This window comes from Felis catus, chromosome B2 (genome assembly GCF_018350175.1).
Source record: "Felis catus isolate Fca126 chromosome B2, F.catus_Fca126_mat1.0, whole genome shotgun sequence".
NCBI lineage: Eukaryota > Metazoa > Chordata > Mammalia > Carnivora > Felidae > Felis > Felis catus.
The window spans coordinates 104,635,464-104,885,084 of NC_058372.1; the positions used below are offsets into that span (position 1 = coordinate 104,635,464).

General features: G+C 38.7%; 6 protein-coding genes and 3 long non-coding RNA genes across 19 annotated transcripts; 8 read left to right on the forward strand and 1 right to left on the reverse strand.

Moving 5' to 3' along the window:
* Positions 1–8,626: 8,626 nt before the first annotated feature.
* Positions 8,627–49,009, reverse strand: TRAPPC3L (trafficking protein particle complex subunit 3L). The gene is made up of 5 exons (XM_045057932.1): positions 48,517–49,009; positions 45,361–45,458; positions 42,348–42,447; positions 14,121–14,306; positions 8,627–9,639 (listed from the first exon to the last, which is right to left on the reverse strand). Exons 1-5 carry the CDS (start codon positions 48,556–48,558, stop codon positions 9,520–9,522), a joined length of 546 nt encoding a protein of 181 aa, XP_044913867.1. The 5' UTR covers positions 48,559–49,009; the 3' UTR covers positions 8,627–9,519.
* Positions 16,545–25,090, forward strand: CALHM5 (calcium homeostasis modulator family member 5). The gene is made up of 2 exons (XM_003986482.6): positions 16,545–17,197; positions 20,638–25,090. Exons 1-2 carry the CDS (start codon positions 16,658–16,660, stop codon positions 21,025–21,027), a joined length of 930 nt encoding a protein of 309 aa, XP_003986531.1. The 5' UTR covers positions 16,545–16,657; the 3' UTR covers positions 21,028–25,090.
* Positions 49,010–54,488: 5,479 nt separating the features above from the next.
* CALHM4 (calcium homeostasis modulator family member 4) lies at positions 54,489–59,519 on the forward strand. The gene is made up of 2 exons (XM_045057931.1): positions 54,489–55,298; positions 58,704–59,519. The coding sequence occupies exons 1-2, from the start codon at positions 54,741–54,743 to the stop codon at positions 59,088–59,090; spliced, it is 945 nt and encodes a 314-aa protein (XP_044913866.1). The 5' UTR covers positions 54,489–54,740; the 3' UTR covers positions 59,091–59,519.
* An 11,716-nt stretch (positions 59,520–71,235) lies between these two features.
* On the forward strand, positions 71,236–99,052 carry RWDD1 (RWD domain containing 1). Of its 6 annotated transcripts, XM_019831111.3 has the most exons (9): positions 72,567–72,714; positions 73,906–74,033; positions 75,089–75,202; positions 80,925–80,990; positions 84,042–84,172; positions 89,665–89,808; positions 90,168–90,300; positions 90,835–90,897; positions 98,760–99,052. In XM_019831111.3, the coding sequence occupies exons 6-9, from the start codon at positions 89,683–89,685 to the stop codon at positions 98,879–98,881; spliced, it is 444 nt and encodes a 147-aa protein (XP_019686670.1). In that variant the 5' UTR covers positions 72,567–72,714; positions 73,906–74,033; positions 75,089–75,202; positions 80,925–80,990; positions 84,042–84,172; positions 89,665–89,682; the 3' UTR covers positions 98,882–99,052. The 6 variants fall into 6 exon arrangements, with proteins under 6 accessions (XP_011280946.1, XP_019686667.1, XP_019686669.1 ...); XM_019831108.3 differs by lacking the exon at positions 84,042–84,172 and having other exon boundaries at positions 72,563–72,714; XM_019831112.3 differs by lacking the exon at positions 75,089–75,202.
* A 1,552-nt stretch (positions 99,053–100,604) lies between these two features.
* LOC101090867 (amine sulfotransferase-like) lies at positions 100,605–148,465 on the forward strand. Of its 4 annotated transcripts, XM_019831114.2 has the most exons (10): positions 100,605–100,865; positions 101,625–101,649; positions 102,753–102,890; positions 111,798–111,978; positions 115,807–115,959; positions 136,870–137,078; positions 141,985–142,108; positions 143,096–143,190; positions 145,630–145,813; positions 147,590–148,465. In XM_019831114.2, the coding sequence occupies exons 5-10, from the start codon at positions 115,818–115,820 to the stop codon at positions 147,709–147,711; spliced, it is 876 nt and encodes a 291-aa protein (XP_019686673.1). In that variant the 5' UTR covers positions 100,605–100,865; positions 101,625–101,649; positions 102,753–102,890; positions 111,798–111,978; positions 115,807–115,817; the 3' UTR covers positions 147,712–148,465. The 4 variants fall into 4 exon arrangements, with proteins under 4 accessions (XP_019686673.1, XP_003986536.1, XP_019686674.1 ...); XM_003986487.4 differs by having other exon boundaries at positions 100,605–101,649; XM_019831115.2 differs by lacking the exon at positions 101,625–101,649.
* An 11,843-nt stretch (positions 148,466–160,308) lies between these two features.
* Positions 160,309–182,313, forward strand: LOC101091113 (amine sulfotransferase-like). Its single transcript, XM_045057934.1, has 7 exons — positions 160,309–160,466; positions 166,174–166,326; positions 170,658–170,866; positions 175,289–175,412; positions 176,388–176,482; positions 179,421–179,604; positions 181,446–182,313. The coding sequence occupies exons 1-7, from the start codon at positions 160,427–160,429 to the stop codon at positions 181,565–181,567; spliced, it is 927 nt and encodes a 308-aa protein (XP_044913869.1). The 5' UTR covers positions 160,309–160,426; the 3' UTR covers positions 181,568–182,313.
* A 1,560-nt stretch (positions 182,314–183,873) lies between these two features.
* Positions 183,874–187,881, forward strand: LOC123385522. The gene is made up of 2 exons (XR_006598203.1): positions 183,874–185,032; positions 186,940–187,881. It is a non-coding gene; the product is annotated as an uncharacterized LOC123385522 (long non-coding RNA).
* Positions 187,882–212,466: 24,585 nt separating this feature from the next.
* LOC123385523 lies at positions 212,467–216,991 on the forward strand. 2 transcript variants are annotated; one of them, XR_006598205.1, is made up of 3 exons: positions 212,467–212,983; positions 213,681–213,766; positions 216,371–216,991. It is a non-coding gene; the product is annotated as an uncharacterized LOC123385523 (long non-coding RNA). The 2 variants fall into 2 exon arrangements; XR_006598204.1 differs by lacking the exon at positions 216,371–216,991 and adding an exon at positions 215,222–215,814.
* A 4,198-nt stretch (positions 216,992–221,189) lies between these two features.
* LOC109499860 lies at positions 221,190–237,296 on the forward strand. 2 transcript variants are annotated; one of them, XR_002742422.2, is made up of 3 exons: positions 221,190–221,432; positions 224,949–225,101; positions 237,035–237,296. It is a non-coding gene; the product is annotated as an uncharacterized LOC109499860 (long non-coding RNA). The 2 variants fall into 2 exon arrangements; XR_002157406.3 differs by lacking the exon at positions 237,035–237,296 and adding an exon at positions 230,397–230,543.
* The last annotated feature ends 12,325 nt before the right edge of the window (positions 237,297–249,621 follow it).

Consider the following 249,621-nt stretch of genomic DNA (forward strand, 5'->3'; position numbering starts at 1 on the left):
GAGTTTAGGATGTAGGATTATAAGAATTTGGCGACAGATTCAATGTGAGAAGTAAAAGGGAGGGAGGAGTCAGAAATTAACAGGAGGCTTTTAGTTTTAACAATGGGACCATTAACTAGGATTTAGGAATGTTGGAGGAAAAAGAGGTTTTACAGGGAGTGAGGGGAAATAATGAGCTGGCTTTTTGAACACACCAAATATATGCTTCTGGGAAATATAAGTAGAGTAGGGAATAGGAGCAGATTGGTGAAAGGGTAGAGAGGTGACATTTTCTGTGTCAGATTGTTCTACACAGGGGAAACATCGGCCTCAAGAGAGGTGCAAACCACAGAGCCTGCATATATCAGAATTTGGGGAAGGAAGAGGAGCTGGAGAGGAATGAAAGAGACTTATGATCAATAGTCAGCTGAAACACAATAGAAGAGTCAGAATCGAGAGATTTAAGGTAAGCACTGGCAAGCATTTCAACATAGAATTATACGCTTTCAAAACTGGCTCTCTTTCTTAGACAATTAGGGCTGCTGGAACAAAATTCCACAGACTTGGTGGCTTAAATAACAACAAACATTTATTTCTCACAGTTCTGGAGGCTGGGATATTCAAGATCAAGATGCCAGCAAATCCCGCGTCTGGCGAGGACCCTCTCTTTGGTTTGTTGATGGCCGCCTTGTTATATCCTCACATGGAAGGGGAGGAAAGAGATCTTGGGTCTCTTTCTCTTTTTCTAAGAGCACTAACCCCATCACGAGGGCCCTACTCTCAAGACCTAATCTAACCCCAGTCACATCCCAAAGGTTCCCCCTCCAAATACCATCACACTGGGGATTAGGTCTTTAACACATGAAATTTAGAGGGAGGCAAACATTCAGGCCATAGTACATTTTCCCGCTACATCATGCTTTCTCAAAGTTTGCCAGTAGAAGAAGGGAAGCAGTGTTCAGAGAATGTTTTTCCTAGGATGGGAGAGTCTTGAATATATTTTTAGGGTTATGAGGAGGAGCCAAGTGGAGGGTGAAGGTGGATAAGTGATAAGAATAAGGCCCCTGATGAGGTAGTGGGAACTAGAACATGCCTGTGTCTGTATCAGAATAAGCAATTCCATATGCTAGTATTTATGTATTCAATTTGCTCTTCCTTGGGGTCTTTTTCATGACATTATCAACCTTTCAGGTCTCAGTAAACTTATGAATGTAAAAAGTAGGATACTTTAGATATCTCCAAGACCATGTTTGGTCCTAAACTTTTGTCTTTATAGCTTTTTCTATAAAGTCCACTATCCCAAAACTGAAAAGAACTTTCTGAGTTGTTGCATGGATTTCTCCCTGCTTCCAAGCCAAGTCTACTGCAAATACTTCTTTCTCTAGAAGGAGCCACCAGACATATTATTGTAGTTCAACTATGTTCAACTATATTTAACTTTAGATTAGAGTACAAATCCTTGCCAAGAGACAGCTGGCCCAATCCATGCACAGAAACACCATCTTAATCAACTACTGGGCCTAGAGTGGTTGAATTTTTGGCAAAGAATTGCCTCTTGATCTGTCTAAACTCAAGTAACTAGTTTTGCAGTTCTTTCCCCCCCCCCCCCCCACATTCATTCATTTAGATTTGACATCCTCATGAGGGACTCAACCCAGCAGGTGTTCAGAAAGCTTAAAAGAAAGGGGGTTGAAAAGTGTATTGTTTAGACCTGGAGGTTTTCCTGACCATCTGAAATGCCTTAGGCAGCCACAGAATAGTCACAGGTTACAGTTTTCAGGAACTGCTGACGGTGGGGGAGGGCATTTTCTTCTTCCTGTCGGTTTTAAGTGTCTCTGCAGCAATAAAAATTATGTCAGTGGACACTTTTACTTATTAGGTTCAGTTTTTGTGCTTCTTTCCCTGGGGTGTTTTTCCTCCCAACAGTGGCATTTATGTTAGCTTTTCACAAGATTCTCTACGAACCCTTGGAAAATCTTTTCCAAAGGGAAACAATGTCATTTCTTTTACATCTTTGGGAAAATCACCTTACAAGTCTTGGTAGTCTGGTTTTGAGGCTTTCTGTGGCTTTCCTAAAGGGTCATTTCTGTGTTGCCAAATGCTGGAGTAGCTGAGGCAACTTTGTGGACACACATCTATTGGCTGCATGATAGAGCTCTCTAAAAGGCCTGGAACCAAATGTCTCTCTTTCCTCCCGAGACATAGGAAATCCTGTTTGTGATCCAGGTGGAGTCTCAGGTAGGTGCCTCCACTCAGGATGTTATCCCCCTTGTGTTGGTGGGAGGGTAGAGAATTGTTCACTGGAGCACAGAGGTCAAGGTGATCTGTATTTTCTCCCCTGGCATGTGTATGATCGTTCAACCCGAAGGCTGGGCTATTTTCTATTTCTGGGTGTGAATGGGAGAGGATGGGCCATGGCTTAGAGCAGAAGGTACTCTCATCTGGCTTCCCTCCACCTCCACCTCCACCTCCACCAACACTCTGAATCTTGCTTCACAGGGAAGATTGAGGCCACAGTTCATGAGCTCTGTCAAGGTCTTCCCCTAACGTGTCCAATCCCATCCCCAACCTTGAGCCCTCTCGCTTTCATTACTCTCTTCTCAGGGGATTAGGGTAGTTTTTGTGCAGTTCAGAGTCGGACTGTTTTGATCTGGATCCCAACCCCTTCTACCTCCTCAGAGCCTTGCTTCCTCGGTCATTTCCTGTCTCCTATAGCTTCAAATGCCTGCATTCTTAAAAAAAAAGAAAAATAAAAGAGCAACAGCCACCCAGTATCTTTACACCAAGTATCTTTTGTTTCTTTCCATTCACAGTCAAATTCCAAGAACCATCTTGGAATAATCACATGGTGACTCACCTCCTGCTGACTCCTCAATCCACTACAACAAATCTGCTGCCTCCGTCTTGCCCTGAAATTGCTCTGAGGCAGAGACATTCTCCTAATCAAACCCAATGTCCCTTTTCTGGCCTTTCTTGGCTTTTCTGTGGCATCTAATGTCTCTGCCCACTCTGCTCTCCTTGAGACTCTTAGCTTTCATGTAACCAGTTTCTTCCATCTCTGTCTGTGAATGAAAAGTTCGGTCTCACCTGTGCTCTTCGTTCCCTGGGGCCTCTTGAATGGTGGTATTTCTACAGATTCTTTGTTCCTTATATTTCCTGAGGTCCATGCTCTCCCCAGATGTTGCCATCCACATCCACTGCTTCTACTATTATCCGTGTACTGATGACTCCACAGCCTGTCTTCAGTTCAGGCCTCTCTTCTGAACATCTGATGTTGTTTGGATGCTTCAAAGGCACCTCAAACTCAAAATATTCAAAGCTTATTAGCTTCTTTTCTAAGCTGCCTCCTTGTGGTCCCTCAGCCTCCCAAGAGAGACAGGAGACACTCCAGAGCCATTGCCACTCCTACTACTCTCTAGCCTCTTTGATGCACTGAAAGCGCCAGCAAATTGAACTCCTTTGTAGTTTCCTGTCCAACTTTGTCTTTGTTATCAACCTAATGACTCGCAGATTGTTATGAAAATTAAGTGACACAGCATATAATTAATGTGCATAGCACCTGATAAAAATCTTAATTGAATCCCAAACCAAGAAAGTAGCATTTCCAGGTGCCTCTGTTGTTTGATATATACAGGCCACAAGGAATTAGCGTTTCCTCTTTTAAGCCATTAAACTCTATGTGATTCATGCACTGCACAGAAACAGCAAAGTCACTAAGTAGTCTGCTGGCTTGAAAGATAGAGGCCACTGAAAGTCTCCGGAAATCGGGATTGTTCTGAGTTTGCAATCCCCAGGTGACTCCTGAAGTGATTTAAGTTTCCAGGAAAAATAGTTGACGTACCAGAAATGTATGAGTTTTGTTTGTTTTTAAAGAGCTACCACTGATTTAAAAGGTCTTCTCCCTGTGGGATCTCCCCTTTCTGGGACTTGTGTGCTGGTAGACGCACACTATCATGCTAGTCTCTCTCTATTCTCTGTCTCCCACAGCCCTTTCCTTTCTGTGAGGAGGAGAGCTGTTGTAAATCCAACTTCATTTCGTTGAGCATTCAACCATGTGAAAAATGTAATAATAAAGTTTATTCTCTTTGCTATTCTCCAATATGATGCAAATTATCTGACCTTTCACATACTAATTATGCAGTGAAACATAACACTACTCGCTTCAAGAATACAGTAAATTTATTAGCTCATGTAACAGGCAGACTTTTCTTCTTTCCATCCATTCATCCTGGACCTCTGCCCTATGTCAGCAGCAATGGTTGTGGGCTAGGGAATGCCATGTCCTGACTGGCTTCGATCCGACTGGCAAGGCAGTGATTTTAAACTGGGAAAGAGCCACTGTGCGCGGGCGATAGCAGTGGAGCAGGGGATAGAGATGACTTTTCCTGAAGGATGGGTGGCCTAATAAAATGGTGGACACCTCAACAGGAAAGTGTCATTCTATTAGTGGAGATATATGCAGCTAACAAATACCCACTACATGAAGCATAATGAATGTAAAGGAAATGGAAGGGGAACAAAGGATTAAGTAAAGGAGTTGCTGGAAGATTCTTTAGGAAAAAGAAAGAAGCATATGTCGTGGCAACAGAGCTTCTAGAAGAAAAAAAACGGAAGACAAAAGAAACTGAAGGAAAAAAAGCAAAGAAAGATTTAATTGGGAAAGAGTTTCAGTTTGAGGGGGAACAAGGAATTATCCTAGGACATTTATTTCTTACCTGTTTTTAGTGAAGGATTTCCAACTTGTGATGTGTTTTGTTTACCTCCTCCTCTCTTAATGAAGCACTTAAAAAATAAAGTTTTGCTAGTGATTGCTATGGCCAGGCCTTATTCTCAATTTTAGGGTGACTATAGCTGATAGAATCAGTACTGGGTGTCGCCTCAATTATAGACTGGCACATTATACTGCTGCAACCCCTTTCCTTCTGTCTGTTGACTGTTTTGCCATAGCCACTGTTGATTAACCACTGGTCATGTCCAGCTAAAGTTCTGGAAGGTTTACCAGAATGAAGAAATATAGCAACTGGACAGATTTTTTTTTTTTAATATGCAACCAAGCAGAATAAACAAAGTTTGCCTCTCTTTTTAAAGAAGGAAATGTTTGTCATACCAGGTTTCTAGGGCTGGGAGGCTACTGCCTTCATCATGGACTTCAGGGTTACTGAGGAGAAATTAATTAGCCTCCTTAGCTGGTGGATGAGACAGTGGAATATGGTCACCACTCAGTCTACAGTCCCAACTGACAGACCCTTAACAATGAATAATACGATCTCTTCCAGCATTTACTTGTTACTTAACATTTAGCAGATCTTGATTAAAGTGGCCTCTTTGGTTACGAAAGTTTTAATGACATTCTCTCACTTCATGCATCTGTTTTCCCATATTTCTACTTTGATCCTTCATAAATGAAGAAGAGGGAACTTTCCGCTTACTCATAATAGTCCATTCCAACTGCTGAAGAGATCCAGGCTTCTAATAACTAACGGATGAACCTAAGAGATTTGAGAAAACAATAAACAACTGTGCAGGCTGCTGAAGGAAGTATTTCTGATTCTTGGCAACTTTAAATAAGTGAATAGGCAACCACAGCAGGTCTCCCCAGTAAACAGCTCAGGCAGCAATCTGGTGATGTCATTTGAATAGCAATAAACTATCTTTCTGCCCCCAACCTTTCTTCCTTTTTGGCTTCCCTCTGCACTGATCAGGGTCTGGGGTACAGAGTGAAGGCCTTTATGAAATAAAAATATTCTATACCTCTTTAGTCACACCGTGCAACTTCCACAAGGCCTTTATTAGAAAGACTCAATTTCAGGGGCACCTGGGTGGCTCAGGTGTTAAGCATCCGACTTTGGCTCAGGTCACGATTTCATGGTTTGTGAGTTTGGGTCCCACATCAGGTGAGCTCGTGCCCCACTTTGGGTGAGCCCTGCTTTTCTGTCTCTCTCCCTCTCTCTTTCTGTCTCTCTCTGTCTCTTCCCCTCCTCGGCTTCTCTCTCTGATGCTCTCTCACTTGCGCTCTCTCTCTTTCGGAAGAAAGAAAGACAGAAAAAGAAAGAAAGACTCAACTTCACACAAGGGGTGAAAATACACTTGGAACTCAGAGGATGGTGTGCACCTTTTCCTTAGTATGAAATCTTTACCTAGAAGTCTCTCTGTTTTTATGGATCACCACTAAGCATTTCATTGATCTCTGATGGTCTCTGAGAAAGACCTTTTTCTTTCTGTCTCCTTTCTCCCTCTCTACGAACTTGGATCCTCCCCATTAATACTTTGCGTCGAAGGTCAAGGAGACCCTACAGGTCTGTGACTGGGAATTATAGACTTGTGCTGTATATTAGAGTAGCCACTAGCCACATATGGCTACTGAACACTTAAAATGTGACTAGTGTGACTGAGGAAATGAATTTTTAAATTTAATTTAATTTTAGTTCATTTAAATTAAAAAAAATTGAAGCTATTAAACACAATTTTACTGTTTTGGTAGGACTACATTTCACTGTAAGCTTTGAAAATTTACCATTGAATTAAGATGTGCTAAAAATGTAAAATATAGAGTTCAAAGACACTTTTTAAAAGGATGTAAGTGGTCTCAATAATTTTTTTTTAATTTTTTTAACATTTTATTTATTTTTGAGACAGAGAGAGACAGAGCATGAATGGGGGAGGGTCAGAGAGAGAGGGAGACACAGAATCTGAAACAGGCTCCAGGCTCTGAGCTGTCAGCACAGAACCTGATGTGGGGCTCGAACCCACAGACCGCGAGATCATGACCTGAGCCGAAGTCGGACGCTTAACCGACTGGGCCACCCAGGCGCCCCATCAATACTTTTTATATTGACTGTTGAAATAATATTTTGGATAATTAGTCTAAAAAAAGTATATTATTAAAATTAGTGTTCCCTGCTCCTTTTCACTTTTTGAATGTGGCTACTCAAAAATGTATATATGTGGCTCTAATTCTCATGAACAGCATTTTTTAGATTCTCCCATTCTTCAGGATGGAGTTCTTACTGAATACAGTGGTCTCTCCCCACCTATGGTTTTGCTTTCATCAGTCAACCTCAGTCCGGAAGCAGATGATACTTCTTTTGAGTTCTGGTCAGAGACCCATAGTAGCCTAACACCAGGTCACAATGCCTGCATCTCATCACATAGGCATTTTATCATATCACGGCATCACAGGAGGAAGGGTGAGTACAGCACACTAAGATATTTTGAGAAAGAGAAAGCCCACATTTACACAACTTTTATTATAGTACATTGCTATCATTGTTTTATCATTATTGTTATAAACATCTTACTGTGCCTAATTTATATATTAAACTTTATCACAGATATGTATATGTATAGGGCTCAGTACTATTAGTGACTTCAGGCATCCATTTGGGGTCTTGGAACATATCCCCTGGGGATAAGGTGGAGGGGACTACTGAACAGTCTTTTCTCTTGGTGATATAGGTCACTGTTTATACCATAAATTCAATCCAAAAGGCTGGTCTCCCTCTCTAAGGTAAGGGAAAACAAAGAATGGAGAACAAAACTCATCCTGAAACCATCACCCGTTCTAACACTCAGCATCGGAGTATCAGAATCAGCTGTCTTCAGGTGGGTGGGTAATGAAGACAGCGGCCCCAGGGAGTTTGGATGGCTGGGTTGGGAGAGAAAGGAGAGGAAAGTGTAGACAAGAGAATACTGCAGAGCATGGAAGTGTACTTGAGTGCTGATTGAAGAGAGAGGCCCTTAGACATGGGTACTTTGGGTTCCTGGAGAGGTGAGTGTACTATAAAGGAGAAAGAGGAAACTGAACAGAAGATGGAAACATCCCCAAAAGAAGTTTTGGGATGGATTGCAAACATTCTTCTGGAGGCATCAGTTTAAAATACGTGGCACTGTGATATCCCTTCTGACGTCAGGTAATATTCTTCCAGATTCTATTCCTGGTCGTCCGTGGAACTGGTTTGAAGTTCCTTCCATGGTTGCTACAGCTGCCCCAGGGACTCTATTTGATCCTAATACCCACTTCAATGTCCTTTTGAAGAGACAGCTGGGTAGGCAGGGAACAAAGAAATTCCTCATCGTCTTCTAAAGTCCAAAAACGTGGAATTTCAGTGGTTCTTTTAAAAATGTTTCTTTCTTTAAGCTTATTGTTATTTTTTTAATTTATTTTGAGACAGAGATAGAGAGCGAGGGGGACAGTGGCAGAGAAAGAGGGAGACAGAATCCCAAGCAGGCCCCATGCTGTCAGCTCAAATTCACACACCGTGAGACCTGAGCCGAAATCTAGAGTCAGATGCTTAACCGACTGAGCCACTCAGGGGCCCTACAGTGGTTCTTGATGCCATTCAAACTCATTTATATAATTTAAGATATTTATCATGTCCAACTGTGCCATTTTATAGATGAGAGAGAGTGTGCCTGAGAGACTATGTGCCTTTCCCAAGATCAGCCACTAATTAGGATCACCTGAGTCCACTAGAAAGCGACTAGTGTCTTCAGGCTGGAGGGATAGTGTCTTCAGGCTCCCGAGTCCAACTGAAGTCTACCACTCTCATATCACTTACACCAGTTTTAACTGATGGGCCCATACTAATTATAGCTTACTTGTAATTTCAGTTCTCTGAAGATCCCACTGGATCCCGGACCGCCATATAGGCTACCTGTATGTTGATGGTCTGGTAACGATTATTGTGTATTTAATCCAGTACATTTTGAATTTTGAATATGTTCTGGGCACAAAGTATGCTTCGTAAGGTGTTTAGGGGATAAAAATGACAGCAAAATTTCTAACTTAATAAGCTTTGGAGTAAGAAAGTACTTTCCAAAAAACATTATTGACCTCTCATTTTAGAGATTTTCTGGCTTGACCATCGGCAATATTTCATGAGAAAAGGAAGAAATGTGGTTAATACTATCTAAAAATTAAGTTAATTAAAATTAAATGCTAGTTAAAAATATTTTAAAATTAACGTCCAAATAAACAGCTTGCCTTGGTATTTATAAATCAAGAGAGAGCAACTTTGGGAGGCTAAAGTGATTAACCAAGCCAATATACGAGAGAAATTGTATCCATAGTTTCTCAAAAAGATGGAAAGGTATTATAAACGGCACTGTATCTATACAGTATCTAGAAATTATCTCTATATAGTGAACTCTACTGTATCATTTCATCTATTTTTCCAATGAGAATGGGTAGATATACTAACTGAGTAGCTGGTTGTGATTTTTTTTCATTGCCATAAGTAAATGAAATCAATAGACTCTGTTAGGACGAACTATATGATATGTGAAATTCATGTATCCCATCTTATGAAGAGTTATTTGTAGATGTAATCTTATGGACATAGGATTAAAAATGTGTGATTTATAAACAAAGAAAGAAAACAGCTTTAACTCCTAGTGCCCTGCACTTCAAATTTCTGGTGGATATAGAAGCCTTTTAAATCCCATGCTATTATTAAACAATTCAAAATTTCTATGGCTATATATGTTTAGATAATATTAACTCCTCAAATGGCCACCCTGTGGCGTTTTGCATGCGATTCTTCATTTTTTCCGTCTGTATTTTTTCTCATCTAGCTTTTTCAGAAATGTTATTCCTATTTCTGTCACACGGTCGCCTTTCAGTGTGTCTTGCAAGAATGTAACATCAGCAGCCAAATGAACCTAGGAAAGAGAAAAAAACAAAACAAAACAGGCACGCATCATTTAGGTTTAAAAAATTTAAAAAAAACTCTATTTTTTTTCAGCTTTATATAACCAATAAGGGGCTCACTTTCCTTATGGAATGATAAAAAAAAGAGTTTGCTCCATGGATGAAGGGCCCTTTACTGTGTGTCCTCCAGAGATGATCTGGCTGTGGGTCAGCTCTGCGGTGTGAGCCTGCAGAGAGAAGGGTGGTCCAGGCCACGCCCAACCTGGGGGCTTCCGGGGCAAGTCAAGGGACATGGGCCCACTTTTGCTCACAGTGCAGAGCTCATCTATAGCCTTGACCCAATGTGCCTTGTCAAGCAGAAATTCCAAGGATAAATGGATTCTTAAATGATTTCTTTGCAACAAACTTGCTATCAATCATTCTGTCATCAGCCAAATAGCATCACTTGTGCTAACAACATGTAGCAATCACGACTTTGAGAGCTTTGAAAAAGTATCAACTAAATAAATTATAAATATAAAATTAAAGATTGAAATTACAGACATGAATATTTGATATCCAGCCCTTCTTTTCTACCATAAAGAATTTCCCACTTTCCATACATTGAAGTGATCCCACAGGGCTTACTTGTCTATTCATTAAAATGTATTCACATAAGAGCATCATATTGCTGACCGACTACCCTTGACAGAGTATCTGTTCAGCTATTTTAAGTCCTTGTGATAAATAAGATAAAAGCAAAAGTACTTGGTAAAACAAATAATAAGTGAAAAAGCCTGGGTCTAGTAGGCAATTGAAATATAGAAGCTATGTTCACCCTCATTTTCCCCCAATAAGATCTTTTTTGTCTTTGTCAAAATTTGTCAGAAGGTCAATTAAAATGAGCAAGGAGGCTACGTTGAAGCTATTTGGATACCTGAGGCCACATGAGGCCTGATAGCTATTTGCCAAATAGCATATAGAATCAAATGTCCATGAAAACTGGAGAATTATTTATCTTATTTTTGCCTTTGTTTTATGGTTCCTCCCTTTGTTTGTAAGCTCCCAGAACATCTCCCTTCCTCTTTCTTGATTTCTTGATTATAGGGCAAGCCTAAAAAATTGGTAGGACAGAGCATGGAAGGTCTGTGTGAATAATATATTATGGCTATTGTTTTACTCTTTTGGATTACCTGTTATTATATCCTTCCTCTAATTATCACAGATAATTGAAAATTATATGTATGCCTCATTATCATGTCTAATCTTTGGCTACTCTCTGGTCCCACCACTTTTAAAAGCTCAGCTTCTGGAAAAACTAGACTTTGTGGACTGTTACCTCTTTCTAAGTTGCCCTTGATCAAGAGTTTTTGACAGATTGTCTTCTTCCTTCAGGTTCTCATCCCACTAAGGTCCTTCCTGACCTTTTCCTTCCTACATGTTGTGAATATTTTTCAGGTCTTGTTTTACTTAGCATCTCTGCTGTCCTTGATCTTGAGAATCACTCCCTCTTCTTCTTCTTTTTTTAAATTTATATCCACGTTAGTTAACATACAGTGTAGTCTTGGCTTCAGGAATAGAACCCAGTGATTCATCTCTTACACATGACACCCAGTGCTCATCCTGAAAAGTGCCCTCATTAATGCCTGTCACCATTTAACCCCTCACACCCCCCAGCAAACCTCAGTTTGTTCTCTGTATTGCTCTCTCTGTTTTTATCTTATTTTTCCTTCCCTTCCCCTATGTTAACCGTTGAGTTTCTCAAATTCCACATACAAGTGAAATCATATGATATTTCTCTTTCTCTGACTGACTTATCCACTTAGCATAATACATTCTAGTTCCATCCACATTGTTGCAAATGGCAAGATTTCATGCTTTCTCATCACTGAGTAGTATTCCATTATATATATATATATATACCACATCTTCTTTATCCATTCATCAGTTGATGGACATTTGGGCTCTTTCCATACTTTGGCTATTGTTGATTGTTCTGCTATAAACATTGGGGTGTGCATGCCCTTCAAATCAGCATTTTTGTATCCTTTGGATAAATTCCTAGTAGTGCAATTTTTTGGGTTGTAGTGTAGTTCTATTTTTAATTTTTCGAGGAACCTCTTGAAATACTCTCTTCCTTTGTTTCTGACTCCATTCTTTCCCTGTATTTTCCCACTTCTGTTTATTCCTTCTTGGTATCCTTCGCAGTCTTTGTATTCTCTCTTCAACTTACTCATTATGTTTTATTGCTTCCTACGGTTCCACCTGTGACTTCTTTTCCTTCTTACTCTACACACTTCCTAGGCATCCTTTGACAGTTCCAACGACTCTCCAGCCCACATCTGTGGCTTCCAGACATGTAAAACAACGGCTTATTGAATATCATCACTTGTTTGTATGTTAGACACCTCAATTCTAGAATCTTCCAAGCTGAACTCCTCACTTTATCTTTCCCAACCCCCAGTGTACCCCTCCTTGTTTTGCTCTCTTGGTTAGCAGTACAACCATCTTACAGGTTACTCAGAACCTTAAATAATTCCTGAATCTTTTCTCCAATCTTATCTCTTTAAGTCCACTAATAGCCTAGTTTTAAGTTTAATTAGTTAGTAATCTGCCTTATTAATGTTCACATCGATCTCCTCTCCGCTCCTATTGTCAGGGCTGTATTCTGGTTTTTCTTGAGGTTACCATCATCAGCTTCCTAACTGCCCTCTTCTTCCCTCCAGCATTGTTCCCTCCAGCATTGTACCCTCCTCCTGTATACTTTCACTTTGTTGACAAAGAGATAAAATTCCTAAAACACAAATTTCAAAATACCATTCCCTTCTTTATAAACCTATAATGGGTCTCTGCTGCTTTCAATATAACAATCTTTAGGTTGTTCCCAAGGTTGTCATATGAATGTGCCCCACCACTTTTTAAAAATCAGGCCTCTATTGAGGAGGGCACCTGTTGGGATGAGCACTGGGTGTTGTATGGAAACCAATTTGACAATAAATTATATTTAATATAAATATAAAATAAAATAAAATAAAACAAAAAATAAAAATCAAGCCTCTGTAAAGAATTGAAACCTTACTCGAGACAATATCTCAATCTACATGTCACCTCTATGGAATTAATTCAATTTTCTCATTCCTTGAATGAAACATTCTTTTTGTGTCTTTGGACATGCTATTCCTTTTACCTGGAACATTATTTTCCCCTGCTTCCCTTACCCCATGGCCTTCACCTTCTATTTATCCTAGTTTCTCTAGGAAGTTATCTCTGCCCTACCAACCACCCCAACCCAGGTCCTCCCCTAGCCATTTATCCACACTTTTTTACACATCTATCTGACTTCTCTACTGGACAGAAACTCTTTTATTATTATTATTATTATTATTATTATTATTATTATTTAATGTTCATTTATTCTTGAGAGAGAGAGAGAGACACAGCATGAGCAGGGGAAGGGCAGAGTGAGAGAGGGAGACACAGAATCTGAAGTAGGCTCCAGGCTCTGAGCTGTCAGCACAGAACCCAACGTGGGACTGGAACTCACGAACCGCAAGATCATGACCTGAGCCGAAGTCAGACACTGAACCAACTGAGCCACCCAGGTGCCCCTGTACTAGACAGAAACTCTTGAAGGGCAGCAACTATGTCGTATTCACCTTGTACGCTCAATGCATTTTTTTTTGAATAATTATCTGGACTTAGATTTGTTTGGAAGCACAATTATTTACTTACTTTTCCACACAAATTAAATTCACTAGAAAATTGCTGTCAGTGCTACTTTTTTTTTTTGATAATGTAATTCCTACATTTCAAACTATTTTTCAGGCCTTTTTAAATCTCTTATTTCTTTTCTCTCTTCATTAATTTTTATTTTTAAAATATCTTTTTTTTTTTATAATTTGTTGTCAAACTGGCTAACATACAGTGTGCTCTTGGTTTTTGTATGTAAGCAATGAATCACGGGAATCTACTCCCCAAACCAAGAGCTCAGTGCCTTTTCACAGATGCGAATCACCTCACCGTCTTTGTTCAGTCAATGAATAATTCAGGTGTGGAAGCCAGCCTCCAAAATCGACTGCAGTAATCTTTGCCTCCTGTTATTCACACACCCTCAGGTAGGGCCCTCCCACACAGTACCAGGGCCAGCAGCACCTGTTGTGACTGTATCTACCAGGGAGCCTATGTGGCAAGGACTTTCATGAAGCCTCTAGCCAGCTGCCAGCCAGCCAGTGAGGCCACGTGAGTGAGCATGGAGGTGGATCGTCTAGCCTCAGTCAAGTGTTCAGGGACTGCAGCCCTGAAGGGACCAACAGCCGGATCGTGTGTGTATTATGCTCTGAAAGGCTGTTTGTTAGCCACAACCACCTAGCAAAACTCTTCCAGGATTTCTGATTCTTAGAAACTGTGTGAGATAATAAATATTAGTTGTTTTAAACGGTTGTCTGTGGGGGTAATCTGTTACACAGCACGAGATAAGGAATATACCCAACACAATGAAATAGTTATGCTTTACCATTTCCAGGGCACCTCTGATAATCCCACAGAGTAAATTGCAGTAGCACAGAGACGATCGCCCGGCAGGGAGCTCTTCCACAAACTCCACCAGAGGATTCTTGTCTAAGATCAGGGAAAATTCAGTTCTGCTTGGATTGTTACAGGTCACACTTGGTGTAATTCCCAGGTACATCTTAAAGGCAACCTAATAAAAAGGGGGGGAAAATCTGCTAAAAAAAACTTGGTCTGGAACAAGTATCTATTATTAGCAAAGCACCCAGATATTCTGTTCCAGGCAGTACAGCCCAATGGTTAAGCATGTGGAGTTTGTAGTCAGCCAGTGTGGGTTCACACTCAGCTTTGGCATGTACCCACCCTATGACCTGTACAAGTCTTAAAGAGTTTTATTTTTATGGGATATCCTAAGGGACTAGTTTTCTGTGGAAGCAATATGCTTTATGAAACAGAGTTAAGCATTATTTCTCAAAAAATCTTTTTCAAAAATAAATATCCTTCAGGAGGGTAAGAAATTACAATATCACTCATCAACATCCCAGCATGATAGGTGTCATGTGAGCCTAGTAAAGGGTAAGATCCTGAATGAGAAGGGACACAAGACATATCCACCACAATGGGAAGGTGATAGAGTAGAGGGTGCTGTTGGACAATCAGACTCAAGGGTGTGCTTTGGAAAGTGGAGGAAGTCATATCACAAAGGATGACTAGTCTCTGAGAAGGAGCAAGGGATAGTGGTGGTATGATTTACATAAATGAGTCATAAAGTAACTTCTGAAAAAAGTCTGCTGTATTGAAGTGCTTACAGATTTTTACCATGTTGAGATGGAGAAAATCTTGGAGACTATTTCTTTTATGCCTCTAGTTTCATAAGTGAGCAGGTTGGGATTCAGAGAAGTCGAATGACATGGCCAAGCCCATGCTATTGCTCAGTCCCTTGACTTCTGGGCCAAGGAACTTTCTTTTCACCAAATGCACTGGAATTTGAAGTTTATTATTGGAAACTCGTGAACTTGTCTTTCAAGTGTCTTAATTATTTAATTTTTTAAAAAGGTTTATTTATATATTTTGAGACAGAGAGCATTAGCAGGAGAGGGGTAGAGAGAGAGGGAGAGAAAGAATACCAAGCAGGCTCTGTACTGTTATCATACAGCCCCACCATGGGGCTCGATCCCACGAACGGTGAGCTCATGACCCGAGCTGAGGTCAAGAGTCAGACGCTTAACCAATTGAGCCACCCAGGTGCCCCAGTTAATTTAATTTTTAAAATTAAGAGCAGTATAGGACAGAAATGGAAACAATTTTCTTAAATTATTTATAGTTAGAAGTCCTGAAAGGTTCATCATTCATTCAATAGGTACTCACTGAAGACTGCATTTCTAGCACACAATGCGAGTTCAATAATTATTTGAAAAACAAATTATTAAATGAGCATCCATTCGGTGTTTGAGACCATGTTTAGGCCCAGAATACAAAGGTTCATAAATATAGTTCCTGTTTTATAAGAGCTCATAGTAAAAAGGTATTAAAAAAACTGCAATGGTGTAAGTCCTGCAAGTACAGTGTTCTATATTAGGAAGCAATCCTGCAAATACTCACAGAGAAGGAAACTGCTATTCTGTTCATGAATATTGAGTGAGAATTTGCCAGGTGGACAGGGTGGGAGTGGGAAGTGTTCCAGGTGGAGGAAACATGTCATGGGCAGGAAATACCATGATCAAGTTCAGGGCAGACTGGTATTTATCAGTTGTGGGTAGCATAAAGCCCCGAAGGTGTGAGTAGGTTAGGACAGAATTGAATTTCCATTTGAAGGATCTCCTTTGTGTGAGCTTGGAGGATGGATTTGGGTTGAGGGTAGGGTTGGGCAGGAGGTCAAAGGCAGAGATAGTAATCAAGAGGTTACTAGGAAAGAAATGATGAGGACCTTCTCATTTTGTCTTTCACTGAAAACTCAAATGCTCCCTAAACTTTTCCATAGAAATTTTAAAATTTGGCTCAAATCTCTGACACTAGTCAGTTTAAGAGGACACAAAAAAATGAATCTTTCAGATCTTCAGGCAAAGTAGCAAAAGTAGCAGTCTTAAGTAACAAGGGAAAAATCATCATGAGACTCCTGGCCTGGAGACTAGATTTGGCTCTCAGTGAATTGGCTGAGACCCATTTCTGCTAATGTTGATTCCTCCGGCTGGAAAATTCCTAGACTATTATTTATAGGATTGAGAATCCGAAAAAAATTCTGATTCTCAATCCAAGCCATATGAAAATAACATAAAATGGAAGCTGTGCACTCTGAATGTACTCAGATTCTCAGTGTTTGGGCCCCGGTTCCGTGGCACAAAATTCACCAGTAGGAGGCGTTATCTGAGCGTGGTTGGGAAATACTCATTCCTAGGCAATGACATTGTTTCCTTATCTGGCTGAATTCAGTCTGAGAAGGAGGACTGTTGTTTCTAATGAAGAAGGAGCTCCACCCTCGGCCACTGCCGCAGCTGCTCTGCCAATAAATAAGGGCAAAGCATTTTCCCTTTGTGTATCTTCAACATGGATGCTTTTCAGGGGATTTTAAAATTCTTCCTCAACCAGAAAACTGTTATTGGCTACAGCTTCATGGCTCTGCTGACCGTGGGGAGCGAGCGTCTCTTTTCACTGGTGGCTTTTAAGTGTCCCTGCAGCACTGAGAATGTGGTCTATGGGCTGGTTTTCCTGTTTGCTCCTGCTTGGGTGTTACTGATCCTGGGATTCTTTCTGAACAGCAAGGCGATGAGGCTCTTCACCGGCTGCTGTGTGAATCCCAGGAAAATCTTCCCCAAAGGTCACAGCTGCCACTTTTTCTATGTCCTCGGCCAGATCACTCTGAGTTCATTGGTGGCTCCGATGATGTGGCTTTCTGTGGCCCTGCTCAATGGGACTTTTTATGAATGTGCCATGAGCGGGACCAAAAGTTCAAGACTCCTGGGACTGATTTGCAAGGGCAAGCCCCAGGAATGCTGGGATGAACTTTACAAAGTGTCTTGTGGCAAAACCAGCATGGCCCCCACGGACAACGAAGAACTGAAACTGTCCCTGCAAGCCCAGTCTCAGGTAAGAAAGGACAAACTTGCCTTTTTCTCCCCGCGCAAAGTATTCTGTCTGTACTCACTTCCGGCAGAGCTGAGTCTGAATCTTGTTAGGACATTTTGAAACCAAATGGAAATTGGAACATCATGCAGCATTAAGACAATCTCAGGGAAAGCTTTTTAGAGGTTGGTGGCTCCCTAAAATTGCTGATTGCATTGTCTTTTCCACTTCCAAAAAGAAAATATCCTCTGGGTTATGCGTATGTAAATACTTAAGTGCTTTAAAACAATCTCTCCGGGTTGACTTTGTAAATAATGCATGACGCTAACTCATAATTGAGCGTTAATGACAGAGCTGTAATTAGAAATTACTGCCTTTCATCAATTATTTTCAAACTGGTTTCTCAGAAAAACACACATAGCATTCATCTATTAAAATATAGCTGAACCAAATGAACTCTTATTTTTCAAAGCTGCACGTAATATAATTAGTGTAGAGATTCCCTCAAGTGATTTCTGGCAACTGTTATCTCTGCGTATAAATATTGTCAAGATTGAGAAAGATTTCCTGTCCAAAATGGGAGGTGGCAGTCTTTAAATAGCCTTCAGTGAAAAGTGACGGTATTCTCTAGGGAGGTTAGGTCCTCCGCTCTTTGCGCTCTACAGGTTTTATTTAATAGAAGGAAATTGTAGCTTTACCTAATTGACACAGGGAAGTAGCTTGTCATCCGTCCAGGTACGTGAGCACAAATCCAGATGTGGAGCCTTGCCCTGGCCTCAGGAAAAGACTGAATTCCTACTTGGGAGTAGTAGGATTATGTTCCCCAAACCAAAACAACCAATAAGAGTACATAAACAGATCCACAATTTCTCAGGAATGCTATTTGTTTCAGAATAAAGGCGCTCAAAATGGTATATTTTTACTTTTTCAACAAGGACGTGCCTTTTCAACAACACATCAAGGCAGTCTGGTTTCACAATCATACTTTCCAAAGCTGGTTGGCTGTATAGTCACACGGTACTTTTTTCATAAGCTGATAAGCTTCAAAAATGCCCCACAACAAAATCTTTTGTTTAATGCATAAAGCTCATCTTAGATAAAAACATTCCAGGATCCCAAATGTCTTCCTTCTTTTGTTGAAGGAAGGTACTAATTACAAATGTTATGATACAATGAGCAATTTATGATTTATGTCCTCAGGCAACAGGCTCTATTCAGTTCATGCCAGATCCAAACACTTATCACTGTGTGAGCTTTTCTTCTCTAAACACAGGCATAAGGAATTATGAATATCCTGTCATAGCTTATCCTGGGCACACTACATGTTTACTTTTCAGCAGAATGAGAAAGACCCGGGGCTGATTTCTAGGGGAGGATGCACACGGGATGTAGACAAGGGGAGCTATATCAATGACAGCTGCTGACCACAGTGGTTCAGCCAGGCAGGAGCAACAGAGAATCCAGACCAATAGTTGGATATGTGGGTGGGGGTGGAAAAAGTTCCCTATCCATGGGCGGGGGGGGGGGGCGCAAAGAAAGAAGAGATCCAGCTGGATTTCTAACTTCTATTCTTAAGGCAGTTAGAGTGGACAAGTGGCAAGAGCTTGGTCTTAGAGTTGGCTAGCCTTGGGTTTGAATCCTGACTCCACCACTTACCAGCTCTGTGACCCAGAACTAATGGTTTCACCCCTCTGAGCCCCAGTTTGCTCATAGTTGGGAGTAATAACACCTACATTGGAGGGCTGCTGAAAGGGGTAGAGATGAAGGACACAAATGGGCATAAAGCTGGTGACTCACAGTAAGTGTTCTAAATTAGAGAAAACTGCCAGGGTTTGAGAGAGGAGACTCATGAAGAATGGAACATATTGAGGGCTGGTGTGAGAGCATCCACCATGTCTATTTAGATTCTGGATACTATGAATTGGGGAAGAACAAGAGGGCTCAGTGCTCAGTACTCGGAGCAAGGTAACACCAAAATGATGCAATGTGGAAGGAGGAGTCTGTAGTTAATTGAATAGTATAGCTCAGGCAGAGCTGGCTCAGATGCTGAGGTGAGACGGTCTGCTGGCCTGCAGGATGTCCGGGTGCGTGGAAAGAGGAAGGTAGAAGAGGAAGAGAAGAGGTAGCCAACCACAAGTGATTCAAGGTAAATATGAAGACTTTCACGTGGTGGAAGCTGTGTCTCATTCATAAATCACGAAAGAAAGATACCACGAGTTCAGTAATGCTTTTACGTGAATACATAACATCCGAAAAATTGCAGCATGTGATAATAGCTAACACATACTGAATGCGTATATATGTCTACACTGTCTCATTTCAATTCCCCAAATTCCCCTCTGAGGTGGGTAACCCCCATTTTACAACTGAGGAAATGAGGCACCCATAGGAAATGAGAACACCTGTAGGAAAGGGAAGGTTGAGATTTAAATCCAGTTAGTTCCACTCCAGAGTTGGCATTCACGTGGAGTCTGAGACCCTCACAATGCCTCCACAGTCTGAGCCAGAGTGTGGGAACCACTGGTTTAAAGCATTGCAACTTATTTGTAGTTCTGTTACGGTCTGAATGGGTTCATTTGCAGATTATTGCTTCTATTTTCAAACAGGCCCATTTGCTGAGAAATACTAAGGGTCATTGAAAACGTCAAGAGAAACTGTGAAAGGGCTCTGTTAGTTGTCCAAATATGAGATTAATTCCAATTGTGACCAATGCAATTAGAGCAACAAAAAAGTTTAGAAGGTACGTCGAGCTATTTAGAGTTCTGCTTTTAAAATTCAGGAAAAAAATGCCACCTGAACCAGTTTTTACGTAGGAATTTTTTTTTTTCTAATTACTAAAATTCTGAACCAGTAATCCTGAAGGTTTAGAATGACGCTGAGGTTCTTTTTCTTTTCTTTTTTTTTTTTTTTAATGCAGCTTTTCAATTCTTCTGGCTTCAGTTTCCGTATTGTATTATGCCTGTCTCACTTGATCATGGGTAATGAGTAATGCTACTTCTCTCAGAGAGGGTCCGTTGTTCTCTGCAAACAACGTAACATGGAAAAATCAGTCACTAGCCATGAATGTGTATTTATCAATGCCTGAAAACTCCTGGCTGAGGAATTGTTCATTTGTGCAAATGACCACACTTCCACATGCACAGAATTCTTTCCTTTAATAGCTATTTGAGGGGTTGGTTTAACTGATTCTTGGATAATTTACATTTTTTGCAATTTTCCATTTGCTTGTCTTCTGGCTATTTCTTTGTATACCGGCAACGTTGGGTAGGATGGATGATAGAGATTAGGTAAACTCGAACTTTATTTTGACTGTTACAAAATTAACATGAAGTATTTCAACTGAGGTATAGCGATGCCTGTGGTGTTAACTCAGCAAACACTTACCAGTAACACCATCCCGGCTCCCTGGGAAGTGGCTTTGCTTCTACATGTCCTCACTGTTTCTTTCTTTCTTTCTTTCTAAGATTCTAGGATGGTGCCTGATTTGTTCAGCGTCTTTCTTCTCTCTGCTCACCACTTGCTATTCTCGCTGCCGATCTAAAGTCAGCCACCTGCAGCTGAGTTTTTGGAAGACGTATGCACAAAAGGAGAAGGAGCAGTTGGAGAATACATTCCTGGAGTATGCCAACAAGCTGAGTGAGCGAAACCTGAAGTGCTTTTTTGAAAACAAGAGGCCAGATGCCTTCCCCATGCCCACCTTTGCAGCCTGGGAGGCTGCCTCAGAGCTGCATTCTTTCCACCAAAGTCGGCAACACTACAGCACTCTGCATAAGGTGGTGGAGGATGGTCTGGAACATAGCCCTGAGGACGATGAGACCACACTGGTACTTGTGGGTACTGCGCACAGCGTGTAGTTCACCTACCACACGGACTCATGGTGTTCAGGGCTCATTCTGACATCTTCGGCTGCATCGACAGCAACCTGTGTATCTCTGTGTTTTCTCGCCGTTAGTGTTTCCTTGAAGACATCAACCCAAAGAGAAGCAGTGTTGCAGCTCCTGAGGGAAGGCTGTGTCGGGATGTGTCAGGGCTGTGTCAGGATGTGCTCAAACTGATGCCGAGTGACGGTCAAGGATGGTGAGAAAGGTGCTCTTCCATTGGTTGGGGGTTGGGGCTCAGTGGCTTCAAGTTCTATGATTTTATGGCTTGATGAGACTCATGCAAGAAGGTCTGCTGCTCTATATAAATATTGGTCATGGCATCTGGGAGCAGAAGTGGTGACTTGTGAGTAACCAAGATCCTCTTAATTGACTGCTATAGACAGTGGGGTCAGTGGTGCAGTCAGCGGAAATCCTCGTCCTGCAAATCTATTCTACTGCCTTTCAAGGACGTATGAAAATCTACCATTTGGAATTCATTTCCTTGGAATCTGAAGACAGCAGTTTTCAAGAATAACACATTGAAAGGATATGGTGCTTAAAATTTAGAGCTTTTCACATGTTTCCACTGTGCTCTGAAAGCATGTCCCTATAGGCAGGGCTGTATTATGACTTTTGGGGGCCCTAGGCACTCTGCCTCCGTAGACCCCTTTTTACTTTAAACGCGTGCGCGCACACACACACACACACATATGCATGCACATACACATTTATGACTGTATTAATATAAATACAAATAAATTAATATTTTATACTAAAATACTTTTTCAACCCCAAAGTTCATTTACTTCTAATTTTAAAAGAAATTAAAAACACTTTTGGAACCCCTACAAGTATGGTGGTTTCTGGGCATAGTGCCTACTGTGCTGAATGGGTAAGTCGGCCCTGACTGGAGGTCTGGGGAAACTGTCAAAGCAGTGCTGGTGTAAAACTGTTTTGTAGTTTTATGTTTATTAGAAATAATGCAAATTTTGCATTCTACTATGTTATATACCCACATTAGTTTAAATATATACACACACATTATGTGTGTATATAATATATATAACACACACATATATACATGCATATATATATATATATTTTTTTTTTTTTAAAGTTTCCCTAAATCTCTGAGTGGAATTGATGTGTAAAGAGGCACTACATTTTACACTGTGGCTCTCACTCTGTATCACTAAAACTCCTGGCTCCCTAGCTGGACAATCCTGGGAATGAACCCTTTATTACCATGGAACATTACCCCAAATTGAAGACAGGACCCTATAAGTGTTAAGACCTGGAACATATCCTTGGGAAGTTAGAGGAGCAGGGTCAGGCGTGTGTGTGTTTAGGTGGGAGAGGGGAAGGTGGAGGATGTAACGTCGCAATATATTTGTAATATATTTGATATATTACTTGGATTTTAAACATGGTATGTGATTAGTATTTAACAAATGGCTCCTAAAAAACACCCTGATGTGAAATGTTTGCCAATTTCTATGACACAGATTCAAGTTTCCAAGGTGAGGTCGCTGAAGGTGGAGTGGGGAAGAGATGCTAACTGCAGGCTCTCCTGAGCCCGTGACCTTTCAAAGAAGGTCTTAAAGCTAGCTTTTTTTTTTTTTTTTTCATTTACGTTGATTCTAACCAAACCAACTTCACTGCATCTTTGGTCCTTCTGGGTTTCACTCTAATAAAAACTAACCATGGTAAACGAAATGTGGCTCAATGGCTCTAATTGGGAGGTGGAATCTTATCCTTCTCCCCTTGAATCTGGCCTTAGTGAACCAATAGACTATAGAAGTGAAGCCAGATTGTGGAAATGTTGCATCTTATGCCTTGTCTCTGGTAATGCTGAGCTTGGCCAAGCCAGCCAAGTGGAGAGGGAGAAGCCATTACAGCCATTCAGACTTTGAGCCACCACTTCTGAGGCTGCAGACATTGTAGGGCACTCTCTAAATCTCTGACCCAGAAAATCATGAGCTTAAATAAATGTTTGTTGTTTTCAGCCACCAAATTTTGGGGCACTATGAAGCAATACGAGGGCCTACACCAAACCGAATACATGAAAATAAGAATTTATTAAGGGAGAGAAAGTAGAGGCAAACTGGATTTATACAAACTGGATTATACATAGGTTTATACAAAGATTCTCTTTATACATTGGCTTTTCCTTAGTAGTTTTCTCCTCTAGATTCCATTTAGCAGTATGTCCTCTATGGCACACTTTGATAGATGCTGAATACATTTCTCCCCAAAATTGCTTCACTAAAGCCTGAGATTAATTTGTAATTATTTCTGGTTAAATGTGTTTTGAGAGGAACATACTTCTGTGGGTTAAATTCTGTTTAAAACAAACATGTTACTGAGAGGAGTAACATATGATTTGTCATTAATACCTAGAACAAAATGGGAGCAGAGGGCACAGGGTAGGTTGGCCTTGAGTAAACTAGAAACAGATTGTTTTTCTAGTCTTGCTCCTCAAACCTTTGTCTTCAGACCGTCAGCATCAGCATCGCTAGGGAGTCTGTTAGCAATGCAGAATCAGACCCCATCCCAGACCTGCTGAATCCAGTCTTCCTTTTAACAGAATCTTAGGTGATTCCTTTGCAACTTAGATTTTAGAAGCACTAGAGATAGTGGTCCTCAAACTTTCAGCTCACGCAAAAATCATCCAGAGGGCTTGTTCACACAGAGACTGCTGAGACCAGAGTGTCTGATTTGGTAGGTCTGGAGCGAGGCAAGAGAATTTGCATTTGTAACCAAGTTTATATTGTTGGTCCAGGGATCATTTCTTGAGAACTGCTTTAAAGCACAAAGCAGGCCATGTTGGGGAAGGCAGGCTAAAAGAGAATCTTGGGCTTCACCCCAACGCTAGTGAATTAGACACCTTTGTTGTGTTGTTATCAACCTGTCTGGGAACATGGGGTGCCTTTCCATTTATTTTTCCATTTATTAAAGGCTACCTTTTGTCCTTTAGAAATATTTTAAAGATTTCCTCACACATTTTGTAAGTTTCCCATATTTGTAGGCTATAGTTAATGGCTTCTTTTTCCCATGATGTCTTCTCAGTCATTGTTATTCCAGTACAGGAAAAAATTATTTCTTTATGCACATCAATTTTGTATCATTCTACTTTTCTTTTATTATTTTATTCTTCGTAGAGCTTTTCAGAATTAGAAAATAACCATTTTGCAACCCCTAGTGATGTAATGGATCTACACAATAAATAATGAATTCTAAAGTACTAGGTGAAAGCATAGTGGGATGGGGACTGTGTCACATGAGGCCACTTATCTCCCTTAGCGTCCCTAAAAATGGGATAGCCCAATATTCTGTGCCCCCTTATGCCATGCAGTGCAAGAGTAAGTACACAGCGTCACCTGTCAAGTATCGTTTCCTAGGAAATTAAGCCTGAATCTAATCAGGTATTAGACCAAATTGTCACTTTATAGGGAATACAGGCAAAAAATCTGCAGGTTAATTAGCACCATGAAGAAGCGACCAAGTAAATCTATGACATAGGACATTCTATTTGACACATGACCCAGTTTTTCACAAACCAATGGCATGAAAAAAGGAGAAAAAATGAGACACGAGAGACATAACAACCAGAAGCAACACGTGGGCCTTGTGTATAACCTGCTTCATACAGCCGACTATAACAGGGTATCTGTGTGCTATTTAGGGAAATATGAATGGTATTAAGTGGCTATTATATGATTTCAGGGAATTATTTATAATAATATTATAAATCAAAGACCTGTATATAAAATATATACCTTGTTATGTATAATTATAGCATGGTACTTTATATTTTTTTTAAAAAAGTCCTTACCAGTTAGAGACTCATATTGAAATGTTTCTGCATGAATTAGCATAATGTTTAGAATTTTCTTTAAAATATTTTGTCACAAAAAGGGGAGGTAGCTGAAGGATGAATCAAGATTGGCAAAATATTGATACTTAGTGAAGCTGGACAGCAGGTACATTCTCTTTACCTTTGTGTATGCTTGAAAATTTCCGTAATAGTTATGCAATGAAATGAATTATATGCTCACCTCAGTTCTGCTGAAGTGTTGTCAATCAACTCCTGCTTGCCGGAATTTTACCCTCTGGTATCATTCTCAGAAAAGGTTCTTGGGAATACTATTCCCTGAATTCTTAGATATTCAAATGTCGGCCTGCTCTTTACTTGAAGAGCAGCTTAGCTGGTTCACACTTTCTCTACTTGGGTAAATTTTAAATGTTAGTCCATTTTCTTTTGTCACTGAATGTTGCTGAGGAGAAACCCAATGCCATCCCGATTTATCTCTAACACGATACTTTGGCTTATATTTTCACATCTTTAAAGTCTATAAAGATACTAAATCTGCTTTCAGATGGGTCTTTTGGATCAGTTTTCCCTGCTCCAAGGTATACTCTTCATTATGAAGAAACATTTTCTTTGGTTTCAAAAAATGGAGTTTGTGAATTTCCCTTCATTCTCCTTATTGCACTATATGATTTTCAAGAAACCTCGTGGTTTTGAATTCAGAACGAAGCCACTGCTATGCTCCTATTGGATTTTCATTTATTTAATAATTTTAAAAACCTAAGTTAATCTTGTGGTTTTGATTCTTGTTTCATCTATTTCTACCTTCTCTTTTCCCTCAGTCTGCCCATGCAACTAGAATAGAGCCTATACTTGACATTTTGACCTTCGTAGCCTGTGACCTATGAGGTGAAGAGAGAGGAGCGGTGGATCTGTATACGCACCTCTTATGTGGCGGCTGTAAGGATGACTTCTCTGTGTGGTTGCTGTCTCGATGGGTATCATATATTCAACCCAATCCCATCATTTCCCAAAGTTCCCAAGGGAGCCTACACTGCTTCGAGGCGCTGACATTAGGAAGGATCGGCCTCCAGTTCTCATCGTTTATAGCACCAGCTTCACGGTGTGTCCCAGGACATAGTGAGACTTTAAGAGAGACAAAAGGGTAAGCTGAGCTACTGAGGCTGGAGCCCGAGCATGGAGGGAAGCCCTAGAAAGAAGTCTTCATTAGTTGCAGGCAAGGCAAGTGTACTTATGCCCATTTGAATAGGGTTTTGATCAAGAGCATTGAGTTAGTTAAATCCCTTTTGGGGTTGCAAAATACTTATTGCAAATACACAATGTCATATTTGAGTTTGGAAGGAAATCTGCTTTTAGGCAGCTTCACAAAATATTTTCAGTGTTCAGTTGGTTAAAACTGAATTATGCAGAAAGAACATTTGTGCACCTGGAAGAGAGATCATATTCTAAAGTTTGCACTTCCGCTAAGGAGGAAAGGCAGAATTAATGTTTATTGACAACCTATTATGTGCTGGATACTTTACATATGACTAAATTGAAAACTTCCCAACCATACTGGGGAGGAGGTATTATTGTTTCTATTTTTATGAATAACACTAAAGTTCAAAAAGGTCAAGGTTAAGCCACGGGTAAGAGAATAGAGCCTAAATTTGGACCTGGATTTGTCTGAGCTCTTAACTTTTACCACATAAGTGTTGTCTCACGTTGGTGTAATATCAAGTTTTTATTTAATCTTTAAAAGCATGTTTCTTCATGGTAATTACAGTGTTGAATTAGTACATCTCTGAGTTTCTTCCAGTTCTTCTGTCCTAAATCTTATAGCCAGTAGCACATGACTTCCATCAATGGACTTCTTGCTGTACTCCTGGCAATTGATGTCCAACTCCAAGGTTCCCAGCCTCTCTCCCACTCTTTTCTACTCTGAGTTCCCAGATCATTTGGGATAGCTGTGCTCAAACTATGCTTCTGGTTCACTATATCAATAAGGTCACCTTCCTAATATTTCCTTAGATAAAAATGATAATTGGGGCACCTGGGTGGCCCAGTCGGTTAAGCATTCGGCCTCGGCTCAGGTAGTGATCTCACAGTTCATGAGTTTGAGCCTCGTGTTGGGCTCTGTGCTGACAGCTCAGAGCCTGGAGCCTGCTTCAGATTCTGTGTCTCCCTTTCTGTCTGCCCCTCCCCCACTCGTTCTCTCAAAAATAAACATTAAAAAATTTTTTAAAAGATAATTGATAAAGAAGGAATCTTTAGCAATATAAAGTTCATACAAGATTTAGAATAGTCTATAAGCTCCAATTTTTATATCTTTAGAGCCGTCTTTCTGTCTGTCCGTATGAACTAGCCATATTTTTACAGATTTCCTGATCATATAGCTGCACTAATGCTAGAGAAAAATCTTTAAAAGTTTTAAATTATAATGAAAACTGAAATGAAAATGGGGAAAATGAATTAGTTATTTCATCTAATCCCATTCTTCAAATCATTTCCAAGAATAGGATAAGGTAAGATACGTATGAATTCAGATGATATGAGTAATTCCACTTAAGAATAATACCTCAAAATATATACATCTTTGGGCAGAGTACATAACCCATAAAACGGTTTCTAGTTGCATTGTAACAACATTTTGTTCCTAGATTTTAACATGAACAGATGTGCGTCTGTATTAATAATGATTGCTGATGTTATCAACAGAACAAGTTTATTTCTCCCTGGGTTTTTTTTGGTATTTGCATCATGGGAGGAAACATGAAGGGTGGAAATTGGCATTTTTAAAAATCTCGCTTCATTAAACACCTGGCTAACTATGAGTGAGTCTCACTGACACTGTATAGGAAATAAATAGTTAAAAAATATATAGAGTCACAAACCAGTGTTTGATAAATTTCCATCTTCTTTGGAGTGAATGTCCTAGAAGATGCAGCTTCCCTACCTACCTCCTTCCCAAGAGATAAGTTAGTCATCCCAGCCCCTGGTTGGGTGGGCTTTGTTTCAATCAAGACTACCTACTTTTGTTCCAATGACATTTTCTTTTATTTGAAATATGTAAAAGAGATAAAATGAGAAGCAACTCTGAAAGAATTTGGACTGAGGGTCTGGAGGAATAGCAGGCCTCACATGCCTCCCTGCCATTATAGCAATCACCCTGGAGCACCAACCAAGGAACACAGTTTGCAAACTCTTGCTTTAAATCAGTGGATGCACATGAAGATCACTTGGGGAACATTTTCAAAGTTTTGATGCCTGGGTCTTATTTCCAGAGACCCCACTCAATAGGTCAAAAGTGGGGCCTGGGCATCTGTTTTGTTTTGTTTTGTTTTGTTGTTGTTTTGTTTTGTTTTGGAAAAGCTGTAGGCGATTCTGTAGGGCAATAAGGATTGAGAGTCATTACCCTGGAGCATCACTGAGAGGTCCGGGCAAGTTTGGACAAAATCTTTCTTCTGACAAGAATGCACTAAGCAGGGAGGCCCCAGAGTGTGAATGTCTTCCCTAGTGTCTCTGAATTCTTAGGCTCAGATGGACCTTGCTTTAGCCTTTGAGGTTTGGGGTCCCAGAGTATTTCCTCAGCAGTTTTCATCTCCTGGTAAGAAATTTCATTGTCGATAGTTACAGTAACGAAATGCTCCCGACACTAATGCTATTTTCAGTGCACACGCTTTGGTTTGTTTCATAAGTGAGGCTCTCATGAATCTTATCCAAATGAGTTAAGAAAAAGAAAACAAAGACTCTCCAATGGAAAGTTAAGACAGCCTAGATTTTCATGTGCTGAGATATCTGGAACATTGATAACTTTCCCCTGGAGCATCTTTGGTAATAGTGCCAAGGAGGTAAGACGCCTAGAGACAGCCAGATTTCCTATAAGACCTGATCATAAACAGAACTGGGCGATGGACATTCACAGGTAAGGGGGGATAACTTGCAGAATTTACTGACAATTGAGCCTTCAGAGACACTTCCCTGTGACTAAAGGAAAAAGAATACAACACAAATGTAGTCATAATAAAAACTTATGGGTAATTTCCCTGCAGGTGCCCTGTTTTCGTATTGGAATGCTGCTGCGAGTTATGTGGTCTGCTGGGTTAGGCCTGATCAGTCTGCAGAATCCACAGACCTTGTGGTTATGCACACATGCTTTTCCACAAAAGAAAACTTCCTACACTTTTCTTCTTTCACCCCTCCCAGGGGTACAAAGGGGAATAGATCGAGTGTGTGGGTGTTTATGTAAGGCAGTTCTTGCCTACTCAGAGAAGAGAATTAAGCCTAAATGGTTATATTTCTTTAAGCAAGTTTATTAGTTTTAATAATCCATCTGCTAGATTTCTGGCCCAAATGGGAAGATTTCTCAAAATACTTGATGAGTTCCTTTTGCTGTTAATATTAACTGCTTTTTAAATACGGAGAATTTTATGACTATAAAGAGTTTTTCTTTCCATTTAATTTTTTTCTACTCCTTTTCTGCTCACAAATGTTACTCAGTAGGAAAACGGCCTGACATTCAGCTAGCTGTGAGGCCAGCCTTCTCTGGAATGTTGTGTGGTGTTGTGCTGTGACTTCCATGGAATTCAATCCCTGTTTATCAAGGGCTCCCACTTATTTTCATATCATATGTTGGAAAAAGTGGAAAAAGTAAAGCAATTCCATAGGCCCCTAACACTAACTTGTGAGTTAGCCTTTGAAAAATAGTAATTAATAGCAAAGATTAACAGATTCTATATCTAGAATGCGATGGAATGGGAGAAGATATTTGCAAATGAAATATCAGATAAAGGGCTAGTATCCAAAATCTATAAAGAACTGATCAAAGTCAACACCCAAAAAACAAATAATCCAGTGAAGAAATGGGCAGAAAACATGAATAGACACTTTTCCAAAGAAGACATCCAGATGGCCAACAGACACATGAAAAGATGCTCAACGTCACTCCTCATCAGGGAAATACAAATCAAAACCACAATGAGAAACCACCTCACACCTCTCAGCATGGCTAAAATTAACAACTCAGGCAATGACTGATGTTGGCAAAGATGCAGAGAAAGAGGAACACTTTTGCACTGCTGGTGGGAATGCAGACTGGTGCAGCCACTTTGGAAAACAGTATGGAAGTTCCTCAAAAAATTAAAAATAAATATACTATGACCCAGCAATTGTACTACGAGGCATTTGTTCAAAGGATAAAGGAGTGCTGATTGGAAGGGGCACATGCACCCCAATGTTTATAGCAGCGCTATCAACAATAGCCAAAGTATGGAAAGAGCCCAAATGTCCATCAACTGATGAATGGATAAAGAAGATGTAGTATATATATACAATGGAATATTACTGAGTGATGAAAAAGAATGAAATCTTGCAACAACATGGATGGAACTAGGGTGTATTATGCTAAGTGAAATAAGTCAGAGAAAGATAAATATCATATGATTTCACTCATATGTGGAATTTAAGAAACAAAAGAGATGAAAATGAGGGAAGGGAAGGAAAAATTAGATAAAAACAGAGAGGGAGATAAACCATAAGAGACTCTTAAATACAGAGAACAAACTGAGGGTTGCTGGTGGGGTGTTGGGTGGGGGGCTGGGCTAAATGGTGGGGTGTTGGGTGGGGGGCTGGGCTAAATGGGTGAGGGTCATTAAGGAGGGCACTTGTGATGATCACTGGGTGTTATAAGTACGTGATGAAGCACTAAATTCTATTCCTGAAATTATTATTACATTATATGTTCACTAACTTGAATTTAAATAAAAAAACAAAAGCAAAGAAAGATGTTCTATTTAGGCTTAGTCTGATTAGCTTCCATTGTTCACTTGAAGGATGAAAAGGAACAGGAATCCTGGGAAGGTGTTGAGGGCGAAGGCACCTACAGTGCTTTACCCTTAGGATCCAGCCCCCCCGGAACCGCACTGGGAAGCGCGCTTACTGACCTGGTCTCCAGTTGCGTCCTGTCGCCTGTGAACACTCACTCTCCAGTTCCGTCCAGACCCTTTGGATTAATTACTGAGCTCTTCACCCATTTTCTCCTCACCCCATCAGCTCCCCACACAGGTCACATGGTGAAGAATGCCTGGGTCCCAAATCCAACCTAGACTGTGAGGACTCTGCCATTCCAGTACCTCAGTTTCCCACTTCAATTTTCTGGTGGAGGTGGGATGCACATACAATCATGGCCACCTTCTCAAACATGTATTTACAGATTATTCTAGTATAAAACAGTGGCAAGACACCTCAATACTTTAGGATGGTGGGGGCATATCTTTGAACTGACAGTCACAACTATAGGGTGTCTGAGGTAGGTGAAACCAGTGGTAGCCTCCCTCCACCCTCTCCTCTCTTCTCGCCCCAGATTATCCAGGTTGTCTGGAGATTATCTTGCCCACAGCGTTGAGTTGCCTGAGGTGGAGCAGATCTGAGCTGAAGGGAAGTTCCCCTCCATGAGCATCTGTGTGGGGAGCACAAAGCTTCCATTCCGTGTCCTGGAAGGCAGAAGGCTGAGCCAGGGCATATCACGGAGTGATGCTGACAGCGAGACAGGGGCTGTGAAGTGCTCCCAGCCTTGATGAGATGAGTCACCTTTGAGAGGATCGTGAGCAAAAACCTGACCTCCACATCAATGAGAGATTTTAACAAAGGGCAGGGGTTGCCTAATAATAAAAAGGTTCCAGGTTTCCCCTCCATTCTATGCCATCCAGGCTGCATTTTTTAGTCTATCCCTTCAAGTAAATTGTGTGTAAGAAGGAGGAGAGTGTGTCGGGGGTGTGGGGGGTTGGCGGGTGGGGGAGGGGGAAAGGGGGGGTGGGAATGGAGGCAACTTTAAAACTGAGATCTAAATTTTCATCCTGGTTAAAAAAAACCAAAACATTCAAAGGACTGAGAAAAGTCTCCTGATTTTGTGCATAGAATCAGGATGTTGACACAATTCAAGTGTTGTGCATTGTACTGGGTGCATTACACTTAGGCTTACACCCAGAACTGTGAAATAGGCCTTTTAGGGAAAGTATTCCTTTTAAACGTGTACATTGTTTAGAAAATGGAGGGAGCCAAATACAATCTGGAAAAAGAATGGAGGGAAAGTAAAATACAGAAGCATAAGGAATAAAACCTGTTTTGTTTTGTTTTTAAGAGAAAGAAAAAACCTAAGATATGCTGATGTCTCTGTCTTGCATGGCCTGGTTCAAGTTAATTTCACCTGGGCAGTTTTCCTATTCACATAAAAAATCAGGTCATCTCTGGTAACATTTTCTGAAAAGACAGAGAATGCCAAGAGAAGGAACTGAAAAAGATTTAGAAAAAGAAACAAAAGCAAAAGCCCCATGGGATTAGAGGACCAGAACAAACTTTTATGATTGGTTCCTTTAGAATAAATTCAAAAGGAAACCTAATACTGTCTGTTGTAGCACAACATCATTTTGCTTAGGAGAATCTGGCTGGCTCCCATCCACTGAAGCTTCCCTCTGAATTTACTGTTCTGAGAAATGTACCTCCCCCCCCCCCGCCCCATTCTTGCTAATGGTCTAAAATATTTACTTTCAACAAATAATGTGTTTTGGCTCAGATTGCTTCCCAGAGGATGCATTTTTTTTTTTAAGTTTGCTTACTTATTATCTGCAAAATACATAACAAAGACAATTCTATTTCAATACCTCATAGTTAGCATGCTAAATGGAGCCTGCTATACTCTTCTATACAGGAATTCTAGCCTCTGGAATAAAGGAAAACAAACACCAGCATCAGTAAGACAAATAACACAAGCACAGGGTTCATAGGTAAAGTAAGACTCATAAATAAATGTTGCTAATTTCCTAGACAGGAAGAATATGGTCTTTGCCAATTGCTTTGCCCCATATGGGGAAATCTCAGAACGTTTTTCGTACCCCAACCCCCTTCTTGGAGGGCTCTTTAGGATGGCCAGACTCTGTGTCTCATTACACTGCCATTCAGATCACAGATAATGGCCTAGAATGGGCATCTGAGAGCCTGGGCACTCAATCCACAGCTTGGCCACAGAAGACGCGTGCCATGAAGTCTGTACTCACAGAAGACAAGTTAGAGGCTCTTTTTGGGACTTTGAATATGAGACACAGAGACTCAGAAGACACACCCAGAAGGGAAAGACTAAAAGAGGGTAAGGAGAAGTCCTGAGGCAACAGAGTCACTCAGGTGGAGAGAAGATAAAGAATAGAGAGATGTTAGCAGGTAGCTGAAGAGCAAAATCAGCAGAGAATAGTTGAGTCACCAAAATGACGAGGACCGGAGGAGGGAACCACAGATACCTGCTATTGACATGACAGGGTAGACTGAGGGATTTCCCGATTTCTGCTTTTCCATGGGGCCTAGCTGGTGTGTCCCAGAATATCATACAATCAACCACTATGACCTGACATAACCCAAACATTCAACACAATTTTTGGCTTTATGATGAGTTTTAGGATACATTTCAAATACTTTCTATAATAAGTGGAAATGATTTACTTAAATGCTCAATTTTATCTTTAACTTCTCTTAATGAAATCTTATAAATGGGTTTAGAAAATATATTTTTTGTGTGTGCAACTAAGGAGACTTTTTTAGATTTTATACTAGAGAAAGGTATAACTGTACTTTTTATTTGCCCTCATAATAAACTGGAAGTGATAGATGCCTGTTGAGTAAATTATGTAAAATGTAATCTCTAATGATTTGATTATCTATTTAGTGCTTGCATTTTGCAATCACAATTGACCTCAAAGGGGCAAGACTGAATCTCTCCCTTCTCCTGAAACTTTCTACAGTCATATAAGTAAGCAGGGTGGGGGGAGGGGATGAAACTTTCAATAAAATTATCAAATTGAGTTCACTGTCTATTATTTAATGAGAATATTTTCCTGTCCAGGATCCCTTGGCACTTCTAATCTTTTTATTGTAAATTGGTTATGGTGAGCCACAGGCACTTTTGGAGCACTGGATTTTCTCTTTCTTTCTTTCTTTCTTTCTTTCTTCTTTCTTTCTTTCAAGTTTGTGGCTTAATGTGCCATTTTCTTCTTTCTTTCTTTCTTTCTTTCTTTCTTTCTTCTTTCTTTCTTTTTTTCTTTCAATAATTTATTGTTAAGTTAGCTAACATACAGTGTAGTCTTGGCTTCAGGAGCAGATTCCCGTGATCCATCAGTCACATATGACACCCAGTACAGCACTGGATTTTGTATGTGGTAAATATTGCTTGAAGAGAGCTTCTGCAGGTGGTAGAAACCAGGGCAGGATGGAAGGCAGGCTTTAATTTGGAGATGAATGTGGACCACTGCCCTCTCCTGGACAGAATAGGAGAAGCAGCAGTGTGCACATGAGGGAAAAGATCTAAAATATTTTCCAAATTCATTTAGACAATTCTTAATGAATGTCTACAATGTACCGGTTTGCCATGGCACCGTGGGCCAAACCCCAAGAATGTTTGAAATTATCCCATCTTTGAAAAGCTTACAGACAGGATGGGGAAATAAAAATTTCCAGAGATGAAAGATAACTTCACTCAAGTGTCAAATCAAAGTAACCCAAGAAAACTCTACATTATTTCCATTCTTTGTAAAATACTTTGGCTCCGGTTAGATGGAGAATAGAAATATATACCCCCCCCCCCAAAAAAAAAAAGCTGGTCAAGAGCAAATTCTTGGAAGATCAGCAGGCACAAAACACAATAAAATTGTGTTTCACAGACTAAAACATTAAGCTAAAATTCAGACTTATGTGGCTCTTTTTTTCACAATAAAAATGTTCTAGGTAAGGATACTCCTGGATTCCCTTACCTTTCCAAAGTTGTTCTGTCATGTTTGTTTACTCATTGTGATTGCAACTCCTGCCTCCTACAAAGAAAACTAAGTTTCACCTTTGGCACATTTCAGAAAATGGACCTAGTCCATTTGAAGCTTATGAAGCCCTAACACAGCGGGTAAGTCTAAACCCCGTTACACCTTTCACTGGGTGGCAGCTGAAGTGCCAATCCACCATTGTGCCTTGCATCTCACTTCTTTGGACTTCTAGAGAAGAGAGCACAAGTTATTAGGCAGTCGTGTTCTGGGTCCTTGGCCCACAATGTCATTTAATGGCACTTTTAGCACTAATAAATGGAGAGAGTAGATTTCACAGTTATGGGAGGGAGAACAGATCTGGCTAGAGAGAAATTCGTAACGAACCAGTGGCTGTATTTAATAACTTTCAGTGTTTTAATGGAAAGTCTTTATTTCAGATGTTTGCGTATTGAAAATGATGTTCTTCAGTCTGTCTTGCATCCCCATTTGCAAAAAGTTGACAGCATCCTGTTGGGAGAAGGATGCAGCTTCCTTCTCATCACATCTCCCTTCCACTGGCCAGCTTCTTACCCTTAGAGGTAAGAAGAGTTCCTGGGTGGGCAAGCCTTTTGGATGGGTCAAACATGAGGCCACCAAAGTAAATAACAGCCATGGAAATGTATGTAACAATCCTACTGACTCATGCTTTCTGTGCTGGTTGTCAGATTATTGCTTCTCAGCTCCAAACCGACTCATCATCGCCCTGCTTGTGAAGCTGGAGATAGATCTCACAAACATTTCTCCTTTGCCAGTAGAAGGGTCTCTAGGGACGCAGCGGGAAGACAGACTTCTCTTCCTGGCTCTGGGGCACCTTTTCTTGGTTTCCTCCTACAGGAAACGGTGACTGGCAGTGCTTCGTACACCCAGTGGCACTCGCTTCTCAGTTCTGGCCATGATTTCAAGGTTTCCTCACTGCCAGCCTCAGTCCACCTTCACCCCAGTGGGGGATTTCTGCTCACTGGTTTTGATCCATAATTCCCTACCCACCCATCTCAGCCTGACAACGCAGAGACCTTTTTCAGCATCCACGGGCTGCAATCACATGTCGCCAAAGATGTTTGAACCTCAGCCTTGGGAAGAGAGACCCTCTTCAAAGTGTGTTTTTTCTTTGGGTATTCTCTCTCAGCACCAGGATAGTCTTTAGCATTTTCTCCTTTCTTAGTAGCTAGTACCCTATAAATAGTTAATAATGTTTCATGTTAAACCTTCCTTATTGAAACGATTGTGTGGTTTCTGTCTCCTGATGGGGCCTTCACTGATCCACCTTCCCAGCCATGGCACACCCCTCTGGAAGTGTCTAATGAAATCATTTTTATGTCCCCGTAGAAGCAAAACATCCGTGCTTCTGAGTACAAATCTGTATTGGAGATTGCCGTGGAGCCGCCACCATTCTGAACTGACTCGGGAGCTTTATGCTTCAAAATATTTGAATTACTTGCATAGATGCAGACTTGGTGGTTTTGTGCATTCAGATCAGAAGCAAGATAAAAGAAAGAAGGCCAGTACGATTTACCAAAACCTTTCTGTATAGCCTCAACTCTAATCTTAAATGAACCAATTTCTTTAAATAAAATGATTGTCCAGTTAAAAAAAATCCTTCTGCCATTCAAGTTCCTCTGGATTATATTCCTAAGCCTTTTGCCTTAGAGTTTGTGCTTACAACATTCACCATTTAGATTTCCCTCCCTGCTTTAGTCATTCTTACTTCTATTGCCTCCTATGAATGCTTCCTTTCAATTATTTCATTGATTTTCTATCACTCACCAAAAAAAAAATCATTGCACACATTATTTAATTAAGGTAAATTTCAATTTATAGTATTAAAAGGAAAAGATCTCATTTTCACTTTTCAGAATTTCCAAGGACAATATATCAGGGTTCAATTTTTGACCGAAGGATCGGAATTTCAAGTTTTACAAGTCTTTTTGTATTTTTTACATATTATATATTTTTCTCTAAAAATTTCATCCTACTGTGACAACACCCCTGATGTGATGTTTATCCTGAAAAATTATCAATTCCTTCTACCCTTTAGAATGACATCATGATGACACTGACCTAACAGTAAAATGCTTTCCCAGCTTTGATGGGCAGAGTTGGTGCCAAGCCAAGCAGTTGTAAACACCATCAATAACTAGACGGTATGGATGTTCTGAGGGAGGCTTTGGAAGCTACACCCAGCACACTCAGCTATTTATGATTATAGTTCCACATCCAGATTTTGGTGAGGGAAAGCAAAGCCTGAAAATCTGAAAAACTGCAGCTGTAAGAGGTCCCACCTGATAAATATGGAAGCTGAGGTTCAGACTGGCAACATGACTTGCTAAGGGTCACACACTGGGAATGTGGCTGAGTAGGATGTGGATCCTTATCTTTCAATCTCGACTGCACTGGGTATGGTTAGACTATCGCTCTACATCTGATGATGGATTAGAGCTTCTTGTGTTTAAGTGACTTTTCAAAGGGAACATTATAATATCTCTTGTCAAGTGTAAACTTTATGATCATCTTGACTTTAAAGGATTAAGTTTTGGGGCATCCAGGTGGCTCAGTCGGTTAAGCGTCTGAGTTTGGCTCAGGTCATGGTCTAAGGGTTTGTGGCTTCTAGCCCTGTGTTGGGCTCTGTGCTGACAGCTCAGAGCCTGGAGCCTGGAGCCTGCTTCAGATTCTGTGTTTCTCTCTCTCTCTCTTTCTGTCAAAAGTAAATAAATAAACATTAAAAAAGTAAAGGATTAATCTCTAATTCACTTCTCTTAATAATAAAACATTTGTCATGAATGTATTTAGAAACCATGAAATATATTTTTGCATAACTAAGGAAATGTGTTTTAGACCTTAGACCAGAGTAAGGTACCACTGTATTTTTGCCTTGCTTTCATAATAAACTGAGAGATTTATGCCTGTTAGATTACACTTAAACGCTCCAACGTTTCATCACTACAACTAAAATTGGCCATGTTAACTCTACTGCAAATTCCACATTTTCAGTTTTCTCAGAACAGCCGTCATAACAGGAGAAAATCTTCAAAAGTACATTTTAAAGAAACAATTTTTGGGAAAAGCACTAGAATAAGATCAGAAAAATTCTTTGTTTCTTTTCAAATTTTTGTTTAAATTCTAGTTAGTTAACATACAGTGCAGCATAGGTTTCAGGAGTAGAATTCAGTGACTCATCACTTACATACAACACCCAGTGCTCATCACAAGCGCTTTCCTTAATCTTCTTAATCTTCACTCATCTGGCCCAGCCTCCAACCCACCTCCCCTCCAGCTATCCTCAGTTTGTTCTCTATCTTTAAGAGTCTCTTATGGTTTGCTTCCCTCTCTCTCTCTGTCTCTCTCTCTCCCTCTTTTTCAGAAAAATTAAATTGTAAGCTGGCTTTTATGACTATGTAACTGACGACGACATCATCCTAAATCTGAATTACATCATCAGTCAAATGTGGCTAATGATAGATACCGTTTTTACTTCACAGGACTCTTGTAAGGGGAAGAAATAATAAGTGGCAACTACTTTGAGCTTTTCTAAAGAAAGACACTGTATCATTAAAGTTTTGCAATATCATGTTGCAACGCTGCTGGCAATTTTTATAAATTATATGTCTTAATTGAAGTGTGAAGTACTGAGGCAATCACCACAAAAGTAACTTGTATATGATAAAATCATATTTTAAAAATGGATGCATTTTGATGTTGCAGGAATGTGAGTTTAGAATTAGCCTGGCATCTCTCTTTTATGTAAAATGTAAGGCCTGATTACAGACCTTTTCGAGCAATGATTTGGCCTGCCATGGGATTTCTTTTCAGACCACTAGATGGCGCACTTTGGGGCCTAAAGCTAATTGTTCAGACGCTGTGTCCGCGCGAGGATGAGGATGGTGTTCTGTATAAAGGCATGGTCTGTCTGAGCTTGCAGCCAAACAAAAAATCACAGGGTTTAGGTTCTAATCCTGACCCTGCAATGCTCCCTGGCCATAAGACTGTGGTAAATTTCTTCTGACCTTGCTCCAGTCCTCTCTAAAACTACTCTGTAACATTTGACACCTGCCTCCCCTCGGGAGAGTTTACAAGGATTAATGAGATAATGCTGCTGAAGGCCAGACCTTTTAATGAAAGCTGCTAATTATAAGCAAAGCATCAGTGGGCAAGCATGTAACTAAGTTCTGCCCCTTCCTCTGTGTTAAAAAGCTTCTGAATTGGGTGACATCATTCCCACATGTAAGAGAACATTTTGCTGTAGAAGTGAAAATGATTAAGAGAGAGAAAATTGGGCCCTCGAAGGAAACTGTAAAGGCCAGGAGACAACCCCTCTGCACCAGAGAAGGGTAAGGGTGATGAAATATTGTCTTCATTGAAAAGAAGGAATCTTGCATAGGAGTGGAGTGGATTTTTTCCCAGTTTGTTGAGGATGGAGAGCAGATAAGAATTTACAGGACATCAGAAACATACAAAAAGTTTAGAGGAAACATATTTGGAAAGTGGATGTTGTATATGTTCTTAGTTTTATATCAAACAGATCTCTTCTAAGCTTTTTAAAAATTGAAATCAGAACACTTAACATGAGATCTACCCTCTTAATACATTTATAAGTGTACAATATATTATTGTTGACTATGGGTAAAATGTACCACAGATCTCTAGAGCTCATTCATCTTGCTTGACTGACACTTTGTGCCCATTAGTTAGTAACTCCGCATTTCCTCCCCCTCCAGCCCCTGGCAACCATCATTCCCCTCTTTGATTCTACGAATTTGAATATTTTAGATACGTCACCTAAGTGGAATCAGGCAGTGCTTGTCTTTCTGTGTCTGGCTTCGACCATGTTGTTTCACTTGCAGAATCTCTCTCTCTTTTTTTGTTTTAAAGATTGGGTAGTATGCCATTGTATGTATATACCACATTTTTTTAAATCTAGTCATCTGTTAATTGCCTTTTAGGTTTTTTTCCACATCTTGGCTATTGTGAATACCGATGCAATGAATATAAGGGTGCTAAAATCTCTTCAAGATCCTGGTTTCAATTTTGGGGGGAACAAGTACCCAGAAGTGGGACTGGCAGGCCTTACGGCAATTCTATTTTTAATTTTTGAGGAACTTTCAAACTGTTTTCCACAGTGGCTACACCATTTTGAATTCCCACTAATGGTGTGGAGGGTTCCAATATCTTCACATCTTCCCCCAAACTTGTTGCATATAAATATAAATATAAATAAATATAAATATAAATATAAATATAAATATAAATATAAATATAAATATAAATATAAATATAAATGCAAATATATACCTGAGGTGAGGTGAGGTGAGGTGATAGTGTGGTTTTGATTTGCATTTCCCTGATGGTAAGTGACTTTGAGCATTTTTATGTATACCTGCTGGCCATTTGAATGTCTTTTTTTTTGGAGAAATATCTAGTCAAGTTCCTCGCTTATTTCTTAACTCAGTTACTAGTTTTTTAAACTAGAGTTACAGGAGTTCCTTACATATTTTGGGCATTAACCCCTTATTAGATATTTGGTTTGCAAATATTTTCTTTTATTCCATGGTTGCCTTTTCACTGTTGATCATTTACTGTGCAGAAGCTTTTCAGTTTGATGTAGTCTCACTTCCTTGTTTTGTTTTTGTTGCCTGTGCTTTTTGATGTCATATCCATAAAATCATGCCAAGACTAATGTCATGAAACTTTCCCCCTATTTTGTTCCAGGAGTTTTACAGTTTTGGGTTTTATGTTTACATTTTAATCCATTTCAGTTCATTTTTATGTATGGTGTAAGGGTCTAATTCCATTCTTTTGCATGTGGATAGCCAGTTTTCCCAGCACCATTTATTGAAGACAATTTTTCCCCATTGCCATACTCAATGGTAGAAAATGGGAAGCTTTTCCTCTAAGATCAGGAACAAGATAAGGATGCCTCCTCTCACCATTTCTACTCAACTTAGTGCTGGAAGTCCTAGCCAGAGTAGTTAGGCTAGAAAAAGAAATGGAAGGCATACAAATTGGAAAGAAAAAAGTAAAATTATCTCTTTTCACAGATGATACAATCTTAAATGCAAGAAACCCCTAAATATTCCACCAAAAAAGCTGTTAGAATTAAGAAATGATTTCAGCAAAGTTGCAGGATACAAAACCAACATAAAGTTAGTTTCTGTATACTGACAATGAACTACCCAGAAAAGAAATTAAGAAAACAATCCCATTTACAATTGCAGCAAAAAAGGATAAAATACCCAGGAATGAACTGAAGGAGGTGAAAGACTTGCATTGATGAAAGAAATCAAACAAAACACAAACAAATGGAATGACAGCCCATGTTCATAGATTGGAAGATTTAATATTGTTAAAATGTCCATACTATCCAAAGTGATCTGTTCTTGCAATGCAATCCTCATCAAAATTCCAATGGCATTCTTACAGAAATAGAACACAGCCATCTACATTTATATAGTGCAAATATTTTCCATTAAAACATCTAGTATTTTTGTAGTATTGCCCATACATTTGCCCTAGTGAAAAGTTATTTTATTTTTCTAACTACTGCTTTATCACTTTAGTTATATTCTGCAAACATGGAAAGGGAATTTTTTAAACTGTTTAGTTGTGTGATAAACTCACCACACTGAGACTGGAAGACCTGGGTTTCAGTTTCAACCACATGATCACTAGCCATGAAATAATGAGAGTAATTATAACAAGAAGTGGGAAAAATCTTTTATTTGGATTGTGTTTTTTGAATGCCTACATTTTTAAAATATATACTAATCTTCAATTTTTGTCATATTCTTTCTGGAACTCCGTTTTCTTATCTGGAAAATGGGAATAACTCCCACTCTGCTTACTTCATAGGGATAACGTAAGTGTGAAAGACAAAAAAAATACGTAAAACTGCATTTAGAATTACAAAGCACTATGTAAAACTATTATTGCCACTCACATGAAGAGTCAGTATGACAATGTACAATAATATTAAGGATTGGGAGAGAAAAGAACGAGGCTGAATTCACAGGTCTGTTGTGAGAATCCAGAGGTGAACCTTACAAATATCTGATACCCATGTATTCTTTCCATGTATCCCACAAATGAACAACCCTAGGTTAATAGCCATAGGCTTCCAGATTAAAGGGATTCTGGCTAAGGATGCATTTCCCATATCGTCTTATATCTAAGAGATTTGAGCTAGTCTTGGGTGATTCCAAGTTGTCTCTCATGTATCAGGTCTGCAAAGGTTCTTAGAAATTTTATTTTTCTCTTGGGAAAACATTCTTTGGAAATAAAATGGCTGCAACAATATTCTATAAGACAGCCAAAGACCACTTCCTCCATGCACTAAAATGATTATACAAAGGAATTGATTTGGGGCATGCATATTATGAGGTTGCCTTATTACATTCCCTTTCTGTTTACCTCTCAAAACATTTTTCCCAGTGTGGGACATACACTCCACACACACCACGTGTTCAGAAAAATCTATAGATGCTTAAATGCCTAAAAGGATTTATCTCTGTTCACAATAGCTTTATCCCTGTGCCAAAATAAAATTCTTTTCGATCAGAATCTCTTAGCACCTAGTGATGAATACAGATAGAACCTATCTAATCAGGGAAGAAAACCACAGAACTGAGGACAAATCAAAGCTTCTCAAAACATATTGAAAGGGCAAAAAATGCATTTACCTGGGCAATTATGTCTGTAATTTCTGAGTAACTGTGGCATCTTCTTACACAAGATCGAGCCAAAAAATCTTCCACCAGCCGTGTTCCAATGCCATATCCCCTGTGGGCAAGGAAAGAGTGTGGTCTGAAAATAATATTTAAGTAGTGAATTCTATCAATGTTTGAGAATGGAGTCATCGGTTTAGCACTTGCATAAATGGATAACAAAGTAAAGCAAACTTGACAAGTCTAATGGTTATTTCACAGTAGGCTCTTTATTTGCCTTACAGACCACAGAAACACAAAGCACTTATCTGGGAAATATTAACTAGTTTCCTATAAACAGAGAAGACTGAAGAGGTATGTCTGGCCCAAATTTGACAGTGTAGATTAAAGTTAAGGGAAGTTGGTGTTTGTAGCCTAGTGTTTCTTACTGGCAACTTTCTCATCACTAGCTGGTGATGGAACCAACGAGGATCTAGCTAACTTGTTGTCTGCTACAGGTATGGTACTTAGATGTTCATTCTTCTCCTAGCATAGTTATCATGGCAAGGGAACAGGCATATCCAGGATGGGCTCTGGAAGGAGAGGAAGAAGGGAAAAGTAAAATCAATTTTTGTTGCCAGCATAGGTTTCTGCAGTTAGAACTCTGAAGTTTGGCAAAAAGAAAATAAAGTGATGTTCAGAAAATTCATTTTTCATTCTAGGGAAACTGAACCTATGGGACTTGGGAGAAAGTATTTATATTATCTGTTAGCTCTACCCTACCATGAATAGATTGGGTAGTATCTCAAGTACAGTTTTGAAAGCATCTTATTGAGATGTCATACTATAGCTGAGTATGTGGCTGAGCAGACACCTTCAACAAGATAGACCTGAAAACTTTCTATCTAGCTGAGGAAATATGACCTTACTGGTGGAAATAAGAAGGAATAGGCTGCTTTTGCTAACCAATAGGCACAAAATTGGTCTTTTAATTTCACAACCACATGTACGTAGACAAGTGAAATGATATGAACACAACAATAGAAGGCCCACCAAGATAAAGACAGCATGGTGTGTAAAAGGAATGTCTGTTCCATAGGGCCTAAAAGTTGGGGAGGGATAATTGGTAACTGGGTGGTTGGGGGAGACAGATTTAATGTCAGAGTGCTTACTAATTCACTAAGTCTATGAGACACTCTATATTTCTCAGTAGATAGAAATATTCAATTTGGCTTACTTGCCTTCTGAGAAAACTGTTTTGTGATTCTAGCTAGAAAGTTTGCACTAAAAAAAACTTTTGAAGAACAGAATATATACTTTACAGAAATGGTTGTACTGCATTTAAAAAAATGTTTCTGGCGTTTTCTAATCTCTATGTATATCCACAGCCTTGGACAGTGAGGGGTGATAGAAGGCCAAAATGTTACAGTCAGCACAGTAAGTGTATACACACACACACACACACACACACACACACATATGTATATATATATTAAACACATATATACACACTATACATATGCACATATATACATACCACACACATAGATACAAACTACACACATACACATATAACACACACAAATACATACACGCTACGCACACACACACATCTTGCTCTGATCAAAGTGTATGTTTCTGTAGATAGTTTATATATTGAGTTAAAAATGTCAGATGTTTTCAGCAGAAGCTATTAAGGAAATCCAAATGTGAATTATTGCTTTACTTAAGGCAATGCCTTTCCACAGACTCTCAGAGTTTATTCTTCAATATTTCATTCATATTTCATATTTGTTAAACTGTGCACCCAAGTGCTAATCAAGGTATGTTTTTTTTTAGTCAGCCAAATGAGTTTCTCCATTTTCTATATCTGTTTCACAAAACAATGTAAATTTAACATAAGCAACATAAAATGATGTGTACTCCAGAAATACCGTATCACGTGTTGAAGTATGACTCAAATGTAAATAGGTTAAGCAACTCCCACTATTACAGACACTATCTTGGGAAGTACTCCTGACTAATTAAAAAGAAATGAAAAATAAGTTATGTGAACCAAAATAAACACAAAACAATTAAAAAGAGCTTTCCAATAGAAAAAGAATAAGCATAGAAAGGAGGGAAACCATGGTTCCAAAAAAAAAAAGCCTTTCAAGTTTTCCTTTATGTTGTCTTTTTTGTTTTCCACCTCAAAACACAACGGGCCCTTTTTAGAAGCCCTAAAATGCTCAACTAGGCTGGATTTCCCCTTCAACCTTTCTAACTAAATCTTCTATTTAGGACAGGTTTTCCAGTCACCGCCCAGTTAGAGTCCTTTTCAGGATCCATAATTAAGAGGTTCCAAAAATGTTGAAAGAGAGATATTTTATTATTGAACAATAATCTGATGGTCATATAATTATTCTGAGAAAATTAAAGGCTGAATTTGTACAGAAGGAATCTCCATTAATGAAGACAAGGAGAATGGACTTTATTTTAGAAGGAAGAAGTGGGTTTCTCCCTTTAATATATTTTTAAGTAAAGCATAACAATGGTATAAGCATTCACTACATAGGAAAAAAGTAAACCTCTCTTCTACCCATAATCCCTGTCTCCAAGTTCTCTCAGGCAATCGCCATTATTAATTTTTTGCATATCCTTCCATACACGGTCTATATTTATATAAGCATATATTTATATGTTAGAAGGAGTTTTATTAGAACAAAAGACTTCTGGGAAGAATCAAACTTGATGACCCATCACATTGTTGAAAGAACAATCTTAGTTTTACCATACCCTTGCTTATACGTGACTAGCAAAGAAATGATTTCTAATTAAAAAGAAAATGTTCCATGCTTGACTTTCATAGAAAAAAGTTTCCTTCCTGTGACATTATGCTTTATGACAACCCAAATGGCAGTTGTCAGAAATTATGTTCAGCTTTAAAATGTGATTTGTTGAAATATTAGAGCTGGGAAACGGAGCAAGCAAAGTCTTTACAGGTGGACAAAAGGCAGAGGATGTTAAGAAAAAAGTGCGCGTTCTATGAGAATACAAGACTCCTACTTACATTTTATCTAAATATTTATTCACATCTTCATCTTTTTCATAATCTTTACACAGTTGGGCAACCAGAGCTCCATAGGTGAGGACAAAGAGATCTTTGTTCTAGAGAAAAAAGAACTAGTTTTACTTTATAGGCAAAGCTAAGGACGACATGCTACTCTATTTTTTTAAAAAAATTTTCCAATGGAAGCAGTCTTTGAGATCATCTGTTCATTTTTTTCTACCCTCCTACTAATTATTGCAACCATTTTGACTTTTGAGAATGAGTTGTATCTATATCTGGATACACTGATGATGAGAAAAAGAGCTATAAAATAAAATAAATTTCTGAACAGGAAAAATCTATGCATCTATTGCTTACATTCTATAACTTGCAATGTATTTTCATGGAGGAAGTTTTTAAAAAAAATACTTGCTAGTATAAATTTCTGTTGTTCTAGAATGGGCTTTGGTATTGGCCGACCATGTTTCAGTTGGAAGGAATAATTAATTGGGTGAGTCTTCTCATGAATCTGCACAATCCCTAATGGGTTCCAGATCTGCCAAGGAGACCATCAGCAGGAACCCAACTAGAGCAGCAAATTTGTGAGATGTTATTTTCTTTACACAGTGAAAAAAGGAGAATTTGTACTTTCCTAATAGAACTCCAAAATATGTCCTATTTTCAGAGTGAAGTAAATATGAGAATGACAACTAAGAATAATTTAGGTTTGGTTTAGTAGGCAGGTAGAAAATAGGGGAAACAGAGCACACAAATCTCAGTCAATCCATTTAAAGAAGTCTCTCGGTTTTGCTTCTGCTCTTGAATACTATCTAAGTAAGGGATGGAGGTATTAGAGATAATCAATTCCAAAGGTCTCAGTCCTACAGAGGAGGGAATGACTTGCCCAACCAGCCATCAACTGGGAGCCAGGGAGGAGCCCGAGACTACAGGCTCCACTTGGACATAGTGATGATTTCTCAGGTGCACAAGAGACCTATTTGAAGTAGAAGTGGGTGAGAGAGAGAGGTAGGGAGGAGAACCACTGTTGGAAATAATCTTATTTTGTGCATAATCTGGTATTATCACGGAAAGCTAAATGTGAATTCCAGGTTAGAAGAGGCGTCTTTACCTCTAGACCTAGGTATCTTGGGTAGCCTAACCTGGAGGGTAAGATAAGATCTGATAAGATACATTCATTTTTTTTTTTTTAAGGCACAGGCAGAAATGGCTCAACAAATCAATAAAATTGTTTATTCAACAAAGTAGCTTCTGTAAAACATGATATAATTTTGCTCCAAATACTTACAATATTTGCCTAATACCACCAGAATCTCCTTCCTTATATGTGGGTTTATATCACAAGAAATGTTTCTTTAATCAGAATGAATATTTGTTGTAACTAAATAAGTTGTAAATGGATAGAATCTAAATAGTTGTAGCGAGAAATTGTGTCCATATTGAAAACATAAGTTAAAATGTCCTAAGTGTCTGTAGAATATATGTTAGATATATTAATCAACATTACATCAAGGACTAATACATATATGAGTCAGGTATAATAAAATAATAAGTACATTAATATTTCCAGTAGAAAACAAGAAATGTAAAGCAAGTGATTTTAACAAAAATATTGTTAAACAAAATCACCGAAGGGCACAATATATTCAATTTTTGTTCTTTTCTTATTTAATTTTAAAAACCTAATCATCCACTATAAGAAATGTCTGTAAATTATACATGAAATATCTTCCTAATGTAAGGAGCCACCACAGAAGATCAATTACTGCTATGTGGTAATACCACAGCATAAAAATGGGCACCAGTAAAGGAAAGAGAGACAGAAAGACTGATAATGTATTTGTTGCCGCCAGCAATAAAACAGAAGAATTTGAAAAAGAGATAAAAGGAAATAAAATTATACCCTATTCACATGCCAGAGCCGTAGCATTGTGCTCATTTATAATTATGGCCAACCTGAAATCATGGCATTTTCTTCTTTCTCTTTCTCTCTTACTCTGATGGGTGAGTACTAACTACACTGTACTTGCAGCTGGGTTTCAAGTTCAATACCCATGAGGGCCAGTTTTCTCCATCCCGCTTCCTAGTAAGAGACTGAACCTTGAACTACATGTCCGGGAAGGTCTTAAATCCATACTACTGATCACAGAAAAGGTCAACATAAAATTTGTCTTCACAGTTTATAAAACAATAAAGACAGTCATTTTCACATACGAAAAATAGAACACCATTAGTTATTTGAGGCTTTGGAGATGTCAGGATAAAAGTATGTTTTAGCTGATATATAAATGAAGGGATTTAGGTGCAGTGTGAAATCTGCAATATCTTTTCGTATTTCAGAGCCCCACATAAAAATCAGCCAGGATCCCAGAATGCCAAAGGGGGCACCTGCAGGCATTCCCAACTGGGGTGTGCCAGTTAATCATACAACTCCAAGTACCCATAACTGAGATTCCTCAATTTTATCCAATGCTCATCAGTCTCCTGAAATAATTAAAAGAGCTTTAAGTGTAATGATAAATTTTCACTTCTGTAACTTCTAAATGCCTAATAGAGGATTAAAGAGGAATATTTTTCCAAATATAATCTGTAAATAAGTTTTAAAAATAACTCTGAGCTTGGAATATATAGAAAGAACAGTTAGCACATACAAAATTATAATGATAGATACTTACATTTAAAACAAGGAAATATATTTCCAAAAGCAATAATCTTTTAATACTGAGTTTCTTGCTGATCTATTCCTGTTAATTTAACACGTAATCAACTATTTTATATACATTTCACTTGCCAGTTCATGAAGTATGAAATACAAAGAATTCTAAGTATGAAATACAAAGAATTGCTTAATCTTTTCATATTTTCTGTCAGAGACAGAAGATACATTTGGCACTTTATAGATCTAATTAGTCAGAAAGGAAAACCCTAAAATATGCATAAAGAATCGATTCTGTTATAAAGTGTTAGAGATCACTGATCACTGTACTATTCCCAGAGGTATCATTTATGATCCAACCCACTAAACACTCCCTTGCTCCCACTGAAAAAAGTCTGTTTATAGTGTCACTTTTTAAAATAAATCAGAAATCACTGAAGAAAATATTTTCTTCGAAGTAGAAGAAAAGCCTCTTTGAGAATATGTTTATAAAAAGATCTTACTATTTTATGGTATTCTGGTCTTCTGTGTGCAGGGCGAGACATTGTGCTTGAGAGATGAAGGATGTGATCTTCGATTTCTTTTCTTTGGCTTTTATCTTACAGGTGTATCAATCTCCGTCCTTTTGTTTCCGCAAGTTCCTTTTTGCTTTGAGACAAGAGTGCTACTTCTGCACTCCCCTGCTGTTGCTCTTTGCTGAGCTGAAGAGGAAAACAATCACAAGCAGAACTGTCTTGTAGGCACGTCCCTTGCCACCGATCAAATACTGCTTCACTTGTGAGGACAAATTGTAATCTAGAGACATAAAAGCTGATAGTGGGAAGTCAGATCAGAAACACCAGCTACTGAAAATTCTTTAGCCCAAGGGAATATAAGAGTGGTGTTTTGCTCTCATGCCAACACATTGTTCTAAAATCACAAACAGAAACCTTCCCAATCCAAGATAAATCTAAATGTTAGCATTATTCAGTCTTTGTATTGATTGTTGTGTGAATTTGAGACAGGATCAGCAATCTGTACCTACTATGTCTTGGGTTCAAATGTAATAATCAATGACTCTAATGAGTATCACAGACCCCATCTTGTGTGATTCAAAATTCAAATGTATCTGGTATTTTTGTTTTCATAAGCAGCAGTTTTAAAGAATGATAGATTTGGGGTATTGGTATTTTTTCATAAAACTGTTGCTCATAATGAGTGTTCTACAGTTTAATAATGTATAATATTTCTGACAGAGAAAGCAAGCCCTTAGCTTTCTTTTGATAGTTCCTGAGATGTTAGCTATTGAAGGCTCTCTTTATTTATGCAGGAGTATAGACCTTTAAAGTTAAAACAAGAAACTCCCTCATCTTGACAACTGCAGGGTGTGGAGGATCAGAACTGTTCCAGAAATAGAAGCATAAAACTCAGTTTAAGAAAGTAGTTTCCTACTTCTCCCATCTTTACCATCTGAGTTAATTGGCCCTATGTGTTCTAGAAAATTCTTGCTATGCCGTGACAGACTACTCAATACTTTGAAAGAGTGTGGTGTAGTTGAAAGAGCTAGGAGACTTTGGAAGGCTCAGACTAAGCTGCGGTTTTACCATTTACTGGCTGTGCGACCTTGGACAAGCCATTTTATTGCTCTGTGGCTCAGTTTCCACATTTGCAAAATGGCAATAATAATGTCCACCTTACAGAACAATCGGAGAATCAAAGAGATAATGTGTGCTATAAAACACATTATAATGCACCATATAAACACTAATTACTATAGATTTTTCTTGTAGGTGAGCGTTTTGAATGGAATTCTCCAATATTTAAGGTATTTCCATTACTGCCTATGTTTCATGACTCCATTCTCAGGAAAAGTCAGTTTTGCTGGGTGGTGGTGTGTGTGTGGGAGGGCGCTTTTCAGTGGCAGATTCATGACACCTTATATTTATATAAAGTTTACGATTTATAACATGGTTTTCATTTTATCTCATTTTGATTCAATTACCATCTGTGAAGTAGTCAGTACTGTAATCATTACCATTTTATAGGATAAGAATCTAAAAGTCATGTTGAGAAATTTGTTCAAAGTTGGCTGGGTGGTAGGCAACAAAGAGGGATTTGGGCTAAATTTGCTGACTCCAAATCAAAAATTTTTTCTATTGCACACACTCCCATTATGTTAGAGCAAAGGTTTTAGAGGCAGACTCACAAAAGCTACTAAGGTGTGATGAGAGAATGTTGCTGAGCCTACTGTGGGGGTAGTTCTGGGTTCCGAGAAAAACCGAGAAAAGCCCTGTGTATTTGGTAGGTGGGGAGTAGTGGTCCTGGAATCAATTTCACTAAACTCTAATGGCTGTGGTATGGTGACATCAGGGCCACCATGATAATTCAGGACATGATGGGTGCATTAGGAAAAGCCAGCTCTTCCTCCAGACTGATTGACCTTCCCCTCCCTCCTGCGTCTTAGGTCAGGACCATAGGGCTTAAGGAAGCAGTCCCTGCCTGGGGTTCCCGTATGAGAGCACAATCTGCACAAATACAGCTGCAGCCTGTGGTGCTGGGACACCAGTTTGCTGGTTTTCAGACTGTGAAACCCACTAGCCTTCAGCGGCTCTTATGATCCAAGGAAGCTTGATGTGCCACAGGCTCCTTCTTTCTGTCAGTCTTCACTTAAATAGAAGAAAGTGTAGAGGTTATATTTCTTTTTTTAAAAAAATTTTATGCTTTAATTTGTTTTTGAAAGAGAGAGAGGGAGAGAGTGGGGGAGAGGGAGACACAGAATCCGAAGCAGGCTCCAGGCTCTGAGCTGTCAGCACAGAGCCCGATGTGGGCAGAGCCAAAGTTGGACATTTAACTGACTGAGCCACCCAGGTGCCCCAACGAGTAGACATTTTATATGTTGGATAGACAGGTGACGGCAAGCTATCTTAAAAAGAAAAAAAAAAAAAAAAGACCATTTGGTTAGAAAGCCCAGAAGAAAAATGATTACTCACGGATGTAATCATTCACAATCATTGACAAGTTACACACAGATACTGTTGATGAAGTCATTAGTTCTTTCAACTGTAAACAATAAGGCTTAAGAGTTTGTCATCAACAAACTCCTTTACAGCAAGACTTTGATACCTCGATAGTGACTTCTTATCAATCCATGCTTCATTCATCCTTTCTTACAATGTTGCCTGAAAGAGTGGTCTACAATTTCCTTTTCTACTTCCTCACTTCCCACATGCTCTATTAAATGGACTTTTAAAATATGAAATTATAAACATAAGGAAGACGCGGTTCGTACTACCGAGCTCTACCGAACAAGTTGCTATTTATACTTTAGGCTTTATTTTCAGCAATAAAGCAATACTGATACAGTTGAAATATCCAGTACCCTCCTTAATTCTGTTCTGTCCTTCTCAGTTCTGCTATGAAGAACTTGATATTTGTCATTCCTATACATGTTTTTAAATTCTACATATGTTAGTAACCACAAAGACTACGTGGAATCATTTTGTTTTAAAACTTTACAAAATGTCTTATACTGCACATACTCTATAGCTTGCATTTTCCCTTCCAGTTACTCCTTAGGATTTATCCAGGTCCATAGCTGCCACTCTAGTGAATTTATTTTCCCAGCTTCTTATAGCTGAGGTCAGCAAACTTCTTCTGTAAAGGGCCAGGGAGAGGATATTTTAAGTTTTACAGACATATGGACTCTGTCACAACCACTCAACTCTGCCATTGTGGTGAGAAAGCAGCCACAGACAATTCAGGAATAGGTGTGCCCTTTTGCGAATAAAACTTTATTTTTTAAATACAGAGATTTGAATTTCTTGAATTTCACGGGTCACAAAATACTAAACTTTTTTTTTCCCAACCAAGTTAAAGATGTGGAAACCATTCTTAGCTCACAAACCATAGAAAACAGGCAGTGGGCCACTTTAGTCTCTGAGCCATACCTGATCAACCCCTAGTCTAGAGCATTCTATTTCTGTGGCTTATTAATCTGTTTCTTTGTTATTAGACATTAATAATGAAATAGAATGAAAATACTGTAGTGGAATACTACATATATCTTAGATAAAGCTGGCTTGTTCTTCACATCTTTTATATCCTAATGTTTAATCATTTCTTTTTTTTTTTTTAATTTTTTTTTCAACGTTTATTTATTTTTGGGACAGAGAGAGACAGAGCATGAACGGGGGAGGGGCAGAGAGAGAGGGAGACACAGAATCGGAAACAGGCTCCAGGCTCGGAGCCATCAGCCCAGAGCCCGACGCGGGGCTCAAAGTCACGGACCGCGAGATCGTGACCTGGCTGAAGTCGGACGCTTAACCGACTGCGCCACCCAGGCGCCCCAATCATTTCTTATAAAACTATGTTTAAAATGTCAAAAAGAATTCTCCTTATAACTCGATCAGTTTTTGCTTTATGTATTTCAAAGTTATGCAGTCACAGACCTACAAATTGGCAATTGTTATATCTTCATAATGGATTGTTCCTTTTATTATGATGGGGTGTTCAAAATGAGCTCTTCTGACACTTTTGACTTTGGTTCAGTTTTGCCTTATATTATGATTCCCAGTTATATATATTTCAATACCTCTAGTTTTCAAGCTTTGTGTGCAGTCAAGTTTTAGGTGTCACTTGCAAGCAGTGTGACTCTATTTTTTAATCAGTCTGGAGGTGAGTTTGCTCCAGCTTCGGTGTGGTTGTTAGGAGCATGCCAGACCACCGGGGACCTACTCCTGGTTCTTCTGTCATCTCTGTGTGACCCTGCGCAATTTCCTTAATCTCATAACACCTCAGTTATCTCATCTGTAAACAAGTTGAGGCTAATATTAGCACCTCATCATAGTTCTTAAAACAGTGACTGATGGGGCGCCTGGGTGGCGCAGTCGGTTAAGCGTCCGACTTCAGCCAGGTCATGATCTCGCGGTCTGTGAGTTCGAGCCCCTCGTCAGGCTCTGGGCTGATGGCTCGGAGCCTGGAGCCTGTTTCCGATTCTGTGCCTCCCTCTCTCTCTGCCCCTCCCCCGTTCATGCTCTGTCTCTCTCTGTCCCCAAAAATAAATAAACGTTAAAAAAAATTAAAAAAACAAAACAGTGACTGGCATGTAGCAAGCACACAGTAATTGTTAGCTCTTTAAAATTTTTTTTTTGTGTGAGGGGCGCCTGGGTGGCTCAGTCGGTAAAGCATCCAACTACTGGATTTCAGCTCAGGTCATGATCTCACAGTTGGTGGGATCAAGCTCCGTGTAGGGCTCTGTGCTAACAGTGCAGAGCCTGCTTGGGATCCTCTCTTTCTCCTTCTCTCTCTGCCCCTCCCCCACTCGTTTTTTTTTTTTCCTCTCTCTCTCTCTCAAAAGAAATAAAATGAAAATTAAAAAAAAACACACACAAAAACAAAACCATACAGCCTGAGGATAACTGCCTTCTGCTCTCTACTCTTGTCAGTGGGAAATCTATTGTCCGTCTACTGTCATTCTTTTGTGGCTTACATACCTCTTCTTTCTGGTAGCTTTTAATAATATCTCTTCATTTTTCACAGTCTGAAGTTTTACTATGATGTATTTATATGTGGATTTGTCTTTATTTACACTGCTCAGAACATCTAACACTCTTCTGATGTGGGAACTTTCTTTGATTTTACAAAATTCTCAGTCACTTCTCTTCAAATAGTATTTCTCTGCCTATCCCCTCATTTTTCCCTGCTGGAACTCCTGTTATGGAGTTGCTTAATCTGTCCTCTGTTTCCTTTTCCTTGAATTGGATTTTAAAATATATTATTTTATTTCTTTATCTTTTAATACTGTACTTTGGATGAATTCCTCAGCATTATGTTCCAATTCACTAATTATGTAATTAACCATATCCAGTTGAGAGTTTGAAAAAAGAAATTTATTTCTTACTCATTTTTTATTAGCCCAACCAAGCCTAGTCCAATGCCTTTTACATAGAAGTTATACAATAAATATTTGCTGATGAAATAAATATAGAAAACACCTTACATATTTGATCATTTAATTTCTTTTTATAGGTATATAATTTTATTAATACCTATCACATTTTCATGTAACAAAAAGATACCTTATAAACAAATTTGCAACTTAGCTTATAAAGCAACACATTATTATATTAGATTCTGTGCATACAAACACATTTTTTATGCAAAGTTAGAAAGTTAGTTTTGTTGCAATTTGACTTTAGGGGTACCCAAGACTCGTTCTTCTTTTGGGAAAAGCTTTTGGGATGTTCTGGAAGAACTCATAGGTTATGGATGTTCCAGACAGCCCTAAATTTTGGGTGTCTCTATTATTTGGTAAGTTCTGTTACGCCTTTTGTCATAATTTTATGGTAACTAACTCCTGGTCTAGTACAGGGTAAGAATGTTCTCCGTTTTGCTGCCAATGCCCTATTTGCCGGTGCTGATCAAGGCAGCACATGGAAAGATGGCAGCAGTTGCTGTGCAAGCAGGCCATTCTCTTTTTAGTGGGAAGATACACTGAAGTAGTTTTCCCTGTCACTCGTACCAGATGAATCTCTCTAGTTTCTTCCGGCTGTAATCTGAAGTACATTTATTAGCTCGGGATTCACAAAGTACATAAGGAAAGATGCCTGAATCCTTTAAACCTGTTTGAGGATATTGGGTTGCTTGATACAGCCAGTTAAACCAGTAAGGTCCCATAAAATGGTTATAGCTGGTGGAGTCTAACGATCAGAAAGGGCCGGAAGCTGATTCGTGTAAGAGCTTCCCGACGATGAGCCCGACTCTCAACAATATTGCGTCTTCCCTGCAGAGAAGTGGAACATTTATCAATGCTTTAATTGCTGCTTCGACTATTGGTGGGCAACAGCTGTTCTCTTCTTTCACATTCAAATGTCCTTGCCAGGTTGGGAAAAATTTCTACTATGGTTCTGCTTTTCTACTCATTCCAGCCTTGCTCCTTCTGGTTGCTGGCTATGCCCTGAGAAGCCAGATGTGGACAATGAGCCGTGAATACTGCTGCAGCTGTGCTCCTCCACGCCGGAGAATCAGCCTCTTGGAGCGCAAGCTGGCTTGCCTTAGGTTCTTCAGCATCACTGGGAGGGCACTTGTTGCTCCGTTAACATGGCTGGCGGCAACCCTGCTGACAGGCACCTACTATGAATGTGCGGCAAGTGAATTCGCATCTGTGGACCATTACGCAGTATTTGACAATGTCAGTGCCAGCAGACGGGAACAGATCCTAGCTGGGTTTCCATGTTGCAAATCAACTCCATCTGACATGATCCAAGTGAGAGATGAAGTAGCTCTTCTGCACAGATACCAGTCACAAGTAAGTTCCTGATGCTATGCTATCCCATCTTAACTAGTCACTGGACACACTTCACATTCCTACCGCTTCTGATATTGTCTGAATATAAAATGCAAACTAGATGCTATTCATCAAAGTGATTTCTACTGAGTGGCTATTTGATATAGTTAGGATGTTGGGCTTTGGAGTCAGCAGATCTGTTTTTGAGTCTTGCTTTGCCATTTATCAACCTGCAGAACCTTAAGCAAGTTATCTAACTTACCCATGCCTCACTTTTCTCAGCTGTAAAACGGGGATACTGGTAGGATCTACCACATAAAGTTGGATTGAGTAATAAATGAGTGAATACATGTAAAGCGCTCAGTATGGTGTCCAGAATCGATATTAAATATAATAAATTTTAGACATTGTTATTAAAATTATTATTACTATATAGTATATTATTTAATTCTTTCTGCATATACACGTTCTTAAATATTCATTCTACATATTAACAGTTTGCCTAAAACTATAGGAAGCTTAATTATGACGAAAATAAGTTCCAGTGATAGTTCTAAATGTAATGTCCTTAGACAAATTTATGCGAGGGGGTGGAGTGAGGTAGGGAAAAGGCCTAAATCGACGGCACTTACAGCTTAAATTTAAGAAGTGTAAGAGTGCATTCTGTCCGTACAGAAAGAGTAATTGGCATACATTACTTTCTGCAAGGGGTTTGGGGGGAAAAACACATTTTCAAACCACTGAAATAAAATTGAAATAAATTATTTTTAAACTACTTATTGCAAAGGCATACACATTTTTTGACCCATCACTTTTTAGTTATTGAAATTTAGGAAGTGATAACGCTATTTTGTTGAAAAAAATTACTATTGATACACAGAATACTCAAGTGTTGCCTATGTCCTGATTTAAGCAAAGTTAGATATCCCATTAAGGTATCTCTGTCTCAACCTTTTATGCTAGCCCTAAAGGTCAGCCAGAGGAACTGTGTGAAGGCAGGTGAGAGGTCAAATAATCAGTGGGGGAATTCTAACTTTAAAAAATGTTCTCGCTCAAGAAAAACTAAGATGTAATATACACTGGTAAGATCTTCTTAAAGTGACAATATCTTATTTAATGCATGCAAGGACTTCTGTGATAAGACACAGTTGTATAGTTCTGAGTGCCATCGGCCAGTGGATTTCTTGGACCAGCAGCAACAAAACTAATATTTACTGAGGCGCTTCTCATATACTGTATAAATATTCCCTATTTAATTATAACCCTCATAATCTTAAGAGAAAGGTTTAATTAACTCCATTTTACAGACGAGGAAACCAACGCTCAAAGAGTTCATGTAACTTTTGTAAGTTCACAGAGCTAATAAATGACTGATAGAGATATTCAAAGGTCATACCGTTTCCATTTCACCAGGTTGCCTTTCACAACTACCTTGAACTTCAGTCTCATTTGAGGAATATACACTATAAGTTTCATTATTCTGAGATGACTGACAAGATCATATTAACTTCAAACCCCTTCTCTGCCCATACTTTATTCTAGAATAGCTTCCTGACAGTTTTTACCGAATTTCAGTTGATCTTCTACAACCATGTCAAAATTATCTTTCTAAATGCAGACTGAATGATGAGCCCCACCCCATCTGCCATACAAAATTCTTCAATGATTTTCTACAAGCCCCATCACAAATCCAAATTCTTGTCATGAGTACAAGGTCCTTCAATGTCTGGCTCCTGACCACTTTTCCACATGACTCCTATGACCCCGTGAGGACAAACTTCCTGAGGTTCTCCCAACTCTTCATGCTCTTACTTTTCTTCCTCTCTTCTTAGAGCTCTCCTCAACTTCTTGCATCTGGTAAACTCCTCTTTAATGTTTAAGTCTGAGCATCATCTCCTCTGGGAAGTATTCCCTGGTACTCCTCTTCCTTAAGTGAATTCACTTCTGTCCCATCATGCTTACTGATATCAAAAATGATCACATTTTACCATATTTCTTGGCTTGCTATTTTGCCTCCCTCTTTCGACTTAAGGATGAACGTAACTTAAATTATTCACATCTGAGTCCCTATAACCAAGCACCATGTATAGAGAACATGGTGTGAGGTCAACCTGGGACTCAATAAATGATAGCTAATGAATTAATGGGCATCTCAGATGCCCCTTCCTCCACCATGCTGGCCTCTATTAAATTAAATTGCCCTAAGTGTCACTTTGTAGGTTTTAGCCTCCACTGAGCACAGCTATCCCGCTGTGCTCACACTGGTAATTCCAGGACTACCGGTGAATCACAAGCTGTGGGAGAGAACTTCACCTCCGAGACTGTGGCTGGGAAGCTGCCTACTGCTGGCTTCCCTACACGTATGGAACTTGCCTCTGTCACTTTATATAATAATCACTAACTATTGAAAAAAGAATACTTAAAAAAAAAGGGTTCTAAGACTAGAAAACAGGGGCGCCTGGGTGGCTCAGTCGGTTGAGCGTCCGACTTCGGCTCAGGTCATGATCTCGCAGTCTGAGTTCGAGCCCCACATCAGGCTCTGTGCTGACAGCTCAGAGCCTGGAGCCTGGTTCGAGTTCTGTGTCTCCCTCTCTCTCTCTCTGTCCCTCCCCCACTCATGCTCTGTCTCTCTGTCTCAGAAATAAACATTAAAAAAAAAAAAAGAAAATTAAAAAAAAATAAGACTAGAAAACAGCCATTTATGTCAGTCATTAAAAGAGGAAACTAATTAATTGCAGATGAAATATAGTTAATTTTCCTTTCAAAGTATATTTCAAAAATGAATCATAAAACTGGTCAGCAAATAACTATTTAAAGGAGGAGGGAAATGAAAAGGAAAATAATAAGATGCTTTACATTTAGGGACATGAGTCTTCTTTGGTCACAAAAAATAAAGGAAAAGAGCAACTCAGGAAGAAATGTCAATGAATACATGTTAGCACGTTATTATGAAGGCACGTAGGAAGCTACTGTTATTATCTATCATATCATCATTTTCATCACCATCATTATCAAATAGTCATTAAGCACCCAAAGATGTTGAGCCTGTTCCTAATGGTTGGGGGGGGGTGGTGGGGAAGTTCAGCTAAAGCCAAAAGATGTAGTTTAGGTACCTTCCACAAGAGTAATTGGTGGGTTATAGCAGATGTCACTTTAAGAACAGTAGTTATAATCCATTCCAAGCTAACTGGTCAATATCCTGTGTGATCCAAAAACCAAGTTGAAATGGGTGGGCTTATTCTCTCCATCGCACCTGTATCCATACCAAGTGATCAGCACCTTGTTCATATTTCAAAGACTAGGAAAACAAGCTTCTTACCCACAGTTTACTTCTTACCCCCAGTTTTGTAGAAATCCCCATTGCTATGATTGTCCCTCGAATATTCCCAAATTGATGCTGTTTTTCTTTTAAACGATTATGTGAAGATGCTGGGCTGGATTTTGATCACCTTGGCAACCGTCGCTATCCTAGTGTCCCGCTGCTTGGCGACGTGCTGCTCCCCCCTCCCCTCTCGGCAGCACTGGTACTGGACCAACCACCTCCACAACGAGAGGGAGCTCTTTGAACAAGCTGCAGAACAGCATTCGCGGCTCCTCATCACGAAGCGCATACAGAAACTCTTTGGCTTCATTCCTGGAAAGGAGGACGTCAAACGCATCCGCATTCCTTCGTGTCAGGACTGGAAAGAGATTTCAGCACCCAGTCTTCTCTGCATGGGGGACGATTTGCAAGGTCACTACAGCTTCCTTAGAGACAAGCTGGATGAGGAGAGTGAGGAAAGCAAATCTGAAGGCATCGAATTACAACCTTGATTATAGCACCTCTCACAGGTCAGGTTGATACTTTGATGGAGTTTCAGTGTCATCTCTTTAACTTTTTCTGTGTCTTTTGGTATTTGTTTAAATAAGCCCATTCAAGATGCTAGTTCCAAAGTCACTTTATCTGATCGTTGTGCCAATCTTTCTTTTTGGGATTTCCTTGGTGGAAGTGGTAATAGTATAATATAGGTCTGGTGATGCCTCTATTGGTGTAAGCAAAACAATATGGAATTTGAAGTCATATCAAAATTAGAATGTTGATTCTATGACTCAGTATCTCTGTAGAAACTAATATTTCTGAGCCCCATCTTGTTACCTGCACATAGTGGCTACTTCGCAGAGCCGTGGTGAGGATTAAATGTGTTAACATAAGCACAGTGCCTTTCCTAAAATAAGTGCCAATAAATGTTCCTTTCCCCCTTTCTCCTTGCATCCCATGTCTTTTATCACTATTTCCCTGACTCTAATTTCTCGTTTTATTTCTACCCCTATGTAATATCTAGGAACTTTTCACTTGCTTCTACCCCTTCCTTTGATCTTAAATATCTGATCTTTGGGAGCCAGGACAAAATGTCCTTTCTAAACTGGTAACATGTAAGAGAGCAGCTCAGGCAGAAAGGTCTTGAGTCATTCTGCCATAACCAGGGGAAGATGATGCATTATTCTATCATCATTAGTATCATATGTTCTTTTGTAGCATACAAATGTTCTTTTGTAGCACCTCCATACTAGGAGCATTTTTATAGTCACAACATATAAAGTTTATTCCAGAAAGTTTCCCTTCTGTGCTCCACTGCAGAGACACCATCTGCGACTTTTCCTTATCACTTTGTGCCCTTGTTCAAAATCCATTTGGGGAAGTATGACTGCTATACGTATTTATGTATCCACTATCTACAACTCCAAAAGCGGAGACCTGCCTGACTCTTCTCTGTGACTTTACACCTCTAAAATTTGACAGTTTTGTAATTGATCCTGGTTATTTCTGATATATATAGAAGCATATATATATATATATACATATATATGTATATATAGAGAATATATATATAGAATATATATATATATAATATATATAATATATATAATATATATAATATATATATTCTATATATTATATATATAGAATATATATATATTCTCTCTCTATATATAGAATATATATATATATTCTATATATAGAGAGAGAATATATATATATATAGAGAGAATATATATATATAGAGAGAATATATATAGAGAATATATATATATCTATATATATATCTATATCTATATATCTATATATATCTATATATATATCTATATATATATATCTATATATATCTATATATATATCTATATATATCTATATCTATATATCTATATCTATATATATATATCTATATATATATCTATATATATATATCTATATATATATATCTATATATATATCTATATATATATTCTCTATATATATAGAGAGAATATATATATATATTCTATATATATATATATTCTCTATATATAGAGAATATATATATATTATATATATCTATATATATTATATATATATCTATATAGATATATATATTATATATATCTATATATCTATATATATAGATATATATATTATATATATCTATATAGATATATATATTATATTATATATATATTATATTATATTTATATTATATATATATAGATATGTATATATATATTATCTATATCTATATCTATATCTATATCTATATCTATATCTATATTATATATATATATCTATATATATATATCTATATATATATAGATATATATATATATCTATATATACATATATTATATATATCTATATATATATCTATATATATATTCTCTATATATATAGAGAGAGAATATATATATATTCTATATATATATTCTCTCTCTATATATATAGAGAGAATATATATATTCTCTCTATATATATAGAATATATATATATAGAAGCATATATATATATATATATATATATATATATATATATATATGCTTCATGTTTGTCACATTCACCTAAGCAACTGGTTCGTTAGCCAAAATAAGCAAAATGAAGGCGTTTGTGTATTTTTTAAGCCGAAACAATGGCTGCTTACTGGGTAATAATGGACCAACTCCCAATAGTCAAGCTAACTTTCAAGATTCACTTTCAAGGAAACCAGTTACTTGAGTACCTAAAATGCAATCAAATACTTACTATTCTGTTACACAATCATGGAAGAAAGAGTCTATTCTGTAAGCAATTATGGGTTCCACACAACGAAAAGAAATAGAAAAAGAATTTTAAGGAGACCATTACATTTTTTTTTAACATTTATTCATTTTTGAGAGACAGAGTATGAGTGGGGGAGAGGAAGAGAGGAGGACGCAGAATCTGAAGCAGGCTCCAGACTCTGAGCTGTCAGCACAGAGCCCAGCACAGAGCCCGACACAGGGCTCGAACTCATGAACTGCAAGATCATACCTGAGCTGAAGTCGGACACTTAACCAACTGAGCCACCCAAGCACCCCGAAGACCATTTTTTAAAAAATCTAGAAGTGATGCACTTTGCTAAGACAGGAGACCTGTCCCTCCCTCATCATTACTTACTGGGCAAGTCAGGTAGTGTCTTTGGGACTCAACTGTTTTCATCTATGAAACATAGATGATACCTTACCTGTTGTAGGGCAAAGGAACTGAAGGAAATGTATTCTTGAGATTCTGTTTAAATCTGATAAGATTTTTGTGTTTGTGCTCATACGTATACAGGTCCAGATGTATACAATCTTCTAGAATAGTAGTAGGCCCAGGTTGTCTCCATTACAAGGAAAGTATTACTGAGTTCAATTCTTCCTATAAAGACATTTGCTGGCATTCCACTTTCAAAAGAGTGTTAATGTACTGATATTTTTCAAATGGCCAAGGGAAGCCATTCCACTTTGTCACCTAAATCCATATACAAAACTGACATGAAATCACGAGAGGGATCATTAACAAAAAAGAAGTTGTGGAAGGTAACTAGAGTCCTCCTTTGGCTCTGATATAAATGAGCTGTGTAAATATGGAAGATCATGTCCACTTTGTCTCCTCCAGCACTAAAATTCTATCCCTCTATCTGGGAATTTTTGAAATTCCTCCATTTGGAACATAATAGTTAAATCAACACTTTACACCATGCTCAGAATTGTTTTACTAGTGTTTGGGGGAATATTCCACAGTAAATACTCTTTAATAAGTTTTGAGTTAACAGAAAAATCAAAGAGTATATAAAGTTAAAGTATTACATCATCAGAAAGAAGATAATAGGAGCACCTGGGTGGCTCAGTTGGTTAAGCATCCGACTCCGGCTCAGGTCATGATCTCACAGTTTGTGGTTCGAGCCCCGCGTCGGGCTCTGTGCTGACAGCTCAGAGTTTGGAGCCTGCTTCGGATTCGGTGTTTCCCTCTCTCTCAACGCCTCCCCCATTCATGCTCTCTCTGTCCCTCAAGAATGAATAAATGTTAAAAAGAATTTTAAAAAAGAAAAGAAAGAAGATAATAGTTGTTTATACACATTAAACACCAGGAAACTTTCACTAGACCCTGGAAGCGCTTTCTACATCAAACTTCTGTATGACATGCACAGTTAATATTCTAAATCATGTAATTATGATCTTCCACCATAGCTTTCTAGCAAAGGATTTTAAATATTCTTTGGCTCCTGCACATGGCTTCAAAGGGCTTTATGACATCTGTGAACATTTGAAGGGTAGTACACATCTGTGGCATTTCATTGTATACTATCCATTTCCAATTAAATAAATCAAATTCCCATTTCTCAGTGTGTGTGCGTGCACGTGCGTATGTTTGTCTGGAATATTCTTTTGTTCCACAGCAAGTGAGACAAGACTTTTCCGTCAGGAACATTGTACTTCCTCTTTATGCCTAATGGATTTATGTATTTTAAGACATATAATTAAAGTTAATTATGTGCTAATACTACCTTATATTTTGTTACCAAATGCTTTTGGCTACTACATCAAATGCTGTGGCATATATACAGACTTGCTCATTTCTTAACTTCAACTCTGCCATCTCTCCCATTCCCCCACCACAATCTAAGCTGCCTCCTTTCTAGGAGACAAGCTTAGATGTGTTTTACTCAACTTTATGTTTTCCAAAGCCGAATTGTGGAATCATACTTCTATTCATCTTCTTTGTCTCCCTTCTCTGTTTTCAATCTTCAACTTTAACAGTCAAATGCAGGGGCACCTGGGTGGCTCAGTCAGTTAAGCATCTGACTTCGGCTCAAGTCATGATCTCGTGGTCTGTGAGTTCGAGCCCCACGTTGGGCTCAGAGCCTGGAGCCTGTTTCAGATTCTGTGTCTGTTTCTCTGACCCTCCCCCATTCATGCTCTGTCTCTCTCTGTCTCAAAAATAAATAAACATTTAAGAAAAAAAAAAGTCAAATGCAGGGGCACCTGGGTGCCTCAGTCAGTTGAGTGTCCAGCTCTTGGTTTTGGCCCAGATCATGATCCCAGGGTCATGGGATTGAGCTCTGCATCAGGCTCCATGCTGACTGACCGTGGAGCCTACTTAAGATTCTCTCTCTCCTTCTGTCCCCCTCACATGCTCTCTCCCTTAAAAAAAAAATTCAAATGCAAGACTGTAATAAGAAGCAACAATGTGAATTTCCAAACTACTTTTCTGCATTTTGCTTAGCACCAAGGAAAATCACATTAACCTTAAAACTTTGAAAGATCACAGCCAACCAAAGGCCTTCCAAATGCAAGACTAAGTAGTTATTTGCTACCTCAAAATATATGGTGTGGAGACACAATGTTGGCTTCTACATAAATCTATCCAAATTTAGCCCCAGTCACTAAAGAATAGATATTGGCAGGCTACACGGCTATACAACTAGCTCTTTGGGTTGGGGGCACACATCTCTAAATGTGACCTGTTGACCAAAGAGCAATGAATGGTGTTTCCGGAGAGGTAAATTACATCATTCCTGAAATGGAATTATTTTTTCTGTGCTAACCACTAAGTATGATTAAACTTCTCAAATCTCAGTACATCAGAACCTTACAAATGGATTTCTATTGTTTACTCTGCTGCCCCCCAGCGGCCAGACAAGTATCTGCACCCATCTGTAGTGGTGATAGTAGTCGTAACAACAAAATGTAGTGCTTCGTGTATGCCAGCTACTTCAAACGAATTATCCCAAGTCCTCCTTGCAACAAACTGGGAAACAGAATCACATATTCTGATAGGACTTGCTGACATGGAGTTAAGCAACCCAGAGAATGTGAAGAAACTTTGTGTAAAGTTCTACACAGATGAAATGCTTTCTCACTGATATTTTATGAGATAACTGGGGAACCATGGGTCGTAATGGGAACCCAAGCCTATATTAGTCCCATGAAATAAGTTCCCCCATTTTACTGGTGAGGTAACTGAGATAAAGAGAAGTCAAGCAACTTGCCAAAGGACCCATACTTACAGTGATAGAGCCAGAATCCAGCCCTGGTGGTTTCACTTCTGATACTACCCTTCATAGCACTGTGCTGGAATACAGCAATGGGAGGCAGCTCACCAACCTGCCAAGGCCTTGTAGGTGTCAGGAGGATTCTCCTCCTACATCTGACGATGAATAATGAAAACACCCTGAGCTCCAAAAGTAGGGTGCTGTATCACATCTGAGTCCCTCTCTTTCCACTTCCACTCTCCCGGCATGTTTAAGGGCTCATGGCTTAGCCCCATGATTCAAGGCATCATGCTTTCTTTTCTTTTTTTTTTTTTTTTTTTAGTTTATTTTTACTATTTTGAGGGAGAGAAAGAGAGAGAGCGAGCATGGGAGGGGCAGAGAGAGGGAGAGAGAGAAAGAATCCTGAGCAGATTCTGCACTGCCAGCGCAGAGCCCGACCTGGGGCCTGAACTCATGAACAGTGAGATCATGACCTGAGTAGAAACAGTCAGATGCTCAGCTGAGCCCAGGTGCCCCAAGGCACTGTGCTTCTTAACAAACTGATTTGTGCCCTCTTGCTGGGGCATAACTTTGGATCTGAGGTACTCAACAGCCAGTGGCACAGAATCTGTAGCCACAGACTACCTGCCAGTTTACCCCAGAGGTTCAGGTATTCAATGTATGCAAAGAATGGGCAGGAAGCCACTATAATTTGCTAATTTGTTTTCAGCAGCCCATAGTTATAAAAAAGTCGGTCAAAATCAGGGGTCAGGGAAACATCGCTCATCATCATAGGGTTTTTGTATAAGTCAATCTCTCTGGAACTTTAATGTTCCCTTACATGAGATAGGGGAGGGTGATAAAATTATGGGAGTGATTAAAGTATTTTAAGTCACAGAGCTCTTTGAAGTGCCATTTTTGGGGAAAGGAAAGCCGTTTTGAAGAAATAGCCAGGAAAACTGTGCGTACTCACATTCCTCAGAGTTTACATACTGTGGCAGACTAAATAATGGCCTCCCCAAAGATGTTCACGTTATAATCCCTGGAATTTGTGAATGTTCCTTTATACTTTATATGACAAGAGAGACAGTGCAGGTGTGATCAAGGTAAAGATTTTGAAACGGGGATATTAACCAGGATTATCCGGGTGGGCCCCATGCAATCACAAGGTTCCTTGCAAGAGGGGCACAGGAGGAATCAGAGTCAGAAAGAAGGCAAAGTGGCAACCCCAAAGGAGTGTCAAGGAGTCTCAGAGTGACGCCTGAGAAATCAGTCATTGCTGGCTTTGAAGATGGAAGGGATCATGAGCCAAGGAATGCAGACAGCCTCTAGAAGCTGCAAAAGGCAAGTAAATGGATTTTCCCCCTAGAGCCTCCAGAAGGAAAAGAGCCCTGATAACACCTTGACGTTAACCCACTGAGACCTGTGTCTAACGTGTGTCAGAACAGAGTTATATACAGTTTTTATAGTTAACAGAACTATAATAAATATGCACTGAGTAAAGTCCCAAAGTTGGTGGTAATTTGTTTCAGGGGCAGACACATCTCAGGATTTATGAGCCCACACGGCTGGTCATGAGTGACAGGTCCTGGATCAGGGCCTCTTCAAGGTAATTGCTAGCACAAGCACCCTGTGATCCTACATGCACTGAAGCTCTGCCCTAGCAAGCCAAAACTTGCTCCTGGAGAATAAATATATCTATAATGTGATATTTTATAAATATGTGTAATACAATGTGTTCTTATACTTGAAACTGCTCTAACGTGCAGAAAGAACAGCTGAATACACCTTTTAAATGTATTGATAGACGTTTTAGCCTACAAATAAAAAACATTTAAATCTATTTTTCTTCTCTAGTTGCCCGTTAGTGACATCAACAGAACTATATACTGTAAACTCTTTCATAACATGGACATATTCCAGCATCTGAAATATGAGGGAAAAAATGCCAAAGGAAAGAAAAACTAATCTGGATCTATGTGGTGTTTTTCGATTATATACATTTTACAAATCAAGTATTCTCTAGTTTATGCTTGCCATTCTTTCACTTTGAAATAGCTTGAATTTGAGACAGCTACCTAATATAAATCTTTACCCCAATAATGATTTTATAGATCCTATGAGGTCCTATCAGACCAGAGAAAGGTCTGTAACTTGGGGGGAAGAGAAAGCCAAAGCAAAACCATCCAAGTGGCAGAGCTAGAATATACTAAAATTCAGTATGCAATTCAGTACTACTTGCCATCAGGGCATCAGGGGCTTTGAGCTCCTTCTCGGAAATTTTCTGGGACCTACTCGCGTGGGGTGCACAGACACGAACCTTATCACGTGGACCCCCGTCTTGCCTTCCCCGAGCGTGGTGAGCCCGGGGTATTTCCACGCACGTCTAGGGCGCCCAAAGGGTGGGGCGGTGGCGGGTCCTTTGCTCAGTGTGCCACATCGCCAGCACCTAGCGTGGGCACCCACGCTGCGTGTCTCGGATCAGGCAGTCCACTGGAGTGGCGCGTCAAGTCCTCCGAGGCTTATGACCGTCCCCTCACACCGCTTTCCTTCCTGGCCCCTGATCACGTGGCGACTTTGGGCTCTCCCACCCTAGTGGAGCGCATCCTCAACGCAGGAATGCGACCACTGGACTGGATCTGCCCGTCTGGAAGGTAGGGTGCAGCTGACACTGACAGAGATCGCATTCTAGGAATGCAGTGATGAGGACCTAAAGAAATCAGGAAAAGACATAGTTGGAAGTTGTGTAGTGAGTGTAGCGTGACTGGAAAGCAAACAATCATTCATTTTCCTGCATACTCTGGGTAAGACTTGCACTTGCCGACATCATGAAGAGAGTACATTCTTTGAGAAAATCACTGAAAGCCAGCATTGAGAAGCAGCAGATGGGTGATGGAACTTAATGAGCAATTAAGGATTGTATTAGGATACTGTAGAGGCAAGGAGAACTATATTGTTCCGGTAGAAGTTACAAAGAGTCATGGCATTGTGAGTAGTAACAGCACTGCCACTTTGTTTTTCATGGTGGGAAACAGGAAGTTAGGAATAATACATTTGATGATAAAGAACACGAAGAGAGAAGAGACCGTGCATGGACACTGCAGAGAATCTTCATGCTCACTGATTAAACAATAAACAAATGCATGAAGTGCCTCTATTAATCTTTATCAGTAATCCACCGTATCTTACTTGGGCCCCTGAAGTTCTAAAATGCATCTTTTAATAAAATTGCTTTTATAGATAGGCACCCCACAAAACATGTTTGCCCGGGAATCTACATACCCTTAGGGGTATATCTGACTCAACCCTTCACTGTACTGTCTCTCATGAAGCCAAAAAAATAATTTGACTTCAATGTTAATTTTTTGTTTTAACTCACAAGTTCCTTTTCCTTCTACATTTTAAGTAATTTACATTGTATTTCACGAATCCTATCTTCTTCCATACTTTTTTGCTCCTTCATTTTCTCTCCTCCTTCTCCACCCAGTCCCTTTCAAATCCAAAGCAAAGGTGTGTTGTGTGTGTGTGTGTGAGAAAGCGGGGGGGGGGGGGGGGGGAGAGGAGGGAGGAGGAAGAAGAGAAGCAAAAGTCAAAGAGAAGATTGAAATGACCAAAACGGTATTGCTGGGTGGGAGAAAAGGAACATGTACAAATGCTATTTCTTGTTTGCCCATCTCATACTTCATCCTTACATGTAAGGTAATGTTGAAAGCATAGCCCACTTAAAAGTAGTGTTGTCCCTGCTTTGCTGTTGCCCAGAACGAAGGCCCCCATCTGTTATGTGGTTCAATAACATTAGCCTCTAAGCTGTTAGGAGAGTAAACAACTCCACCAACAGACACGACTCTTTTGGCCATGACACCTTGGGTCAGAGATGTTAACTGCTAACTTTGAAGTCTGGCTCCATGTAAGCACCTCTAATATATGCACGATCTTGAGGAGACTCTTATACCTGGAAGGTATGATGGAGATAATTTTCCTCAACTCCTTAATTGTACAGATGGGAAGCTGAGACCAAGAGAGGATGTGGCTTGTCCAAACACATATGGTAAATCAATTGTAAAGAAGGGTTATAAACTAGCCTTATAATCCCTTGGTCCAGCGCTTTTAGAACCGAACCATGTTACCATTCCATTGAATACATATTCATTCATTCATTCATTCATTCATTCATTCATTCATTCATGGAATATATATTTTCTGAGCATCTATTCAGTATCAGGCACTGACCTATGTGCTAGAATAAAATACAGATACCTGTCCTTATAGAACTCATGTGCACGTGTGTGTGTATGCGTGTGTGTGTGTGAGAGAGGAGAGGATAATATTAATAAGTAATTGTAGTGCAATCTTAACGTGCCATGAGGAAAATAAAATTAGGTAAAGAGGATAGGGCGTACTGAGAAGAGTACTAATAATTTTAAGCAGAGTACTCAGGGTAACCTGAGAAAGCTACATTTGAGGAAAGACTCGATGGGAGGTGAGGGAATGAGCCTCATAAGTATGGGAGGAAAAGCATGCCAGGCAGAGGGAAAGCATGTGCAAAGACTTTAGGAAGAGAACCTGTACTACACGTTTGAGGAATGGTAAGGAGGCTAGTGTGGCTGGAACAGAGAGTAGATGTCAGAGCAGTAGGAGATAGGGTCAGAAAAGGAACAAGATGTGCAGCTAAGGGTTGGGGAGCCAGATGGGACTTTAATTTGAGGAGGGTATTGTCAGTTATGAGTGACATGACCTGATTTATAGTGTAACAGGCTCACTCTCACTGCCGTGTGGAGTCAGAGTAGATTGTAGGAAATGAGGGTGGGAGCAGGGAGGCCAGTTAGGCAAGCTGTGATGCTGAGAGGCACCACCCTTCAGGGGAACTCTTGAGAGTATACAAAATTAGAATTTCATATGGCTATTTGTATTTGTGACTTATGATGAGTTTTGAGACACCTGGCTAAATGAAACAGTAGCCACATGAACTAAGAATTCTCAATTCTGTGTATCTGAATTATCAATTCTGTGAGATTGCCTAGGGAAATCATAGGCACAGCTAAGTTAAAAATAAACTCCCAAACAATTTTGAAAGACTGGTAATATTAGGAAATAGCAAGTAGGAGTTTGCATTACTTGCAAAGAAACTTAGATGAATACAAATGAGTAAGACAAGTATCTTAGGGACATTTTTCTTTAGCAATGAAGATGAACAGAGAATGGCAACAGAGAACAGAAGTGTTTCAGAAGACATCATATACACTTAAAATTATAAACAACACTAATATCCTATTTTTGGATTTGCAATGTGTTTTATATCATTATTTCATATTCTCTGAATCATCTCATAAGCTTATAAATAGCTAAAGCTGGGCTTCTCACCTCTGACTCCAAATCCCATAATGTTCTCACTATACCATTTTCCTAACTGCCCTGTCCTTTAACATCTTTATAAAGTAAAAACAAAACACTAAAAGAAAGCCAATTTGCCTCATAACAGTTCTCCCCTCTCAGGGAGTTAACGGCCTTCCCGTGTCTGTGAAGGGTCTGTGTCATTGTCAAAATGAAATTAGAGAGCAACCCAAAAATTCTTAATGATGTCCATGTAGGCGTGACAAAGATTTAGGGATGTTTGTTCTCTTGATTATATTAGCACTGGACCTCTCTTAGGGAGTTATCTCCAGAAACAAAACCAAATCACTATATGAGCATTTGGAAATATAAAGGCTTTATAGTGAAGACGTAACAGGTTTGAAAAGGGTATTTTACCAAAAATTCTGTTAATAAAATAGTGAAGTAAATATAAAGGAGCACTTCATTTATTAAAACTTGCAACCGACATTAATCTTTTTCTAATATAAACCTTAAGTTGGTTGTTTTGCTGTATCTTATCTATCTTGATAGGTTGTTTTTACTATCAGTTAGGAAAAGTTTTAAAGTTTTACTTGACTTTTTTTGCTTTGATCCATTATTTAAAGGTGTTACCAACTTCTGTGCCAAACTCATTCTGCCTTCACTATCTGTCATTTTGGTTAGTAGAACTTCATCTTTCCTATTGTTCTGGCCAAAAACCATTTTTTACTTCTCTTTCTTACAATGCACATCAAATCTTGATCTTACATGATCTGCAAATTCCTTCTCATCCTCCCAGTTTGCTGGGCATCAGCCACATTGGCTTCCAAAATACCAAGTGGGCTCTTACCTTAGAACCTTTGCACTGATTGTTGTTTCTGTCCAGCTCTTCCCCCGACAACAATTCATTGCTTTCTGTGAACTCAGGATATCCAGAAAAATAAGCACTTTATATTTGCAAATTACATCATGTATTTTATTTGATTCTCACCATCGTCAGTAGAGTTTCCAATTTTATCCTTAAAGTTTAAAACACTGCTCCAAATGAACCTTTTAAAAAAAATGTTTATTTATTTTGAGAGTGTGCACTCGTGGGGGCAGGGGGGGGGCTGGGAGAGAGAGAGAGAGAGGGAAAGAGAGAGGGAGAATGAGAGGGAAGAGAGAATCCCAAGCAGGGTCTGTGCTGTCAGACCATGACCTCATGAACCATGAGACCATGACCTGGGCCGAAATCAAGAGTCAGATAGATGCTTAACTCACTGAGCCACCCAGGCGCCCCAACTCCAAACTAACCCTTAAGAGGCAGAATCAGTACTAGAGTGTACCTGATTATGCTTGTTTTAAGCATTCCTCTGCTCTAAGTAATACTTCCCAATAGAAGATCAAGATGCTTTCTGGTCCATAGTACATCATCATTTTAACAAGAGAAAACCTTCAACGGGTGCCTGGGTGGCTCAGATGGTTAAACAAGAGATAAACTTCAGAGGCTTTATCATTGGGGAACTTATTTAAAAACTGTTTCCCCCACTACACAGGTGAAATCAGCTTTAATGAAAATGGAGGAAAATACAAGAGTATGAAAAATCTTTTTACCATGTTGGAGTATTATCTTACATCCCCCCGTTCCTTTTTGATTTAACATATTCGTGTTCCTTTATTACAAACAGAAATATAAAGAGTTCATTAATATTCTTCTCCAAAAAGTACCATGTTTATTTAGCCATTTGCTTAGCTTCTACTATTATGGCACTCTGAAATTTTTCTTTAACTACTGTGATTAAACTTGAAGATGGCAGATGCATATGTTTCAACTATGACTTCCTCAGTTTTATTCCCCTAAATCAAAGGTTCTGCACATTTTCCGGAGTATTGATACTTATTTTTACATTGCTTATCAAAACTGTTATATAATCTACACTCCCTTCATCAATTGGCAGAAATAAATCACAGACATTTCAAAACTATGTTATGTCCAGCCGCGTTCATTTTACAAATTCAAAAGTGAAGCCCAGAGATTTGAATCTAGAACCCAGCTCTCTGGACTTCCAGTCAATTTCTCCCCCTGGATTCACTGCAACTGGCCATTCAGCAGCGAGGCCGACCCCTCCGGACTCTCTGCCCACTGCAGTCTACCCTCGTCTCGGGCTGTCGCCCAACTCCCGTGGGATGCAAAGGAACTGGGAGGTTGGAAGATGGCACAAATCACCAGGACCTCCCTATTAGCTAACATAGGGAGTACACCTGTTTGCCCCTCCGCGGCCACAGGGTCGCAAACCGGAAACCGGAAATGGCGAGGTTCGTGGACGCGCCCAGCCGGCGGCCACCTCCTCCCGCTTGCAGCGACTTCGTCCCGCTTCGACACGCGTGGCCAGCTTTCAGTCTAGACTCATCGAGCGAGGATGTCGCGCTGAGTGGCTTCTCAGGCTCAGGCCCTGAAAAGCCCAGGAACGGGCCCCTACGTGTCCGTGGCGAATGCCAGGGCGGGTGCCTTCACCATCCCAGCAAATCCCAAGCGGCCGTGGGACGGGCGGCTACTCATCGCTCCGCTGGCCAGGCCTAACGAGTCGAACGCGGAACTAGCGAGCAGGCGGAAGCCTCGTTCGGGGCTGTTGCTCAGCAGGCCGGGCCTGGCTTTGGGCCTCGGGCCTCCCAGCCTGGGACTCTGCGCCTGCGCCCCTGCGGCCGCGGCCTGCTCTGCCGGCGCGGCCGCGGTCCCTGCTGCAGCGCGCCGCCTGGGTGGCTGGGCGGTCCATGGGCAGCAGCGAGGGCCACGATGACAGATTACGGCGAGGAGCAGCGCAACGAGCTGGAGGCTCTGGAGTCCATCTACCCCGACTCCTTTACAGGTGACTTCCGCGGCTGCGGGCCGGCAGCGGCCCGGGGGTGGAGGGGGATGGGCCGGAGCCCTCGGCCTCCCGGGCCGGGGATGGAGAAGGAGACAGCGAGGCCGCGTGGCCACTTCGCCCGCTACTCTTCATCTTCTTCTCCCGACGTGTTCAGGCACTTAGGGGTAACTGCACAGCTTTTCCCTTTCTCCGCTTACTCCCTGAAATCTGAAAGTCCAGAAGAGGCTGGCGAGGTCCCTGGAGAGTGTCAGGCCTGGAATTGAGTCGAGTGCACTTTGGTTTCTGTGTAACTTAAGCAACCCGAGATTTAGTGAGTGAGAAACACGAAAATAGATACTCCCAAGTGGGCGTAGTTTTTCCAGAGCCGCATTGGTGTCAGTTTTCACATTTTCACCTTTACTCGGGTAGAAGCTGTTTTTCATACGATGGTGTTTGAAAGTTTATGGGATTCAGAGTGCTGTTCTCAAAGTTACCCAGAATCAGTTCTGAGAGTAGTATTGTCCCTGGAGTTTCTCGTTTTCTTTATATTCTGGTATTCTGCAAATGCCCAGTGAATGATGTGGCACAAATTTTAGCTCCACTGCAGATTCACAGGTTTTTAGGAAGGAATATTAGACATCTAGCCTAGATGTCTCTTGCTACAAGCAAGGCATCTAGGAGGCGCAGGAAAAGTGGCTTGCTTTGCGTCTGGCTGGCAAGTTAGCGGCAGAGCTGGTACTAAGAGGTCTGAACCCCCTTTTCTGTTCCTTCACGTTGCAGACATGTGGAACTTGGGATCTAGCTCCAGCTGAGATGAGGGGGAGCAGAAGATTACTTGATAGGTTGGGCTAATGTGAAATACTGAGAGGCTCATTAGGTGCATTTTACAGGGAGAGAATTTTTCTGCATTAAGCCTTGCTTCAGATGATTTTGAAAGTGCAGCAAGACGACCATATCAATACGGCTTTCTCCCTTTACACTTAGTGTTTGAGAAGTGATCAAGTAAAATTAATATGTGTGACCTAGGTTTGTGGGATTTACATTCCCCGTCCCTTCCTTTGACTGTTGTCCATCACTGATGGTCAGAATTCAGAATGTAAGGGATGTTTAACTCCAATCCCTCTCCCTTTCTTGTTTAGCTTAGTTTTTTTTTTTTTTTAGCTCCACCTACTGCTTGCAACGGTAGCAAATTTTGTTCTGCTTTGCCAACAGGCAGATGTCTCTCAACTACCCCTGTATAGCTCCAGTCCTGTTCATGTTCTCTCTCTCCAGCAGTACAGCTGTGCTGTGAGGATGTTAAGGGGATGAGTGAAGAGGGGTTTGAGAGTGTCATTAACTGGGTGAGTGTGTATGGAGTCTGGCTCCCTTCTCTATCCTTGCTTATATGTCAATGTCTAAATAAAATAGAATGTAGGGTCAGTTGTCAGATATATTCTTAATTGTGACATTTGGTCATTTCTAGTACATTTGGAAATGTGATAGGCACTGTGTAGGCAGAGTTAAGAAAGCATAAAGATGTGCTATTCTTCTATGGACATAAGGTATCCCTTATTAAATACTGTGCATAGAAGCATTTTAAAAAGTGATCCGTTTTTAATCCTAAACCAATCTTACAGTTCTTTCAAATTGTACTAAGCTCTGATGTAGTTCAGTGTGTGACATTCTTGTCAGATGCAAAAGCGTTTGAGGAATCTGAGCCAGGGTAATGAAAGACAGTTTACGAATCTTTGATGCCTTTAAGTATTCTGCAGCATCAGCTGAGCCCATCTGTCTCAAATTCCTACCAGCATTCCTATAAACTTTGCAATAAGTAAATTAAAATAAGATGTTTTGATTTGTAGTTCGTCAGAAACTTTCCCTTATTTATGATTGTGTTGTTTATGAAACCTCTCGGGGAAAAGGCAGAGGAATTTGGAATACAATGCTTTCATGTTTGATCTTTTGAAATCATGAGGATTTGCAAGGTTCACTGTTTTATAACCTTCTTTTGTGTTGATGTTTTCATATTTTCCTACCAGGTTTAAGAAAGAGCTGGCTTGTGTCAGTTTGCCAAGGAACACTAATTGGCAGCTTTCTAATTTCATTTTGAATCACATTTAATACTAGATTTGGTAAATGCTCAATGCTGTTGATTAAGGAGGTAGATATGCTTTTTTTCCCCCCCACTAGATAGCTTAGTGCTTGACAGAGAAGCCCTTGTTAAGCATGTCATGACCCCCTTGTGGATGCTTAAGAGGCACAATCTCAGCCAGCCCACAATCCTAGCCACATAGACCTAGCCTGGCCCCAGAATTTATTTGCTTGAATATTTGCAAAGAACTTTTGGTCCAGTGTTGCATTTGTTGTGAATTATAACAAATCGTAATACAGTTTCTTCTTTTTGCCTGTTCTGTAGCTTGATTGCACATTGATCCAATCCTCCTAACAACTAGTCTTCCAAAATATAAATGGACTCTTCTGATACCACATTCTCCTTCAGTAGTGCTTCACTTGACAAGGCCCTGCTAAGGTAGTAGAATTTGGTTATTTCCATTTCTATATCAAAATCTGACTATGGGGAATTTTGTTGAAACACATTGGTTGGCTTCAGGCTAACCAAAAGTCAAGTTCCCTTGAATCTGTTTGGTCTTCAAAAAGGGGTACATAATTCTGTATTTGCTTGTGTCAGTACCTCTAAGTAGTATCCATGAGCACATAACAGTTATAATTGCATCTTAGAGATGGGGCAGTCATCTCTAAAAGTCATCTTTTAAGAGTAGTTTTTCTAAGACAGATGCTCCCTAAGTACCAAAGGGACTTATTTTAATATGGGCTGTCTGGTTCTTTGTGAAAACCTTGATGTCATTTGTGTATCCCTTTAGTGTACCTTTCAGCTACCATCTCCATTATTTCTGTTCTTAATTCTTTCCAGTTTACCATCATCTGCCCCACTGTCACTTAACATTTGTACTGCTCCTCCACTGGTTCCTTCTACTATGTGCAACAATCTTACTCTTTTTCTCAAAAATATTTTGATCCACTTACAGTAGTGGAAGTTGGTATTCTAGTGAAGGCTAATTTATATCCCAACTTACAGGAATGCACTGAAGTGGAATTATTCCTTCATGAGATCCTAGGTGCTGATGAATCATTCATCTTTGCAATCCAATTAAGTAACTTTCCCATCCCTTCATTAGTCTCCAGACTTGGGAATATCCTTCCTTCCTTCCTTCCTTCCTTCCTTCCTTCCTTCCTTCCTTCCTTCCTCCCTTCCTTCCTCCCTTTCTCCCTCCTTCCTTCCTTCCTTCCTTCTTTCTATCCTTTGGATTAGGTTCAGCTGTGACAGAAAACCTCAAATAACTGGTGTTTTTTTTTTTTAATTTTTTTTTCAACGTTTATTTATTTTTGGGACAGAGAGAGACAGAGCATGAACTGGGGAGGGGCAGAGAGAGAGGGAGACACAGAATCGGAAACAGGCTCCAGGCTCTGAGCCATCAGCCCAGAGCCTGACGCGGGGCTCGAACTCACGGACCGAGAGATCGTGACCTGGCTGAAGTCGGATGCTTAACCGACTGCGCCACCCAGGCACCCCAAATAACAGTGGTTTTAAAAAGGTGAAAGTTTTATTGCTCTTGCACATAAAAGATAGTTGTATAGCTCTAGTCCAGGAATTCCTCCGGTACCCAGGCTGCTTCTTAGTTCCCTGTAATTTCTAAGATGTAGTCTCTGCCTCATGGTGAAGATGCTCACATTCCTTTCCAGGCAGTAGGATAGATAAAGGAATGAAGGGGGGAAAAAAAAGACAGCAGTTTCTTAAAGAAATTTCTTGGAAGCTGTCAAAGAACTTATTTGCTTCCATCTCATTAGCCGGAACTTTAGTCAGATAGTCACTTGGTGAGACCTAACTGGAAGGGAGGCTGGGAAATGTAGTCTTTATTCTGGGTGGTTAATATGCTCAGTTAAAAATGGTATAACTAGAAGATGAGGTGAGTAGATATTGGGAGATATTAGTAGCGTTCTCCAATATGTTTTGTTGTTCCTGGATCACATTTTTTTTTTTTTTTTTTCTGTAATGGCAGCTTCGTGTAGTGGATATTATTAGCTCTGTGTCTTTGGACAAATCATATAACCTCTCCAAGCTTTGGTTTCTTATGTGTTTAATGGGGAGTAATGTATGTGCAAATATTCTATAACTGTTACAACAAATATAAGATGCTTTTTACTAGAAATTTACCATCTTAGTTGCTGATTTTTTTAATGACGTGGCTTCATAATTCCTTGTCTTTTTTTTTTAATGTTTATTTATTTTTGAGAGAGAGAGAGCGAGCGAGCATGAGTTGGGGGAGGAGTAGAGTGAGAGGGAGAAAGAATCAGAAGCAGGCTCCAGGCTCTGAGCTGTCAGCACAGAGCCCGACGCAGGGCTCGAACTCACAAACCATGAGATCACGACCGCAGCCGAAGCCAGACACTCAACCGACTGAGCCACCCAGGCGCCTGAACAGTTTTGATTTCCATTTCCTTCAACTGCAGGGGAGCATGTAAATACCATCTTTAGACTGGCCTCAGAAATTCCTCTTTCTGTCCATAAACTTTGTACCCCTGCAGTTCTTCATTCCAGCTCTTTTACTGAACATGCCTCTATGATATCTCATGGATTAAGAATTTTTCAGCTTCTTATCTGTCTTGCTACCTTATTCTATATTTTTCCCAAGGTCAGGCAGTTCAGTGATGTTCTTGCTAGCATCCCCAAGTCCTCATTTACCAAATATTTATTGTATACATTGTTAGAATCTCAGTCTAATGGGAAAAGACATCAGATAAGTAATTTACAACATAGTGTGATGATTCTTTCCTGGAGGAATATATGGCATGCAGCCAGAGCATTAAGAAAAGCGGAGATTCTTGATTGTTTTGGAGAACTGATGGGTGATGAGGAGCTAACAAGTGAATGGAACTGGGGGATGGGGCACAGCATGTGCAGAAGCAGGACTCTGTGAAAGCAAATGCATTCAAAGCAAGAGTGGCTTTGTATTACTAGAACATAAATAAGAAGTGAGAGTCATGGAAAGTGAGAGCTGTCGGGGAAGCAGAGGCCAGATTACAGAGGGCCTTGTTAGGGATTTAGATCTGATCTTGTAGGGCCAGTGGGGTCCATCACCCCTTTCCTCCTGACAGAGCTACACAGACACATAGGGTACACTTTGTAGACACTGCCATGCTAGACCTGGATCTCAGTAGTTGGAGTGGCTTCACAAAATAGACTTACCTTGAGTTTGTCTTGACCTCTCATGGTTGCTGCTTTGCTTTTTCTCTCTAGCACTTATTCCTCTTGTGTTTCTCAAATTTAGCATTCCTTACAAAGCTGGTGTTGGCCCTGTTTCTCTATTTTCTCTCTGGTGATCTCATTTAGTCTAATGGCTTTAGCTATCACCTCTGTGTGTATGACCCCAAATTAAATTCAAACTCAACTGTCTAGCTCCATTTGCCCGTTTCTGATTGCATATTGCATACTCACTGTCTCCAGTTGAAAGTTCCCTGTGTCATTTAAATATATCACCTCTGATTTTTCTTTTGTATTTTTTTGTTTTTATTAGTGGCACTACCATCCTCTGACTGCAAATTCGGAATGTCATTTATCACCATCTTAGAGTCCTCCCTGTTTCCTGCTATTCCCATGGCTGCTGACCTAGTTCTGAACCTCATTAACCTTGCTGGCATGATTTTAATAGCTCTCTACTTTCATCCTGCCTCTAGTCTTGTTTCTGTCCTTCCAATTTATGCTCTGTTGCTAGACTTATCTTCCTACATTTAGAAGTACAATTCTGACCATACTGCTGCTGCAAAAAAAAATTGTTATTGTCCACAATGAAACTTTCATCTGTATTTTTTTAGTATATGTGCTGCCGAAGCGAGCACATCAACTGTATTTTTAACTAGTTTTCACCACGTATACGTTCACCAAATGGAATAATTTCTTGTTCCATATGTATTCTTTAAGCTTTCCCTCATTATGCCCTTGCTGCTGTGTTACTGTTGCCTACATTTTTCGACATCTTTACTTACCAGTATGCCTTAATTCACAGCCTAGCTCAAATGACTTCTTTGGAATTTGTCAGCTGAAAAAAATATTTTCTTTTTACATGACACTCACTATTGTCTATTCAGTTCTTCCAGTTGCTAGCTGAATAACCTTGGGCAGATTATTTAAAGGCTCTTTTATCTCAGTTTCCACATCTATAAAATTGGGATGATGCTATATTTAATTGGCTGTAAGACATTTTTATGTTTTAACATCTCTGAAATATGAATTTTGTCTTATAATCAATTACATATTGTAGTTTAATTGGCCAATCTTTCTTTCTTAGTACATAAAGTAGGGTGCATCTCATACTTGGTGGCATCTTAAATTTGGTGAAATACGGTAACATTATAGAATCATGGTCTTGGTGTAAGAATTAAAGGATCTTTATGTAAATGCGTAGTATAACAGGCACAAAGTAATGCTTAATAAATGTTAGCTGTTGTTACTAGGAAACCCTTAAATTATAGCCTAATAGAGTCCTAAAAATGGTAATAAGTTGGGATATCATTGGGTTGAACCCTTATTTCTATAGTTGTTATGTTTACATTTTATGACATGTAAATGCTAAAGTTGGTCATGGAAAGAAATAGGAATGAAATATATCTAATATGTTTTGCACACATTTGTCAAAAAAAAAGTAGAGTCAATCCTATTATTAAAGCTTTATTATAATTAACTTTCAGGGACTTTTTAGCATGGGCTGGACTATCTGAGGCCTATTAAAATAAATTTGAGTCCAGAGGGGCGCCTGGGTGGCTCAGTTGGTTGAGTGTCCGACTTCGGCTCTGGTCACCATCTCACAGATTGCGAGTTTGAGCCCCGCGTCGGACTCTGTGCTGACAGCCCAGAGCCTGGAGCCTGCTTCGGATTCTGTGTCTCCCTTGCTCTCTGCCCCTAACACACTCACATTCTGTCTGTGTCTGTCTCAAAAATAAGTAAACATTAAAAAAAAATTTGAGTCCAGAGAGGCTTATCTTCTTGACAAATGCTTTTATAGTAATCTTAGGTGTTCATCAGTGCTTCAAGTACAGTACTTTTAAACTTCAATTAAAATGAAGGCATATGTCTTGAAAACTTTATTGATCATGAATAACTAGCAAGGCTTCAGAAGTTCTTGAGTAGGAAAAGCTGAGTAGTTTCCTTGGTGACTTCTTCAGAGATCTCCTTGGCCTTTCACTTCAGAAAGAGTTTGTTGAGCTGCTACCAGCCTTGACAGGGGCCAGTGCTTCTCAGGGCTGGAGTGAGGCACAGGCTTTTCTCAGGGGCTCAGCAGCAATCACAGGTGGCCTGGATTTTTCTTGTTTACTCTTCTAATGTTTCTGAATATAAATTTAATTTGATTTTGCTTTCCAACTTTCATTCCATTGTTTTAGTGCTGTTGTTTAGCCGGAATTTATTGAATTTCTGGATCTGCCAGGCACTGATCTAGGAGCTCTCATAGTATAGTATTCTAGTGGGGGAAGAGATGTAAACAGATACTGTAGTATCAAGTAGGCATCAGGCTATAAAATGGTATATAACACTTCCTTATTTATATAAATGTTGATTTGCATGTCTTGACTTGCTTAACAAATTGTAAACAATTTGATGTTGGATTCATGGCTCATTTTGTAATTCGGTGAAAGATGGTAGAGACTCAATAATTGGTGAATGAATAAAGTTTGGTTCTAGGGATGATGGGGAAGAAAGAGGTAGAAAACATAAACTTTAACAAATTAATATTTACTGTTTGTCATGGAGATTCTGAATTATATCTTAGAGTCTATAAGTTTAAAAATTAGTGATAATACTGAATATCAGTGGGTAGTTTCTGATGAAAACATCAAACTTTTTTTGTCATTCTATTTTGGAAGTTTTTAGGATACAATTTTCTATGTATAGATGGAAATTTTGAAATAAAAGGTAAATTACTTTAATTGGTTTGATAAAACTCCAAGAGTGTATCTACTATAGGTATTTTTTTTTTTCCAAATTAAAGGTAACCCTAGATTTAAATAGAAAATTTATGAGTGTTTTATCATTTGAATGTTCTGTTTAGTCTGTATTTGTGAAAGTGGAATTACAGACTGGGATGTTTCCAGAACCTGGTAGTGATATTTTGCTAATAAATAAAAACATTTGCCTTAGGAAGCATCTTAATAACTTAATCTCTGTGTATATTTTCTTACAGTATTATCAGAAAATCCACCCAGTTTCACCATTACTGTGACATCTGAGGCTGGAGAAAATGATGAAAGTAAGTCCAACCAAAAATACTTATGGTTTTCCTAACTCACTCTCAGGAATGTAGTCCTGGATTGTATGTAGTCAGGATTATAGCCCTAAACAAGACTTCGAATGCACACATATTTCAGTGATTATGTGGTATTCCATTGAGCGACTTATTTTTCCATGATTGTTTTTCCTCTCTGGGCATTTAGATTGCTTATTGGACTTTTGCTGTTATAAAATAGACTGAATAAATATCTCTCTTCATGTTTTTCTCTCTCTTTTTAGGATGGGTGTTGTACTGATGTTTAAATGCGTATATACATAAAGCCAGATAAAAGCCAACTGTAGAACTAAGACAAAGCAGCTATAAAACCAATAAATTAAAATTAAATTGATTTAAACGTGGCAGATGTTGGGGGAGCATCTGAAGTTCATTTACACTTTTGGTGCAGTTCAGTTAATATTGGAATTTGGTAAAAACTTCATGTAAGTTGGTGTTAACCCCAAGGATTTTTTTTTTTTTAACATTAAGTTAGTCAATTAAAATTCTACCACTTCCATGAACAGTCAGTAATTTTAGTGGTATCATTTGATACAACTACAATGATACCACTCAAATAGTGGTATCATTTGATAACTCTAAATCTGTCTTGTACAATTGAAAATGAGATTAGCACCGAGATATTACTAAAGTCTGAATTAAAAGGATGTTGGATACAGTCATTTACTTATATATGTATTTATATATATGGGTTTTATGTATAGAATCTCAAAAACATGAGTATCCTTTTATATTTTGTTTGAAATGTAAATAAATACATAGAAGATACTTTATCTTTTTAAAAATGCTTCTAAGGTGGGGTGCGTGGGTGGCTGTCAGTTGGGTCTCCGACTCTTGATTTCGGCTCAGGTCATGATTTCGCGGACGTGAGATCAAGCCCCATGTCGGACTCTGCTCTGGGCGTGGAGCCTGCTTGAGATTCTCTGTCTCTCTCTCTGCCTCTCCCCCACCTCCAAATAAATAAACATTAAAAAATACTTCTATGATACTTTAAATATCCCCAAAAGGAAACAGTGATCTCTTTCTGATGGTGGGATTATTATTGATTTTATTTTTCCCTTAATGTATTTCTAAATTTTCTATAATGAATATCTATTACATCATATAGTAAAATCAATACATGTTTTAAAAAGTTCTTATTCTAACAATAAAATTAGAAATATGTTAATTAAAAAAAGAGAAAATGCCAAAAGACACTGTATCCTTACTGACCTGATAACGGTGTTTCTTATATCCGTTGACTCATAAAATTCCTTTTTGACATCATACACAAAAATTAAAAGAAAATCTCAAACTTGCATATTTCAAGGTTTTTCTTTTTCCCTTTCATGGAGAGGAATCTGGATTTGAGTTAAAATTATCAAAATTAGGTTTTAATAATCAAAATGTGAGTTATGGCGTATCTCAGATGGCTCAGATGGTTGGGTGTCCGACTTCAGCTCCGGTCATGATCTCACGGTTCATGAGTTTGAGCCCCACGTTGGGCTGTGTGCTGACAGCTCAGAGCCTGGAGCCTGCTTCAGATTCTGTGTCTCCCTCTGTCTCTGCCCCTCCGCCACTTGTGCTCTGCCTCTCTCTCTCTCAAAAATAAATAAACTTAAAAAAAAATTAAAATGTAAGTTATAAGAAAGCCAAAGTATAGACAAAGGATCATTGTGATTAATAAGTTTTAATACAGAATGTTAAGTTGCTGCTTAGTTGCAAATTGCCTGGTGGAATTGAGAATTCACCAGACTGGGCTGTAGAGAGATACGTTGCACTGATGTGCCTGTGAGAATCTCACTCCGATACAAGTGTCAGATGTATGCATGAGACAGGTGAAAAGAAGTGACAATGTATAGATGAGTCAGGTTGAAAGTGTCTCAGACAACCTCTCAAACCATCCAGTTCAAAACCTTGTCATCTAGCAGCAACCCCTTAACAATGCCCTGCTAGCATTGTGCAGATAGAAATAAAGACTCCAGGGCTAACACCAGATCTTCTGCCCTGGGAACTGGCTCTGGTAGGGCCTGACAATGAGCCCAAGTTAGTACTTCTTCTTTTTTTCTGTTTGTTTTTGTTTTGTTTTAGATTCAAGTTAGTTAACATACAGTGTATGTTGGTTTCAGGAGTAGAATTTAGTGATTCGTCACTTATATATAACACCCAGTGCTCATCCCAACAGGTGCCCTCCTTAATGCCTATCACCCATTTAGCCCATCCCCCCCCACCTCCTCTCTATCAACCCCCAGTTTGTTATCTATATTTAAGAGTCTCTGATGGTTTGTCTCCCTCTCTGTTTTTATCTTATTTTTCCTTCCCTTCCACTATGTTCATCTATTTTTCTTAAATTCTACATATGAGTGAAATCATATGAGATTTGTCTTTCTCTGACTTATTTTGCTTAGCATAATATACTCTCGTTCCATCCACGTTGTTAGGTAGTACTTTTTCTGTGTGTTATATTCTGTGCCTTTTGTTTGTCTTAAGGAGGATTTATTTATTTAATATTTATTTTTGAGAGGGAGAGAGAGACAGAGTGTGAGTTGGAGTTGGGTGCAGAGAGAAAGGGAAACAGAGAATCCAAAGCAGGCTTCAGGCTCTGAGCTGTCAGCACAAAGCCCAACACGGGGCTTGAACTCACAAACCACAAGATCGTGATCTGAGCCGAAGTTAGATGCTCAACCGACTGAGCCACCCAGGAGCCCCAAGGAGGGTTTCAAAAAGAGAGGCTTTTATTCATTCTCTTTCTTAGACATGCAATATGGTAAAATACTCGTAAGTAATAAATGTATTTCATGTGTTAGAGGTGATTTTTTTTATTCCCATGATTTATTTTCACTTACCTTTGTGGTATATGTTACTTATCCTAGATTATCTGTCTGATTTCATAGTAGCCTTGTTTTTCTTTGCAGGAAAATCTGTTGTGCTACTTTTCATTGACACATTGTAAATTAATGATTGATTCAACAAAGATGGTGACCTCTCTGCACTTTACATTGTAAGAGATTCATTTTCAAACTCTTATGTCTTTAGCTGTCCAGACTACCCTCAAGTTTACATACAGTGAAAAATACCCAGATGAAGCCCCTCTTTATGAAATATTCTCCCAGGAAAATCTAGAAGATAATGATGTCTCAGACATTTTAAAACTATTAGCATTACAGGTAAGGAAATAAGTTTTGTAATAGCATTTTTTTTTTAACTGGCATTAAAGAATATACATTAATTTTAAGAGTTAGAAAATGCTATTAAATATGTATAACCAGTACACTGAACAGGGAGAATTTGTGATGTATCTGTTTATATATATATATACACACACACACACACACACATTTTTAGTTTTTGTGTCTCATTATACATTTAAAATTTGAGTAAGAAAAGTTGTGGCTATATCCTGGTTTGAAACCCAGTCAGCCTCATGACTTATAAAGTATATTTTTAAATGTTTCTTTATTTTTGAGGCAGAGAGCAAGTGAATGCATGTGGGGGGAAGGGGCAGAGAGAGAGGGGGACAGAGGATCTGAAAACTGGCTCTGCACTGACAGCAGTGAGCCTGATGTGGGCTCGAACCCACGAACCAAGAAACCATGACCTGAGCTGAAGTGGGACGTTTAACTGACTGAGCCACCCAGGTGTCCCCTCATGACTTTTAGTTAATAAAGTATCTAATAGGTACTTTAAGTTTAAATGCAGTTTTGATGTGGTTCCCAGAATTTCCAGTCCCATGTATGGTTAAAAATTCTGACTTTAAAAAAAACTAAAATTCCCAACCCCTCTGACCTGTTGCAGGCTAGTTGCTTGTAATCTGGGATGAGGACTGGTGATTGTTTTGTTTTGTTTTCTTCTTATCTTTCCTTCTCCCCAAGCTTATAAGCAGCAACAAGGGTTTATGATCCCTCTGAGGTGGGGGTGGGGGGCGTGGGTGTATGGAAGAAAAAATGGGTACTGGAAAGTTCTTGGTTAGTTCTATGGTGGGATAGGCTACCTGCAGTCTGGTTTTAACCAGTATTTAAAGCTCTCTCTTGCTTGGGTAAAGAGTTTTCACGGGTTCTTCAAAGTAGGAAGTAGGGAGGACAAATAAAATCTTAACTCCACCATGTTATAAACAGAAGTCCTAGTACTGTTTGTTTCTTCTAACAAGAGTTGACAGAAGCCCTGTCTATACCTTAAATGTGACTGGTATATTTCAAGGACTGTTTGTCCTCTAAATGCTGATATTTGAAAAATATCTGGAGCTATTAGAGAATGAAAAGTAAAAGAAGATATATTAAACATGAATTTATGCTTATCCTGGGCTGTGTTCACTCTGCCACTCAGTATGAAATTATACTAATTCTAATATTTGGCTTAAAATGCTTCATTTTAAGACATTGCAGAGAACCTGGGATACATGCTTGCTTGTATTCAGTCATATACTAATGTAAGTTATTTGATCTGAGTGATTGCTTTCTGTGTGTTTTATATTTTTATACTCCAGCTCCTTCCTTTCAGAAAAGTTTTGATCTCTTTCTCCTACTTAGCTGAGATCAGATGTACTGAGGGAATATTTGTACTTTTTCTCTCAAAATAGTATTGATTTTTAGTTATCAAAATAATAAATTCATATTATTAAAGCTCCAGAAAATACAGAAACTCATGAAGAAGAAAATTAAAAATACTCTTCATCTTACCAGTGAGGTATAACTACCTATTAACATTTTGGTGTGATCGGGGCGCCTGGGTGGCGCAGTCGGTTAAGCGTCCCACTTCAGCCAGGTCACGATCTCGCGGTCGGTGAGTTCGAGCCCCGCGTCAGGCTCTGGGCTGATGGCTCAGAGCCTGGAGCCTGTTTCCGATTCTGTGTCTCCCTCTCTCTCTGCCCCTGCCCCGTTCATGCTCTGTCTCTCTCTGTCCCAAAAATAAATAAACGCTGAAAAAAAAAATTTTTTTTTAAAAAAATAATAAAAAAAAACATTTTGGTGTGATATAGTTCCAGACTTTTTTCTTATGCTTATATTCATAATACCTCTCTTCTACCCCAGTTTAAATCATTCTATACATAATGTATCATAATATCCTTTTTTTCACATAACAATATATGTGGGTATCTTTCCATTTAAGTAAACATGTATATGAATCATTTTTGATAACCGCATAGAATTTCACTATATGTGTAATTATACACATCTTTTTTGAAACAACTTAATTACTTCTCATTTTTGCCTGATTTAATATTTAAGTCTTTGAACATTCTTTTTAAAAAATTTTTTGTTGTTAATTTTTTTTTAATGTTTACCTTTGAGAGAGAGAGAGGAGAGCACGAGTGAGGGAGGGGAAGATAGAAAGGGAAACATAGAATTCGAAGCAGGCTCCAGGCTCCGAGCTGTTAGTACAGTGCCTGACGTGGGGCTTGAACCCACGAGCTGTGAGATCATGACCTGAGCTTAAGTCGGATGCTTAACTGACTGAGCCACCCAGGCACCCCTTAAATTTTTTTTTTAACGTTTATTCATCTTTTGAGAGACAGAGACAGAGCGTGAGTGGGGGAGGGACAGAGAGAGAGGGAGCCACAGAATCCAAAGTAGGCTCTAGGCTCTGAGCTGTCAGCACAGAGCCCGACATGGGGCTTAAACTCACAAACCGTGAGATCATGACCTGAGCCGAAGTCGGACGCTTAACTGACTGAGCCACCCAGGTGCTTAAATCCTTAGAGCAGAGTCTCCATTGAATCCTTAGTGCCTGGCACATAGTAGACACTTAGCTATTTTTTGAATAGATGAAAAGAGTATATTATTGATGAGTATACTAGCTCAGTGTTTTCTATAAGTAAGATTACTGGATTAAAGGTTATGCCTACTTAATTTTATACACACTGCCAAATTGACCTTCAGAATGATTGTGCCATGTTATGATCTCATTGTAGCCCTTGAGGTGTCTGCCTCCATCTGCTAACATTAGATTTTTTCATTTGGAAAGAAAAAATGATGACAAGATGGAAGATAGTTTAGAATCATAATTTGAAATTCTTTAGTTAGTAGTGATAGGGAAATCTGTTGTGTGACTTCTAGTTTTCTAGTTCCATGAATGATTCTTTTTTTGCTTTTCTTTTCTTTTTTTAATGTTTATTTTTGAGAGGGAGAGCATGAATGAGAGAGGGACGGCGGTGGGGGGGGGGAACAGAGGGTCCGAAGTAGGCTCTGTGCTGACAGCCGTGAACCCCATGCAAGACTTGAACTCACGAACTGTGACATCATGACCTGAGCTAAAGTCGGACGCTCAACCAACTGAGCCACCCACATGTCCCCTTTTTTTGCTTTTCTATTGGAATACTTAGGTTGTTAAAAAAGAGATCCTACTGGGATTTGTTTTTGAAATGTATTAAGCATTAGATTAAGCGACTTAAGGCAGACACAGTCCTCCCTATAATAGATTTTATGTTCTGGTGAGGAATGTGGACTAGCACATTGGAAATTATTATTCTGTGTGAAAAGTGCTGTGATGGGTGAAGTACAAGATTATAAGAGTGGACATAGGCTTGAGGCACTGGAGAAGCTTTCAAGAGGAAGAGTTTGCCAGGCAATAAAGAGTAGAGTTTTAAGGTAGAGGAGCAAGCTTGTTAAGTGTCATGTAAGTGAGAGAGAAGAGCTCATTATTTCCTTCCAGAACTTCAGTCATACTAAATTTCTTGAGCTTAGAAATTTGCGGTTATTGATACTATATGATGGAACTAAAGCGATTCATTCCCTAAGGGTCTTTTGAACTATTTTAAAACTATGGTCTTGCTCCCGGTGCGTTTGGGAAACTATTGAGGGTTTTTGTTTTTTTTTTAATTTTTTTTTTTCAACGTTTATTTATTTTTGGGACAGAGAGAGACAGAGCATGAACGGGGCAGGGGCAGAGAGAGAGGGAGACACAGAATCGGAAACAGGCTCCAGGCTCCGAGCCATCAGCCCAGAGCCCGACGCGGGGCTCGAACTCCCGGACCGCGAGATCGTGACCTGGCTGAAGTCGGACGCTTAACCGACTGCGCCACCCAGGCGCCCCTATTGAGGGGTTTTAACGAAGAGACTGACAAGATCAGTTTTGGGTGTGTACTGAGTGGCCAGAGAAGTTGATGTCAGGGGTGACAAGACCACAGGTTTTAAGAAAACCTGTTAGGATTTTCTTGTAATATTCCAAGTTGAAGTTGATGGTGTCCTGGGTTAGGGTAATAACCGTGCTGATAGAGGACAGTAGGCAGACTTAAATGATATTTAAGAATAGATTAGAGGTGGTGATAGAATTTATGATGTGATGTGAGTGTTCATGCCGGGTGGATGGTTGGTTCTCTGAGTTAGAGAACCCAAATAGGTTTTTTGGAGAAGATGATGGTTTCAGTGTTGACATGCCTTTGGGACATCATATTGCTGTCCACTGGGTAGTTTTAATATGGATTTGGTCTTTGGGAGAGAGGTTTGTTTAGTGTCAGATTTAGAATAGTTAGCATGGACAGACACACCATAAGAAAAGCTCCAGGGAAGAGAAGCTGGCTTGAAGCCTTGTATTCACAGAGGGCCCAGGAGATGAAATACCTACTCAGATGCTGCTGAGTCCAGCCTGCCAAAGGAATGTTTGGAAATCTCTTCTGCTTCTAGGATTAAGGTTCTGGCTTGTATATTTTGGATTTTTTTTTTTTTTTTTTTTTTTTTTTTTTTTTTTTTTTTTGCATGTGTGTCTTGTTTCTGTGGATAAGCAAGGTATCTTGTTTTATTTTATTCTGCTTTGAAATGACCACCTTCCGGATAGTTTTGAATTGCAGTTGACCCTTGAACAACACAGAGGGTTAGGGTCACTGACCTTCCACACAGTCGAAAATCTGCGTGTAACTTAGGACTCCCCCCAAACTATTAACAGACAGGAAGCTTTAACTATAACATAAATAGTCAATTAATGCATATTTTGTATGACATATGTACTACATGCATACTGTATTCTTACAATAAGCTATAGAAAATTTTATTAAGAAAGTTATAAGGAAGAAAAAATACATTTACAGTACTATACTGTATTTATTGAAAACAAAAATTGCATGTAAGTGGGCCCATGCGATTCAAACCTGTATTGTTTAAGGGCAACTGTAGACCCCTTTCATGAGTTGGAGAGCTTTTATATTTGATTTTAAGCCATGTCAAACTGAAGAAAAAAAAGGTAGGTAAAGATAAATCACAAAAGTACCTACATTCTTTATTATTGTATATTAGAAAATCACTTTGGCCTCAAAGTTCAGTTTATTCCCATAGCTCTTAAAGTACCTCAAAAGATCTAAAATCATGAAAATATGCTAGAAAACTCATATTACTAGCTGCTGTAGGAAAATGTTTTCTGAATTCTACTTACATTTGTGATTATTTAACAGAATTTAGTAAAATGTCTGTTTTAGGTTAGTTGTAGCAAATTACGTATCTTTTAAAATTTAATATATAATTATTCATCTACATGTATATCTGTGCTCACTTCTTAAATGATCATTTATCCAAGTGTCCGAACTTATGGTGCAACTGAATTAGTAATCATATTATAAATGTATGGGATTTAGTGATAACAATGAAATATTTTTCATTGTTTAATTTTTTAAATTTTTCTGAAAAGCATGTTTCTCACTACAACCTTTGTTTTGTTTCTTTTGGTTACATAGGCAGAAGAAAATCTTGGTATGGTGATGATCTTTACTTTAGTGACAGCTGTGCAAGAAAAATTAAATGAAATAGTAGATCAAATAAAAACTAGAAGAGAAGAAGAAAAGAAACAAAAAGAAAAAGAAGCGGAGGAAGCTGAAAAGGTATATTATAAAGCTGGGTTTTCTTTCATTATTCTTTTAATCTGTTTTTTTTGTTTTGTTTTGTTTTGTTTTGGTTAGTTGGTGGGCTTGGTTTTGTTTTTGTTTTTGGAAATTTCAGTACATGTTTTGGCAATCACAAAATAAAAGTAAATTTTATTTAGGCTTTACTAAGTAAAATGTTAGAAGTCCCTCACTGCATTGGTTACATAGCATGAGTAATTAATTAATAATCAGTTATTAAAGGTTAGTAGAGCTCATGCAGGTAAAATTGAGAACTATACATTATTTTTTTATAAGTTACAATTCTGTTATGAATTATAAATGTCTCATCTGGCCACATGTCTTTTTTATTTTCTAAGCAATTATTTCATGGCACTCCTGTTACAATTGAGAATTTCTTAAGTTGGAAGGCCAAGTTTGATGCAGAACTCTTGGAAATTAAAAAGAAACGAATGAAAGAAGAAGAGCAAGCAGGAAAAAATAAATTAAGTGGTATGAGACTCCCTCCCCCAGACTTTCCCTCCAGTTATCTAATTCTTACACAGCAAGATGATCACATAGACAAATATCTTTAAGAAAAGAATGTACTTAGGGATCTAGGACAAAAAGAAAGCATTCTGTGTACATGATGATATTTCTTTGTTTATAATTATAATTAATTTTTATGGCTTATCTTTGATCTAAATATTACAGTGGATAGATCATGAGATACAGCTGCTATATGACCTTCAGAATCTGACAGGCATTAAGAGTGGTAGAGTCCAATGCATTTGTTTTTCTAGGACTCTAAAGCAGACTGGGTTTTCACTTCTTCCATTTTAATGCAAATACATATCACATGCTTCTTAGCTACTTACTGAGTTGATACATTTCTTAGAAGTTACAAAAATAAGTTTTCAGACTTGTTTTCTTGGATTAGTATACTTTTTAAAGGGTTTGGGAAGATGGAGGAAAATTTGGAAACATGGGAAACTATGGAACATAGAGGAAAGGTATGTTCAAATTAAACATACTTATTTCTTTTAGGGAAACAGCTGTTTGAAACAGACCATAATCTTGACACATCTGATATCCAGTTTTTGGAGGATGGTAAGATAATGCTAAAATTCCATGTGTGTGTAATCCACTATTTTTAATATTAAACCATGAAAATCAAAGTTCTAACTTAGTGTAAAATTTTTCTCCAAAGACTATAGTCAAATACATTTTGAAGAATAAATTGTAATGTTTTATCAATTTATACACTAACCTATAGCAATGTATTTTTTAAAGTTTTCTGGTAAGTTAAACAGCATCAAAGATAGCCATAAATAGCTATGGTTACATTCACCTCTAATAACTAGTAAACCAGGCCTCTGTAACACCCGATTTACTCAAATTTCTAGTATCAGAAATCTGTGGAAACTGTATTTCATGGCCATGGGACTTTATAAAAACCTCAAATCTGAAACTCCTCATGCCTTCTAACCAAAAATCTTAAATTTCATACAATTCTTACTATCTGGAACATTTAGTTCCTTGTGCTTTCCTTCTTCTTTTTATCTTAGACTTTACTCCTTTTCATTTTTCTGTCCATCCATTATTCATCCATACACAGATATTTATTGCACCCCTAGTATAAGCTAAGCATTGTCCTGGCTGCTGAGGATATAGCAATATCGACAAATTTCCCTGCCCTCCTAGAGCTTATGGCCTTTGTGTGTTTCTTAAACTGGGCTCAATACACAGTCACACTTCTGATAGCATCCTAGAGTTCTTCACTTCATTAGCCTTCTTCATGCCTGTCTTGCCAGTTGGGTACTACAGCTTCTGGTCTTTCAACCTTGTTCCTGGACTAGCTCCTGGAAAAGGTTAAGAAGCAATGTTGAGGTACCCCTGGGGTGGCTCAGTCAGGTAAGCATCTGACTTCGGGTCAGATCATGATCTCAGGTCATGATCTCATGGTTTGTGAGTTCGAGCCCCACAGTGGACTCCATGCTGACAGTCTGGAGCCTGCTTGGGATTCTATCTCTGTCCCTCCCCTATTTGTACTTTCTCTCTCTCTCTCAAAAAATAAACAAACTTCTAAAAAAATTAAAAAAAAATTTTGTTGTGGCCTCCCTGCTAAATCATGTTTCTTTTTATTTTATTTATCTTTAATTTAAATCCAAGTTCGTTAACATACAGTATCATAATAATTTCAGGAGTAGAATTTAGTGATTCATCACTTGCATATAACACCCAGTGCTCATCCCAACAAGTGTCCTCCTTATTGTCCCTCACCCCTTTAGCCCTTCCCCCCACTCAACGCCCCTTCAGAAATCCTCAGTTCTCTGTATTTAAGAGTCTCTTATGGTTTGTCTCACTCTCTGTTTTTATATTATTTTTGCTTCCCTATGTTCATCTGTTTTGTATCTTAAATTCTACATATGAGTGAAATCATACAATATTTGTCTTTCTCTGACTGACTTATTTTGCTTAGCATAATACAGTCTAGTTCCATCTACATTGTTGCAAATGGCAAGATTTCATTCTTTTTGATCACCATATAATATTCCAGTGTGTGTGTGTGTGTATGTGCGCGCGCGCACACATGTGTACACCACATCTTTATCCATTCATCAGTTGATGGACAGTTGGGTTCTTTCCATATTTGGGCTGTTGTTGATTGTACTGCTGTAAACATGTGCCTTTTCGAAACACCACTCCTGTATCCTTTGGATAAATACCTAGTACAGTTGCTGGGTCGTAGGGTAATTCTATTTTTAATTTTTTGAGGAACCTCCATACTGTTTTTCAGAGTGGCTGCACCAGTTTGCATTCCCACCAGCAGTGCAAAAGAGTTCCTCTTCCTCCGCATCCTTGTCAAGATCTGTTGCCTGAGTTGTTAATTTTAGCCATTCTGACAGCCGTGAGGTGATATCTTGTTGTGGTTTTGATTTGTATTTTCCTGGTGATGAGTGATGTTGAGCATCTTTTCATGTGTCTGTTAGCCATATGGATGTCTTCTTTGGAAAAAGTGTCTGTTCATGTCTTTTGCCTGTTTCTTCACTGGATTATTTGTTTTTTGGGTGTTGAGTTTGATCAGTTCTTTATAGATTTTGGATACTAACCCTTTACCTGCTTTGTCATTTGCAAATATCTTCTCCCATTCCGTCAATTGCCTTTTAGTTTTGCTGATGGTTTCCTTTACCGTGCAGAAGCTTTTTATCTTGATGAGGTCCCAATAGTTCATTTTTGCTTTTGTTTCCCTTCCCTCGGGAGACGTGTAAGTTGCTGTGGCCAAGGTCAAAGAGGTTGTTGCCTGCTTTCTTCTTTAGATTTTGATGGCTTCCTGTCTTACGTTTAGATCTTTCGTCCATCTTGAGTTTATTTTTGTGTATAGTGTAAGAAAGTGGTCCTGGTTCATTCTTCTGCATGTCGCTGTCCAGTTTTCCCAACACCATTTGCTGAAGAGACTGTTTTTTTTTTCCATTGGGTATTCTTTCCTGCTTTGTCAAAGATTAGTTGGCCATATGTTTGTGGGTCCATTACTGGGTTCTCTATTCTGTTCCATTGATCCATGTGTCTATTTTTGTGTTAGTACCATACTGTCTTGGTGATTACAGTTTTGTAATACATCTTGAAGTCTGGAATTGTGATGCTTCCAACTTTGATTTTCTTTTTCAGCATTACTTTGGGGTCTTTTTCTGGTTCCATACAAATTTAAGGATTGTTTGTTCTAGCTCTGTGAAGAATGCTGGTGTTATTTTGATAGGATTATATTGAATATGTAGATTATTTTGGGTAGTATCGACATTTTAACAATATTCTTCCAATCCATGAGCATGGAATGTTTTTTCCATCTCTTTGTGTCTTCAGTTTCTTTCATAAGCTCTCTATAGTTTTCTAATGTATAGATTTTTCATCTCTTTGGTTAGGTTTATTCCTAGGTATTTGATGTTTTTTGGTGCAATTGTAAATGAGATTGATTCCTTGATTTCTCTTTCTGCTGCTTCATTATTGGTGTATAGAAATGCAACCAATTTCTGTACATTGACTTTATATCCTGTGACTTGGCTGAATTCATGTGTCAGTTCTAGCTTTTTTTTTTTTTTTTTTTTTTTGTGGAGTCTTGGGTTTTCCACATAGAGTATCATGTTGTCTATAAAGAGTGAAATTTTGACTTCCTCCTTGCCAATCTGGATGCCTTTTATTTCTTTGTGTTGATCGATTGCTGAGGCTAGGACTTCCAACACTATGTTGAATAACAGTGGTGAGAGTGGATATCCTTGTTGTGTTCCTGACCTTAGTGTGAAAGCTCATGGTTTTTCCCTGTTGAGGATGATATTAGCAGTGGGTCTTTTCTATATGGCTTTTGTGATCTTGAGGTATGATCCTTCTATCCCTATTTTATTGAGGGTTTTTATCAAGAAAGGATGCTGTATTTTGTTGAATGCTTTTTCAGCATCTCTTGAGAGGATCATGTGGTTTTTATACTTTCTTTTATTAATGTGATGTATCATGTTGATTGATTTCTAGATATTGATATGTCTGCATCCCAGGAATAAATCTCACGTGATTATGGTGAATAATTCTTTTAATGTATTATTGGGTCCAGTTGGCTAGTATATTGTTGAGAATTTTTGCATCCATGTTCATCAGGGAAATTGGTCTGTGGTTCTCCTTTGTAGTGGGGTCTTTGGTTTTGGAATCAAGGTAATGGTGGACTTGTGGAGTGAGTTTGGAAGTTTTCCTTCCATTTCTATGTTCTGGGACAGCTTCAAAAGAATAGGTATTAACTCTTCTTTAAATGTTTGGTAAAATTCCCTAGAAAGCCATCTGGCCCTGGACTCTTGTTTGTTGGGATATTTTTGATTACTAATTCTGTTTCATTACTGGTTATGGGTCTGTCAAATTTTCTATTCCCGTTTCAGTTTTGGTAGTTTATATGTTTCTAGGAAATTGTCCATTTCTTCCAGATTGCCCAATTTGTTGGCATATAAACTGCTCATGATAGTCTCTTGTCTATATTTATGCAGTGTTGGTTGTAATCGCTTCTCTTTTATTCTTCATTTTATTTATTTGGGTCCTTTCCTTTTGCTTTTGATCACTCTGGCTACGGGCATATTAATTTTGTTAATTCTTTCAAAGAACCAGCTCCAGGTTTCATTGATCCGTTATACTGTTTTTTTGATTTCGATATCATTGATTTCTGCTCTAACATATATGTGTTAAGTCCCTGGCTGCTATTTCTTCCTGTTCTTTCTTTTGGGGTGAATTCCTTTGTTTTGTCATTTTGGAGGAAGAAGAAAAATTAATGAAATAAAATTAAAACAAGAAAAAACAAAGGAAGTTAGATCCTAGGTGTGTTTTGGTCTGCTTGTTGAAAGAGGCTTGATAGAATAGGGACAAAAGGGAAAGAAAAAAAAAGTAAGAAATTTAAAAATGAAAAACAATTTGTGTAATAAAATAAATAAAATAAGAGAAAATGAAACATAATAAAAAATTTAAAAAAATAAAAAAATAAATTTTTCTCTTTCTGCATCTAAGAGAGAGAAAGAAAAGTAAGAAAAAAGAGAACTATTTAAGTAAAAACAGAAACAAAGAAAACGAACAAATAAATTATAACCATCCAACAATGAAACACTAATGAAACTCTAACCAGCCAACAATGAAGCTTGTGCTATTCTAGGGGATGTGCTTGGAGGGCATTTGGTGGGGCTTGGTGTAATGGCTCCGTTCTCCGCTAGGTGGTGCTGCTTAGGTTACTGGGGTGGATCTGTGTGGGTGCTCCTGGGAAGTGGAATTGGCTTCAGCCAGCTCACCAGTCTCTGGCGCGGGAACTTTGCATTGTCACCAACCTGCCATCAAAAACTCCTCCTGTATCTCAGGCCTCCGTCCACTTCCTGCCTCTACCCTGGCTGTTTGCCTGCCAGGTGGCAGGCACTTCCCTCCAGAGTTTTATCTCAGATTAGACTGTGTTTCAAAGCCGCATGTGGCTTGGACCTGCACTAACTCTGGAGGAGGGTCTCACTGAGCAATGGCCGGGTGCCTGCTTACCCCAGAAGATGTTCGTGCGATTGCATGGCTGCAGAGGTTCAGAGATTAAGGCAAATGCAACACGCAGCTAGGGCCAGTTTTCACTGCAGTCTGGTGTCTTTGTCCCAGTATCAGTGACTGTGACTGCTCTCCAGGGTCTGCTGGGATCTTTTGCTTATGGGGAGGCGGTATGGCTGCTACCAAATGCTCTCCAAGCAGGAGAAACACTTATCCCTGTGTGGGACACAGGCCCCTCAGACTGCACTGCCTGCTCCTGGGGATTCGCCCTGCTTCCTCACCAGAACAATGCCAGGCACCGAGCTCTGGAACTTGAGATTCTGCGCTGCACTGTTAACAGAATCCTGGTTAAACACCCTCTCCTTTCTCCCCATGAAGGGTTTAGGTGAACAGATTTCTTATTCAGTCCCCTGTGAATATTTTCACTCTTTCTTTTTCTCTCTAGCTACTTTCAGGGGAGTGCTTTTCTTGCACAATCCTGATGTGCTGCACTCACCCCCTTTCTTTTTCTCTTCCCTCTCTGCGAAAATAGCTCCCTACCTTCCGTGGCTTTTCTCTCCCCCAGTTCACCTCTCCTGTACCACATACCTGCCAATTTCTGTGGGTTACTTTCTGCAGATTGCTGCATTAATCCTCAGATAAATTTCCTAGGTGTTCAAAATGATTTGGTGCTGATCTAGCTGTGTTTCAAGGACTGAGACAAGCTCAGGGTCTTCATGTGCTCTGCTGTCTTAACCCTTCCCCCCTAAATCATAGTTTTTAACCTGAGCTGGACCCTTAGGGACACTCAGCATTTTGTTTTGTGTATTTTATTGCATTCTGGTTCCAGGATATTTGTTAGTCTCAAACAAACAACTCCCCTCCACCCCCCAAACAAACAAACAGACCCAGCAAGGATATCCTCATCTATCCCCCTCGCATGTTACTAGCTTGTTTTCCTCCTCTGTTATTGAGAAATTCTGGAGCCAAAAAGCTGTGTGTGTGTCTCAGTCTCTCTTACACTTAGAAGTTTTACTGTCTTCACTCATTCTTGACTCCTTCCTGTGTCTAACAGATCAAGTATCTCTTCATATCCAATCACTCACCAAAAGCTGTTTCCTCCTGATATGGAGGTTTTATCATTTTTTACCTGGGTGTGTGTTGTGGTTTCTTACATTGTCTCCCTGCTTCAGTGTCTTTCTCTTTTACTGCCTTTAGTCACCGCCCCTGAGCTGACGTTCCTAAAACTCATGTGTAATCATGACACTTCTCTCCTTAAAATCCTTTGAGGATTCTCTGTTGCTTAGAGGAAAAGGTTGGCCTATACAGTCCTTCTGTTTGGCCTTCATTTATGATATCTCTAGATATTTTTCCTCAAGAATCTTTTGTTCCGGTTAGAAGTATTCAAAGTCTTATTTTTCTTTCTGCCTTTGCATATACTTCTACCTATAGTTGCTTTATCTGACCCCTTTTCTTCTTAGTGAGTTCAAATTTATTGTAAAGATATTTCAGATGTCATCTGTTCTGGGAAGCCTTCCCTGCCTCTCCCCGAGAGAGTGAGTTATTCTTTGGCCTGTACTTAACAAAAGTATATTTTCTTAAAAAAAATTGTTTTTAACATCTATTCATTTTTGAGAGACAGAGAGCATGAGTGGGGGAAGGGCAGAGAGAGAGAGAGAGAGAGAGAGGGAGGGAGGGAGGGAGACACAGAATCCGAAGCAGGCTCCAGGCTCTGAGCTGTCAGCACAGAGCCCAGCATGGGGCTGAAACCTGTGGACCGTGAGGTCATGACCTGAGCTGAAGTTGGACGCTTAACCGAATGAGCCACCCAGGCACCCCTACAAAAGTGTATTTTATTACTAAGTTGCTCATAGGCATGAAGCAAGACTCAATGTCAGTGGACTAGAGTCTCATAGGAAAGGAAGATGAAGAATTTTTGGTGATTTAAGTACTGTAATATCTGACCTTTATGTACTTCAAACTGAAAAGTAAAGATGATTAATGCAAGGCCTATGTATTGCTTCCTGTAGGACTCAGACATTTGGAATTTGAGAAAGGCATGCTATTAGTTATAATGGGAACTGAGTGAGAATGAAGATCAAGTTATACCTATCAATTAAATAGCAAGTAGAGTTGAGTTTGGTGATGTATGTATCTGCCACTGTTGGAAGAGATAAACTGGTATAGGCACCATTGTCAGTAATTATCAACTTTGTAAATCCAGGACATATCATCATCTCCAACTTATAAAATGCCACATCATAAATAACTCATTCTAGGAAGGCTTTTTTTATAATGGGGTTTTTTAGAATTTGAACTGGAAACAGGAAGTTGTTTTTAAAATGTGTCTCTTCTGAGGCGCCTGAGTAGCTCAGTCAGTTATGTCCACCTCTTGATTTTGGCTCAGGTCATGATCTCATGGATTGTGAGATTGAGCCCCGCATCAGGCTCTGTGCTGACCATGCGGAGCCAGCTTAGGGTTCTTTCTCTCCCTCTCTCTCTGCCCCTCCTCCGCTCATGCGCATGCTTTTGCTGTCTCTCTGTCTAAATAAATAAACATTTAAAAAAAGGGGGTGCCTGAGTGGCTCAGTCTATTAAGCGTTCGGCTTCGGCTCAGGTCATGATCTCGTTCGTGGTCCATGAGTTAGGTCCCCGCGTCAGGCTCTGTGTTGACAGCTCAGAGGCTGGAGCCTGCTTCGGATTCTGTGTTTTGCTCTCTCTCTGCCCCTCCCCCGCTCGCACTCTGTTTCTCTCGAAAATAAATAAACATTAAAAAAAAATTAAAAATGTGTCTCTGCTGCTTAGATCATTGTAACTATGATTTGCAATAGTAGTTTCAGATTTCATCATTGGCATCTCGCTGGCACATTTAGAAGTTTGTTTGCTATCGCCAGTGCGTTACATCTTTTACTCCTGAGCATAAGACTGAAGGTGAAATGTTTTGTCTTTTACAGCTGGAAACAATGTGGAGGTAGATGAATCTCTGTTCCAGGAAATGGATGACTTGGAGCTAGAGGATGATGAGGATGATCCGGACTACAATCCTGCTGACCCAGAGAGTGATTTGACTGACTAATGGACTATCCGCATCCGCAGAGAGGTGTGACTGCCACAGCATCTGTGGCTGTGCTGAGGTGTTGATTTTTCTTTCTTTTTTTCTAAGAAAAAATAATTCTCAGGAGAATATTCTTCTGATAGCTTTCATCATTGAACTTAATAAACTGACCTTAAAATTTCAAATATAAAATGTTGAGTCCCTCTTATTGTTAGGAGTAAGGTCATACATATAAAATCATGTAGCGTTAGAGATCCAGCCTATACCACTAAGACTAGAAGACAGTCTGCTACTGTGTACAGGTGTGGGCTCATATACAAGGAGTTGTAATAACTTGGAATTTTTATGGGGGAGACAGTGATGGCTTTTGGATTCTAAGTGTTGTCATTAATATAAAATGTCAGAGAACAGAGGTGAAGAGAACATTAAGCCTTCTGAATTCTAGCCTTTGGGCATGACATATTTAAGTCTTTGCAAAACCAGAAACCTGAATATAGTCAGAATTACAAAGGCCTTTAGTCTTATGGTAGTGTTTGAATCAGAATCCTTTGTGGTTATTCCAAGGTGTGCACTTGTAGGCCCTCCACAGTTGAGGTTATTAAACACTGACCTTAATCTGAATTTTAAAACAGTGAAATCTCATGCCGGTGACACAGGTGATACTGTTGCATACTCCTTATTCAGAACCATAGTCCTGTAGTTGTGAAATAGATACATTGTGATGTTCCTCCACTCTTCGAATTTAGCCAGTCTGGAAAGGTCTGGATTTTGGGGGTTGTACAGTGTCTGCAAGAGAACACACATCCACATTCATGTACTTGTGAGACCTTCTTCATCATAGCTTGGAATGATTGATTTGGGGACCCCAGGTAGGAGAGCCAGGCTTCATGCAGGTTATCTAGGCGCTGCAACTTTGGAAAATTGAATCTTAATCCTAATAGGGAATTACTTGTGCTATTACAAATAGCTGCCTCCTTTCAAAAATACACGTATTACGCATCCACAGATAAGCAGTATCAATCCCATGTTTATTTTTGGATTTGGGTTTATGGTTAAAATCAAATTATTTAAGACAAAATTGAGGAATATAATACTATCATTGAGGAATATAATACTTTTTCACCAGCTTTGGTTCTGACCAATAGAAGGGAATACCAGTAGTGTTTGTCATTTCTCTACAGAGAGAAGTCCAAAAATTTGTGTTGTGTGAGAATTTACTTTTTCTAAGAAGAGATCCTTTCTGAAGCTGATCAGTAGATGCATTAAGAACTTGAGAGCCGTTGGGGCGCCTGAGTGGCTCAGTCGGTTGAGTGTTTGACTTCGGCTCGGGTCATGATCTCACGGTTTGTGGGTTTGAGCCCTGTGTCGGGCTCTGTGCTGACTGCTCAGAGCCTGGAGCCTCCTTCAGACTCTGTGTCTCCCTCTCTCTCTCTCTGCCCATCCACTGCTCACACTCTGTCTCTTTTTGTCTTTCAAAAATGAATAAATGTTTAAAAAAAAAAAAGAACTTGAGAGTAGTTTAATTAAGGGTAAGAAAAGCAATGATGAACAATATAGTGCTGAGGTCAGTGAGGACTTGACCTTAAAGTGTCAAGAATGATTCTACCTCCCTCTCACACAAGACTTTTTTAAAGTATATGGTTGATTTTGGTTTTTTTTTAAGTTTATTTATTTATTTTGAGAAGGGGTGGGGAGGGGCAGGGAGAAAGGGAGAAAGGGAGAGAGGGAGAGAGAATCCCAAGCAGGCTCTGCACTGTCTAGTATAGAGCTTGACGTGGGGTTCAAACTCAGGAACCATGAGATCATGACCTGAGCCAAAATCAAGAGTTGGATGCTTAACCGACTGAGTCACCCAGGTGCCCCTGAAGTGTAAGTTTTATATGTTTTCTCTAAGTATTGAAGTGGATTCCATCTTTGTCATTTCAGAATGTAGGTAGAACCTGATGATATGGAAATGAAGACTCAGAGCTTGTTGTAATGATACACCCAAGTATATTCATCCAAAGTAAATATTAACTTTAATATTGCTTTTATTTTATGGGAATTAACCAAAGACTCTACTTCTCAAACTGGAGCACACATAATCCCAGGATGCGCAAAAGCATGACTGGTGGTATTTGAAGCAGTAATTGGCCATCTTGGATTCTCAGTTTTGCTCTTGGATTTGGGAAAATTTTTGCTTTTGTTTTTCTACTTATGCTAAGTTGTATGAAGTATTATAAGATTAAAAACGAATACTACTATGTGTATTCATTGCTGTATGCCTGTGACAATGTCTGGCACCAAATAGGCATCTATTATTTGTTGAATTGAGTGAATTATGCAAAGTTCTCCTGCATTTTAAAGGTAAACTATGGCAGTTCAAGGAAGTGTTTTATTTGCCATATGCAGCTTTGAGTAATGCCTCCAGATTCTGCATTACTTCATATTCTTCTGCCAGGAGAGGTGCCTTAGGAAAAAAGTGCACTGATCTAAGGCAAACACCTCTAAAAGGTTACACGAACATTTCCTATTTGAGGTAAAACCAGAAAGAGTGATTGGTAACATTTCTTATGGATGAAAGGATGAGTTCATTGATTGTACTGTCACAAACTCCAAAGGTATATGTGTCAAGCGTCAAAGAGATACATTCTTGGATTCTAGGAGAAAGGAGAGTGTGAGTTTTCAATATGTATGTGCTAGCCCGTTGTTTGTGTTATGGAGGTGCAAACAGAAAGCAGGTAAACTATCTCAAGTAGCTCATAGTGTTTTGTTTGTCTTTCAGAGAACATAAATGTCCAGCAACAAAGGTAAACATCATATGATTGTATATAAAAATGAGTCACACACTTCCAGAACTGTAGGGAGTAATTTTAGAGAGTCCATTGAGTTCTAAAGTGATAGGGAATGTTTTTTCACCAATGCACATGGAGTAGGAGTCCATATAAAGACGTAAATGGGAATGACATTAGCTTGTTTGCTGCTTTAGGACCTATGTCAGAATAACAGAGATGCAGAATACTGCCATAAGGTTTATCATGAAGTTATAGCTTTCAGTTTAATTTCCCCTTTGTTGGGCAAAGGACTTGGAAAGAAAAGGGGTGAGGTGGGGTGGTAATGCACGACTTAGTGCACCTTCCGTTAATAGAAAAATGGGAATAGTTGGAAAACGTTTATGACTATTGTAAAGGAATGCCAAATCAAAATTTTAATTAACAGTGCTGTGTAGAGCCATTTTGGCACCTGAAGTAAAAGGAAAAATCAGTAATTACTTAAAATTTGGATATTTTATTTATCATGGATTTTACGTTAAATCTTTATTTTTTAAAATATTGCATTAAAATGTTGATCTTAATAACTGAGTTTTTGGTGCTTTTTAAAATTTTGCACCCAAGATCAGTGCCTCACTCACATTATCGTAGTCCTTGGTAGGTCGAAAAGGCTTTCAGGGTTTCCTGGCCTCCATCCTAAGAATATTAGGGAGAAAGGCCTGGAGTTGGAACCTGGTGAAGATTTAGGTAAAGGGTGCTTCTTTGTGTAAATGAAGATGCTCGGAAGACAAGCAGAATGAGCCATACTGTTACCAACTTCAAGCAGATAGTTAAACTGAAGTAATTAAGGGCCTGGAAATTATTAGATTATGGGCTACTGCACATGCTTGAGATACCAACTGGTAGGTTATGGCTTTGACCATAAGAGTCCAAGCCTATGTAGATGTGATATAATCATTAAAGAAAAATGAACTACACCCAGATTTGTTGGTCTCTTGAACAAATTGATTCTTGTAGAACTCAGACTGTCTAGAAAGTATGGATCTACAAAATTTTCCACCTATACTTTTGGGATAATGTTTTAAAAGAACTTTGATATTAATTTGGATGTATCTTTTGACATTTAAATTTTGTTTTTAAAGGTCAGACTGTTTCTATTATTTGGAAAGGCCCTTAACACTTGAGGATCTGTTACTAAGGATGTTTTCTAAAAAGATAAATATTGATGCTATGGCCCTTGAAAATGACATTAAAGGAGAGTGTTAGGCACATTCTCAAAGGTATGCATTTAGTGTCTTTTTTTTTTTTTGCAATCATCAACTAATTTTTGAAAAATGTTTATTTATTTTGAGTGCAAGCAGGGGAGGGGTAGAGAGAGAGAATCCCAGCAGGCTTTGTGCCTAGAGCACTGAGAGTGCAGACAGCACACAACCAGATGAGGGGCTCAAATTCAAAAACTGTGAGATCATGACTGAGCTGAATTCAAGAGTTGCATGCTTCACTGATTGAGCCACCCAGGTGCCCCTATTAGCAACTAATTTTAGTGGATTCTGTCTGAGATAGGAAGTTCTCTGTGTCCGTGTATTTTATGGAAGGAGGTTGTGTTTCTCTCTCTTAGATGCACAATTGAAGATGTGCCAGCACACATTGAGCCAGCCCCAGAGAGTTTGAACACAAGGGGAAAATGTGAATATTTAATATTTAATACTTCATATTTTAGTTCACCACTGAAGGTTAATGCCTTGTGTAGTTTGAAAATCTAAGAGATGGTTCTGGCAGAGGGGTGAGAACTGGAATAGGCCCTCCTACTAACTGGGAGCTTCCGATCATTCATTTAATCTCTGATCCTCAACTTCCTCACCTGTAAGGTGGGGATCACAATACTTCTAGAACACGACAATTTTATTCAAAAAGGACAGTTAATAAACATGGTCAAAACTTGGTGAATTTTTCATGGGACTTTGTCTACAAATCTTCTCATGTTTCCCACACCACCTTTTCCCCCTGCCTCACACAATGAAATTATAGGGAATAAGTGTACTGCCTTGGACTGAATGTTTGTGTCCCCCCAGAAATTCATATGATGAAATCCTAACTCCCAAGGTGATAATGCTAGGAGGTGAGTTTTGGGGAGGTGATGATTGGGATTAGGGCTCTTATAAAAATGAAAACAGACTTGAGCTCCCTTACTGCTTCTGCCATGTGAGGTCACAGAAGACTACGAAGGAAGGGGATTCTCTCTAGGTATGAATCTGCTGGTGATATGATCTAGGACTTCCCAGCCTCAGAACTGTGAGAAATAAGTGTCTTCATCAGCCACCCAGTGTATGCTGTCTTGTGATAGCAGCCTGATTGGACTAAGACAAATATTGCTCCACTTCCTTTTGCCAATATTTCATTAACATATTGAATCCGGGAGAAAACCAAACATTTAGTAGTGCAGATGGCACCTCCTTCAGCTGCAGTTACACAAATGTTACCTGCCTTCACATCTGTAGCAGCCAAACTGCCTCAGGTTAAAACAATTTGAAGGGCAGCCCAACTCTTTAGCTCCTTGTGTGATCACTTGTGGGTTTTGTTGCTAGTGCATTGCAGTCCAACTTCTCCCTCTGCCCAGAGCACCTGCCTTCACTCCCTCACAGGTGTTGTTCTTGAGGGCAGTTCTCAGTCCTCATGCAAATCTCAGTGTGTGTCCTGGGAGAACGCAAACTAAAACATCTTACGATTTCAATTACAGCATTGTGGTGACCTACGGCACAACAGCACTAGAGCAGAACTGGCTGAGGGCAGAGTTTGGTGGGATGGCTGTTGACTAGGGCCCCTGGCTACCCACACACCCCAAGTGGTGCTAGGGAAGTGGTTCTGGGTGGGGTTTGGAAATGTATGGGAGCATTTTTCTTTGTCATATCAGGCTGGGAAGAAGCCAGGGATCCTAACAGTTTCTGCTGTGAGGACAATCCCACAAGAGGAAAAACTATTGCAGAAACAAAAGGCTCAAAAGTTAAAAAAAGAAACCTTATTCCCTATACTGTCCACTTGTTCATGTTATGTCTCCCATGCATTCCTTGTTACTTTTACCTCGTTGTGGGGTGTTTTGTAGATAGTGAAAGATGGGCTGAAGGGGATTTAGGCCACCATACCAGACCTGGAGTGATCATTTTGATTCTAGGATATTAAATGGAGTTTGGACAACTATGATGTGTTTTAAGCACATTTAGAATGGACTGATTTCAAAATAAAGTCAGAACCTTCCCAGTAGCGTTCTCCCTGTTCCAGGAGGAATAATATTTTCATAGAGATAAAACAAGCACCTATCATTGTTCCTTGGACCCTTGGTCTTTCTTAGGTTCTTTGCCTAATCTTTCTTATATGGCTCTTCTTCCACGTAACAATTGTACTGCATTAAAACCCCATCTCAGTCTGCATTTAGATAAAATTCCAGACAGGAGATTCTTCATTCAGCCTTACTAAAAGGAGTAATAGGTGACATCAGCATCCTGGCAGTGTAAGTTGTTCATTTTTCTCTCCCCTCAATTTGCGTGTAATTGGACATCCATGACTGAAAAAAAAGTGCCTCTACAGAGCATATGGGGACATTAGAGATCATCCATGTGCATCCAAAGTGGGTGGATTGAGAACCAGAGAGGCTATGGGGCCAAAGGGCCAAGGGAGGTGCAGCAGCCAGAGCGGCAGTGCTGGAACCAGCAGAGGAGGCAGAGGAGGTGGAAAGCACAGGTGGTAGGTGAAGTCCTCCCGACTGCTCAGGTGCAGCTGGAGGGGCCTGTTGCTCTTCAGCAGCACCTGGGTTTCCCGGAAGAGAACTCTGCGACTGGGACAAAGGACGGAAATGGAAGAAGGCAGAGAAAGAGAATTGAAGGAAGAAGTGTTCTGCTGTCTGCCTTGGTATTTCAGGAAGAGGTCTGGGACTTCTGAGACTCCTCCCACCCACCCTAGAGTCCTTGGGCACACCCAAAGACCCAAGGGCTAAGCCCACAACTCTCCTGCCACTTTTTAAAAAATGCCAGATCCACGGGGCACCTGGGTGGCACAGTCGGTTAAGCGTCCGACTTCAGCCAGGTCACGATCTCGCGGTCGGTGAGTTCGAGCCCCGCGTCAGGCTCTGGGCTGATGGCTCAGAGCCTGGAGCCTGTTGCCGATTCTGTGTCTTCCTCTCTCTCTGCCCCTCCCCTGTTCATGCTCTGTCTCTCTCTGTCTCAAAAATAAATAAAACGTTGAAAAAAAAAATAAAAAAAAAATGCCAGATCCTTTAGGTATGCTCCTAATTTAATGGTGAGTCAGATTCAGTAAGAGAAAATAAAATAATTGTGCTATATCATGAACTGAGAAACAAAGGTAAGTTTCTGATTGCCAATCTGTTTAACTGTTAGAGTCAAAGCCTTTTCTACACAAGAAAGGTATTCAGGCCTTCAAGTGAGATGACAAAGGCACATTTCATCCACTATGAAGAATCATAGTAATACAGTATCACACAGGATAAAGGGCAATCCTTCAGAGCGAAATTCGAAGACAAAATATTGTGATCTGATGTATAATTCAAGACAGCTTTTATGAAGAAATTCAATAAGCTACAAGAAAATTTAGAAGGCAGTTCCATGAACTGAAGCATAAAACTAATGAACAGAAGGAGTACTTTACCAAAGAGATTGGAATTATAAAAAAAAGACTCAAGCAAATTCTGGAGCTGAGAGACTCAAATGAGATGAAAAAATGCAGTAAGAAGCATTAGAAATACAGCAGGTCACATGGAAGAGAGATTAAGTTACCTGGAGGATAGGAATTTAGAAATGATTCAAGTAGAAAAGGAGAGAGCTAGGATTTCAAACAAGTGACAAAACCCTATGTGAGTTATCAGACTATTAGAAAAGCCAATATAAGATTAAGGAGTGTATCAGGAGAACAGAGGAAGGGGTCAGAGAAACCTGGGAAAGGAATTTAACATACAAGTCAACAGAGCTCATAGAACATTTTATTATCTCAATGGGAAAACAATGAGACATTATGATGAGTGTCCAAACTCAATGATAGAATTCTTAAGGCAAGGGAAAGAAGAGTTAGCCCACAAAGAACCCCCTACCCTTTACCCCCTATGCCTTAGGCTATTAGCAGATTTCTCAGCAGGAACTCGAGGGAGTTTACCACTAGACCTGCCTTGCAAGAAATGCAGAAAGAACTCTTCCAGCTGAAATGAAAGACACTAATAAATGAAATCACATAAAACTCTGATAAAGGTGATACAGTCAAAATTAGGACATTAACTCTGTTTAAGAATAGTTTGTCAAACAATTACAGAATAGGGTAAAGGAAGAGAGCATTAAAAATGATAGTCACTATAATTGGTTAACATTCATAGCATAAGAGGTAATTTGTGACATCAAAAACAAAAGAGGGTAACATAGACAAGTTAATTTGAGCTGCTAGTGGCAGAAAAAGGGCTAGCATTTTTTATTTAAGCCTCAAGGTAACTGTAAAGCAAAAATGTAGAGCAGATACAAATGAATTTGAGTTGCTAGAAAAAGAAAAAGACCCACATGTTTTATGTAAGCTTCAAGGAAACACTGAAGCAAAAATCTAGAGCAGACACAAAACATGGAAAAAAAGAAAAAAGGCCACATATCACGACAAAACCCACCAATTAACAAGGGAGGCAGAAACAGAATGAAAAAGAAACAATATAGATGGGATATAGCAAATGAACACTAATAAGTTCTACATATTAATAATCCCCCTAAAAATAAATGGATAAATTTACCAATCATGAAGCACACAGTGGTTGTATGGTTAAAGAAACAAGACCCAACTATATGTCACCTACAGGAGACATTTCAGCTCTAAAGACATACATAGGCTCAAAGTGAAGTGATGGCAGATGATTTTCCAAGCAAGTGAAAACCAAAAGACAATAGCTGCAGCCTACTATACATCAAACAAACTGAATTTCAAGTCAAAATCAGAAGTGGTAACAAAAGACAGGAAGGTCATTACGTAATGATAAAAGGGTCAATACAGCAAGTAGATGTAAAAACCACAAGTATTTGTACTCTAACATTCAAGCACTGAAGTCTATTAAGCAAATACCAACAGATCTTAAGGGAGAAACATATAGCAATCCATTAATAGTAGGGGACTTCATTACCTGACTGTCAGCAGTAGATACGTTATCCAGACAGAAAATCAACAAGGAAACATTGCAATGGAACAGTACCTTAGAAGAAATGGGCTTTAGAGACTTCTTTAAAAAATTTTTTTTCTTAACTTTAATTTTATCTTATTTTTTGAGAGAGAGAAAGAGAGCAAGTTGGGGAGGGGCAGAGAGAGAGAGAGTGAGGGAGACACAGAATCCGAAGCAGGCTCCAGGCTCTGAGCTAAGCACAGAGCCCGATGCAGGGCTCAAACTCATGAACTGTGAGATCATGACCTGAGTCGAAGTCAGATGCTTAACCAACTGAGTCACCCAGGTACCCCTAAGAGACATCTATAGGACATTCCCTCCAATATTTGCCAAGTGCACACTCATCTCTTTATTCTGCAGGATAGATTATATGATGGGACACAAAACAAATCTCAGATTTCCCTATCTTTCCTATTTATGGAACTGACAATAAGAAAGTGAGAAGATTCACAAATATGTGGAAACTGAACAAAATACTTCTGAATAACCAAAAAGTCAAAAGTAAATCAAAAGGAAAATAAAACATTATCTCAAAACAAATGAAATGGAAAGACAACATATCAAATCTTATGGGATAGAGAGAAAAACTGTTCTGGATAGAAATTTAATAATAATCAAAAAATCAAAGAATTAGGAAGACATCAAATAAACTACCTAATTTCACAGCATAAGGAACTGGAGAAGGACAAGTTAAGTCCAAACTTATTAGAAGGAAGGAAATAATAGAGATGAAAGATCAGAGCAGAAATGAAATGAAGACCCAAACAACAACAAAACAACAAAAAGGAACAACAAAACTAAAATCTGGTTCTTTGAAAAGATCAACCAAGTTGAAAAAATTTTAGCTAGACTATCCAAGAACAAAAGAGAGATAACTCAAATAAAATTAGAAACAGAAGAGGAGACATTGCAAGTGATACTACAGCAATACATAGGAGCATAAGACGCTACTATGGACAATTGTATGCCAGCAAATTACATAACCTAGAAGATAGGATGCATTTCTAGAAACACGGCTTTAGCAAGACTGAATCCAGAAGAAAGAGAAAAATAGACAAATGAGTAAATTGAGAGATTTATGAGTAATCAGCCCAACACAACCCCCCAGGAACTGATGGCTTTACAGGTGAATTCTACCAAACATTTAAAGAAACATCATTCCTCCACAAACTCTTCCATAATACCAAAGTGAAGGGCATGCTTCTAAACTTGTTCTGTGGGGCCAATGTTACCCTCATACCCAAACCAGATAAGAATACCACAAGAAGAGAAAACTATAGGCCTATATCCCTGATGCAAAAATTCTCAACAAAATAGCAAATTAAATTCAAGAACACCTGGACCAAATTAGATTTCTCTCTAGGATGCAAGTTTCCTTTAACACACACACTTCAATAAATGTAATATGTCAATAAAATAAAAGATAATACCATAATTATGTCACTAGACACAGAAAAACGCAACTCATACAGCATCCTTCATGTTATAAAGCCTTAATAGATTGAGTATAGAAGGAATACACCTCAACATAGTACGGACTATATATGACAAGCCACAGCTAATATTATATTCAATAGTGAAAAGTTGAAAGCTTTTTCTCTAAGATCAGGATCAAGACATGAATGCCCACTCTCACCATTATTATGGTACTAGAAGTCCTGGCTAGAACCATTAGGCAAGACAAAGAAAGAAAAGGCATCCAAATCAGAAAGGCAAAAGTAAAATGGTCACTATGTGCAACTGATATGATTTTATATATAGAAAATCCTGAAGAGTCAATCATAAAACTGTTCAAATTAATCAAAGTTTCAGGATACAAAATCTATATACAGAAATCAGTTTCATTATTTTACAGTAATAATGAAACATCTGAAAAAAATAAAAATATCTTGTTCAGAGTAGCATCAAAAATAAAAACAAAAAATCTAGATAATTTAGCCAGGGAAGTGAAAGACCTATATGATGAAAAGTACAAGACTTTGCTTAAAGAAATCAAAGAAGGCACAAACAAATGGAAGTCACCTCATGATTGTGGATTGGAAAAATTAATATCATAAAATGCTCATACCACCCAAAGCAATCAAGAGATTGAACTCAATACTCATTAAAATACCAAAATCATTCACAAAAACAAAAGCAACAATCCTAAAATGTATGTTTTAGTAGTTTAACTGTGATATGTGTAGCTTTTGTCCTATTCACGTTTATCCTACTTGTTCGTCAAGCTTTATGGATGTGTAAACTAATATTTTTCCTCAAATATGGGAAATTCTTGACCATACTTTCTTCAAAGATTTTTTTCTGTCCTTTCCTTCTGTATATGTTCCTCTGTTTGATATGTTCTACAGGTCCCTGAGGTTATGTTCAGTTTTCTTCATTCTTTGTGTTTCTGTTCTTTTTATTCTTTGTAATTCTCTTCACTACTGATCTGTCTTCATGTTCCATGATTCTTTCTTCTGTCGGATCAAACTTGTTGAGATCTAAGGACTGAATAAATGAACATTGTTTTATAGCTGTTATTTTATTTTTTTGCTAAGTCCAGCATCTGGGTCCATTCAGAGATAGTTTTTACTAATTGCCCTTTATTCCCCTGAATATGTGTTACACTTTCTTGTTTTTTGACATATGGTACTTTTGTCAGAAAATGGATATTTTAGGTAATATACATTCTCTAGATTCCAATCTTGTCCTAGAAGTGGTTGTTCTGCCTTTTTTTTTTCACTTCCTTTTTAGTGATTTACTAGAACTAATTATGGATTCTATCCCCAACAGCATACACACTTTCAAATCACTACTCAAATTTTTAAAATTTTTGTGTTATAGTTAAGACAAGGCCAATAGAGCTTAGTAGTCAGGCAATATTAGGTCAGAGGTTGTGCTTAAACTCAAAACTGGATAATTTTCCCACTTTTCAGCCTTACAAGTTTTGCAAATAACTAAAATTTTCGAGAATCATAAGAATCAGGGGCCCCTGGGTGGCTGAGTTGCCTAAGTGTCCGACTTCGGCTCAGGTCATGATCTCACAGTCCGTGAGTTCGAGCCCACATTGGGCTCTGTGCTGACAGCTCAGAGCCTGGAGCCTGCTTCAGATTCTGTGTCTGCCTCTCTCTCTGCCCCTCCTGTGCTCGCACTCTGTCTCTCTCTCAAAAGTAAAATAAAAACATAAAAAAATTAAAAAAAAGAATCGTAAGGATCAGTTTGCTTTTCTCAAGTTTTTTATTTTAGTGAATCACAATTATTCCTTTCTAGCAATTAACAACTTTGGCTTCAGGAATGTGTTATGTTTTAAGTTAGGAAATACTGTGAGAAAAAGTTTGTCTTCATAATTACAGGGTCCAATTTCTGTCACATTAAAGACTTCTTTGTTTTTAATTTAAATTTTAGCTAGTTAACATAAAGTGCAATATTGGTTTCAGGAGTAGAATTCAGCAATTCGTCCCCTTACATACAACACCCAGTGCTCATCATAACAAGTGCCCTCCTTAATGCCCATCATTCATGTATCCCATCTCCCACCCTTCTCCCTCCATCCATCTCAGTTTCTTCTCTATTGTTGAATCTCTGTGGTTTAAACATTTTCTTAACAGTGATGATTACTCCAATAAAAGGGATTAAATCGTTTCTTTGGATCAAATTTTTATTTAATGAAAGGTGACAATAGGACAGATGAAACCATGAATTCCAAAGTTACTGAGAGTAGTTCTAAATAAGAAACACAATCTACTTTTCCCAAATAAGGGTGAGAGGATATGTATTAGGAAGGACTTGAGTCCAGTTCCAAATCAGATAGTGTGCATGCAGTAACATCAACAGATGCCAAAGTTTGGTGATTTATCTTAGTATAAATGAAGAAATGTTTGTTATTCAGGAAGCACTAACAACAGAAGAGAAGCAGCATCTAAGGTCAATAACCCAAGTACATATAGAGGGAGTTTGAATAAACCTTAGGTGTTTATCCAGAGGCAATTTGAATAAACCTTAGATGTTTATCATTTAGGACCATTCTGTTCAGAAGACAAACTGGATAGAGTGTGGAACCCCTGAAAAAGAGGACACAAAACGGTACCTGAACAGCCAACCCCAGGACCTGTGATTCCCTCTGTGATATCACATCCCTATGTGGTATGAAGACCTCACCACTCACTCAACAGTGACAAAACTGAAGGGAATAATGGCAGGTAAACGGTGATTGGTAGTTACATGAGTATTACATTTGTGTCAAGCAAATTGTAGAATTATGGAAAGTCCCTAATCCTTCAAAATAAATGTATTTACTTCTTGCATATGTAGATTTCTTGTCTTAACTTCTCAATTGTTCACACTACTCATATTCTCAATTTTGTTTCATAAGAAACAACACAAAGACTTAAAGACACCAATAGTAGTGCTATTGAAGTAGAGGCAACTCAATCCATTGTACTCCGGACTATGGCCATTAGAGTATCATGAGTGGGACAGCAAGCAAATACATCTTTATTTTCTGGTATCACTCGAAAGCAGAGATTTTGAACCATGCCCAGCAGCTCTGAGTAGCACTGACCTGCTTGAACCATTTACTGTCCATTATTTGTAGTAAATGCATCAGGGCTTCCCCCCAGTCATTTGGATGATCTGCTGGTTAGCATCAGCCTAATCCTTCCTCCTTAATGGGTTATTGATTCTGGGAGTTCTGCTAATGGGTGAATCCTTAAATCTCTTTGTGGAAATTTTAGTCTTTGTGTCTTTATCAGCAGCAACACAATTATTCTTCTCACTGGCATTTATATTAGAATTTAACACTTAATTTGAATGAACAAACTATTGGTGAGTAGTTTCATTCTTGATGGGGGTGAAAATCTTTTCACTTTTCCTTTCTAGGTTCTTTGACTGTTATGATAATTAAATTGATATAAGACAGATTAATAGGAGAAAAATGTAATGATATATGTATGGGAGACCCACAAGGAATGAAGAGTCAAAGACAGTATCACAAGTGAGGTTTATTTGCCATGCTGAGCTAAGGAGAAGCAGGTGAAAGGGTTGAGAAAGGGAATTCACAGGAAATGCGAAGAACACATGTTGGATAAACAGAAGTGTGTCCTGCCATGCGGTTGGGTTCTTTCAGAAATAAAAAGTTATATGTGGTAGTAACTCTCTTTGTGGTACAGGCCGGCATCTAAATTCTTTTAGGCAGTTAAGGAAAATGTAAAAAGCTTTTGTGAGTCTGGGGGGCCTTAATTGCTTTCAGCAAAATAAAAAATTCCACCTGCCAAATTGGTGTTTTTAGGGGTGACTTCCTCTGCCCCCCCTCACTTCTCTGAACTGTACTAGTTATGCTGTTTTAGGTGTTTGGTGATTATATCAAACAGTAGGCCAAGTTATCAGCTCTTATATATGGAACAAAAATATACTATAACTCTTTGCTCTGATTTTCAATAAATTGAGCCAATACATGTTTCCAAGTACTTATTTAGATATTTAAGCACATATATGAAAGAAAGGTACAATTCACCATGATAGTAGTAAAAATATACTAGGATCTAATATGAGTAGAGTATGATGGTAGAATTATGTTTACTTCATGAGAAGATCAAGATGTTACAAGCTCATTGTTATTGTTTTGATCCCAAGACGTGGAATTGACTACTCTTAGGGAGCCACTGCTTCTTTATAATGGAAGTTAACATTAGAGCCCAATGGGTATGGATGTGTAAATTAGGTTGTTTCTTTGAACACAGGATGGCAAAGAAGAGACACCTTAAATAACTCTAGTGGCAGAATAACTTACCTCCTCTCTCTTCCTCCACCCTTCCCTCTCTGGTCCCCCACTTCCTTCCCTGGATGTGAATTCTTATTGATGCTTACAACTAATTTGCAGCTTTCATGAATCTCCTTTGTAGAATTCCCCTGGAAAGCCATCTGGCCCTGGACTCTTGTGTTTTGTGGAGTTTTGATTACTAATTCTATTTCTTTACTGGTTATGGGTCTTTTCAAATTTTCTATGTCTTCCTGTTTCAGTTTTGGTAGTTAATATGTTTTTAGTAATTTGTCCATTTCTTCCAGATTGCCAATTGTATTGGCGTATAATTGCTCATAATATTCTCTTATTTGTATTTTTGCTGTGTTGATTGTGATCCCTCCTCTTTCATTCTTGATTTTATTTATTTGGGTCCTTTTCTTTTTCTTTTTGATCAAACTGGCTAGGGGATTTATCAATTTTGTTAATTCTTTCAAAGAACCAGCTTCGGGTTTCATTGATCTGTTCTCATGTTTTTGTTTTTTGTTTGTTTTTGTTTTTTGTTTGTTTTGTTGTTTTTGTTTTTGTTTTGGTTTTGGTTTCAATAGCATTGATTTCTGCTCTGATCTTTATTATTTCCTGTCTTCTGCTGGTTTGGGGTTTTATTTGCTGTTCTCTTTCTAGTTCTTTAAGGTGTAATGTTAGATTTTGTATCTGAGACCTTTCTTCCTTTTTAGGAAGGCTGGAATGCTACATACTTCCCTGTTAACACTGCCTTTGCCGCATCCCAGAGGTTTTGGGTTGTGGTGTTATCATTTACGTTGGTTTCCATATACTTTTTAATTTCCTCTTTAATTTCTTGGTTAACCCATTCATTCTTTAGTAGGATGTCCTTTAGTCTCCAAGTATTTGTTATCTTTCCTTGTTTTTTCTTGTGGTTGATTTCAAGTTTCATAGCATTGTGGTCTGAAAATATGCATGTAGTATCTCAATCTTTTTGTACTTGTTGAAGGTGATGAATCTCCTTTGTAAAGAGAGGCTGTCATTCCTAGTTTTTCTAGTAATAGTGTAACTGCAAAAATATTTTTTTAAGTTACTTACTTCCCTGTTTCTTAAAATGAGCCTTGGCCCAGGCTTCCTGGAATTGCTTTGAAAATTGTGTGATTCTGAAGGTCTTATTTTTTCAGCTCTTCCTATGACTATTTTGTGGAAATGGAAATAAAGGACAGTTCAGAGTCATGTAGAAGAACCCCCAAGTCAAATAAAACCTCAGAGTTCATAGTATCAAAATAGATTTTTTCATAAGGCTACCTACAGATAATAATGAAAGGCAAAGTATACCCATCAATGATGACTCACAAAGTTTGGTTTGCACTTTCGGCATATGACCCATAATTTGAATGTTTTCTTCCATACTTACTTTGTGCCATTGTCCATTGGTCATTATGGACAATTTAATTGCTCACATGCAATTTCTCAGGCATTCTGGAATATATTCATGTCTATTAGTTCATGCCTGTTCCACCCCAATTACCCTAAGCAAGTAGCAAGTTAGGAAATAAAGCAAAGTTCAAATTAAAAGTTACCGAAAACCTTATGAATACATAACTCCCACCCAGAAAGTATATAAATAAAACTTGTACAAGCCTGCTAGAAGCTAAAATATTGTACTACAGTTCCAGGGGGATAAAAACTCAGCTGCTGAAGGAGTAGTGGGAAACAAATGTTTCTGAAGCCCATTCAAGTCCACTTCGTATATTCAATCTCTCTCTCTCTTCTGATATCTTTCTGTGATTCTATCTATCTATCTATCTATCTATCTATCTATCTATCTATCTATCTAATGTATATATGATTTCTGCTTTAGAGATATCTATATATATGTGATTCTATCTATCTATCATCTATCTATCTATCTATCTATCTATCTATCTATCTAATCTATCATCTATTATCTATCTATGATTTCTGATTAAGAGCATTTTTTTTGCAATTACATAATTATTTTTTCACTATTTCCCCTGTACCTACATAAATGGAGCACACACACATAAAACTAAGACCTAGCCCATAAACACTTGGCTCCTGGGCATCAGACCAAACTCTACAGGTCTGGAATCTAGGATAGTAGCTTCCAGAGCCAGTCAGGTGTCAGTGTTTGTGAAGAAAACAAGAGATAAGCTTCTTCTCTCAGCATATATATATATAGCCACCAACTGAAAATATGGAAGGGAAGACTGCATAAAATTTTACTGCATTTCTTCCAAATAATTTTGTCTGTTTTTTGTAGGTAACTGAAATATGGAAGATGCAGACTCATTTTTATTCAAATTTAAAGGATATCATTTTGGTCGTGAAGAACTTGATATTGGATTTATAGAAAATTTAGATGATTTTGTAATCAGAGAAAGTGATGTCTTCATTATTACATACCCCAAATCTGGTGAGTTCTGTATTCTAATAGCTAATCAAATAAATGAAATGATACTTTTATAATATTGGAATTCTGTCTTTTTACTAGTAGTATATACAGAGATAAACACTTGATGCATTAGATATTATAGTGTGAGCTGAATTGAATATTCTATGAATTAAGATCTTTTACAACATAGCTGTAAGTTATTTTTTGTTTGTACAAGAAAATGGAGAAAATATTGAAGTAGATAGATTGAAGACACCCTATCAAACACTAAATTGCTGAAGTGGCTGGGAAAGGACTCAGGAATATGTACCATTTAGGCAGCTACTTCAGACATATAGTTGAGCTGCATTTAATAGCCAAGTGCATGAGAAGGAAAATTAACTTATACTAATTACCATAGTGTGTAATAATCCCAAAGTATATGGGTCTTATTTTGTTATAGCACTCATATCAGGCTAATATATATATGTGTGTGTATATATGCATATATACCTATTTATGTGTGTATATACTTTCACAGCTATTCAAATTCTTTGCCAATGTTTTAAATGGATTTTTGTTATTTTTGCTATTTTCTTGTATGAGTTCTTGATATATTTTGGATATTGACCCTTTATTTGATAAATGATTTACAAATATTTCCCCTTTTAATAGGTTGCCTTTCCATTTTGTTGATAGTTTGCTGTACAGAAGCTTGTTAGTTTGATATTCTCCCACTTGCCTACTTTTGTTTTTGTTGCATTTGTTTTTGGTGTCATATCCCCACTCCCATAACAAAACCATTGCTAAGACCAATGTCTTATCCTCTGCTTTCTTCTAAGAGTTTTATGCTTCCAGGTCTTACATTCATATCTTTAAACTGTTCTGAGTTAACTTTTGTGTATGGTGTAAGAGAGTGGTCCAGTTTCATTCTTTTGCATGTGGCTCTCCAGTTTTCCCAACACCATTTATTGAAGAGTCTATCCTATCCCCATAATATATTCTCATCTCCTTTGCCATAAATTAATTGACCATACAGATGTTGGTTAACATCTGTAATCTCTATTTTGTTCCATTGGTTAACCTGTCTTTTTTTCCTTTAATACCAGTATCATAGTGTTTTGGTTAGTATAACTTGGTAATATTATTTGAAACCAAGAAGTCTGATGCCTCAGGCTTTGTTCTATTTTCTCAAAATTGCTTTAGCTATTTGGGGTCTTGTATGCTTACAAACAAATTTTAGGACTGTTTGTTCTATTTCTGTGACAAATGACATTGTAACATTGATAGGGATTGCACTGAATCTGTAGATTGCTTTGTGTAGTATGGACAATTTAACAATGTTGTTTCTTCTTATCCATGAGCATGGAATATTTTTTCATTTATTTGTGATATCTAACATTTCTTCTAGTAGTGTCTTCTAGTTTTCAATGTACAAGTCTTTTACCTCCTTGGATAAATTTATTCCTACATATTTTTTCTTTTTGATGCTATCATAAATGAGATGTTTCTTAATTTCTCTGATAGTTTGTTGTTAGTATATAGAAAGGCAACTTATGGGGCTCCTGGGCAGCTCAGTCGGTTAAGCATCCAACTCTTGATTTTGGCCTAGGTCATTATCTCACGGTTTGTGGGTTCCAGCCCTGCATTGGGCTGTGTGCTGAAAGTGCAGAGCCTGCTTGGGATTCTCTCTCCCTCTCTCTCTGCCCCTCCCCCACTCACACATGTGCATGCGCTCTCTCTCTGTAAAAAAATGGAAATAAACTTAACAAATTTAAAGGAAAAGAAATGCAACTTATATTTGCATTCTTATTTCATATTCTGCAATTTAACAACTTAATTGAATTTTTATTAGTTCTAACAGTGTTTTTGGTAGACTCTTTAGGTATTCCTGTATATAATATCATGATCATCTGCAAATAGAGAGTTTTATTCTTCCTTTCTATCTTGGATCCCTTTTATTTCTTTTCCTAGCCTAATTGCTGTTGCTACGATTTCCAATAAAATGAGAGAGAATGGGCATCCTAATCCTGGTTGTGATCTTAGATGAAGAGCTTTCAGTTGTTTATCATTGGGTATGATCCTGTGAACTTGTCATAATGTCATTTTGTAAGCTGAGGTATGTTTCTTCCATACCCGTTTTGTTGAGACTTTATATCATGAATGGATGTTCACTTTTGTTAAATGCTTTTTTTGCATTTATTGCAATGACAATAAGGTTTTGATGCTTCATTTTGTTAATGTGGCACATCACACCGATTTGTGGATGTTGAACCACCCTTATATCCCTGGAATAAATAGTACTTGATAATTTTGTATTTTAGTGTATTTTTTTAGCTTCAATTTTTTTTTAAACTAATTTTATTTAAATTCTAGTTGGTTAACATATAGTATCATATTAGTTTCAGGATTTAGTGATTCATCACTTAGACATAACAACTAGTGCTCATCACAACAAGTGCCCTCCCTAGTAATATCACCCATTGAACCCATCCCCTACCCACCTCCCTCCATCAATCCTGTTTGTTCTCTGTAGTTAAGAGTCTCTTATTATTTGATTCATTTTTTTCCCTTCTCATATGTTCATCTGTTTTGCTTCCTATATTCCACATATGAGTGAAATCATATGGTATTTGTGTTTCTTTCTCTCACTGACTTATTTTGCTTAGCATAATGCACTCTAGCTCCATTCACATCATTGAAAATGGCAAGATTTCCTTTTTTTTGATGGCTGAGTAATGATCCATTGTGTGTGTGGGGAGAGGGTATATATACACACACATATATATGTATATATATATGTATGTATGTGTGTGTGTATATATACATATATATATATATACACACACACACACACACACACACATTCATACACCACATCTTCTTTATTTATTCAGAGGTTAATGGATACTTGAACTCTTTATGTAATTTTGCTATTGTTTATAATGCTGCTATAAACATTGGGATGTGTGTACACCTTCGATTCTGTATTTTTGTATGCTAGTAGTACAATTGCTGGAACTTAGAGTAGTGCTATTTTTAACTTTCTGAGGAGCCTTCATACTGTTTTCCAGAGTGGCTTCCCCAGTTTGTATTCCCACCAAGGATATAAGAGAGTTCTCCTTTTTCTGTATTCTCACCAACATCTGTGTTTCCTGTGTTGTGCATTTTAGCCATTCTGACAGGTATGATGTGATATTTCATTGTGGTTTTGATTTTTATTATCCTGATGGTGAGTGACGTTGAGCATCTTTTCATGTGTTTGTTAGCCATCTGGATGTCTTCTTTGGGAAAATGTCTATTCATGTCTTCTGCCTATTTCTTAACTGGATTATTTGTTTTTTGGGTGTTGAGTTTGGAAAATTCTTTATAAACTCTGGATACTAACCCTTTATCCTATGTCATTTACACATATCTTCTCCTATTCCAAAGGTTGCCTTTTACTTTTGTTGATTGTTTCCTCCACTGTGCAGAAATTTTATCTTGATGAAGTCCCAATAGTTGAATTTTGATTTTGTTTCCCTTGACTCTTAGAGACATATCTAGTAAATAGTTGCTGCAGCTGTGTCAAAGATATTGCTGATTGTGTTCTTCTCTAGGATTTTTACTTTTTTTTTTTTTTTTTTTTGTTCTCAGATTTAGGTCTTTTGTCCATTTCAAGCTTATTTTTGTGTATGGTGTATGAAAGAGGTCCAATTTCATTCTTCTGTTTGTTGATTTCCAGTTTTCTGAATACCAATTGTTGAACAGACTGTCTTTTTTTCCCCAGTGGGTATTCTTTCCTGCTTTGTTGAAGATTAGTTGACAATAAAGTTGTGAGTCCATTTCTGGGTTTTCTATTCCATTCCATTGATATGTGTATCTGTTTTTGTGCCAATATGATACTTCTGTGCTCACTACAGCTTTGTAATACCACTTGAAGACTGGAATCATGATGCCTCCAACTCTGTTTTCTTTTTCATTACTGCTTCAGCTATTCAGAGACTTTTGTCATTCCATTCGAATTTTTGGTTCATTTGTTGGACCTCTGTGGAAATTGCTCATGGTATTTTGATAAGGATTGCATTTATGTATAGATTGCTTTGGGTAGTATAGACATTTCATCAATTTTTGTTCTTCGAGTCCATGAGCATAGAATGCTTATATATTTCTTCCTATCATCTTCAATTTCTTTCATAAGTGTTCTATATTTTTAGATCCTTTACCTCTTTGATTAGGTTTATTTCTTGGTATCTTATAGGTCTTGGTGCCATTGTAAAGGGATAAATCCTTGGTTTCTCTTTCTGCTGCTTCATTATTGGGATATAGAGATGCAATCGATTTCTGTACATAGATTTTATATCCTGTGACTTTGCAGAATTCATGTATCAGCTCTAGCAGTTGTTTGGTGGAGTCTTTTGAGTTTTCCTTATAGAGAATCATGTCATGTGCAAATAATAAAAGTTTGACTTCTTCCTTGCCAATTAAGATGTATTTTATTTCTTTCTGTTGTCATTGCTGAGGCTAGGACTTCTAGTATTATGTTAGAAAACAATGGTGAGTGTGGATCTCTTTCTTGTTCCTGACCTTACAGGAAAAACTCTCAGTTTTTCACCATTGAGGATTATATTAGCTTTGGGTCTTTCATATATGCCTTTATAATGTTGAGCTATGTTCCCTCTATCTCTACTTTGTTGAGGGGTTTTATCATGAAGGATGTTGTACTTGATCAGATGCTTTTTTCTGGATCTATTGTGGGGATCATATGATTCTTGTCTTTCTTTTAGTAATGTAATATATCACATTGATTGATTTGCAAATATTGAACCACGTTTGCAGCCCTGTTAAATCCCACTTGATCGTGGTGAGTGGTTCTTCTAATGTACTGTTGGCTTCAATTTGCTAGTATCTTGTAGAGAATTTTTGCAACCATGATCATTAGGGATATTGGCCTGTAATTCTCTTTTTTAGTGGGGTCTTTATCTGGTTTTGTACATGTGCTGCTGAAGTGAGCACTGTCTGGTTTTGGAATCAAGGTAAATCTGGCATCATAGAATGAGTTTGGAAGTTTTCCATCCATTTTTATTTTGGGGGACAGTTTAATAAGAACAAGTATTGACTGGTTGGAGAGGCTTCTGGGAAGATGGCGGCATAGGAGGACGCTGGGCTCACTGCGTCCTGCGGATCACTTATATTCCACCCACACTTGCCTAAATAACCCAGAAAATTGCCAGAAGACTAGCAGAATGGATTCTCCAGAGCCAAGCGTAGACAAGAGGCCTATGGAAGAGGGTAGGAAGAGTGGAGAGGCGGTGCATGCTACACGGACTGGCAGGAGGGAGCCAGGGCGGAGGGGCAGCCCGCCAGCAAAGCAGAGCCCCCGAGTCCGGCTTGCAAAAGTGGAGGGGCCAGACGGAGTGTGTTCGGACAGCAAGCAGGACTTAACATCTGGAAGGTTATAAGTTAACAGATCTGCTCGGAGAACGGGAGGGCTGGAAGACAACAGGAGGGAGAGTTGTTGAGCCCCAGACGACAGAGCGCAGCTTGGTGGGGAGCAAAGGCGCTCACTAGCACCATCTCCCTTGCCCACCCCCCAGCCAAAATCCCAAAGGGAACCAGTTCCCCTCATGGAACTTGCTTGCACCACGCAAACACCCAACGCTGTGCTTCTGCGGATCCATCCCTCCAACGGGTCTGACTCAGTCCCAGTGCTGCAGGGCCTCTCCCAAAGTGGATCTCCAAAGGATAAGCTAGCTGAGCCTGCCCCTCCCACCCCTGTGCACCTTGCCAATCTACCCCAGCTAATACGCCAGATCCCCAGCACCACAAGCCTGGCAGTGTGCAAGTAGCCCAGACGAGCCATGCCACCCCACAGTGAATCCCACCCCTAGGAGAGGGGAAGAGAAGGTGCACACCAGTCTGACTGTAGACCCAGCAGTTGGCTGGGGGCAGACATCAGGTCTGACTGCAGCCCCACTCACCAACGCAAGTTATTCAAGACAGCACAGGGGAAGTGCCCTGCAGTTCTGACCACTCCAAGGACTATCCAAAATGACGAAACGGAAGAATTTCCCTCAAAAGAATCTCCAGGAAATAACGACAGCTAACAAACTGATCAAAAACGATTTAAACAATATAACAGAAAGTGTATTTAGAATAATAGTCATAAAATTAATCGCTGGGCTTGAAAACAGTATAGAGGACAGCAGAGAATCTATTGCTACAGAGATCAAGGGACTAAGGAACAGCCAGGAGGAGCTAAAAAATGCTATGAATGAGCTGCAAAATAAAATGGAGATGACCACAGCTCAGATTGAAGAGGCAGAGGAGAGAATAGGTGAACTAGAAGATAAAATTATGGAAAAAGAAGAAGCTGAGAAACAGAGAGATAAAAAAATCCAGGAGCATGAGGGGAAAATTAGAGAACTAACTGATGCACTAAAGAGAAATAATATACGCATAATTGGTATTCCAGAGGAGGAAGAGAGAGGGAAATGTGCTGAAGGTACACTTGAAGAAATAATAGCTGAGAACTTCCCTGATCTGGGGAAGGAAAAAGGCATTGAAATCCAAGAGGCACAGAGAACTCCCTTCAGACATAACTTGAATCGATCTGCATGACATATCATAGTGAAACGGGCAAAATACAAGGAGAAAGAGAAAATTTGGAAAGCAGCTAGGGATAAACGTGCTCTATATATAAGGGGAGACCTAAAAGACTCGTGACAGATCTCTCTACTGAAACTTGGCAGGCCGGAAAGGAATGGCAGGAAATCTTCAATGTGATGAACAGAAAAAAATATGCAGCCGAGAATCCTCTATCCAGCAAATCTGTCATTTAGAATAGAAGGAGAGATAAAGGTCTTCCCAAACAAACAAAAACTGAAGGAATTCGTCACCACTAAACCAGCCCTATAAGAGATCCTAAGGGGGATACTGTGAGACAAAGTACCAGAGACATTGCTACAAGCATGAAACCTACAGATATCACAATGACTCTAAACCCATATTTCTCTATAATAACACTGAATGTAAATGGACTAAATGCACCAACCAAAAGACATAGGGTATCAGAATGGATAAAAAAAACAAGACCCATCTATTTGCTGTCTACAAGAGACTCATATTAGACCTGAGGACACTTTCAGATTGAAAGTGAGGGGATGGAGAACTATTTATCATGCTACTGGAAGTCAAAAGAGAGCTGGAGTAGCCATACTTATATTAGACAAACTAGACTTTAAATTAAAGGCTGTAACAAGAGATGAAGAAGGGCATTATATAATCATTACAGGGTCTATCCATCAAGAAGAACTAACAATTATAAATGTTTATGTGCCGAATACAGGAGCACCCAAATATATAAAACAATTACAAACGTAAGCAACCTTACTGACAAGAATGTGGTAATTGCAGGGGACTTTAATATCCCACTTACAACAATGGATAGATCATCTAGACACATGGTCAATAAAGAAACAAGGGCCCTGAATGGTACATTGGATCAGATGGACTTGACAGATATATTTAAAACTCTGCATCCCAAAGCAACAGAATATACTTTCTTCTCGAGTGCACATGGAACATTCTCCAAGATAGATCACATAGTGGGTCACAAAACAGCCCTTCATAAGTATACAAGAATTGAGATCATACCATGCATACTTTCAGACCACAATGCTATGAAGCTTGAAATCAACCACAGAAAAAAGTCTGGAAAACCTCCGAAAGCATGGAGGTTAAAGAACACCCTTAAAGAATGAATGGGTCAACCAGGCAATTAGAGAAGAAATTAAAAAAATACATGGAAACAAACGAAAATGAAAATACAACAATCCAAATGCTTTGGGATGCAGCAAAGGCAGTCCTGAGAGGAAAATACATTGCAATCCAGGCCTATCTCCAGAAACAAGAAAGACCCCCAAAACAAAATCTAACAGCACACCTAAAGGAAATAGAAGCAGAGCAGCAAAGACAGCCTAAACCCAGCAGAAGAAGAGAAATAATAAAGATCAGAGCAGAAATAAACAATATAGAATCTAAAAAACTGTAGAGCAGATCAACGAAACCAAGAGTTGGTTCTTTGAAAAAATAAACAAAATTGACAAACCTCTAGCCAGGCTTCTCAAAAAGAAAAGGGAGATGACCCAAATAGATAAAATCATGAATGAAAATGGAATTATTACAACCAATCCCTCAGAAATACAAGCAATTATCAGAGAATACCATGAAAAATTATATGCCAACAAACTGGACAACCTGGAAGAAATGGACAAATTTCTGAACACCCACACACTTCCAAAACTCAAACAGGAGGAAATAGAAAGCTTGAACAGACCCATAACCAACGAAGTAATTGAATCAGTTGTCAAAAATCTCCCAACAAATAAGAGTCCAGGACCAGATGGCTTCCCTGGGGAGTTCTACCAGACATTTAAAGCAGAGATAATACCTTTTCTTCTCAAGCTATTCCAAAAATAGAAAGGGAAGGAAAACTTCCAGACTCATTCTATGAAGCCAGTATTACTTTGATTCCTAAACCAGAGACCCAGTAAAAAAAGAGAACTACAGGCCAATATCCCTGGTGAATATGGATGCAAAAATTCTCAATAAGATACTAGCAAATCGAATTCAACAGCGTATAAAAAGAATTATTCACCATGATCAAGTGGGATTCATTCCTGGGATGCAGAGCTGGTTCAACATTCGCAAATCAATCAACGTGATACATCACATTAATAAAAGAAAAGATAAGAACCATATGATCCTGTCAATCGATGCAGAAAAGGCCTTTGACAAAATCCAGCATCCTTTCTTAATAAAAACCCTTGAGAAATTCGGGATAGAAGTAACATACTTAAAGATCATAAAAGCCATTTATGAAAAGCCCACAGCTAATATCATCCTCAATGGGGAAAAACTGAGAGCTTTTTCCCTGAGATCAGGAACACGACAGGGATGCCCACTCTCACGGCTGTTGTTTAACATAGTGCTGGAAGTTCTAGCATCAGCAATCAGACAACAAAAGGAAATCAAAGGCATCAAAATTGGCAAAGATGAAGTCAAGCTTTCACTTTTTGCAGATGACATGATAATATACACGGAGAACCAGATAGACTCCACCAAAAGTCTGCTAGAACTGATACATGAATTCAGCAAAGTCGCAGGATACAAAATCAATGTACAGAAATCAGTTGCATTCTTATACAGTACTAATGAAGCAACAGAAAGACAAAGAAACTGATCCCATTCACAATTGCACCAAGAAGCATAAAATACCTAGGAATAACTCTAACCAAAGATGTACAAAATCTGTATGCTGAAAACTATAGAAAGCTTATGAAGGAAATTGAAGAAGATATAAAGAAATTGAAAAACATTCCCTGCTCATGGGTTGGAAGAATAAATATTGTTAAAATGTCAATACTACCCAAAGCTATGTACACATTCAATGCAATCCCAATCAAAATTGCACCAGCATTCTTCTCGAAGCTAGAACAAGCAATCCTAAAATTCATATGGAATCACAAAAGGCCCCGAATAGCCAAAGTAATTTTGAAGAAGACCAAAGCAGGAGGCATCACAATCCCAGACTTTAGCCTCTACTACAAAGCTGTAATCATTAAGACAGCATGGTATAGGCACAAAAACAGACACATAGACCAATGGAACAGAATAGAAACCCCAGAACTAGACCCACAAACGTATGGCCAACTCATCTTTGACAAAGCAGGAAAGAACATCCAATGGAAAAAAGACAGCCTCTTTAACAAATGGTGCTGGGAGAACTGGACAGCAACATGCATAAGAATGAAACTAGACCACTTTCTCACACCATTCACAAAAATAAACTCAAAATGGATAAAGTACCTAAATGTGAGACAGGAAACCATCAAAACCTTAGAGGAGAAAGCAGGAAAAGACCTCTCTGACCTCAGCCACAGCAATTTCTTACTTGACACATCCCCAAAGGCAAGGGAATGAAAAGCAAAAATGAACTATTGGCACCTCATGAAGATAAAAAGCTTCTGCACTGCAAAGGAAACCACCAACAAAACTAAAAGGCAACCAATGGAATGGGAAAAGATATTTGCAAATGACATAGTGGACAAAGGGCTAGTATCCGAAATCTATAAAGAGCTCACCAAGCTCCACACCCAAAAAACAAATAATCCAGTGAAGAAATGGGCAGAAAACATGAATAGACACTTCTGTAAAGAAGACATCCGGATGGCCAACAGGCACATGAAAAGATGCTCAACATCACTCCTCATCAGGGAAATACAAATCCAAACCACACTCAGATATCACCTCAAGCCAGTCAGAGTGGCCAAAATGAACAAATCAGGAGACTATAGATGCTGGCAAGGATGTGGAGAAACGGGAACCCTCTTGCACCTTTGGTGGGAATGCAAACTGGTGCAGCCCCTCTGGAAAACAGTGTGGAGATTCCTCAGAAAATTAAAAATAGACCTACCCTATGACCCAGCATAGCACTGCTAGGAATTTATCCAAGGGATACAGGAGTACTGATGCAAAGGGGCACTTGTACCCCAATGTTTATAGCAGCATTCTCAACAATAGCCAAATTGTGGAAAAAGCCTAAATGTCCATCAACTGATGAATGGATAAAGAAATTGTGGTTCATATACACAATGGAGTACTACGTGGCCATGAGAAAGAATGAAATATGGCCCTTTGTAGCAACGTGGATGGAACTGGAGAGTGTGAAATAAGCCATACAGAGAAAGACAGATATCATATGTTTTCACTCTTATGTGGATCCTGAGGAAATTAACAGAAACCCATGGGGGAGGGGAAGGAAAAAAAAAAGGTTAGAGTGGGAGAGAGCCAAAGCATAAGAGACTCTTAAAAACTGAGAACAAACTGAGGGTCGATGGTGGGGTGGGAGGGAGGGAAGGGTAGGTGATGGGCATTGAAGAGGGTATCTTTTGGGATGAGCACTGGGTGTTGTATGGAAACCAATTTGACAATAAATTTCATATATTGAAAAAAAGAAAGAAAGAAGAACAAGTATTAACTCTTCTATAAATGTTTGGTAGAAATCCCCCTGTGAACCCATCTGACCCTGGACTTTTGTTTGTTGGGAGATTTTTGGTTACTGTTTCAATTTCATTGCTGGTAATGAGTATGTTCAAGTTTCCTATTTCTTTCTGATTCAGTTTTGGTAGTTTGTGAGTTTCTAGGAACTTATCCATTTCTTCCAGATTGCCCAATTTGTTGGCATATGATTTTTCATAATATTCTCTTATAATTGTTTTTATTTCTGAGGTGTTGGTTGTGATCTTTATCATTCCTGGTTTTATTTATTTGATTCCTTTGTCTTTTCTTTCTGATAAGTCTGGCTGGGCTTATCTGGGTTTATCAATTTTATTAACTTTCAAAGAATCAGGTGTTATTATCAGTTCTACTGTTTTTTATTGTTTGTTTGTTTCTATATAATTTATTTCTGCTCTAATCTTTATTATTTATTTTCTTCTGCTTGCTTTAGGCTTTATTTGTTGTTCTTTTTCTAGATTCTTTAGGCATAAACTTAGGCTGCATATGTGAGATTTTTCTTGCTTCTTGAAGTAGACCTGTGCATATACTTACATCATATGTCTGCTTGTGCTGCATCCCAAAGTTTTGGGGCCATAATGCTTTCAGTTTCATTTGTTTCTATGTATTTGTAGAATTCCTTTTTTGCGGTGTCTTTGTGGCTCAGTCAGTTAATCGTCCAACTCTTGATTTTAGCTTAAGTCATTTTCTCATGGTTTCTGAGATCGAGCCCTGCATTAGGCTGTGTGCTGACAGTGCAGAGCCTGCTTGGGATTTTCTCTTTCCCTCTCTCTCTGCTCTTCCTCCACTTGGTCACACAATACACATGCATGAGCCCTCTGTCTCTCAAAATAAATGAATAACCTTACTCAAATTTTTGTCCTTAATTTCCTGGTTGACCCATTGATTCTTTCGTAAGATGTTCTTTGACCTCCATGTATTTGTGGTCTTTCAAAATTTTTTCTTATGGTTGACTTCAAGTTTCATAGCATTGTGGTCTGAAAATATGAACGGTATGATCTCAATCCTTTTGTACTTGTTGAGGTCTGATTTGTGACCTAGTATGTCATCTATATTGGAGAATGTCCAATATGTGCTCAAAAAGAATGTGAATTCTGCTGCTTTTTGATAAAATGTTCTGAATGCATCTGTTTAAGTCCATCTGTTCCAGTGTGTCACTGAAAGTTATTGTTTCCTTGTTGATTTTCTGCTTGGATGATCTGTCCATTGATCTAAGTGGGGTATTAAAGTCCTCTAGTATTATTGTATTATAATCAATGTGTTATTTATGTCTGTTATTAATTGTTTTATATATTTTGGAGTTTCCAACTTGGGGGCATAAATATTTATGATTGTTAGATCTTTTGTTGGATAGACCCTTTTGTTATGGTATAGAGCCCTTCTTCATCTCTTCTTACAGTCTTTGTTTTTCTGATATAAGTATTGCTACTCTGGCTTTCTTGTAACTTCTGTTTGCATAATGGATGGTTTTCAATCTGCAGGTTTCTTTAGGTCTAAAATGAGTCTATTATAGGCAGCATAAAGATGGGTTTGTTTTTGCTGTTGTTTTTAATTCAGTGTGACACCCTATTTCTTTTTACTGGAGCATTTAGTCAATTTACATTCAGAGTGATTATTGATAGATATAAATTTAGTGCCATTTTACTACATGCTACACTGTTGTATCTGAAAATTTTCTCTGGTCCTTACTAGTATTTGTTGCCTTTGTCTTTCTTTCCCACTCAAAGAATCCCCCATTAATATATCTTGCAGCTCTGGTTTAGTGGTCAGAAACTCGTTTACTTTCTGTTTGGGAAATTCTTTATCTCTCCTTTTGTTCTGAATACTGGATTGAGTATTCATGGATGCATATTTTTTCCATTCAACACATTGAATATATCATGCCATTCCCTTCTGGGGTGCCAAGTTTTTATGGAGAGCTGTGCTACTAATTTTCTTTGTCTTCTCTTGTAAGATAAGGAATTCTTTTGTCTTGCTGCTTTTAGGATTTTTTCTTTATCTTTATATTTTCCAAGTTTGACTATGATATGTGTTTTTAATTTTTTTTAATATTTATTTCCTTTGAGAGAGAAAGATAGAGATAGAGAGAGAGAGCGAGCACAAGCTCTGGGGAGGGGCAGAGAGAGAGAGGGAGAGAGAAACCCAAGCAGGCTCTGGGCTGTCAGTGCAGAGTCCCATGCGGGTTTGATCTCACAAACTGTGAGGTCATCACTTGAACTGAAATAAAGAGTTGGATGCTTAACCAACTGAGCCACCCAGGCACCCCAACTATGATATGTCTTGGTGTTGGCGTGCTTTTGCTGATTTTTAAGGAAGTTCTCTGTGCTTCCTAGATTTGGATATCTCTTTCCTTCCCCAGGTTAAGGAAGTTTTCAGCTATAATTTCCTCAAATAAACCTTTTGTTCCCCTTTCCTTCTCTTCTTCCTCTGAGGCTGCTATGATATGAATATTATTATAATTTATAGAGTTACTGAATTCCCTAAGTCTACATTCATGATCTAATATTTTTCTTTCCCTCTTCTTTTCAGCTTCAGTATTTTCCATAATTTTATGTTCTCTATCACTTATTCATTCCTCTGCTTCTTCCATGCTTATAGTCATTACAATCAGTTCGTTTCAAATCTTGGTTATGCATTTTTCATTTTTGCTTGACAAGTTTTTAGGTCTTTAATCTCTGTGGTAAGGAATTCCCTGCTGTCTTCTATGTTTTTCTCATGCCCAGCTGGTATCATTGTAATTATTGCTTTAAATTCTGGAACATGAATATTATATCTGTCTCAATGAGATCAGTGGCCATTAACTTTTCTTGTTCTATCTTTTAGGATGAATTCTCCTGTCTTGGCATTTTTAAATTTATTTTATTAACGTTGATTTATTTTTTTGGGGGGGTGGGGAGAGAGAGAATGAGAGAGAGAGAGAGAGAGAGAGAGAGAGAGAGAGAGAGAGAGAGAGAGAGAAAGAAAGAAAGAAAGAAAGAGAAAGAAGGAAAGAAAGAGGGAGTGGATAAAGAGAAGCTGAACATAGGTATTTGAACTTTTGAATCTCTGCAGAGATTTTTGCATCATACTGTTGAATCTCTGCAGAAATATGGCATTATTGGTACCTGTCCCAAAGCCGTGATACCACCTGAAGACACAGTGTCTGTCAACTGGGAAAGGTGGAAGTATGTAAGCAACCTTTTTAGAGCTTCCTAACAGTGTATTTTCATTGAGTTTGAGCTCCAGCTGTGGTAATACGTAGGCACATGTGGTCGTGGTCCTCCCTGGGCAACACTGGAGGACTACAACCACCAATATGAAGGTAGTGGGAAGACCAGATGAGGTGCATACCACCTGCCCCTGCCAAAGCATGTGTGCCAAAAAGTGATCTTGCTCACTATGTGCTGCTGATTAGCATGGATTATTATTTTTTTTAAATATAATTTATTGTCAAATTGGCTTCCATACAACACCCAGTGTTGTTGGCTCATCCCAGCAAGTGCCCTCCTAAATGCCTATCACCCACTTTCCCCTATCCCCCATCCCCCATCAACCCTCATTTTTTTCTCTGTATTTAAGAGTCTCTTATGGCTTGCTTCTCTCCCTCTCTGTTTGTAACTTTTTTTCCCCATTCCCCTTTCTCATTGTCTTCTGTTAAGTTTCTCAAGATCGACATATGAATGAAAACATATGATATCTGTCTTTCTCTGACTGACTTATTTCGCTTAGCCTAGTACCCTCTAGTTCCATCCACGTTGCTGCAAATGGCCAGATTTCATTCTTTCTCATTGCCAAGTAGTATCATGTTGTATATACATAAACCACATCTTCATTATCCATTCATCAGTTGATGGGCATTTAGGCTCTTTCCATAATTTGGCTATTGGTGAAAGTGCTTCTATAAACATTGGGGTACATGTGCCCCTATGCATCAGCACTCCTGTATCCCTTCGGTACATTCCTAGTAGTGCTATTTCTGGGTCATACGGTAGTTGATTTTTACTTTTTTGAGGAACCTCCACACTGTTTTCCAGAGTGGCTGCACCAGTTTGCATTCCTATCAGCAGTACAAGAAGTTTCCCATTTCTCCACATCCTCGCCAGCATCTATAGTCCTCAATTTGATCATTTTAGCCGGTGTGAGGTGATATCTCAGTGTGGCTTTGATTTGTATTTCCCTATGATGAGTGATGTTGAGCTTTGTTTCATGTGTCTGTTGGCCACTTCTTTGGAAAATTGTCTATTCATGTTTTCTGCCCATTTCTTCACTGGAGTATTTGTTTTTTTGAATGATGATTTTGTTAAATTCTTTATAGATTTTGGATACTAACACTTTATCCTATATGTCATTTCCAAATATCTTTTCCCATTTTGTCAGTTGCCTTTTAGTTTTGTTGATTGTTTCCTTTGTAGTGCAGAAGACTTTTATCTTGATGAGGTCCCAATAGTTCATTTTTGCTTTTAACTCCCTTGCCTTTGGAGATGTGTCAAGTAAGAAATTGCTGTGGCTGAGGTCAAGGAGGTTGTTGCCTGCTTTCTCCTCTAGGGTTTTGATGGTTTCCTATATCACATTTAGGTCTTTCATCCATTCTGAGTTTATTTTTGTGTATGGTGTAAGAAAGTGGTCTAGTTTCATTTTTCTGCATGTTGCTGTCCAGTTCTCCCAGCACCATTTGTTAAAGAGTCTTTTTTCCATTGGATGCTGTTTCCTGCTTTGTCAAAGATGAGTTGTCCATACATTTGTGGGTTCAATTCTGGAGTCTCTATTCTACTCCATTGGTCTATGTGTCTGTTTTTGTGCCTATACCATACTGTCTTGATGATTGCAGCTTAGTAGTAGAGGTTAAGTCTAGAATTGTGATGCCTCCCACTTTGATTTTCTTCTCCAATATTACTTTGGTTATTCGGGTTCTTTTGTGGTTCTATACAAATTTTAGGATTGTTTGTTCTAGCTTTGAGAAGAATGCTGGTACAATTTTTATTGGGATTGCATTGAATGTGAAGATTGTTTTGGGTCATAGTGACATTTTAACAATATTTATTCTTTCAATCCATGAACACAGAATGTTTTTCCATTTCTTTGTGTCTTCTTCAACTTCCTTCATAAGCTTTCTGTAGTTTTTAGCATATAAATTTTTTCATCTTTGGTTAGATTTATTCCTAGGTATTTTATGGCTTGTGGTGCAATGTAAATGAGATAAGTTTCTGTATTTTTCTTTCTGCTGCTTCATTATTGGTGTATAAAAATGCAACTGATTTCTGTACAATGATTTTATACCCTCCGACTTTGCTGAATTCATGTATCAGTTCTACCAGATGGAGAACTTGTGGAGTCTGTCAGGTTTTCCATATACAGTATCATGTTGTCTGCAAAAAGTGAATGTTTGACTTCTTCTTTGCCAATTTTGATGCCTTTTATTTCTCTTTGTTGTCTGATTGCTGATGCTAGTGGTGAGAATGGACATGCCTGTCATGTTTCTGATCTCAGGCGGAAAGCTCTCAGTTTTTCCCCATTGAGGATGATATTAGCTGTGGGCTTTTTATAAACGGCTTTTATGATGTTTAAGTATGTTTCTTTTATCCTGAATTTCTTGAGGTTTTTATTAAGAAAGGATGCTATATTTTGTCAAATGCTTTTTCTGCATCGATTGAGAGGATCATATGGTTCTTATCTTTTATTAATGTGATGTATCACATTGATTTGTGACTACTGAACCAGCCCTGCAGCCCAGGAATGAATCCCACTCAATCACAGTGAATAATTCTTTTAATATGCTGTTGAATTCAATTTGCTAGTATCTTGTTGAGAATTTTTGCATCCATTTTGATGAGGGATATTGGTCTGTGATCCTCCTTTTTTGTTGGGTCTCTGGTTTGGGAATCAAAGTAATGCTGGCTTCATAGCATGAATCTAGAAGTTTTCCTTTCATTTATATTTTTTGAAACAGCTTGAAAAGGATAGGTATTAACTCTGATTTAAATGTCTGGTAGAATTCTCCAGGGAAGCCACCTGGTCCAGGACTTTTATTTTTTGGGAGATTTTTGATAACTGATTCAATTTCTTCACTAATTATGGTTCTGTTTAAATTTTCTATTTCTTCCCGTTTGAGTTTTGGAAGTGTGTGGGTGTTAGGAATTTGTCCATTTCTTTCAGGTTGTCCAGTTTGTTGGCATATAATTTTTCATAGTATTCTCTGATAATTGCTTTTATTCCTGAGGGATTGGTTATAATAAATCCATTTTCATTCATGGTTTTACCTATTTGGGTCCTCTCTCTTTTCTTTTTGAGAACCCTGGCTAGAGATTTATCAATTTTGTTTATGTTTTCAAATAACCAACTCTTAGTTTCATTGATCTGTTCTACTTTTTTTCTGAATTCTATATTGTTTATTTCTGCTTTGATCTTTATTATTTGACCTCGTATGCTGGGTTTGGGATGTCTTTGTTCTTCTGCTTCTAGTTCCTTTAGGTGTGCTGTTAGATTTTGTATTTGGGGTCTTTCTTGTTTCTTGAGATAGGCCTGGGCTGCAATGTATTTTCCTCTTAGGACTGCCTTTGCTGCATCCCAAAGCGTTTCGATTGTTGTGTTTTCATTTTCATTTGTTCCATATATTTTTAAATTTCTTCTCTAATTACCTGGTTGACCCATTCGTTCTTTAGTAAGATGTTCTTTAACCTCCATGCTTGTGGAGGTGTTCCAGACTTTTTCCTGTCGTTGATTTCAAATTTCATAGCACTGTAATCTGAAAGTGTGCATGGTATGATCTCAATTCTTTTATATTTATTGAGGGCTGTTTTGTGACCCAGTATGTGATGTATCTTGGATGTTCTATGTGCACTCAAGAAGAATGTGTATTTTGATGCTTTGGGCTGAAAAGCTCTGTATATATCTGTCAAGTCCATCTGGCTCAGTGTATCATTCAGGGCCATTGCTTCTTTACTGATTTCCTGCCTAGATGATCTGTCTATTCATGTAAGTGGAGTATTAAAGTCCCCTGCAATTACCACATTCTTACCAATAAGATTGAGTATGCTTCTGAGTAATTGGTTTATATATTTGGGTGTTTTTGAATTTGGTGCATAGACAGTTATGATTATTAGCTCTTCCTCATGGATAGGCCTTGTAGTTATTATATAATGCCCTTCTTCATCTCTTGGTACAGACTTTAATTTAAAGTCTAGTTTGTCTGATATAAGTATGGTTATTCCAGCTTTCTTTTGACTTCCAATAGCATTATAGATGGTTCTCCATTCCCTCACTTTCAATCTGGTGTCCTCAGGTCTAAAATGGGTCTCTTGTGGACAGCAAATAGATGGGTCTTGTTTTTTTTTTTAATCCATTCTGATACCCTATGTCTTTTGATTGGAGCATTTATTCCATTTACATTCAGTGTTATTATTGAAAAATACGGATTTAAAGTCATTGTGTTATCTGTAGGTTTCATGCTTGTAGTGATATCTCTGGTCCTTTGTGGTCTTTGCAACATTTCACTCACAGAGGACCCATAGGGTCTCTTGTAGGGTTGGTTTAGTGGTGATGAATTCCTTCAGTTTTTGTTTGTTTGGGAAAACCTTTTTCTCTCCTTCTACTCTGAATGATAGGCTTGGTGGATAAAGGATTCTTGGCTGCATATTTTTCCTGTTTATCACATTGAAGATTTCCTGCCATTCCTTTCTGGCCTGCCAAGTTTCAGTAGATAGGTCTGCTACTACCCTTATGTGTCTATCTTTGTATGTTAAAGCCCCGTTCATCCCTTGTTGCTTTCAGAATTCTCTTTTTATCCTTGTATTTTGCCAGTTTCACTATATGTCATGCAGAAGGTCAACCCAAGCTACGTCTAAAGGGAGTTCTCTGTGCCTCTTGATTTCAATGTCTGTTTCCTTCCCCAGATTGGGAAAGTTCTCAGCTATGATTTGTTCAAATACACCTTCAGCCCCTTTCTCTGTCTCTTTTTCTTCTGGAATTCCAATGATACAGGTATTGTTACGTTTGACTGAATCACTTACTTCTGTAATTCTCCTCTTGTGATCCTGGATTTTTTAAATCTCTCTTCTCAGCTACCTCTTTTTCCATAATTTTGTCTTCTAATTCACCAATTCCCCCCTTTGCCTCTTCAACCCGTGCTGTGGCCACCTCTGTTTTATTTTGTACCTCATTTATAGCATTTTTAAAAATTTATCATGACTATTTTTTATTCTTGGTCTGCAGCAATATATTCTCTGCTGTCTTCTGTGCTTTTTTCACGCCCAGTGATGAATCTTATGACTATTATTCTAAATTCTTGTTCAGTTATATTGTTTATATCTGTTTTGGTCAATTTTTTAGCTGTCACTTTTCCCTGGAAATTCTTTTGAGGAGAGTTCTTCCGTTTCATCATTTTGGCTAATTATCTGTCCCTTATGAGTTTGAAAATCTTGTTATGTGCTCAGCACCTGTGAGCACTGCTATATTAAAGGGGGGTCATACACTGTCTAGGACTTGGCCCTTCAGGAGGTGTTTTTGGAGAGTGTTACTTGCACTCTGTTATTGTGACTTTGGTTATTTCATTTCCCTCCTCACAGTGATGTTTTGACCCTCCACCAGATGTGCTTTGATTTTTTCCTTGAAGTAGCCCTGGAAAGGAAAGGAAACAAACAAACAGAAAACAAAAACGCACAAAGACACAAACACATCAAACAAACAAACAAATAAACAAAAACAATCCAAAAGCAAGAAAACAGAAACACCAACTACAAGTAAAGATCAGGGTATGGGTGGTGCTGATGGAAGAGCACATACAAGGAGAAAAATGACTGGGATGGGGAAAAAGAAAAAAATAAACATTGACCAGGAAGAGAAACTAAAGGGCTTAATCCAGAGAGAGAGAGAGAAAGGAAAATATAGAAGCAGTGAGGAAAAAGAAATGAAGATAAAGTTACCCAGACAGAAATTATGCAGGTGATTATTCCAGAGAAAGGGAAAGAAAAGTAAGAAGGAGGTGTAGAACAAGTATCAAGAGAATGGATTAAATGTCTGCTTGAACAAACCAACAACCAGAGTAACCAGCCTAGCGGAGGGAAGAGATAAGAAGGAGAAAAGGAAGGAAGAATATATCTATATAACAAGAATTGCCCTAGAATTAATCCAGGCAATGAGCAACACTGGTCTGGAGGAGGGGGCCATCGGGTTCCTCAGTGTCTATCCCCGCTCCAGTAGAATGCAGTGACCTATTGTGGAAGGCTGTGGTTTGGTATAGGCAGGTCCTGCCTCTACTGTGGTTCCAGAAGAGCTATCCCAGAGGCCCCACCTTGGGATGACACCCACTTATTCTGTGACAAACGTCCACTCTAATAGGAATTAAGAGAAACAATCATCATAAGAATTTTTTACATCCCACTTACAGTGAAAGGTCCAAATCTAGGCATCATCTTTTCCTTTCTGTCTCCATGTGGGTCACAAGGCCTCCTTTAGGGATTTATAATGAACACTATTTACTTAAGTGGACATCATGGACACAGTAGGACACGTGGTGATGGCGAAAAACATGGGAGGTGACTCCTTCAGTAAAATTCCTATTTCTTTGCTTCTATTACCTGATGTCCTAGGAGTGGGGTTGTGGAAGGAAATCTAGAGGCAGGCATAGAAGATAGTTTAAAAGTCCCATACATGAAGCAGTAGAAAGCACAGAAGAGTCAAAAAATAAATTTCTGGGACAAATGCCCACAGAGTTTCAAATGGAGCATCTTCTTTAAAGGAAAAATAAAAGCAATATTTGTTTTCTTTCATCTATTCTGCATTTTTTATATGAAAATTCTGTTCAGATGAAATTATCAGTATACTTATTATAATACCAAGCTCTGATAAAAACCTGATGGCACATCTATGCATTTTAGAGAAATTTGTGCATCATTGAAAATGAAACTATTTCTTTTACAGGAACCAGCTGGTTTCAGCAGTTATTAAGCTTGATTTATTTTGAAGAACATCGCAAAGGCATTGGGAATCTGGAAACAGTTGATCGAGTCCCCTTCTTCGAGTACAACTTTCGAAAAATGGATTTTGTTGAAAGACCATCTCCTCGTCTCTTTGCTACCCACCTCCCATACTACTTGGTTCCAAGGGGGCTGAAGAACAAAAAAGCAAAGGTAGGAAATAGACCATGGCTGCTGAAAAATAACTGCTCTTTTTTTATTGTTTCATTTCATTTCATTACATTGATACTACACTCATCTAGCTGTTAGCAAATGTGGCATTTCACATACTTAAAGTTTCAATAGCCATTTGTGTTCTTATCTTACAGTATGAGATTTTTATCTTGCACCCTTTGTTTTCTGATTATATAAATAATACATCCATTAAAAGATAAAAGAGTATATTTGTGTGTATTTAATGTAATGTACAGAATGTATTATAATATCATGTACATTATATATTATATATCCTTTAATTTTTTAATTAGCTGTATTACCAAGTATATATAAACTGCTAACAATTCCTTTTTCTTTTCTCTGTGTGCCCTCCTTGCTTCCTTTAGACACTTCCAAACTATTTTGCCCACTTTCTCTTCAAATGTACCTAGTTCATTGGAAGTCGCAGGAAAGTTCAGAGCAAATCATTTGTCTCTACTGAGTGATCAGTCACCTCCATCTATTGATAATTTCAGCTCTTGGCTCATTTTCTTCCTTTCTACCTCTTCTCCTGTCACTCATGGGATTATTTCAAAGTTGATGTGCATTGTCTCTGGCTGGCCAGACAGGAGTGAAGCCAAATTGCACCCAAAGAGTCAACATGAAGGAGGCACTCCTTGTCAGGGACACACAAGTGCAGGATTTCCTCCTTCAGGTTGACCCATCAGGCTCTGCACTGGCCTCCCATACCCCTAGCCCTGCCAGGTCTCTCAGGGTTGACTTCAACTCCAGCTACCTTTTCTTCCACCAACTTCAGTAATCCTCTAAGACAACATATGTGTTATAAACTGCCTTTTTTAAATGACACTATTTGCTGTCTGATGGAATACATACTTACCTGTGTATTTATTATCTGTGTTTCTGGCCAAAATGGAAATTCTTGAGAGAGATGGAGTTCACAATGCATATGTACATTGAATAAATTATAAAAACGATCATCAGTAATTGCCCTAACATGAATCTTGACTTTAAGCACCTTGTTATCTGAGTGCTGTCTCCTTTTCCTCCTACTCTCTTCAGGTGTCCCTTGCAGGGGTGTGTCGGCACTTTCAGGTCTCCAGTTCCCCTCTCCCTCCACTTCTTCCCTCTCACTCAACATTTGTCCATACAAGATATGTCCATACATATCTTTAATTTCTCCTAACCCACCAATGACTCTATATTTCACATTCAAATCCCATTTGTCAAAATCTCTTCCTCCATTCAACTCTGTTATGATCAGCTGCCAACACCTAACTCTGATGAAACAAAGTTGTTGTATATTAGGACCTATGTTCATGAAACTCCTAGTGTGATATGAAAAAACCAAAACACTTAAAAAGTGTGTCTTGTCTTTACATTTGAGGTCACAATTCTCACATTTTACTTTTTAAAAACTATTTTGCTTCCACCCTTCCCAAAATGACTCTTTGATGCTTTTTTCTGTTCTCAAAGCTCGACAGCATTCTGCTCACCTATCCCGTAAAAGGCTATCCAATAAACCATTCCCAGTAGATGTCCTCCATATCCAAAGCCTCCGCTCACTGCCTTCCCTCCTTAAGAAGAAAAGGTGGGGTGTGTAGACATTTTCTATTCTTATTACATATCTGCCTCTCCACTCATGGTTTGAATCCCTTTTTGGATCAGCTTTCTCTATCCCACTGTTTCACAAATGGGAGACATTTTTGTTGCCAGAATATTGGCAATATTTGTAGGCATTTGTGGTTAGAGTGGTGATGGTGTTATTGTTAGTGGTTGAGGCCCAGGATGCTGATGTATGCCTTATGATGCTCAAGGTAGCCCCAACAACAAAGAGTTTTCTGAGAGTAATGTCCATGGTGCCACTGTTGAGAGACTTGCTCTATTCTCAAAGATTTTGCTTGAACAATGTAACATTCATTTTTTCATTCATCACTGATTTCCTTGTGTTTAACTGGATCATTCTGTTTGACCCCAAATCAAGTTTTCATGTAGCACATTTTAACAATAAAACAAAACTTGTCTTTCTCCATTTCACTTTCAGCTACTTTCCTTCATTTACTGTTTGAGGTCAACTTAAAAGTATTTAGCCTCACTCTCCACTCTTTCATTGAATCCTGAATGTCAATGTCACTTTTTTTTAATGTTTATTTTTGAGAGACAAAGAGACAGAGCACAAGCAGGGAGAGACAGAGAGAGGGAGACACAAAATTCAAAACAGGCTCCAGGCTCTGAGCTATCAACACAGTTCCCAATGTGGGGCTCCAACTCATGAACCGTGAGATCACGACTGGATGCTTAACTGACTGAGCCACCCAGGCACCCCTCAATGTCACTTATTTTTTATAATTTTCAAAAAGCAGGGATTATTTCTTGATCATTTTACTTGGCCTATTACTGACATCTGACATAATTGATCACTTTCTACTTCTTTAAACATTTTCTTTTCCTGCTGTTCCAGATAGGACATTCCTGGTATCAGCCTGTCTCAGTAGACACTTAGAGCATACTCTATCCAGCAACCAATTCCTCTCCTCATATTTCATGTCAGCGGAACTCTCATTTTGTTTGGGTTTGTATCCTCTGTGTGCTTTTGGCCTGATAGTTTAATCCCCAGCTGGGGAGAGGGTACAATTTAGTTGGTCCAAAGCCTGGTTTTGGTACCAGGAATCTTGCAGTGATTTATTCAGATACAGGTAAGTGACAAGCTTATGAGCAATGACACAGGTAAAGAAGTTTCTTCTTCTTTCAGAAGTTTCATGTCTTCTCGGAGAAAGTTTCTTCACTCTTTAAAGAGACCATGGGGATGAAAAGTAGTAGCCATCTGGGACATGGAGGAGATTCAACAAGTCAGAGTAGAAAAGTGGGAGACTCTAAGTCCATGATAGCATCAAGATGATGAGTTAACCCAACCTGCTGTACTCACATCTTGGCCTTGGTGTTCTGTGAGAAAAGTTGATCACTTTACTATTTAGGAAATGTTATTTGAGTTTTTTTTAAACATATACAATAACGTTCTGAGATACTGTTCCTTCCTTCTTCCTTTCTTCCTCTAACCTTTGAGAAGTGAGGATTCCCGTGTATTCTCCCTCTGTAATTAATACCCCAGTTATAGTATCTAATCACATAACTTTAAATACAACGTATGTACAGTTGATTTCTCCCTTTAATTCTAGACTAATGTAAACTATTTACTATTTCCTATATTATATCCATAGAGATTTCAAATATCTCTATGGACTTTATTATCCAAATATGGAACTCAAATATCCAAATGGAATTTTGATTTTATCTTCAAAACACTCCTCTATTAATAACTTGTATCATTATCTACTTAACAGGGGTATGATCAAGATACGTGGCATAAGTTACTCAGCTATCCCATTGTGTAGATGTCACTTTTACATAAGTATATGGATTAATGAGAAGAAGCCATTCCCCAATCCAAAGCCAGAGACATGAAGAATCATAGCAAGGGAGTGAAAAGAACTTCTTCCTTCACATTTAGGAGGATTTCTTATTTCTTTATGGAAATATCAACTGCTGTTGATATTTATTGGATGTTATCCACCACTTTGTTAACATCAAGTAAATCCCCTGAGTGAAAGACTCTATTTCCAGTGCAGTGGGATCACTCAGGGATGACATCTATTAGCTCATCTCCTAGCTTAAGCAGGCAATGTGCAGGGAGGTGGAAAATAAATAAAACCTTTCCTATAATGAACCTGGAAGCTTCCTCTATTAGGAACTAACAAACTATACACATGCCATTTCACAATGAAGATACAAGCCTTAGGTTTTATACAGAGCCCCTGAACATCCTGTACACATGCTGAATAAGCCATTTAATTGTGGGTTGGACAGATATTGATTATATTCTCTATTCTAACATCATTGGGTTGCTTATTGTTTTATGAAATTATATCTTCTGATTGGTTATAGTAAACAATTTTAAAAATGAATCCCATATTCTTTTGATGCAGAAAATACTGAACTGGTGACTTCTATCTTCCCAGTATTTGTGCTTAACACTGTGAAGGTATATAAATAAGAACCATGTAAACCATACACTGGGGCATCAGAAAAAACACACTCTAGGTGCACCAGGGTGGTTCAGTCAGCTGAGCATCTGACTCTTGATTTTGGCTCAGATCATGATCCCAGGGTCCTGGCATAGAGCCTCACCTTGGACTCTGCACTGAGTGTGGAGGCTTCTTAAGATTCTCTCTCTCTTGGGGTTCCTGGGTGGTTCTGTTGGCTATGTGTCTGACTTTGGCTCAGGTCATGATCTTGTGGTTTGTGGGTTGGGACCCTGAGTCGGGCTCTGTGTTGACAGCTCAGAGTCTGGAGCCTGTTTTGGATTCTGTGTCTCCCTCTCTCTCTCTGCCTCCCCCCTGCTCATGCTCTGTCTCTCTCAAAAATAAATAAACATTAAAAAATTAAAAATAACAATTCTCTCTATTTTCCCCTCTCTCCTGCTTGTTGTCTCTCTCTCTCTCCCAAAACCAAATTAAAAACAAGAAAAACACACTAAATTTTCTAAGATGATTGAAAACATTTTAGCAAGTTTTTCCTATTGCCATGATTTATAGCTAAGAGGCATTTTCACATATATTTATTGATGTAGGAACAAGAGAATATTGTCGCTCTCTGGGGGAGTTAAGAAGAGGTACCATGTGAGGTGTGTCTTGAGGAGTAATTGATAGTCACTAGGCCAATTGTGAAGAGAGAGGCATTGCAGGGAATGAGTAAGGCAAAATACAAGAGAGAGCTGAATATATGCATGATATGATACGGTTAGGAGACTGAAGTTCAACTAACAGGCTTCATCCAATTGTAAGGTATTAGGGTAAAAATATAACAGAATGAAAGCTTCAGAAATATTGAATGCTTCCTTTCTTTGCAGATTATTTACATATACAGAAACCCTAAGGATGTTATGTGCTCATATTTCCACTTTTCAAAGAATGTGACATTACAAGTTACAAGTTCCTTTGAGGAATTTATGGAACAATTTCTAGAAGGAAAAGGTAACTAAAGTTTTATAAACTAAGTAATAAGTTTGGTGTCTTGTGTTTTTAGACTTAGTGAATGGCAGAGGGAAAGAGGATGCTGAAAAAGAGTTGCATGGGTCAGTAATCAACATATGAAGCTAGTTGGTAGGGTCACTTGGGTAACCAAGTTCAGCCACTGTTGCAAACACTGATCATTCTCTCTCCCTCTCAGGAGAGTGTCAAGATTTCAGTCATACCACCAGAAAATATGTGCATCTAATATGAAAAGAATATTTCACTAGCACACAGATTTCTGTTCTAGCTAAGGGAGAAGCATCTCAGTTTAGATACCGGTTGGGAACTTTGCACTGCGTATCGCAGGGGGCACCTCCCAGGAGCTTCTATTTGACAAAGTTCCGTTCTACATTCTTTTCTTTAAAAAGTACTTTAAAAAATATTTTTATTTGTTTTTTAATGAATCTCTACACCCAACTTTGGGATCGAACTAACCACCCCGAGATCAAGCGTTGTATGCTCTATTCACTGGGCCAGCCAGGCAACCTCACATCGTTAGGACTGATTCTGAGGATGATGATCTGGAACAGCAGAGTTAACAGATTCGCCTGTAATGCACTGTGCCCAGCTGCAGTGACTCATCAGCAAGTTCTCATGTTCCACGCAGCAGGGAAATAGCTCCATGCGCCTTTGGAATCAGCGAGAGGAAGGAGAAGCAGAGGATTCCTCCTTCTGTTCCCTTTTGGTTTTTCTTACCCCATGTTAAGGTGATTTCCTGTCTATATGAAATGCGCTTTTAAGAGACCAATTTCTCCTTGAGTCATGTAATTGTTTCGTGGTGGAAGCTGGATGGTTTTTCCACAACCAGGCGCGAGTGGAAATCTGAAATCTAGCAGCACATTTCCTTTTCCTTCTTTGTTACTGAGGCATCCTGCATCTTCTAATACTGTGTCTTATTTTCAACGGGTTCAGCATATTTACCTAATTATGTATCTGTTCTCCCCACAGTGTTGGGAAGCCTTTGGTTTGACCACATCAAAGGTTGGTATGAGCACAAAAGCCTCTTCAACATTCAGTTCTTGATGTATGAGGAGATGAAGAAGGTGAGAAACGTGACATTAGTGACTTCTCTGAAGCTGTAAGTCATCCTGGCCGAATGAATATCAAGGTTCATGCTCAACATCCAAAGGACGATATCAAATTTGAGATCCCAGATACAGTGTACCAGGAGACGTTCTTCCAGTATCACTTCTAAGCTTTCTTTACCAGGTGTTCATTTCCAAAGCATACTGGAGCTTTCTTTTCAAAGATTGTCTCTGTGTGAGGAATTGTCTGTTGATGTATGTGGGCATGCATATCTTTGATTATTTTGAGCCAGGTTATTGTTCTCTCTTTCATGGATTTTTAAGTCTGTTTTCTGCACTGTGTAATCTAGTAACATTCTACATGTTATGTTGCACCTCTTGGGAAATTTTAATCTTGTCTGCATTGTATATGGTTAAGCATTGCAAGAAAAATTAAATGAAAATGTCTGTGTATGATTAGAAAGAATTCAGTTCCTGGACAGTCAAGTCCAAATGGCTTAAAACAGAAGAAGTTCTACTGCTTATTGACTGAATTCCAGAGGTAGGACATCCTGATGCTGGGTGTGGCAGCTCAGACATGTCGAGAATGTCCCTGCATTTTCTGTCTTTCCTTCATATCATATTTGGTGTGGCTATGATGTCTCCCCTCGTAGTAGAAGAATGGTTGTTGTAGTTCCAAAGTCATGTCCTTAGATGATAGCATGCATGGGAGAAAGAAAGGGAAATGGGAGAAAAAGGGCTTTCTTGCCTTGCACTGTTTGTACCTTTTCTCCATGAGGAAAATCCCTCTCAGAAGTTTCTGTTTCATTTCCTCTTTCGGTTTCAATGCCAAAATGGTGTCATGTGACCACCCCAGACTAATATCTTGTAGAGGACAATTGGATTGCCATGAGGGTCTTAGATCGATCAGGATCATTACTAGAATGGGCCTGGGCATTGCTGCCAGAAACCCCCCCCCCAGGGATCTCTTAGCGAGAAAGAAGACAAAGAGTTCAAGGCAGGCAAGATGAAGGGCTGATGAATAGTTTTCACTAGTTTGGGTTCCAGCTGCCCCAATATCATGACAGCAAGACTAGACTGTCTTGTTGAGACCATATCTCCTACCAAATAAGAGATTCAAGTATCTGGCCAGCCTTGCAACCTTCCTCACAATATGGGCCATCCATTGCCTCCAACCTCGTCTCCCATCTTTCTCACCCAAAGCCTGTCAGACAGATATAGCTCCAGGGAAACTCAACTTCTAATACCCTATGACCTGATATTTCATACCTTCCATGCAACCACAGTGTTGCAGATATTCTTTCTTTTGTCTAGATTCCATACCTTTAGTTTGTCTACCTAGAAAACTCCTGTTTTTGCTTTAATCCCCAGAACAAATTTCTCATCTTTGTTGAAACTTTCTCTGAAATCTGTTACACAATTACTCTCAGCCCATAGGTCCTACTACTGAATTCCCAGCACTGATCCCCTGTTGTGGCTCTGATCACCGGCACCATCATGCAGGGCAGTGTTTGACACAATAGCTACTCCCCAGATACTTGCCAAGTTACCACAGATAAAATGAAATATGAGCGTTCCTAAAATTAACCCAAATGTGTTCTAAAACGGTGGACAAGTCAAGTTTAATTTACCAAGAAAGATAAGCAAGTCACTGCTTATGGTCAGCTCTAGTTCTTTTTTTTTCTTTTCTTCTAAAATTGTTTTATTTTTTCATTCAACATTATGTATGTGACCTAGTTTTGTATTGGCTTTTTCTTTTCTTTTCTTTTTAAATTTCCATCCTAGTTAGTTAGCATATTGTGCAATAATGATTTCAGGAGTAGATTCCAGTGATTCATCCCCTATGTATAACACCCAGTGCTCATCTCAACTAGTACTTTCCTTAATGACCTTTTACCATTTAGTCCATCCTCCACCAACACCCCTTACAGCAACCCTCTATTTACTCTCTATATTTAAGAGTCTCTTATGTTTTGTCACTTTCCTTGTTTTTATACTATCGTTGCTTCCCTTCCCTTGTGTTCGTCTGTTTTGTACCTTAAATTCCACATATGACTGAAGTCATATATTTGTCTTTCTCTGACTAATTTTGCTTAGCATAATACCCTCTAGTCCGATCCACGTTGTTGCAAATGGCCAGATTTCATTCTTCTTGATTGCTGAGTAATGGTCTACTGTATATATATACCACAGCTTCTTTATCCATTCATCTGCCAGTGGACATTTTGGCTCTTTCCATACTTTGGCTATTGTCAATAGCGCTGCTATAAACATTGGGGTACATGTGCCGCTTTGAAACAGCACACCTGTATCCCTTGGATAAATACCTAGTCAACTCCATTTATCAAACCAGCCTTAGTACCTATGATTTACACTCCCATAATGATATTTAGTTGTGACTCATGTGTAAGTCTTTCTTATAATGTGAATAATTTATCATACTGTGATTTATTATAGGATCTCAAAGGTTCTCTGTCAAAAGTCTGCAAGTTTTTGGGGAAAGAGCTGAGTGAGGAGGAAATGGATTCCATTGTGAGACAGGCCACATTTCAGAACATGAAATATGACCCACGGGCAAATTACAAGAATATAATAAAGACCCGATATGGGTTAGAAGCTAAAGGTCATTTCCTTCGCAAAGGTGAGGTTGAACAGTGAATGGCTGTCCTACACGATGGTATGAGTGGATTAAAATGTAGCTTCTCAGCTTCTTGGGTTACTTTTATAACATGGAGCTCTCATGGCCCAGTGCCCTTCTGTAGACAGATGATTTTCCATGATTTCCTCTTGGTGCTCTTCAAGAGACTATATATCATATGGTCCCTGAATGTATCTGATTAATAATCTAAAATCATAAAGCCTTCTCCATGGCCCCTAGAATTCCACCAAAGACTAGTACAATGTCTGCCACAAAAGGGATGTTCATTTACTGTTAGATTCTTTCCCCCCATTAACATGGGATGAGCACATGTGATGATGAGTTTAATGGTGGGTCTGTTGGCCGTCACTGGCTGCTCTTCCATCTCTGTTTTTTCCCCAACCTCCGCCAGGATTGATTTAACAACACACTTTTGCTGTTCTCTTGCTATTGTGCATGACTGTCATGTGTCCTCTACTACCAGAAACTTACGTCATAAAAATGTATGGAAATATCTCCATTAGGTCAATATCTCTTACGTCATCCTGAGTGAGTTTTTAAATGAATTGACTTTCATAAACTGATAAATTTGAACATGTTAGAATATTTTTATTATTTTATACAATCATTCTACTTCATACTTTGTGATATTCTAACAGTACATGGGACATCTATAATACAGAATTTTAGACATAAATTTTCTACTTAATCACAGGGTTCTATGCTTGCATGTATAGTAACAGTAAATATTTGGTTTGATTTCTCTACATGAGTATTTCCTTCACTAAATCTATAGATCTTTATCCATTCAGCTCAACAATGTGAATCACTGGTAACTCGAAGCCAAACTGAATCCCCTTCCTGTTACTCTTGGCATACCCTGTCATGTTGTAGATGTTATGACCCCTCTCAGCTGCCATTATCATTGTACTTGCAATTTTTTTCTTTGAAAAAAGAAAATTTTCTGTTTATACATCTTTATCCCACCTGCAAATGAGAGACTGAAATGGCCAACAAGACAAATAGCAGGAGCCAAATTTCCTTGTGGAAGCGAGGAACATTTTCTTATGTTTCTTCTGCCCAGACACGTACTTTTCTTTTACATCTTATGTAATGGAATGTCATTTGCCCTAGCTTTACCATTCCTGCACTATTTGTGTTTTCAGTTTCATTCGTATTTCGGTCTGTTTCAGTTATTGGTTTACATTTCCATGTGCTTTTACAATCAGTGTTTCTTTTCTTGCTTCTTCTATCAGCCTCTTTTGTCATCACAACTCTGTGTCTATAAGTTTAAGTAAGACTTTTGTAAACCTACAGTGAGTACAGATGGAATAATTATACGTGAGCCATTCCAAACGGTATGAGCTTGGCTATATTTTAAAAATGTCTCTGAGCATCCATATCCTCATCAGTAAATATTTGTCCAAGGAAATCTGATTTTGGGAATTTTTAAAGGACCGCTGTAAACTAACACTAGCCCATGCTAACCTGGAACAAAATAGTAAACAAGCTGCAGGAGTTTTCTCCTTTTCCCTGTGGCTGACAGCTGAGGAGTTGGGCTAATTACTTAAATTATAACCTAATTGCCGTGATGAGTTTGTGTCCCCATCGCTGGCCATAAGGTGGGAGAGGCAGGGCATGGTCATATGCAGGAGCAACTGGGGCCTCAGTGGGGAGGAAAATAAAAAACCAAAAACTGATGTTCCTCCCAACTCTAGGGCATCATGTTCCCTCATTCCAGAATCTTCACTGAGGCAATTTCTTTGCTTTTCTTCCCAGGTACCATTGGAGACTGGAAAAATCACATGACTGTTGAGCAGAATGAAAGGTTTGACAAGATTTTCCAAAGGAAAATGAAAGATTTTCCCTTGAAGTTCATCTGGGATATGAATGAAGAATAGAATTTTAAGCAATGCAAACTATTTTAAGAAAGCACTTTCAGAAATAAATATATTGAAGTGTATAATTTCATCTTTGACTATCATTGGCTCATTATTGACAAACCTCAGTGATTAATAAATATATATATGTGCCTTTATATCATTTTCCATCTGTGCCCTGTTTTCCATTTGCTGGAATTCCTCAGTTACTGATCAGGAGAGTATTTCTTTCTTTGATTTGGCATATGATTATGAAATGGTTTTTGTTTTATATTCAGAAATTCCAAAGCTCTTGAGCAAAAAGCGGGTCATAACAGGTGGTTGATTTGACATCTTAAAATAGATGATTCCTAATGTATGAAAAACTACTTACGGGCTTTCTTGATATTTAAGATTTTAATTTTTAGGTAATCAAATAAGTCAACCTTTAATTTTATGGTTTCTAGGTTTTGTGTCTAACTTAGAATATTGCTACGACAAGTATTTTCATGTATTCATAAAGCTTATCCTTATTTAATCTGAATACTTAATATATGCTGTAAGACCAGTATCCTGTACTTTTCTAACAGATAGCCAATTGGCCCAAGGTCATCTATTTAATAGCCACCATTTTCCTAGTGATTGAAAGAGACATAATCTTGTTTTATACAAGTGTATGTACATGAGTTGACTTATGCAAAATGACATATTTTCTGATGATATATTTTTCTTTTTCATTACCATGTCATAATTCCTAACATAAGTTAATAAACTGTCATGAAGAGTTGTGTTGGAATTTTGCTAAGTATTACCCTACTCTTTTTGTTTTTAATATAATTTATTGTCAAATTGGCTAACATACAGTGTGTACCGTGTGCTTTTGGTTTTCGGAGTAGAATCCTGTGGTTCATTGCTTACATACAACACCCAGTGCTCATCCCAACAAGTGCCCTCCTCAATGCCCATCACCCATTTTCCCCTCTTTCCCACCCCCCCACCCATCAACCCTCAGTTTGTTCTCTGTATTTAAGAGTCTCTGATGGTTTGCCTCTCTCCCTCTCTGTTTGTAACTATTTTTCCCCTTCCCTTCCCCCACAGTCTTCTGTTACATTTCTCATGTTCCACATATGAGTGAAAACATATGATATCTGTCTTTCTTGACTGACTTATTTCACTTAGTATAATACTTTCCAGTTCCATACACATTGTTGCAAATGGCATGATTTCATTCTTTCTCATTGGCAAGTAGTATCCCATTGTATACATAAACCACATCTTCTTTATCCATTCATCAGTTGATGGACATTTAGGCTCTTTCCACAATTTGGCTATTATTGAAAGCACTGCTATAAACAGTGGGGTGCATATGTCCCTATGCATCAGCACTCCTGTATCTTTTGGATAAATTCCTAGTAGTGCTATTGCTGGGTCGTAGGGTAGCTCTATTTTTAATTTTTTGAGGAATCTCCACACTGTTTTCCAAACTGGCTGCACCAGTTTGCATTCCCACCAACAGTGCAAGAGGGTTTCCGTTTCTTCTCATCCTCACCCGCATCTGTTGTTTCCTGAGTATTTTTAAATTTTCATTTATTTTTGAGACAGTGCGAGAGACAGAGTGCAAGCAGCGGAGGGGAGGGAGACACAGAATCTGAAACGGGCTCCAGGCTCTGAGCTGTCAGCCCAGAGCTGGACGTGGGCTCGAACTCACAAACCGTGAGATCATGACCTGAGCCGAAGTCAGATGCTTAACTGACTGAGCTGCTCAGGTGCCCTCCTGAGTTGTTAATTTTAGCCACTCTGTCCAGTGTGAGGTGATATCTCAGTGTGGCTTTTATTTGTATTTCCCTGATAAGTGATGTTGAACATCTTTTCATGTGGCCATTGGGCATCTGGATGTCTTCTTTGGAAAAATGTCTATTCATGTCTTCTGCCCATTTCTTCACTGGAGTATTTGTTTCTCAGGTGTTGACTTTGCTAAATTCTTTATAGATTTTGGATACTAACACTTTGTCCTATATGTCATTTGCGAATATCTTCTCCCATTCTGTCGGTTGCCTTTTAGTTTTGTTGATTGTTTCCTTTGCAGTGCAGAAGACTTTTATCTTGATGAGGTCCCAATAGTTCATTTTTGCTTTTAACTCCCTTGCCTTTGGAGATGTGTCAAGTAAGAAATTTCTGTGGCTGAGGTCAAGGAGGTTGTTGCCTGCTTTCTCCTCTAGGGTTTTGATGGTTTCCTGTCTCACATTCAGGTCTTTCGTCCATTTTGAGTTTATTTTTGTGAATGGTGTAAGAAAGTGGTCTAGTTTCATTCTTCTGCATGTTGCTGTCCAGTTCTCCCAGCACCATTTGTTAAAGAGACTGTCTTTTTTCTATTGGATGCTCTTTCCTGCTTTGTCAAAATGAGTTGTCCATACATTTGTGGGTTCAATTCTGGAGTCTCTATTCTATTCCATTGGTCTATGTGTCTGTTTTTGTGCCAATACCACACTGTGTTGATGATTACAGCTTTGTAGTAGAGGCTAACGTCTGGGATTGTGATGCTTCCCTCTTTAATTTTCTTTTTCAATATTGCTTTGTCTATTTGGGGGTTTTTTGTGATTCCATACACAAGCATGGAATGTTTTAACATTTCTTTGTGTCTTCTTCAATTTTCTTCATAAGTTTTCTATAGTTTTAAGCATACAGATCTTTTACATCTTTGGTTCGGTTTATTCTTAGCTATTTTATGGCTCTTGGTGCAATTGTAAATGGGATTAATTTCTTGATTTCTCTTTCTGTTGCTTCATTATTGGTGTATAGAAATGCTACCGATTTCTGTACATTGATTTTGTACCCTGCGACTTTGCCGAATTCATGTATTAGTTCTCGCACCTTTGGTGGAGTCTTTTGGGTTTTCTATGTAGAGGATCATGTCATCTGTGAAACTTGAAAGTTTGAATTCTTCTTTGCCAATTTTGATGCCTTTTATTTTGTTTTGTTGTCTTATTGCTGAGGCTAGGATTTCCAACACTATGTTAAACAATAGTGGTGAGAGTGGACATCCCTGCTGTGTTCCTGATCTCAGGAGGAAAGCTCTCAGTTTTTCCCCATTGCAGATGATATTAGCTGTGGGCTTTTCATATGGGGGTTTTATGATGTTAAAGTATGTTGTTTGTATCCCGACTTTCTTGAGAGTTTTTATTAAGACAGGACGCTGTATTTTGTCAAATGCTTTTTCTGCGTCTGTTGGCAGGATCATATGATTCTTATCCTTTCTTCTATTAATGTGATGTATCACATGGTTTGATTTGCAACTATTGAACCAGACCTGCTGCCCAGGAGTGAATCCCACTTGGTCATGGTGAATAATTCTTTTGACATGCTGTTGAATTAAATTTGCTAGAATCTTTTTGAGAATTTTTGCATACATGTTCATCAGGGATATTGGTCTGCAATTCTCATTTGTTGTGGGGTCTCCATCTGTTTTGGGAATCAAGGTAATGCTGGCCTCATAGAATGAGTCTGGAAGCTCTCTTTCTATTTGTATTTTTTGGGAACATCTTGAGAAGGATAGGTATTAACTCTGCTTTAAATGTCTTAGAATTTCCTTGGGAAGCCATCTGGCCCAGGACTCCTATTTGTTGGGAGATTTTTAATAACTAATTCAATTTCTTCACTAGTTATGGGTCTGTTCAAATTTTCTATTTCTTCCTGTTTGAGTTTTGGTAGTGTGTGGGTGTCTATGAATTTTTCCATTTCTTCCAGGTGGTCAAGTTGTTGGCATATAAGTTTTCATGACATTCCCTGATAATTGTTTGTATTTCTGGGGGATTGGATGTGATAAGCCCATTTTCATTCATGATTTTATATATTTGGGTCGTCTCTCTTTTCTTTTTGAGAAGTCTGGTTAGGGGTTTATGAATTTTGCTTATTTTCTCAAAAAAAAAACCATGCAGCTCTTAGTTTCATTGGTCTCATGCTTTTTAAATTTTTTTTTAAAATAAAATTTTTTTTTTGCATTCTATATTGTTTATTTCTGCTCTGGTCTTTATTATTTCTCTTCTTCTGTTGGCCTCTGGATTTCTTTTCTGTTCTGTTTCTAGTTCCTTTAGGTGTGCTGTTAGATTTTGTATTTGGAATTTTTCTTGTTTCTTGAGATAGGTCTGGACTGCAATGTATTTTCCTTTTAGGACTGCCTTTGCTGCATCCCAAAGGGTTTGGATTGTTGTATTTTCATTTTCATTTGTTCCCATATATTTTTAAATTTCTTCTCTAATTGCCTGGTTGACCCATTCATGTTCTTTAGGATGTTCTTTAACCTCCATGCTTTTGGAGGTGTTCCAGACTTTTTTCCTGTGGTTGACTTCAAGTTTCATAGTATTGTGATCTGAAAGTGTGCATGGTATAATCTCAATTCTTTTGTATTTATTGAGGGATGTTTTGTGACCCAGTATGTGATCTATCTTGGAGAATGTTCCCTGTGCACTTGTGAAGAATGTGTATTCTGCTGCTTTAAGCTGAAAAGCTCTGTATATATCTGTCAAGTCCATCTGGCCCAGTGTATCATTCAGGGCTATTGCTTCTTTATTTTCTGCCCATATGATCTGTCCATTGGTGTAAGTGGAGTATTAAACTCCCCTGCAATTACCACATTCCTACCAATAAGATTAAGTATGTTTGTGATTGTTTTATACATTTGGTGCTCCCAATTTGGGTGAATAAATGTTTATAATTGATAGCTCTTCTTGATGGATAGACCTCATAATTATGATATAATGCCCTTCTTCATCTGTTGTTACAGCTTTTAATTTAAAATCTATTTTGCCTGTAATAAGTATGGACACTCCAGCTTTCTTTTGACTTCCAGTAGCATGATAGATGGTTCTCCATCCCTTCACTTTAAATCTAAAGATGTCCTCAGGTCTAAAATGGGTCTTTCATACACAGCAAATAGATGAGTCTTGTTTTTTTTTTTTTAATCCTTTCTGATACACTATGTCTTTTGATTTGAGCCTTTAGTCCATTTACATTCAGTGTTAGTATTGAAAGATATGGATTTAAAGTCATTGTGTTATCTGTACGTTTCATGCTTGTAGTGATATCTCTGGTCCTTTGTGGTCTTTGCAACATTTCACTCAGAGTCTCCCTTAGGATCTCTTGTTCTTAGTGATGATGAACTCCTTCAGTTTTTGTTTGTCTGGGAGAACCTTTATCTCTCCTATTCTGAACGACAGGTTTGCTGGATACAGGATTCTTTGTTGCATATTTTTACTCTTTAGCACATTGAATATTTCTTGCAATTCTTTTCTGGCATGCCAAGTTTCAGTAGCTAGGTTTGCTACTATCCTCATGTGTCTACCCTTGTAGGTTAAGCCTGTTTATCCCTAGCTGCTCTCAGAATTCTCTCTTAATCTTTGTATATTGCCAGTTCCACTATGATATGTCATGCAGAAGATCAATTCCTGTTAAGTCTGAAGGGAGTTCTCTGTGCCTCCTGGATATCAATGTCCATTTCCTTCCCCAGATTGGGGAAGTTCTCAGCTATTATTTGTTCAAGTACACCTTTTGCCCCTTTCTCTCTCTCTTCTTCTGGAACTCTTATGATACGGATAATATTATGTTTCTTTGAATCACTTTGAACCTTAATTCTCTAATTCTCCCTTCATGGTCGAGAATTTTTTATCTCTTTTTCTCAGCTCTATCTTTTTCCATAATTTTATCTTCTATTTAACTTATTCTACCCTCTGCCTCTTCAATCCTCATTGTCACTGCCTCTAGTTTATTTTTCACCTCATTTACAGCATTTTGTAATTCATCATGACTATTTTTTAGTTCCTTGGTCTCTGTAGCAGTAGATTCTCTGCTCTCTTCTATGTGTTTTCAAGCCCAGTGATTAATCTTATGACTATTATCCTAAATTCTTGTTCAGTTATATTGTTTATATATGTTTTGAGGAATTCTTTAGCTGTAATTTCTTCCTGAAATTTTTTTTGAGGAGAATTCTTCTGTTTCATCATTTTGGCTGGTTTTCTGTCTGTTATGTGTTTCAAAACTTGTTATGGGTCTTGCATCTGTGAGCACTACTATCTTAAAGAGGGCTCATACACTTTCCAGAGCCTTGCCCTTCAGGAGATCTTTATTGGAGCATGTTTCCTGCTCTCTGTTGTTGTGACTTTGTTTGCTTTATCTCCCTACTTGTAGTGATGTTTTGGACCCTCCACCAGGTGTGCTTTGATTTGCTTGTTGAAGTAGCACTGGGAAAGCAAGCAAACAAGCAAAATGCAAAAAAAACAAAAACATACAAACAAAAACAAAAAACCAAAGACACAAATAAAAAAAAAAACCCAGAACACCAGCTACAACAAAACAATGGGGTGGAGTGGAGTTAGTGTTGATGGAAGAGGCTTCATCCCATAGAAAGAGATAAATGACAGGATTGGGGAAAATAAAATAAAATAAAATTGACCAGGCAGAGAAACTGTACAGCTTAATCCAGAAAGAGAGAGGAAAATAAAGAAGGAGTTATAGAACAGGCGTAAAGGGGATAGATTAAATATGTCTGCTTAACAAGCCAACAACCAGAATAACTAGACTGGAGGAGGGAAGAAATAAGAAGGAGAAAAGGAAGAAAAAAAATATATATAATAAAAATTGTCCAAGAATTAAATCAGGAAATGCAAAACCACTGGGTGCCTTGGAACTGATGGCAGCACTCATTTGGCGGAGGGGCTGTCCGGTCGCTGTCAATCCCACTTTAGAAGATATGCAGTTACCAGGCGTGGAGAGGCGTTGTTTGCTGTAGGCTGGTCCTGCCTCCTTTGTGGGCTCACTATCCATTCCCTGAAGCCCCACCTTGTTGGTGATGGGGAGAGAAATGGTGACACCCTAGTCTCTCCTCTATGGACTGGGTGTCCCAAACCACTCTGTTCAGGCCATCCTCACAGTGCTGCAGGCACTCATGAGGTGGTGTGTTCCATTCTGCCAACTCCCGTGCCTCCCTGGTGCTCGACTGGGATCTAAACCCCAATGTCTTAAAGGGTCCTGCTCTGTGCGCCAACCCCCCCCCCCCCCCCCGGGGGGAAGTGCCGCTCTGCGCCTCTCATATCTGGTCTCTGACTGGCAGGTGCAGGCAGTCTTTTTCCTGTCAATGGTTATATACCTTCTTCCCACAGCACTCCAGGGAGGGGATTGCTTTCTCCCACTGTGGACTGTGCCTCTGAACTAGTTACTGAGCCCGGGGCTGGCTCCCCTCCTCCTCACGTGCATGAAGAGAGCAGCTGACCCCAGTCCAGAGAAAGCCCTGCAGTTAGAGATCGGATCTTTCTCCATCCTGGTCTGTGGTTTTTCTCTTGTCCAGATACAGTCCTACACTTCCCCAGCCTCTCTTTCTCTTCCCTTTGTCTCTCTGCAGAAGGGGATTCCTCCCATCCATGCCTTGCGACCTGTTTTATCTCTCCCAGTTTGCAATCATGCACCTATGGCCCACCAGGTTGTCCCCTTGGTCCCTGGAGATATCTCTGTCACTCTGCAGCCCGGACTCTTGGAATTAAAAGTCCTTTGGTCTCAACACTGCTGTGTCTGAGGGACAGGGGAACTTTGGGTCCCCCTACTTCTCCGCCATTTCCCAAATAGGTTCAGTACTGCTTTACTCCTAAAATGTCATTTAAAAATGACATCAGCACTCAGGGAGTCTACCCATTCAGAAATAATGTACACTCACCATTTATTTGTGTTTTCTTTTGGATCGTTTGGTTAAGATACATGGTCCTCCCCTGATAAGGAGTGCTATAGCGCTGCTATAAACATTGGGGTGCATGTGCCCCTTTGACACAGCACACCTGTATCGTTTGGATAGATACCTAGTAGTGCAATTGCTGGGTCATAGGGTAGTTCTAAGAGATTCTACCGACAAGAAGACACATGGGGTGACAATATGGAGGCTCCTGGGTAACAGGAATCTGAGACCTTGGGTAGAGGAAGATCTGTGGTCACCAGCATGAGTGGCTGATGTCATATGACAGACACCTGTGCTGGACACCATGACGGAATGATAGAAGTGTTAGTGGAGGCCTGCAATGTGCAAGAAGGCAGAATATGGGCCAGATGAGGAGAGCCTCCCTCCACCAACATGTGGACACCTAGCTTCTTCTGTGTCACATGCCCTTTTGGGAAGGAGGAATAAAAGGGAAGATCTATTGGGAGGGAAGAAACAGTCCTAACAGGGAGTTTAGACTTACCTCAAGTTAATGTTTTCACGCTGGAGAAGATATGTGATCTTTAATCTATATGCTTATTTATTTAGGTATTTTGATAGTGAGAAGGAGGATTGGAGGATAAAAAGAAGAGATTGGTTTTCAAAAACAGAAGATAATCTTTTTTTTTTTTTTTGGCACATACTGCAGGGTCATGGAGTATAACTCATTTATATGAGAATTAAATGAAATGAGGTAATTAAAGGCTTATTCTGCAGTTATACTTTAAGAATATTCAGTGTTAGCGATATCCAAAGAACACAGTGCATGTGATGGAGTGAGATCGATGCAGGCAGGGTCAGAGAGCCCAGGAGAGGATTCTGCAGGACCAGTCAAGAAGGTCCTTGGCTTCACGTAGGACTGAATTTCAATATGAGCTGGAGAATGTAGAAACAGAGCTTACCAAATAGTGTGAGTTACAGATAAAGAATAGTGGATGGAGCACCTGGGCCACTGGGAAGGGGGTTTGGAGTTTATATTGGAAAGGGGTGTAGGGTCCGTGTTCCTTCAGGAATCCAGTGTAGGGTCCGATCAAAAGCGAATGTCAGGTGAACCGTAGGTATTGTTCCATGAGGTACCAAAGGCAGGGGGTGTTGATGCCAGCGTCAGCTGAAGTTTGTTTGAAGTTGAAGTACTGGAACGTGTTCAGGATCTGGCTGTTCTCGGAGGTTACTAGGTGTTAGGGGCCTAGGACAAAACTCAGAGAATGATAAACTTTGTTTCCCCTTGGAAGTGGGAACATAGTTTGTCTGGCTTATCCAGAGGAAAAATACAGAACATGAGTAAATGAGACCTAACAGAAAAACAGCAGAGATGGAGTCTTTCTAGAATGAAGTGTCTTCAGTTTCCCTACCTCATCTCCCTGCTATGGGATTTTTATCCTCCTCATTCTTATAGGGGGTGTTGGAGGGTGAAGGCCTCATCTTCTGTAACTTCTTCAAGCTGAAAGGGGTTGTAGACTCTGTCTATTGGGAGGCATAAAAATCCTGACCCATCTGATTAAATGAAGGGCTCCCCATTATAAGTTGTCTGGCTTGGAAGAATATATGAGGCCTCCTCACATGAATTAGGATATTTAGATTTGGAAGCTACGCAGCAACAATTGCATCCACAGAAAAGGAAGATTCCTGTTGTAATTATTATTATTTGTAAAAAATACCAATGTGAAGTGGGAACAGAACAAAGGGAACAATATTTACAGAAGGCTGTAAGGGCATGGAGTTTTAAGAAACCATATTTAAAACATTTTTTTAATGTTTATTTATTTTTGACAGAGAGAGAGAGAGAGAGAGAGAGAGAGAGAGAGAGAGAGAGAGACAGAGCATGAGCAGGGGAGGGACAGAGAGAGAGGGAGACACAGAATACAAAGCAGGCTCCAAGCTCTAAGCTGTCAGCACAGAGCCCATGCGGGGCTCGAACCCACAAACTGCGAGATTGTGATCTGAACCAAACTCAGAGGCTCAACAGACTGAGCCACCCAGGCACCCCCAAGAAACCATATTTAGAATCAGTACATATATTGAATGTTAACTGCCTAATTGTAGTGCTTAAATTAAAGCAGTTAGTTTAGCCTCTTGTCCTAAAATATGAGGAGGTGGTTTGCCCTTGATTACATCCTGCACAATGATAAATTTTATATCAAGCTTTCCTTATTCCTGTATGCAGACAACTGCTTCTATCTATAAACCAGTCAGCGTCTGGATTAGACAGAGATTTATTCTTTAAGACAGGCCTACTTGACTATACTTGTATACTGTTCTTACAAGAGTGGATTAGAAGTTCTTTATTGTCTTTGCCAGGCAATAGAGTATCTGGGTTGAAGTCTTGACACACCTTGAGGGTTATATCAGGGGTGCCAAGAAGAAGGGCTTGTTATTTTATTAATCTCCTTCCACTTAGCCACTGATGTCCTTAGGCCTCTAAAACTCCTTGAACTTGATGTGGGGTTATAACATCCAGATGCTGTCCCAGAGTAAGTTTATTAGCTTCTTCAACTAGCAAGGCAGTTGCAACTATTACTCGAAAACATCCTGGCCACCCTCTGCTACTGGGTCTATCTGTTTGGAGAGGGAGATTGCCTGTGTGAGAACAAGCCACAGTTTTTGGGTTAGGACACCCAAAGTGATTCCTCTTCTTTCCCCTACGTATAGGATAAAAGGCTCTTGTAAATGACATTGACTGTAGCAACTTCTTATGAGATATGTTGTCTGAGGCAAGGGAAAGAAAAGCAAAAATAAACTATTGGGACTTCATCAAGATAAAACTTCTGAACATCCAAGGAAACAATCAACAGAATTTAAAGGTAACCTTTAGAATGGGAGAAGATATTTGGAAATGACATATGGGGTAAAGGGTTATATCCAAAATAAGTAAAGAATTTATGAAGCAAAACATCCCAAAACGAAATAATCTGTTAAAAAATGGGCAGAAAGCATGAGTAGACTTTCTTTCTGATCCTACAAATGACTATAGGACACATGAAAAGATGTTCAGCATCACTCATCATCGGGGACTACAAATCAAAACTACGATGAGATATCACCTCACACCCTTTAGAATGGCTAAAATTCGGAAAGAACATGAGGAGAAGGTGGAGAAAGGGGAAAGGGAATTTCTAGGGCAGGGGGATTACTTAATTTTTCTTTTAGTTCTTTAACATCCTGGTGGTAACAGTTACCTCATTCCAATCCACCCAAATTGTTCCTCTGAATGGCTCCAGAAAGAGGTCTAGATGTGAGGCTATACCCAGGGATCCAGATGCAGTGATAGCCTACCATGCCCCAAATGGGGATGGTTCTTTGCTCATGATGGAGTCTTTCTAAACGAGTCCCTTCAGCTTCCTCACCACTTCAAGAGGAATTTCTTTTTTAAAAAATTGTTCCATATTTTTTATGATGACAAATAGGGGAAAAGAAGCACATGCTGAGGCTTATCTGAAAGGGTTGTGAAAAGGAGGAGTGAGATTGATGTGAATTTCATTCTGAATTACCATATGATGCAAATATATTATTACCATTTCATGCGAATTTTTTGTTTATAATGGAGTCCCCTCTGCTAAGCACATGGTATATTCCTCAGACTGCCTGTTCTGGTGAATATGTAAATTTTGTTAAATTTAAATACGTCTTTTGATCATGAAAGGACACCATGGCCATCTTCCAGCCAAATGGAGTAAATTATGCTGAAAATGCTGTGTTTACCAGTACCATCTGGAGATGAAAGAATCCACTTCATTTTGAGCCACCTGTACTGTTCTGCAATTGTGGCCATTTCCAGGGACAAAGGGGGCAAAAACAACAAACAAAACCCAGAAAAATTTATCCCCACTCTGCCTGGTCACTTCTTCAAATTTTGTCTCTCCTCCACAAAATGCTTGCCTTTGCTTACTCTCTAGTATCCTCAGCTAGTTTTGAGGTTTTTCTTTTTTTTCATCCAGTGTTGTTTATAGATGCTTCAAAGATGGCGAAAGGTGGTTAATACCACCATACTGAAACTGGAAGTCTAATGACAGTTGATTTTTTTAATTTTTTCAATGTTTAGTTATGTTTACATTTTTAAGTTTTTATTGTATTTCAAGTTTCCAGTTTACAATTCAGTGATTCAACACTTCCATACATGTCCTGGTGCTGAATGACAGTGTAGACTCTATGGTTTTGTGGAACTTGGAACAACCATGTCTGTTATTGAGGAAGCATTATCAGTAGAGAGTAACAGCATTTAAGGTCCATAACCCAAGTACGTATAGAGGGATTTTGAATAGGCCTTAGAATCCTTTATGGCCATTCTATTTGGACCACAAACCGATTGAATAGAGTGTGAAAAAGAAGACATAAAACATTACCCAAAGAGCCAATCCCATAACTTATCTCTCCTTCTGTGGTATCACTAGCATGGAAAAGTTTGCAAATGGTGGCCCTTTGAAGGGAATAATGACAGGAGATGTTGATTGGTAGTTGGATGTGTATTAGATTTGTGTCAAGCATATGATAGTCGGATTTGGGAAGGCACGTTATCCTTCAAAGTATTTGCTACTTACAGATGTGGATTTCTTCCCTCCACTTCTTAATTGTTGACACTACACCTATTCTCAATACCATTTCATAAGAGACAACACAAAGATTTAAAGACACTAAGAGTAGTACTAGGGAAATAGAAGCAACTGAAACCATGGTATTAGTAACCTACAGCCTTAAGAGTATCGTGGAGTGGGACAACAAACAAATCCATCCTTGTTTTTTAATGTTACTCCAAAGCATACTTTGAACCCTGCCCAGGAGCACTGAGTGCCAGTGAGCTAGCTGAAATATTTGGCATTCACTTTTTTGTGTGGTAAAGTTATCAAGGCTGTTCACCAGTCTGTTAAATGATTTACCATCACTATCAGCCTAATCCCACCTCATGATTAAGCTGTTGATTCTGGGAGATCTGCTAATTGGTGAATCATTAAATCTCCTCATAGATAACATAGTCTTGAGCTAAGTCTTTTTCAACCAGTGGCAGCACGATTATTCTTCCCATTGGCATTGATGTCAGAAGTTCAGTCTTCATTTCAACAAGCTCTTATTGGTGAGTAGTTGCATTTTTGATCGAGGGTGAAAACCTTTCCCATTTTCTTTCTATGTTCTTTGGCTGATATAGTAATTAAGTTGAAATAAGACAGATTAACAGGAGAAAAAAACAAATGTAATTACCTACATATGGCAGCCCCATATAACAGGAAGAGTCAAATACAGTCCCACAACAGAGGTTTATATATTATCCTGAGCTAAAGAGAAGGGGCTGAAAGCATTGGGAATTCAAAGAAGACAAAGACGATTGACAGGAACATGTGAAGAGCACATATTCTTTGTGTTTAATTAACCTCAACCATGTGATTGAGTCTTTATGATGTACAAAGTTATCTCTGGTATAAGTTTCCTTCCTGGTACAGGCCACCTGTGGAAATTCTTTTAGGCAGTTAAGGAAAAGTAAAAAGCTATTTGGGTCTGCTGGATCTGTATTGCTTCTGTCGCAAAAAAATCCACCTGCTAATGCAGTATATTTCTGGACACAAACTCTGCTCCCCTTAACTTGTCTGAACTGTACTAATTACACAGTCTCAGGTGAGACTTTTTTCCTTCTTTTTAAAAAAAATTTTTTAAGTTTATTTATTTTGAGAGACGGAGAGAGCAGAAGAGGGGCAGAGAAAGAGGGAAAGAGGGAAAGAGAGAATCCCAGGCAGGGGCTGGGCTGTCAGTGCAGAGCCCTGGGGGGGGGGGCTTGAAACCACGAACCATGAGATCATGACCTGACCCGAAACCAAGACTGAACCACCCAGAAGCCCCTCAGGTGATCTTTCTAAACACTGGGCTAGATAAATATAAGATATCAGCTCATATATTTGAAGCAAAAATATTATGTAATTGTTTTGCATTGATTTTCAATCAACTTAGCTGTTTTGGTTCCAAAATATTTATATAGAGATTCAAGAACATTTTACACTAAAACAAAGATATAATGGACCATAACAGTAGTGTTTTATACTAGATTCTAATACACGGAGAATATAAGAGGGTAGATGTATAGTATGTATGATAGCAGAATACCAGATTCATTCTAGTTCATCTTCTTTTTTACCCCCTTTTGGGATCACACTAAGTTTTTTCATATGTTTTCAAATAGTTTACTTCCCTAGAAAAGGAGTCCATCGATGATATGTCCCCTTTTGTCTACTTATCTTGTTACTTTATTTCCTGTTAACACAGCCAATTCGAGGAAAAGGCATGTGTCCTATGTGTCCTATGGCCTTTTCCTTGAGCTCCCTCAGAAGCAAGCAATATCTTTTGGCCACAAAAGATATTTTTAGTCTGTTTTCCCCAGTTTTAAAGGTATATTCACATCCTCCCTGCCACTTCCCAAGGATTTTAATTGCTACACCACTTCCTTTAGGTATGAACGTTTCTTGCTGTTTGGCCACCAGTGCTAAAGGCAAATCCCTTACTTTACTTTCAGTGCATTGCCTGGTGCTCCTGAACATCAAAAATTAGATATTGACAGGTGTTCCAACTAACCTCAACTGACTGTGAATCACCTTCATTCTAATTATAATTCCAAATCTATTGTACAAGAGCTTCAACTTTCTACCCTGGGTAATATTACATATGTCACATGCCAGGTTTTCTTCCCATCCAATTTGCAATCACGTTGGGCTCAGATGGGGGCATATGCCTTCCCCTAAAGCCTACTCTACACATTTGGACCCTGAGGAACATATAAGCCCTTTGATATAGGGGACCCATTGGATAGCCAGACCATGATCAATCTCTGACACAGATGCATTGTTTACAATGTCCCTGCCTAGGCTCCAGTGTTATAAGATACCATTATTCTACTTTTGTGAAAAGATAAAAGGGACCAATTTTCACTCCCCAACATTCCTGTATCTTTTACATAAGTTTTTCTAACTTTTTATCTCACTGTTAGAAGTCACTCTGTATTTTCCATATTCTTGTTAGTAATTCCCATTATTCCTCCATGTTAATTTACAAACCAGGCATATTTTTTTTTAAGTACATCAGCTGATACTTTATTTATTTTTTTTTTTTGTTTTTGGTTTTGGTTTTTTTTTATATATGAAATTTATTGACAAATTGGTTTCCATACAACACCCAGTGCTCATCCCAGAAGGTGCCCTCCTCAATACCCATCACCCACCCTCTCCTCCCTCCCACCCCCCATCAACCCTCAGTTTGTTCTCAGTGTTTAACAGTCTCTTATGCTTTGGCTCTCTCCCACTCTAACCTCTTTTTTTTTTTTCCTTCCCCTCCCCCATGGGTTCCTATTAAGTTTCTCAGGATCCACATAAGAGTGAAACCATATGGTATCTGTCTTTCTCTGTATGGCTTATTTCACTTAGCATCACACTCTCCAGTTCCATCCACGTTGCTACAAAAGGCCATATTTCATTTTTTCTCATGGCCACGTAGAATTCCATTGTGTATATAAACCACAATTTCTTTATCCATTCATCAGTTGATGGACATTTAGGCTCTTTCCATAATTTGGCTATTGTTGAGAGTGCTGCTAGGAACATTGGGGTACAAGTGGCCCTATGCATCAGTACTCCTGTATCCCTTGGATAAATTCCTAGCAATGCTATTGCTGGGTCATAGGGTAGGTCTATTTTTAATTTTCTGAGGAACCTCCACACTGCTTTCCAGAGCGGCTACACCAATTTGCATTCCCACCAACAGTGCAAGAGGGTTCCCGTTTCTCCACATCCTCTCCAGCATCTATAGTCTCCTGATTTGTTCATTTTGGCCACTCTGACTGGCGTGAGGTGATACCTGAGTGTGGTTTTGATTTGTATTTCCCTGATAAGGAGTGACGCTGAACATCTTTTCATGTGCCTGTTGGCCATCCGGATGTCTTCTTTAGAGAAGTGTCTATTCATGTTTTCTGCCCATTTCTTCACTGGGTTATTTGTTTTTCGGGTGTGGAGTTTGGGGAGCTCTTTATAGATTTTGGATACTAGCCCTTTGTCCGATATGTCATTTGCGAATATCTTTTCCCATTCCGTTGGTTGCCTTTTAGTTTTGTTGGTTGTTTCCTTTGCTGTGCAGAAGCTTTTTATCTTCATAAGGTCCCAGTAATTCACTTTTGCTTTTAATTCCCTTGCCTTTGGGGATGTGTCGAGTAAGAGATTGCTACGGCTGAGGTCAGAGAGGTCTTTTCCTGCTTTCTCCTCTAAGGTTTTGATGGTTTCCTGTCTCACATTTAGGTCCTTTATCCATTTTGAGTTTATTTTTGTGAATGGTGTGAGAAAGTGGTCTAGTTTCAACCTTCTGCATGTTGCTGTCCAGTTCTCCCAGCACCATTTGTTAAAGAGGCTGTCTTTTTTCCATTGGATGTTCTTTCCTGCTTTGTCAAAGATGAGTTGGCCATACATTTGTGGGTCTAGTTCTGGGGTTTCTATTCTATTCCATTGGTCTATGTGTCTGTTTTTGTGCCAATACCATGCTGTCTTGATGATGACAGCTTTGTAGTAGAGGCTAAAGTCTGGGATTGTGATGCCTCCTGCTTTGGTCTTCTTCTTCTTCAAAATTCCTTTGGCTATTCGGGGCCTTTTGTGGTTCCATATGAATTTTAGGATTGCTTGTTCTAGTTTCGAGAAGAATGCTGGTGCAATTTTGATTGGGATTGCATTGAATGTGTAGATAGCTTTGGGTAGTATTGACATTTTGACAATATTTATTTTTCCAATCCATGAGCAGGGAATGTCTTTCCATTTCTTTAAATCTTCTTCAATTTCCTTCATAAGCTTTCTATAGTTTTCAGCATACAGATCCTTTACATCTTTGGTTAGATTTATTCCTAGGTATTTTATGCTTCTTGGTGCAATTGTGAATGGGATCAGTTTCTTTATTTGTCTTTCTGTTGCTTCATTGTTAGTGTATAAGAATGCAACTGATTTCTGTACATTGATTTTGTATCCTGCAACTTTGCTGAATTCCTGTATCAGTTCTAGTAGACTTTTGGTGGAGTCTATCGGATTTTCCATGTATAATATCATGTCATCTGCAAAAAGCAAAAGCTTGACTTCATCTTTGCCAATTTTGATGCCTTGATTTCCTTTTGTTGTCTGATTGCTGATGCTAGAACTTCCAACACTATGTTAAACAGCAGCGGTGAGAGTGGGCAACCTTGTCGTGTTCCTGATCTCAGGGAAAAAGCTCTCAGTTTTTCCCCGTTGAGGATGATGTTAGCTGTGGGCTTTTCATAAATGGCTTTTATGATCTTTAAGTATGTTCCTTCTATCCCGACTTTCTCAAAGGTTTTTATTAAGAAAGGGTGCTGGATTTTGTCAAAGGCCTTTTCTGCATCGATTGACAGGATCATATGGTTCTTCTCTTTTTTTTTGTTAATGTGATGTATCACGTTGATTGATTTGCGAATGTTGAACCAGCCCTGCATCCAAGGAGTGAATCCCACTTGATCATGGTGAATAATTCTTTTTATATGCCGTTGAATTCGATTTGCTAGTATCTTATTGAGAATTTTTGCATCCATATTCATCAGGGATATTGGCCTACAAACCAGGCATATTTAAAAAAAAATTTTTTTTTACGTGTATTTATTTTTGAGACAGAGAGAGACAGAGCATGAATGGGGGAGGGTCAGAGAGAGAGGGAGACACAGAATCTGAAACAGGCTCCAGGCTCTGAGCTGTCAGCACAGAGCCCGATGCGGGGCTCAAACTTACGGACTGTGAGATCACGACCTGAGCTGAAGTCGGACGCCCAACCGACTGAGCCACCCAGGCGCCCCTGTATTTTTTTTTTCATCATTGTGATTCTATGCTGGTTTAATGTTTTTTAAAACATAATTTATTGTCAAATTGGCTTCCATACAACACCCAGTGCTCATCCCAACAAGTGCCTTCCTCAATGTCCATCACCCAGTTTCCCCTCTCCCTCACCCCCACCAACCCTCAGTTTGTTCTCTGTATTTAAGAGTCTCTTGAGGCGCCTGGGTGGCTCAGTCGGTTAAGCAGCCGACTTTGGCTCGGGTCATGATTTCACGGTCCGTGAGTTTGAGCCCTGCGTCGGGCTCTGGGCTGATGGCTCAGAGCCTGGAGCCTGTTTCCGATTCTGTGTCTCCCTCTCTCTCTGCCCCTCCCCCGTTCATGCTCTGTCTCTGTCCCAAAAACAAATAAATGTTGAAAAAAAATTAAAAAAAAAAAAGATGTCACAAGTTAAAAAAAAGAAAAAAAAGAAAGTTAAATTCAAAGGTACCAAGATTACTATAAACAGATAATGCCTACCGAGAAATTATATAAAAGAAATCTTTTATGAACCTACTAAGACCTAAGCAAGTGAATGTAGTTCATTTACAGGGGGGGGAAAAAGGCCAGCTCATAAAGGACTATGTGGTTGGTCTGATAGACAAGTGTTTTTGAAGCCCACTTAAATCCTATTTGTATATACATTTTCTGTTCAAATATACATAAAATTTGTGATTAAGAGCATCAGTTTTTGGAAATGTTACAATAATTACTCTTAAGCTACTTTCCCATACCTACATGAATGGAGCACGCACAAATAAAACCAAGAGCTAGCCCATAAATAGAAGTCTCTTGGGCATTCCCCAAATTCCACACATCCAGAATCCAGGCGAATAGCTTTCAGAGCCAACAGGTTTTCAGTGTTTGTGTTTGTTAAAAAGGAAAGATACAGAAGGGAAGACTATAACATTCTACTAAATTTCTCTCAAATAATTTATCTGTATTTTGCAGGCAACAGAAATATGGAAGATACAAACAAATTTTTAACCAAATTTAAAGGATGTTATTTTGCAAATATTCAACTTAATCTTGAAATGTTAGAAAATTTAGATGATTTTGAAATCAGAGATGATGATGTCTTCATAATCACATACCCCAAATCTGGTGAGTCCTGTATTCCAACAGCTAATATAATTAATAAAATGATATTTCTGTAATATGGGAGCACTGTTTTTTTAGGAGCATATTCTATTTGCATATATAGTCAATCTACTGGATATAAGTAATTTCTCATGTGGGCAAGGGAAATGGGCATAATGAAGAAGGAGAGAGATTGACGAAACCCTATCAAACACTGAGTTGCTGAAGTGGGCTGGGAAAGGACACAGGAATATGTGCCATTTAGGCAGCTTCTTGAGACATACTTGAAGTTGTATTTAATGACCAAGTACCTGAGAAAGAGGAAATTGAACTTATACTAATTATGATCATTCCCCAAATACTTTGGGTCTTATTTTTGATACCACTCATATATATGTGTAGAATATATACATACATTTTGTGTGTGTGGGCCTACACATACATCTATTTACATTCTCTACCTGTGTTTTATTTTTTTATTTTTATTTTTTGAAAAATAAGGATGTTTATTAAGGACATTTCTAGCCCACAGCTAGGGCTCATACTCAGCTCTATGAGCCACTGTCCGGCCTCATCCCCATTCAGTGTGAATGACATTAGGGAGGCCGAGCCACAGGTATATCCCATTGATCCCACAGTAGGGGGGTCCCTTCCATAGCCAGGTATGGATAGAAGATATACTGCTGAGAATGAAGAGGGAAATCACTGGATTAATAAGTTTCTCTACACCGATGGAAAACTGAAATTCTTACTATTGAGAAAGATGTTAGTTATGATCTTGTCATAAATGGCATTTAATATATTGAGTTATGTTCCTTCTACATTTTGTTGAGAATTTTTATGATGAACAATATTCAATTCTGTTGAATTTTTTCTGTATTTATGGAGATGATAATATGGTTTTTATGCTTCATTTTTTAATGCATTATCAAACTATTCTATTTGTGGATGTTGAACCATCCTTGCATCCCTGGAATGAATTGTATTTGATCATGGTGTATGATCCTTTTAATGTGTTGTTGAATTCAGTTTGCTAATATTTTATTGGGGATTTTTTGCATCTATATTCATCAAGACTGATGGCCTGTGACATTCTTCTCTTCTAGTGTCTTTTCTGGTACTTATCTGGGTAATGTTAGCCTTGTAAAATGAATTGGGAAGTGTCCCCACTTTTTTTATTTTTGGAAGAGTCTGTGAAGGATTGTTACTAATTATTAAAATATTTGTTAGAAAAAAATGTTTTTAATATTTTTTTCCCCCAGAAAACACTGATTCTCTTGCTCTACCTCAATTTAACAGACATGTTCCTATCTCTGGCTCTTTGCACTCACAGAATCTTTTTCCCTTGATGCTCTTCTACCTGATATGTGCATGGTTTACTCCCTTCCTTTGGGTCCTTATTTTAAACTTATCATTAAGGCATTCTGGATGGTCATATTTAAAAATGCAGCCTCACTCAAAATTCTCACACTCTTCTTTGCTGCTTTATTTTCCCTCCATAATATAACACATATCACCTTATACTATACCATATATCTACATACTTAATTTGTTCATTCTTTATAAAGCCATCTTTAGGAAGCACATCATAGCATTTAGACAAGAACAAATAACCCAGAAGAACAGGAAAGACCTAAAAAAACAATTCCATGTGTATAACAGAACTCAATATAAATTTAAGTAAGGTGCATTTATTAATGGGGAAAAGATAGTATATTTGGTCCCAGGAAATCTGTGTCACTATATGCAGGAAGTTCACCTGGAGTCGAACAGCACATAAAAGAGTAAACTCTAAGTATATTCAAGACACTAATATTAAAGGTAAAATTATACAACTATTTCTATTAAAAATATTGTAGAAAAATCATTGTAACTAAGGAGTGGTCAAGAGCTTCTACACGAACGTCCAAAGAAAAATATACAGGTAAAAGTTTGATAAATTCAGTTACATCAAAATTAAGATTTTTGGGCTTTGCTTAACAGTGAGTTCCCTAGGCAAAGTTAATAGGGTCTGAAAGAGAGGAACTACTGGCAATGACTATAATTAAAAATAATTAATACCTAGAATATATTAGGTATATATACAGATAAACTGGAAGAGAACAGTGATCTACTTATAAAAAGAGCCAAAGAGATAAGCTGAAAATTTACTGAAGGAAACCACTCTCCACCAATACCAACAAAAAAACACAAAGCTGGTACACAATAGTCACTTGCTTTATATCTAGTACACTGACAGCAATTAGAAAGATCAGAAACCCTGAATGCTGACAAGGAGTACACACACATCTGCATGCTTTAGTGTGATACTGCTGGGAGAGTAGACTGAAGCAGCCATTCTCTGGGGAGCAGTCTGGCACTATCTGATCAACTGAAATACAGACATACCAGGCAATTTTGCTCCTGAGTATATGTCTCCAAGAATATCTCATATGGGTTCATAGGCAACATGAGTGAGGGTGTATGTGGCAGTGTTGTTTGGGGTGTGCTGTCCATTGGGGGAAATTAGACAGGTCAGTGCATGAATGCACACCCTGAAACACAGACAGCATCTGTTAGGTGCAATGGATCAGCAGTAGCATGTAAAGGAATGTTAAACCACAGCTCACAGTGACAAACAGTAAGAAATGACGTGCATGGATTAAAAATCAAGCACATACAACAATACATATTTCAAAAGAACATCTTCCAAGAAAGAATATACTTTAAACCCTAAAGTCTTCTTGTCTGTGGTGGAAGTAGGGGTAGGAATGGAAGCAGGAAATGTGAATATAAGGAATTAATAGATCTTGGAGTGCCTGCAGTGAATCAGTGATGTTAGTATAGCATGACTGCAGAAAATGATAAATATCAACTTACATTAACCTCTGACATCCAAAAAGGCAAGAAGGAGAAAGAAAGAAAGAAAGAAAGAAAGAAAGAAAGAAAGAAAGAAGATGAAAGAATGGAAGAAAGAAAGAAAGAAAGGAGGGAAGGAAGGAGGGAAGGAAGGAGGGAGGGAAGGAAGGAAGGAAGGAAGGAAGGAAGGAAGGAAGAAAGAAAGAAGAGAAAACGAGAAAGATAGGTTGTGATACAGGAGTGGATATGGAAGCAGAAGCAGGAGAGAGGACAAAGACAGGAAAAATACAGCCTGTTTTGCCTGGGGAACACGTTCTTCCAGTCCTCATAGTCTTAAATTTCTGCAGACTTGTGACCCATTAAGGTCATGTTTGGTAATTCCTCGGCACCCCTGAAGCTGTGATACCTGATGCAGAAGCAGTACTTCTTATCTGGGAAAGGTTGGAGAATGTAAGAAACCCTTTTAGAGCTTCATAACAATGAATTTTCATTGTGTTTGAACATCAGCTGTGGTAACATGTAAGCACGCATGATCTTGGTCTTCCCTGGGCAACACTGGAGGATTTATACCCATCATGCTCCAGAAAAGGTGCATACCACCTGACAGCAAGGCATGTATTCTTAACAATGATCTTGCTTACCAGGTGCTGCTGCTTCACAGGCAGGGTGATAGGGTGGTCTCAGGAAGGAATTATAGGATGGGAATTGATGAGGGGCCAATGTACTTTCTCATTTAAGATGTTGATTTGAACCTTTCTGGCACATGTGACTTCTTGTTGGGGTAGGTTTTTGAAGCATTGCCTGTATATATGAGAAGCATGACCTTACAGAAGGTGTGTTTTAACTCTTAATATTCCCATATATGAAGCATGCAAAATGAAGTGGAAGGAATCTAGAGTAGGCAGTACACCCGTGTATCCTGTGACATATGTCCACTCTAATTGGAATTGGGAGAAATAGTCATCCTTAGAATTTGTCACATCCCACTTACAGCAAAAGGTCTAATCTTTTCCTTCCTGTATCCATGTGGATCACAGGGCCTCCTTTAGGGATTTATAATGAACACTATTTCCCGAAGTGACATCATGGGCACAGTAAGAAACATAGGGAATGGGGGAAAGATGGAAAGTGACTCTATCAGTAAAATGCCAATTTTTTTTCTCGATATTAGCTAACGTCCTAGGAGTGGGGTTGGGGAAAGAAATCTTGAGGCAAGCATAGAAGATAATTTAAAATTCCCATATATGAAGCAGAAGAAAGTACAGAAGGCTCAAGAAAAATTCGTGGGACAAATGCCCATGGAGTTTCACATGTCGAATCTCCTTATAAGGAAAAGCAAAGGCAATGTATGTTTGTCTTTACCCACACTGCACCCTTTATATATTAAAAATTCCATTGAGACAAAATTACCTTTGTACGTATTATAATAACAACCTCTGATTAAAAAACTGATGACACATCTATATACTTCTTGGATAAATTTTCGCATCATTAAAACAAAATTATTTCTTTTACAGGTACTATCTGGTTTCAGCAGATACTATGCTTGATTTATTTTGAAGAACATCGCAAAGGCATTGGGAATCTGGAAACAGTTGAACGCATCCCGTTTATTGAGTACAACCCTCAAAAAGTGGATTTTGCTGAAAGACCATCTCCTCGTCTCTTCGTTACCCACATCCCATGCTACTTGGTTCCCAGGGGGCTAAAGAACAAAAAAGCCAAAGTAGGAAAATAGACTATGGCTGCTGAAAGACAACTGCTTTTTCATTATTTCATTTCTATTCATTACATTGATGCTGCACTCGTCCAGGTGTTAGCAAATGTGGTATTTGTCATGCGTTAATTTTCAACAGACTTTTGTGTTCTTATCTTCCAGTATCTGATTTTATCTTTCACCCTTTGTTTTCTGATCACATATGGAACACAACCATTGGAAAATGAGACTATATAGGAGTGTACTTAATTTACTTCATAGAGTATATTATAATATCATATACATTATATATTATATACCCTCTCATTTGTTAGCTATATTACCATGTGTATATAAACTGCCAACAATTCCTTTTTCTTTTTTCTGTATGCTCTCCTCGCTTCCTTCTGACGCTTCCAACCTGTTTTGCCCGCTTTCTCTGTAAATGTACCGAGTTCATTGGAAATCTGAGGGAAGCTCAGAGAGAATCATTTGTATCTACTGAGTGATTTTTCTGTCTCTCCCAGTATCAGTCACCTCCACCCACTGATAATTTCAACTCTTACTCATTTTCTCCCTCTCTACCTCCACTCCTCTGACTCGGGATTATTTCAAAGTTGATGTACATTGTCTCTGGCTGGCCAGATAGGAGTGAGGCCAACTGCACTCAAAGGATCAACATGAAGGAGGCACTTCCTGTCAGGGCCACACAAGTGTGGGATTGCCTCCTTCAGGTTGACCCGTCAGGCTCTGCACTGGCCTCCCAGACCCTAGCCCTGCCAGGCCTCTCCGGTTGATTTAAACTCCAGCCACTCTTCCTCCACCAACCTCAGTAACCCTCTTCTGCAACCCACGTGTTATGCACCTGCCTCTGTCTATGACTGTTTTTGCTTTCTGATGTAATACATACTTACCTGTTTATTTATTGTCTATGTTTCTGGCCACAGTGTAAAACCCTTGAGACAGATGGAGTTTGTAGTGCATAGAACGCTGTCCAGAAGGCATTAGAGTTGAATGAATGACAAAAGGGATCACCAGTAATTGCCCTAATGCGGATCTTTGCCTCTAGCACCTTATTATCTGAGTGCTGTCTCCTTTTCCTCCTGCTCTTTTCAGGTGTTCCGTGCAGTGATGTGTCAGCACATTCATTTCTCCAGCCCCCTCCCCACTCCTATTCCCCACACTCACTCTCATATATATGCGTGTCCTCAATTGCTCCTTGCCCACCAGTGACTCTACAGTTTAAATTCAAATCCTTTTTGTCTAAATTCTTTTGCTAATTCAACTGTTATGATTTGTTGCCAACCCTTAATTCTGCTGAAACACAATTGTTTTATATTAGTACCTATATTCATGAATCTGGTAGTGTGGTCAGAAAAAATCAAAACAGTTAAAAATTGTGTCTTTCTTTACATTTATGGCCACAATTCTCACACTTTACTTTTTTTTTTTTAAATTTTTTTTTTCAACGTTTATTTATTTTTGGGACAGAGAGAGACAGAGCATGAACGGGGGAGGGGCAGAGAGAGAGGGAGACACAGAATCGGAAACAGGCTCCAGGCTCTGAGCCATCAGCCCAGAGCCCGACGCGGGGCTCGAACTCACCGACCGCGAGATCGTGACCTGGCTGAAGTTGGACGCTTAACCGACTGCACCACCCAGGCGCCCCACACTTTACTTTTTAAAAATGTTTTGCTTTCCCCCCCTTTCCATACTGACTTTTCACACTTTCTTTATCTTCTCAAACCTCAGCAGCATTCTGCTCCACCTATCCCAGTAAAAGACTCCAAGTAAACCATTAACAGTAGATGCCCTCCACATGCAAAACCTCCCCTCACTGCTGTCCCTCCTTAAGAGGAAAAGGTGGGATGTGTACACAGTTTTGTTCTTATTATATATCTGCCCCTCCATTCATGGTCTGGATCCCTTTTTGGATCCCTTTTGTCTGTTCCACTGTTTCGCAAATGGGAGTCGGGCCAGGCCAACATCTGGGAATCATCAGCTCTCAGCTCTGCGTATTCCCCACAGGATATTTAGCATATTTGAGGCATTTTTGGTTATGGTGGTGGTGCTGCTAGTTATAGTGGGTTGAGGCCTGGGATGCTGTTAAATGTCCCATGATGCTTACAGTAGTCCCAACCACAGACCGTTATCTGGGGGAAATGTCCATGGTGCCACTGTTGAGAAACTTGTTCTACTCTCAAAGACTTTCCTTAAACAATATAATTTCCTTTTTTTTTCATTCATTACCAATTTCCTTATGCTGATTGGATCATTCTGTTTGGCCCATAATGAAGTTTTCATGTGGCATTTTTTAACAGTAAAATAAAACTTGTCTTGCTCCATTTCAATTTTCATTTTCTGCCTTTCATTTTCTGTTTGAGATAAACTTCTTAAAAGCGTTTAGCCTCCTTCTCCGCTCTTTCACTGAATCCTGAATGCCAACGTCCCTTATTATTATAGTTTTGAAAAGGGGGGATCATTTCTTGATCACTTTACTTGGCCTATCACTGGCATCTGACATAGTTGATCGCTTTCTACGTCTTTAAACATTTTCTTTTCCCGCTGTTCCAGACACCACATTCGTGGTATCATATTATCTCAGTGGACACTTAGAGGAGATTCTACCCCAAAACCTTTCCCTCTCTTCATATTTCATTTCAGCAGAGCTCTCATTTTGTTTGGACTTGTATCCTGTATATGCTTCTGGTCTGATGGTTAGAGTGGTAAAATTTGGTTGGTGCAAAAGCAGGGCTTGGTACCAGGCATCTTGCCATTAATTTTTAAGGCACAGGTAAGTGACAAGCTTATGAACAACAACACAAGCAAAGAAGAAGTTTCTTTCGTGTCCTCTGAAAGAAGGTTTCTTCATTATTTTAACTGACCATGGGGATGAAAAGTGGCAGCTGTGTGGGACATAAAGAAGGGTTAGCATGTCATAGTGGAAAAGTAGGAGACTCAGTCCATGACTACATCGAGATGATGAGTTAACCTAACCTGTTGCACTCTCGTCTTGGGCTTTGGCTTTTTGTGAGAAAAGTTGATGCTTTTACTATTTAGGAAATGTTATGCGAGATCTTTTCTAACTTATACAATTACATTTTGAGACGCTGCTCCTTCCTCTTTACTGGCTTCTCCTTCTCTGTCCAACCTCTGAGAGCTGATGATTCCCAGATTTTCGGCCTGGCCTTCTCCTATTCTCCCTCTATAGTTAATCCCTCAGTTAGATTATCTAATCATGTAAGTTAAATACAATGTATGTGTAGTTGATTTCTCCCTTTAATTCTAGATTGATGTAAAGTATTTAATAACTCTATATCTATAGAGATGTCAAATATATTTCTATATAGGTATTATCCAAATATGGGCTCCAATACCAAAAGGAGTTTTGATTTTATCTTCAAACCACTCCTTTTCCCAGTTTCCTTATATATTTTGTTCTATTTATTATGTATAGAGAGAGCATGGTCAGGGGAGGGGCAGAGAGAGAGGGAGTCACAGAATCTAAAGCAGACTCCAGGCTTTAAGCTGTCAGCACAGAGCCTGATGCAGGGCTCAAACCCCTGGACCATGAGATCATACCTAAGCTGAAGTTGGACGCTTAACCCACTGAGCCACCCAGGCACCCCAATACTTTGTATTTTTAATGTCTTTGGGGGGCGCCTGGGGGGCGCAGTCGGTTGGGCGCCGACTTCAGCCAGGTCACGATCTTGCGGTCCGTGAGTTCGAGCCCCGCGTCAGGCTGTGGGCCGATGGCTCAGAGCCTGGAGCCTGTTTCCGATTCTGTGTGTCTCCCTCTCTCTCTGCCCCTCCCCCGTTCATGCTCCGTCTCTCTCTGTCCCAAAAATAAATAAAAAACGTTGAAAAAAAAATTTAATGTCATTGGGTTGCTTCACTGCTTTATGAAATTATGGCTTCTGATTGGTTACAATATACATTTTTAAAGTTAAATCTCATAGTCCTTCAATGCAAAAAATATTGAAGAAGTAACTACTACGGGTCAAGTACTTGTGCTTTATACTGTGAAGATATATAAGAATTATGTGAACCATGCACTGAAGGATGAGAGAAATACAATCTAAACTTTCACAGATGATTTGAAAATATCTTAGTAAGTTTTTCCTATTGCCATAATTGTATAGCTATGAGATATTTTCACATATGTTAGCTTGTTGAGGTAGGGACAGGAGAATATTGTTGGTTTCTGTCTAGGGGAGTAAGAAGAGGTACCATGTGAGGTAATTGATAGTCACCAATAATTAAGTCTCCCAATCATTAAGGGAGAGCCATTGCAGAGGAGAAATGCAAAATACAAAGAGGGCTGAATATATACAAGACATGATTAGAAACTGTAAAGTTAAGCTAACAGGCTTCATTCAGTTGGAGGGCATTAGGGTACAAATATGACATTATGAAAGCATCAGATATAATGAATACTTCCTTTCTTTCCAGGTTATTTACATATACAGAAACCCTAAGGATGTTATGTGCTCATTTTTTCACTTTTCAAAGGAACTGACACCATCCTCTACAGATAACTTTGTGGAATTCATGAAACTATTTCTAGAAGGAGAAGGTAACTAAAATTTCATAAAATACTAAGTTTGGTGTCCTGTGGTGAGTTTTTAAGCTCTAGCAGAGAGAAAGAGTTTGCTTAAATAGAGTAGAATGGGGATCAGTAATCAACGTATCAAGCCAGTTGGTAGTGTTGTCTTAGGTGACCATGTCCAGCCATTGTACAAATATTGCTAACTCTCTCTCCTTCTCAACAGAATGTCAAGATTACAGTCATACCAACAGAGAATAATTACATCTAACCATGGAGAGATTATTTCACTAGCACACAGATTTCTGTCCTAGCTTAGTGAGAAGTAGCTCAGTGAGAGCGTACGTTTGGAGCTTTGCGCTTCATATTTCAAGGGGCTCCTCCCAAGAGTCCTTTAAAAAATATTTTAGTAAATTTTTATTCATTGTTTAAGTAATTTCTACACCCAGAATGGGGCTCACAACTCTGAGGTCAAGAGTTGCATGTTCTATCCATTGAGCAAAACAGGTGCTCACCACATTCTTATCTGAGGAGCCAGTGCAGCTATTTGACCAGGAACAAAGCTTGCAGAAGTAAACGTGATGATCTGGAACAGACTTACGATTGTCTCCAATGCATTGTGGCAGAGCTGAAGTGACTCTTCAGAGACCTCTCGTGCTCCTTGCAGAGTGGAAATACCTCCATGTGCCTTTGGGGATAGTGGGAGAAGTAAGGAGAGGATTCATTCCTCCTTTCCCTTTTCAGTTTTTCTAACCCCATGGCAAGATTATGTTCTATTTATATGAAATGCATTTTTAAGAGACTAATTTCTCCTTGACTGTATGTTTGTTTCCTGGTGGAAGTTGGATGGTTCTCCCACAACCAGATGCTAGGGGAAATCTGGAATCTAGCAGCACACTTCCTTTTCCTCCTTTGTTACTAAAGGTTCCTGCATCTCCTAGGACTGTAGATTCTTCTCAATGTGTTCAACATATTTACTTAATGATGTATCTGTTCTTCCCACAGTGGTAGGAAGTCTTTGGTTTGACCACATCAAAGGTTGGTATGAGCACAAAAGCCTGTTCAACATTCAGTTCTTGATGTATGAGGAGATGAAGAAGGTGAGAAATGTGACATTACTGACTTCACTGATGCTGTAAGCCAGCCTGGCTGAATGAATTGATTGTTTATGCCCAGAACACCCAAAGGATGATATCAAATTTGAGAACCCAGATTGTGTACCAGGAGACATTTTTCCTGTATCACTTCTATGCTTTCTTTACCAGGTTGCCATTTAGAACTACCACTGGAGGTTTCTTTTCAAAATTTATCTGTGTGTCAATAGATGTCTGTTTATGTATGTTGGTGTGAATGATTTGATTATTTTGAGTCAGATTATTGGTTTCTCTTTTGTGAATTGTTATGTCTATTTCCTTCCATTTTTAATTATACTAATGTTGTAGATGTGTGTTCCTCACTTGCAGGTACATTTCTTGGGAACTTTAATCTTGTCTGTATTGTGTATGATTAAACCATGCAGGGAAAATTAAATGAAAATACCTGTGTATGATTGGAAAGAATTCAGCTCCCAGTACAGTCAACTATATGTGCCTGAAAAGAAAACTTCTATTGCTTACTGACTAAAACCCAGAGCCAGGCTACCCTGATGCTGGGTGTTTGGCTCACGCATGTCAAGAATATCCCAGGGTTTTCTGTGTTTCTTTTGTACCATATTTGGTGTGATGACGATGTTTCCCTCATGGTAGCAGGACAGTTGTAGCTCCAAAGTCATGTCCTCACATGATAGCTTACATGGCAGACAGAGTGTTAACGGGGAGAAGAGTGGCATTCTTGCCTTGCTTTGTTCCCACCTTTGCTCCATGAGGAAACTCACTCTCAGAAACTTCTGTTTGACTTCCTCTTTCAGACCCAATACCCAAATTGGGCCATGTGACCACCCTAAACTAATCTCTTGTAGCAGACAGTGGGATTGCCACGAGGAATTTGGATTAATAATGATCATTATGGAATGTGGCTGGGCACTGCTGCCAGGACACCACCAGGATCTCTTAGCAGGAAAGAAGAGAAAGAGCTGAAAGGCCGGCGACCCTAAAGGCTGCCACCTGCTGAGTGTCACTAGCTTCTGTTACCCCTGCCATAGGGCATATACCAAATCTAGACTCTCTGGCTGAGTGCATATCACCTACGAAATAGAGATTCAAGTGTCTGGCTGGCCTTGTAATCTTCTTCACAATATGGCCCTTCTTTTTTTCTTTTTATATGAAATTTATGGGCAAATTGGTTTCCATACAACACCCAGTGCTCATCCCAACAGGTGCCCTCTTCAATGCCCATCACCCACTTTCCCCTCCCTCCCACCCCCCATCAACCCTCAGTTTATTCTCAGTTTTTTAGAGTCTCTTATGGTTTGCCTCCTTCCCTCTCTGTAATTTTTCCCCCCTCCCCTCCCCCATGGTCTTCTGTTAAGTTTCTCAGGATCCACATAAGAGTGAAAACTTATGGTATCTGGCTTTCTCTGTATGACTTATTTCACTTAGCGTAACACTCGCCAGTTCCATCCACGTCACTACAAAAGGCCAGATTTCATTCTTTCTCATTGCCAAGTAGTATTCCATTGTATATATAAACCACATCTTCTTTATCCATTAGTCAGTTGATGGACATTTAGGCTCTTTCCATAATTTGGCTATTGTTGAAACTGCTGCTATAAACATTGGGGTACATGTGCCCCTATGTATCAGCACTCCTGTATCCCTTGGGTAAATTCCTAGCAGTGCTATTGTTGGGTCATAGGGTAGATCTATTTCGGCTGCACCAGTTTTCATTCCCACCAACAGTGCAAGAGGGTTTCTGTTTCTCCACATCCTCTCTAGCATCTATAGTCTCCTGATTTGTTCATTTTAGCCAGTCTGACTGGCATGAGGTGATATCTGAGTGTGGTTTTGATTTGTATTTCCCTGATGAGGAGTGGTATTGAGCATCTTTTCATGTGCCTGTTGGCCATCTGGATGTCTTTTTTTTTAATTTTTTTTTCAACGTTTATTTATTTTTGGGACAGAGAGAGACAGAGCATGAACGGGGGAGGGGCAGAGAGAGAGGGAGACACAGAATCGGCAACAGGCTCCAGGCTCTGAGCCATCAGCCCAGAGCCTGACGCGGGGCTCGAACTCACGGACCGCGAGATGGTGACCTGGCTGAAGTCGGACGCTTAACCGACTGCGCCACCCAGGCGCCCCATGGATGTCTTTAGAGAAGTGTCTATTCATGTCTTCTGCCCATTTCTTCACTGGATTGTTTTTCGAGTGTGGAGTTTGGTGAATTCTTTATAGATTTTGGGTAGTAGCCCTTTGTCTGATATGTCATTTGCAAATATCTTTTCCCATTCTGTCGGTTGCCTTTTAGTTTTGTTGATTGTCCTTCTATTGCTTACAGGCCCATCTCCCATCTTTCTCATCCCAGACCTGTTCCCATATAGCCCCAGAGAAACTCAAATTCTCATACTCTTGTGACCTGAGATCCCACACCTCCCATGCAACCACAATTTTGCAGATATTCTTTTTTTGATTTAAACACTGTATCTTCAGTTTGTCTATCAAAAAAGTCCTGGTTTTGGTTTAATTCCCAGAACAAATTTCTCATCTTTGAGGAACTTTCTCTGAATTCTGTTACATAATTACTCTTTGCCAGTAAGTACTTGTACTGAATTCCCAGAACTGATTCCCTGTTGTGCCTCTGTTCACTTGCACCATCATTTAGGGCAGTATCTGACATATAGTAGCTATTCACCAAATACTTGCCCACTCAACACAAATAAAATGAAATATGAGTGTTCCTAATATGCACTCTAAAACAGTCGACAAGGGAGGAATTAATTTATCAAGAAGGAATAAGCAAGAACCTTCTCATGGTCCTGCTCCACTTTTCTAAGTATCCTAAGCACCTACATTTTTCACTCCCATAATGATATTTAGCTGTGACTTTTGTGTGTGTCTTCTTTCTTATAATGTGCATCATTTATCATATTATGATTTATTTCAGGACCTCAGAGGCTCTGTGTTAAAAGTATGCAAATTTTTGGGGAAAGAATTGAGTGAAGAGGACCTGGATGCTGTTGTGAGACAGGCCACATTTGAAAACATGAAGAATGACCCACGAGCCAATTATGACGATAAACTCAAGACCTGTTTTGGGATACAAAAAAAAGGTCATTTCTTTCGCAAAGGTGATGTTGAACAATAAATGCTTGGCTATCTTGCACTGTGATACAAACGTACCGAAGTGTAGCTTCTAAGCTTTCCTGATGTGGAGCTGCTATGGCCCTGTTTCCTTCCCTACACAGTTGATTTTCCATGATTTCTTCTTGGTGCTCCTCAAGAGACTATATTATTTGGTCCCAGAATGTGTCTGGATGAATAGCCTAAAGTTGCAAGGCCTTCTCCTTGGCCCCTGGAAATCTACCAATGCCTATCACCATGTCTATCACAAAAGGGATGTTCATTTAGTGTTAGACTATTTTCCCCCAGTACAATGGGCTAGGCACATGATGATGAATTAATGGTGGCACAGTTGGCCATCACTGGCTGTTCTTCCATCTCTGTGATTTAGTCTGAACCTCGTCCAGGACTGAATTAACAACACATATTCACTGTTCTTTTGTTACTGGGGAGGACTATTATGTATACATATAATAGTATATATATACACACACATACACACACACACACACATATAATAGTATAGTATACATAATAGTCCTCCCCAGTAACAAAAGAATCTTCCATCATAAAAATGTATAGGAATATCTCCTTTATCTCAATATGATACCTCTGGTGAGTGCGTTTTTAAATGAATGATTCCTTCATATAAATGATAAATGTGAACATGTTAGAATAGTTTTATTATTTTATAAATTATTCTAAGTTAAAATGTATGATCTTCTTAGTACCTGGAAAATCGATAATACAGAATTATTGACATAAATTTTACACATAATCAGAATGTTTTATGCCTCTACACCAATCGCAATAAATAGTGGCTTAAATACATTAATATTTCCTTCACTTAACTACTTTGTACATCTTCACCCATTCAACTAAAAAATATGAAACACTGGTAACTTGGAGCCAACCTGAAGTGGGGACATGCCCTTCCCTTTACCCTCAGCGCATCCTGTCATGTTGTAGATGCTACAATCCTTCTCCAATGCCATCATCATGGCACTTGCATTTTTTTCTTTGAAAAAAGAAAATTTTCTGTGGTTACACATCTTTAACACACCTGAAAAACGAGAGACTTAAATGGCCAAGAAAACAAATAGGAGAAGCCAAATTTCCTTACGGAAATGATGCACATTCCCTTGTTTCTTCTGCACATACTTTTCTCTTAGATGTTATGGAGTGTAATGTCATTTGTACTGGCTTTACCACTCCTGCACAAATTGTGTTTGTGTTTTCAGTTTCATTAGCATTGAAGCTGGTTTATTTATTTGTTTACACTTTAGCGTGATTTTACATTCAGTGTTTCTTGCCTTTCCTTCTATCAACCTCTACTTGCCATCCCAACTCTGTGTCTGTAAGTTTAAAGTAAGATTGTTGTAAACCTACACTGGGTACAAATGGAATAATTACAGGTGGGCCATTCCAAACTGTATGAGCTTGGGCTATATTTTAAAAATCTCTCTGAGCATCCATGTCCTCATCAGTAAATATTTGTCTAATGATATCTGATTTTTGGAATTTTTAAGGACTTCTGTAAACTACAATAGCCCATGTTAGCCTGAAACAAAATAGTCAACAAGTTGCAAGAGTTTCCTCGTTTGTCAGGTAGCTGACAGCTCAGGGCTTGAGCTAATTACCTTAAATTACCTAATGGTGATGATGAGTTCTCTTTTCCCCTTCCCATAAAGTGGGAGAGAAAAGGGCCATTGCCATGTGCAGGAGAAACAAGGGCCTTACTAGGGAGGAAAATGAATGTCCAAAAAATGGTGTTTCTCCCAGCACTAAGGCATCATGCCTCCTCCTCCCAGAATCTGCCTTGAAGCAATTTCTTTGCTGTTCCTCCCAGGTACGATTGGAGACTGGAAAAATCACATGACTGCTGAGCAGAATGAAAAGTTTGACAAGATTTTCCAAACGGAGATGAAAGATATTCCCTTGAAGTTCATCTGGGATATGAATGAAGAATAGATTTCTTAACAATGCACAAATATTTTTACGAAACTTCTTTCAAAAGGAAATATATCGAATTGTACCCTTTCATCTTTGATTGTCATTGGCTTATTGAAAAAGCTCACTGATGAATAAATATTCATATGCCCACACTACATCGTTTGCCATCCGTGGCCTGTTTCAATTTGCTAGGATTCCTCACTTTCTGATCAGAAGAGGTTTCCTCTCTTTGTGTCGCAGTGTAATTATGGAATAGTTTTTACCTTAAGTTCAGAAATTCCAAAGCCTTGAACCACAAGGGAGACCGTAACATGTGATTGATTTGACATCTTAAAATAGAAGCCGTGTCATTTATAAAAAACTACTTATGGTCTTTTTTCATATTTAAGATTTTAATTCTTAGGTAATCAAATGAGTCAGCCTTTCATTTTATGGCTTCTAGGATTTGTGTCCGACTAGGAGTGTTGCTGTCACAAGTATTTCCATGTATTCATAAATCATTTCTTTATTTAATCTTAATATCTATCTTTTGTTGTTAGATACCTGTCAATTTTTTTTTTCCTAACAGAGGGCCAAATGGTCCCAAATCATTTAATGAATTCACATCATTTTCCTACTGATTAAAACAGACATTATCTTGTTCTACAATGTTGTACGTACAGACATTTTCTTATGTAAAATGACCTATTTTCTGTCGATATAATTTTCTTTTTTGTGACTATGCCCTAATTTCTAACATAGATTAATAAACCAATAAATCATGATGCATTGTGTTGGAATCCTGCTAAGTGTTGCTTTACTCCTAAAATGTCACATAAAAATTGACATCACCACTAGTTGAGTGTTCCCATTCAGAGGTATTTTTTTTTTTATATATGAAATTTATTGACAAATTGGCTTCCATACAACACCCAGTGCTCATCCCAAAAGGTGCCCTCCTCAATACCCATCACCCACCCTCTCCTCCCTCCCACCCCCCATCAACCCTCAGTTTGTTCTCAGTGTTTAACAGTCTCTTATGCTTTGGCTCTCTCCCACTCTAACCTCTCTTTTTTTTTTTTCCTTCCCCTCCCCCATGGGTTCCTGTTAAGTTTCTCAGGATCCACATAAGAGTGAAACCATATGGTATCTGTCTTTCTCTGTATGGCTTATTTCACTTAGCATCACACTCTCCAGTTCCATCCACGTTGCTACAAAAGGCCAGATTTCATTTTTTCTCATGGGCACGTAGTATTCCATTGTGTATATAAACCACAATTTCTTTATCCATTCATCAGTTGATGGACATTTAGGCTCTTTCCATAATTTGGCTATTGTTGAGAGTGCTGCTAGGAACATTGGGGTACAAGTGGCCCTATGCATCAGTACTCCTGTATCCCTTGGATAAATTCCTAGCAGTGCTATTGCTGGGTCATAGGGTAGGTCTAGTTTTAATTTTCTGAGGAACCTCCACACTGCTTTCCAGAGTGGCTGCACCAATTTGCATTCCCACCAACAGTGCAAGAGGGTTCCCGTTTCTCCACATCCTCTCCAGCATCTATAGTCTCCTGATTTGTTCATTTTGGCCACTCTGACTGGCGTGAGGTGATGCCTGAGTGTGGTTTTGATTTGTATTTCCCTGATAAGGAGCGACGCTGAACATCTTTTCATGTGCCTGTTGGCCATCCGGATGTCTTCTTTAGAGAAGTGTCTGTTCATGTTTTCTGCCCATTTCTTCACTGGGTTATTTGTTTTTCGGGTGTGGAGTTTGGGGAGCTCTTTATAGATTTTGGATACTAGCCCTTTGTCTGTTCATCTTTCTTAAGTAACATACATAATTTCTTTCCTAGGCTGCACTTTTAAGAAAAGTTATAAAGGTCCCTGATCCTTCTATTAGGAAAGGATTTCCCATCCCCAGGAGCCCACTACTGCTGCTACATTGTCTCCTGCTTTTCTGAACTCCTTTCTTCCAAGAGTTCGTAAATTCCACAGCTGGGGCTTCGGTGATGCACGCCTTGAGAGAAACGTATCTTTTCTGCTCCCTTCTTTTATCTTCTCAAAGAAGGTTTATGTGTGGTAGCAGAAAGGAAATATTGTTTAAAAAAATATGTTTGTATATAGGCACTTTCTGTGACCAAGATACCAACTTCAGAATTACATATGCATTATTTCCTTTATTGAAAAAAATGCTTATGAGGTAGGTGGTGTTTCATAACAGAAAACAAGAGGCGAAGAGAGGAACTGAAATTTACCTTGAGAAAATATATCGTGTTAGTACTCTCATTCAAACTTGCTCTGTCTTACTCTAGAAATAAAAAAAAAAAACAACCCTTAATATTCTTCTTTTAGCATTCAGTGTCCAATTATGGATTGAGTTGGGTGAAATGAGTCTTCAATGTAACAAGATTCAAATCTGTCTGATTCATGCCCATTCCACTGAGAGACCCGGGGGTGTGTTTCTCCTTAGCCCTTAGAAATGAGAGTATTTACCTCTTCTCTTTAGCTCTTGTCTTCAGTGGTGTGGAGTTTGGTTCTTTATTCTCCTGTTCTAGTTTCCAAATGTGACCTGAGCCCATACTTGGCAAATGCTCTGAGGAAAGGACACGAGGATACCTAAAAAAGGCTCTTCCCACTCTGGAATTTTAGTTGAGCTAGTTCTTTCTGCTTCCAGAGACCTATGGTCTCTAACAATAAAACTTAGGTATTTTAGTTGTGTTTTTTAACTAATTTTAGCCATTGTGCATTGGCCTCTCCTAACCTACTCCCCTCTGCCTACTCAGGAGAATTCTTAGGAGAAGAATTCGCAATGACTTGACCAGTTTTGCTGACCTCCTGACAATTATGATGAGTTCAGGTTTTCTAGTCTTTCTGTGTTAGCAGAAAAGTCAGGTGACCCTTAGTGGTAGGAATTTCACTGTTTGTACTCTACCCTCAAATGCATCTAAGAGGACAAGGGTGTGAAGTAAATTGAGTTCTCCTACTATAAGTCCTCATTCATGGCACAGGTTTTATACCCGTGATTCCTGATGCCGGGATGTACCACGGCTTATAAACCGCTCCTCTGAACCAGTTCTCCTGAGTACGTTCAATTCTCTTATTAACGTAAAACCTCTTTACACATTTTGTTATTGAACTATCACGTACTAGGGAGAGGAGGAACGTACCAACCTCAGTTCATCAGTGGGAAAACTTAGATTTCTGATAGGTAATCTGCACACAATGATCATTAATAGGGTTAATAATTTCACAATATACGTACGTGCTTCTGCCTACACGAGTAACACATTTATACTGCTTTTTACATAGACCCATCTCATTTTACCTTTCCCAAGTGAGGTAAGGCAAAGGATTTACTTGAAAAAGAACACACACTCCCTGTGACAGTGGTTTCCGACCATCAGTAGATAGACATATTCTGGTTTGTGTGTGAAAGTAAAAATTTCAAGTCCTCACTCCATTGAAATTCAGATTTTGCGGATTTTCGGGAAGGTCCAGGAGTCTGAGGTCTGTAGGTGGTCTGCAACCAAACTTTAAGTGATGTGCAACGATGGCTTCCATGTATCGATCCTGGTACTACTGTGGTGTGCGTTTGTGTGTACGTGTGTCTGTGTGTGTCGCTGGTCTCTCTCTTTCTATTAAATCGTTATTACAGTTAACTTTTAAACACTTTACCAATGATCTGTCAACAGCTTTTCAAATTGACTTCACTAGAATTTTCTGATCTTTTTATCTTGGATAATCTGAAATCATTTTTGATAGCTCCAATAATGGAAGACTGTTGCTAGCTTTAATTTAACAGTGGGTTGTTTCTATGGCCTATGTGTTCTGTATATTTATACTGATTTCCAGAATCTGATTCGATTTCTGGCCATAAAAAATTTGTGTTTAAATATAATGTGCATCTTAGTATCTGAACAGTAGCTAAAGATATACAGTTTTAAAAGAAACCAGTGGGATTGTCTAGGTGAAATAAATCAACATTGAAAATCCAGAATGCCGAAAATTATTGTTGTTAAATATTAATGGTTGCAAGGGCAACTGCCTCATAGATTAATTGTGATGCACATATATTGTTCATGAACGTGGATAATTTATTTCACTTGAAAATAATCAAATTGATTGTAAAGACAAGAGAGAACATGTAGAGCGACAAAGGTGGATTTTTCTCATATACTGGAGGTTCAGCAGTAAAATCCTGAAACTCTCTGTCCATCTCCGCTGCCAGGGTCTGTGGCATTTCTGCACCAGGGTTTTCTGCCTGCCTTTCAGGGAACGGAGCAAGTCCATTCTCCACTGTTCGCTTTCATGAGTTCCTGAGTGAGACAAGCTGTACTTGGATTCGAGACATTCTGGTGGGGAACTAAACATCGCATTGGGTTAACTAGGATCCAGAGAATGCCCCGGTGCCCAGGTTGTTCTTACACACTGGGAAAAAAGAAATGAACAGAAGATTCAATTCTTACCTACTGACAAGGTCAGATCTGAGGATATTGCAGTAACCGGCCAATGAGTCGCTATTGCCATCCTTGTGTTCTGCCCAGTTTTTCCTCATTTATTGAGAGTGGTTTTTCTTTGGACAAAGGAAATTTTATGTGTTGATGCATTTTTTCACACAGCTGAAAATGAGGGGTGAAATGGCTAAGGAGACACAGAGGAGTAGTCAAATTTCCTTGTGAAAGTGAAGCACGTTCCCATATGTTTCTTCTGCACATAAACACACTTTTTTCTTAGAGATGTTATGAAGTGGAAAATAATTTACACTGGCTTTACCATTCCTGCAGTTTGTGTTTGCGTTTTCAGTTGCATCAGTATTTCAGTTTGGTTTAGTTATTTTTTGATACTTCAGAGTGATTGTACCATCAGGGTTCTTTGCTTTTCCTTCCACCAATATCTGTTTGTCCTCCCAACTCTGCATCTATAATTTTAAAATAAGACTTGTAAACCTAAAGAGGCTAAAGGTTGAGGAACTACAGGTATGCCATTCCAAACTGTAGGAAAACATGCTATACTTAAAAAAATCTCTCTGAGCAGCCACGTCCTCATCAGTAAATATTTGCCCGACGATATCTGACTCGGGGAATTTTTAAAGGACTTCTGTGAACTACCATGGCCCATGCTAGCCTACAACAGGACAGTACACACGTTGCCAGAGTTTTCTTCTTTTCCAGGTGGCTGACAGCTGAGTTGTAGGGCTAATTACTTAAATTACATCATAATTGCTACGAGAAGCTTGTTTTTCCCCCTTGCCATAAAGTGGGAGAGTTAAGGGTCATGGTCATGTGCAGGAGCAACCAGGTCTTCGAGAGGAGGAACATAAAAGTCCCAAAACTGGTGCTTCTCCCAACACGAGAGCTTTACGCCCCCCCTTTCTTGAATATCCAGTGAAACAATTTCTCTGCTGTTCCTCCCAGGTACCACTGGAGACTGGAAAGAAATCAGATGACTGCTGAACAGAATGAAAGCTTTGACAAGATTTTCCAAAAGGCAGATGAAAGATTTTCCCTTGAAGTTCATCTGGGATATGAATGAAGAATAGATTTCTTAACAATGCACAAATATTTTTACGAAACTTCTTTCAGAAGGAAATATATTGAATTGTACCCTTTCATCTTTGATTGTCATTGGCTTATTATTGAAAAAGCTCACTGATGAATAAATATTCATATGCCCACACTACATCGTTTGCCATCCGTGGCCTGTTTCAATTTGCTAGGATTCCTCACTTTCTGATCAGAAGAGGTTTCCTCTCTTTGTGTCGCAGTGTAATTATGGAATAGTTTTTACCTTAAGTTCAGAAATTCCAAAGCCTTGAACCACAAAGGAGACCGTAACATGTGATTGATTTGACATCTTAAAATGGAAGCCGTGTCATTTATAAAAAACTACTTATGGTCTTTTTTCATATTTAAGATTTTAATTCTTAGGTAATCAAATGAGTCAGCCTTTCATTTTATGGCTTCTAGGATTTGTGTCCGACTAGGAGTGTTGCTGTCACAAGTATTTCCATGTATTCATAAATCATTTCTTTATTTAATCTTAATATCTATCTTTTGTTGTTAGATACCTGTCAATTTTTTTTCCTAACAGAGAGCCAAATGGCCCCAAATCATTTATTGAATTCCCATCATTTTCCTACTGATTAAAACAGACATTATCTTGTTCTACAATGTTGTACGTACAGACATTTTCTTATGTAAAATGACCTATTTTCTGTCGATATAATTTTCTTTTTTGTGACTATGCCCTAATTTCTAACATAGATTAAGAAACCAATAAATCGTGATGCATTGTGTTGGAATCCTGCTAAGTGTTGCTTTACTCCTAAAATGTCACATAAAAATTGAGATCACCACCAGTTGAGTGTTCCCATTCAGACGTATTTATACTCACACTTATTTGTGTTTTCTTTCCAGTCGTTTTGTAAGGACACCTGGTGTTTACGTTAACCTTGCTCATTTCCTGTGAAGATTGTCCTATGCCAGCATAGAAGGTATCTGTAGATTTTGGGGAGGAGAATATTTTTGAGTCAAGTGTTCTAACTGCTCTCCTTTTCTCATGGACTTTTGCCTGCTCGGGCATACACTGGGTTTCTTGGGGTCAGGCTGGCTCTTTGCAAATAGTACGGTCAGTCTAGGCCTGTAGGGGTGTGGATGCTGCCGTCCATCAGATTCTGTAGACCCGCTTGTATCTTTGTGTGTCTGTGCCCAACTCGGGGCTGCTGGCTGCATCAGTGCCTTTATTTCCATTTGCTCATTGCTCTGTTCATCTTTCTTAAGTAACATACATAATTTCTTTCCTAGGCTGCACTTTTAAGAAAAGTTATAAAGGTCCCTGATCCTTCTATTAGGAAAGGATTTCCCATCCCCAGGAGCCCACTACTGCTGCTACATTGTCTCCTGCTTTTCTGAACTCCTTTCTTCCAAGAGTTCGTAAATTCCACAGCTGGGGCTTCGGTGATGCACGCCTTGAGAGAAACGTATCTTTTCTGCTCCCTTCTTTTATCTTCTCAAAGAAGGTTTATGTGTGGTAGCAGAAAGGAAATATTGTTTAAAAAAATATGTTTGTATATAGGCACCTTCTGTGAACAAGATACCAACTTCAGAATTACATATGCATTATTTCCTTTATTGCAAAAAATGCTTATGAGGTAGGTGGTGTTTCATAACAGAAAACAAGAGGCGAAGAGAGGAACTGAAATTTACCTTGAGAAAATATATCGTGTTAGTACTCTCATTCAAACTTGCTCTGTCTTACTCTAGAAATAAAAAAAAAACAACCCTTAATATTCTTCTTTTAGCATTCAGTGTCCAATTATGGATTGAGTTGGGTGAAATGAGTCTTCAATGTAACAAGATTCAAATCTGTCTGATTCATGCCCATTCCACTGAGAGACCCGGGGGTGTGTTTCTCCTTAGCCCTTAGAAATGAGAGTATTTACCTCTTCTCTTTAGCTCTTGTCTTCAGTGGTGTGGAGTTTGGTTCTTTATTCTCCTGTTCTAGTTTCCAAATGTGACCTGAGCCCATACTTGGCAAATGCTCTGAGGAAAGGACACGAGGATACCTAAAAAAGGCTCTTCCCACTCTGGAATTTTAGTTGAGCTAGTTCTTTCTGCTTCCAGAGACCTATGGTCTCTAACAATAAAACTTAGGTATTTTAGTTGTGTTTTTTAACTAATTTTAGCCATTGTGCATTGGCCTCTCCTAACCTACTCCCCTCTGCCTACTCAGGAGAATTCTTAGGAGAAGAATTCGCAATGACTTGACCAGTTTTGCTGACCTCCTGACAATTATGATGAGTTCAGGTTTTCTAGTCTTTCTGTGTTAGCAGAAAAGTCAGGTGACCCTTAGTGGTAGGAATTTCACTGTTTGTACTCTACCCTCAAATGCATCTAAGAGGACAAGGGTGTGAAGTAAATTGAGTTCTCCTACTATAAGTCCTCATTCATGGCACAGGTTTTATACCCGTGATTCCTGATGCCGGGATGTACCACGGCTTATAAACCGCTCCTCTGAACCAGTTCTCCTGAGTACGTTCAATTCTCTTATTAACGTAAAACCTCTTTACACATTTTGTTATTGAACTATCACGTACTAGGGAGAGGAGGAACGTACCAACCTCAGTTCATCAGTGGGAAAACTTAGATTTCTGATAGGTAATCTGCACACAATGATCATTAATAGGGTTAATAATTTCACAATATACGTACGTGCTTCTGCCTACACGAATAACACATTTATACTGCTTTTTACATAGACCCATCTCATTTTACCTTTCCCAAGTGAGGTAAGGCAAAGGATTTACTTGAAAAAGAACACACACTCCCTGTGACAGTGGTTTCCGACCATCAGTAGATAGACATATTCTGGTTTGTGTGTGAAAGTAAAAATTTCAAGTCCTCACTCCATTGAAATTCAGATTTTGCGGATTTTTGGGAAGGTCCAGGAGTCTGAGGTCTGTAGGTGGTCTGCAACCAAACTTTAAGTGATGTGCAACGATGGCTTCCATGTATCGATCCTGGTACTACTGTGGTGTGCGTTTGTGTGTACGTGTGTCTGTGTGTGTCGCTGGTCTCTCTCTTTCTATTAAATCGTTATTACAGTTAACTTTTAAACACTTTACCAATGATCTGTCAACAGCTTTTCAAATTGACTTCACTAGAATTTTCTGATCTTTTTATCTTGGATAATCTGAAATCATTTTTGATAGCTCCAATAATGGAAGACTGTTGCTAGCTTTAATTTAACAGTGGGTTGTTTCTATGGCCTATGTGTTCTGTATATTTATACTGATTTCCAGAATCTGATTCGATTTCTGGCCATAAAAAATTTGTGTTTAAATATGATGTGCATCTTAGTATCTGAACAGTAGCTAAAGATATACAGTTTTAAAAGAAACCAGTGGGATTGTCTAGGTGAAATAAATCAACATTGAAAATCCAGAATGCCGAAAATTATTGTTGTTAAATATTAATGGTTGCAAGGGCAACTGCCTCATAGATTAATTGTGATGCACATATATTGTTCATGAACGTGGATAATTTATTTCACTTGAAAATAATCAAATTGATTGTAAAGACAAGAGAGAACATGTAGAGCGACAAAGGTGGATTTTTCTCATATACTGGAGGTTCAGCAGTAAAATCCTGAAACTCTCTGTCCATCTCCGCTGCCAGGGTCTGTGGCATTTCTGCACCAGGGTTTTCTGCCTGCCTTTCAGGGAACGGAGCAAGTCCATTCTCCACTGTTCGCTTTCATGAGTTCCTGAGTGAGACAAGCTGTACTTGGATTCGAGACATTCTGGTGGGGAACTAAACATCGCATTGGGTTAACTAGGATCCAGAGAATGCCCCGGTGCCCAGGTTGTTCTTACACACTGGGAAAAAAGAAATGAACAGAAGATTCAATTCTTACCTACTGACAAGGTCAGATCTGAGGATATTGCAGTAACCGGCCAATGAGTCGCTATTGCCATCCTTGTGTTCTGCCCAGTTTTTCCTCATTTATTGAGAGTGGTTTTTCTTTGGACAAAGGAAATTTTATGTGTTGATGCATTTTTTCACACAGCTGAAAATGAGGGGTGAAATGGCTAAGGAGACACAGAGGAGTAGTCAAATTTCCTTGTGAAAGTGAAGCACGTTCCCATATGTTTCTTCTGCACATAAACACACTTTTTTCTTAGAGATGTTATGAAGTGGAAAATAATTTACACTGGCTTTACCATTCCTGCAGTTTGTGTTTGCGTTTTCAGTTGCATCAGTATTTCAGTTTGGTTTAGTTATTTTTTGATACTTCAGAGTGATTGTACCATCAGGGTTCTTTGCTTTTCCTTCCACCAATATCTGTTTGTCCTCCCAACTCTGCATCTATAATTTTAAAATAAGACTTGTAAACCTAAAGAGGCTAAAGGTTGAGGAACTACAGGTATGCCATTCCAAACTGTAGGAAAACATGCTATACTTAAAAAAATCTCTCTGAGCAGCCACGTCCTCATCAGTAAATATTTGCCCGACGATATCTGACTCGGGGAATTTTTAAAGGACTTCTGTGAACTACCATGGCCCATGCTAGCCTACAACAGGACAGTACACACGTTGCCAGAGTTTTCTTCTTTTCCAGGTGGCTGACAGCTGAGTTGTAGGGCTAATTACTTAAATTACATCATAATTGCTACGAGAAGCTTGTTTTTCCCCCTTGCCATAAAGTGGGAGAGTTAAGGGTCATGGTCATGTGCAGGAGCAACCAGGTCTTCGAGAGGAGGAACATAAAAGTCCCAAAACTGGTGCTTCTCCCAACACGAGAGCTTTACGCCCCCCCTTTCTTGAATATCCAGTGAAGCAATTTCTCTACTGTTCCTCCCAGGTACCACTGGAGACTGGAAAGAAATCAGATGACTGCTGAACAGAATGAAAGCTTTGACAAGATTTTCCAAAAGGCAGATGAAAGATTTTCCCTTGAAGTTCATCTGGGATATGAATGAAGAATAGATTTCTTAACAATGCACAAATATTTTTACGAAACTTCTTTCAGAAGGAAATATATTGAATTGTACCCTTTCATCTTTGATTGTCATTGGCTTATTATTGAAAAAGCTCACTGATGAATAAATATTCATATGCCCACACTACCTCGTTTGCCATCCGTGGCCTGTTTCAATTTGCTAGGATTCCTCACTTTCTGATCAGAAGAGGTTTCCTCTCTTTGTGTCGCAGTGTAATTATGTAATTATGGAATAGTTTTTACCTTAAGTTCAGAAATTCCAAAGCCTTGAACCACAAAGGAGACCGTAACATGTGATTGATTTGACATCTTAAAATGGAAGCCTTGTCATTTATAAAAAACTACTTATGGTCTTTTTTCATATTTAAGATTTTAATTCTTAGGTAATCAAATGAGTCAGCCTTTCATTTTATGGCTTCTAGGATTTGTGTCCGACTAGGAGTGTTGCTGTCACAAGTATTTCCATGTATTCATAAAACATTTCTTTATTTAATCTTATTATCTATCTTTTGTTGTTAGATACCTGTCAATTTTTTTTTCCTAACAGAGAGCCAAATGGCCCCAAATCATTTATTGAATTCCCATCATTTTCCTACTGATTAAAACAGACATTATCTTGTTCTACAATGTTGTATGTACAGACATTTTCTTATGTAAAATGACCTATTTTCTGTCGATACAATTTTCTTTTTTGTGACTATGCCCTAATTTCTAACATAGATTAAGAAACCAATAAATCGTGATGCATTGTGTTGGAATCCTGCTAAGTGTTGCTTTACTCCTAAAATGTCACGTAAAAATTGACATCACCACTAGTTGAGTGTTCCCATTCAGAGGTATTTTTTTTTTATATATGAAATTTATTGACAAATTGGCTTCCATACAACACCCAGTGCTCATCCCAAAAGGTGCCCTCCTCAATACCCATCACCCACCCTCTCCTCCCTCCCACCCCCCATCAACCCTCAGTTTGTTCTCAGTGTTTAACAGTCTCTTATGCTTTGGCTCTCTCCCACTCTAACCTCTCTTTTTTTTTTTTCTTCCCCTCCCCCATGGGTTCCTGTTAAGTTTCTCAGGATCCACATAAGAGTGAAACCATATGGTATCTGTCTTTCTCTGTATGGCTTATTTCACTTAGCATCACACTCTCCAGTTCCATCCACGTTGCTACAAAAGGCCAGATTTCATTTTTTCTCATGGGCACGTAGTATTCCATTGTGTATATAAACCACAATTTCTTTATCCATTCATCAGTTGATGGACATTTAGGCTCTTTCCATAATTTGGCTATTGTTGAGAGTGCTGCTATGAACATTGGGGTACAAGTGGCCCTATGCATCAGTACTCCTGTATCCCTTGGATAAATTCCTAGCAGTGCTATTGCTGGGTCATAGGGTAGGTCTAGTTTTAATTTTCTGAGGAACCTCCACACTGCTTTCCAGAGTGGCTGCACCAATTTGCATTCCCACCAACAGTGCAAGAGGGTTCCCGTTTCTCCACATCCTCTCCAGCATCTATAGTCTCCTGATTTGTTCATTTTGGCCACTCTGACTGGCGTGAGGTGATGCCTGAGTGTGGTTTTGATTTGTATCTCCCTGATAAGGAGCGACGCTGAACATCTTCTCATGTGCCTGTTGGCCATCCGGATGTCTTCTTTAGAGAAGTGTCTGTTCATGTTTTCTGCCCATTTCTTCACTGGGTTATTTGTTTTTCGGGTGTGGAGTTTGGGGAGCTCTTTATAGATTTTGGATACTAGCCCTTTGTCTGTTCATCTTTCTTAAGTAACATACATAATTTCTTTCCTAGGCTGCACTTTTAAGAAAAGTTATAAAGGTCCCTGATCCTTCTATTAGGAAAGGATTTCCCATCCCCAGGAGCCCACTACTGCTGCTACATTGTCTCCTGCTTTTCTGAACTCCTTTCTTCCAAGAGTTCGTAAATTCCACAGCTGGGGCTTCGGTGATGCACGCCTTGAGAGAAACGTATCTTTTCTGCTCCCTTCTTTTATCTTCTCAAAGAAGGTTTATGTGTGGTAGCAGAAAGGAAATATTGTTTAAAAAATATGTTTGTATATAGGCACCTTCTGTGAACAAGACACCAACTTCAGAATTACATATGCATTATTTCCTTTATTGCAAAAAATGCTTATGAGGTAGGTGGTGTTTCATAACAGAAAACAAGAGGCGAAGAGAGGAACTGAAATTTACCTTGAGAAAATATATCGTGTTAGTACTCTCATTCAAACTTGCTCTGTCTTACTCTAGAAATAAAAAAAAAAACAACCCTTAATATTCTTCTTTTAGCATTCAGTGTCCAATTATGGATTGAGTTGGGTGAAATGAGTCTTCAATGTAACAAGATTCAAATCTGTCTGATTCATGCCCATTCCACTGAGAGACCCGGGGGTGTGTTTCTCCTTAGCCCTTAGAAATGAGAGTATTTACCTCTTCTCTTTAGCTCTTCTCTTCAGTGGTGTGGAGTTTGGTTCTTTATTCTCCTGTTCTAGTTTCCAAATGTGACCTGAGCCCATACTTGGCAAATGCTCTGAGGAAAGGACACGAGGATACCTAAAAAAGGCTCTTCCCACTCTGGAATTTTAGTTGAGCTAGTTCTTTCTGCTTCCAGAGACCTATGGTCTCTAACAATAAAACTTAGGTATTTTAGTTGTGTTTTTTAACTAATTTTAGCCATTGTGCATTGGCCTCTCCTAACCTACTCCCCTCTGCCTACTCAGGAGAATTCTGAGGAGAAGAATTCGCAATGACTTGACCAGTTTTGCTGACCTCCTGACAATTATGATGAGTTCAGGTTTTCTAGTCTTTCTGTGTTAGCAGAAAAGTCAGGTGACCCTTAGTGGTAGGAATTTCACTGTTTGTACTCTACCCTCAAATGCATCTAAGAGGACAAGGGTGTGAAGTAAATTGAGTTCTCCTACTATAAGTCCTCATTCATGGCACAGGTTTTATACCCGTGATTCCTGATGCCGGGATGTACCACGGCTTATAAACCGCTCCTCTGAACCAGTTCTCCTGAGTACGTTCAATTCTCTTATTAACGTAAAACCTCTTTACACATTTTGTTATTGAACTATCACGTACTAGGGAGAGGAGGAATGTACCAACCTCAGTTCATCAGTGGGAAAACTTAGATTTCTGATAGGTAATCTGCACACAATGATCATTAATAGGGTTAATAATTTCACAATATACGTACGTGCTTCTGCCTACACGAATAACACATTTATACTGCTTTTTACATAGACCCATCTCATTTTACCTTTCCCAAGTGAGGTAAGTCAAAGGATTTACTTGAAAAAGAACACACACTCCCTGTGACAGTGGTTTCCGACCATCAGTAGATAGACATATTCTGGTTTGTGTGTGAAAGTAAAAATTTCAAGTCCTCACTCCATTGAAATTCAGATTTTGCGGATTTTCGGGAAGGTCCAGGAGTCTGAGGTCTGTAGGTGGTCTGCAACCGAACTTTAAGTGATGTCCAATGATGGCTTCCATGTATTGATCCCAGAGGAGGAAGAGAGAGAATTAGGGGTAGAAGGGTTATGTGAGCAAATCGTTGCAGAAAACTTTCCTATCCTGGGGAAAGACACAGACATCAGCAACGCAAGCTATCTTATGAAAGCACTTTCAGAAGAAAATATGCTGAATTGTACACTTTCATCTTTCATTGTCAGTAGCTCATTATTGAAAAACCTCAGTGATTAATAAATATTAATATGCCTCCTTTACATCATTTGCCATGTCGCCTGTTTTCCATTTGCTGGAATTCCTCAGTTTCTTGGCAAAAGAGGATTCCTTTTTTGTTTTGCAATATAATTAGGGAATAGTTTTTATTTTACCTTCAGAAATTCGAAAGTCTTGACAAACAAGGAGGTCTTAAGATGTGATTGATTTTGTATCTTAAAATAGAAACTTGTGGCTCAGTTGGTGAAGTGTCCGACTTTGGTTCAGGTCATGATAGTGTGTTTGAACCCTGCGTGAGGCTGCTGCTGTCAGCACAGAGCCTGCTTTGGAATGTCTGTCCCTTCTCTAGAGGGACAGACATCTCTCTCTCAAATATAAATGAACATTGAAAAAATTAGAAGCCCGGTAATTATAAAAAACTACATGAATTTTTTTCTTCACATTTAAGATTTTAATTTTTAGGTAATCAAATGAGTCAAACTTTCATTTTTTAAAATACACATGTAATTATTTATGTTTTAGTTTACATCCAAGTTAGTTAGCATATAGCGCAACAATGATTTCAGGAGTAAATTCCCTCATGCCCCTTACCCGTTTAGCCCATCCCCCACTCCCACAACCCCTCCAGCCACCCTCTGCTTGTTTTCTATATTTAAGAGTCTCTTATGTCTTGTCCCCCTCCCTGTTTTTAATATTATTTTTGCTTCCCTTCCCTTAAGTTCATCTCTTTTGTATCTTAAATTCCTCATACGAGTGAAGTCATATGATATTTGTCTTTCTCTAACTTCACCTAACGTAATAACCTCTAGTTCCATCCACATAGTTGCAAATGGCCAGATTTCATTCTTTTTGATTACCGAGGAATACTCTATTGTATGTATATATATATATACCACATCTTCTTTATCCATTCATCTGTCGGTGGACATTTGGGTTCTCTCCACACTTTGGCTATTGCTAATAGCGCTGCTATAAACATTGGGGTGCGTGTGCCCCTTCGAAACAGCACACCTGTATCGTTTGGATAGATACCTAGTAGTGCAATTGCTGGGTCATAGGGTAGTTCTATTTTTGGTTTTTTGGGGAACCTCCATACTCCTTTCCAGTGTGGCTGCACCAGTTTGCATTCCCACCAGCAGTGCCAAAGAGATCCTCTTTCTCCACATCCTCACCAACATCTGTTGTTGCTTGAGTTGTTAATGTTAGCCATTCTGACTGGTGTGAGGTGGTATCTCATTGTGGTTTTGATCTGTATTTCCCTAATGATGAGTGAAGTTGAGCATTTTTTCATGTGTCGGTTGGCCATCTGGATGTCTTCTTTGGAGAAGTGTCTATTCATGTCTTTTTCCCATCTCTTCACTGGATTATTTATTTTTTGGGTGCTGAGTTTGGTAAGTTCTTTATAGATCTTGGATACTAACCCTTTATCTGATATGTCGTTTGCAAAGATCTTCTCCCATTCTGTCGGTTGCCTTTTAGTTTTGCTGATTGTTTCCTTTGCTGTGCAGAAGCGTTTTATTTTGATGAGGTCCCAGCAGTTCATTTTGCTTTTGTTTCCCTTGCCTCCAGAGACATGTTAAGTAAGAAGTTGCTGTGGGCAAGATCAAAGAGGTTTTTGCCTGCTTTCTCCTCGAGGATTTGGATGGCTTCTTGTCTTACATTGAGGTCTTTCATCCATTTGAGTTTATTTTTGTGTCTGGTGCAAGAAAGTGGTCCAGGTTCATTCTTCTGCATGTCGCTGTCCAGTTTTCCCAGCACCACTTGCTGGAGAGACTGTTTTTATTCCATTGGATATTCTTTCCTGCGTTGTCAAAGATTAGTTGGCCATACGTCTGTGGGTCCATTTCTGGGTTCTCTATTCTGTTCCATTGATCTAAGTGTCTGTTTTTGTGCCAGCACCATACTGCCTTGATAACTACAGCTTTGTAATACAACTTGAAGTCTGGGATTGTGATGCCTCCAGCTTTGGTTTTGTTTTTCAAGATTGCTTTGGCTTTTCGGGGTCTTTTCTGGTTCCATAGAAATTTTAGGATTGCTTGTTCTAGCTCTGTGAAGAATGCTGGTGTTATTTTGATAGGGGTTGCATTGAATATGTAGATTGCTTGGGGTAATTGACATTTTAACAATGTTTGTTCTTCTTATCCAGGAGCGTGGAATCTTTTCCATTTTTTTTTTTTTTGGTGTCTTCTTCAATTTCTTTCATAAGATTTCAATAGTTTTCAGTGTACAGATTTTTCACCTCTTTGGTTAGATTTATTCCTAAGTGTTTTATGGTTTTTGGTGCAATTGTAAACGGGATCGATTCCTTGATTTCTCTTTGTGTTGCTTCATTATTGGTATAAAGGAATGCAACCAATTTCTGTGCATTGATTTTATATCCTGCGACTTTGCTGAATTCATGGGTCAGTTCTAGCAGTTACTTCTGAAGGACTGTGGCTTTGACCCATTTCTCCCCTCTGTGGGAGGGTCTCACTGAGCAATGGCCAAATGTTGGCTGCACCCAGGAACACTTGCTGGACCCTGCTGCTGCGGGTGCCCTTAGACTGCAGCCAGGTGCCAGCTCACCCCAGAAAAAGTTCACGAGATAGTGTAGCAGCAGCGTTTCAGGGATTACAGAAAATCACAACACACATCTGGCACCGGGCTTCACCCTTAACGACCTTGTTCCAGCACCAGTGAATGTAGGCATTCTCTGGGGTCTGCTGGGACCAGGGGGCCTCAATAGTCTCTACCAAATGTCCTCCCAGCAGTGGAACCGCTTTTTCCCTGTGTGGCCCAAGAACCTCCTGGACCCCACTCTGCTCCTGGGAATCGCCCTTCCCACCAGAGCACTGCCAGGTATTGAACTGCAGAGTTGCAGTCTCTGCACTCCCCTTGTTTACAGTCTTAATGGAATTTAAACCCTCTTTCTCCTTTCTCCTTTCTCCCTTTCTCCACCCGCAAAAGCAGCTCCCTGCCCGCCACAGCTTCTTGCTCCTCAAGTCCACCTCTCCGTGCCACGTACCTGCTGAATTCTGTGGTTGAGGTTGTGCAGGTTGTTATGTTAATCCTCAAAGCAGTTTTCTAGGTGTGCAGGATGGTTTAGTGTTGGTCTGGCTGTATTTCATGGACACGAGACACACAAAAAACTCCCATGCTGTTCCGCCATCCTGGCTACCTCCTCCCATTTTTTATTAGTGGAGGGTGCACTAAATCATACGGAATGCACCCATCTCATTTGCTTTTTTTTTTTCTTAATTGCTTTGCCCAGAAAGTTGACATGAAATAAAAGCTTATAAACTTCACATATACCTTTTTGGCAGCTTTCTGTATCTTGTTACGCTGAAATAGGTCCTAAAGCAGCACCAAGCTAATGTTATTCCCATTTACATATTTATATAGACTGTTACGTCATGTGTCATTAGTGAAAAACTTTCCTTACCACATTAGAACTCAGTTGTCTCTCTAAAACTACCCCCTATAGTCCTGGAAGTGTGTGATTGATTCATTTTCATATATAATCATACAATGTTTACCTTTGCCTGATATTATGTTTCTGAAGGACAAATACTGTGAACTACCTGAGGTAGTATACTCACTATCTGTTGTAACATAAATAATGGGCCAACACATGAATATTGAAACCCATGTTCTCTATTCTCCTGGAATCTAAGAATGCATCTCTTTGCTTCTTGACACATAGATCTTTGGAGTTTGTGACAGTACAATCAATGAACTTATTCTTGCATCTGTAATGATATTTTTGATCACTTTTCCTGGTTATACCTCAACTAGGAAATGTTCATGTAATGCTTTAATTGAGTTTGCCTTATATTGTGTTGATCCATGTGTTTTCTAAAGCATCCTTATGGAACAAAAATATGAAGTAATGCAAAATCCAGAGATATGGGTAAAAGATGCAGGTAACAAAAATATAATTTAATTATTATAGCAGCCAAAGAACCTAAAAAGAGAATAGAAAAAACTTTCACCCCCAATCAAGATTGAAACTACTCATCAGTAAGAGTTCATTAAAATGAAGAGTTAACTTCTGGTATCAATGTCAGTGGGAAGAATAATTGTGTTGTTGCTCACGGAGAAAGCACAGTTCAAGACTAAGTTTTCCATGAAGAGATTTAATGATTCACCAATTAACAGAGTTGCCAGAATCCATAACTCATTAAGAGGGAGGGATTAGGCTGATGCTGACCAGTATATCATCTAACAGACTGGTGAAAAGCCTTGATGATTTTACCACACAAAAAAATGGATGCTAAGTGCTTCAACCAGATCAGTGTTACTCAATGTTGTTGAGTATGGTTTAAAGTCTCTTTTTCTGAATAACTTCAGAGAACAAAGATGGTTTTGCTTGCTGTCCACTCATGATACTCTTAAGGCTGTAAATCGCTAATACAAAGGCCAGAGTTGCTTCTACTTCACTGGCACTAGTTTTGGAGTCTTTGAGGTATTTGTGTTGTTTCTTATGAAATGGACTTATAATAGTTGTGGTGTGAACAATGATAAGGGGAGGGAAGACATCCATATCTGTAAGTAGTGAATAGATTTACATTGAAGGATTAGACACTTTCCCAAATTCAATTATCATATGCTTGAAACAAATATAATACACATTCAACTACCAACCAATGTATCTTGTCATTATTCCCCTCATATGGGCCACTACTTGCAAGTTTTTCATACCACTATATCACAGAGAGATAGGTCGTGGGGTTGGCTCTTCAGATACTATTTGGTGTCCTCTCTTTCAGGGATCCGCATTCTATCCAGTCAGTTTGTCATCTAAATAGAATGACCATAAAGGATAAATATTCTATGGTCTGTTTAAATTCCCTCTATATACACTCATGTTATTGATCTTAAAAGCTGCTACCCTTCTATTAATGCTTACACAAGAACAGACATGTTTTTTTCAGTTTCATACCATCCTAGAGTCTAAACTCATTCAGCCCTGGGTGATACGCAGAAATGTTGAATGACTATGTTGTATGCCTGAAATTAATTAACATTATGCTCTCGAGCTCCATTTACATCCTTGCAAATGGAAAGATTCCATTCTTTTTTATAGCTGCATAATATTCCATTTTATGTATATACCACATATTCTTTACCCATCATCAGTCAATGGACATTTGGGATCTTTCCATAGACTGGCTATTGTTGGTAATGTTGCTATAAAGAGGGGGATGCATGTATCCTTCAAATAAATATTTTTGTTTCCTTTGAGTAAATACCTAGTATTGCAATAGCTGGATCATATGGTAGTTCTATTTTTAACTTTCTCATGAACCCCCATACTGTTGTCCACAGTGGCTATACCACTTTTTATTCCAACCAACAGTGCAAGAGTGCTCTCCTTTCTCCACATCCTTGCCAATATGTGTTGCTTCCTGTGATGCTAATTTTAGTCATTCTGACTGGTGTAGTTTTGATTTCTATTTCCATGATAATGAGTGATGTTGAGCATCTTATCATGTGTCCCTTAGTCATCTGTAGAGTTTAGAAAAAAAATCTATTCATGTCTATTGCCCATTTTTTAACTGGATTATTTTTTGGGGGGGTGTTTTGTTTTATAAATTCTTTACATAGTTTGGACACTAACCCTTAACAGACATGTCATTTTCAAATATCTTCTCCCATTTCAAAGGTCTGGGACAGCATCTGGATGTTATGACTCCACATTGATGTGGTTCAAATGGGGTTCAAGGAGTTTTAGAAGCTAAAGGACATCAATGGCTAACAGATGGGAGATTATTAAAGTAACAGACCCTCAGTGTGCCTGGGTAGTTCAGTTGGTTGAGCATCCAACTCTTGATCTTGGCTCAGGTCACAATCTCATGGTTTGTGAGTTTGAGCCCCTCATAGGGCACTTACAGCATGTAGACTGCCTGGAATTCTCTCTCCCTCTCTCTGGCCTTCCTCCACTCACACTCTCACTCTCTCTTTCAAAAAAAAAATCGAAAGTTAACAAGCCCTCCTCCTTGACACCCCTAATGTAACCCTCAGGGTGTGTTGAGGCTTAAACCCAGTTACTCTACTGCGTGATAAAGACAATAAAGCTCTTCCAATTCACTCTTGTAAAGACACTATAAAACAAGTATATTCAAGGAGGCCTGATTTAAAGATGAACATCTGCCTAATCCAGAGGCTGAATGGTTTACAGATAGAAGTAGTTGTATGCATGAAAGAATAAGAAAGGCTTGATATGCTGTTGTCAGTCTGCAGGATGTGCTCCAGGTAAAAGTGCCTCCCCATATTTTGGCACAAGTAGCTGAACTAACTGCTTTAACTTAAGCACTACTATTAGGTAAAGAGTTAACATTCAACATATATACTGACTTTAAATATTGTTTCTTAACCCATGACCATTAGCCTTCTGGAAATATTGTTTCTTTGGTTCTGCTCCTACTCCACACTGTTATTTTTTACAAGTAATAATCATTACAATAGGAATATTTTTTTTTCTGTGGTTGCAGATTTGCTGCATGGCTTCCAAATTTAAATATCCTATCCATTTAATGAGGCTCCATCTGCTCTTGACAATGTACATTTAGGAGACTTTCATTTCATCAGATAAGTTGGGATTTTTATGCCTCCTAATAAACAGGGTCCTCAATCATTTTCAGCTTATAGAAGTTACAAAAGATGAGGCCTTCACTCTCCGACACCCCCTATAAGAATGAGGAGGATAAAAATCCCATAGCAGGGAGGTGTAGTAGGGAAAGAAGCGACTTCATTCTAGAAAGGCTCCATCTTGTGCTGTTTTTCTCTAAAGCAACATTTACTCATCTTCTGTATTTTGCCTCTGAATAAGTCAAACAAGCTATGTTCCCACTTCCAGGGGAAAGCAAAAACAAAAAACAAACAAACAAACAAAAAACATCATTCTCTGAGTCTTTTCCTAACCTCTGTTCTGCATGGAAAATGTTTGTATGACTTGTCATGAATTTCTGCCCAGAGCCACACATATATGGAGGGCTTAGTTGGCTTGAACTTCATGTCTTGCCTCAAGATCATAAACGTCCCTTCTGTTCCTGACACCAAGAGGGATTAACTTGCCTCATCTCCTTGACCCAGACCAGGCTGGCTCCCTGGAATGGATCAGGAGGGGAAGAGAAATATGCACATGCCCAGGCACCCTGTTGTAGGATGCCATAAAGAGAGAGAGAAAAACATCTTGCTTGGGACTCCACTTAAGCAAACTTAATGACCCACCATAAATCACACACGGTTAGTATATATATTTCCCTGTTGGAAATAGGTAGTTGGAAGCCTCACCTAAGGAAAGGATGCTTGGCTCAGGGCCCTCAAAGGGTCTCCAACCTGGCTGTTCACTATGGGGCTTCCCATAGTGAAGGTTGGAAGTTGTGACTACCCAATTTGATGTATTAAGCCTTCCCTGTTCTTCTCCATACTCTCTCCTTCTTTATGTTGATTATAATTGTTTAATCCCTTATATTCCCTTTCTCTGATAATTAATAAAGTTTTCCTCCATGAAATAGTGCAGCTATTGTGAATTTCTATTATTCAGAACAACCCCTAACACTTAAGAACATGAAAGAGCCAGATCCTGAACATGTCCCAGCACATGGACTTCAAACAAAACTCAGTGGATGCTGGCATTAACACTCAGAAAATTATAGTGTAGTCAATTGAGACACTGTTGGCAGATAATTGGTTAAATTTTTAAAAATTAATTGTGAGAGTGATTTCATAGAAAAGTAGAGACATAGTGACACACACACACACACACACACACACACACACACACCAAATTACTACACCATACATGGAAGTCATTGATGAGCATCACCTAAAGTGTGACTATAGATTACCCAGAAATCACACAATTCTGGGCCTTCCTAAAAGCCTGCAAAATCAGAGTTTCTAGGGAGTGGGGCCATAAAACCTATATTTCACAAACAAACCAGGAAATTTCTATATACTGAAGGTACAAAAACCACTGCACAGGTAATGCATATCTTGTTTGAAATACATCCTTTGCCTCATCTCAGGGATGATCACTTGGGAAAGTTAAATGGGATGGATCTACGTGAAAGGCAGTAGAAAGATGTTACTCATGTAAACAGAAACATCTAAGTATATTGTGAAATAATTAAAGTAATTCACTGAGGTCTAATGAATTGTTTGCAGATTACCTACCGAAAATCTCAGTTTTCCCACTGATGAATTGGGGTTGGAATGTTCGTCTTTCTTCTTAGAACATATGATGGTTCAATCATAATGTGCAAAAGAGCTTTTATGTTAATAAGAGAAATGGATCACTCCAGGAGAAAGTGGTTCAGAGGATTGGTTTATAAGCCATAGAATGTCCCAGCATCAGGAATCACTGGTACAACACCTGTGCTATGAACAAGGTCTTGCACAAGGACAACTTAATTCACTTCAGACTGTTGCCCCACAGTTGTATTTGAGAGTAGCTGCAGCTTAGGAAAGAAATTACGTGTGTTTCTTGGAAAAGACGAACACAGCAATGAGAAAATTGAAATTGAATAAAGGCATTGACACTAGGCATGTGCTCCGAGCTGGGCACAAACATACAGAGATACACAAGTGGGTCTACAGAATTATGGATGGTGCATCTACACCCTATGGGCCCAGACTAACTGCACTGCTTTCACTCAGCCAGCTTTACTACAAGAACCCAGATGATGCATGAGCAGGCAAAAATCCGTAAGCAAAGGAGAGCAGTTAGAAAATGTAACTCAAAAATATCCTCCTCCCAATAGTGACAGACACCATCTATGCCTGCTGAAAATAATCTTCACAGGCAATGAACGAGGCTAATATAAGCACCTTGTATTTGTACCAAATAACTGGTTAGAAAACACAAATACAAGGTGAGTATACAATATCTCTAAGTGGGAACTCTCAGTGGTGATGTCAGTTTTTATGTGACATTTCAAGGTAAAGCAATAATTAGCAGAGTTCCAACACAACTCATCATGACAGTTTATTAATTTATTTTAAAAATTAAGGCATGGTTATAAAAAAGAACAATATACCAACAGAAAAGATGTCATTTTACATAAGACAATTGATGTACATACAATTGTTTAGAAGACTATAGTGTCTATTTTAACCAGTAGGAAAATGATGGGAATTCTGTAAACAATCTTGGGCCAATTTGTTTTCTCCTAGAAAAGAAATAGACAGGTGTCTTACAACATCAGATAAATATTCAGATTCAATATAGATCAGACTTATGAATACATGAAAACATTTGTGACAGCAACATTCTAACTTAGATACAAACCTTATGAGCCATAAAATGAAAGGTGGAGGAGAGGGGCCAAGATGACAGAACAGCATGGAAGTTTTTTTTTTTGCATCTCTTGTCCCTGAAATGCAGCCAGATCAACAATGAACCATCTTGCACACCTAGACAACTGATTTGAGGATTAACACACAAATCTGCGCAACTTGAACGACAAAACTTGGCAGGTACCTGGTGCATACAGGTGAACTGGGCGAGAAAGAAGCCATGGGGGGCAGGGAGCTATTTTTGCCTTTGGAGAGAGGACAGAGACAGGGGGAGAGTACTGGAAAGCACCCCACCTAAAGCAACTAGAGAGAAAAGGAAGAGTACACAAGGGACTGAACAAAACAAGGGAGAAAGGAGAAAGGAGAGGGTTGAAATTCACTTAGGACTCTATAAACAGGGGGAGCACAGAGTCTAAAGCTCCACAGTTTGATACCTGGCAGTGCTCTGGTGGGAAGCACGAATCCCCAGGAGCAGAGAGTGAGGTCCAAGGGGTCCTCGGGTGACATGGGGAGAGGTGGTACCCTTGCTGGGAGGACCTTTGGTAGAGGCTATTCAGCCTCTCCACAGGCAAAGGTCCCAGTGGACCCTGGAGAACAACCACATTTGCTGGTACTGAACAAGGATGTTAAGGGGGAAGCCTGGTGCCAGATATGTGTTGTGATTTTCCATAATCCCTGAAACGCTGCTGCCACACAATCCCGTGAACTTTTTCTGGGGTGGGCTGGCACCCAGCGGCAGTCTCTGGGGATCAGCAGCAGCACAGTCTTGTGAATGTTCCTGGGCGTGGGCGGGGACCTGGCCATTGCTTGGTGAGACCCTCCTGCAGAGGGGCAAATGGGTCAAAGCTGCAGCCCCTCAGGTTGGGAAACACAGCTGCATCTGATATAAAACTCAGAAGGGAGGTGCTGCCTGGCAGCCTGATGGCTTGGTCACGGACAGTGTGAAAGCAGGGAGTGGATGGAAGCCAGAGACAAAGGAGGGTTGCTGGTTGCTGGTGAGGGAGAGCACAGAGTTCTGATACTAGAGACTGGGTAGCTGGTGATGCCATTTTCACCCCTCCTGCGCATGCACATACACGCCTACATGCACCACAAAAATACACCCCAGTAAGCTAAGCTTCACCATCTAGTGGAGAACAGAGCCGTTACACTAAGCCCTGCCCAACTGGGTCAACCTCGCTTTTCAATAATACACGTCTCACCACCTGCTTAGTTCATGGACTATAAAGTGTTTCATAGTCTGACTTCTAGGGGAAAATGAAGTAATTTCAGTCATATTTCAATCTGTTAGCAGGTCCATCTATTCAATTTGCTTTTTTTTCTTTTTTTCACTTCTTTTCTTTTTCTTGAATACAAAAAGAGAAAATTCAGTTTTATATTCAATTTTAATTAAAAACATTTTTCTTTAATTTTTCACTATATTTTTTACTTTTGTGTAAAGGTTTTCAAATTCTATTTTACTTCCATCATTTTATTTTAGTCTACTACAGTGTATTTGCTTTTTCCAATTTTCAAATGATTCCTTTTTGTTTCTTTTTTTCTCTTTTTCATTTCTTTTCTTTTTCTTGAATACAGAGAGAGAAAAATTCATCTTTATTTTTAATTTTTATTAAAAATATTTTTCTTTAATTATTTTTCTATTATTCTTTACTTTTGTGTAAAGTTTTTCATATGCTATTTTACTTCCATCATTTCATTTTAGTCTACTTCAATGTATTAATTTTTTTCAAATTCTCAAATGATTTCCTTTTTTCTTTCCCCTGCTTTTTTCTCTAATCTATCAAACCATTTTCAACACTCAGACCAAAACACACCTAGGATCTAGCATCATTTATCCAATTTTTTAAATTGTTTTTTTTTAATGTTTATTTATTTTTGACAGAGAGACAGAGCATGAGCAGGGTAGGGGCAGAGAGAGAAGGAGACACAGAATCTGAAGCAGGATCCAGCCTCTGAGCTGTCAGCACCGAGCCTGACGCAGGGCTTGAACTCATAGACCGTGAAATCATGATGCTCATGATTCAGATGCTCAACAGACTGAGCCAAAGCCAGACGCTCAACCAACTGAACCACCCAGGTGCCCCATTTATTCGATTTTTTGTGTGGGTGTGTTCTTATTTTTTTCATTTTAATATTTTTTAATTTTAGTATTTTTTAATTTTAATTTTTCTACTTCATTAATTACTTTTATCCCTTCAAAATGATGAAATGAAGGAATTCACCCCAAATGAAAGAGCACATAGAAACAACAGCCAGGGATTTAACCAACACAGATACAAGCAAGATGTCTGAACCAGAATTTAGAATCATGATAATAAGAATACTAGCTGGAGTCGAAAATAGACTAGAATCCCTTTCTGTGGAATTAAAAGAAGTAAAAACTAGTCAGGATGAAATAAAAAATTCTATAACTGAGCTGAAATCACGGATGGATGCCACAGTGGCAAGGATGCAGGAGGCAGAACAGTGGTATAGAGGACAAACTTATAGAGAATAATGAAGCAGAAAAAAGGGGAGATTAAGGCAAAAGAGCACGATTTAAGAATTAAAGAAATAAGTGACTCATTAAAAAGGAGCAATATCAGAATCCTAGGGGTCCCAGAAGAGGAAGAGAGAGAAATAGGGGTAGAAGGGTTATGTGAGCAAATCGTAGCAGAAAACTTTCCTATCCTGGGGAAAGACACAGACATCAAAATCCAGGAAGCACAGACGGCCCCCATTAGATTCAACAAAAACTGACCATCAACAAGGCATATCATAGTCAAATTCACCAAGTACTCAGGCAAGGAGAGAATCATGAAAGCAGCAAGGGAAAAAAAGTCCCTAACCTACAACAGAAGACAGATCAGGTTTGCAGCACACCTATCCACAGAAACTTGGCAGGCCAGAAAGGAGTGGCAGGATATATTCAGTGTGCTGAATCTGAAAAATATGCAGCCAAGAATTCTTTATCCAGCAAAGCTGTCATTCAAAATAGATGAAGAGATAAAAAGTTTCCCAGACAAACAAAAATTAAAGGAGTTTGTGACCACTAAACCAGCCCTGCAAGAAATTTTAAGGGGAAATCTCTGAAGGGAGAAAAGATGAAAATATAAATAAATACATACATACATACATACATACATACCAAAAGCAACAAAGATTAGAAAGGACCAGAAACACCACCAGAAACTCCAACTCTACAAGAAACATAATGACAATAAATTCATATCTTTCAGTACTCACTTTAAACGTCAATGGACTCAATGTTCCAATCAAAAGACACAGGGTAACAGAATGGATGAGAAAACAAGATCCATCTATATGCGGTTTACAAGAGACCCATTTTAGACCTAAAGACACCTTCAGATTGAAAATAAGGGGATGGAGAACGATCTATAATGCTAATGGTCGCCAAAAGAAAGCTGGAGTAGACATAATTTTCAGTCTAGACTTTAAAAAACAGACTGTAACAAGAGTCCAAGAAGGTCATTATATCATAATTAAGGGATCTATTGACCAGGAGGATCTAACAATTGTAAACATTTATGCTACAAAAGTGAGAGCACCCAAATATATAAATCAATTAATCACAAACATAAAGAAACTCATTGATATAATATCATATTAGTAGGGGACTTCAATACCACACTCACAGCAATGGATAGATCACCTAAACAGAAAATCAACAAGAAAACAATGGATTTGAATGACACAGTGGACCGGATAAACTTAACAGGTACATTTAGAGCATTTCATCCTAAAGCAGTGGAATACACATTCTTCCCCAGTGCACATGGAAAATTCTCCAGAATACATCACATACTGGGACACAAATTAACCCTCAAAAAGTACAAAAAGATAGAGATCATACTGTGCATATTTTCAGACCACAATGCTATGAAACTCGAAATCAACCACAAGAAAAATTGTGGAAAAGTAACAAATACTTGGAGACTAAAGAGCATCCAACTGAAGAATGACTGGAATAACCAAAAGCTAAAGAGGAAATAAGAAGGTACAAGGAATCCAATGAAAATTATAGCACCACAGCCCAAACCTCTGGGATGCAGCAAAGATGGTCGTAAGAGGGAAGTATATAGCAATCCAGAACTTCCTAAAGAAGGAAGTAAGTTCTCAGATACACAATCTAACCTTATACCTTAAAGAGCTAGAAAAAGAACTGCAAATAAAACCCAAAACCAGCAGAAGACAGGAAATAATAAAGATTAAAGCAGAAATCAATGCTATCTAAACCAAAAAACAGTAGACTGGATCAATGAAACCAGAAACTGTTTCCTTGAAGAATTAAAATAATTGGGGTGCCTGGGTGGCGCAGTCGGTTAAGCGTCCGACTTCAGCCAGGTCACGATTTCGCGGTCCGTGAGTTTGAGCCCCACGTCAGGCTCTGGGCTGATGGCTCAGAGCCTGGAGCCTGTTTCCGATTCTGTGTCTCCCTCTCTCTCTGCCCCTCCCCCATTCATGCTGTGTTTCTCTCTGTCTCAAAAATAAATAAACGTTAAAAAAAATTTTTTAAATAATTGATAAACCTCTAGCCAGTTTGATCAAAAAGAAAAAGGAAAAGACCCAAATAAATAAAATCAAGAAGGAAAGAGGAGAGATCACAACCAACGCAATAGAAATACAAACAATAATAAGAGAATATTATGAGCAATTATATGTTAATAAAATGCGCAATCTGTAACAAATGTACAAATTCCTAGAAACATATATGCTACCAAAACTGAAACAGGAAGAAATAGAAAATTTAAACAGACCCATATCCAGTAAAGAAATTGAATTAGTAATCAAAACTCTCCCAGAAAACAAGAGTCCAGGGCCAGATGGCTTTCCAGGGGAATTCTACCAAACATTTCAAGAAGAGTTAACACCTATTCTCTTGAAGCTGTTCCAAAAAATAGAAATGGAAAGAAAAATTCCAAACTCTATGAAGCTAGCATTACCTTGGTTCCAAAACCAAAGACCCACCTAAAAAGGACAACTACAGACCAATTTCCCTAATGAAAAAGGATGCAAAAACCTTCAACAAGATATTAGCCAACTGGATCCAACAATACATTAAAAGAATTAGTCACCATGACCAAGTGTGATTTATACCTGACATTCAAGGCTGGTTCAATATCCACAAAACAATCAATGTGATACATCACGTCAATAAAAGAAAGGACAAGAATCACATGATCCTCTCAATAGATGCAGAGAAAACTTTTGACAAAATACAGCATCCTTTCTTGATAAAAACCCTTAAGAAAGTAGGGATAGAAGGATCATACCTCAAGATCATAAAAGCCATATATGAAGGACCCACCACTAATATCATCTTCAATGGGAAAAAACAGAGCTTTCCCCCTAAAGTCAGGAACACGACAGTGATGTCAACTCTCGCTACTGTTACTCAACATACTATTGGAAGTCTTAACTTCAGCAATCAGACAACACAAAGAAATAAAAGGCATCCAAATTGTCCAGGAGGAAGTTAAACTTTCACTCCTCACAGATGACATGATACTCTATATGGAAAACCCAAAAGATTCCACCAAAAACTGCTAGAACTGACCCATGAATTCAGCAAAGTCGCAGGATATAAAATCAATGCACAGAAATTGGTTGCATTACTTTATACCAATAATGAAGCAACACAAAGAGAAATCAAGGAATCGATCCCGTTTACAATTGCACCAAAAACCATAAAACACTTAGGAATAAATCTAACCAAAGAGGTGAAAAATCTGTACACTGAAAACTATTGAAATCTTATGAAAGAAATTGAAGAAGACACCAAAAAAAAAAAAAAATGGAAAAGATTCCACGCTCCTGGATAAGAAGAACAAACATTGTTAAATGTCAATACTACCCCAAGCAATCTACATATTCAATGCAACCCTTATCAAAATAACACCAGCATTCTTCACAGAGCTAGAACAAGCAATCCTAAAATTTCTATGGAACCAGAAAAGACCCCGAAAAGCCAAAGCAATCTTGAAAAACAAAACCAAAGCTGGAGGCATCACAATCCCAGACTTCAAGTTGTATTACAAAGCTGTAGTCATCAAGGCAGTATGGTGCTGGCACAAAAACAGACACTTAGATCAATGGAACAGAATAGAGAACCCAGAAATGGACCCACAGACGTATGGCCAACTAATCTTTGACAACGCAGGAAAGAATATCCAATGGAATAAAAACAGTCTCTCCAGCAAGTGGTGCTGGGAAAACTGGACAGCGACATGCAGAAGAATGAACCTGGACCACTTTCTTGCACCAGACACAAAAATAAACTCAAATGGATGAAAGACCTCAATGTAAGACAAGAAGCCATCCAAATCCTCGAGGAGAAAGCAGGCAAAAACCTCTTTGATCTTGCCCGCAGCAACTTCTTACTTAACACGTCTCTGGAGGCAAGGGAAACAAAAGCAAAATGAACTGCTGGGACCTCATCAAAATAAAAAGCTTCTGCACAGCGAAGGAAACAATCAGCAAAACTAAAAGGCAACCAACAGAATGGGAGACGATCTTTGCAAACGACATATCAGATAAAGGGTTAGTATCCAAGATCTATAAAGAACTTACCAAACTCAGCACCCAAAAAATAAATAATCCAGTGAAGAGATGGGAAAAAGACATGAATAGACACTTCTCCAAAGAAGACATCCAGATGGCCAACCGACACATGAAAAAATGCTCAACTTCACTCATCATTAGGGAAATACAGATCAAAACCACAATGGGATACCACCTCATACCAGTCAGAATGGCTAACATTAACAACTCAAGCAACAACAGATGTTGGTGAGGATGTGGAGAAAGAGGATCTCTTTGGCACTGCTGGTGGGAATGCAAACTGGTTCAGCCACACTGGAAAGGAGTATGGAGGTTCCCCAAAAAAACCAAAAATAGAACTACCCTATGACCCAGCAATTGCACTACTAGGTATCTATCCAAACGACACAGGTGTGCTGTTTCAAAGGAGCACACGCACCCCAATGTTTATAGCAGCGCTATTAGCAATAGCCAAAGTGTGGAAAGAGCCCAAATGTCCACCGACAGATGAATGGATAAAGAAGATGTGGTATATATATATATATACATATATATATATACACACACACACACATATATATATATATATATATATATACACACACACACACACACACAATGGAGTATTCCTCGGCAATCAAAAAGAATGAAATCTGGCCATTTGCAACTATGTGGATGGAACTAGAGGGTATTCAGGGTAGTCAGAGAAGTATTGTGTATTCAGGGTAGAGGGTAGTCAGAGAAAGACAAATATCATATGACTTCACTCATATGAGGAATTTAAGATACAAAAGAGATGAACTTAAGGGAAGGGAAGGAAAAATAATACAAAAACAGGGAGGGGGACAAAACATAAGAGACTCTTAAATAAGAAAACAAGCAGAGGGTGGCTGGAGGGGTTGTGGGAGTGTGGGATGGGCTAAATGGGTAAGGGGCATGAGGGAATTTACTCCTGAAATCATTGTTGCACTATATGCTAAATAGCTTGGATGTAAATTATAAAAAAATTAAAATTAAAAAAATTTATGTGATGGAGAATGTATCATTGAAGAGCAAACATTTTTGAGATTTTTTTGGATCTGTTTTAAAACTGCAGTTTGGCAGATTCATATGTTTACACCGTGCTGTGTCCCACCCAACTTGTAAATATTTGATAAATGTTACCTTTTAAATCCTGATAACATTATGAAATTGTTAGGAAATGTTGTGGCCGATAACCTCTTCCCGAGCCTAAGATTCACATTTACCATGTAGTTATTGATTGACTAGAACAAAATGATTTTGTTTTCAGGGAAACATAGTCTCTCAGAGCCACATCCAAACTTTCCCTTCATTTAGTTGTATGTTTTCCAAGGACAGAGATAAGATTTTTCCCCGTTCTTGTTCTCAAGCAGGTCAACCTGGATCTAGTAAGACCAAATATTTATGGACATATGTGAGTATGCAATTCCCTAATGAAAAATGTGTGATAATATGTCAGAATGAAAGATTTTTGAGACAGTAATGCTGACTGTATGAGTTGGGTATTTACTTAAGCTGCATTGCTGGGAAGCAGATACCTGGCCCTCCATCAAATAAAGCTTTCTCTAATAAAAAAAATAATGGGAAAATGCTTTCCCATTATAATGGGAAAATAAAAAAATAATGGGAAAAGTTTCAAGAAGATTGTAGAGGGATTTAAAATCGAATTTTAAATAACATTACTGTGGGGGCACCTGGGTGGCTCAGTCGGGTAAGCATCCGACTTTGGCTCAGGTCATGATCTCACAGTCCGTGAGTTCGAGCCCCGCGTCGGGCTCTGTGCTGACAGCTCAGAGCCTGGAGCCTGTTTCAGATTCTGTGTCTCCCTCTCTCTGACCCTCCCCCATTCACGCTCTGTCTCTGTCTCAAAAATAAACATTTTAAAAAATAAAAAAAATAACATTACTGTGCAGAGACATCTTGACACGTGAGGTCAAAGAAAATTTGGTAATATTTTAAAATTTGGACACTTCATTATCAGAGATTGTATCTCATTTGATTTTTTTTCACTACTGCATTAAAATATTATTTACCCTAGTAACTGAATTGTGTGCCTCCTTAACTTTTGCACCCAAGATCAGTGCTCACTCATCTTGCTTTTTCCTTGTTAGGTCCCAAAGGCTTTCAGGGTTCTCTGGCCTCCATTCTAAAACTATTAAGAAGAAAGAGTTGGAGGTGGAACCATGTGGAATTTTAGGTAAGGGGGGGCTTCTTGGTGTAAATGAAGGTGCTCAGGGAAAAAAGAGAATGAAGCCATATTATTTCCCCAAGAAGATAATTAAGCTTAAAGGAATTAAAGGCCTAGAAATTACTAGTTTGTGGTTAGTGCCACATGCATAAAACGTTAAAATTTGGTTTACTTGTGGAACCATAGCTGTTCAAATATATCTACGTATGATATAATCATTAAAATAAAATAATTTATACTCCAGATTTGGTGATATCTTTAATAGATTGATTCTTGTGGAACTCAGTCTATTCAGAAAGTATGGATCCAGGATATTTTCAACCCTTACATTTGGTGGATAAAGCTTTTAAAATAACTTCTTGAAATGAATTTGGAAGTGTATTCTGACATTTAATTTACTTTTCAAAGGTCAGGCAGATACATCTCTATTTATCTAAAGGCCCTGAAAACAGGATCTGTTACTACAGGTGTTTGTTTTAAAAAGTAAATATTGAAGCTCTGCCCTTGAAAATGACATTAAAGGAGAGCGTTAGGCACATCCTCAAAGATATGCATTAGTGTCTATCTGTTTCCTTGCTATTATCAACTAATCTTACAGAACTCTTTTGAGATCGAAAGTATCCCTATGCTATGGTGGTTTATGAAAGGAGCTTGGGATTTCTCTCTGACATTGCTGCTCTTTTGGTAATGAAACAGCACATGTTGAGTCAGCACCTGAGAGCACGAACACAAGGTGAGAAAGTGAAGATTTAATATTTAGTACTTACTGTTTTAGTTCAGCAATGAACTTGGATGTTTTGGGTAGTTGAAAACACATGAGAAGGTTCTGGTGGAAACATGAGAACTGGAACAACAGAATCTCCTACTAACTGGGAGCTTCCACTCAACCTCTGATCCTCAACCTCCTCACCTGTAAATGGGGGATCACAATACTTCCTGAATACAAAAGTTTTTATTAAAAAGTGTAACTAATAAACACGCTGAAATTGGTGCATTACCACTGAAGTTATCCTTGGGGCTTTGTCTACAAATCTCCCCATGTTTCCCACTCCACCTTTTCCCCCTGTCTCACACAATGAAATTATAGGGAAGAAGTGTACTGCCTTGCTTGGACTGAATGTTTGTGTCCCCCAGAAATTCATATTGTGAAATTGTAGGGGATGATACTAGGAGGTGGGATTTGGGGAGGTGATGATTGGGATTAGCGCCCTTATAAAAGAGGTCTTGAGCTCCATTGCTGCTTCTGCCATGTGAGGTCACAGGGAAGAGGCCACGAAGAAAGGGGATTCTCTCTAGACACGAATCTGCTGGTGTCATCATCTGGCCTTCCCAGCCTCAGATCTGTGAGGAACAAGTGTCTGTCCTCACAAGCCATCCAGTGTATACTGTACTGTGATAACAGCCTGACTGGACTAAGACAAATACTCCCCCATGTTTTTTTTTTTTTTTTTTGACATTATTCAGCAGAAAATCGAATCCATGAGAAAACCAGCCATTTAGCAGTGCATGCGGCACTTCTGTCAGCAGCAGTTACACAAATGGTACCTGCATTGACATCTGTAGCAGCCAAACTGCCTCAAGTTAAAACAATTTGAAGAACAGCTCCCTGTGATCACGCGTGGGTTTTGTTGCTGGTGCATCGCAGTCGAACTTCTCCCTCTGCCCAGAGCACCTGCCTTCACTCCCTCACAGGTGTTGCTCCTCAGGGCACTTCCCAGTCCTCATGCAAATCTCAGTGTGTGTCCTGGGAGGACCCAAAGTAAAACACCTTATGAAATGATTTCAATGAAAGCAGCCTGGTGTCCAGTGGCAGAACAGCACTAGACCAGAACCGGCTGAGGGCAGAGTTTCGTGGGATGGGTGTTGACTAGGGCCCTTGGTGGCCCACACACCCCAAGGAGTGTGAGGGAATTGGGTCCGAGCGGGCGCTGGAAATATGTGGGAGTATTTTCCCTTGTCACAATATGTCAGATGGGAAGAACCAGTTTTTTTCTCACAAGAAAAAAAAAACTGTTGCAGAAACAAAAGGTGTAAAAAGAAATAAACTGTAAACCTTATTTCCTGTACTAGCCTCTTGTTCAGGTTTCGTCTCCCATGCACTCTTTGGTATCTTCAGCTACTCGTGGGTTCTTTTTGTATTTGTCTCAAATTTATAGATGTGTGAAAGATGGGCTGAAGGGGGTTTATGCCATCATCCTGGAACAAGAACTAGAGTGATAGAGTTTTGATCTCTGGTTATTAACCGGGGTTTGGGCAAACTATGATGTGTATTAAGCTCCTCTGGAAACAATGGATCTCAGATGAAGTCACGACTTCCCTGGTAGGGTTCTCACTGTTCCAGTATTTGTAATACAGTTGTAGAGAAAAACAACCACCTGTTCCTTGGAACCTGGCCAATCTTAGGTTCATTGCTTACCATTTCCTTTATGCCTGCTCTTTCCAGATAACAATTGTACTGCATTTAAACCTCATCTCAGTCCCCATTTAGGTAAAATTCCAGATAGAAAAGAGTCCTCATTTAACATCTGTCATTCAACTCTATGGAAATGAGAGTAACAGGGGTAAAATCAGCATCCTGGCAGTGTAAGCTGTTCATTTTTGTCTCCCCTTCAGTTTGCGTTTAACTGGACATCCATGACTGAATAAAAGTGCCTCTACAGAGCATATGGGGACATTAGAGATCATCCATGTGCATCCAAAGTGGGTGGATTGAGAACCAGAGAGGCTATGGGGCCAAAGGGCCAAGGGAGGTGCAGCAGCCAGAGCGGCAGTGCTGGAACCAGCAGAGGAGGCAGAGGAGGTGGAAAGCACAGGTGGTAGGTGAAGTCCTCCCGACTGCTCAGGTGCAGCTGGAGGGGCCTGTTGCTCTTCAGCAGCACCTGGGTTTCCCGGAAGAGAACTCTGCGACTGGGACAAAGGACGGAAAGGGAAGAAGGCAGAGAAAGAGAATTGAAGGAAGAAGTGTTCTGCTGTCTGCCTTGGTATTTCAGGAAGAGGTCTGGGACTTCTGAGACTCCTCCCACCCACCCTAGAGTCCTTGGGCACACCCAAAGACCCAAGGGCTAAGCCCACAATTCCCTTGCCGCTGTGCTACCAGATATTTTTGTTTTTGTTTTTAATGTCAGCTCTATTTGGTGTGCTCCTAAATTTCGTGGAGAATCAGCTCCTTTAGGAGAAAGAAAATATTGTGCTATGTCATGAGATCTTCTGTGAAACAAAAATAAAGTTTCTGATTGCCAATCTGTTTAACTGTTACAGTCAATGTAAACAAAGCCTTTTCTACATAAGAAAGGTATTCAAGCCTTCAAGTGAGATGAGAAAGGCACATTTCATCCACTGTGAAAAATCATAGTTATATGGTATCACACAGAAAAATGACAATTCTCCAGCATCCAAATTCAAAGACAAAGAATATTGTAATCTTACTGATATACATAGCAAAACAGCTTTTATGAATTAATTCAATAAGCACAAGAAAATTTAGAAGGCAGTTTTGTCAACTCAGGCATAAAAAAAATGAACAGAAGGAGTACTTTACTAAAGGGAATGAACGTATAAAAAAGAACCAAAAAATTTATGGAGCTTACGTACTCAGTGAATGAGATGAAAAAAATTCATTAAGAAGCATTGGAAATATAGCAGGTCAGATGGAAGCAGGAATAAGCTATCTTGTGGACTGGAATTTAGAAATGATTCAAGTGATAGGAGGGGAACTAAGATTTCAAACAAGTGAAGAAACACTGTGTAAGTAATCAGCTATTAGAAAAGGCAATATAAGAATAATGATTATACCAGAAGGAGAAGAAAGAATGGGAGCAGACTCTATGTAAAGAAATAATTGCTGAGATCTTCCCAAATGGGGAAGGAACTTAACATACAAGTCCACAGAGCTAATAGAACGCTTTATTATGTCAGTGCAAAAAGACTTGCTCAGTGGCAAATTGTAATGAGTGTCAATGAGTATCAATCAATGCTAAAGAATTCTTAAGGTAGCGGAAAAAAAGAATTAGCCCACAAAGGACCTTCCCCCAACTTAAGATATCAGCAGATTTCTCAGCCGGAACTCTACAGGCCAGTAGACAATAGAGTGACATACTCAAAGTATTGAAAGACAGAAATGTCAGACATGAATACTGTATCCGCCAAAGGTGTTCATTTGAACACCTGAAGGAAAATAAGGACTTCCCCAAACACACAGAAGATGAGGGAGCTTATTACTCCTACACTTGCCTTGAAAGAAATACAGAAAGAGCTTATCAAGATGAAATGAAAAGACACTAGTGACATACAAAAAATAAAATCACACAAAACATGATAAAGGTGATATAAAGAGTCAAAATTAGAAAATTAACTCTGTCTAAGAATAGTCTGTTAATTAATTATAGAATAAATATTAAAGGAATAGAGCATTAAAAATAACAATAGGGGTGCTGGGGTGACTCAGTCAGTTAAGTGTCCAACTGCGGCTCAGGTCATCATCCATGGTTCTTGAGTTCCAACCTCATATTGGGCTCCATGCTGACAGCTCAGACTGAACCTGGATTCTGTCTCTCTCTCTCAGATTCTGTCTGTCTCTCTCTCTCTCTCTCTCTCTCTCTCTCTCTCTCTGCCCTCCCAGCCCCACTCACACTGTCTCTCTCTCTCAAAATAAATAAACATTAAAAAAAAATAACGATAGGTGCTACAATTGGGTAACAAATTCATGGCATAATAAAAGGCAATTTGTTAAATCAAAAACATAAAAGGGGAGAAGTAAAAGTGTGGAACCATTGTAGGTAAATGGATATGATTTGGTAGCAGCAGAAAAAGACTAGCATTTTTATGCTAGCCTCAAAATAATCATAAAGCAAAAATCTAGATCTGACACAAATGAATATGAGCTGCTAGCAACAGAAAAAGGCCTAGCATGTTTTAGTAAGTCTCAAGGTAACCATTATAAAAGATCTAGAGCAGACACAAAACATTAAAAAAAGGAAGATTGAGCAAATCATGGTAAAAACCACCAGTTTAGAAAGGTATACAGTATGAAAAATAAACAATATAGATAGTAAATAACCAGAAAGTGAAAGATAAAGAGCACTACTAATCCTTACTTATTAATAATCACCCTAATTATAAATGGATAAACTTACCAATCATAAGGCACACAGTGCCTGGATGGATCAAAAAACAAGACCATCTCCTACAGGAGACTTATATCAGCTCTAAAGACACACATAAGCTCAAAGTGAAGGGATAGGAAGATGACTTTCTAAGCAACTGAAAACCAAAAAAGGGTAGACACAGCCTGACATTTTATAGCAAATGAAATAGATTTGAAGCAAAAAATGGTAACAAAAGATAAGAAGGTCATTATATAATGATAAAAGGGTCAGTACAATGAGAATATATAAAAACCCAAAGTATTTTACTCCCAACATTCAAGTGCTGAAATCTAATAAGCAAATACTAAGAGATCTTGAGGGAGAAATGTATAGCAATCCAGTAACAGTAAAGAATTTACCCCACCATCAGCAATAGATACATTACCCAGACAAAAATCAACAAGGAAACATTGCAATGGAAAATACCTTAGGAGAAATGGATCTAAGATTCCATCTGATATCTGTGAGGTGCACATTCATCTCATTATTCTGCATGGTAGATTATATAATGTGACACAAAACAAATCTTAGCAAATTTCAGATTATCTTCTCTATGTACGAAACTGATAATAGAAAGTGACAAGACCCACAAATATGTGCAAACTGAATAATGCATCTCTGAATAACCAATAGGTCAGAAATAAATCAAAAGGAAAATAAAATATTATCTCAAAATAAGTGCAATGAAAATGCAACGTATCAATTTTTTTTAAAAAAACAACATATCAAATCTTGTGGGGTGCAGGAAAAAACATTCTGAATGGAAATTTAATAACAATAATCACATATCAAAGGTTAGAAAGGCATCAAATAAACTACTGAATTTTACAGCTTGAGGAACTAGAGAAGAACAAGTTAAGAGCAAAGTTAGCAGAAGGAAGGAAATAATAGAAATCAAAGATCAGAACAGAAATAAATGAAATGGAGTTCAGGAAAACAATAAAAAGAAATAACAAAACTAAGATCTGGTTCCTTGAAAAGATCAACCAAATCGACAAAACTTGACTAGCTAAGACAAAAGAGAGATGACTCAAATAAAATTAGAAATAAAAGAGGAGGCATTACAGTTTACACTACATCAATATATAGGAGCATAAGAGACTACTGTGAGCAACTGCATGCCAACAAGTAGTTATTTATAGTATCTTGAGGAACCTCCATACTGTTTTCCAGAGTGCATGCACAAGTAAGCATTTCCATCAACAGTATAAGACGGTTCCCTCTATCTGCATCCTTGCCAACATCTGTTGTTTCCTGTGGTGTTACTTTTAGTTATTATGACAGGTGTGAGGTGATATCTCATTGTAGTTATGATTTGTATTTCCCTGATTATGTGTGATGTTGAGCATCTTTTTATGTGTCTGTTACCCATCTGGATGTCTTCTTTGGAAAAATGTCTACTCATGTCTTCTGCCCATTTCTCAACTGGGTTATTTGTTCTTTGGGTGTTGAGTTTGATAAATTTTTTATAGATTTTGGATACTAACCCCTTATGCCATTTGCAAATATCTTCTCCCATTCCGTAGACTGCCTTTAGTTTTGTTGATTCTTTCCTGCCAAAAGCTCTGCCAAAGCTTTTATCTTGATGAAGTCCAAATTGTTCATTTTTTCTTGTTTCTCTTGCCTTCCGGTATGTATTTAGTAAGAAGTTGCTAAGGTTGAGATTAAAAAGTTTGCTACGTGTGTTCTCCTCTAGAATTTTGATGATTTCCTGTCTCACATTTAGATCTTTCATTCATTTTAAATGTATTTTTGTGTATAGTGTGAGAAAATAGTTCATGAGATAAGATGGCAGAAAAGTAAGGGAACCCAGGGTTTTTCTCATCCTTCAAACACAGCTAGATCAAACAACATCAAAGAATTTTGGATACCTAGGAAATCTGTATGCGGATTAACAAAACAATATGCAAAATTTCAGTGAGAGACTGCAGCAGGTACGTGGTATGGAGAAGTGAGTTTGGCAAGAGAAGAGGCCTGGTAGTGCAGAGGGTAGAGAACCATTTTTGTGGTAGGAGAAAGAGAAAGGGGGAAAGAGTAGTGCATCCAGCCTGTGTAAGAAAGCACTTCCCTTAAAAACAGCTAGAGAGAGAGTGCAAACAAACACAGAGGACTGAACAAAAACACTGTTCCCCAAAACCACTGATGGGGGAAAAAGGGGAGGATTTCCATACTGCCTGTTTTTCATAACCAGCAGATCACAGAGTCTGAAGTTTCAGAGGTCAGTGCCTGGCAGTGCTGTGGCAAGGAAGCAGGCTAGAGCCCCGGGAGCTGGCAGCGTCGTCTGAAGATCTCCTGCGTCACATGGGGAGAAGCGGTTCTCCTGGTTGGAGTGCATTTAGTAGAGGTGCTACAGTTTTTCCTGGGGGAAAAGACTGAGTAGGCTCCATCCAGCTGCCACGTTCACCTGTATAGGAATAAAGACACTGGCTGAGGGTAGCAAACCCTGGTGCCAGCTGTGTGTTGAGATTTACCATAAATTCTGAGCTGCTGCTGCATCTGGCCTGGGACAGGTCTGCCCTGGCCACAGGAAGGTGAGTCCCTCCCCCAGAAAACCACTGCTGGTCAGAACCATGGGGGTCTTTGAAGCATGGGATTTTGAAACACAGCTGTGCCTGAGATGAAACTCTGGAGAGAGGTGCTGCCTGGTAGGCAGACAGCTCAGACACAGACCTGGGGAAGGTGGGGAGCTGGCGAAAGGGAGGACACAGGACAGGTAACTGATCCCTCTTCTGTGAGGGCAGGAACTTCCCTCTCTGGAGAGTAGAGAATTTTACCTATAGCCCACCTGCACTGATTGACCCCACTGAGCTAAACACCACCCCGGAGTGGAGAACAAAGCCATTACCCCAAACTCCACCCCCCTGTGCCTACCAGGCACATCTCCACTAGAGAAAGTCAGCATGATAATCAGAGCAGCAGGCCACACCCCACGAAGACCAGCACAAATCACTTCCAAGAGCTACTTTACTGACAATAGACTGCTGCAGTTTCAGCACTAGGGGAAACTAGATCTAGCTTCATTTGGGTTTTTGGTTTGTTCATTTGTTTCTGTTGTTGTTGCTTCTGTTTTCATTCTTGTTGCTTCTCTTTTGTTTCTTGCATACAGAAGGAGCAAAATATTTATTCTTTTTATTCTTATTTTGTTGTATTTTATTATTTTTGAATTTGAATTTGAATTATTTAATTATTTATTTTTAAGTTTATTCATTTTATCTTGAAAGAGAGAGGGTGAGAAGGGGAGAGGCATAGAGAGAGGTAGAGAGAGAATCCCAAGCAAGCTCCATACTCTCAGCACAGAGCCAGATGAGGGCTCGATCCCACGAACTGTGAGATCATGACCTGAGCTCAAATCAAGAGCCAGACACTTAACTGAGCCACTCAAGTGCCCTTAACTTTTATATTTTTAATTTTTAATTTTTTTGTTTCTTTTCTCTTTTTTCTATCAAGCCTCTCTTAACAAGGAGACCAAAACACATCCAGGACCTAACTTCCAATTTTTTTCTTATGGATGATTTCAAATTACATAGCATTGTGGTCTGAAAATATGCATGGTATGATATAGATGTTTTGTACCTGTTGAGGGCTGATTTGTGACCCAGTATGCGATCTATTCTGCAGCCAAATGATTTCCCCTGTGATCTATTCTGAAGTATGTTCCATGTGTTCTCAAAAAAGAATGTATAGTCTGCTGCCTTAGGATAAAATGTTCTGAATATATCTATTAAGTCCATCTGGCCCAGTGTGTAATTCCAAGTCATAGCTTCCTTGTTGATTTTCTGTTTAGATGGTCTGTCCATTGTTGTAAATGGGGTGTTAAAGTTCCCTACTATTATTGGGTTGTTGTCGATGAGTTTCTTCATAATTGTTATTAATTGATTTATATATTTAGGTGCTCCCAAGGTCATGGCATAAATATTTACAATTGTTAGATCTTTTTTGTTGGATAGACCCCCTTTATTATCATATATTCATGTCTTGTTACAGTCTTCTGTTTAAAATCTAGTTTGTCTGATATAAGTATGGCTACTCGGCTTTCTTTTGACGTACATTAGCATGATAGATGGTTCTCCATTGCCTCACTTTCAATATGGAGGTGTATTTAGCTTTAAAATGAGTCTCTTGTAGGCAGCATATAGGTGGGTCTTGTTTATTTATCCATTCTAATACCTTATGCCTTTTGATGGAAGCATTTAGTCCATTACATTCAGAGTGAATATTGAAAGTTATGAATTTAGTGCCATTGTGGTACTTGTAGAGTTGGTGGTTCTGGTGATGTTCTCTGTTCCTTTTTAGTCCTTGTTGCTTTTGATCTTTCTTTCTCCACTCAAAGTGTCCACTTTAATATTTCTTGCAGGGCTGGTTTAGTGATCATGATCTCCTTTACTTTTTGTTTGTCTGGTAACTTTTCATCTATCTCTCTTTTTATTCTGAATCACAGTCTTGCTGGATATTCTTGACTCCATATTTTTCTAATTCAGCATGTTGAACATATCATGCCACTCCCTTCTGGCCTGCCAAGCTTCTGCGGACAGATCTGCTGTGAACCTGATTTGTCTTCCCTTTTAAGTTAAGGACTTTTTCCCTTGCCTTTACAGCATTCTTTCCTTGTCTGTGTATTTTGTGAATTTTACTATGATATATCTTGATTTTGGCCTGCTTTTGTTCATTTTGATGGGAATTCTCTGTGCCTCTTGGATTTGGATATCTCTTTCCTCCACCAGATTAGAGAAGTTTTCTGCTATAATTTGTTTAAATAAACCTTCTGATCCTTTTCCTTTCTCTTATTCTTCTGCAACTACTATGATACAAATGTTATTATTATTTAAGGAGCTACTGAATTCTCAGTCTACATTTGTGATCCAGTACCTTTCTTTTATTCTTTTTCTCAGCTTCATTATTTTCTATAGTTTTTTCTTCTGTGTCACTGATTTGTTCTTCTTCCTCATCCAACCTCGGTGTCATTGCAACATTCAGTTTTGCATCTCAGTTATAGGATTTTTTTTTATTTCAGCCTTACTAGTTTTTATTCTTTTATCTCTGCAGTAGGGATTCTCTAATGTCTTCTATAATTTTCTCAAGCCTAGCTGGTATCCTTATGATTCATGAATCTCCGTTGAAAACAGAGGTCATAATAGTGTGACCATCAAAATATGTTTAAAAATTGCTTGTTTCCCATTTTCTTATAATGATGCTCTGGCTGCACTTCCTGGAGTTGCTTTCCAATTGTGATTCTGAAGCTTTTATTTGTGAGATACTCCTGTGACTATCTATTTTGGGAAATAGAAAAAAAGGACACTTCAAAGTCATCTGGAACAACCTCCAAGTCAACTAAACCTCAGAGTTCAGAGTGTCAAAATAGATATTTCCATATGGCCAGTGACAGATAATAATGACAGACAAAATATGTACATAAATGATGACTCACCGGGTTTGGTTTGCACTTTCTATGTATGACACATTATTTGAATGTTTTATTTCATACTTTACTTACTTGACTTTTCTTCATGCTTACCAGTATCCATTTTGTCATTATGGACAATTTAATTCCTCACAGCTATATAAAGAAAGCTTCTACAAACCTGCTAAAAGCTAAGACACTGTACTTGAGTTACAGGGGGAAAAAAAAGCCAAACTGATGGAGTGGTTGGAGACAAGTGTTTCTGAAGCCTGTTCACTTTTAATCTGTACATTTATTTTTACTTTATTTATATATATACACACATTTATACGTATGATTTCTTACTAAAGGTGTCTTTTTTTTGTAATTACAAAAATCTTTTTTAACTAGTTTTCTTGTAGCTACATAAGTGGAACACACGCACATAAAACTAAGTCCCTGAACAACTGGTGCTTGGGAATTGGGCCAAACTCCACAGGTCTGGAGTCCAAGATGGTAGCTTTTAGAGACAGCTGGTTTTTAGTGTTTGTGAAGAAAACAAGAAATAAATTTCCTTTCTCAGTATATGGCCAACAACTGAAGATACATAAGGGAACACTCCACACATTTTACTAAATTTCTTTAAAATGATTTTGTCTGTCTTTTGCAGGTGACTTGTATATGGAAGACACAGACACATTTTTATTCAAATTGAAAGGGTATTATTTTGGTTGTGAAACCCTTGATATTGGTTTTATAGAAAATTTAAATGATTTTGAAATTAAGGAAGATGGTGTCTTCATAATCACATACTCCAAATCTGGTGAGTTCTGTATTATAATAGCTAATGTGATACTTTTATAATATGGTAACTCTGTATTTTTACTAGTATTATACATGGACATATGCAGTTAATCTATTGGATATTATAGAGTTAACTGAATTTAATATCCTATAATATAAGGTATCTTACAATGTAGCTGTAAGTTTTTGGTTTTGTTTTTGTTTTTTGAAAGAGAGAGGATACAAGCAAGGGAAAGGTAGAAGACAGGGAGAGATAATCTTAAGTGGGTTCCATGCTCAGCTGGGACCTCACCGTGGGGCCCAATCTCACACTTGTGAGATCATCACCTGAGTCGAAATCAAGAGTTGGATGCTTGAACAACTGATACACCCAGGCACTCTGCTGTGTTATTTTTGATTTGGACAAGGAAATGGAGAAAGTACTAAAGTAGAAATTGAAGACACCCTATTAAACACTGAGTTGCCGAAGTGGGCTGGGAAAGGATGCAGAAATATTTACCATTTAGGCAGATACTTTGGACATACAGTTGAAGCTGTATTTAATAACTAAGTACATGAGAAGGAAGAAAATTAGGTTACACTAATTTTCATGTTTAATAAACCTTAAATTATCTGGGTAATATTTTGTTGTAGCACTCAGATCAGACTAAAACATATATGTGTGTGTATATATACATGAATGTCTATTCAAGACCTTTGTCCATGTTTCAATTACACTTGAGTTAAATTTCTATTTGTTGTCGGAGTTCTGGATATATTTTGAATATTAACCCCTTGTTTAATAAATGATTTACAAATACTTTCCCCATTTAGTATGTTGCCTTTTCATTTTGTTGATAGTTTTCTTTCCTGTACAAAAGCTTTTTAGTTTGATACTCCCCCACTTGCTCATTTTTGCTGTGTTGTATTCGTTTTCAGTGTCATATACCCATTCCCACAAAAACAAACAAAAAAACAAACAAAAAAACCACATTGCTAAGATAAAAGTCTTTTACCTAAATTTTCTTCCAGGAGTTTTATCCTTCTGGGCCTTACACTCATGTGTTAATGTGTTTTGAGGTAGCTTTTATGTCTGTTGTAATAGAATGGTTCAGTTTCATTCTTTTGCATGTGCCTGTCCTATGTTGGGAAAATAGGACAAAGGAGCCATAAGTTCATTAACCATACATGGGTTGGTTACTTTTGGACTCTCTATTTTGTTCCATTGATCAATGTGTCTTTTTTTGTGCCAATACAATACTGTTTTGATTAGTGTAACTTGGTAGTATTATTTGAAGCCAAGAAGTCTGATGCATCAGGCTTTGTTTTATTTTCTCAAAACCACTTTGGCTATTTGGGCTCTTTTATGCTTACAAATTTTAGGATTGTTTGTTTTGTTTCTATGTCAGATGCCATTGGAACATTGATAGGGATTGTATTGAATATGTAGATTGCTTTATGTACTATGGGCATTTTAACAATGTTGTTTCTTCTAATCCATGAGCAGGGAATGTCTTATCATTTGTTTTTGGTTTCTTCGATGTTTTCTAGCAGTGTCTTCTACTTTTCAGTATACAAGTCTTTTACCTCCTTAAATAAATTTATTCTTGCATATTTTATACTTTTTGATGCTATCATAAATTAGATGTTTCTTAATTTCTCTTTCTGATAGTTTACTTTTATTGTACAGAAATGCAACTTATATTTGTATACTGATTTCATATCCTGCAACTTAACAACTTAACTGAATTTATTTGTTAGTTCTAACAGTATTTTTGGTAGAGTCTTTAATGCTTTCTAAATATAATATCATTATCATCTACAAATAGACAGATTTATTCTTCCTTTCCAATTTGAAAACCTTTTATTTCTTTTTCTTCCCTAATTTCTCTGGTTAGGATTTCCAATAAAACTAGTGAGAATGGCCATCTTTATTCTGGTTGTGATTTTACATGTAAACCTTTCAGTTGTTTGCCATTGGGTATGGTGGTAGCTCTGAGCTTGCCATAAATGGCATTTTTTAAGCTGATATATTTTTCTTCCATACCCATTTTGTTGAGACTTGTTATCATGAATGGATGTTCACTTTTGCCAAATGCTTTTTCTGCATCTATAGAGATATAAATGTAGTGTTTATGCTTCATCTTGTTAATGTGTTATATAACACTGAAATGTGGGTGTTGAATAATTCCTGTATCCCAGTAATAATTAGTACTTGATAATGGTATATTATCCTATCAATGTATTATTGAATTCAATAGTTTGCTGATACTTTGAGGGTTTTTTTTTTTTTACATCTATGTGCATCAAGAATAATGGCCTGTAATATTCCTTTCTTATAGTGTCTTTGTCTGATTTTTATCAGGGTAAAGGAGGCCTTGTAAAATGAGTTTGGAAATTTTCTCTCCTTTTCTATTTTTTTTGGAAGAGGTTGTGAAGGATTGATATTAATTCTTCTTTCTTTTTTATTAGAAAAAGTATTTTTAAATTTTTACCAGAGTAACACTTGTTTTCTTTTATTTTTCTATATAACAGACATGGTCTGCCTCAGGCCATTTGTACTCACAGATTCTTTTTCCTGTAAAATTCTTCCACCAGATATATGCATGGATTACTCCCTTCCTTCCTTTAGGTTCTTATTTACAAATTATATTCTAATGATAATATTTTAGGTGATTATATTTTAAAGTTCAGCTTCACTGGGAACTCCAAAGTTTTCTTTTTGTTTTTTGTTTGTTTGTTTGTTCTTTGTTTTTTACTGCTTTAATTTCTCTCCACAATATGGTAATTACCACCTTAAAACATACCACATATTTTCATATTTAATTTCTTTATTTATTACAAGGTGATAGTTAGAAAAATAATATTGTATTTGCACAGGAAAAAATTGGCCTGGGTAGGAGGAAAGACCCAAAATACAACTCTATGTGTATAAGAGGACTCAATATATATAAATTTAAGCATAGTCTACTTATTAATGGGGAAAGGATAGTATATTTAATGTTGGGAAATCTGGATCACTATATAGGTATCCAGAATACACAACTGGATACCTAAGACCACATACAAGAGTCAAATCCAAGTGTATTTGAGATACTAACATTAAGGACAAAAGTATACAACTATTTTTATCAGAAGGAAAAGGAGAAGAAAAGAAAATCATTGTGACTTAGGAACGGTGAAGAGCTTCTTAAACAAATGTCCCAAAAAGAAAATGGAGGCAAAACATTTGATAAATTCAATTACCTGAAACTTAAGGATTTTGGATTTTGCTTCACTAAGAATTGCCTGGGCAAAATGAATAGGTGAGAGAAAGAAAGAAAATATTTGCAATATCTACAATTGAAATATAATTAATATATACACTATATTAGGGCTACAAATCAAAAAGTAGGGGACAGGAATCTGAGTATAAAAAGAGGCAAATAAATGAGCTATTAATTTATGGAAGAAAACTGCCCTCCACCAATACCATCAAAAAACACAAAGTTGGTAAACTATGATATATTACTTTGCATCTATTGGACCAACAAAAATGAGAAAGGTGAGTAGCTCTGAATGCTGATAAGGAGTGCACAGAAATTTGCATTCATTAGCATATTACCCCTGGGAGAGTAGATTGAAGCAATCATTCTCTGGAGAGCAGTGTGGCACTATCTGGACAACTGAAATACAGACATACCAGGAAATTCCTACCCTAAATATCAGTCCCCAACAAAATCTCATACAGGTGCGCAGGGAACACAAATAGGGTGTTCACTGAAATGCTGTTTGGGGCAGGGTGTCCTTTGGAGAAAGTAGACAGGTCAGTGCATGAATGCATACCCTGAAACATACACAGCATCTGTAAGGTGCAATGGATCAGAGGTAGCAATAAATGAATGTTAAACCACAGTGCACAGCGACAAACAGAATGGAATGATGCACATGGATTGAAAATACAAACAGGCACAACAATATGTATTACATATGAACACATTACAGCAAAGAATGCACTTTAAACCTCAAAGCTTGCCTGTGTATGGTGGGGGAAGGGGTAGGAATGGAAGCAGGAAATAAGAATAAATGGAATAAACAGATCAGGGAAGGCCTACAGTGAATCAGGGATGTTAATGTAGCATGAACTGAAGACAAAGTTTAGTATCTCATTATGCTAACACCTGACCACCAAGCAGGCCAAGAAAGAAGGAAATGAGAAAGGAAAAAAAGGAAAAAGGAAGGAAGGAAGGAAGGAAGGAAGGAAGGAAAAGAAAGGAAAGAAAGAAAGAAAGAAAGAAAGAAAGAAAGAAAGAAAGAAAGAAAGAAAGAAAGAAAGAAAGAAAGAAAGAAAGAAAGAAGGGGCAAAATGTGAAAGGTGGAATGGAGGACAAACTGAAAACAGATACTTGAATTTTTGAATCTCTGTAGAGGTTTTTGCATCATATTGTTGAATCTCTCAAGAACTGTGTTATGACTGATAATCCCTTGAATTATCACAGCTGCCCCCTGAAGCAGCTGTGATACCTTTGATACCTGTGATACCTGTGATACTTCAAGTGATACCTCTTGCAGAAGCAATATTTGGGAAAAGTGGAAGGATGTAAGAAACCCATTTGGAGCTTTCTAACAATGAGTTTTCATTGAATTTGAGCTCCAGCTGTCATAACATGTAGGCACATGTGGTCTTGGTCTTCCCTGGTCAACACTGGAGGACTATAATCACCAACATTAAAGCATTTGGAGGACCAGATAAGGTGCATGCCACACAGCTGCCAGCAAGGAAAGTGTGCCCAACAATGATCTTGATGACCAGGTGCTGCTTAGCATGGGTGATTAAATGGTATTGGGATGGAAGGTTAAGATGGAAGGTTAGGATGGGAATTGATGAGGTGCCAGTGGGTTTTCTCATTTCAGAAGTTGTTTGAATCTTTCTGGGACATGTGACTTCTTGTTGGGCTACGTTTAAAGTATTGCCTGGATAGATCAGAAGCATGACCTTTATAGAAGTTGTGTTTTATCTTAATAATTCCATATACGAAGCATGGAAATGAAGTGTAAGGAATCTGGAGTAGGCAATCACACCCATGTATTCTGTGGCAAATGTCCACTCTAATAGGAATTAAGAGAAATAGTCATCATAAGAATTTGTCACATCCCATTCATGGTGAAAGGTCCAAGTTTATGCATCATCTTTCTCTTCCTATCTCCATGTAGGTGTCACAGGGCCTCCTTTAGGGATTTATAATAAATACAGTTTCCTTACGTGGACATCATGGGCACTGCAGGAAACATGGGGAAGAAGGGAAAGATGGAAAGTGACTCCTTCAGTGGAATATCTTTTTGTTTTTTTTCTTAGTCCAAGGAGTGGAGTTGCAGAAGGAAATCTGGAGGCAGGCATAGAAGTTAATTTAGAAGTCCCATGTATGAAGCAGAAGAAAGCATAGAAGAGTCAAAGAAAAATTTGTGGGACAAATGCCCATGGAGTTTCAAATGGAGAATCTCCTGAAAAGAAAAATAATGGCAATGTTATTTTGTCTTTTATTTATGTTGTATTTTTTTATACATTAAAAATCCATTCAGATGAAATTACCAGTATACTTATTTAATAACAAACTTTGATTTAAAAACTGATGGCACATCTATCTACATTTTGGAGAGATTTGTGCATCATTAAAACAACATTTTTGCTTTACAGGGACCATCTGGTTTCAGCAGATATTAAGCTTAATTTATTTTGAAGAACATCACAAAAGCACTGGGAATCTGGAAACAGTTGATCAAATCCCCTTCTTTGAGTACAATTTTCAAAAAATGGATTTGTTGAAAGGGCATCTCCTTGTCTCTTCTTTACCCACCTCCCACATTACTTGGTTCCTAGTGGAGAGGAAGAACAAAAAAAGCCAACGTAGGAAATAGACTATGGCTGCTGAAAGATAACTGCTCTTTTTCATTATTTCATTTTGTTTCATTAAATTGACACTGCATTCATCCAGGTGTTAGCAAATGTGACATTTGACATACTTTAATTTTCAATAGCCATTTGTGTTCTTATCTTACAATATCTGATTTTTACCTTGTTCCCTTTGTTTTCTGATTATATAGGTAATACAGCCATTAACAAATGAAAGAGTATATAGGTGTGTATTTTATTTACTTTATAGAGTATATTGTAATATCATATACATGACATATTATATATCCTTTCAGTTTTTATTTGGCTACATTATTATGCATACATATCACACTAGCAATTCTTTCTTTGCTTTGTGTGTCATTTCAACTTCCTTTTCATATTTCCAGCTATTTTGATTGGGTACCATGGAGGTGTGCCTTGAAAGGTAATTGACAGCCACTAGGCCAATCATGAAGGGAGAGCCATTGCAGAAAAGGGGTAACCCAAAACACAAAGAAGCCTGAATGTATACATGACATGGTTAGGAAACTATAAAGATAAAATAGCAGGCTTCATGCAATTGGAAGTTATTAGGATAAAAATATGACAAAATGAGAGCATGAAAAATAGTGAATACTTCTTTCTTTGCAAATTACTCATGTATACAGAAATCCTAAGGTCATTATGTGCTCATATTTTCACTTTTCAAAGAATATGGCATTGGCAGTTACAAGTACCTTTGAGGGATTCATCAAATGTTTTCTAGAAATAAAATGTAAGTAAACTTACATAAAGCAAGTAATGCTTGCTGTCCTGAGGTGAGGGTTTTGCTTTTGTTTTTTTCTAAAGAGTGAGAATGGGAGAGAGGGATCAGGTAGTGGTAGAGGGAGAGGGAAACAGAGAATTTTAAGGGAGCTTCACACCCAGCCTGGAGCTAGATCTAAGTACCCTGAGATCATGACCTGAGCAGAAATCAAGAGTAGGATGCTTAACCAACTGAGCCACCCAGGTGCCCCTACCTTGGTGAGTTTTTAAGCTTATTGAATTTAGCTGAGGATACAAGAAGCTGAAGTAGAGTTGAATGGGGATGAGTAACCAACTTATCAAGCCAGGTGGTAGTGTTGTCTTGGAGGACCTTGTTCTCCCATTGCTACAAATTATGCTTCCCTCTCAGGAGACTCTCAAGAATACAAAGTCATATCACCAGGAAATATTTACATTTAATCACAAAAGAGTGTTTCACAAGTTCAGTGAGAAGCATCACAGTTCAGATCACAGGTTTGGAGTTTTGCACTGCATATTTCAGGGGGCACCTCCCAGGAGCTTCAATTTGATAAAGTTTATTATTTTTCTTCTTTTTATGGAATTTTTACTTATTTTTTGAAGTAATCTGTATACCCAACATGTGTGTCAAACTCACAACCCTGAGATCAAGGGTTGAATACTCTATCCACTGAGACAACCCTGAGATCAAGGGTTGAATATCTACCCACCACATTCTTTTCTGAGGAGCCACTATAGCTGGTTGACCAGAAGCCAGTTCTGCTCAAGTAGACATGATGATCTGGAAGAGGAGAACTAATATTAGTCTCTAATGCACTGTGTAGAGCTGAAGTGACTCATCTGGGAGGCTGTATGTTCCATGCAGCTATGTGCTTGGGGAGACCATGAGGAGAAGGATGGAGAGGATTCCTTCCTCTGTTTTCCCTCTTGGTTTTTCTAACCCTATGGTAAAGTGATTTTCTGTCTATATGAAATGCATTTTTAAGAGACTAATTTCTCTTTGAGTTCATGTAATTATTTTCTGGTAGACGCTGGATGGTTCTCCCATAACCAGATGCTAGGAGAAATCTGGAATCCAGCAGGACACTTCCTTTTACTTGTTATTAAAGGTTCCTACATCTTCTAAGACTGTAGTAATTTTCAACATATTCAACATACTTACCTAATGGTGTATCTGTTTTGGGTTTTTTTGTTGTTAATTTTAATGTTTATTTATTTTTGAGAGAGAGAGAGAGAGAGAGAGAGAGAGAGCGAGAGCGGGGGAGGGGCAGAGAGAGAGGGAGACACAGAATCCAAAGCAGGCTCTAAGCTCTAAGCTGTTAGCACAGAGCCCATGCGGGGCTCGAACCCACAAACTGCGAGACCGTGATCTGAACCAAACTCAGAGGCTCAACAGACTGAGCCACCCAGGTGCCCTATAATGTATCTGTTCTTCCCAAAGTGTTAGGAAGTCTTTGGTTTGACCACGTCAAAGGTTGATATGAGCACAAAAGCCTCTTCAACATTGAGTTTGTGATATAGTAGGTGAGGAAAGTGAGAAACATGATGTTAGTGACTTCACCAAAGCTGTAAGCCAGGTTAGTCAGATAAATTGATTGTTCATGCCCAGAACAGCCAAAGGATGACATCAAATTTGAGTTCCCAGATTAAGTTTACCAGGAGATGTTTTCCAATATCATTTCTGTAGTTTTGTGTTTTTTTTTTTTTACCAGCTTTTCATTTACAACTAATACTGGAACTTTCTTTTCAAAATTGTCTGTGTGTGAAAAATTGCCTGTGTATGTATGCAGGCGTGCATATGTTTGTTTTGAGTCAGATAATTAGTCTCCTTTATGGATCACTAAACCTCTTTTCTGTATTATTCATTCTCGTACCATTCTATGTTATGTTTACCACTTGGGGATGCCTCTCTTGGGACACTTAAATGTTGTTTGCATTGTGTATGGTCAAGCCTTGCAAGAAAAATTAAATGAAAATGACTGTGTATGATTAGGAAGAATTCAGTTCCCAGTAACAGGAAACTAAAACTTTTGTTTTTGCCTAAAATAAAAGAACTTCTACTGTCTATTGACTGAGTCCCAGAGGCAGCTATCCTGATGCTAGCTGTAGCAGTCAAGCATATCCAGAACGTCCTAGAATTTTCTGTCTTCCCTTCATATCACATTTGATGTGACAAAGGTGTCTCCATTGATAGTAGCAGGATGGTTGTTGTAGCTCCAAAGTCACGTCCTCAGATGAAAACATATATATCAGAAAGAGCAGGAACAGAAACAAAAGTTGTTTTTTTTTTCCTACCTTTGTTCCCACCTTTTCTCGAAGAAAAATCACTCTTAGAAGTGTCTGTTTGAATTCCTCTTTCTGTTTCAATGCCAAAATTGCGTCACATGACCACCCTAGACTAATCACTTATAGAGGACAATGGGATTCCCATGAAGGTCTTGAATTGATCAGAATCATTACCATAAAGGGGCTGGGCACTGTTGCCAGAACACCCCCAGGGATCTCTTAGTGGAAAAGAAGAGAGAGCTGTAAGAAAGGCAAGACTAAGGGCTGCCACCTACTGAGTTTTTATCAGTAGTTTCTGTTACATCTGCTTAAGGTCATAATACCAAGCCTAGACTCTCTTGTTGAGTCCACATCACTTACCTATGAGATATTCAAGTATCTAGCCAGGCTTGCACCTTCTTCACAATGAGGCCCCTCCATTGCCTCCAGCCTCATTTTCCATATTTCTCATCTGAGACCTGTTCCCATATAGCTCTGGGGAAACTCAACTTCTGATACTCCTGTGACCTGACATCTCACACCTTCCATGGAACCACAATACTTGTTCTTCTGTCCACACCCCATACGTTCAGGTTGTCTATCTAGAAAATTTTTGATTTTGCTTTAATTCCCAAAACAAATTTATCATCTTTGTTGAAATTTTCTCTGAATTCTGTTACGCAATCACTCTCTGCCCATAATGGGTCTTTGTCCTGAATTCCCAGCACTGATCCTTTATTGTGGCTCAGTTCACTTGTACCATCACACAGGGCAATATCTGACATAAAGTAGCTACTCCCCCAAATACTTGCTGTTAGGACAGATAAAATGAAATATGAGTGTTCCTAAAATAAACCCAAATGTTCTCTAAAACAGTGGACAAGTGAAGGGTTAATTTACCAAGAGGGAATAAATAAGTCACTTCTCATGGTCTAACTACATTTTCTAAGCAGCCTAAGCACTTACAATTTTCACTCCCATAATAATATTTAGCTGCACCTTCTGTGTAAGTCTTTTTATAACATGCATAATTTATCATACTCTGATTTTTTGGTAGGATCTCAGAGGTTTATGTTAAAAGTCTGAAAATTTCTGGTGTAAGAACTGAGAGAAGAGACACGGATGCTGTAGTGAGACAGGTCACATTTGAGAACATGAAGTATGACCCCTGGAAAATTATGACATTATACTGAGCACTGAATTTAGGATACAGGTGAAGGTCATTTCCTTCACAAAGGTGAGGTTGAACAGTGAATGGCTGTCCTGCAGTATGTTACAAATGAACCAAACTGTGGCTTCTAAGTTTCTTGGCTGATGTTCCTAACATGGAGCCCTCATGGCCCACTGCCTTTCTTTAGACAAATGATTTTCCATGATTTCATTTTGGTGTAATTCAAAAGACTATAATATTTGGTCCCTGAATGAATCTGATGAATAACCTAAAATCACAAGGCTTTCTCCATGGCCCCTGGAATTCTAACAACGCCTAATACAATGTCTGCCACAAAATGGATGTTCATTTAGTGTTAGACTGGTTCCCCCTGTTAGCATTGGCTCAGCACATGATGATGAAGTAATGGTGGGCTGTTGGCCATCACTGGCAGCTCTTCTCTGTGATTTATCCTAAACATGCCCCAGGGCTGAATTAACAACACATAGTCACTGTTCTTTTGTTACTGGGCAGAACTAACATGGGCCCACAAGTAAACCAGAATCTTACATCACAAAATGTATAAGAATATCACATTTATCTCAGTATGTCCTACCTCTGGTGAGTGAGTTTTTGAATGAATGAATCCTCTATCTTAGTGACAAATTTGAGCATGTTAGAATATTTTTGTTATTTTATGCAATCTTTCTAAATTGTATTTTATGATATTCTAATTTAGTAGCTGGAAAATCTATAATACAGAATTATAGTCATAAATTTTGCTTTTAATCATAGGGTTCTGTGCCTCTATGTCAAGTAGCAATAATATTGACTTAGAGTTCTCTACATTAGTATCTCCTTCACTTGATGTCTTTGTATATCTTTACCCATTCAATTTAACAATATGAATCAATGAATCACTGGTAACTTGGAGCCGACCTGAAGCGGGGATATACCCTTCCCTTACACTCAGCACACCTTATCATGTTGTAGACGCTATGACCCTTGTCAAGTGCCACTTTTACTGCACAAGCAATTTGTTTTCTTTGAAAAAAGAAAATTTTCTGTGTGTATACATCTTTCACCCACCTGAAAATGCGAGACTCAAATGGCTAAGAAGACAAATAGGAGAAGCTAAATTTCCTTGTGGAAGTGATGCACATCCCCACCTGTTTCTTCTGCACAGACATGTATTTTTCTCTTACATGTAACAGAACGTTACTTGCACCGGCTTTACCACTCCTGCACCGTTTGGATTTGTGTCTTCGGTTTTGTTATTATTTCAGTTTGCTTCAGTTATTTGTTTACAGTTCAGTTATTTTACAATCGGTGTTCCTTTTTTTTTTTTTTTTTGGCCTCTCCTTCTATCAGCCTCTATTTGTCATCACAACTTCGTGTCCCTAAGTTTAAAGTAAGACCAATGTAACCTACAGTGGGTCAGATAGAATAATTACAGGTGAGCCATTCCAAACTGTATGAGCTTGGGCTGTATTTAAAAAAACCTCTCTGACCATCCATGTCTTCACCAGTAAATACTTGCACAAAGACATCTGATTTTTGGAATTTTTAAAGGACTTCTATAAACTATAATAGCCCATGTTAGCCTTGAAAAAAATAGTAAACAAGTTGCAGGAGTTTTCTTCTTTTCCAGGTGGCTGACAGCTGACGAATGGGACTAGTTATCTTAAATTACATCATAATTGCCATAATGAGTTTGTGTGCCCCTTGCCATAAGGTGGGACAGTGAAGGGCCATAGCCATGTGCAGGAGCAACTGGGGCCTAATGGGGCGAGGGGAGTGAAAGTCCAAAAAAAAAAAGTGTTGGTGTTTCTCCCAATACTGATGCATCACACCCCTCTTCCCAGAACCTTTGTTGAAGTAATTTCTTTGCTTTTCCTTCCAGGTGCTTTTGGAGACTAGAAAAATCAGATAACTGTTGAGCAGAATGAAAGGTTTGATAAGATTTTCCAAAGGGAGATGCAACATTTTTCCCTTGAAGTTCATCTGAGATATGAATGAAGAATAGAATTCTCAGCAGTGCAAGACTATTTTAAGAAAGCACTTTCAGAAGGAAATATATTGAGTTGTATACTTTCATCCTGGACAGTAATTGGGTCATTATTGAAAAACTTCAGTGATTAATAAACATTAATATGCCACCTTTACATCATTTGCTGTCTGTGGCCTGTTTTCCATTTTCTGAGATTCCTCAATTTCAGATAAGGAGAGGATTCCTCCTTTGTTTTCCAGTATTTTTATGTAATAGTTTTTAATTTATGTTTAGAAATTCCAAAGCTCTTGAGCAACAAAAATCTTAACATGTTATTGATTTGACTTCTTAAAATAAAAAACATTTTCATTTATAAAAAACTACATATGGTCTTTCTACATACTTTACATTTTAATTTTTAGGTATTTAATAAGCCAATCTTTCATTTTATGGTTTCTAGGATTTGTGTCTAACTTAGATTGAGAGTGTTGCTATCACAAGTATTTTCATGTATTCATTAATCATATCTGTATTTAGTCTAAATATTTATCTTATGCTGTAAGACAACTACCGATTTTTCTTAATAGGTAACAAATAAATAGGCCCAAGATTTCTTGGCCTGTGTCTTAAATAGCCATCATTTTCCTTCTGATTAAAATTATCTTGTTCCAAACAATTATATACACATGAGTGGGCTTCTGTAAATGACATATTTTCTGTTGATATACTTTTCTTTTTCATTACCGTGTCATAATTTCTAACATAAATTAATAAACTGTCACGAAGAGTTGTGTTGGAATTTTGGTAAGTATTATTTACTCTTAAAACGTCATTTAAAAACTGACATCACCACTAACCGAGTCTTCCCATTCAGATGTATTGTACATTCACCATTTATTTATGTTTTCTTTCGGGTCTTTGGTAAAGATATATGGTCCTTTTATAAGCTTTGCTCATTTCCTGTGAAGATTATCCTAAGCAGACCTAGATGGTGTCTGTAGCTATTGAGAGGAGGATATTTTTGAGTTACATTTTCTAACTGCTGACTGCTGCTCATGGTTTTTTGCTGACTTCAGCATCATCTGGATTTTTTTGGTTGTAAGCCTGACTGAGTGAAAGCAATGCAGTCAGTCTGAGCCTGTAGTATTTGCATGCTGCCATGATCAGATTCTGTAGACTCACAGGTGTATCTCTGTGTTTGTGCCCAACTTGGGGGTGCTGGCTACCTCAGTGTCTTTATTTCACTTTGTTCATTGCTCTCTTCATCTTTCTTAAGAAATGTCCGCAGTTGCTTCCCTAAACAGTACTTTAAACAAGGATATAAAAAGCCCTGATTCTTGCATTGGGAGAGGATTTCTCACTCCCATGACCTGCTCTTGTTCTACCACCTCTTGCCTTTCTGAACGCCTTTCTCATAAGTCCATAGCTGTGGGGTTAGGAAGTAATGTATATCTTCAGAGAAAATTTCCTTTTGTCCTCCTTGCTCTTTATTTATTCTCAAGCAAGAGTTTGTGTGTGGTAGAGTGAAGGAAACCTTGTGCTTAAAAATATATTTGTATGACACCTTCTTTATCCAAGATATTGACTTTAGAATTACATATGCATTATCTCCTTTATTATTAACAAAATCCTTATAAGGTTGGTGGTGTTTCATAACTGAAAAAATGAGATGTTGAGAATAAGTGAAATTTCCCTCGGGCAAATAGGTAGTGTTAGCACTCTTATTCAAACTTACTCTGTCTGACTCTGGAAATGAAAGATCCTTAATTCCTTTCTCTTAGCTCTTAGTTTCCAATTAGGGATTGAGCTTGATTGAAACTGAGTTTTCAGTTTAACATGACTCAAGTCTGTCTGGTTCATCCCACTCCAGTGAGAGACTGGGAGGTGTGTTTCTCCTTAGTCCTTAGAAATGGAAGTATTTAGCCCTTCTCTTCAGTGGTATGAATTTTAGTTCCTTATTCTCCTGCCCAAAGTTACAAAATCTGGCCTAAGCCCATAATTATCAAATGTGCCCAGAAAAGAAAACCTGCATACTTACCAAGAAAGGGCTCTTCCCTGTCTGGAATCTTAGTTTACCTAGTTCTTCCTGGCTCCAGAGATCTAAAGTGTTTAAAATATAATTGTACTTTAGTTGTTTTTTAAACTAATTTTAGCCAGGGGAGCATAGGCCTTTATGACCTACTCCATCCTACTTAGGAGAAGTCTCATCCAGTGTCTTCACAACGATTTGACCAGTTTTGGTGGTTTCCTGCCAACATTGACAAGTTGTTGTGGTTTACTGTTTCAGTTGTAGCTGAAATATCAACTTACACTTTGTGTTAGGAATTTCGCTCTTGGTACTTTTACCCTCAAATATATCCACGGGGCAACATGGGTCTGACGTATATTAAGTAGTCTTGGTACAAGACATTGTTGATGGCACAGGTGTTGTATCAATGATTCCCGATTCCTGGAAATACTGTGTCTTATAAACCATTCTGCTGAACCACTTAGTCCTGCTGTGCTCCATTTCTCTTATTACCATAAAAGCTCTTTTACACATTATATTTTTGAACTATCATGGGGTCTAGGAAAAGAGATAAAATTACCAACTTCAATTCATCAGTGGGCAAACTGAGGTTTCTCTAGGTAATCAGTGAACAATTTTCATTTTAGCTCAGTCGATCAACAGGCTGTTATTTCACAATATACAGTGATGTTTCTGTCTACATGAAGAACATATTTCTACTGCCTTTTTCAAGGATCCATCTCCAAATTTTCTTTTCTTTAATGATCGTCCCTGAGTTCAGGCAAAAGTTTTATTTCAAATAAGATACACAACACTATAATGCCAATTTTTTGGACATTCAGCATATGGAAAAAGCCTGGTTGGTGTGTGAAAATATAGATTTCAAGGCCTTACTGCATAGAACTTCAGATTTTGCAAGGTTTCAGGAAGGCCCAAAAGTCTTAGCTTTGTGGGCACCCTAGAACCACACTTCAAGTGATACTTATCTATGGTTTCCATGTATGTATCTGATGGAAATCTGGTGTGTGTGTGTGTGTGTGTGTGTGTGTTTCTGTCACTATGTCTCTATCTTTCTATGATATTATTACATGAGTTAATTTCTTTTTTTTTTTTTAATTTTTTTTTTCAACGTTTATTTATTTTTGGGACAGAGAGAGACAGAGCATGAACGGGCGAGGGGCAGAGAGAGAGGGAGACACAGAATCGGAAACAGGCTCCAGGCTCTGAGCCATCAGCCCAGAGCCCAACGCGGGGCTCAAACTCACGGACCTCGAGATCGTGACCTGGCTGAAGTCGGTCGCTTAACCGACTGCGCCACCCAGGCGCCCCTACATGAGTTAATTTCTAAAAATTTAATCAGTGATCTGTGACTTCTTCTCATATTAATTTCCTTAGAATTTTCTCATCTTTTTATTTTGGATACTCTGAAATATGTTTTGATGCCCCCAGACTACAGAGGACAGTTATTAAGTTTAATTTAAGAACAGGTTGTTTTTATGGCATATGTGTTCTCTATACTGATACTGATTTCCTGAATAAGATTACATTTCTAACCATAAAAATATTTATGATGAAATATAATGTGCATTATAGTATTTGAACAGCAGCTAGATGCATGCAGTTTGAAAAGATAAATCAGTGTCACTGTCTGAGTGAAATAAAATCAACATTGTGGATCCAGAATGCCAAGAATTATTGTTATTTATTTTCCTTGATTGATGATTGCATTGGTGTTCACTTTATAGATTCATTGTGATGTACCTATATGGTTTGTGAACACTGACAATTTATTTTACTTGATAATAAACAAATTAATTTTAAAGAGGAGACAGAACATGAGAAGTGATAAAGGCCTCTTTATTCATATATATGAAATTCAGCTGTAAAATCCTAAAAATGTTCTATGCATCTATGGTGCCAGGGTCTGTGGCATATATGCACCAGGGTTTCCTGCCTACATTTCAGGAAACCTAGCAAGTCCATTCTCCACTGTCTCCACTAATGAGTCTAAGTGAGACAAGCATTACTTGGGTCCTGAGACAATCTGACGGGAACCAAGCATCACATCGGGTTATTTAAGATCCAGAGAATGTACCAGTACTCAGATTGTTCCTACCCATTGGGAATAATAAGTAAACAAAATATTCAGTTGTCACCTTCCAACAAGATCAGATCACCTGAGGACATTGTGGTAACTGGTCAATTATTCATTTCTCCCATATTTGTGTTCTGCACAATTTTTCTTCAACATTTACCAAGCGTTGATGAACTCTTTTAGTATTTGAAGTGCTACATCTTCTCTGCCAACAGAGAACTCCACTCAAAAATCACAAAAATAGGTCAACACCACAACGTATCATAGTGAAACTTGCAAAACACAAAGATAGAGAATTCTGAAAGCAGCTAGGTACAAAATGTCCTGAACCTACAAGGGTAAACACATAAGGTAAACACATAAGGGTAAACACATAAGTGACAGCAGACCTGTCACTGAAACTTGGCAGGACAGAAAGGACTGCCAGGAAACATTCAAAGTGCTAAGTAGGAAAAATATACAGACAAAAATTCTTTATTCAGTAAGGATGTCATTCAGGATAGAAGGAGGCATAAAGAGTTTCTCAGACAAATAAAAACTGAAGGAGTTCATAACTACTAAACTAGCCCTGCAAGAAATTTTAAGAGGGACTCTCTGAGTGGAGATAAAATAAAAGACCAAAATAATAAAGGCTACAAAGGACCAGAGAACATCACCAGAAACCCCAGCTCTTCAGGTAACACAATAGCACTGAATTCACATCTTCAATAATTTCCCTGAAAGTAAATAAGTAAATGGAATAAATCCTTCTATCAAAGGACATAGCGTGTCAGAATGGATTTAAAAAAAAAAACAAGATCCATCTACGTGCTCCCTATTAAAGACACCTGCAGATTGAAAGTGAGGGAATGGAGAACGATCCATTATGCTAATGGATATCATAAGAAAGTCAGAGTAGCATACCTATATCAGACATTCTAGACTTTAAGAGTCTCATGCTCTACCGACTGAGCTAGCCGGGCAGTTCAGACAATCTAGACTTTAAAACAAAGATTGTAAGAAAAGATGAAGAAGGGCATTTTATCATAATGAAGGGGTCTATCCATATTTATGCCCCAACCATGGCACCCAAATATATAAAACAATTAATCACAAACATAAAGAAATTCATTGATAATAATACAATAATAGAAGAGGACTTTAACACCCCACTTACAGAAATGGACATATCACTTAAGCAGAAATTCAATAAGGAAACAGGCTTTGAATAATACACTGGACTGGATGGACTTAACACATATTCAGAACATTGCATCTTAAAGCACTGGAATACACACTGTTCTCAAGTGCACATGGAACATTCTCCAGAATAGATCACATACTGGGTCACAAATCAGCCCTCAACAAGTACAAAAAGATTGATATCATAATGCTATGACACTTATAATCACAAGAAAAAATTTGGAGCCCTGAAATACATGGAGATTAAAGAGCATCCTACTAAAGAATGATTATTTTAACCATGAAAGTAAAGAAGAAATAAAAAACATATATGGAAGCCAATGAAAACAAAAACACAACAGTCTAAACCCTTTGGAATGCAGCAAAGGCAGTCCTAAGAGGGAAGTATATTGTAATTCAGGCCTATATCAAGAAGCACAAAAGGTCCCAAATACACAACCTAACCTTACACCTAAAAATGTAAAGGAACAGTGAATAAAGTCCAAAGCCAGCAGAAGAAGGGGAATAATAAAGATTAGAACACAAATAAATGATATAGGAATGAACAACAACAGCAACAAACTGGAATAACAAATCAACAAAACTAAGAGCTGGTTATTTGAAATTAAGAACAAAATTGATAAAACTCGTAGCCAGAGTTATCAAAAATAAAATCAAAAGGACCCAAATAAATAAAATCATGAATGAAAGGGGAGAGATCACAACCAACTCCACTGAAATACAAACAATTATAAAAGAATGTTATGAAATATTATATACCAGTAAACTGGAAGAAATGGTCAAATTCCTAGAAACTCACAAACTACCAAAACTGCCATGACCTGACCCGAAATCGAGAGTCCCACAATTGACCAAATAAGCTACCCAGGCACCCTAATATTTACTTCTATAAATAGATTAATTGTATATGAGCTAGCTGTTTCCAGCTACATACTCAAGATGTGCCAGACTGAAGCACTACTTCTTACCACGTGGTCTATACTTCTTGTATCTAAATCCATCACTTCCCTGTGAGATGGACAATGGGGGCTCTATGTTTTACATTAAGCTTTGTCAATGAATTGTAAAGTCCAAAATTTTCATAAAGCATTCTTCAGTAGATTATCATCAACTGAATCTGGTAGATCGTGTCATGAAAAAGTAAGTTGATTTAGAGGTATTTTCATGTTGAAAATTAAACTCTCCTAGTAAATATAACAGCTCTGATTGTACTTGTCTTTGTGTTTACAAAAAGCACTGCTTTGATCTCTTTATTGATATTCGGTGATTTCTTTCAGATGGAAGTGCCCATTGCACTTGAGAATAGAGCCAACTGAAGTTTCTTCTTCTTTTTATGAGATTGATAGTTATTCTTCAACACTGTATCCAATTAATTGATTTTAACTTCCTTTGAAGCGTATGGGAGGGAAATAGAAGAAAAGGAGCATCTCTTAAGAAGTCAAAGGTTTGTAAGAGAACTGCAGGCTATCATGCACATTTCTGTTAGTGAGAATCCAGAGCTGAAGTAGACTCTCTACCTGCATTTGGGGGTAAAAGTCAAGAGGGTAATTTACTTTCAAATCTTGACTTGATATAAGGACCATAGGAACAGTAACCAATGGTTTTATGTTCTGAGTTGCCTATCAGATAAGCTCACTCTAAATTCTTTTTTTGACAGCTTTGTGGAGGGACTATTTATATACCATAAAATTAACCCCTTTTAAGTGTATGACATACTAATGCTTAGTAATTTAGCGTGCAGCGATCACCACAATTCAGTTTTAGGACAAGTCTGTCAACTTCCCAAAGTCCCTTGTGTCCTTGAGCAGTTAATTTCTGTTTTTGTGCTCCAGACCCAGGCACACAACAAGCTACATTCTGCCTCCATTCATTTGTCTTCTCTGAACATTGAGGTTTATTCTTGTGGTAGCAATATATGTTTGCCATCTGCAGCTTGAAATAATGCCTCTACATTCTGTGTTACTTCATATTTTTGGTCCAGTAAGGATGTTTTAGGAAAAAAATGGATAAATACTGATCAAAGGCAAATTCAATTAAAAGGTTACATGAACATTCCCTAGTTGAGGTAAAACCAGGAAGAATGATCAATAACATTTCTTATGAATGCAAAGGATGAGTTCATTGACTATACTGTCACAACTCCAAATATATGTGTCAAGAAGCAAGGAGATGCATTCTTGGAATCCAGGAAAAATGAAAGTGTGCATTTTCAATATTTATGTGCTAGCCCATTGTTTTGCAACATAAAGTAGGTACACCACCTCAAGTAGCTTGCATTGTTTGCCCTCTAGAGAACATACATATTGGGCGGCAAAGGTAGACATTGTACGAATATATATCAAAATGAGTCAGACACTTCCAGTAATGTAGGGAGTAATTTTTAGAGACCATTGAGTTCTAGCACAGTAAGGAAAGTTTTCCACAGTTGATACAATGGAGTACTAGTCCATATAAATATGTAAAGGGGGTGATATTAGCTTGATGTTACTCTAGGATATGTCAGGGTAACAGGGTAACAGAGACATAGAATGTTGTCAAAAAGGGGGCGCCTGGGTGGCGCAGTTGGTTAAGCGTCGGACTTCAGCCAGGTCACGATCTCGCGGTCCAGGAGTTCGAGCCCCGCATCAGGCTCTGGGCTGATGGCTCAGAGCCTGGAGCCTGTTTCCGATTCTGTGTCTCCCTCTCTCTCTGCCCCTCCCCCGTTCATGCTCTGTCTCTCTCTGTCCCAAAAATAAATAAACGTTGAAAAAAAATTAAAAAAAAAAAAAGAAGAATGTTGTCAAAAAGGTATATGTGAAGCTTACAGACTTTTGTTTCATGTCACCTTGTCTGGGCAAAACACGTGGGGAAAAAAAGGCATGAGGTGCTTTGGGACTGCACAATTTAGGGCACCCTCCATTTACAAAAATGGAGAAATGCTGGAAAAGTTTCAAGGATATTGTAGAGGAACTTGAAATTAAAATTTTATTTTATTTTATTTTATTATTTTTTTTATATATATGAAATTTATTGACAAATTGGTTTCCATACAACACCCAGTGCTCATCCCAAAAGGTGCCCTCCTCAATACCCATCACCCACCCTCTCCCCCCTCCCACCCCCCATCAACCCTCAGTTTGTTCTCAGTGTTTAACAGTCTCTTATGTTTTGGCTCTCTCCCACTCTAACCTGTTTTTTTTTTTTTCCTTCCCCTCCCCCATGGGTTCCTGTTAAGTTTCTCAGGATCCACATAAGAGTGAAACCATATGGTATCTGTCTTTCTCTGTATGGCTTATTTCACTTAGCATCACACTCTCCAGTTCCATCCACGTTGCTACAAAAGGCTATATTTCATTTTTTCTCATTGCCACGTAATATTCCATTGTGTATATAAACCACAATTTCTTTATCCATTCATCAGTTGATGGACATTTAGGCTCTTTCCATAATTTGGCTATTGTTGAGAGTGCTGCTATGAACATTGGGGTACAAGTGGCCCTATGCATCAGTACTCCTGTATCCCTTGGATAAATTCCTAGCAGTGCTATTGCTGGGTCATAGGGTAGGTCTATGTTTAATTTTCTGAGGAACCTCCACACTGCTTTCCAGAGTGGCTGCACCAATTTGCATTCCCACCAACAGTGCAAGAGGGTTCCTGTTTCTCCACATCCTCTCCAGCATCTAGAGTCTCCTGATTTGTTCATTTTGGCCACTCTGACTGGCGTGAGGTGATGCCTGAGTGTGGTTTTGACTTGTATTTCCCTGATAAGGAGCGACGCTGAACATCTTTTCATGTGCCTGTTGGCCATCCGGATGTCTTCTTTAGAGAAGTGTCTATTCATGTTTTCTGCCCATTTCTTCACTGGGTTATTTGTTTTTCGGGTGTGGAGTTTGGTGAGCTCTTTATAGATTTTGGATACTAGCCCTTTGTCCGATATGTCATTTGCGAATCTCTTTTCCCATTCCGTTGGTTGCCTTTTAGTTTTGTTGGTTGTTTCCTTTGCTGTGCAGAAGCTTTTTATCTTCATAAGGTCCCAGTAATTCACTTTTGCTTTTAATTCCCTTGCCTTTGGGGATGTGTCGAGTAAGAGATTGCTACGGCTGAGGTCAGAGAGGTCTTTTCCTGCTTTCTCCTCTAAGGTTTTGATGGTTTTCTGTCTCACATTTAGGTCCTTTATCCATTTTGAGTTTATTTTTGTGAATGGTGTGAGAAAGTGGTCTAGTTTCAACCTTCTGCATGTTGCTGTCCAGTTCTCCCAGCACCATTTGTTAAAGAGGCTGTCTTTTTTCCATTGGATGTTCTTTCCTGCTTTGTCAAAGATGAGTTGGCCATACGTTTGTGGGTCTAGTTCTGGGGTTTCTATTCTGTTCCATTGGTCTATGTGTCTGTTTTTGTGCCAATACCATGCTGTCTTGATGATGACAGCTTTGTAGTAGAGGCTAAAGTCTGGGATTGTGATGCCTCCTGCTTTGGTCTTCTTCTTCAAAATTCCTTTGGCTATTCGGGGCCTTTTGTGGTTCCATATGAATTTTAGGATTGCTTGTTCTAGTTTCGAGAAGAATGCTGGTGCGATTTTGATTGGGATTGCATTGAATGTGTAGATAGCTTTGGGTAGTATTGACATTTTGACAATATTTATTTTTCCAATCCATAAGCAGGGAATGTCTTTCCATTTCTTTAAATCTTCTTCAATTTCCTTCATAAGCTTTCTATAGTTTTCAGCATACAGATCCTTTACATCTTTGGTTAGATTATTCCTAGGTATTTTATGCTTCTTGGTGCAATTGTGAATGGGATCAGTTTCTTTATTTGTCTTTCTGTTGCTTCATTGTTAGTGTATAAGAATGCAACTGATTTCTGTACATTGATTTTGTATCCTGCAACGTTGCTGAATTCCTGTATCAGTTCTAGCAGACTTTTGGTGGAGTCTATCGGATTTTCCATGTATAATATCATGTCATCTGCAAAAAGCGAAAGCTTGACTTCATCTTTGCCAATTTTGATGCCTTTGGTTTCCTTTTGTTGTCTGATTGCTGATGCTAGAACTTCCAGCACTATGTTAAACAGCAGCGGTGAGAGTGGGCATCCTTGTCGTGTTCCTGATCTCAGGGAAAAAGCTCTCAGTTTTTCCCCATTGAGGATGATGTTAGCTGTGGGCTTTTCATAAATGGCTTTTATGATGTTTAACTATGTTCCTTCTATCCCGACTTTCTCAAGGGTTTTTAAAAGAAAGGGTGCTGGATTTTGTCAAAGGCCTTTTCTGCATCGATTGACAGGATCATATGGTTCTTCTCTTTTTTTTTTGTTAATGTGATGTATCACGTTGATTGATTTGCGAATGTTGAATCAGCCCTGCATCCCAGGAATGAATCCCACTTGATCATGGTGAATAATTCTTTTTATATGCCGTTGAATTCGATTTGCTAGTATCTTATTGAGAATTTTTGCATCCATATTCATCAGGGATATTGGCCTGTAGTTCTCTTTTTTTACTGGGTCTCTGTCTGGTTTAGGAATCAAAGTAATACTGGCTTCATAGAATGAGTCTGGAAGTTTTCCTTCCCTTTCTATTTCTTGGAATAGCTTGAGAAGGATAGGTATTATCTCTGCTTTAAACGTCTGGTAGAACTCCCCTGGGAAGCCATCTGGTCCTGGACTCTTATTTGTTGGGAGATTTTTGATAACTGATTCAATTTCTTCACTGGTTATGGGTCTGTTTAAGCTTTCTATTTCCTCCTGATTGAGTTTTGGAAGAGTGTGGGTGTTTAGGAATTTGTCCATTTCTTCCAGGTTGTCCAATTTGTTGGCATATAATTTTTCATAGTATTCCCTGATAATTGTTTGTATCTCTGAGGGATTGGTTGTAATAATTCCATTTTCATTCATGATTTTATCTATTTGGGTCATTTCCCTTTTCTTTTTGAGAAGCCTGGCTAGAGGTTTGTCAATTTTGTTTATTTTTTCAAAAAACCAACTCTTGGTTTCGTTGATCTGCTCTACAGTTTTTTTAGATTCTATATTGTTTATTTCTGCTCTGATCTTTATTATTTCTCTTCTTCTGCTGGGTTTAGGCTGCCTTTGCTGTTCTGCTTCTAGCTCCTTTAGGTGTGCTGTTAGATTTTGTATTGGGGATTTTTCTTGTTTCTTGAGATAGGCCTGGATTGCAATGTATTTTCCTCTCAGGACTGCCTTCGCTGCGACCCAAAGTGTTTGGATTGTTGTATTTTCATTTTCGTTTGTTTCCATATATTTTTTAATTTCTTCTCTAATTGCCTGGTTGACCCACTCATTCGTTAGTAGGGTGTTCTTTAACCTCCATGCCTTTGGAGGTTTTCCAGACTTTTTTCTGTGGTTGATTTCAAGCTTCATAGCATTGTGGTCTGAAAGTATGCATGGTATAATTTCAATTCTTGTAAACTTATGAAGGGCTGTTTTGTGACCCACTATGTGATCTATCTTGGAGAATGTTCCATGTGCACTCGAGAAGAAAGTATATTCTGTTGCTTTGGGATGCAGCGTTCTAAATATATCTGTCAAGTCCATCTGATCCAATGTCTCATTCAGGGCCCTTGTTTCTTTATTGACCATGTGTCTAGATGATCTGTCCATTTCTGTAAGTGGGGTGTTAAAGTCCCCTGCAATTACCACATTCTTATCAATAAGGTTGCTTATGTTTATGAGTAATTGTTTTATATATTTGGGGGCTCCGGTATTCGGCGCATAGACATTTATAACTGTTAGCTCTTCCTGATGGATAGACCCTGTAACTATTATATAATGTCCTTCTTCATCTCTTGTTACAGCCTTTAATTTAAAGTCTAGTTTGTCTGATATAAGTATGGCTACTCCAGCTTTCTTTTGGCTTCCAGTCGCATGATAAATAGTTCTCCATCCCCTCACTCTCAATCTAAAGGTGTCCTCAGGTCTAAAATGAGTCTCTTGTAGACAGCAAATAGATGGGTCTTGTTTTTTTATCCATTCTGATACCCTATGTCTTTTGGTTGGCGCATTTAATCCATTTACACTCAGTGTTATTATAGAAAGATACGGGTTTAGAGTCATTGTGATATCTGTATGTTTTATGCTTGTAGTGATGTCTCTGGGACTTTGTCTCACAGGGTCCCCCTTAGGATCTCTTGTAGAGCTGGTTTAGTGGTGACAAATTCCTTCAGTTTTTGTTTGTTTGGGAAGACCTTTATCTCTCCTTCTATTCTAAATGACAGACTTGCTGGATA

Coding starts and splice junctions, on each gene's coding strand:
- RWDD1 (XM_011282644.3), top strand. CDS start 72,642: ATGACAGATTACGGCGAGGAGCAGCGCAACGAGCTGGAGGCTCTGGAG. Junction 89,809..90,167: donor AAGCGGAGGAAGCTGAAAAG/GTATATTATAAA, acceptor TTATTTTCTAAG/CAATTATTTCATGGCACTCC. Junction 90,301..90,834: donor AGGAAAAAATAAATTAAGTG/GTATGAGACTCC, acceptor TATTTCTTTTAG/GGAAACAGCTGTTTGAAACA.
- CALHM5 (XM_003986482.6), top strand. CDS start 16,658: ATGGATGCTTTTCAGGGGATTTTAAAATTCTTCCTCAACCAGAAAACT. Junction 17,198..20,637: donor CCCTGCAAGCCCAGTCTCAG/GTAAGAAAGGAC, acceptor TTTCTTTCTAAG/ATTCTAGGATGGTGCCTGAT.
- LOC101091113 (XM_045057934.1), top strand. CDS start 160,427: ATGTCAGAAGTTCAGTCTTCATTTCAACAAGCTCTTATTG. Junction 170,867..175,288: donor TAAAGAACAAAAAAGCCAAA/GTAGGAAAATAG, acceptor CTTTCTTTCCAG/GTTATTTACATATACAGAAA. Junction 175,413..176,387: donor ACTATTTCTAGAAGGAGAAG/GTAACTAAAATT, acceptor TTCTTCCCACAG/TGGTAGGAAGTCTTTGGTTT.
- LOC101090867 (XM_003986487.4), top strand. CDS start 115,818: ATGGAAGATGCAGACTCATTTTTATTCAAATTTAAAGGATATCATTTT. Junction 143,191..145,629: donor TGTATGAGGAGATGAAGAAG/GTGAGAAACGTG, acceptor GATTTATTATAG/GATCTCAAAGGTTCTCTGTC. Junction 145,814..147,589: donor AGGTCATTTCCTTCGCAAAG/GTGAGGTTGAAC, acceptor TTTTCTTCCCAG/GTACCATTGGAGACTGGAAA.
- TRAPPC3L (XM_045057932.1), bottom strand. CDS start 48,558: ATGTCTCGCCCTGCACACAGAAGACCAGAATACCATAAAATA. Junction 14,307..42,347: donor TTACAGACATAATTGCCCAG/GTAAATGCATTT, acceptor CCTTTTTATTAG/GTTGCCTTTAAGATGTACCT. Junction 9,640..14,120: donor TCAGAGGTGCCCTGGAAATG/GTAAAGCATAAC, acceptor TCTCTTTCCTAG/GTTCATTTGGCTGCTGATGT.
- CALHM4 (XM_045057931.1), top strand. CDS start 54,741: ATGAGCCCGACTCTCAACAATATTGCGTCTTCCCTGCAGAGAAGTGGA. Junction 55,299..58,703: donor TGCACAGATACCAGTCACAA/GTAAGTTCCTGA, acceptor GATTATGTGAAG/ATGCTGGGCTGGATTTTGAT.